The sequence below is a fragment of the Uranotaenia lowii genome, chromosome 3 (genome assembly GCF_029784155.1).
Source record: "Uranotaenia lowii strain MFRU-FL chromosome 3, ASM2978415v1, whole genome shotgun sequence".
Taxonomy (NCBI): domain Eukaryota; kingdom Metazoa; phylum Arthropoda; class Insecta; order Diptera; family Culicidae; genus Uranotaenia; species Uranotaenia lowii.
Window position 1 is genome coordinate 122603037 of NC_073693.1, and position 288358 is coordinate 122891394.

A 288358-nucleotide genomic window follows, 5' to 3' on the forward strand; every position below is an offset into this window, starting at 1 on the left:
GTTTTTATAAAAAAAAATAGATCAAAATAAAGGTTACCAAAATCGGCGGTAAGCGAATGGAATCTAGACGCGTTTAGTGTTTTTATTCTCTTGAGCCTGATCTGCATTTCCCGTGGAAATGAACGTGAAACAATCTTATTTAGTCAATAACTCAAAAACGCGTCACAACTATTGTTTGTAACATGGTGGAATCGATGGGAATGGTTGAAAGATGAAAATCCAACTGTTCTTGTTGTTCAAAACCTTCTATAGAACTGTTTTTAATCCGATTCCCCTGGTTTTCATCGCGGAACTTTCGTCATGGCGGGAGAATCGGAATAAACACAGTTCTATATAGGAGGGTTTAAACGACAAGAACAGTGGATTTTCATCTTTCAACCATTCTTCATAGATTCCACCGTGTTACAGAATATATTTTAGTCAAGTCGCGTTGTTTTGAGCTATTGACGAAATAAGATTTTTCACGAGAAGCGTAAATGGGCCCTCACTTTTTTCATCGCTTAAACTTTCAGCGCTACCAATTTGTAAATACTATTTCGCATAAAAACAGAAATTTAGTTTTCCATAAGCGTAAAGGTTGTTGGAATTTGATTTCGGTGCAACTGTGTAATAGTAATATTGTGGAAATGGGAAAATTAAAAATGATCGTTTGTTTGAATAATAATAATAAGTTTGTTGAAATTGTAATTGTGGTAAGTTTCTATAACATTCTTTTATGACTAGATTGAAGCAAGCAAAAATGTGCCAAATAGAACAAAACAACAATGCTTTTATGTGCTGTTATCTTAATAAATTTTAAGAATTTAATTTTCGAGTTATTGAACCTTGATTGAAAAATTTAACAAAATGTGATTTGAAGATCTTTTTTTATCACTTTAATATGTTTCCCACATGAAAAAATTATAATTAAAATATAATTTATTCCACTATGTCAATCGTTGAAGTATATTATGAACTTCATAATGCCATATTCTCAAAGAAATATTAAAATCTCAATTTTTTTTAAAGAAAAAGTTCTTCAAAATGTATAGTATGGGTTTAATTGATCCCTAGAGCCCAAAAAGATAGATTTTTTCCTGTATGGATCGTGATCATTAGTTATCATGAAATTACTAATAGTTTTCCAATAACTAATGTTTATCCAGTAATAAATGTGTTAAAAAGGACTTAAAACACTGTATTTATTTAAAAACTTGAAAATTGCGCCTTGAAGTATGCCATAACTCTAGGTTAGTAGACAAACTTCAAGAATTCTCTTTGTCTGATACTTACAAACTGTAAAATGAGAACTAATATGGCAAAAAATAGTTAACGGATCTTTATCTTTGGATTCTGCAAGATTTTTGCCTAGGGTCCTGAATTAAGGGTCAAGTCTCCTTTAGTAAAGATCATCCTTAAACCTAAAAAAATCATTTTGTTTTGTCTCGCGAAAATGCTTCTACTTCATTTACGGGTTCATATATCGTTCTAACTTTTGGAGCATATAAACTTGAAGTTATACGCTGTCAGAAAATGCAAAAGACGGCGAGTTGCTAAATTTTCCCAAAATTGATGAAAATAAGAAAAGGGGATCAAGTATCCCCAATCTCCCCTACTGTTTTTTTTTTCAAAGCGTGTCATAACGACGGAACTTTGCGTAGGTGCATCTCATAAAAGGCTGAACCGATTTTCAAAAACTTCCTTATACTTTTTGTTCGGACGAGGAAATAAAAAACCGCTTTTGAAGCAACTTTGATTGTAGCAGTAGTAGCAGAGCATAGAAGTAGCTCAAACTAAAACGGGTTAATTTATTAGTTAGAGGAAAGTTTTTAGAGATTGTACAACTTACAACAAATGGTTTTCTTCCTCGGATTTTTTCCGAACAATTTGGCTCGATTGGCCTTCTACTAGGCTCGCCTAAAGATATAAAATTCCTTATAAAGAAAGGGTGATTTAACAAAGGTTATATTAACTTACGGTTTAGATCGACTTCCGGATCTATAAAACCGGGTTTTATAAGGTTTCTTCCTTAGCTTTCTGCCAAACAATGTGGCACAGTTTGCCTTCTGCTAGGCTCGCCTAAATGCAATGTCGATTATTAAAAAATGGTACAGATAACAACAAGTCGTTTTACTTACGATGCAGTAGTGAAATAAATACTGATTCTAACACGAAAACCTAACTTATTCGCGACAAATTAATGCTAATTTTAGATTAGCGCTTCGGGATAACAATTTACTGTTGGATTACTTCGACTAGTGAAAAAACGTTGTCCTATCTCAACCGTCGATTCTGTCACTTTGACAAATGCGGCAAAACTTCGCCGCGCTCACTGGTTCGGCGGCGTCGCTGCTCGGTCCAAGGGTGCCAGCGGTGCCAACATCGCCCCCGCCCGTAACTCTAGTGCAGGGTCCTTCACCTGACTGGATTTACGACCAATCTCCAACACCGCAAGCTTGTTCACAGGACGACGCAGCTCCTTCCCATTCGCCAAACGCACCACAGCTCTGCGAATCACTCCGTCTCGTCCAGGGATGATCTGCTGGACCACGCCTCGCACCCAGGTCTTCCGGCTGTTACCATCGGCTATGTACACCAGGTCTCCTTCGGCTACCGGTTGGCTGTCGGCGTGCCACTTCGTTGGTTGATCGATACAGGGCACGTATTCTTTGACCCAACGTTGCCACAGGATGTCCGCTAGCTGAACTGCTCGTTTATACTGGTCCCGCAAAGCTTCAGAAGGATTGGCCGTTTCCTCCACCTGATGATGTTCCCCGGATGGAAAACCTCGGAGGAAGTGATTTGGCGTTAAAGCTTCCACCTCCGATGACTCTTGGGGAATGTACGTTAGTGGTCTACAGTTGATCATTTCCGCAGCTTTGGCCAACACGGTCAGCAGCACTTCGTCGGTTAGTCGTCGGCCGTCGTCCAGAGCCTTCATCGCCTCCTTGGTTGATCTCACGAGCCTCTCCCAGATCCCTCCCATATGAGGGGCTGAGGGAGGATTGAAGTTCCAGCGTGTGCGAGCTCGAGTAAACCTATAAGCACAAGCGGTACCGATTTGCAGTCCCAGTTGTCGCTTGGTAGTACGATGACTGCCGTTTATGTACGACTCCGGATCAGTGCGGAGTTTTATCGAAAACCAGAAGACATCTTCGACTGGATCCCAAAACACACCATGAATGCGCTCCATGTTCGTTGTCTTGTTGGCGCTGAAATGGACTACTTGGCGCTCCGTCGGCTCCTCCAGGACTTCGGTACTATTTGAGATCCAGCTTCGAATTCGGAACCCTCCTGCCGAGTGGATCTTCTTCACTTGCTGTGCTCGCGTGACCGCCTCTTCCACTGAATCTGCGCTATCGAGGTGATCGTCAACGTAAGTATTGTCGACAATCGCCGCTGCTGTATCCGGATATTCGTCTGCAAAGTCCTTTGCGTTCCGGTTCTTTATATACTGGGCGGAACGCGGTGAGCATGTAGAGCCAAAGGTCGCCACGTCCATGACGAAGATCTCCGGCGGATCAGTCGGCTCATCCCGGTACAGAAAACGTTGGGCCTGCTTGTCGCTCCGTCGTATACCAATTTGGTGGTACATTTCCATTATGTCACCCCCAAAGGCGATGGGTCGCTCTCGGAAGTGAAACAAAACGCCAGGCAGATCTGTCAGCATATCGGGCCCCTTCAAAAGAGCCGAGTTGAGCGAAATTCCGTTGACTGCGGCCGCCGCGTCCCAAACAAGGCGGACCTTGCTTGGCTTTCTTGGATTGAGGACCACGTTTAAGGGGAGGTACCAGACCTTGGCACCAGCAGCAGCGTCAGCGTAATCCTGAGAGGTCGCCTTATGGGCGTATCCCTTTTCTTGGTACTCGGCGATTTGTTTGGCTACCTTCTCCTTCAGCTCGGGATTTCTCGACAATTTTCGTTCTAAAGCTTTCAGCCGCTTCACGGCCATCGGGTAACTGTCGGGCAATTGCGGGTTGTCATCCTTCCACAGCAGCCCTGTCTCGAAGCGTTGGCCAATTCGCACGGTGGTTTTTTCCAACAGGTCACGAGCACGACGATCTTCCGACGATTCAGGCAAAATTGAAACTGCGATTCCGGCTTCTTCCAGCATGTATTGACTACGTAGCAGCTCATGCAGCTCGCGATCTGCCGGGCTCATGTCGTGGTGACCAGAAAACATTTCGGAGGTATCTGCTAAATTTTGTGGCCCGTACACTGTCCAACCAAGATGAGTTCGAACCGCAATCGGTTCACCAGGGGCCCCAATCCGTGATTCCAATGGGGCGTAGACGTGCAGATGCTTGAGTCCAATTAGAATTCGTGGAGTATCGCAGCGGTAGTCGCAGACTGGTAACCCTTTCAGATGCTGGTACTTCCTTGCGACATCTGCGAAGAGTAGTTTCTGCTCGGGTAGTTTCAATTTTTCAACAGTGTGCACATTCTTCAGCTCGAACTGCTTCGACGAATCTATAGCAGAAATCGATAGGTGCACCCGCTTAGAGTCGCGCTCCATGCGCGTCATACCCGCCGTCCACTTGACGATAAGTGGTTGTGGTTCTCCTCCCAGCTGAATCTGATCTGCAACGTCACGTTCCACCAAAGAGCAGGATGCGCCTTCATCCAGAAATGCGATTACGTTCACCGAGTGGTTGCCGTTACTAAGTCGGACAGGTACCATTCGATAAATCACTGGTTGTTGAGAGTCGACACTGTGAGCGTTGCAATCAGTTGTGGCCACAGGATTGTTGTTGTTCGTTGGGTGAAGTAGTGGGTGGTGCATTTCATGACAGTTTCCGATGTTGCACTTGCGCTTGAAACGACAGTTTGAATCGCCATGTTCGTTGAGGCAAAGTTTGCACAGCTTCCATTTGGCCACTTCCTTCACGCGACCTTCCCAGGACAGCTTAGCAAAGTCGTCACAAAACCTTGTGCGATGATCGGTGCGATTGCAAATGTGGCATGGCACCCGGGTCTGCTGCTGCTGTACGGACTTAGATGAGGAAGAGGAGGGGGCAGACTGCTCTCTTTTGGTGCTTGCCCGCTTGTCCTCGAACTCTCCGATGTGGGTATGCAGGTAACCCTCAGCACTTTTCTCCTTCACTTTCTTGTCGGCTCTCGGTTTCTCTGGCTTCGGCCTCTCCTTGCTGCAACCGTGCATCCGGTTGATGTGTTCCAGCTCTAGGGCATCGGCTCCGATGGCGGTGATGAAATCGGAAAAGGTTTTCAGAGTGGAAAAACCTTGTTGACGTCTGTAGCGGATCCATTCAATCTGCGTCTGACCAGGAAGCTTGGCCACAAGGATCTCGATTAGATGTGGATTCACCAAGTGATCCCGGAGTCCGGACGCAATTAGATGATCGGTGAGTTGCTGCACGATGATGCCGAAATCCGAAAAAGTTACCGGATTTTCCAGACATGGTGGCTTCGCATTCTGCGCCTTGCGCACAAGCGCAGAAATTATTTGTTCCGGGCGCCCATAAAGCCTCCGGAGTGTTTCGATGGCTTCGGGTACCGTTTCAGGCAGCATCAAATGGTGGCGCACTTTAGCGCGCGCTGGATTTTGAATCGCTTCCTGCAGCCTCCCAAGATTGTCCAAATTCGACCAGTTGCACGCCAAGTTTCCATTGATGTAGCTGCTGTAAAACAGCGGCCATTCCTCGGGATCTCCGCTGAAGGTCGGTAATTTGCAGAACGGTCCTTTTCGAGCAGCGATCTGTGCCCTGGTCAACTCCGCTACTGGTGGCAAAGCAATTTGCGGCCATTGTGCATCCGAATGGGGAGGCGGATTGGGCGGATCGCATGGACCCACTGGGCCCCCTAGATGTAGCCGATGCATGGCCGAATGCGGGAATTGGTTGGGAGAATTTTGATTCACTGGTTCCTCTGGTACTAACGGCAGACCGCGATTTGGCAGCGGATTGTGCCTCACCGGTGGATTCACTGGAGCGTTCGAAAGATTGCGCCCATCTATTTGGTTCGGAACTTGCGGAGGCGCCGACAGGTGAGAAGGCAAAGGATGATTAACGATCGGTGCATTCGAGTTGCTTGGAATAACTCTGGCTGGATACACCCCGGGATTGCGCAACGGTGTCGTCGGTACTTGAGCGGAATTGCTTCCAGATAGCGGAGTAGAATACACTGGATACACGTTCGGCTCAAACGTAACTTTTCTTGATTCCGCGCCGCCAACAAAATGCTGCGGAATGTCATTTGCATCGGGATAGTTGAGTGATTGTTGATTGAGCCCGTAGGTACTCCACAATTGGCTCCTCTTGATCTGATACTCCTTATCAGCTTTCCGCCTCATCTCCAGCATTTCACGTTCCAACTCGAGCTGTGCCAAGCGCTTTTGCTCCTCGCGCTGCAGCTGTCGCTGGAAATTCCGACGCTGCATCATTCTCATCAGCATCAAATTACGTTCGTGCTGCTCGTCGGCAGCTTTCTGCTGCTCTTCATTTTGCTTCCAGCGTGCATCCTTTCCGGCACCAAGATCCAGAAACTGCAGGGCGGAAATGTCCTCCTGAGAACCGCCACACGCATTTTCGACAACTGTTTCGGTTGAACAAGTGGGGCAGCTCCATGGTTCGTCGACAATTTCATCCGTAACACCGGCGCAGGAGTAATGAAACCAGCGCGGACAAGTGTCACATTGGACCATATGGTGGTCAGCATGATTCGGCTCCTCACACAGAGCACAATCATATGCGGTGTTCTCGGCGTTAGACTGCTGCTGGAGGTTTTGAACCATAACCTCAATCTGCTCCAGGCTTCTAGCCGAACTCATTTGTTTTTGAGTTTTGTTCGGACGAGGAAATAAAAAACCGCTTTTGAAGCAACTTTGATTGTAGCAGTAGTAGCAGAGCATAGAAGTAGCTCAAACTAAAACGGGTTAATTTATTAGTTAGAGGAAAGTTTTTAGAGATTGTACAACTTACAACAAATGGTTTTCTTCCTCGGATTTTTTCCGAACAATTTGGCTCGATTGGCCTTCTACTAGGCTCGCCTAAAGATATAAAATTCCTTATAAAGAAAGGGTGATTTAACAAAGGTTATATTAACTTACGGTTTAGATCGACTTCCGGATCTATAAAACCGGGTTTTATAAGGTTTCTTCCTTAGCTTTCTGCCAAACAATGTGGCACAGTTTGCCTTCTGCTAGGCTCGCCTAAATGCAATGTCGATTATTAAAAAATGGTACAGATAACAACAAGTCGTTTTACTTACGATGCAGTAGTGAAATAAATACTGATTCTAACACGAAAACCTAACTTATTCGCGACAAATTAATGCTAATTTTAGATTAGCGCTTCGGGATAACAATTTACTGTTGGATTACTTCGACTAGTGAAAAAACGTTGTCCTATCCAAGGTCATTCAATTACTAGGTTCTCTGACTTTTACAGTAAGTAGGCGTGGAGAGCGCGGTGAAGTGGGGTGATGCTCGTTATCTTTGTTTACAAATTAGCAGTGAGCTAAAAAGAGAAGGCAAGCTTAGGTCTCAACTGTTCTATGGATTAAATGTAAACAAACTCAACGAAGCAATCAACATGGCTGATTCTGAAAATTGAGAGATCGTATCACCTTCTATGTACCCCCCTTGGTCCTATCTCAACCGTCGATTCTGTCACTTTGACAAATGCGGCAAAACTTCGCCGCGCTCACTGGTTCGGCGGCGTCGCTGCTCGGTCCAAGGGTGCCAGCGGTGCCAACACTTTTTGAAAAGCTCTCGTCAAGATCTTGATAATCACGAAGTTTGGCAGTTTTTCAAAAAACATGTACCAGCACCCGTATGGCAACTCTCCCGGGTCAAACAAATTTGATGTACATAGGTACTTTATTCTGGCAACTTTTTTGTACATGCAATGAACTACAAAACTGCATTTCAAAAATTTGAATTTGATCAATTTTACGTCTTGGAGGTGAGTTTGAAGTTTATTTAATGAAAATGTGCAGTTTTTAAAGAAGCTTTATCATTTTTTCACACTTTATATTCAATGTTCAAAACGTGATAACTGGTTTTTTTAGTTGGTTTTCGGGAGGTTTTACAAAACATAAAAATGTGCTTCAGTGTTTGTCGATTTTTATTGGACCTACATTAGCTTTCATCTCAAAAGATGAACCAGAATTTAAATACGTTGGGTTTATTTTGTTTTATAGAGCCACTCAAATGATGATGCTATGCGGCTGTTCCAACTGCCTATTAAGCAGTTCCGTGAACTATTTCCGTATGTTTGTGAACTTGTACGGTTCCGGATCCGGACTTGTTGTTAAGAAACTGGTTGACGGCGCTCAGTGTCGCAATCGGAATCTGAAAGTAGGGAAAAATGAGCCTTTGGTTTTGAAAAATAATAAAAACTCCAAACTTACATTGAAAATGTCATTCCAGAAGTTTGTACCGTGAGAGGAGGAGCCTGTGATCGTCGTTGTCGTTTGAGATGAGCCCGACGATTGGCCGTTTGTGTCTTGGCGGTTATTCAGGTGAACCTGTGGGAAGTTATAAACGGTGAAACATCATGCTTTCCTTTATGATAAGACATACAACTTTTGTTAAGTATTACTATTTTCAAGTTAAATGGGATGTGATAAGTGCGAGTTCATATTATAAAATACCATGTACATGTGCTTTGATGTGGTGCAGATGTTAGATTAGGGTGTTAAAAAAAACGTGTAGAAAACCTTTCCCATATTTGGGTTCATATTATTAAGAAGTCAAGCAAAAAGAGCGATTATGCTATTATCAAAAACGATTTGACCATTTTTATCAACCCAGTCAGCACAAGCTATTCCACATTTTAAATTTAAATCAAATCAAACGAATCACTCTTTAGAAAAAACCATGCAAAAAAAAGGTTTATAAAATCAATTAAAGCTACATTAACGACATTTAATCTCTTATGAGATTTTTTGAAGATTGCAAACAAGAATTTTGCAATCTCAGAATGAAGATCCAAAATAAGGAAAATATAAGAAATCATAAACAGGGTCTATATGAATATGAACTAACTTCAACGAAATATTCACAGAATGTGATTGCCCTAAAATGCGATGAACTACGTCGATTGAAATAACTTATTGTTTTTTTTTTCATTTACGAAAGCGTATGGAGTTAACATTTTCTAATTTCATGACACATTTTTTATGATGCTGCTTGGTTGTAACACATTTGTTCCTGCTTATAAAATCCAAGGTACCTCTTTGTTCAGTTCAGTATTTTTAGATCGATCTTTATTGTCTCCCCTATGGCTGATCGTTGTTATGGATGTTATCGATGTTCCCGATGTCTTTATAGGCGGTTGAACCCCATGAGCGTAGATGGTTGTACCTGTCGCAACCTGTGTTGTAAGTGTTCGCTTTAGTTAGTATTTTTGCGTTGACAGCTTTTCGTAATATTTTGTGTAAACTTATTTGCTCTTCTCATAAGCTGAGGTATCTGATATAACTCTGGATTCCAATCGACTTTGTAGTAAAATTTAATTCTACAAAGGAAACATCAACCTGCAAGTGTTGAAGTTTAACAATTCCTAATACGTTGTTCCTATGAAGTTGTAAACTCCTGAATTTTGAAGTTTGTACTATACAATAACCGGAGATACCAGCAGTTACAAATTCTAAATATTAAATAATCTGATCCTAAGTGCCAATATGTTTTAAGTCTTATAACACTTGAAAGATGTTTTTTTTTAAACTAGTCGTCCATAAAGACATTGGATCATACATGTACAATTTAATGATAAATAATAACACTCCTCTTCTTGGAGTTGTCATACTTTGTAGCATTCAAAAAAAATGTACCTCTTTGTTAAGTTCGGTATTCGACGTTTGACTTTTGTCTGCCACATGGTTAGTCGTTGCTATGGATGTTACTGATGTCTTTACAGGTGGTTGAACCTCAATGGAGTTGAAAATTCTATCTATCGTTACCTGTGTGTGTAAGTGTTGAGTTTGGTTAGTATAAATCGATGATCAGTTTGTAAAAGCTTTGTTATTAATTTAGCTTTTGTTTGAGCTTAATGACAGAAATATTGGTTTCTGGTACGCTGAAATACGGAGCAGATTCCCTCTGAAGATCAACCTGTGTTGACATTGGAGCACTCGATGAGACTGTAGAAAGCGGCTCGAAGGACCGAATTTTGGCTCACGAACTAATTCATGTTGAACAAAATGACCACAACATTCCGTACAACTCTTCCGAATCACGAATAGCGATGGCCAACAGAACCCGGAGCTCGAAGCGCCAACAGTAAGTTGCATTAATGACGTCAACTCAGAAGTGCCCTCGCTGGCTGAAACAAAGTGCCTGGGATCGATTGAATCCATGCTGAAATGTTGGAATGCTGAAAACCGACCCTGCCTTGTCAGTACAAATGTTGCACAGTCTTTTCGCTGACATTTGGGATAATGCAACGTTCCCGGCCGACCTGAAAGTTCTCAAGAAAGGAGACTTTGGAGTGTGGTAACTAGCGTGGCATAACGTTGATTAGCACAACTCTCAAAGTACTATGCAAAGTGATCCTGAACAAGATCTAGGAGAAAACCGACGCTCAACTGCGACGTCAACAAGCTGGATTCCGATCCAGACGATCATGTGTGGACAACGCTACGAATAATACTGGAACAAATCAACGAATTCCAGGACTCTCTTTTGCTGCTGATCGTTGATTTCGAAGAAGCATTCGACCGACTTAACCATGAAAACATCTGAGCTGCACTTAGACGAAGCGGAGTTCCAGGGAAACTAGTCCATTTTATCGAAGCACAGTACGAGGCATTTTCGTGCAAGGTCCTGCACGACGGTGTCTTGTCCGATCCAATTCCGGTAGCTGCTGGGTGAGACAGGGATGTATTTTATCACAGCTACTTTTTCTCATCGTAATGGATGAGATCTTGACTGGATCAAGAGCAACGAACCGAGGATTGCCGTGGAATCCTTCAACTATGAAGCAATTAAACGACCTTGACCTGGCTGACGATATTGTTTTGCTCGCCCAAAGACAACGAGACATGCAGAGCAAAGTCGACGACCTCATCGAAAGCTCCAAGGAAGCAGGTAGTAAAGTCAATGTCGGAAAGACCAAGTCGATGGAAATCAACACAGAAAATCGCTTCAATTTCGTGGTAGCTGAACAACAGGTTGAGAAAGTGGTATCTTGGTATCTTGTATCTTGGTGGCCAGATTACGCCTGATGGTGGTACCAAGAAAGACATCGAAACCCGGATCAGAAAAGCCCGATTTCCGTTTGCGTGTCTTCAAAACATCTGGCGCTCACGCCAGATATATCTTCGAACGAAAATCCGACTCTTCAACTCAACCGTCAAATCCATTCGCTGTACGAGTGCGAGACTTGGTGCACATATTTTTTTTATCCCGATTCAGGAACGTAAGTGGAGATGGATTGGACATAAAGGGCGAACACGAATATGTTGCGACACCGAAAATGTCATGCCAATTTTCTTATAATGTTTAGAATCAAACCAAAATATTAGGGTAGTTTTATACATATTAACATTTACTTCAAAAATCAAAAGAAAAATTAGTCGATGGAGCCTTGAGTGCAAAATTGAACGCATTTTCGCTCGATGTCCTCCATCAAAGTCTTTACAGTGTCATCTGGTACCAGTTTTTCAGTTTTTTTTCCATTTTCTTAGCATATTCTTCTCGTCTTTGAATGTCTTCTTGCTTTTCAGAAGTTCCCGCTATATTATTGCCCAGTTCTGCTCCTTCGGGCACAGTTCCGGACGGTTTGACAGGTCCATGTCCTTTGGAACAAAATGGACAGAATTGGCCTCATACCACTCCAGGACAATTTTAGAATAGTGGCATGATGCCAAATCTGGCCAAAATAGCGGAGTTTCGTCGTGCTGCTGCAAGAACGGAAAAAGGCGCATCTCGAGGCACTCAAATTTGTAGATCTCGCCATTTACTGTGCCCTTTGTCACGAAAGGCTCACTCCTCAGTCCGCAAGAACAGATGGCCTGCCAAACGAGATTTTTGGAGATGAACTTCGACATTTTCTTCTTCTTAAATTTGTTGTCCACATCGAACTTGCTCTCGCCGGTGAAAAACTCCAACCCCAGAATTTGTTTAAAATCGGCCTTTATATACGTTTCGTCGTCCATCACACAGCAGCCATATTTTGTCGAGCCCGAGTTTTAGCCGTCAATTGTTGCCGCTCATCGCGATTTGGGAAGTTCTCTACCTTGTATGTATGTAGTCCAGCTCTCTTCTTTGCATTCTGGACGTAGCTCTGCGACATGCCGATCTTTTTAATCACGGCTTTTGAGACGTTGGTATTTGCTTTAATGATCCGCTTCACCTTTCCCTCCGTCTTTTTGTTCTCCGGTCCCGGTTTTCTTCCAACTCCTTTGCCGTGGTTCAACGTCAACTGCTCCTGGAACCGCTTCAACACTCTGGAGACGGTTAAATGGTGAATGTTCAATATTTTTTCCAACTGCCGGTGCGACAGGTCAGAAAATTCCAGGTGTTTGGAAAGAATTTGTTTTCTCGACTTGCGTTTGTTCACCTCCATTTTCGTTGAATCGACAAACACGACTTCGAGTTTGGCAGCATGTAAACAATACACATCAATGAGAAAGTGTGCAAAATTTGGTTGATTTTTACCCAATGGTAGAAAAGTTATGCCCTGTTGAATGTGTCGCAATAATTTCGTGTTAGCCCTTCACGCTGCGAAAAGATGTGAACGAGATCTGCAGAGAGGCGCTTGACTAGAATCCAGAAGTCCCGACGATAATCTTGAATGGAACCAGGTGAAGACGATGGCTCCGAATCGTCGACAGTGGATAACTTTTACCACGACTCTACGCACCGGAAGATTCTCGCGGAGACATTAAGTAAGTGAGTAGAATGACTAAATACTTAAGAAAATATCACGAAAAACCCGAGCATAACTAACGAAAGGGCTTTGTTACTTTACCAACACCCTTCTGCTACACAGGGCCGATTACTTTTTGTAAACTTTTTACCTTCCCAAGTTTTAAGTTTACAAAAATCAATAATGTGAGGGAAAGTGCAGCTCTATTTAGAAAACTCACGAAGGAAGCAGCATTCAGCGATCATCAAAAAGGGGTCCGTGGAAACCCCAAAATGGGCAAGCGAATTCGGTACTGAGTTTTCGATGGAGGGGTCCAGCAAAATTCGTTGCGCTAGCGATAGCTAGCATCATCGAGCTTATGGAGTTGGTATTGTGAATAGATCAGTTGCTTCTAGGAGAATACTGAGTATCTATAACGTGGTCCCATGCAAGTTTGTTAAGTCAAAAGTAAACTTGTATGTGAAGTTGAAGGGTTGGGTTACTGTCGAGTGAAATCATACGGCAAACGTAGACCACGAGTTTTACTTATAATCAGATTCAAGGAAACATAAGTTATTTTGTCGCTGACGAAGAATGCGAATCAAGAATGAGGGCTTAAATTATGACTTGAATGAAGAAGGTCTGATAAACTAGGAGAACCCACGTGTGTCACTTTGGAAAGGGAGAAGTTTGTCGATAGGGTGTTTCTGAAGTTGAAACATAAGTCATAACCATCAAGCTCCTTCGAAAACCGGAACGCAAGTGGTATTAATTCGGTTGAGCAGTTTAGCACTAGACCTACAAAAAAACTTGTGACGTGAGTCGAGTGACGAGTGTAGAAAACGTTCAGCATAAGAGGATTGCTCTGAAGCCCGAAAACGATGTCATACCCTATTTTTTGAACATCAGGATTGAAAAACAATGTGTTGGTACTGATCCTCGTGCAACTTAACCTAAATAAGAGGATTGTAAAATCCATGGTGCATAAACATTTAAATTTTACGTTTACATAAACATGCTATCAATTTTTCTAGAAGTTTTTATCACGACATTTTGATACCTCTTTGTTCAGTTCAGTATTGGGCTTTTGATCTTTATCTTTCCCACGGCTGGACGTTGCAATGGATGTTACAGAAGTTTTATTTGGTGGCTGAACCCCATTTCCGTTGTTCTGCTCGTCTTTCGAAACCTGTGTATTTCAACATGAAGTAAGTATTGTGTTATTTGTAGTGTGTTATTGTATTTATGTTAAATTTTGGGCTGAACATCAAGTTGATCAGTTGACCTGATTAGAGCGAACAAGGTCTCTTGCGAAGATTTGTGCATTCGTGGTGAATCAAAATTTCAATTTAAAATTAACATTCACGTGCTGTTAAGACGAATCAAGAACAAAATATTTGATGCTATCATTTAATTTTGAGTGCAACAAAATTTTAATTTCGGTACCTCTTTGTTTAACTCAGTATTGGGCTTTTGATCTTTGCCTTTGCCATGACTGGTGGTTGCTATCGATGTTACTGATGTTTTATTGGGCGGTTGAAACTCATTGTCGTTGTTTTTGTCGTCTTCCGAAACCTGTGTATTTTAGCGTTTAGTTAATCGAGTTTTGTTCAGTGTGTATTGATTTTTTGAAAAGAGCTAAAAGTTAACCAATTACCCAGATGAAGAAAGTGACTGGCGTGATAAGGAAAGTAAGCTTATTAAGTCTCAAGATTGCAATTACAAGCTTCAGAAGTCTTTGGAGCACAGGACAATATTGACAAAAATGACATTTGTTGAAAAAGAATTTTTTTTTTCTCAAGGGATTTTAAGCGGCAATGGCTTATTCATCCCGATTGACAAAGAAAATCGACAATCTATCGATTTTGTTTGAACTAAGGCTAAGGCCCCTTAAATAAAGGATAAAATCTGCTTTGGCTTTCAAAATCAACATTTTTTCGTTCCATGAAAATGCTACTTTTTTTAGCAGAGTATCTTAAAATTATATGCTGGCATACAGTTGAATCAGCGAGTTGCTAAATTTTCACAAAAAGATATGATGAAAGCCCCTACTTCCCCTAAAATTATAGTTATTCATATTTCGGTTATCCGTTAAAAGTTTCAAAAGAACAAAAAATCTCTCCAAATTGAGATGAAGTTGGATAAGTATAACTTTACTAGTTTCTTTCTCTATTCACACCAGTTTACGTTACGTGATCTCAAAACCTCAAATTTGCTCCAGAATATTTTCATAAAATAAACTAGCAAAAAAGAGAACTGAAACTTTGCTATGCACATCTCGAACAGGCTTTAAGGAAAAAAGAAAGCTTACTTATTCCATTACCAATTTCGAAATTATCCTTCTCTCTCGATTTAACCAGAAAATCCAAAATTATACCTCTTTTGTCAATTCAGTGTTTGCCGTGTGACCTTTGTGTTCTACATGGCTAGTCGTTGCTACTGATGATATGGATGTCTGAACTGGTGGATGGGCATAGGTAGCGGCCAGATTGGAGAATGTTTGAAAATCGAAAAACCGATTGAGATCGAACCCGTTGTTATAAACGTGCGTCTCACTTTGAATCCCGTGGTGGCCGTTGAAATTATCATCTGTTGCTACCTGTTTGTATGTATTTGCATTTATTTAGTTTTGTTAGTTTAAGTATTTGTGTGTTATTAGTGAAACTAATTTTTAAAATAATTTTTACACTAAACTGTTCGACTGACCTTGTGTGGCCGGCTGATGATTTTCTTCTTGTAGAAAGTTTTCGTGCGGGTATGGACCGGATGATGAGCTGAAATATCGGTATTTACTTCCTTCACGTAGGTTTTAGTTTTGGTCTTCGATTTACCATCGTTTTCCTGATTGAATCGCGTACTAACTGATGGGCTTTTGGCAGGAGCGGTCTCGCTCTCGAAAACGGCCTGAAACAATTCCGTTCAGTTGAAGTTAATTTACAACATACGTAACGACATAGTCTGAGACGATAATTGCATACCTCAGATGGTGCATCGGCTCCGTTAGTTTGTCCCAGTCGAACCACCTTCTTGCTGACTCCTGCTGCGTGTGCTTCTGCTCCAACTCCTCCAGCTCCACCTTCTCCAGCCAATCCTCCTCCGATGGCTGCACTTGCTCCCACTCCATGACCGGCAGTGGCACCAGCATAAGCTCCACCCGCAGTGCGTTCTAAATGATGATGAGTAAATCGTTATCACTACCCCAATTTGAAAATAATTCCAACAAACCATACTAGTAACTAGCAACATTTAAGCACTGTTACAGTTTCAATTTCATGATTAATACATGCGTCAGTTAGTCAAAGCAAACATACATAAACGATCACAATCGATGTAAAATTCAAGCAATTATTTTATTATTCATTGATCAATAACAAGTAGTGTCGGCTGTAATGGCGTAAATGCAAAAAAAAACATTCAGGTGTTAGAACATTCACTTGTTAGAAAAGTTACAAAAACATAAAACATTCAATAAATCATATCACGATTCCATTCCGCTTATTCATATTATCAATTGCATTCTGTACACGAGGTGATTAGTAGTAGTGACCGCCGCCGCTTCCGGTTCTGGCAAAAGCGCCCAAGAATCCCGACAAAAGTCCGTTACCGTTTCCGCTCGCGATGCCACCGATTCCGGCGCCTGCCTGCTGTCCGTAGGGTGTTCCGGCCGAAGCCGACAGTCCTCCGTGAGCCGCATTGCCTGTTAGAAGGCCTCCAAGGCCGGCCTCGGCGTGGTAACCGCCAAAGTTAACGCCAAATTTACCATCTTGGAAGGTCAGAAACTGCAAAGGAAAAGAAGAGAAAATTTTAAGTTGAATATCTCCGCCTGCACTGTTTGAATATCCATAAAAATATCGAACGCCATAAGTCTTTAAACTGACAACTCAATTTCATTTCCATTGCGCGGTTATATTTCATTGTAATCTACAGAAAATCTGTATATTGGAGTCAACAGTTTGATCCCCTCTCATGGAGATATTTTACAAATAAAATTTCCATTACGAGAAATGAATTAACCGGGAAATCACTTGATCCCAGATATGTTTAAAAATAAGTGATGTCTGAAAATCGGCTCGTCTCCGGTGGAATTTAGTCTTAAATCCTCTCTAGGTCTAGACATTTCATGACGTTCACAAATCTAATCAATTGTAGATTGCGATTTGCAATCCAGTTAACCTTCTGTATTGAGACTTAAATCTTGGCTTTTGTGTCAACTCGTGTATACAATGGGCTTTTACTAAGGAGTGTAACTTATCAAGTTAAAAATTTGAAACCAACCATATGAACTTAAAAAATCATTCATAGAATACTTATTCTAAGTATCATAAGTTGGTAGCCATGTGACAGGTGTTGAACACTTACGATAGTCAACAAATTTAGCAAAATAAAAATAAAAACCTAGTTTCGATGATTTTATAACTAATCACTTTGATTGTAAAAACAGTGTAAATGTTATTTCAAGTTTTATGCTGGTATGAAATATTCCTTAAGTAAGAAAAAAATTCAGCCTCAATTGTATTTCATGTTTCTCATTCTTCTGAATCCTAAACTCCATAAACATTGAAAATCATTTTGATAAATTACTCAAGGCCTCAAATTTCACATTTTTCCTAGGTGCACAGAATTTAAGAGCTTTGAGTGCACTGAATCCAAATATGCAATAAGGTTTTTGTCTAACCGCTTTTAGTTTTGAAATCACTTTTGAAAATAGGTAAAAATCATTTAAAAAATTTCTTTTTTGAATTTTTGGAGAAACTTCAAAACATTGAAAAAAGGCTTCAAATCAGTTATCCATCCCAGAAAAACAAAAAAACAAAAAAAAAAAAACTTTTCCCAAGATCGCAAGTAATTTTTGATTCGGCGAAAAAAGTTCTTCTTCTTCTTCTTCGTTCTTTTGCTGACACTACTGGTAGCTGTCAGCTTGTTGGTGGCACAGCTTTGTTTGCTATATTGCCGCGAAAAAAGTTATAGCAGTCTTTTGTTTGTTCACTTTACTCCATAAACAAACAATTATTAAATTAAATGAAGTACAATAAACAAATAAGGAATCAGTTTATTTTTTATTTCATGTACATTTGTTAGGGCATCAGTTATCAGTGATTGATTTAACTCAAAACTGATTCATTTTTTAAATTATAAAATCCATACCATCAAAACTAGGAACGTATCTTTTTGATCTTCTTATTTTGTTTCAATATTCGAATAAAATCACCAAATTTTACAATTTTTTAAAAGTTTTTACATAAATTAACCGAATTTTAAAGTCAAACTTTTTTAAATTCTTTAACAATAATTTCAGGGTAGACCCGATCAGAAGGGAAAAACAAAAATATATCAAGATGAGATATTTTCATAATAATTTTTTTTCTATCTAAATGAGTTATAATTTAGCACTCGTAGGATGTTAAAATATCTCAAATTATATCAAAAAACTATACGATTATAGGAAAATTATACCAGTTTTTGATATGCTCGTATCAAGATTATATCTCGTTCATGTTCCATGATCAAGATTTTTTTCGGATTGTGCTAAAATAAAATGATTATATCTTATTTTGATATACATACAACTTTTTCTGAAACACGGACATCGAAGTCAACGACTCAAACCTTACCCGATCAGGAAAGAAAAACAAAATTATATCAAAATGAGATATTTTGATATTTATTTTTCTGTATCTAAATGAGTTATAATTCAGTACTCGTAGGATGTTAAAATATCTCAAATCATATCAAAAAATCTTTACGAACATAGCTAAATTATATCAGTTTTTGATATGCTCCTATCAAGATTATATCTGGTTTAGAGAGCATAGTTTGATATTGGACAGAACAAATTATATCAAAATTATAACTTATCAAGATATGAGTGCTTCGAGAAAATTTTCTAGTGGAAGGTCAATAAACCACATTATTTGATAAAACCATGCCGCATTTTTGGTTTCCCAAAAATTTGATTCAATTTTATGAATCTGTTGAGCGAAACTCGTTAATGTAAGGTTTGAGCCGTTGACTTCGATGTCCGTGTTTCAGAAAAAGATGTACGTATATCAAAATAAGATATAATCATTTTATTTTAGGACAATCTGAAAAAAATCTTGATCATTGAATATGAGCTCAACCTCATTCAAGTTTGTCAATCAGAATAAGATATAATTCAGATTAGAGAAACTTAAAATCGAAAATTTGGAGTACTTTATTATAACTGAATCAGATGTAAATATCTTGGTGAGATATGTTTGAGTCATTATTTTGATATGCTCTCCTGATCGGGTACATTAACGAGTTTCGCTCAACAGATTCATAAAATTGAATCAAATTTTTGGGAAACCAAAAATGGGGTATGGTTTTATCAAATAATGTGGTTTATTGACCTTCCACTAGAAAATTTTCTCGAAGCACTCATATCTTGATAAGTTATAATTTTGATATAATTTGTTCTGTCCAATATCAAACTGTGCTATCTGAACGAGATATAATCTTGATATTAGCATATCAAAAACTGATATAATTTCGCTATGATCGTATAGATCTTTTGATATAATTTGAGATATTTTAACATCCTACGAGTACTGAATTATAACTCATTTAGATAGAAAAAAAATAATTATCAAAATATCTCATTTTGATATAATTTTGTTTTTCCCTCCTGATCGGGAATAACCCACATTATTTGCTCCATTTTTGGTTTCCCAAAATTTGGATTCAATTTTTCGAATCTGTTGAGCGAAACTAATTAAAGTACGGTTTAGTCCGTTGACTTTGATGTCCGTGTTTCATGGAAAATTACATGCATATCAAAATAAGATATTATTATAATCTATATATATAAAGCAATTTCTGTGGGTTTGTTTGTTTGTTTGTCCTCTGTAGGCTCAGCCATCTTAAGAGCTAGAGAGCTGAAATTTGTTATGGATACTCATTAAGACCAGGAATGATGAAAAATGTTTTCAGATTTTTGGATGATCCCTTCTAAAGGGGGTCGTCCATACAAGACAAATATTATTTTCGCGATATTGACGTTATTTTTCGTCGGATTGTGACGAAAATTTGCACATAGGGGTTTTGAGAGATGATGAATTGATTCCAGGTATTGAATTTTGTGACAGGGGTCGGCGAAAGGGGTCGTCCATATGAACTGTTCAGTGTTTTTACTATATTGACGTTATTATGCATTGGATTGATATGAAAATTTGCACATGAGTGTTTTGAGGGACGAGCAATCGACTCCAGGTATTAAATTCAGGGTCAGGGGTCGGCCAAAGGGGTCGTCCATATCAACTTTTGAATATTTTTACTATATTGGTGTTATTATGCATTGGATTGAGATGAAACTTTGCAGACGGGGATTCGAAGGAACGGACAATCGATTCCAGCTATCAAATTTTGTAGAAGTGGTCGACAAAAAGGGTCGTCCAAATCAACTGTTCAATGTTTTTGCGACATTGGCGTTATTATAGATTTGTTTTTGATGAAAATAAGCATAAGAGTAAGCAAATTCAGGGTCAAAGGTCGGCCAAAGGGGTCGTCTATTATTACACTGTTTTTGCGATATTAATGCTTAAATACATTTGATTAGGATGGAAACTTGGTACATGGGAGTTTCAAAGAACGAATAATTAGTTTCATGCGTAAAATTTTAATTGAGAGGTCTGCAAAAGGGGTCTCCATATAAACTGTTCAATGTTTTTGCGGTTTTGACGTTATTATGCATTGAATAGAGATGAAAATTTCCATATAGAAGTTTTGAGCGACGCTCAATTGTTTCAGATTTCAAATCTCGAGTCAAGGGTCGGCAAAAATGGTCGTCCATATTATCTGTTCACTGTTTTTGCTATATTGAGGGTTTTATGCGAGTCGAGTGACGTGACTCACAAAATTTCACTTCTTTATCCTGACTTCAGGAAATGTTTCAGAGAGTTAGTATGAATGAGCTCCAAAAATCGATCACAGGGCATTTGAGCAGAAATTTCTAGCCTAGAGTGGTTTCTGGAGTCTTTACAACGATATGAAATTTTGCACATCACGTCACGTGACTCTCAGAAGCCCCATTGTCTTGATTATACATCGGATTATAATGAGAATTTGCACATGTGAGTTTTACAGCACAAGTTATTGATTCCACGTGTCAAATTTTGACAAGGAATCAGTTTATCTCAGGGTCTATCTTTATCAGGGTTTATCTTAATATTTAAGATTTTTTTTGAAATTATTGCGTTTTTAGGCATCACATCGAGGCAAAAATTTAAACACGAGAGTTTTGCAGGACGACAGAAAAAGGAGTCGTTTAATGTTTTTGCAATTGATTTATGAATTAAAATTTTTAATCAGACGACAGAAAAGGGGTCGTTAATATTTTAGATATAATTTCGTTGTTATGCATCCGAAAAACACAAAAATTCGTACACGGGTGTACTTTTCGACGGTCAATCAATTTCTTCTTTTGAATTTCCGTTTGATAGACAAGCAAATAGGTCGCATGCATATTCTGTTTAGCATTTTAAGCAATTTTTTGGTGAAAATTCGTCCCAATTACCAACCAAATACAAAATCATCAGCTTTAAAGTTAAATACGGAACGAAGTTCGTACGGGATCAGCTAGTATATTATAAAAAATTGAAACAAATTCTTTATCGTTGAAGATGGGTTAATCCTATTCAAGAATGTCAATCAAAATAAGATATTATCCAGATTTAAGAAACTTATAGACGAAAACTTTGAGTTCAAAATTGTAACTGAAAAAGATATAAATATCTCGTTGAGATATGTTTGAATTATTGTTTTGATATGCTTTCCTGATCGGGGATACTCTAGATTTCGATTGGAGCTAGTTTTCGGTAAATTTTTAATGAAAGGCTTAGGGGAGAATGAGGATACTTGATCCCTGGGGATACTTGATTCCTTAGCTATATCTCGAAACTGGAATGTCTTACAAAGATCAAATGTTCTAGAAAAATGTGCCAAAATGAGCAAAATAACAATGCTTGTAGTTTAAAAAATTTAAAAAAAAATTGTTTGAGTAATTGAACTTTGTTTGAAAAATTTCACAAAATGGAACTTGAAGATCTTTTTTCATCACTTTAAAATGTTCCTTACATGGGAAAATTATGAAAAAAATATTTGTTCCAATGTATCAATCGTTCGAGCGTAAAATGAACTTCATAATGCCATATTTTCAAAGCAATGGAAAACTCTCAACTTTTTTCAGAAAAAGTTTTCTAAAATGTTGATTATGGGTATAATTGATCCCCTAGAGTTGGGTACAATTGATCCCCCTTCCAAACGGCATATTCTTCTTCTGAATTGTTCGTTATGATTGCTGATCACGAAATTACTAATATTTATCAAAATACTGATATTTATCAAACAATTGTCTGAAGAAAAGAGCAAAAATAATTAATTTTTTCCTAGTAATAAAAAATAGCGCCTTTAAGTATGCAATGTTATTAGCGTTGGGACAAAGTTATAGAATTTTCTTCTTATGTCTAATATAAATTGTGAAATGAGAACAAACATGACCAAAATAGTTAATTAACATTCTATCTTGGGGTTTTGTTTGATTTTTATACAAGGATTAGGGCTTCCTTAATAAAACATCAAGTCTCCTTCAATAGGGGATCAAGTCTCCCCTAACTTCAGAAAAACCGCAATTTTTATTACTAACACGAAAATGCTTCTAGTTCATCAACGGGTTCAAGTATCGTTCTAATTTTTGGAGCATAGAAACTAGAAGTTACAAGCTGTCAGAAAATATCAAAGACGTCGAGTTGCTAAATTGTTCCAAAAAGATATGGTGAAAATAAGAAAAGGGGATCAAGTATCCCCACTCTCCCCTATCGTTCTATTTGGTGGCTCAAGCTATCTAATGTTCATATTTTTTTCTATTTTTGCTCTCCCACTTTAGTATACGTTGAATATAAAAATTCTTCTAAATAAGTTATTGAATAGAAATAAATCAACGATTTAAAAGAAAAATTCTAAATCACCTGTGAAATTCAATGCCATCGATCAAATAAGAATGCTTTTGAATCACGAAAAAACTCCTCTTTTATTCGATTAATAAAAGCGACATAAAAAGAAATCAATGGATGGACAACTGTTTTTTGAGCTGTCGAAAACTAGTGCTGAAGATTCACCTAATAATCTATTTTTTGACACCCATCTTCTCCGGTATGTTTATACTGTTTCCATGGTGTAAAAAACGCCGTGAAGTAGACAAGCAATTCCAATACGCAAATATGTATTCATATTCCTGAGCTAACAAAGGAGGTGGAAATATGCTTGTCGAAAACTAAAATTTTTTGTGTCGAAAACTAAAATTGAATGTCGAAAACTAGATCATCGAGAGGTTTTAGTAAAAGGATGATACAAACGTTTTTTTGAAACTTTTGATCAATAAAAAAGGTAAAGAATGAAGAAAAAAGTTTGATTCAGATAACCAATCATATTTGAAATGAAAAACTTTAGTCAAATAATTTATTTACATGGATTTTCTGACAAAACATGCAAAAACTGTCGAAATCTAAGTGTTTTACATAAGTTGTTGATTGTTTTTCAATTCTGAATATTTGTGTTCTGAATACATAATAAGCCTATATTTAGACAAGTTCACTTTTCGGCTTTTTTCGCTGATCACAACGCCAATTACAGGGTTTGATCCTCATTCATTTTCAAGAACTCTGGCCGAATTTGAGCTCATTTGAGTAAGTTTCCAGCGTGCGCTAGAAGTTTTATCGAAAAAAGTCCATTTTTCTGGAAAATTTTCGTAGATGTGTTCTAGCAAGCTGTTGTTAATATAAAATGATAATTTTATAGTGCTCGGTGATTGGTATGACTAGCATTCGTATGGAACTGTTTTAGATAGTTGACTAAATCAAACCGAAAAAATTTAAAAATTCATAAACTACCAACTTTTACAGAAAATTTACTTACAAGTTAAGAGCTTAAAATCAGTAGTAAATAGAAAAAAAATATTTTCGATATAAACTTTTCATAAAAAGAAAGCCTTATTTATAACCTTTAATTTAATGTATAACACCTAATTATCGCAACAGTACAAGCAACAGTTTCCAGAAAAATGGAATTTTTTCAATAAAATTCCTAGCGCCGCTGGAAACTTACTCAAATGAGCTCAAATTTGGCCAGAGCACTTGAAAATGAATGAGGATCAAACCCTGTAAGTGGCGTTGTGATCAGCGAAAAAAGCCGAAAAGTGAACTGGTCTACTATAATATATTATATCATAGTTTCTACCTTTGCTCTTTCAAGGCCCCAGTATTTCAATTGACGTCTTCCAAATATTAGCGTTAAAAATTTTAAGCAATATAACTTGAGCTTGAAAATTTATTAACGTTTAGTTATTTTTATTTCTTTAAATAATTTTTTTCAATCGTTCATGATTTTTTAATCTATGAAAAGTGTGTAGCATGTAAAATGCACAGGAAACCACCCGGCGTAATTAAGCGACAGCTAACCATAACTGCGACTTTACGCTGCGCTGGCGCGTCCCGACTGGAGACGACCGTTGAACTGCTCGCTCGAATCGATTTTCGCGGGAATATGTGCCGTAGTGCCGTACGTCGCACTTACACATACATTTCGAACCACTCGAGTCAACTCTCGCGGAAATAGGCTGTTGTGCTCACTAACACATTTGTACTACACACAAAAAGTTCGAAATTATTCGAAGTAGCATTTCCCAACCTGTTTTTTGGCAGTAGAAGCCTTCAATGATGAATTGAACATGTTATATTATAAAAACATGAAGTATTTATACTTGAAATGAACTTTTTAGCCTTTTATGTTGATAACTGGAAGAATTTGAGTATAAAAAATCATTTTATCTTTGATTTTGATCACTGGAACTCCTAAAATGAATTAGAATTTCTTTTTTGTTTCAAGTTAAATAAAATCATCAAGTAGGTATGTGTTTTGAATAAATTCTCTAAAGTTAAAAATGATTTTTTTTCGTATTCAAGATTTCCCAATTCAAATCGTGATTAAATATTTCTTATAAGTTCTATATTAGAGGGGAATTTTTCAATCAAACTTTCAATTTAAATTGAAGAAATAGAATACTAATCAAGACGAATAATAAATCGTTTTGCTGAACAATTTTAAACCGTGATTAGTTTCTTACCTGGTCTGAAATTTATTTTTGAATTCAGATATAGTTTCTTTTCAAATCTGAGTTAAAATTTATGAATTGTATTTCTATGATTCTTATGCCCGAGAACCAAAATTTAAGGTTTTATTCCAAATTTTAAATTGCCTCCGATTTCTGTGCTTTCAGAAATATTCATGTTGAATTTGTAAACTTGACTGTTTAGTATTCAATTTTATGCAAATGTCTCGTTCATAATGAGAAACATCATTTTAAATAATTTATTGATGACTAGCCGGAAAGACCAATGTTTCAAAACCTTAAAAATCTTGATTTTTTAGTTTGAATTTTGAACCATCACAAAAACGACATCCCCTCCCCCCTTTAGCAGGCCCTTCGCAAGGGCCTGCCATCAACACATCATCTGATATTGCGAAGTGATGGAAAACATGGTCGATATGGTTGATTTCAAAACTGCAGAAATTTAAAGGAGGTATTCGAAAGTTTGAAAATTCAGCAAAAATTTTTTTTTTGTATTTTTCTCTAAAAGTTTAATTAAAACCTTACAAAAACAAAATTTTTGAGAAATTGTATGTGACCCGATTATAAGTGGCCCAAGCCTTAGTGTTAACTTGCAAATAGGTTGCAAACAAATTTATAAAAAAAATATTCAAAGAGTTTCCCATTGGCCAAATGTAGAAGTCTTCCTATTTTTTACGCTTTCGTTCTTTGAATTAATTTCGACTGTCAAGTTTAATTTCTGTCAAGTTTTTATAAATTTGATTTTTTTTTCTTAATGATGATGTGTAGTTTTTTTTTATTAACTTCGCTTTTTTGCAAGCAAAACAGAAGTCATCTGCGTTAAGCAGCTGCATTTGATCGACTTTTTTTCAAATGGCTTAAGAATTCCACGGTGGCTCACTCCAAATGGTCACGGAAATGGTCACTGGTAGGTACTTAGATGGAAGACCGAACACGCATTAGTGATCAGCAACAAGGCGACAGAAGGTACGTGGATATCCTATATACCTACAACAAGTGTCAGAAAACGGAATCAAAACCTAACACACGACGCGGATGCTTCATATTTGGATAATCAACTCACTAATCGCATCGTTTCCAGTGCTTCTGACATAAATGTCCGGTTTTAATTTGAGTCAGTCCACCCGCCTTTAATGTACCATGAACGACCGGCTTCTCCGAAATCGCTGTCTACGAGAGCCGGTCAGTGCAGTGCTGTTATTGGTAATAATATTACCCATAGCTATAGATAAAGAACATTCGATTAAACTTTATGTCCAGTGACCTTTTAAGGGTGACTTATCCACGCTTGTTTGGCTCAGCTGTACTATTGAGTGCTGGTGAGTGATAAAGGAATCTTTCAGAGTTCGTTTACCCAGATTATCTCCGTTGCGTAAGGAAGTTCAAAAATAAAAGTGATACCAACAGTTAAAACCACAAGTTTATTCAAAGCCTGATTTCATAATCAGATAGAAAAAAAACCAGAAAAGCTTTCCAGAATTTAATTTAAACATTACATTTCTCGACGTTGTAAATGAATAAATTTGCTGAAAGGAAAAGTTGCTGTAAGAGTATTCATAAACTGATTACTGGTCAAACGTAATCTTGCGGCTTTGTAATAAATCTGGTGCCACAAATCTTTCCACTACATTTATCTCCCTATAGTCGGCATCGACCCATATGGGGGTAGCATTTTTCTTTGTTAGCAATTAGCATTTTTATCTTCGACAATTTACCCTTCAATCGAATGCTGTTCAATGTCGACCAGGGCCTGGCTCACACTTCTAGCAGCTGAGTGGATCGAGCAACAACTTTTGCTTTTCCTTGCTAGAACGAAAAAAAACATTCAGAAGCTTCCAGCAACAGGTCCAGTGGATGTTGTTGAACTAGTTTTTTTTTTCATTGGATTGTCCCAACCTAAGCTAGAGCACGCATATGCAGTTCTTAAAGGCCAGAACTTTTACCAGCCATGGGTAAAGAACAGTTCCAAGCTTCGAAATTCAGACCACCCTGTTCAAGCTGTTCAAGAGCAAGCGGATGTCAGCTAACCTAGAAAGTGTCGTCTTCGCAATTCCGTCAGCTAGGAAAACGTGAATCATTATTTGAATATAATAAAACATAAATTCCATACGGCACGTTGCGAAAATCCCAATTCAGAGCTTCAGAACAATGGTGGCGATTTATTGTGCCGCACATTCGACCATGTTTCTCATTTGAAATTCAATCCATGTGAACTGAAGCAATAAGCGACATGTAGGGAATAAAATTATCACTAGGGTTAGTTTGTGTTTTTCTCTTCTCTGCTTTCAGTATTGTTTGTTGACGCATTTATGCTTTTTTGTAATATGTGTATATTTCTGTAATTCAACACATTTTAAATTACTATTGCAATCAGATACATTTGAATTTGACATTTTAAGCTAAACGTGTTCTCATCTCCTAAACTTAACAATCTGTGTTTGTTCACGATCTTCTAAATGAAATCAAATCCGAAAATATCCTCATTTATCAAAGGTTATTTATCTCGATTTTCTATAAAAGAAAACTTTATAACTTTCAACCTCCTCATCGACAATCTAGTAAATCTATCTTGAATGAACGATGGAATGTAGAAGCAAAAACTACCGGCAAATGAATAATTTATATAATGAAACATTCAACTGGGCGAAGAATGCACACTTCCTAGTGGCCTTTCTGCCGATTGATGAGGTTTTTTTTAACAAATCGAATTATTGGAAAACGTTCAACTGGGAATATATACCTTGCCTGTGTGTAGTTTTCATTTGATTTTCTAATATTTGATTGGATTTTTCATCTTTAAGGGGGGAGTAGGGTCTAACGGGTAAAAAAAAAACACCATTTTCACGAATTTTTTTTTGGGCTATCGTTCAAACATATGTATTCAAATTTTTTTGCATTATACAAAGCATTGTTAAAAGAACATTTAGTAATTTTTTCGTAGAAGAATATTGAAAAATGAGCCAGTGACGGAGCACTTTCGAGGATGCCTTTTAGAAAACAGGATTTGCGGTGGACACTGTATCTCAGCACAGAATCATCTGAAGTCAAAAAATCAGAGCAAAATATTTTTAATAGATGTTTTTCTGGACCCCAACGATTTTATTTCACTTACAGCAATTTTTATGAAATTTTTGTGGTTGTTTGAAGTAAAAACTACGATTTTTCACGAAAAAATCCGCCATTTTTTATCTGTAAAATCTCCCCAAAGTAAAAAAAAAGAAAATCGTTGGGGTTTGGTATTTTATATGTAGAAAATATGTTCCAAATTTGAAAAGAATCGGTGAAGTAGTTTTCAAATGACGATGTCAACGGACTTTAAAAATGTGCTTTCGAGAAAAACGCGTTTGAAGTTTATCAATAAGAAAATAAAAAAATAAAAAATCGATTTTTTGAAAGTGTTAGACCCTACTCCCCCCTTAATCGCTTGACGATGGACAATATTCATTAAAATATCTTTTGGTGGATACAGTTTCTTCATGAAGTTTAAATTACTTTTTGACATGGTACAAATCAACTCTAAATCAATCGGATTAGTTTCCTTTCAAGTATTTGTGCATCTTCTTTGTGATTTTTTTCATTCTCCGATCAAAACCGAAACAAATCACCAATGCCATGAAGAGTTCGTCGTTCAAAGTCGTTTGCTACCGTTGAAGTCTTTTGTATGATTCTCGTTAGCGTCATGTTTTTAATCAACATCAACGCCAATCAAGACTTTATTCTTAGATCCGAATGAAAAAAGAAAAACAATTTAACCAGAGGTAATTGACCCAATTAGCGTTATCTGTGGAAAATATAATCATCCAAAACACTCTTCATTAGAACAAATAAGCATCATAAACGAGTCGTTAGTCTTTGTTTGATTTAACAGCAGCTGGAATCAAAGCGTATAAAAAGTGTTAAAAACACAATAAAAGTTTTACGACTACTTTAGAGGCACCATTTATTGAACTTTTATTGCTACTAGATAACTCATCATTGATGGTTAGGGTTTGTGGTTTTGAAAGATAGAAAAAAAACAACACCCCAACAACCAGCTAAACAAAACCAGCAAAGGGCGAAAGGGGGCCTCCCAAGTAGCAGCTATAGGCATTTATGAAAATTTACAATGAACTTGAACTTCCAAACCAGAAGTGATACCTGCTATGGCTTCTGCTTTTGCCCAGCCGGGGTTTACCCAAGTGGATCAACTTTTCTAGCGCATTGGATCCATTTTTTTTCTTCTTCTTCTTCGGTGCGTTACCTACAAAATACGCGGTGGCATTGGCAATTTACAACCACCACCAGCCTGCATTGGGTGATCTAGACTGGTTAGCAAAAAAAAACTCCACCCAATGTCTTCATTAATGTGAATTTAACATATTTATATTTCAATGTGTAATCCGAGTATGGTCTTATTCGTAAAATACGCCATGTGAGCGAAAAAAAAATTAAAATTTGAAACCACCTTTTTTCAGTTGTCAGAATTGATCAAAAACGCGATAATCAGAAATTTCTTTACTGAATCATATGTGTAATGAATTGTTGTGCGAAAGGGTCATATCATGTTTTAAATGCATAGCAAGAGTCATCGCCGTAGGAATTCTTAATCAAATTTTGATGAAATACTAAAATGATTCAAGAGTAATAATCTCGACTTAGAACTAAAACCAAAACCTCTAAATTTTATTCCACGTCTACAATTCTACTACAATTTTTCAAAAAAAAGCTCACTTATTGATAGAAATTTACTCCCGATTATCTAATTTCAATAAGATGCCAGATTGCCCAGATGTCGCCCGATTTTGTTCACTTTATTTGCTAAATTAAACTAAAATTTTAATTGATTCATACGTCATTTGCGTACATAATTTTTTTAGCAAATTCCATCAAAATTAACATGAACGATTTTTTTTGGAAACTCAAAATAGGGTTAAAAATAAAGGTTTAAATAGGTTTAAAATAGGTTTAAACGTCGATTAGATGAATTTTCCATATTCGATACCCCTCATTTTGGAATATGAAAAAAGTATTGAAAATTACAACTATTACAAAATTTAACTCTTAATTCTTTTGCAGACTTGAACCTAAAGAAAGTATTATAACGGTGATCCAGAAATAAAAAAAAACTGAAACAACTTCGCAATATTCACTTAGATTGACAAATTAAATTTGATGAACTACTAAAATGTTTCGAGAGTAATAATCTCGACTTAGAACTACAGCCAAAATCACGAAAGTTTAGTGCAGGTCTACAATTCTACTACAATCTTTCAAAAAAAAATCTGACTTGTTGATAGAAATTTAGTCCCAAATATCGAAATCCAATAAGATGCCGAATTGCCCAGATGTTGCCCGATTTGGTTCACTTTATTTGCAAAATCAAACTAAAATTTGAATTGATTCATACGTAATTTGCGTCCATAATTTTTGAGCAAATTTCATCAAAATTAACATAAACGATCGTTTTGGAAACCTAAAATAGGGTTTTGCATTTTGAACCTCGACTAGATGCAATTCAGATTCGAAACCCCTCATTTCGGGATGTGAAAAAATTAAAATTACAACTATTAAAATATTTTTACTTTTAAACCTTTGGCAGAATTGGAACTATAGAATAAATTTCAAATAAATAATTGAAGAAAGAATTCACATTAGAAAACGAAAATTCAGAATCCTAATAAGAGAGAGATTTCTGGTTTAGGGTTTTGATACAAATTCCGTTTGTTGGGTCATAACTAAACGAAATTATTGTCTAGAACTTAGATTAAAAAACGGAATTTGAAATTGAGATTTTGAAATCAGGTTCGAACGGCAGGATTCAGATCCGGAATTCAAATAAAAAAATCCAAATTCAGTTTCATCTCGAAGTAGAGTTTTATAATCAAGATAAACATATCAAGGTGTGAATTTCATTAAACCACAAACCACAAATATAAAAAAAATCATTTGAATTCGTTTTGAAGATTCCGTTCTTTGAAAAATATAGTTTTTAATTTTAACCCATTCGAGACAGAGGCTTGTTTTTCGACATTCGAACTCATAGTACTTTACTCTTAGATAACATTTATGTTGTTTGATTTTCATCAAAATCCTTTCTCACACCATTTTGCCTAAACTTTGCAGAATCCGGCTTGCGGTTGGTTAGAGCAATAGTAAACTCACAGTGAATGATTGTTCCGATAAAGGCACAAAAATTCAATTGCACATACGGTGTGTTATCTAAGAGTAAAGTACTATGAGTTCGAATGTCGAAAAACAAGCCTCTGTCTCGAATGGGTTAAAATTAAAAACTATATTTTTCAAAGAACGGAATCTTCAAAACGAATTCAAATGATTTTTTTTATATTTGTGGTTTGTGGTTTAATGAAATTCACACCTTGATATGTTTATCTTGATTATAAAACTCTACTTCGAGATGAAACTGAATTTGGATTTTTTTATTTGAATTCCGGATCTGAATCCTGCCGTTCGAACCTGATTTCAAAATCTCAATTTCAAATTCCGTTTTTTAATCTAAGTTCTAGACAATAATTTCGTTTAGTTATGACCCAACAAACGGAATTTGTATCAAAACCCTAAACCAGAAATACGGTGTGCAATCGGTCACAGGATTTTTATTATAAAATTAATTATTTACGATGAATGTTTATTGGTCAAAGAGCTAGTACTATATCTTCAAGCAAAAATTAAGCTGTTAATATATTTTATTGATTTTCATATTGTAAATTGAAGACATACACCGTCTTAAACGATTAAGGCTTTACAGACTGAATAAATTGTTCAAAATTCAAACTGCTCAGATATTTATTCAAAAATAAAGTTTCTAAACTGAAGTAAACTAAAATCTTAAATTTTAATCCAGTTAATACGGGTAGAAAACGAATCTGATTTGAACCGGAAACATATTTACATACTTTTATTTCCGAACATTTTGTAGTTGAAAAGAATTAAGTTATTATTTGCAAATTTAAGTAAACACAAAAAGTTTATTTCATAAATGAAACCTTGCAATCCGTTATTTATTATATGAATATTAAAAAAACGCATTTCTGTGACTTCATTTCAAAAGATAGGTTTTGAAATCAATACTCAACTACAGGGAGCGAAATATGAATAGCACCACTATATGTTTTGCTTGTTAAAATATGAATGATTGTAAATCACCGAAATTTTCTTCTACAATTTATTTTAAAGTGTTTAACGGATAAATCAAGCATAAGTTTACTTTTTTTGGACGTAGCTTGGCTTTGAGGACCAAAAATTAAAAAAAAAATTGCGTAATAAGAATAGTACCCCTTGTGTTTTTCAACAAAAAACAAGATATCAAATTCCTTAGTTCTAGAAGAGCATCTCTTTAAACCCCCTCTTAATACCTTTGAAAACCTTTGAAATTCTGGAAACTTTTAGAAGTAACCTTGTTTATGATGAAAAACACGTGATTTTATTCTTATTTCGCATCTTTTTCATATTTTTGGTCCTCATCGTCAATTGCTACGTCCAAAAAAGTAAAACTTATGCTTGATTTATTCGTTAAACACTTCAAAACAAACTGTAGAAGAAGATGCTGGTGATTTTCAATCATTCTTATTTTAACAAGCAAAACACATAGTGATACTATTCTTATTTCGCTCACAGTATTATTGTAAGATAACTCAAAGCTGAATAATGAACCTGTACATTTGTTATACTCTTTATGTATGAATTGTTCAAGCAAAACTGTTATGAGAAAAAAAATGTCTCCAAAACTCCCCTTATGAACCGATTCTTTCTACGGCCCTGGGAAGAGTACTTACAGCAGGTTGGGGTGCTAATGTTTATCAGATCTTCACATTGACGAACAAGACAATCATTTTTTTTTAATTTACTGGAACGGTAATAGCTCAAAAATTTTCGGTAACAACCATAATTGTATTTAAACTAAATTAAATTACAAATGAGAAGTTCAATGACTCATTTTATGCAAATAAAAGTGCATGCTCATGCGAAAGAACTTTTATTGGGGGGAAATAATGGAAATTGTTGATTCCACGAGAAATATGTATATCACCATACAGCACAATGAAAGTGGGAAATATTAAAACCCCCTCCATCCACCGTTATTTTCATCATCGCCCAAATTTAGAGTAGGATTGTTGCAGGCCCGTGCGAAGGACTCGTCCATGGGGGGGATTCAAAAATCCAAATTTAGCCAAAAATTATTACAATAGCACAAATATCCAATAAATAAGGTATTTATTTCTGAGCAATTTTCTTACTGATGATTAACACACAAACTTAAAAAATACTACATTTTACTGATAAAATAAATCAAAAATTTTCAAAACAAATCAGAATGAATATTTCAAATCAATCCTATTTCCAGTAAGTCATTCATTGATCATAATGATGTTCCTTATTCTGAACTATTAATTTGCTGAAAACTGAATTCTAAGCAGTGTAGTTTACAAATTTAATCAATATTTCCGAAACACCAGAAAAAGAATGAAAATCCAAATTTCAAATAAAGCTTCAGGCACAAGAATTAATGTACAGAAACAGAATACCAAAAATTTAACACCAGATTTTAAAAAAATCTGCATTCTCAATTAAATGTAAGATCAGGTTAAAAATTAACTATGATAAAAATTGATAGAAAAATGATAATGATTGTTTTTTACTTTTCATTTTATTTTAAAATTCTTTTCTTCATTTCCAGTAGAAGGATCGATTAAAAAAATCCGCTATACTATTTGAATTTAAAAAGAAAATAAATCACGATTTGCAATGTGGATTCTCGATTAGGAAAAAAGCCGTTTTAAACTTAGGAGAATTTTTTCAATAGTTGATCATTGAATTCTATTTAGAAAAAGAAGAAAATATTTAACTTTATTTCATTTTTTATTTTTTATTGGGTCCTGGAAAGGACAGAAGGTGGAAACTTTATTTCCTTATTACAAATTTAGTTTCAAAGGCTTCCAAGAAAATTATGCTTTTAAAAAACAAAAATTTAGTAATAAAAATATAAAAACAGCTTATAAAAAATATTTCATAAAGTTTAAACAGTTTCACTTTAAAATTCAGTAAATGTATTTGAAGATTAAAATAAAATATGAAGAAGAGAATGATAAGTTCTTTGACATTTTAAAATTTTTTTTAATAAACTCGTCTAACCATTTTAAAAACTAATTAATAGAATTTAATTGATAACTCAAAGGAATTGCATTGAGGTACCTATGATTAAATAATCGATTTGGTAGATTTAAGCGCGCTGAACTCGTTTTGTTTGTCAAATTTTGCCTATCACCTTGCGTTTAGTGGAGTATGTTTAGTGGAGTTTATAAGCTTTAAAATGTATCAGTTTTAGATGAAATCAATCTTTGATAACTGATGAAATATCAAATCAACGGTAAAGAAATATCAGATTCTAAATTTGTTTATTATTCATTTAATTTAATTAAGAAATGGTATTTAAAAGATGATGATGCATATTAAAAAAAAAGTTTAATTTTACAGTTTTGAAAATTTTGAAAAGATTGCAATACAAGTATTTCTGACATTACTAAATTAAGTATAGCAAAAAATTGAATTCATTTAACATAATTTGTTTAAACCTGCAAACCGATTAGTTTTTCGCTTTAAAAATATCTTAAACTCAATTTGATTTAAAGCTTCATTCATCGCTTTCGAATGTGATGTTGAGCATTTAGAAGAACAAGAAACACAAAATAAAATTGTGATTAAAAATTCTTTCTTGAAGAATACATAATATTATCACGATGTTTTGTAAATCAAGATTATCAGTAATAAATTAGAGGATACAAGGTTTTAGATTTTATTTGGCTAATTCTGATGATCATAATGGCTTCCAACTAGTTAATGTATGAAATTAGTATCCGACAGTGTTCCGAAAATCACTCATTTTCAATGAATGTTCCTGATTGCACTTCGCAACTGAACGTACAGCGATCGGGTTTTGTTATTGATTGCTACTGGACTTATCCGATCATCGATCGTTCTATTCATCACTAAAATACAGATCACCTCGCACGATGTTTGCTGTCAAAACAGTGCAGCACTATCATCAAATTGGAATCTCACCATTGAGCGATGCATACGGTAAATCATGTTGGGCTAGGATCAGGAGTGAATGGTTCAGGCAGTGAGCGAGTGATACATGTAACCGATGATTAGCAAATGTTGTTTGATTTTAAACATAGCCAATTCATAAATTTATTTGATTTTACATCTTTTTTTACTACAGTAAGAATAAAATCAAACTGTAACTGTAGTTTGTGATGGAAAGATGGTCACTTCCACCGTCTTTTCAATTTCTAATCAGCCAGGCGGATACTGAGTGAGTGACATTCAGAATGGATCATTTGGTATCTCACTCATCTCCGAAATGCGATGTTTGCAAACCCGATGATTCTGAATGATGGGACTCGGTTGGCATTGCTGAGTAGAGTGCTGATCGAGATTGCATACCAGTCGGGCGAAGCAGTTGCGAGAGGCTATCCCATTATACAATCAGAATGTATCCAACAGGAAACGCATCCTGAGTGTTTATTTTGATTGATTTTCGGAACATTGGTATCCGATGAATCAATTTTGATGTTAAAATGGTTAATTTCAAACTCTGAATTTGTTTCGTTACACTTCTTAATAAAACCCATTCTAAGCACGAGGTAGTGTTTTTGAATGTCAAGTTAAGAGTTTCAATACAAAATGTTGATTGAATTGAAAATCGAAACTTTCAATTAAAAATTAGTTTAAATTCGTGAATAGCATATATGTCATTTCGAAAAATGAAATGTATCAAGTCCAGGATAAGTTAAGACTAATTTCCGCCGGAAGCGAGAAAAATTTAGTAATTTCCCTTTACTACGTTGAAACTTTTACTTGAAAAAAATCTCCATGGGGAGGGGGGTTAAACCCCTAAACCCCCTTCCCCCTTCCGTTCGCACGGCCTTGGATTGTAGACTGACTCTACTATAGTGCTCGGATTACTACAAACTCATTATAAATATACAAAAATTAAGATCAGAATCAAATCTTATGACAAGAATCTTAATGCAAAACCACAGAGTTTAGCAAATCTGCAAGACAGGTCCTCAAATATTTTTGGTATTTTTGATCAGCATTTATTTGATGACCCACAATTCCTCACAATAAAAAAAAACATTTTTTTTGTTCCCTTACGTTACTTTGAACCATAAGTTCTTCAGTTTTTAACCGATTCTGATAAATAACCTCTTGAATTCTTTTTTTCTTCCAATTGACATCCATAGACCATAGACAATCATATTTTAAAAATGTTACCAAAAAAATGAGTCTAAAACTGTCGATAAAAAAAACTACAAGAAAAATGCGTTTTTTTATCATTTATTCTATCATAAATTCACTAATATCAACAATACACATAGATCATACACAAAATTGATAAACTTGATAAAATTGATTGAATTGATAAACTAGTGTGATTAGCTCTGGTATGTTGCTTTAAAAGTCTTTTTCTTCTCTAAGATTATTGTTGAAATTTTTTGCGCCTTTAACACGTTCATCGCCATGGGACCCGGGTAATAATGTTATTCAGGTGACGGGTGTATTTCCTGGGAGGCCCGTCACATCAAAAACATGTGACGCTTTCTTACTCAAGTTAGTCGCTCTGTTTAGCCACACGTGGCAAATCTGAAGTTCTCCTTACTAACTTTTTTGCTCCGAGAACTTTTTTTGGGTCCGGCTAGTAAAACTACCAAATTGAGCATGGCGATGATGAACGTGTTAACATGTTTTGCTCCTATTCCAGGTGTTAAAATTGTTTCAAGCAGTGCTTGTTGGTTTAATTAACTTCGGTTTCATTGTAACTTCATTCTTATTTTAACACGTTCGTCGCCACGCTCTTTTTGGTTATTTTACTTGCCGGGCCCAAAGAAAATCTCGGAGCAAGAAACAACCAGGGAGAACTCCACTATTTGTAACGTGTGGCTAAACTGAGCGGCTAACTTGAGTGAGAGAGCGTCACACGCTTTTTGATGTGACGGCCCCCCCAGGAAATACACCCGTCACCCGAATATGGGTGACGTGGCGACGAACGTGTTAAAAAATATGCTTCGATTAGCTTTGACGTCAATTAAAAACGTGACGCCAACAAAAATCATTCAAAAGACTTCAACGGTAGCTAATTATTTTGAACGACGAACCTGTTACGATATTGAAGATTCGTTCCGGTTCGATTGGACATCGTAAAAAAAACAAGTACACAAGGTTAATACCACAAAATGGGGTTAATCTTGACAGCTTTTGATCACTTTTCGTAATATTCATGTCCAACTTAGCTTTGTAAACCCAAGATAAGGTTGGAATGATAAGTTACACCGGGGTAAGTGGGGACGGTTTTTCGTAGAGTTTAACTTAAATTTTTTTTTTAAAAATCAGCAGTGGATCAAAATTACGTTCTATGTGATGCTGAACATGTTTTTTTACAAATGCTGAAAAGATAAGCTTAGATAAATGCAAAGTGAAAAAAATTATCACGTCATTTGTTATAAACTGCTGGTGTCTTCACTTACCCTGCTTCATGGGGTAAGTGGGACAATATACCTTTTTTGATTTCTCAGGACATTTTAAACAAACTTGTGCTTTCTTGGTTGGATACGTTACTTTATTGCTCGACAGTTCTAAATTTTGAAAAAAGTATGTGTTACTACAGTAGTTTTTTGATTTTATTACGGCCAAACAAAATTCACCATGGCGAAACCGCGAATTTGGCGAAACTAAAAATTTAAGCGGAAAAAAAGTATTTTTATTGTCTTTAATCGATCATGTGAAGCCCTTGGAGCCAAAGGGGTATAAGTGCATAAAAGCTTATTTCGAGAAAACACGCTTTTAAATTGTTGTGTTTGGCCATTTTCCATATATTTTTCAAAAATTTATATTTTTCTATCAAATGTAAAAAACATTTTAAAAAATACGAAAAAATCACCGGATGTAGCTTGAAATATGAAGAATCGTTCGGCATTATTAACTTAAAATCGACCATTTTGTCACTTATATCTCTTTGGAAACTTTTTGTATCAATAAATGTTGATCATAAGACGTAATTATTAAAGTTCACTTAACACAAAGATAGATTTCAGTTCAAATTATTCTTCTCTATAACAATTTTGAGATTTTTTCTTGAAATAAAACCATGTAGAATAGCAAGGAATCTTTCAATGGTTTATCCGTGTAATTTATGTTGCAACACACTATAACCGATTTTATCGAAAATTTACACTTAATACAGAACACCAAATACTTTTACCAACTTTTCATCATCTGAATGCTAAATATAACTAAATTGTATTGGATGACGGAAAGAAAATTGAAAAAATGTGATAACTTCAAGTCTGTTTAAAGCCGTCCCCAGACATTGTTTAGATACAAAATTTAAGTATTTTGTAAATAATTTCTTTTTAAGTCATTTTTAACCGCCGTTATTCCGCCCAACTTGTTAATTCGAATGAAAGGATTTTTTCAATGTAGAGTTTGTCGTCGTGAGCCAGTTAGTTTACGAGAAATTTAAAATCTAAAAAATATGCACATCAACTCGACATCGTAGTTAAAAATAGAGAATTAACAAAAAAAGGCGCTGTAAACATCCGTTATTGTCGAAATCGTATCTCTTTTACAGTTATTGGATAGATTACGAGTAAATTTAACATTCTGCACGGTGACTCTGATGGAATCATTTTATTTATCGAAAATTGGCATCGCTAATTTTTGCATCATTCGGAAGCTGGGAGTTTCCCCTTTCATTTGAGCCCAAATTTTAAATAATCCATGGGGGGGGGGGGAACCTTTTTTTCTTGAAGATTTTCCAGAATTTATTTTTGGTTTAATGTATGATACTTTACCATCCTTGTGGTACTCCTGTCTAAGGTTTACAATCGAAAAAGGATAAAAGATTTTCAACAAAGATATTTCATTTTGATATCCTGGGCGATTATTTAAAATTTGGGCTTGAATGTAAGAAGAAAGTCCAATTTGTTTCCTAGCCTCAAATATCTGTTCATCAAGTTCTCACACTAATTTAGCTCGAAATATAAATAACTGATTTTCAAGAAAAGCGAGAGACATTTGTTTCATAATAAAACCTCCCAAATGCTCTTTGCTTCAGATTATCCTGAACAAATTAACCTATTTAAAACGATTGATTTTTTAATGTAAATAAACCATCCTGAATATTTATACATCCTACAATCAACAACTAATTTGGTAGAATACTATTTCTGGTCTTGGTACAATCAGCAATGAGAAGTTTTATTAGATTTTTCAAATGAAATAATAATCACTCTGTTTGTGATATTTCAACTTTTTTTTCTCAATTTGTATCACATTCATGTCTTCTACAAAGTTGTAGCCAGAGAAATTTCCTATAAAATCGTGTTATGGACATATGGATTTGGTTAAACGCTAAAGGTAAGAAAAGCGTTTTCACAGTGATTAGTATGAATTTGTCTTTGAAAATAACATTAATAGCTCAAATTTGAGCTCAAATGAACGGAGAGAGTCCCAGCTTCCGACTGGTACAAAAATTAACGATACTAATTTTCGAAAATAAAGTTTTCTCCCAGAGCACCATTTCTGCATTGAAAGTTTGAAAAAATAATGCACAGTAGGGGAGAGTGGGGATACTTGACCCCCTTTTCTTATTTTCACCATATCTTTTTAGAAAAATTTAACAACTCGCCGTCTTTGACATTTTCTGACAGCTTGTAACTTCAAGTTTCTATGCTCCAAAATTTAGAACGATACTTGAACCCGTTGATGAACTAGAAGCATTTTCGTGGGGAGACTTGATCCCCTATTGAAGGAGACTTGATCTTTTATTCAGGAAGCCCTAATCCTTGTATAAAAATCAAACAAAACCCCAAGAAAGAATGTTAATTGACTATTTTGGTTATGTTTGTTCTCATTTCACAATTTATAGCAGACATAAGAAGAAAATTCTAGAACTCAACGCTAATAACATTGCATACTTAAAGGCGCATTTTTTATAATTAAGAGAAATTAATTATTTTTGCTCTTTTCTTCAGACAATTATTCGATAAATATTAGTTTTTGGATAAATATTAGTAGTTTCGTAATCAGCAATCATAACGATCAATTCAGAAGAAGAATATGCCGTTTGGAAGGGGGATCAATTGTACCCATAATCAACATTTTAGAAAACTTTGTCTGAAAAAAGTTGAGAGTTTTCCATTGCTTCGAAAATATGGCATTATGAAGTTCATTTTACTCTTGAACGATTGATACATTGGAACAAACATTTTTTTCATAATTTTCCAATGTAAGGAACATTTTAAAGTGATGAAAAAAGATCTTCAAGTTACATTTTGTGAAATTTTTCAAACAAAATTCAATTACTCAAACAATTATTATGTTAAAAAATTTTAAACTACAAGCATTGTTATTTTGCTCATTTTGGCACATTTTTCTAGAACATTTGGTCTTTGTAAGACATTCCAGTTTCGAGATATAGCTAAGGAATCAAGTATCTCCAGGCATCAAGTATCCTAATTCTCCCCTATTGTTTTATTAGCTAGCCATCGTCGCCACTTAACCCGATGTTGCTTAGGTATTTCGTGGATTTGAAATAGCTTTTTTTGTAGTTGAATACTTCATTGAAATGCCACATAAAGGGAAGCCACTCATTTGGAAAAGTCGCGAAATATGGGAAAAAGTAGGAATTTAAAATTCATCGGGAAAATGTGGGAAAAATTGGGAACATAAAATTTCATAATCTTAAAATGTCCCTACTAAAAGGACATCACTTTTGACCGATAAGGCCGATAAATTTAGTAACTTATTATTACTGCACGATCGTTTGAGTGGATTGACAGAAATTGAAAAAAAAATCTCTATTTATCTCCGAATCTTGATAAAGGAAGTAAATTTCAGATCAAATTAAAATGTTTACAATTTCTAATGTTGAAATTCAGCAGCTATTCACAATGTTAAAACTTTTACAAAAAATTGAAAACTTACATCTAAACTTTGGTTATTTTATTCATAACATTATAAAAATAAACTTAATTATCGTCGGCCAAAATTTGTTCGATCTTTTAGCATTGTATGTACGTAATGATTTTTAACTTTCATATTCGATTCACTCTTAAAAATGTTCTGCCAACTTCACTGACGTCACTACAGAATGTGTGCTGGTGAAGTTTGTGTTGATGTTTCAATGAATTATTTCCTTAAACACTGACTGAAAATATTACGCTTGTTATTATTGAGTCTATTTACAAAAAAAAAATGAAAAATTACTGCAGTAGTGGATTGAGTTTTTGAAAAACCAAAAATAGTCCATGACAACAAGAAAAGATGACAATATGCATTCGTTCACGGTCGCCAAACAAAAACAAGCTTAAATAATTCTCTAAACAACAAATTGAAAAATTACTTTTAACTTGCTATTTTAATACTAACAACGTTATATTTTTATATTTCTGAAAATATTGTAGATTCTTCACAAACTTAAATGTATTTTTAACATATTTGGATTTTTTTTTCTCGAGGCTTATTCATTTCGATTTGGAAATTTTCCCACTTTATGATTTTTCTTATGTTTAAGGCTCTGTTATTTTCTATTGTTTTCACTACAATGTAGGTGAAACCAACGAATTCAAATTAGATGCTTATCAAATAATTGAACCGTTCAAGAATGTGTTATTCCTTCAACGAACCCGAAAATTAATTAATTCCCGGGAATAAAAACATAACCCACGCGCTCATTTAAATCCCTTTCCCAGAGCATGGATTTCACTGCATAAAAAAGAATCCCACACCCACCACCATCACTAATGATGCTCATTTGAATGCGAAATTTCTCCGGACAGCGCAAAACTACACCGGTTGCGTAAAAAACCAGAATTTTAAGCAAGTCACTAATAAGCGATGGAGAGCAACGGACACATTTCACCTAAATTTTGAGGTGATAACCACTGAATTAGGAGGCTGATGACGAAAATCGTCAATAAAAAGTTCGTCAGTGGCTTATTAAAACTATCCTATATGCTTCGTCTTAATCAAACTTTTCGTTCTAAACTCACCTGTGGTGCCGGTGCGGATAAAACAATTTGCGCGAACACTGTCACGACTAGAATTGTAATCAGATGGCTCGTCCAGCTCATTATCGCTGATCTTTCCCGACTTGTGCTGGTCTTCAAATGTAATGATGAATATAAAGATGATTTTTCCCTGTTTTTAAATTATTCTCCTTCTTTTTTTTTTCTAACGATAATCACGAATTCCTATTCACAGGTATTACAGTTTTTTTTCTCACAGGCAGCGTTCCCTCAAAATGCAACACTTATTCGCGCTTCACTGAACTGAAGAATCCGGAATAACGACAATTTTACGCGATCTTGCGCGCTCGAATCTTCGACTCGCACTGAACGGCTCCGCTGGTTGGACCTGCTACTTTTAATGCTTCGCGCAAAGCCTCTGATTCGCTCGGTATAACGATGATCGAGCCATTTATCCATGGAACCACAGGTCGATTCCGTTCTGCTGCCATGAAGGAAAGGATTCCTCAGAGAATCATGACAATTAGCTACATTTTCTGGAGTCAACTGATTTTGATATCTTGAATAATTGACTTTGATATCAATTTCAAATTAGTTTTGAAACATCGAATCAATGAAGCGTTTATCTTATTCAATTGATAATTCTGGAGATTCCTTCGTGTCAAGTCGATGAGGCGATTCTTGGATCTGGAAATTGAAATAAATCTGTTTTTTTTTGCGTTCTGATCAACTTCTATGGTTATCATTATGATAAAAACGATAACTTTTTTAATATGAGCAATTAATTGCATCTTTCTTGGATAGGTTTTCACTAAATTCAGTTTTTATACACTCAATTTCGAATCAAATTTCAAAGATATTGAAGCCAAGAAAAGTCATGTACATGATCTGTGCTTGTCTATTGCATAAGAACAGGCGTTAAAGTATTATGGAGAGTAGGGTGGCTCAAAATTGCATACATATTTCATCATATCTGGAATTACGGGGGCTCAACCTTCAAATGTAGCTTAGGGTGTAAGAAATAAACTTTCATATGGCCGCGACTCATAAAAAGTGCGATGTTCAATTTTTGGAAAAAGATAATTTTTTGTCACTTTCTCATTATAAAATTCGCAGATCTTGAAATATGTAGCTATAACTAGTTGATTAAAGGTTATTCAAGTTGTACTGTTTGAAAACGTTACAATTTTAAAATCTTTCCTTATGATTGCTTTGAATTGTCATGTGGATGGGTATTGAGCTGTTTAGGATAAAAATAAACTGATAAAATATTCACCTAACTAATATAATAAAGATATCATCTATCAAGATTTCTAAATCACTAGGAAGAACCTGAGTCGGCGCAATATATAAGTTTGTTACTTGCACCCTAAACTTTCTTTTGAAAGTTGATCCCTCATTGATATCTTATGGTGATGTTTATCAATAGACTGCATTCAGGCGCAATCTTGTAGTAGATACATATGGTCGGGGAAACAAAATCTTTGATGTTTATGAGCTAGAATCAATATTTTATAATTCAAGGAATTAATTTTAATCATTCGTATTCGGTTTTGCGATCTTGTATTGAATAACTCGAGAATTAGTTCCTGTTGTTTCTTAAATTTTCTAATGGCGCTCAGTTCGGTCTCGTCGAAGGCCGGCCATATGTGTTGTAAACATTGGAAAATTTACTGAGTTTTTTGGCAATACATCGCCAAAAAGAAAATAGATTTTAATAGTCTAATTACAATACATGAAAATTTGCAAAACTGAGACAATTTTTCAAAGATTGTGTTAAAACTTGAAGTGTTCAGTCAGCATAATTTGTTCACAATCTAAGAAGGTACAATCACACAACTTCACCAAACTTCGAGGAACCCACTGCTTGATGTTGACTCCGATTCTTCGGGAATCTGGTGGTCGGCTTCCAAAGTGTGCCGGTTTCAGGATGGTGACGTAGATCTACCGACCGGCTAGCTAGCTCAATATCTTTCCAGTGGATCGGAACAAATTTGGCCAGCTCCTACAATGATTAGGCACAGGCAGGAATATTACGGTTGCAGTTGAGCTGAGCGAGAATATGTACATACGCAAACAGGTTCGGAAGGGAGTTTCGATATTTTCCTTGTCATCCTTTGCCACTGACCCGATGCCTCGTCAGGCGTATGAGTCAATTATAATTTACCAATTAGCTGTGCGATTGTTTTGCGTAGAAGAATTTAAGAAAAAAAAGGAATGGAAAGATTTGATCGTTCAAATTCGGTCACAATTTGTCAAGTTTGTTATTCATGAGAGTTTAAACTGTAATAATAACGATGCGAGTTGAAATAGTAAACGATTGACGATGCATCTTGGAATATTTTATCCCAAAATCCATTAAATTAATTACTATCAAGAGATAGCTATTAGGTACTTATCTTATCTTGCAATAGGACCCTTCATAAAAAAAACTGTTGTCCAGAAAACGGCAAACTAAATGAATAAATATTCTAGTTATACGAAGTTTTAGATATAGTTACAGTTGAAGTTACAGTTTTTTTTAAAGAAAAGGATTCAGATTTAATTTAAAAAAATTATATTCTATCTTCTAGGTGTTACACTACTAGCACCTGTAGGGGAGAATGAGGATACTTCATCCCTGGGGATTCCTTGATTTCTCGGCTATATCTTGCCAAATAGAACAAAATAATAAATCTGTTATCTAACAAATTAAAAAAAAAACTCTTGAGCTATTGCACTTTTTTTTGAAAATCTAACAAAATGTGACTAAAAATTATCATAAAAATATTAATTCAAATATGTCATTCGTTAGAGTATAGGATGAACTTTTTAATGGCATATTTTTGAAGTACCTAATAGTAAACCCTCCATTTTTTAGAGAAAGTTTTCCAAAATGTATGTTATGGGTTCACTTGATCCCTCGAATCCAAAAAGATATATTTTTCTTCTGAATGGATGTTGTAGCTAAGCACGAAATTATTGATATTTATCCAATGACTAATATTTGTCCAATAATTTCCTGATAAAAAGGACTCAAAAAAGTGATTTTATCCAAAAAAAAATTGCGCCTTTAAGTATGCAATAAAAATGGTGTAGTAGACAAACTCTTAGAATTCTTCTTGTCTGACACTTATAAGCAGAAACGATTAATCTTTTTTTATTCAGATTTTGCATGAATTAACTATGCCAAATCCAAAGCAACCTGATTAGAGCCAAGTCTCTAATAAAGAATCAAGACCCCTCTTACTTCCAAAATGTCAAATTTTTTTAGTCCCACGAAAACGTTTCTAGTTCATCTTCTGGTTCATGTATCGATCCCACATTAGCAACATATAAACTTGAAATTACACGCTGTCAGAAAATGCAAAAGAAAGCTATCTACCATCAAGACGCCATTCACCGCCCAGACACCATTTACCGCCCAAAATCACTCTTTTGTGTGTATTTTGAAAAAACTGGGATGTTTTCTCCAAATATAAGACCTGTGTTCTATGTCGGCATCATTGTTCGACCATTTCACTGAAAAAACATCACTTAATTATGCTAACTATAGCCAGAAATAAAATATTTGGTTTTCCGTTTCCGGTCAAATTATTGAATTCGACGCCTGTTAGCGAACTAAGCATTACTGTACTCCTAGGGCAAAAAGGGTTTTGGTTTACTAGATAGTACCTATTGGACCTAAAATCGACTTGAAACGATAGTTTTATTTTCGTAGAATAGATTTGCATCAAAAAATTTTCGATTTTTTCAATAGTTGTTGTTTTTTGAAGCGTTTAGTGATGGGCGGTAATTGGTGTATAAAAAAAATGTGGGTTCCTAATGACCGGTTACGCACAATTTCTTTGTTTTTAACGCATGTATTGTGTCAAATGTGTAAATTGTAGGAAGCATTTAGTTTGATTATGTTAGAAAATGATGTTTTATCGCTGAAAGTAACCGGTTACTTGAGGTTGTTTGGCGGGAATCATCATTTTGTCAGTCAACGCACTTTGTTAAAATTTGTACTAAATTTGCGGAAAAGATTTCACAAAATGTATCAAAGAGTCAAAAATGGTTTTGACAGCTTGTTGTATGGAAAATACTAAAAAGAACAGTTTCCGTGTTGTTTAGATAGTTTTTCCTTAAGAAAACATTATTGATACCCGAAAAAGTCGAGTGGGCGGTAATAGGGCCAGTTGAACACCCCAAAGTTTAGTTAATTATTTTGAAAAGCGTACATTTTTCGCATTCCACTATTTTTTTATTTAAAGTAAAGCAGTTTTGGGATGTATTGGAAAAGGAAGCGAATAAAAATCTGCCGTCGTTTTTTTATTACACATGTTTGAAGTTGAAAAACCGCTTAACTGGGCGGTGAATGGCGTCTTGATGGTACTAACTAAAATATACAACATAAATCAGAGGCAATTTCTTTAAAATTAGGGAATGAGTTTAGAAATGCAAGTTATAGATTTTTAAATACTTTTCAAATTCTGAAAAATAAATTGATATTTTTTGTTTACGAATCCTGATTAGGAACTTGTCCTTCATTGTTTTAAATTGCAAATTTTTATTCTCGAGTGTGGATTCTTGAGCCACAGTACTGTAGTGAATAGAACGAAAAGGTTAGAAAATATTAATCATTGAAGATAAAAATGAATGAAGATTTTGAGAATACACAGAAAATATTATAAGTATGAAATCTGTGTTTTGATTTGACGAAAATAGCATTAAACCCAATTTAATGTGTAGGAACTTGACGAAGATTTTATTGAAATGAATGAGAGCGACAGTATCGCTCATGCATGAATGATGGAAAAGGATAGCATATGATTCGTCAGTCTGTTAACGAAACTTGTGATGAACGGTAGAACATTTAGGGAGTGAAAAAAACAGATATTTTAAGAAGTTTCCGAATTCCTTAATCAACAAGTACGACAAGTACCTACATAGTACAGTATCTTAAAATAAATAAAAAGTCATATAATTTTACAATAAATGTCCTGTAACAAAAAGAGGCATTATGACATTTGCTGCAATTTTAATGGTCGAAGACTTCTTATTTAGGTGAACATATCATTTACAGGCTGCTTTTGAATTACAGATGGTCCCACACTTTCAAAATATCTAGCAATTTTTCCACCAAATTGATAATGATCATTGAAAATATTTAAAAACAGTATTTTAGGCATTATTATCCTGCATCCATCATCCTGCTTTAAAAATTCGTTAACAAATATACATAAAACGTGACTTCGTAAAAAAAATAATGATCGACTATTAAAAAAAATGTATTTATTCCATCAACGAATCCAGGATACGTACCTGGCATTCCAGAACAGAGTTGGCAGGTGGTTTTATCAAAAACCAGGAGATCGCGATGGAAAAAATCTGGATTCTCCAGGACACTGAAATTTATGGAAATTATATGAAGCTCCCCTCAAATTGCATAAGTAAAGGCGAAATTCAGGTACTGAAATCGCCTTAATGTATGCCACTGCAGTGAGCAGAACCTTGCTGCCTTACAGCAGATCCTAACGGCTTCCCTGAAATTTTGGCGACATCACACTAGCGCCAACTAACGGTTAACGAGTTGGGGTTCAACCTACAGTTTATACACTTTTCATGCACACTCGTGCACCAGTGCAATTTACATTGCCGTAAACAATATAAACATAATCATGGTGGGAGTGTTTTAGCACTGACCACGTTTTAGTACATTCATGTGCTTTTACTCAAAGCTGCGATGTTTGAGAATGAAAGCTGCAAAGCTTTTATCCCCTCTCGCAGAGCGGCAGCACCATTAGCATTGTGTTGGCGTCGCCAACAATTTGCTCGAGAGAACAACACCCCGAAATTCTTCAAGATCTTTGCCTGCACCCAATATCAAATAACACCATTTGAATATTTATCATCCGTTTTATTACAGATTTGTTTGATGTTCTCATCATTTCACTATAAATTCAGTTATAATTTAGATACTTTTTGAAAATCAGGATAAGTTAGGACATTTTTCAAACCAATTTTCAAAAATCAGAACAATTCAAGCGTTTTTGAAAGATCAGGACGGTTACTCGAAAATCAGGACAAATCCTGAAAAATAAGGACACCTGGCACCTCTGTTCCAGAATCAAATATTTCTTCTATGTTGTTTGCGTGACCTCACTATGTGAAACAGTGCGCTATATATAAAAAAAAATTTCGTCCAGTTAGGGCGATACCCTTTTTCGTAGAGACTGCAGCGCTATCTTACAGCATGCGTTTGAAGCGCACTTCAAAAACATCACTCTTGAAATAGGGCGGTTTGGTGGATTTTTGTTGATTCTTCATTGTGCAAAATTTGTAGTTTTACAAGGAAATTTCTCCTCGATTACGGTCTAAAATGTCCCTCGTTGATGAGATTGCGCAGTTCAAACTATGGGCTACCGGTCTGGGTTGTCCGTTGGCGATTATTCCAACTGATGAAACGTTGAAAAAGTGAGTAATCGTATATTATTTATCATCAACGGTCACAGTTCATCGTTTATTCGTTTAATTGTTTTGGTAGTTTGAAATAATTTTCTTAGAAGGTTACAGTAACTACCTTTCTAAAGTTGCGTTAGCTAATGTTTTGTGATTTTCTGATAAAATTTTAGATGCATCCGGGGGAAGCAAAGCATTCTCTTCCAGCACATAATGAAACAAATAAAACCGCGCCAGGAAATCGCATCGATGAGGAACAATGTTCTGGTGGCCAAACTTCAACAGTATCGAGCACTGGGAAGCGTCGTTGCGGTAAGTTTTTCCAGTAATTTTCCCCTAAATCTCATGAAATTTTTGTTATAATTTATTTGGTTATGTTTTGTTTAGAAATCTAAACTCAACCAAATGCCCCCCGAAATTCAACGGTATGAAAAAGTTGAAAAACTTAAGGCAAAATGTGCGGAAACCAAAGCTCGTATCGCAAACTCCAAATCGATGCTGAAAAATCTGTCTGGGAAAATTAACGAAAAAAGTATTTCACTCGAAAGTTTATCTTAATAAGTTAAGAAATATAATCAAAAATATTTTGTAGATATTCAAAAGGTCAAGCTTGAGCAGAAGTTGGAGAGCTCCAGCGATAAATTTGCATACTATAAGGCACTTAACAATTCCCTCGCCAAACAATCGGAAAAGGAAGTCGAAATCAAGCAGAACATCGATCAACTCATGCCAGTTGTGATGACCGATTGTGGGAAAACTAAATCCGAAGCTGTAGTAGCAGTTCAAACTTGCCTGGACTTTTTAAATGAATTTTACTCCAAGTTCACAGAGCTCAAACAGGAAGGTAGTAAGCAAGCACAGCAAAAATTATGGTCCAACATTAGAAAAACTCTGGCTGGATTTCCGAACTATTTGCTGTGGTGCGTGCTGATGGAGATGAAAGAGAAACAGCTGCAGGAAATTTCCGAAGCCGATCGAAAACAGGATGAAATGGAGAGGAATGTTGCCCTTTCGGACCAAGATATGTTGCAGGTGAACATGGCCAAACTTTGTGGTTCACACATCAATTTGTTCGTGGATTTGATTGCAACAAAACACATGGTACAAAATATCAAAGATGATTATTTGGCCAAGTATACTCCCTTTTCTCAAATGTTAGAAACTAAGATGAATTTGTTAAACGTAATGGACGAGGAGGCAGAACAAATATTTGAAGATTATATGTTACAATCAACTTCAAAAGATTATAATCAAGGTCAGCTGGAGTTCATTAGCAAGGAAATAGAAAAGAAAAAACAAGAAATCAAAATTCAGAACCAGAAATTGGAAAATCACGAACAGCTTCTCGCTCAACTAAGAGATATCTATGGCGAGACCGATTCGTATTCATCACGCATGCAAGAGGAAATTATGCAACTGAAACAAATCAAGGAGAAGATATCCTATTTCAAAAGATTCAGTAGATACACCGTTCACAACATGCGTCAAAAAATGACTAATCAAACTCTCAACCTTAGCGAACAATCTATGAATCTCACGCGTATGGAAAATGTTCTCCTTACCAACGCTCCCGCATACAATCCCCCAACTCTTCCACCATACAAAAGTGAACTAAATCTTCTTTCGGAAGTACCGTTTTCAAAATTCGCCAAATCTTCAAAAATTGCCCTATTTTCTTTCCAAACTCACATATGCCTCTCGCAAGCTGCAGAAAGCAACTCGTTACTCATCCTGTTGCCCAACTGTTTTACATCGGCTGAGCTATCCCTGCAAGAACTCAGAAACCTGATCAAGTTCGATGAACATTTGAAAACATTCATGATCGATCAGAAACCGGAATTAGATGTCGTCAACCAAAACGAGCGCCACTATCAACAGCTGTGGCAGGTTAATCATCAAAAGATTTCCGAACTCCTCGACGAGATCGAAGCCATTTCCGGTAGCACCAAGCAGACCATTGCAAAAAGTCGCATCTACTACAACTTTGTGCTGGCTAATGCTCTGCGCAAGTACGTGCCGCCAAATAAACTTTTCAATGGGCGCAACTATCGGGAGTACGAAAATGAGTATCTGATGTATTATAGAATGATAAATGGGTCCTTGGGAGGGAATTAGGTAAGGTTCATAGTAATAGTCAAATTAATAAACTTTACTATATTTAATTCAATGTTTCTGTTTGCATTTTGAAGTTGAGATTAATACCGAATTCAAAGTTCAGTTTTTTTTTAAATTTGGGAATAGTCCAACGGTGTAGTGTAAGTAAAGCTGATGAACCGATAAAATTTGTATCATTTATGTTTTTATCTCAGATTCTGGTTCATAATAAGCGCAAAGGAATTTTTTTTAAATGAAATTTAGCTTATGTGTTGTTAATAAAAGATATAACATACCTCACGGTGTCTTTGATAGAACAATTAATGCATCGCTACTTTTTGCATCATTTGAAAGCAGGAACTTTTCCCTGCCATTTGAGCTTTAATTTAAAATAATCGATCGGAGAGTCTAGAACATATTTTTTGAATATTTAATTACTTTTATGACAAAATTATACAGTTATCCCATTCTTTGATTTAAAAGATGAATGCCAGCTGGTTTGGTTGGTTTCTTCACAAAACAAAAACAAAATTCGCTCAAAAATTGATATTTGTTTAAGATAAATAGGGATTTTTGTCTCATAATACCCCCGTACCCGTAGATGTTAGCTTCAATGGTGTCACTGCTTCCAATCAAGCTGAATCGGTAAATTTGTTCGCGGTCTTTTTTCAAAACGTGTATTGTTCTACTGGTATTGATACAGACTGACTATCTCGCATTGTTGTAATCTTGCAATGTAAGTTTGCCTTCACCGTGCTTCACCAAACAGGATACTTATGAAAAGTTGTCCACAGTTGATGCTTCCAAGGGTTCTGGTCCAGATAGAATACCTCCCGCTCAACTGAAACATTGCCCTGCATCTTTATCCGATCGGTAACTGAAAGATCGTTTCCAAATGCATGGAAAGTTGCTATTTCTCCGATACACAAGTCTGGAAATGCTCACAGCGTGGAAAACTACCGACCAATATCGATTTTAAATGCAATATCGAAGATCTTCGAAATCCTGATGCACGAGCGAGTGTATGCCGCTGTTAAACCTTTGGTCTCGGAATATCAACATGGATTCATGGAAGAAAAAGTCAACAGTTACTAATTTGATGTGCTACGTTAGTTCACTGAATAAAAGTATGGAGAAAGGTTGTCAGGTGGATTCAGTTTATATTGACTTTGCCAAAGCTTTCGACCGTGTGCCGCACAAAATATTGGTTGCAACGCTGAATCGACTGGGTTTCCCGGCTTGGGTACTCGAGTGGATTGCCTCATATCTAACTAACCGTCAGGCTTTAACCAGGATACGAAACACGCGCTCACGAATGTTTGCCACACCGTCTGGAGTTCCTCAAGGGAGCCATCTCGGACCCTTGCTGTTTATAATCTTCGTGAATGACCTGTGCTCAACACTTCAGTCCGATACACTCCTCTACGCCGATGATCTGAAGATTTTCCGAAAGATCCATAACACTGCTGACTGTTTGGCCCTGCAAGCTGACATCGCTAGACTAGATGAGTGGTGCCGCTTAAACGGAATGTTAGCAAACGTAAAAAAGTGTAAGATTACAAACTTTTCTCGCGCAAGAAGAACGATCCATTTTGACTATCAACTAACCGGAGTTAGGCTGGAGAATGTGCAGTCTATTCTCGACCTAGGAGTGAAGATCGATAACAGACTTACATTTGCAGAACTTGTCGCGCTTACTTCTGCAAAAGGATTTGCTGCTCTCGGATTCCTACGTCGGAACACCAAGGATTTTGATGACGTTTATGCATTGAAAGCCATATACTGTAGCATACTGGAGTACGCCGCCCAGGTGTGGGCTCCAGCTCAAACACACAATGCTACCGTCTTGAACGAGTTCAACGATGTTCCCTAAGATACGTTCTTCGGCAGGGGTGAGCAACCTTTTGAAGCAACGGGCCACTTTTAATTTGAAATTCTTTCGGCGGACCGCATCAAAATAAAATTTAATATTTATATTATAAGAGATGTTGAGAAAGGTTTCAAAATTATTGTAAAAAAAATTTAACCAGATTTGTCAATGTTACAGTTTACATTTTTGATTCTAGAAAATATTTACAGATTTCATAAATTTTAAATTTAATTTAGACGCCTCTGGGACAGGCTTTCTAAGGCTGAATCATAAAAATCTTATGACTTTGGTAATGTGGATGTCTAATTTTTAAGTTAAATGACTCCTTTTAATCAATGCTTGCATGATATGTCTATGAAATTTCTCAAAATAGCATCACGCATAACACAAGTTGACAAAATTCACATTTTTCTAGGTGCAAAGGATCTCAGAACTGATTTTGACTTATTCAGGGGCGCTGAATCCAAATATGTATTCAATTAGTTATTTTGTCAGCTCTAGTTTTCGAGATAATTTAAAAAAAATAGGTAAAAAATAAGTTGCAATTTATGTCCTTTTTTGACAAAACTGTTTAATACAAATACTTATTGATTCAGTGATCAACTTAAAAAAACACAAGTAATTTTGAATCCTGACAAAAAGATATGGAAGTTTTCTTTTTGTTATCCAAACCTGCAAAAACTGGGAATTTATACGAAATTTTAAAGAAAAATCAAACAAAATTGAACCTTTGATATTTTTAAAACCGTAAGTCAAATTATTCCGCAGTCTTCAACAAACTTGCTGAAAAAATTAAAATCTTCAATTCAAGAACATTCTTTAATGAGGTCAGAAGAAGTTGTAATCTTATTTTTTGAATTTCTATAAATTGCAGAATTCAATTTTTGAAAACGTTTTATCTGTGAAACAATAATATCTTGACAATATTTGAGTCCTTGATTGAAAAAAGGGTAGTAAATTGATTGAAAATCAATTGATTGTTATGCAGGATTTTTGGTTTATCAGTTATGAAAGATCCGACCTTTACCCAAAATTGATCAATTTAAAAACTTCCACACGCCATATTACCGAAACTAGAAGCGATAACCGAAATATGTGAAATGTATTGAATAAAGGACGCCAATCTCTTACAAAATCAGTTGAAACATAGGCACCAAAAATGCTATTTCACTGAGTAAGGGACCATTCAAATATTACGTAACGCTTTTAGGGGGTATAGCAGTTTGTTACGCTTTGTGGATTTTGTTTAGAAATTTTGAGACGAATGTGTTACGCAGGGGGGAGGGGGGGTTGAAAATGCTCGAAAATTGCGTTACGTAATATTTGAACGGCCCCTAATCGTTACAAACTATTTGGTTTGAATCACAGAATTACAGATATTGTTTTTGTCTAGGTATCAGGATATCGCTGAGTTCTATCGATATGAAATCTATAATCGTTAGCCCAGTTTTTATTATGAAATTTTCCTTATTTCTGTCATTAATCAAGAACAAAAATATTTCACTTCATCATACTATTTGAACTTTGTTTGAACCGAAAAATCAAGTCTTAACTACCTCCTATATAACGTATTTCCGATAAATAAAAAGAACTCAATAAAATGCTTAAATTCTAAAGTCAACAATCTGGATGATTATGGGAAAAATGCAACTGAAAACAAGCGACGTGCAAATCAAGTTATTGATATATCATGTATTTGGTTTACTAGGTGCTATTTTATGATAATTAACAATCTTTCGTAAAAAAAATTCGTGAAATAAATTTAATTTGAGATTAGCTCCGCGGGCCGCACAAACATGCCTCGAGAACCGCATGCGGCCCGCGGGCCGCATGTTGCTCGCCCCTGCTCTACGGCGTCTTCCCTGGAATGACCCGATCCAATTCACACCGTACGAGGAAAGGTGTGCTCTGATATGCCTAACCTCACTCGAAAAGCGGCGCGTCGAACTGCAGCAAGGTTTATATTCGACACATTGACCAACCGTGTTGACTGTGCTTACATTCTACAACGTGTTAACATTTATGTCCAACGAGAACACTTCGACAACGTCAGTTTCTTTCAATTCCTCACCACCGTACTGCCTATGGCCAAAACCACCCTATTGACAAGTGTTGTGAACTTTTTAATTTAGTGTATCATTTGTTAAATTTGAATATGTGCAAACGTCGTTTTAAAATAGGCTTAAGAAGAATTTCCTAGTTTTTAAGTCTTCAGTCTGTACGGTAATTAAACCAAAGACGCGTTCTTCTGAGAATTTGGGACTCACTTTTCATATTCGGATACCTCAAATACGCCAAGTGTAGGTATCACTGAAACCTTAATGATGCCTTGTTCAGCCAACATTTCATAACAAATTTGGAGTCATAATAAGGCATTATTTAAAGCCAAAGTTTGCCATCATTGTGATATCAGCAGATTTGTTATCACAATGATGCCAAGCGAGGCATCATTAAGCTTCCAACGAAACCAATGCGTTCAGTATTTGTTAGGACTTGTGATAAAGCTCAGATGGTAAGTCAGTTGCCTCCTGAGCTGATGTCCGCGAGTTCGAGCCCAAGATTAAACATCGAACACAGTTGTACCGCATAAGTTTTTCAATAACTAACCGCCAACTGCAACGTTGATATAAAGTCGCGAATGCCATAAGGATGGTAAAACGATTGTAATTGAAACATAAAAAAGTGCAGTATTTGCGTAAGCAAAATTATAGTATAGCACTACCTTAATTCAATGAACAAATTAAATTTAAACCTTAATTCAATAACAAAATTAAAAAAAAAAATGTAGTATTTGGTTTATGCCTGTTTTTCCCTAGAAGAGAAGTTCTCAAAATTAAGGAAAAATCAAACTTCAAATTGCGATAACTTCGGAAGGAAAGATCGTAAAGACTTGAAATCTAGTTGCACGAAATTGTAGTTTCTGAGTGAAGAAAGGACATCGGAACCCGGCGTGGTATTCAATTGAATATATTTTATTAGACAGTCTTGATTGGTAGATTCGCCTTTAAATCGGTACGGTATGGCTCGATTTGCATCAAGGGTCTCCGAAAAATTTGGACGTCACTTTTGATCTCTATAAATATTCCTTCAATTCACTCGGCCCATGGCACTTTCCAGCTGCTCGGGTATCCCATATACGCCAGATCACGCTCCACTCGGTCTAACCACCTCGCTCGTTGCACCCCTGCTAGTCTCGTTCCTAACGGATTGGTAGCGAACACCTGTACGCTGGGCAGTAATCTTCTGGATACTGGATTCCCCGAAGAGTTGGGCGATCTCGTGGTTCATCCTTCGCCTCTACACTCCGTTTTCCTGCACGCCGCCAAATATAGTGCTGATACACTCGTCGCTCATACTCCGAGTGTTCGCCGATTACACTTTGTGCGAGGGCTGTCTTTTCGACCGCAGTTGCTTGTGGAGTCCATAGTAAGCACGACTCCCACTGAGCATTCGCCGCTGGATCTCATGGCTGGTGTCATTGTCTGCGGTTACCAGTGAGCCGAGATAGACGAAGTCTTCGACTATCTCCAACTCGTCACCGTCGATCGTGACCTTGTTATTACTGGACAGGTGGGTTCGGTCGGCCTCGGATCCGCAGGCCAGCATATACTTCGTCTTGGACGCATTAATCATCAACCCAATCCTTCCTGCTTCGCGTGTTGTATGTCAATGTCGTCGGCAAAGCAGATAAGTTGACTGGATCTGTGTGTGAAATTGTGCCCCGAATTTCGCCCACCGCTCGTTGAATAACACCTTCTAGCGCCACGTTGAACATCATGCAGGCTTGACCATCACCTTGTCGAAGGCTCAAGCGCGATTCGAATGACCTCGACAATTCACCCGGAATTCGCACACAACACTGCGTTCCATCATCGTTGCCTGAATCTGGTCTGAAAAGTCTGGTCAGTTTCCCAGAAAGGCCGTTCTTGTCCATGATTTTCCATACCTCGTCACGGTCGATCGTGTCGTATGCGGCTTTGAAGTCGATGAATAGTGCGTAGGGAAATGGTGTTCAAGGCATTTTTGGATAATTTGCCGTAATGTAAAGATGCCGGCCTTATGACTTCCCACGAATCTGTTTGCTTCTGGCGTTAGGAGGCGGTGTAGGATTCGGGACACCACTTTGTAGGCGGTGTTTAGGACAGTGATCGCTCGGTAGTTTTCGCAGTCCAATTCATCGCCCTTCTTGTAGATGGGGCATATTACTCTTCCGGTAGCTGTTCTGTGTCCCAGATCCGGACCGTCAACCGGTGTCCAACTTGTACAACTTGTCGGGCCATTTACATGAGTTCAGCTGCGATGCGCTGTTCAGGTGCTCATCGAAGTGTTGCTTCCACCTTTTGATCACCTCACGATTGTCCGTCTGGATGCTTCCATCCTTATACCGGCTTATTTCGGCTTGCAGAACGAAGCCTTCGCGGGATGCGTTGAGCTTCTGATAGTACTTTTCTGTTTCCTGTGAACGATGCAGCTACTCCAGCTCTACGCGAGCTCCTCATCCGTCAGGCGGTTCTTTTTCTCCGGGAGAATTCGAACTCGCTGCCTCTTCGGCTTTTGGTGATTTTCGACGTTTCGACGAGTGCCTCTTTGCACTACTGCCGCCCGCACAGCATTCTCTTGGTCCATCCCCCTCCTGCATTTCTGGTCGAACCAGTTCTTCTTTCGTGTTCGTTCCACATTCCCGATGACGTTCTTCGCAACGCTGTTGATGGCTGTCTTGATGGTATCCCAACAGTCCTCGATAGAGGCTTCGTCAAGCTCGTCCTCTGTCGGCAGCGCTGCTTCAAGCGATAGCGTGTAGTCTGCTGCGACCTCAGGTTGCTTAAGTTGTGCGATATTTAACGGAGTCGAGTGTCAGTTTCGTATGTTGTTCACTACGGAGAGTTTTGTGCGCATCTTCACCATCACCAGATAGTGGTCTGACACGATGTTGGCGCCTCTGACGTCGATGACGTCGGAGAAGTTCCGGCTGTCTATCAAAACGGGGTCGATCTGTGCTTGCTTTTGATACGATGATTTCCAAGTGGACTTGTGTGTGAGGCGGTGCTACGTAAAAAGGTACTACGTACGGCCATTCGTTTGGAGGTGGCGAAATCTATAATTTTTAGGCCGTTTTCGATGGTCAGCTGTTGCGCGCTGAAACTTCCAATTGTCGGTTTGAATTCCTCCTCCTGGCCGACCTGAGCGTTCAAATCCCCGATGACAATCTTGATATTATATTTTGGGCAGCGGTCGCATTCACGCTCCAGCTGCGCGTTGTCACCGGCACTTCCGAGGTGAAGGCTGTGCAGGTTGATGATGCTGATGTTAAAGAAGCAGCTCTTGATTCTCAACCGGTACATTCGTGGGTCGATCGACCACCACCCAATCACGCGCTTTTGCATCCTTCCCATCACTATAAAAGCTGTTCCAAGTGTTGCCGCAGATCTGGTAGATGGTGTGACTATCTCGGAATGCACGTACCCTGGAGCTCTTCCAGCATACCACCTGCAGCGCTACGATGTCGAATTTGGGGATCTTCAATTCGTTGGAGAGCACGTGAGTACCTATTACTCATGGAATTTGAAGAACCGGCAGTTCCATGTTCCAATTGCTAGTCCCTTTTCGTCGCGTGGCTCTTTGCCGATTTCCATCCGAACTTCTGTGAGACTGATTATTCTTTTAATCATATTCGCTTCGACAAGATGTGAACGAGATCAGCAGTAAGGCACTTGACTAAAAACCAGATGCACATCGAAGAAAAGGTGAAAAAAGCAACAGAGTTATTCGAGGGAAAAATAATTAGTTTCTTTCGTTCGACAAAATATAACACATTCCCTTCTTTACAAACTCTTTTATTGACTAGTGAGATCTTACATCTAGAACACTATGTACATAATACAAAATCATCAACCAATTTTTTTTATTTCCGGAAGCATAACATAATACAGAGAACATCTGGATAATAATTGAGAGGAAAAAACCTTATAAAATACTACGGCGATGTTCTAAATAGCGACAAGTTACTTTTTTCACAATTGCTCAAAGATTTGCACATTAACCGAAATAAAAAGAGGGGTTTTGAACTATGAGAATTCTTATTATCGAGGCTAACATTTTTTCGCAAATGATTGTCTGCTTTGGAAGTTTAGCTAGGAGTGGTAACTACTTGCCCTTAAAGTACTTAATGAATTGTTATAAGTCTGCTATACTTTTTGTGTTTTAACATATGTAGGTATGTAACGAATTTATCCTAAATAGGGTATTATTTTCTGAATCTAACGGAGGGAGATTGTTTTCGGTCGTAATTTCACAGGCTCATGGCCCGAGCTAACCGCACCCGGAAGTCGCGGTACAGCATTTTGCCACCGATGGGCACCCGGGAGAGGTACATATCCAGGCTCATCAGGCAGAGGGCCTTTCCGTTCATGGGGAATTTCTGGGCCAGTTCCGGGCTGATGTCCAAACCCTCGGACTGGGCCAAATTGATCAACCAGGTCCACACGTTGGCTCGGGTCCAGTCACGTGGGTCGATCGGCAGACCATCGGCGCCGTGTTGGATTTTTTTGGGCGGAGGTGGTGGAGGAATGTGCAGACTATCGATCGGCCCGGAGCCATTGTTGTTGTTGTGGCTGCCGCTCAGATGATGATGACTGTGATGATGATGATGATGAAGATTGTGGGCGGACGAGTTGTTCCATCTTCGATCGTGTTCATTCGAGAGAACACTGACCGCCGAAAGATCTAACGGTGGTACGCGCCACTTGGATGCACTTTCGACCTGCATGGTGGAACTGTTGCTCGTTTTGGTTGGAATCTGAAATGGGAAACAGAATAATCGATTATTAGATTTTTTTTTCTCGGTAGAGTTTCAGGTGGGAAAAAGTAATTAGAATAAACCAATCAAACGGTATTTAAGTCCATTAGTGTGTGCTCAATGATTATCGACGGTATTTTTCCTGGAGAAACGGATGTTAATTTAAAAATGTGTAAAACGGAAAGCCACATCGCACACAGATAACCTCAAACGGTCGCGATGAGGCGCGAAGCAAGGCGAGAACAGTTGAATATCCGGCGTTTAGCTTCCGAATGGATCGAGATGATCCACTTTCGGTGCACTCATGCGAATGATCAGCCGGATGGAACATGGAAAATGCAGAACGTAACCAACAACTCAGGCAGTCAGTCAGTTAGCCGGTATAAAAAAAAACTAAATAAAAGAAACAATGTAAAGCAGCAGGCGGTTTTTCTGGTTTCGTAATTTGTTTATCGGCAATGATGGTTGACAATTTGGTTTTTTGAGTGAGTGTGTGTTATAAAACAATGTCAATTGTAGAATTTTGTTTGAGATATTTAATTTTTCACGAATCTTTTTCAGAGTAAGAATCTTAACTAAATCATTTCATACTAGCATCCAGAAAATCCTGAATCTAAGCTCCTGTACAGTTTTTTTTAAATAGGCTGCAGGCAATGGTTATCAATTTTTATTAAAAACCTTTATTCATCCAATATGGAACATTGAAAGCACGCATTTTAGTGTACGTTTACAAGTGTCCATTTGAAATCGGTATGCAAGTTCAGTACAAGCTAAACGACAAATTGAGATACAAACCGTAAATAAAATCGTACTCATGTTCTCAATTTATCCCACCGAAAGAAGCGACGAAAAAAAAAATGAACAAATGAGCTGTTACAAAGAAAAAAAAACCGGCAACAGTCTTCCGGCACCAGTATGTGAATGATCTCAGCAACTCGGAAGGAAATTAATGAGAGTCTAAGTAGGGAGAATTAAAAAAGAAAATCCGCTCCAGGACAATTGTTAGGCCGCCGGGAGACCGGTTGAGTAATTCAGTAGTTAATAAGGAAACCCTCCCGCGGTTTGCCCGTGAATTCCGGCTGACTGAAAATGTATTTATTTTCCAATTTATACGACCATTTTAATTCCTCTTCCTGGAAGCGCACGTCCCGCATCATGTTCGATTCGGGTAGCGCAGTAGGCTTCCTTTTGTAACTACACGAAGGGACAGCACAGGAACAGAAAAAAGCAACCGGAAAGCGCCGGTAAAGCGCATCGCATTCCTATGTCATCGTTCTAGCTAGAGCTAGCGTCGTCGTGGAGCGTCTTCGGGAAATATAGTTAGAACTTATAATGTAATTTCTTAATCACGGGAAGCCCATTCATGCCTTAGTTAGAAGGGCAATTCCGGTAGAACGAATTTCGAATGTTGTTTTTTCCGTCTTGTTCTTCCTCTATGGATGCCATTCATGTCCAACCCAACCTATGAATGTCGCCACACCGCGTTAAAGCAGACGGAAATCTATTAAAATACTCTTTGCTTCATAAATCAAAGGCACAGTGCACTACCGACGGCGGACAACCATTTAAGGTGATCATCCGTTTAAGAGTACACAGATAGAGTCTGCATCTCCAGACTACTGGCGGCAGGCGGAAGATAAAATCGGATGCAACTACTTACATATAGGTAGTCGTAAGCGTCCCTTGATTCGGTCCATTGCCCAGATCATTTAGTTATGATTCCGATTTGTGTTCTACATTCCGTCGCGCTTCCGAGCGTTTAATAAGACCAGAAAGGTCTGCCCGCGTCTTCTGTAACCGGAGAAGGAACGGAAAATCCCGATCCCGATCACCTCTTATTATGTGATCGTTCACTTCTACCAGATTTGTTTACACGGGAGTTCAATGCTCAACGCACTACGCAGCATTCAAATTAGATTTCCTGTTTCCCTAATTGCTTAATTTTATTAGCTTACACACTTGTTCGTGCGTGATGCTACCAGAGAGAATCATGAACCGAATCGAGACGAAAGAAAGATCCACCCGGGCCGGCGGCGAGGCGATCTTGTATCCATGAATCTTCTCTTAAATCCATTGACCAAACCAACTGACTGGTCTCGGCTGTGTATGATTTGATTCGGTTACACCAACAGCCGTCTCACAACAGCATCATCATAAACATTTGTGATCTTCCGTTTCCCCAACTAGTCTTGTGAGTCTCCGCAACGGCAACCGGAAAGGGGGTCGGTGGGAAAATGCTTCCGGTTCTGCCAGACTTTGCGGATATGATGATGGTACGGACGGGCAAATGGAAAATAGCTGGTTGCGTGGCCCATTTCCCAAAAGGCCTTAGTGAGTATGTTTCGCTGTTCTTCTTTTCTCCCGCCATGCAAATGAGAATCACAAAACGTTCACCGGAGTTGTGGTGTGGGCGGCAAAAATCTGGCCAGTCGAGATTATTGAATTAAGAGTCACGCTCGATTCTGCTTTGAACAATGTACTGTTGTGAGGGGATAACTGCATGGGCATACGTGTCACATCGCGGAAAGACATCAGATTGTTTTTTTTTGCGGGATTCAGTCAGAATCAAACCCCAGAATACACCAATCAGCTACATTAAGTATTCAGTAATGTAATGTGTACGTGTACAAATTTGGTTACTATCTGTAAGTGGTTTTTAAGAGAGCTTCCAATACAGAAACTAGTTGACAATTATTTTTTGGCAGGATCGAGAAAAATCCCAACTGGAGACCCAAACACAGCTGGAATTCAACTGTTCGACCAAAGTTCGTATGGTAAAGCGTCCAAGAGAATCTAACAGTGAGCTAAAATTTGAATTAAAGTGAAGATAATCGTTTCCATGAAGGTAAGAAATGTGATAGGTTTTATCAAGCGCAATCCGAAAATTTCAATAGAGAAAGTGATAAAAAAGATAAATTTTTCTGACTGCTTCTTCTAGCTGACTAATAAACAGGCCTGACTTCATTTTTACAAGGTAGAAATGGTGCCCTCCGGTAAAATAAACAAAATACGGTGGTCAAGTCATGCGCAAAATATTTGGACTGCTAGTGGGGGGAGTTCTTAAAACAATCTTAATGGACTGCAAAACGAACACTTTAGCGGGCACCTGACAGATTTCCAACCAGAAACTTTTCGTTGACAGGTCTCTCCTGTATTTTCCGGAGATAACCAAGGAGAAAAAATGACAATATTAATGTCTGATAATTGAGGTTGCTGACGATCTGTGGAAGCTTCAAATCGGTCAGTGTTTCATAGTCAAATATGAAGTTTTTTTTTGCCGAGGGAGGACAATCGCCCAGCAAACATTATATGCTCCATATACATTATATTATGATCGTATGAAAGTTGAAAAAACAGCATTTACGTACTAAAGTGGAGGCAATAAAGATAGATAAATTCTATTTCTTTCTAAAACGACCAAAACTACACCAATTGGCCTTATCCGACACCTTATTCGTATCTATCGGAAGAATGAAAGAGAGCGCAAGATTTTGCTCTCATAGCCTTCAAATCGTTGCCAGCGACAGTATTTTCCAGTACACTGATTGGTCAATATTATTTACTCAATTTTCATCTGATATTTACCATCTGGATGCACTGCTGGTTCCAGGGAGAACATGACGATGATTTTCTCACTTGAAGCCCGCGCGGGAGCATAATCATTTGAAAATTTATAGTCATGACGGACTTTCTATCATATCCGATTTAACTGACTTCAGACGACATTTTATACGATATTTTCACTATGCAGTTGGAATTGCGATTCACAACACCATTGTAAACGACTTAAGTTATCATTTCCGATACGATTTCATGTTTGCTATGCGGCAATGAGGATGAGGAATATTGAATAATTTTGCTTCAGGCTTCAGGAAATAGAAAAAGTAATCAAAAATAGCCTTGATTTGAAAAAAGGGTGATGTACATCATAGATGGCGCTATGGTGCTATTTAAAATCGACAAACATTTCCACATGTAAACATTACATTACTAGGCAGCTTAGCTTAAAATACCATCAATTTCCATCTCGTAAACAAAACAGAAGATGCTCTGTAATAAATTCTTCTAATAAATTCAGATCCAAAAGGTGTTGTGTTCGAAATCCGACAAGTCTCTCTGGCAAGGCCGGATTAAGGGGGAGTGGGGCAATTGCCCCGGGCCCACCGAGAAAAAAAATGAAAGTTTTGCTCTAAATAGCTCTCAAAACCAGCAAATTATATTTGCATTTCACACTTTATTAAATCTGAAACTTGGACGGGAATTTCTCAAAGGACTACATAACTTGCTTCAGAAGCATAAACAAATTTTCAAAAGTTTCAAAACTTAAAATGTTAAAATATACTTTGGAGATAACAATTTTATACACTTTAGATAAAAAGGTAAAGCAACGTTTCATACCTTAAAACTTTCGACAAAACAATAAATAGTTACAAATCATAATCGATTACTTCTTTTTCTTTTGATCTACATACATGTTAAGAAAAATTAACGAAAGGTTTTGAATTTGCAATGTATCAATGTCGTAACATAGTAATTTTATTTTAAATAGCATTTTAATAATTTCATCAATCATCTGAATTCTTTTTAAAAATCAAGAATGCGAAGTTTGATCTAGAGTAAAGTTGCCAGATTACCAGGTTTTATTCGGGTTTGCCAGGATATTTTATACAAAATTTGGGAACAGTCTGGTCCGGCCCGGTTGCCCGGATTTCATTGAAAAATGCCCGGTTTTTGCCCGGATTGATTCACCTTTTTTGGCAAATCTAACAGAAAAAAAAACAAATCGTATTGTAATTTTTTTTTATTTATGCCTCCAAAACGAAATTTTTTAAGCAAGTTTTATAAAAATAATCATAAAATATTTTTAGAAACCTTAAATACGATTTAAAATCAGTCAATAAATTTTGACGACTAAAAATTGTTTTCAATTTTTTTTCTTGATTTTTTGGTTTTGATCAAATTTACCCCGATTTTGCCCGGTTGTTGGTCATCAATTTTGCCCGGTTGTTGGTCATCAATTTTGAAATCAATTGTCTGGGTTTTGTCAGGTTTTTATATAAAATTGCTCGGATTTGGCCGGCCCGGATACGTGCTGAAAAAATTTTGGCAACCTTAATCTAGAGAGTTTTAAAATCTGATATTAAATAACAAATACATTTACGAGTTTTTAAGTATGGTTCTGCTAGTTTTCTTAGAGACACAATGAATTGTTCGTTTTGAATATTACAATACTCATTATTCTCCTAAACTTTAAGCCGATTTTTATAAACAATTTACAAAATAGCTCTTCCTTAACATTATCATTTCACTTTCAAATCTGAGTTTTAATTTATGTTATTTAAAGCATAGACTTATATTGAATTTTCATCTGGACTGGATGGCTGAACAGAATGCTGACCCTGGATTTTTATTTTAAACTCATAATTATTGAATCCAGGTTTACCTTCAGCTTGTTTTTGTCCAATTCTAATTTTGGAATTCTGTTGATTTAGAGGATAAAAAGCAAGTTTCGTCTCGGTGGTCGAGTGGTTAGCGTGGTGAGACGGTAATCGCTGGTCCAATGATGGCATGGGTTCGATTCCCATCTCGGTACTGGGTATTAAATGTTTATCTTAAGTTGTCCATGTCATTTATTCAGTCTGTAAGCCTAAATCGGCTAAGACGGTGTGTGTCTTTTTTTTTTAATTTCTCATTGTTCTATTAATTTTTTAAATTTTTAATTTTTTTTGTATAATTTGAAAATTTTAATAACACTTCCAAATTGTGATTCTGCTCTCCTATACGTTAAAATCCCAGACAAAACATAAAAAAAGCTCTCTTATAGTGGGTTTGGAATGAGAAATCTAATATCAATTTTCATGATTTCGAATTATAATCATAACAAAATTTAAACTAGTTTTGGGATTTTAACGGAGATTTTCTCATTCAAATTTTGATTTTAAAATGCTGAAGTCACTTGCCTTTTAAAATGTTTATTCTACAAAAAAATCGGGAATTAGAACTTGATTGTATTGGTGCGGGTCGCAAATATTTTGAAGAATTTTGATTTTCAGTTTTGACTTTGCCTTTTTAACTGATATTTACTTTATTGTGAGAGCGAATATTTAGTCAGGATTCATCTTTCGAGTTTGCATATGCGATCGCCAGTTTTATTTTTGCCATGAGATCTTTGAAGTTGCAATTGCATTCCTCATAAAATGCTAATTTATAATCTAGTTTAATTTATTTTTTAACTAATGCTACTGTTTTAATCTCTAGATGTAGTTGAAATGTTTAACTTCATTTAGGCTATTTCAATGTGTCCGTCCATGAATAATGAATAAATAATCAATTCTACTCATTCTCTTTATTTTCGACTTGATATATCTGTTATTAATGAAATTAAATTCTCTCTTTTAACATTCATCGGGAAAGAATGTTAAGCAGAAATAATAAATTAATTATAATTTCAAGTATACAAACAGTTACAGATTTTTCAATTATTCAAATAAAAAATCTAGGGACACCCCTAGAAAAATTGCCCCGGGCCCCCAGCCTTGATTCCTGACAGCGAATCTCACAAAGCGTTTCTGAACTTCTTCCAGTCGACTTACATGGACGTTGTACATTGGCCTCCAGACTTTGCCCGGGAAATCGAATCCACATCTTACTGACATACAGGCTATTGATGATGTAGGGATTCTTTCAATTCCCCAGCAAAGCGCCGCACTACACCGAAAACTGCAAGTCTATCCGATACCAAGTTATTGTTTTGGACTCTGAAACTTAATCCAAAATTCAAAGTGACACCAAAGTCCAATACGCTGCTAACTCTTTGAATGTTATCCCAGTCGAGCAGTACTGCTTCTGGAAAACGATATCGTTGAGAATTTGAAGATGTTTACTTTAAGCTTGCATCCGTTCACAAAAGCAGAAAACGCGTCCAAATAGTTTTGAAGTTTCTTACAATCTTCCAAATGTTTTAAGGGTAAAAATAACTTCTCGTCATCGGCGCAGATCAAAACGCATGAATCGTTTAGAAAGTCAGGTAAGTTGTTCATTAACATAGTAAAGAAAAGTGGATCCAAGTAGCTACCTTAAGGCACTCCAGAGGACGCTTTATAGGATGCAGACATAGCCGAATTTACGGAAGCATATTGAAGCCTACCCTCTAAACAGGATTTTAACCAATGAAGGATATTTCTTCCTATACCAACATTCGATAATGCCTGCAGAATTTCTTTAATTCATGCTAGATCTTTCGACATGTCCGTATAAACGCAGTCTACTTGAAATCCTTTTACCATCCAATCCAGTACACGGGTAGTGAACTCGAAAAGATTTGTTACCACCGATGTCCGCTTAAAAAATCCATTTTGACACGATGAAATTTTATTTTCCAAGACTGCATAAAACCGTTGATATGTCAACTTTTCAAAAAGTTTCGGCTAACAGTTTGAAGCCTTTCTAAAGAGGAGTGACTCGCTTTCCAAATCAATGGGAATGATCCAGTACTCAGCGACGCATTAAATAGCAAAAGGAGAGGACACTTAATCTCGTTGAAACAAACCATCAGCAACATGTTTGGTATTCCATCGGACCAGATGATTTTCCGAAATCTAACTCTTCCAATCCTGCTTCAATTTCATCAAGATTTGAGTACATGTCACTTATGTGGCTTTGTAAATGAACAAGATGCTTCCGTATTTTAATAGCTTGTTGAAAAATGGAAAAAGGATGAGAATCTGTTGAAATGCTACTTTTGTACTTTATATTCACCTATTTCTGCTTGTTTGCTTTGATTGATTTATTGCTGAAATGTTGAATTTCTAAGGGCAAATTCACTGGTGTTGGGAAAAAGTGGTAGAAATTTTGACACTTGCGGCACAAAGGTATTGAAAACTTTATCATGCAAAAACATTTTCAAGATCCTCAATTCAGTTCGGCCTTCATTTTTTTACAACACGTGTTCTATTTTCGCATGCTGTGATGCAAAAATAGCTCAATTTCTATCACATACGGTTAAAATAGAAACAGCGCTGCAAAAAAATACAACGCCCAAAGATCTTGGAAAGATTTTTTCATGGTAAAATTCTCAAAATGTGCTACAAGTGCCGAAATTTCTACCACTTTTTCCCAACACCAGTGAACTTGCTCTAATTTTTGTTCTTTTACTTCACGGCAATCGTAAGTTTGACCCAAGTATATTTCAAAAGTGCTATTCGAGAATGGTTATAAATTTTAACTAATGCTACGAAACCCCCAATTCGATCATTTTCGTTATATTTAACGAGAGCATTAAATGTCTAAGGAATCAACTAGTAATATTGTGTTTAAAAAAAAAAATAACTGAAAAATTTGTAGATGAAAACTACAATCTTTTCTAGGCAATATGCCCTAAAAACAATGAGTGAAATGGAAGGAGAAACGCTTAAAAATTTCATTAGTTTTTCAAAATCAATTTTAGAAACTCCAAACCAACATCAACAGCGTGGAAAAATTTCTCCAAGAAAACAATCGGTGCAGACCAAAAAATAAATAAAAAACTCTGAAGCAGAAACCCGATACCCACCCGCCATATCACGGGCAGAGGCAAAAAGCGATCGCCGGCACCGGTCGGCGGGGCGCAGCAAAGCGTTGTGAATTTTTAATAATTCCATCCGCCTCCACACCGGTACATTTCCCGGCAACCTATAATAACTAATCTGCACCTGATGATGGAAAAATAAACAACGGCTGGCCCCAAACCAAGGCAAAAAGAAAAGAAACTGAACGAACGAAACCAGGACAAGTACTGTTATTGGCGGAAGAAAAAAAAATACCGAGCGCCAGAACCGATCCGGAGGACCGAGATAATGAAGAAATAGATTATAGCGAACAATATGTAGGTACTATGGTAGAAGTAGAACCTCGATGCTCATGATGATGATGGTGAGAAAGTTTCCGCTGTGTTGGGCCACCCCCACACAGTGTCTGGATTCCGACCGAGGGTTCCGGTCCGTTTCGCGAGCGGGAGGAAGGAAGTCTCAATGGGTTATTGTTGTGAGGTTATTTGCCGAAGATCGAGGTACATGGTTATTTTACGTTGTAGCGAAAAGTAGGGGGTGTTGAACTCATTTTAGGAAGCATTTCAAAACCAAAATTGTTTTTACGGAATCTGTAGTTACCTACATGGTTAATAATAGACTTCTGGACAGTTAATTGGAATTACAAAAAATACTTTTTTTTTTTTCTTTTTGATAGGAGTTTAACCCGTTAAGGTCATTCTTCCTCGAACACAAAAAATACTTTCTTGGACTTCAAGCGATAAAATAGCTTGTAGGAAGTAGTAAATTTAAGTTATTCGAGACAAAAATCCAATATAAGTCGATACCAACTGTATAAAGTTTGAGTTTACAAATTACCACCGCCAGTAGCTTCATGTGTCAATTAAAATGCGATAAAATCATCCCGGCGTCCATCCGTCTGTCGGAAGTGGTTCCCGGATGCAATTCATGTGTGTATTTGTGTTTGTATCCGTCTGTCTGTTCTTATTGTAGTCAGTCATTGGTCGCGCGCGACTCTGGCTAAGATTACTTCAATTAGCACTTCCCGTGCGTCATTTTCAGAAACAGCAACAGCATCATCATCATCATCATCATCTTTGGGGCATGTTTTCCCATCATTATCCAGTGAGCAGCTCATCCGGTCGAATGTCCAATCAAACCAACTACTCGGCGCGGCTACCGGTCCAAGATAAATCTATTTATTCCGATTGGGGGAAAGCAACCAAAAGTTTTCCCAAGATCGGGAAGAAAAACACCACCCAGCTGCTTCCCCCCTTTTCTATCTCGTTTCTCAAATTTCGGGAGCTAATGTATCGCGCCGTCAGATGCGGTCAAAGAGCTAATAATGTGAGAAACAAATTTTCCCCACACGCCATCCACTGCCAAAGGAAAGAGCTGGGCCCCCATTGAAGATTGCTGGCGGTGGCGGCGGGCAAATGCTCCAAATTTGTACCGCGCCGCGCAACTGGGAAGTGGATGGCGGCGGCCGATTTTCTGTTAATAAGAAGAAACCGTAGGGAAAATTTCTGAGAGCGGAAAAGTAGCCGCCAAACTACATACTTCCAACCCAGCAGCTCCAAGATCAAGTGGCAGCAATCTTGTGGAGGAAAACGCTGCCGGCCATGTGTTGGATCGCACCCACGGATGTGCGGCTTCCTCACTAGATCGTTACGCGCGCGACCTTATACGTCTTAGAAGCCGCGCGCGGGCATGTAATTCATTCATCAATTTTTTCGGTACTTCTTTCCGCTCTTTTTTTTTTTGAGACTGTTCCTGCGAGGCGGATCCGTTCTCTTATGTTTTTGTTGTTGATGTGCCTACAGGAAACGTATAAGGTAATGGTAGATTTGACGACGAGAATTGCGTCTACTTGTTTGGTGTATTCCGGTCCCGTAGAGATGACACTTACTAACTATTAGGATTAATTGCATTCAATGACCTTAAATATTATGTTTGAATCAAAGGTAAAAATTGTTAAACTTAAATTAAAATCAACCAAAGAGAGTTTTTTTTTCTACATGTCACAACTTCGTTGAAGTGGTTTTGGATATGTCAAAATCGACCAACACTTACTGTTGGAACCATCTATTGACTTAGTTGTGCACCTGAATGGCGATTTGCAGCAAAACTTATTGATATGGAGCGCCAACTGATTTTCACTTATGGAACTAACAAAAGGGTGATGATAGCTGTTTTTTTAACACGGCACTGAATAGAAATGGTTTTCGAAATTGTGATTTCTGAAGAAACTATTTGCTTTCGTACGGACAAAACGGCCTCATTCGTTGAGAAAATCTTTAATTTACTAGTTTGAATGATTAAAAAAAAAAGAAGTATAATGTTAACGGTTTTTCTGATAAAATTCGATTTGTTATAAGGACTCGATTCAAGAAGAAAGTAGTCTGATGGAATGGATTCTTTGGATGTTCTTGCCCGAGTAGACTTTGATGTCTGAGTGGGGAATCATGGGCCACTTTTTTTCGTTGTTCCATAACTTCTTTATTATAAAAGATAAAATGAAAATAAAAAATGGTATGGTTTTCCACATTTTCAAGGTATCATAAGGTATTTAAAAAAAAAATTAATAAGTTATTTTCCCCAAATTTTGACTGTTTGAAAAAAAGCAATATTTTTTGGATTTTGAAAAATGGTGGGGAATCGTGGGCCACCAAATCCAAATTGACCAAATAACATGCAAAGTTTATGAGTTGACCCAAAATTGTGATTTCCTAATTCATTTCGTTATTTTGAAGGAATTTCAGATGATGAAATAAAAAAACGAGCTTTGTATGATCGAAAAGATTCCAAAACCTGGCTCGCGAACGTTTTGACAAAATTTCTTATATAGGATGAACAAAATATTTTTCATAACTCTTCATTTGGCATAAGAAAACTTTCAAGATAGGAAAAACGTATTTTAAGTTCTGGATGTGTATAAAAACATAAAAATATAGGTGGTTCAAGATGTGTGGACCACGATTCCCCACAAGCTATGATTTGCAAATTGGTTGCGTTTGTGTGACATATTGATGTTTCATCAAAAATTTCTTTTCCACGTGGAAGATCATGACAAAACTAAAATCATAAGCGTATGAGCATATTTTTGTTATGCACTTTAGGTTCCCCATCGATGAAATTAGGGGATGTTTTTCAATTATGTAAGTAATTTTTTCTAACTTTTTTTAGCTTGATAAATAAAAGAAGCATATGATGCGTATATCAGTCAACAATATATAGAAATATATGCTCACGCAAAGCGACGACGATGACAGTTGGTTTGAGATTTTTATCTCAACATACATCTGAGATATTAAAAGTGGCCCACGTTTCCCCATGGCCCACGATACCCCACTCTCCCCAACCGAAATGAGCAATCAATGCCAAAATGATAGCATAATCTAATACCGTATATTTCTGGATGGCAAATTAAGGTTTCATTGAAACATCAATATGTCGAAACAGGATGCCAAATCAATACCTCAATAAGGCATTAAGATCAAAATGAAAGCACTATTTGGTTTTGTTTTTCCAAGATAGCAAAACAAGGCATCATTAAAGTTTCTATCATTACAATAAAGCACAAAACTGGGATCAAAATGATAGCATGATTTAGTATTCAATTTCTGCTTTTAAAAAGTTTATGAGAGAATCCCAATTCTGATCGAACTGAAAACAAACATATAATTTAATCAATACCAGCATAGTGTGGGTAATGATTGACTTTACATTTAAGAGTAGAATCAAAACTAGGCCTCATTAAGGTATTATTTATTTTAATCATTACTTTTAGTTTGAATAACACTAGAATCCATTCAACTTAGGGTTACCATCCGTCCCGCAAAAGCGGGACATGCTCCGCATTTTTGTAAAATGTCCCGCCGTCCCGCTTTTCTCTGTCCCGCTTTTTCCTGAGAAAACTTTTGTGGTATACCTACTCAACCTTCTCCGATTCTTCCCTTCAAAATAGTTGATCCGTGCTTGATGAAAACGCTTCTTATAAAATCTCTCCTCGATCATTTTCTACTCCTGTCATTGTTTTCTAATCTTTTTTTTTATCAATTTAAGATTTTCAGAACTAGATACTTTCTTACTTAAAGAACATGACATTCACCGATAAGGCTATACAAATTAAATAGGTAACACTTTTATGAAGTTTCACTGTCTTACACTGGAAAAACCTAATTTAGCCTCATTTATATTCAATGGTTTAAAAAAGAAAATCATTCAAATATAATGTTTTTTTCTGTTACCTTTTCTAAAAATAAGCAGCATTTTTTAAAAATTAAATAACTTGTTTTGTTTAGCATTTAAGATTGCCAAATTATTTTCCAGACATATCCGGATCGGGTGAATCTGGGCAAAAAAAAAAATTAATTTAAAAAACCGTACATCTGATTTCAAAATTTTCAAAAAAAAAATCCAGGCAATATCAGAGCAAATTTGGTCAAAACCGCGGAATTATTCAATAAAATTCAAATGAATACAGATGAAAATATATTTTTACATCAAAACATAACAGCTCATTTTAAATCTTATTTTAGGCTTCCGAAACACTGTTCATGATTATTTAGAATAAATTTGCTCAAGAACCCGTTTCTGGACGCCCAATAAAAAAAATATAATAGCTGTCATTGTTTTCTAATCTTTTTTTTTATCAATTTAAGATTTTCAGAACTAATACTTTCTTACTTAAAGAACATGACATTCACCGATAAGGCTATACAAATTAAATAGGTAACACTTTTATGAAGTTTCACTGTCTTACACTGGAAAAACCTAATTTAGCCTCATGTATATTCAATGGTTTAAAAAAGAAAATCATTCAAATATAATGTTTTTTTCTGTTACCTTTTCTAAAAATAAGCAGCATTTTTTAAAAATTAAATAACTTGTTTTGTTTAGCATTTAAGATTGCCAAATTATTTTCCAGACATATCCGGATCGGGTGAATCTGGGCAAAAAAAAAAAAAAAAAATTAATTTAAAAAACCGTGCATCTGATTTCAAAATATATTTTATATTTTATTATTTTATATTTTTTTTGTTCAATTTAACCTTCAAGGTAACCTTCCGCAGTGAACTTTCGCTAAATTTTGTGTCAAAGTAAGTTCGAGTTTGGATAAGTTCGGGCAAGCTTATCTTTGCATCACCATAAAAATTGGGTTTAGTTAAGCGTTTTTTAAACACGCGATGTTATTTCCAAATGATGATGGCTCAATATTTTTTTCCGGAATCCTAGCAGAATCCCTTTAAAAAAAATATAACTTAAGGAAAAAGGAATTCCGGCTAAAATAAAACAGGACTATCGAGCGAAAAAATTGTTTTAGTTCAAACAATGAATGAATGGACGAGTTAAATTAAATAATCTTGGTAGATGATCAAAAACGGCTGTTGAAAAATATAAAAACTTTCTTCAAATTTGGGATTTAAATTGCTTAGAACTACAAAATTTTGGACTGAAGTGTTCGCAGTTTACAAAAATGTTAGTTTTCTTGAGAATGAAATTTTTAAAACAAATTATCCATATTTTATTACTTTCTATGCACTATTTTAGCTGAAGGAACATATGCATATGAATGGAAATGGTCATAAAAATTTGGTTTTTAAAATTTTCCAAAATGTCCCGCTTTTTTCAGCGATGTCCCGCTTTTTATACATGAAATGTCCCGATTTTTTCTAAAAGTATCTGGTAAGGATAATTTAACTAATATTTTTAACTTAAACAAAAATCCTTGGTTTTCAAAGAATAACAAAACTGGGACCAAAACGAGGTTTAAAGTTGACAAATTGAATTTGAAAAAATGAAGATAAACATACTTAAAATACACTTTCCATATGCGATTTTGGAAATTCTTTGAAATATCTCACGAGGCATTATACAATCCAGAACAAACCTTAATTATGCATTTGCAATCACGCTTTGTTAGCTAAACTTCTGTTCTGGCCAAATAGGCCAAAATTTTGCTCTCGTTTTTCATGCATGGAAGATTTATGCCAAAGTTGGATTCATAAAAGCTTTACTATATCTCGTCCTTTTGGAATGAGTTTTGAAGCACAACGATGCCAGATTTTTGTAGCAATTAGAAACAAAAGTGATAACAAGGTATCATTGAGATTTCAATGAAACCTAAAATTATGTAATTTATCAAGTTCTGCTGTCATGCTTTGTAGCTAAATTTGGTACCATTTTGCCCGAATAACGGTGATTGTGCCCAATATTGCTCTCACTACTCATGCATGGATTGCACATTTATGCCAAGTTTTGGTTGTATTAAAGCTCATTGACACCTCAATAAGAAAGCCTTTTCAAAGGAATTTTGAAAGCACACCGATGTCAAATTTTGGATATAAAATTTACGACTTTTCTAAACATACTGTATAACTCAGACATCACATCCGAACGGAATTTTCCATCTTATTAAGCTTGTATTTTAAATCATTTTAGTGTATTTTTTAAACTAACACAAACACATACGGAATCTCAATGAAACATGATGTTTCCTTGAAGAGATTCCTTGTTTCTTAACTCTAAGCGTACATCTTTCGAGGATATGATGGCTAGCATCTTCCAAATGCTAAAACCACCAACCCACCGAAAGTGTACTATGTATGCCGTGACCGGGATTCGATCTCATACCCCCTGGCTTAGAAGACTTGAAGGCTATCCTCTACGCCACGGGCGGCGGCCTATCAAATATTTCTGTAGGCTTCCGACATTTTAAGTTCAAGTTACTTAAAAAAAATTCATTTGAAAAAAGCTGTAGATAGTACAGAAAGAAATCTTGAGCTCATTTTACAGCACACAATGAAAAAAAAAACAATTTTTTTTTATTAAAATTTCTTATCGATATCAACTTTTCCAATTTTTCGGTAACCGTTTGCTTCAGGGAAGTCGAATTATTCCAAAATTTTCTCACGTTCAAAAATTTCTTCTTCAAAACATCTAAAAAAATCGTTTTGGAAACATGTTTATTTTTTAGAACAAATCGATGTTAAAGATGATTGGAAATCTTACGAAAAATTCTTTCTAGTTAATATTCGGCCTTGCTTAAAAAATGTGCAACTGGAAACTGACTTCTAGGCTGTTGCACAACACTTTTTTTTTTCGAAATACTAAAATTAACGAAGATTGAACAATGGAATGGATTCAACAAAAACAAACTTGAATGTAAGCAAAGATCCCCAACTATCAAGATAATCGGGCATATTATTTCACGAACGAATCTTCGGAGACAACAACACAATGCATATGGTGCTGCCATCCAACGAGATGGGATCCAAGCTTTGCACTAATACATTGAAAACAAACGTCACTTTACCCAAACAAGATTTTTGTTTACATTGTTCACGCCAATCAATTTGCACTATGGGTGAATTGTTATTCTTTCCCACTGTTGATGGAACATTTTATTGCAACTGGCCGTTTCCAGTCAACCCTGACCCCGATCGTTCGCCGGCGAAAGGATTCCCCTATCATTCATCACCAAAATTCAAGGAAATTCGCCACACCGGTAAGTTAACAAACTAAAAGTGAACAAAATTTGATTCTGAATCCAAATCAGGATGAAGAAGGAGATTCAGGAATGTGTTATCAACGAATTCAATTTCACCTTAGCATCCGATGGAACGGCTAATGAAAAATTCAAGAAGAACCAATTAGACAGATGGATCATTAATTTTGGCTTTGGAATTCGAGAAAAATTGAGTCTTCTATTCCTCCGGTAAGTTGATAAGTTTAAAGTGTATAAATTTATGTTTCAAATCTAAAACAAATCGAATTACAGCTGTACAGCAGACAGAATTTCCGAGCTTGCAAGCCAAACAACCTGATTGTCCTGCCCAGTTATGAAGCTACCACGCTATGCCTCGAGAAAACTTGACGACATCATTTTAAGATTATTCAGTCCCGATATGCAAGTGAGAAATATCGATTCGGATACTAGCTATGCGACAAAGGACTGGGAAAAAATACGCCAAGGAGCTGCATTATTCGGTTGTACAAACAATGGAGTTTTCAATGCCGGTCGCCTAGGTGATTTAAAAATAAGTGATTCGGTAGCCAGCTAGACGTAATAGATGATTTATTGTTTTGAATAAACCATGTCTCTTTGTAATACAGGGAAGCCAAGTTTTGATTGAACGAATTTTGAAACGAGGGTCTCGTACAGAATCAATGTTTTTTTATACTGGGAAAATAAATGTTTCAAATAAACATATCGAAAATTAAAACAACTGCTGGCATATATTTTGCAAGCTCATAATGTTCAATCCAGTTACATATATGTTCAACACATTTGAACAACTTTGTAAAAATTCACATTTTTTTGCAACTTTGACCACTGTGCTGTGGTGTAAACAAAGAGAACTGGGATGTAAACAAAAAAGTAAACGCCAGCTGCTTTGATTTTGATGCAGAAGTGTGTGTAAGAGATTACATAATTTGAGCTTGGATCTCAGTCCGTAAAATCTATTTTGGCGCTAGTGTTCTGTCGCCAAAATTTCTCGTAAGCCGATAGGACCTGATGTAAGTTAACCTTTCTTACCTTGCTTACCGATCGAATCCAAGAAAAAATCTCATTTAACACCGAGATTTTTAAATTTTCTTTAATATTTATTTTTTCAAACTACTACGCATTTTGACAGTTGAATCCATAACACCATCATTTTGATCGCAGTGCCCTCTGAGCATCGTATCGAGCTGCAAATCGCCAATAGAATGTAGAATTTTTTTCACGTATTGTCCAGATCAGTTAATTGTTGAAATATTATTGATGATTTAGGACCGCAGCAGGCCTTGCCGGACGTGTTTATTTACTTGTTTTCATTTTTTGCAATATAAGAGCAAGTTCACTCGTGTTGGGAAAAAGTGGTAGAAATTTTGACACTTCTAGCACATTGTGAAAATTTTACGATGCAAAAATGTTTTCAAGATCCTTGGGCGTTGTATTTTTTACAGCACTGTTTCTGTTTCAGTCGTTTGTGATAGAAATATTGCTATTTGTGCATCACATCATGCGAAAGAACAACACGTGTTGTAAAAAGGCTTGAAGACCACAGATCTTGAAAATGTTTTTGCATGGAAAAATTTTCAAAATGTGCTAAAAGTTTCAAAATTTCTGAAACTTCTTCCCAACACCAGTGAACTTTCTCTAACAACTATTAAAATCATGTTAAAAGCTATTAAAAGCCGGTTGAATAAATGATAATATGACTGACATTCGTAGGCTTTGTGTACAATGAGTGAAGAATATTTGAAGACAAATTCTGCCAAATCCTGTGTGAAATGGATTATCATACAGTTACCCAATGGGCATAAGCATGCAGTGATCGTAAAGTGAATTTCCGAATAGAGAAGAAAAAAAACCGACTTAGAAAGAGACACTTTATATGCCCTAACTAATGAATAATGATACACTCTAACTCAAAGCCTCGACCGCAATCGAAAGTGGCCGGCTGAGAGGGCTGAGAAATATCTTTTCGCGCTTCCTTAAGTGCATCACTTCCTCGATTCCATGTTTGCATCGACTTAGACGATGACGGCAATGACGACGACGACAGAAACCTCTCGTCAGCTGCCATTTCCACGCAATGCGCTTGGTGTGGGAAAAACAAGTTTCCACGCGTATTCTGGTGGGGATCAGGAAAAGGGCCCTACCGTTAAAGTCAGCAGCGTGCAACTAATCCAGAAGGGAGATCCACTACTCTCTTGACTGAACTGTGCTGCTGATGCGTCGAACAGAAGGAAACAAAACGAACGGCAAAAACAAAAACGGAAATCCTTTCGTAAACTTGCCTCCGTTTCTTGCCCCCCCCCACAGGAAAAAAAAAAACCGGGAGATCGTCTCGCTGCCAACCGTCAGCTGCGATCAGTTCCCATAAGGCACATCATTCTCGGTCGGTGGGAAACGATCGGGAAACCGGGGCGTGCGATCTTTACACAGCATTTTGTAAACACAACATGCTGAAATCCGGTGACGTTGCAAACCGAGACCGAGATGACTGAGTTGGGTTGTTGTGGATTTTGTTTGTGCTCTCATCATACTTTTCCATTCATGGTGGCGACGAAAGTTTGGGGGGTTCCTCATTTCCCCGCGCAAAACCTACTTGTCAACAATGCGATTTGTTGGATTTGTCCAAACCGGCAGCAGCAAAGCGGAGGCAGATGTAATCTAATTATTTTGAGCTCGGGCCTGCGGGTTTCGATTCATGCCAAACTCATGCCGGGGTCGGAATTGTACCGATATTATTGTTGAATCGAAGCCGGAGAGCGCACACACAATGGTCCAACAGGAAAAACAAATCTTTTTTTGTTCAAATCGGGAGTTCCGTTTGTTTTTATTCTAGCGCGCAGCTACGACAAACGTGAACCGGGAAGCCATTCGGCACAGTGAGAGCGGAAGTTCGCCATATGTAGAATAGATTCCGAACTATTCAATAGAAGAAGAAAAAAAACGCTGCTGCCGAATGAATGCGGTATAGGCTCGCAGCAGGTTGCTATTGAAGCTCTGACATTTGTTTGTCAACCTAGATGTTTGCTGTCAATCGAGTTCACGAGCTGTCAACTCGTTGGAAGTTTGCACTGATTCGTTGATTTGTAAATTGGATTTATTGGCTAGAAAAAAAGAGCATCAAATTTTAATTGGAGCTCTTATCCTACTAGTAATCTTCCAAAATGAGGCAAAAAAAACAAAAAGTGTGTCTTACTTTTCGTTAATTTACCCTTAAGAGCAAGTTCACTGGCGTTGGGAAAAAGTGGTAGAAATTTTGACATTTTGAAAATTTTACCATGCAAAAATGTTTTGAAGATCTTGGGGCGTTGTATTTTTTTACAACACTGTTTCTATTTCAGTCGTATGTGATAGAAATATTGCTATTTTTGCATCACAGAATGCGAAAATACAACACGTGTTGTAAAAAAAACTAGAAGGCCACAGATCTTGAAAATGTTTTTGCATGGCAAAATTTTCAAAATGTGCCGTAATTGTCGAAATTTCTACCACTTTTTCCCAACACCAGTGAACTTGCTCTAAGATGCCCACCTTTCAAGCTTGATAACTTGTTTTTTTTTCAATGTCAAAATGTAAGCTTTGAGAAAGATCATATTAGAAAGAAATCGGCAGATAAAAATCAAAGTTTTTTGAAAAACTGGTCTTCATGTTCTTCTCGAACAAACTGTCTTCATATTTCATATAAATTTAAGGCTCGATTCCTTTCTTCCCTTACTTCGATCTTGCGATTTCGCATGGGACCTTGTGTCTCGGATCTTGGATCGAAAGTCTTGGATCTCGGAAAGTCTTGGATCGATTTTCAAAAGTCTGCTGATTTAGGCTATTCTAATGAAAATATAATCCAAATGTAAAAGTACAGTTGCGTTAAAAAAAATGAAAACGCCAACTTTTACAACCAGCCGTTTCTCTCTCCGGTTGATTTTTTTTTCATAAAATTTCCCAAAATCTAGATGAACTAACACTTTACAAAATTTGGAGACTGAACAACGACAACGACAACGACAAAAAGATACACCTATTCCTGATAAAAAGGGAAATTTGATTGATTTGATTGATTCACAAAATTCGCTGTATATTTGACAATTTCTATTGAAAACAAAAACTTGAAATTCGGTTAAAAGATGTAAAAATGTTGATGATACGATATTTTCCATACAATAATTCGTCCGAAAAAAAAAAAATGAAATCGCCTGTTGGGCACCATTTTTAATCGCATTTTTAATCGATTTTGATGAAACTTGGCCAATCATTAGATTAAACATTTTTACATCTTTTGGGCGAAATTCAAGATTTTCTTAATAGTAGGGGAGATGGGGGCATAATGGCCACCTTAAGGAAAACGCTTTTTTAACCATAGAGAACAGCTGTAATATGTGAATTACATCATTGTTTCGTGTTCAGACACTCAAATAGTCTATTGCCTAATTGGATGAAACTTGAAAAAGGTGATAAAAACGTTAAAATTTAAAATTTTAAAATTTTTTGCCGAAAGCTGAAAACCAGTCACTGTAGAGGCATAATGAAAAACCCCCCGAGGCAGTATGAGCACCATTAATGAAGGCATAATGAGCGTTTTCTGCAGGGGATTCTAGCAGCAAATTTGACTCGATGAAGTCAACTGAGTAATAGAGCTACAGCTTGACTTGTACCGTCTGTCGATTTGTCCTATTGGTAAGATGTCGGAGAGGTAATCAGTAGGCTCGAGTTCGATTCCTGGTCGAAGTGATTTTTTTTTCATTTATCATTCATGAACATGATTGCACTAAACGGTGAGGCGTAGAATCATCAAACAAAGCAATAACAAAATAATCAAGGTCTGTTTGTAGAATTCAAAGAATTAACACATGCTCATACATTATGTTTCTGGTGTTTTGTTTGACGGATGATGCTTTGATGCTATTAGCCTTAAAATGTAACAATAAAAAAAAATCAATCTCGAATGGTATGTGCAAAAAAAAATCCCCTCGAACAGGAATCGAACTCGAGTCTACTGATTACCTCTCCGACACCTTACCAATAAGCCAAATCGACAGACGAAACAAGCCAACCTGTAGCTCTATTATTCAGTTGACTTCATCGAGTTGAATTCGCTGCTAAATTCCCCGGCAGAAAATGCTCATCATGCCTTCATTGATAGTGCTCTGTTCGCCTCTAGTGAACAAATTAAAGTAAAAAAGCGTTTTAAAATTGATTAAAGTGAAAAATCAAAAATTTCATGATGTTGAAAATTGAGAAACAATGTGTACATCATGTTGCAGAGCGTACATTTCAGATCAAGATGATTTAAAGGTCATAAAAGCTTATTTGGTGGTGCTCAAAAATTATAATATTTTCGTCATATGAGAACCTAGCTGGTTATTATTAAATATTTCTGTAAAGATGAAAAGGATATTTCTTTTTTGGTAAAAAATTAATACTATGGGTAGTACGAAACAAGTCCTTATGAAAATTTGTTTAAGAAAATACGTACTTATGTAGAAAAAAGGAGTGCTCATTATGCTCTGGGTGCTCGTTATGCCCTCATCTCCCCTAATTGTCAAAGATATAGCGTATTTTGTGAATAAATCTTTTATTTTCCTTTTCTACTATTCCCGTAGACTTGCGAGTGTACTTTTTTTGCAGTTATTTCAGTCTTTTAAATTCATTTGTTGGATAGTTGAACCAGATTGTGTGACAAAATCATTAAAAAATATCAACAGAGAGAGAAATGGAAGATTGTCAAAGTTGGAAGAGAGTGCGCTGCTACACGTGATTTCAATCTTTTTTGAACGCAACTGTATATTCAATATGGTGTATCGGATTGCAACCTTTTTCCGAATTTTAAAAACCTTCTCATCTATAAAAATGGTTTCTTTTTCGCTCAAAATTAACGACAGAATTTTTTGCATTTTCCGAACAAATTTTTGCGTTTTTATCCATAGAACATTTAAGCTTACAACTCGGGTACCTAAACCTCATTTCAAACATCTACAAAAATTCTGTCCTTCGTTTTGTTCGAAAAAGGGAACCTTATGGATTAAATGGTTTTTGAAAATCAAAAACAGCTGCATTTCGACACACCCTAACACGTTATTAGCATCGTTTTTTTCGTTTTTTTACAACTAGGATAAATGATCTTGAGTGGAACTATTTAATTTTCCTAAGAGACTGATTTCCATTTATGATCTTTTGCACAACCATGCACGAATAAAAAAAATAAAACCAATTTTTTAACTATATGGTTATTTATTTTTAAGTACTTGTGACAAGATAATAAATGGCTTTGTTGCCACAAATAATACAAACGCAAACATAATTATGATGGCAACATTAATGCGTTGCAAAACTCGGAAAAACCCATTATATTTCCCCCAAAAGATAATCAAAGGACGAGCGACTTACATTGTTTCCTTTCTGCATGCTGCTGACCCGACTTCCGGGAACCTTTTGTCGGAGCACCTCTCTGAGTGCCCTGCCATCCGTAACCGTGATGATGACCAACTCGTGGTTCGCTGACACGCGACCCTGCGCGTTCCGGCTTGGGCCGCTGAACCCGCAGATCCTCCTGCTGGATCCGGTTGTTCCGGTGATTCTCCGGAAGAAATGTGTTGTTGTCATCCGATGACCAATGATGCTTTCCCCCGGTTGCAACCGGGAACGCCTTCCGCTTCCCGCACGTGGTTTTTTGGTTCCGCCGATCCCTCCTGCGCCCTTTCCCTTGGGGAACCTCTGGCGCTTCTCGGCGCCTTGTGTGTCAGGAACACGGCGAGCGAAAACGGCCTGATGCAGCAAAAACTTGCTGAAGATTTTCGGCAAGGTGGCCTTCTGCCCCAAAAAAAACGCTCCCACGACTGGCGAGGAGAAGCGAGCAGCCAGCGTTGAATCCGGAACCGAGGTATCAGCAAAGGGTGCCAAAAGGTGTTGAAAAGGCGTCGAAACAGGTGACAAAAAGTGCCCAAAAAGGGTGTCGAGAAATGCCAAAAGGCGTCCAAAAAAGGTGTCCGAAAAAGTGCCAAATATCGTCCAAAAAAGGGTCTTCCGACCCCTTTTGGATGTTGATACGCCGAGTGCCTGGTATTCTTGCTGGCAGAATGCGCCTGAATATCGTCGCCAGAGCCTCCTAGCGCGTGGTGCTTTTTTCGGCACTTTTCCCTTCGGGAAATTTCCTTGAGCCCTGGGTAGCTAACGTCTGCTACCTTTTGTTGGATAGTGTTTTTTGGCACTTTTCCTTCCGGGAATTTTGCTCGTGCCCTGGGTAGCAAGCGTGGTAGCCTCGTCTTTCTCGGCAGCTGGTTAATGGCCCTTTTCCCCTCGGGGAATTTGCTCGAGCCCCGGGTGAGCAACGTGTTAGCCTGCCTTTTATCAGATGATTCGTATTGTTCCTTCTCCCGTCGGGGAACTTCTTTAGCCCCGGGTGGCTAGCTTGGTAGCCCTGCCTGTCTCCGAGAGGCTCCTTTTTGGCGCTTGTCCCGTCGGGGACTTTCTTGAGCTCTGGTTAGCTGGCTAGGTAGCCCTGTCGTATTGCTGTTGGCTGGCCTTTTCCCGATGCCAATACGGATGGCTTCTTTTTTCGCGGTTGCTTCAATCGCGGCACTTCTTCGACCGACGCTTCAGTTTTGCCAACTGAAAAAACAAAACTCCTCCGCAGGCGAAATTTTTCATCTCCTTCTTCTTATGGCCGACATTCGTTCTGTACAATCCAACAGTGTACCGATGTTTGGCTGACAAGCCTTCATCCCTCTGGATTTATTTCAGCTGTTTTGGTTCAGTGTCCAAATGTTTGTTTATTATCCCCTAGGGGTGATCATGTGCATTTCAGGTGTGCACGCTCGTGCGCTCTTGAAGGGAAATGGGTTAAAAGTAATAGTTTGCGTATTTGCTCCTAACATCGTATCAAAATTTCTATACATAGAATTAAATGTAACATACTTCAACAGTAATACTTTTCGTAGAAAATCGTAACTAAAGAAAATTGATTCTAAACCTAAAAGGTGAGCTAAATTATTATAATAAAACCTTTAGTAACAAAATATGGAACCCACTTTCATCAATTATTTAAATCTTTGAATTTGTTTATGAGTCTGGTAGATCAAACCTATTCGATTTGTGTACAAAATATCTTTTTTTAGGAGAGCCTTCAATTTCTTTAAAAAAAAAACATATTGCGTACTCAAATCAAACAAGCCCAGTCTTCTAAACTCTTTTGCAAATTCAAAGATGTAAGCCTTAGTTGAAGAATAATCAAATTTAAAAAAAAGTAAGGGATAAAAATTTAACGGATTAACTTTGCTTGATGAAAACTTGAACCAAATTTATGATTTCAGTTTGAAATTTGGCCTTAAAAAAACAGCAATATTAAAAATGTTAAATAATACACTGAGAAAATTAAAAAAAAATAGTGCAGATTGAAGTTCAGGTACATGTTTCTTCAATAGCACATATTTTCCATAAAGAATCAATTCCATAATGAAAAACCTGTGGATGATTTCTTTAAAAAAAATTGGATATTTTCCATAAAACAAAACTTAGAAAATTAACTCAAATTCTACTTCATATTTTTGATTTTTAGTTTAAATGTGTGTACAATTTAATTTTGATTAACAATTTGAAATCTGGAAATTGAATTGACAAGCAAATTTTGTATTTCATGATCTCTTGGATTCCTCAACAATTTTATGTTCATTGTTAAACTCATTTACAGGCTAAATTTTTTTCTGAATTTTGAATCTGCATTATGAATCTGAATTCTGAACCTGAATTGAAAAACTTGACTGTGAATCTGTTTCCGAATTTCCATACGATTTCTAAAATGTACAAAAAATCCCGATTTCCGAATCTTGTTTAAGATCTGATTTATATGAGCCAAGTTTTAGAGCCCTCATTCATGAATCTAATATCTACATGAATTCTGTAGTTTTGGTTTACTTTCAATTAACTATATAAAAACAATTTTTTAAATTCATTATTTAAATTATTGATAATATTTATTGCGAATCTGAATTTAAATATGAATTTCAAATGATGAATACATATTGAGTTTTTTTTTTTCAAATGTTTGAATTTTGTGTAAGAATTAAGTTACAGAACTCCGAATTCGAATATTTTTTTTAAACAAAATTTTTCTTTTTTTCATATTCGTAAAACTATTATCAAAATATTGAAAATGCATATGATTTTCGAAAAACGTGATGCCAATTGGTTATGAAATGCGCAACCAAATTTGAACAAGGATTTCAAAGCAGCTTTTCATTTATAATTTCTCGAACTGAAAATACAGAATTCGAAATACGAAAATAGAAATACAACTTTGATTATGGGAATATGGAACCCGAACCTCCGAAATGGGGTTCATTCAATTTAAAATTTATAATTCAGACCTGAATTTCTATGAACAAGTGAGAAAATTTTGAAAAACTGTTGTAGTGATAAGCAGAAATTAAATGATTTTACGAATCTCAATTCAGAGATTTACTTCTACACGTCTGTCGCTCACAAGAATAGATCAATGACTAACTTTGTTTTGTTTGTTTGCCTAGTGTTGCCAAAATAGCAAACGTTGCCATAGTTATTTATTTCATTTTATTTATCTTCAGTGTTGCCGAATACAACAATTATTTTATTTTATTTTTAATTAAATTTGATTTATTTTCTGCATATACTTCATCTCATCCCTACATTCTTTCTCACCTCTATTCTCATTCAAAACATTTTTAAGCGTCGACTTTTGTTTTTTTTCTCCTTTAGAACAATTTTTTGTTTTTAACAAATATCCTTAATTTTCATTCCATATTCGACATCTTTATTCTCCATCCTACAAATTTTATTTTATTTCTGCTTATCCATCATCTCATCACTTCATTCTTTATCAACTCTATTCTCAATAGAGTTAAGAAGGCTTTATCAAAACAAACAATCAACAGCAGTAGCCTTAAAAATCCAAATCAAAATAACAAATTAGAAGCAACAGCCTTAAAAATCTGTGCTTCTAAAGCTTAGTCTGTCTTTTTCCACTGGAAGGCCAAATCGAAACAAACAATCAGCAACAGAAGCCTTAAAACCTATACTTTCTTACCCACCTTCGGTTTTTTTTCCCGGAAGGCCAATTTGGAGCAGATAATCAACAACAGCAGCCTTAATAATCTGCGCCTCCAAAGCCAATTCCATCTTTTTCCATCGAAAGGTCAAATCAAAGCGAACAATCAGCAAAAGCTGCCTGAAAATCTGCACTTCAAAATCCATTCCGTCTTTTTCCACAAGGTAATCAAATCAAAACAAACAAGCAGTAGCCTTTAAAATCTGCACTTCCTAAGCCGATTCCGTCTTTTTTCACCGGATGGCCAAATCAAAACAAACAATGAGCCGCAACAGTCCTGAACATCTGTGCTTCCAAAGCCATTCCGTCTTTATCCATCGAAAGGCCAAATCAAATAAACAATCAGCAGAAGCTACCTGAAAATCTGCGCTTCCAAATCCATTCTGCCTTTTTCCACCGGAAAGCCAAATTATAACAAACATAACAGAACAATTCCGTCTTATTCCACCGGAAGGCCAAATTGAAACAATCAGCAGCAGTAACCATAAAAATCTGCGCTTCTAACGCCAATTCCGTCTTTTTCCACCGGAAGGCCGAATGAAAACAATCAGTAGCAGCAGCCTTAAATATCTGCGCTCCTAACGCCAATTCCGTCTGTATTCTGTATCAGAATTTTGAACCTGAGATGGGTTTTGAAGTTTTGGCATTAGTTTTAAGTCTAAATCGTTACTCTTGAATAACTTAACTCTATTATACACTGGCCCTTCCCCCCCTTGGACTGCGGCCCAAACAGCAGGCGGTCCAGCAGTAGAAAGAAGAAGAAGAAGAACTCTATTATAAACATTTGATTATGAATTTAAAATTTTAAGTGTAGGGTAGAATACCTTATTATTAACTATATTCTATGAATGAGTTATTTAGAGCAATCATTTTTTTTTGCAAAATCTGTTATTTAAAGTATACTTTTATATTATTGACTTTCCCGTTACCTTCAAAAGTTGTTCTGGCCAATCTGACCCTAAACGCGCACATTCAAATCATCATTCAAATATACTTAAGAACTGTATTTTGGAGAAGAAAAAAAAATATTTGAGTTTAGAGAATCTATTCTTTCAAAAAAAGATACAGAAAATCAAAGTCAAAATTGTATTTTTTAAGTAAGAATAAAATTTAACAAACAACTTTGAAAGGTTAAGTTTCTGTAAAATTATTTTTTGAAAATTAAAAATCTTCCAAGATGGAATTTAGTTGAAGTTTTCACAGTTAGAAGAAAAGAATTGCAAGCTATTAAGCATGTTGGCAGTACAAAATAGTTCCAAGCAAGATCATATTTCAGTTTCACTCAAGATCAGAGTTCTTTCTTAAGTAAAATAGCCCTAGACTTATGATAATTTACTCTAAAATATTCTACAAATCATCATTAGAAAGCAGAAACCAACCCGATCAGGAGAGCATATCAAAATAATAACTCAAACGTATCTCACTAAGATATTTACATCTGATTCAGTTATAATTAAGTACTCCAAATTTTCGATTTTAAGTTTCTCCAATCAGAATTATATCTTATTCTGATTTTCAGACTTGAATGGGGTTGAGCTCATTTTCAATGATAAAGATTTTTTTAGGATTGTCCTAAAATAAAATGATTATATCATATTTTGATATACGTGCAACTTTTTATGAAACACGGACATCGAAGTCAACGGCCCAAACCGTGCATTAATGAGTTTCGCTCAACAGATCCATAAAATTGAATCCAATTTTTGGGAAACCAAAAATGGAGCATGGTTTTAGCATAATGTGGTTTATTGACATTCCACTAGAAATTTTTCTCGAAGCACTCATATCTTGATAAGTTATAATTTTGATAGGTTTTGTTCTGTACAATATCAAACTATGCTATCTGAATGAAATATAATCTTGATAGGAGCATAGCTAAAATTGATATAATTTAGCTTTGGTCGCATAGATTTTTTGATATAATTTGAGATATTTTAACATCCTACGAGTACTGAATAATAACTCATTTAGATAGCAAAAAAAAAAATAGTATCAAAATATCTCATCTTGATATAATTTAGTTTTTCCCTCCTGATCGGGAAGATCTATCCACTGAACTTAAAATTTTTTTTTTTGGATATAACCCATATTCATACTACTTGATCAACTGTTCCGAGTTGCGTCGAATTGAGCCTTTTAATTCCGCTTCCGCTCATTTACCCTACCAGTGGTCTTTGAAAACATCGAAATAACTGCTTGGCTTTAAATAAATTTTACCCAAAACAGTAGATTGAATATCAATTTATCAATTTATTGTCATACAACCTATGTATGTTGATACACTGACTTGATAAACTACGTCCCGATCAGGAGAGCATATCAAAATAATAACTCAAACGTATCTCACCAAGATATTTGCATCTGATTCAGTTATAATTAAGTACTCCAATTTTTTTATTTTAAGTTTCTCCAATCTGGATTATATCTTATTCTGATTGAATGGGTTTGAACTCATATTCAATGATCAAGATTTTTTTCGGATTGTCCTAAAATAAAATGATCATATCTTATTTTGATATACGTACAACTTTTTCTGAAACACGGACATCAAAATCAACGGCTCAAACCTTACATTAACGAGTTTCGCTCAACAGATTCATAAAATTGAATCAAATTTTTGGGAAACCAAAAATGGGGCATGGTTTTATCAAATTATGTGGTTTATTGACCTTCCACTAGAAAATTTTCTCGAAGCACTCATATCTTGATGAGTTATAATTTTGATAGGTTTTGTTCTGTCCAATATCAAACTATGCTATCTGAACGAGATATAATCTTGATAGGAGCATATCAAAAACTGATATAATTTAGCTATGATCGTATAGATTTTTTGATATAATTTGAGATATTTTAACATCCTACGAGTACTGAATTATAACTCATTTAGATAGAAAAAAATAAGTATCAAAATATCTCATTTTGATATAATTTTGTTTTTTCCTCCTGATCGGGGTTGTAAAGTTGGTGTTCAACACTTCATACAACAATCCAGGTGCTAATATCATTTGGAAATCGCATTAATATTTGTTTTGCTTGTCTTGCATCGAACTCATAAATGTAGAGCATTTTAAAGTATTTTTCCATAAATTTTCTGGTTATCTTCTAATTTGGTTTAACTTTATGAAAGTTTTGCATCGAATATATATGTTTTTACTTCTGCAAGTGGTTAACGTCAATGCATGTTAAAATAATCTTGAATTTATCATAAATCTAATACAGTTGCATATACATGACGACAGTCCTTTCGCCTAATACTCAGATTGAAAAATAAAACAAGCACTATAAAATGAAAATGGTTGCCGATTAACTCAAAAGGCAGTTCTAAGTAATAGTTTCGTGTTAATCTTAGGAAATGAGATATGGAATTCGGAATCATAAATTTCTCGGAACTTTAATCGGTTCATTCGTACTTATGGGCAGTAAACAAAATCGACATGAATTTTAGGAGTCCATTAACAACCAGCGCTCTCTAATAAATTTTATTTCTATTTTTGGTCATTAAGAGCGTCGAGCAACTCTGAATGTTTGCATTTGTCATGCACATTGGAGGCAGGAAATTACATTTTTGGCCTCACGAATTTCCCGTGCGTTTTCGTCTCCACTCGACTCGCGCACCAACTAAGCTGGACATGCGTGCCGTGCCGTGGCTTATTTGTTTCAGCCATGGATTATGACGTGGAAATGATCTCAAATTTTCTTCTAACACATCCGCTGCTTAAGCTTAAGTCCCGTCGCGGTCGCCGCCAAATTGAATTCCTCATAGCGAGAGAGCGTTATAATGGCATCCGGCCTTCTCGAGCTGGCGCGTTCATTGAACGGGTTGTGGTGGATGGTGGATGTGTATTTTTCAAGCTTCCTTTCCTGCTGCTCCCAAATAGAATATAGCCCTATAAATTGAGGTGGTTTCCATCATCCATCCACAATGTATGAATAGGCTCTGCTGCGGATATGGTCTTGAAGTAACAAATTGAAAAAATAAGTGATGAAATTAACTTGATCCGCCTTTGCCGTCTCTCTCTCTCTCGGTAAGTATTCCTAAACCCGGCTTCAGCCACCTTAATCTCGCGGGTTCTTCGCGGGAGGCAACTTGAAAGGAAATGGAACAACAACAGAAAAAAAAAACAGAACAACAACAGAAACGTACAGCGAGTATTGTCTGGATCTGACGTATTAGAGTATCAATAGTAGAGTACGGGCGGATGAACGCCAGTTGTCGGTTTTCTGTGTATGGGAAAACAACAAGGCCAGAACTCGGACAAAAGATGTATACAACAACAACTTCAACCGGCGGGATCCCCGCGGCCGACGCAGGCCTGGCTGGAACGAATTAGAGAAATAAATAAAGCAACCCGCAACCACCTAGCCAGCCACAAACACAGGAAGCGACGGTTTGTAATAGGATAATTATATGTGTCTATCGACCTGTTTTGAGAAGAGCGCGATCAGGCGGCAGAAGGAAATCCTCGCCGCGATCTTCGTTCGTTTTGTCGTTCGGAAATGATCTGGAAACAATGACGGGGGTGACGTTGTTGCCATTGAAGACGGGAAAAACCACGTCGTGAATCCGCACAGCAGCTCTAAGTCGAGGAGGGAAAATTTGCGTTTAGTCATCTCCGTTTTTAGGATTTAAAAAAAAAGCATTTTTTTAAAATCAAGAGGCTTTAGAGGATTTTTTCATGGAATGCCTATTGACCGAAATTCCTTTTAGTCGGAAAAGTGAAAATATGTAGGATCAGAGCTATTTGAGCACACTGTTTCTTGAACAAATTGCCAATAATTATGGCTGAGTATAACTTGTCTTTTGCCCTTAAAAACTTCTTTTGCCTGTATGATCTTACGGTTTTGATTGTTTTAAATTACGTTTTGTTTTAAAAAAGCAAATTTGTAGATTTTTTTGACCATTTGTTGAAACAACAAATAGGGTCAACATCTCATGCAAATACGCTTAGTATTCCTATAGACTGAAATAAATGAGCTGAAATTTGACACGATGGCCTCCGTTAGACCATGGATGGCAAAACTCCTCAGATCGGCTTATCCAGTGAAAGAGAGTGCAATTTTTTCGTCTGCTCCCCCCAAACTGTTTGGGTGAGAGATAAATTGCACTACAATCAAGCAAGAGTGAGATTGTGAGCACATAAGAGTGAGCGAGAGCATTCACATCTGCTAATGAAGAGATTTGAGAGATTGAGAAGAAATTTGAAAGTGTTTTTTTTGGTACGTTCTCAAGAAAGGACGATGCTCTCCGAACCAGAGGTGCCAGAGCAGCCTGATTTTCAAGACGCCGTCCTGATTTTTAAAAACTCTCAAATTGTCCTGTTTTTTTTACCTAAATCATAATTGAATTTGTAGTTGAATGATGAGAACATCAGAAGAATCTGTAATAGAACAGTTTAACCTCTTAAACCGATGGTAATCTTCGGTTCCGATGATACCTAAACGGTGTTTTTCCAAATAAACCACAAGCCAGCTAACTTCTTAACTCTTCTATCTCTTCTGTTGCATAAATTAAGGCGTCTACAGCAATGTTATTTTACCTTCATTTATGCAATCTATACATTGATTTCCACCAATCTTTGAGCCAATTTTCATCACAGAATCTCTGTCACAGAACACAGAATTTTAGAAATATTCACAAATTCCAAAGAATTTTAAAATTTTTGGCGTTTTTCTCTAAATTCAATTTTTTATGCGAATATAAATTTTGGATAATTGTCTTTGAATTGGTAAAATATGATAAAATTGGTAATGTTTATCGATTTTTCCTAAGTAAAATGTAAAAAAGACGCAACTTGACATGTTTTTTGAATTATATTATGTAAAAAGCATCACAGAAACCGTCACAGAATTTTTGGGTAAAATTACAGAAAGTCAGAATTTTTCTTCGTCAGAAGAAAACACAGAATTTTTTTTTCGGCGACCTTGCTGGTGTCCCGAAAAATCCTGTTATTTTTGATCGCGGTGTCCTGATTTTTTGCGAAACCACCTGGCACCTCTGCTCCGAACGCTATCTTTGACAGTTATATTTGCAAGAAAAAAAATCAAAACGGCAGTGGGCATGGTCTCCAAAAGTATAGATTTATCTTAAAAAGTACAGATTTTTTTCATTATTTCGATACAGATTCTGTCCGCACAGAAGTCATTAAAGGAAAATTATGAATTACTCATAAGAATAAAATCCTAGAAAAAAAAGCACAGAAGACACATTTTAAGAGTTTGGTTAAGATGAGTACAGATTTCACCTTTCAAAATAATAAACCTTAAAAAGCGTTGTAAAATAAACAAACCAAATCTTATCGATTGAACGTTTCATTAAGAAAGACAGAATTCAGATTCAAGTGGAATTCGCCTATTATGAGAACTAATAACACAGTTGAAAGTAGTTTCCGGATTTTAACACACCTTTTAGGAAATTTATTAATTTTGATTATTGAAAAGTTGGGAGAACAGAGATGGTTTCAACAGTCAAACAAAATTTAAAAAAAACAACCACAGATTTTCCTAATATTTTCCACTGATGAACTTTTTTGTTGTTGGTTCGGTGTTGGTTTGTTGTTGGTCCAAAATATGTTTTTTTAATAAGAATAAAGTTTTGAATGTGGCAACGTTGACAGCGGCGGAAATTGTATTTATTTTTTGTACGTTGTGTGATGGGCAGGGTTGCCATAATTTTTCAAAAAATATGTATCGGCTTGATGAAAAAACCTGTATTCTTCGGTATTGAAACTAAAACTTCAGTTTTCTGTTCACTATTAATTTTTTTTGCTAAATAACCAGGTTTGAAATGTGTTTTCAGTGATTTCACTAAATTTTATCACAAAAATTAACAGTTTTAAGTGGATTTGCGTGTGTAGAAGTATTCAAAAAAAAAAAAAAGGAAAAAATAGAAGTATTCAATGACAATTCTTCTATTAATCAATTCTAGACCAGTTTGTTTTAAGTAAGTTAGATATGAAAAAGAACTAAATGCTGGAATCAACAGTCAAAAAAAATAAAAAAAAACTACAGATTTTTCTAATATTTTCCTCTGATGATCTTTTTTGTTGTTGGTTCGGTGCAGGTTTGTTATTTTGGTTTAAAATATTTTTTTTAATAAGAGTAAAGTTTTTAATGTGGCAACGCTGACAGCGGGGAAGAAATTGTGTTACTTTTTGTACGTTGTATAGTGGCAGGGCTGCCATATGATTTTTGAAAAAATCTTTATAAGGTTGATGAAAAAATCTGTATTTTTCGGTGTTGAATCCACAACTTTAGTTTTTTGTTCATTGGTAATTTTTAGCTAAATACGCAGTTTCAAAATGTGTTTACGGTGTTTTCACTAAATCATATCACAAACATTAACAGTTTTAAGTGGATTTGCTAGTGTAGAAGTATTTAGAACAAGGAAAAATATAAGTATTCAATGGTAATTTTTCTTTTAATTGAATCCATTCTAGATTTGTAAGTTTTTAGTAAGTTAGTATAAAAAAAACTAAAAGCTGGTATCAACAGTCAAACAAAATTAAAAAAAAAAACTACAGATTTTCGTAATATTTTCCTCTGATGATCTTTTTTGTTGTTGGTTCGTTGCATGTTTATTGTTGGTCCAAAATATGTTTTTTTTTAATAAGAGTAAAGTTTTGAATGTGGCACATTGACAGCAGGGAAGAAATTCTTGTTATTTTTCGTACGTTGTGTGGTGGGCAGGGCTGCCATAGGATTTTTGAAAAAATCTTTATCGGGTTGATGAAAAAATCTGTATTTTTCGGTTTTAAATGTGTTTTCACAGTCTTTTCACTAAATCATATCACAAAAATTAACAGTTATAAGTGGATTTAATAGTGTATTTTGTATAGTGTATTCAATGGTACTTTTTTTTAAACTGATTTCTTTCTAGACCAGTTAGTTTTAAGAAAGTTAGATATGAAAAAGAACTAAAGGCTGATCCGTACCAGACGATAAAATACATTTTTTTTCTCAACAAATCACGTATTCATTAAGCTCCCATATTACTTGGAAGTTTTTTTTTTTTCAATGTACATATTTTTGGAAATCTATAAAATTTACAAAAAAAGCTCATTGTTGGTGAATTTCCAAGGGAAATCATTGCAATCAGGTTCTGGAAATGCAGCTTGAAACTCAAGTTTGAAAAGTTAATGTTATTGATCAAAAACTGTGCGTTATGAAGGATGGAGGGTTGTAAAATTTAGATAAAAATCTTTAAGACAGAAAAAATCAAACCGACTGCTCTTTTTAAAGCCCTTTTAAGTTTTTTTTTATCTTTCAGAGAACTTTTTTAAAATCGTTTCAATTAAACCCCCATTGATTATTTATTGAAATCTATATAAGGCATTCTTACTTTATCTGTAATAAAAAGTTTAAAACTTATTTGACATTTAGATCTTGATTAAATTATAAATAAAATAAAAACGTTATCATCGGAAATCAATTAAAAGAGTTCAAAAACAGATTAGTTCTCTCAAATAAAATTCCAAATCTAAATATAATTGGTTAAACAAAACTGTACTTTAATTAAGAATTCAGATTCTTTGTATAAGTTTCCAATTTTCAGCTCATAGATGACCAAATTCTAAAATTCTTGTTAAAAATGTTACGCCTGATTGTAACACTTAGGAAAATAACTTGAAAACACATTACAGATGATAATTATCTAAACAAAATTCTGCAGACATGAAACTTTAAGTGGATAAAAAATACATAATGTAGAATTAGCTTCTGCCGATAAAATTTAGCTTATGTGTTAATCTTTAATCAGAACCTGAAGTTATCCAAATGAGGTATCGAAAATGATTCCAATTATTATACCTGCATTTATGAACAAAAATCTTTTACAATAAGAGCAAGTTGACTGGTGTTGAGAAAGACTGGTAGAAATTTTGACAGTTATGGCACATTTTGAAAATTTTCCCATGCAAAAACATTTTCAAGATCTATGGACTTCTAGTTTTTCACAACACGTGTTATATTTTGGCATGCTGTGATGCAAAAATAGCAATATTTCTATCACATACGGCTGAAATAGAAACAGTGTTGTAAAACAATACAACGCCCCAAGATCTTGAAAACATTTTTGCATAGTAAAATTTTCAAAATGTCAAAATTTCTACCACTTTTTCCCAACACCAGTGAACTTGCTCTAAGTAGGCTGCCTTTAAAAAAAATTGCACAGTAATTTTTTTTAAAGTGGAATGGAATGTTGACGTGATTTGACCCTTTCGTTGCACAGCTACATTTGAAAATTCGTCAAAAATTCTGTGTTTCCTATTTCGAGAAGCTAAAGATGACTAATTGTGTCAAATTACGTCATTTTTTTTAATCTACTTTACATTTTTTTCTACTGTGACTGAAAAAATTTTGATAGTCATTGATAAAAAGTATGGATTTTTCACCACATTTTTATAATTTTTGTGATCATAATCATGAAAAAAGTTATAAAATGTATTCTTGTGCGCAATATATAGCATCTAACTCTAGCTTTCTTTGGCACAAACCGAAAAAAAATCAAACCTTTGGCACCTGATATATAAATTTTTTTTCGAAGCATTTTTTTTCAATTTTTTTCTTCTTAGACTTTGAATAAAGTAAAAATCAGTTGTTGTAGCTGAATTTTATTTGAGACTCATACATATTTGATATACATAATGAGGTTACTAAAACCATACATTAGAGTGCCCCAAAGGACCTGACTTTTAAAGTCTCTATAATTTAAAGGAAAAAAAAAACCTGACTTTTGACAAAGTTATGCACTGCAGGCGAAAATTGATCCTAGGTCTAGTACAAGATCTCATGCCAAATTTGGGTCAGATCGGATCACGGGAAGAGATCGCTCAACGAACCTGGGGTTTGTGTGGGATTTTGAGACATTTTGTTTGAGATGAACATGCAAATCCTATTTTTCATCAATCCCCTTCGGCCGATTTCTTTTGAATACGGTTTTTTTAAAGCCGAAACTATGACAAATATTTCCTCCGAAGACTACATTTCGATTCGAGTTAAGGTGAAACAGTTATTAAGCTTTTAAAATGGGCTATCTTTTTTAAGGATGATATTCATTACTAATAATGAGACAATGCTTCGAACATTTTTACGCAGCATTTACAGTGATGAATATCACCCTGAAGAAAGTAATCCCACTTTTTTAAGCCTGATCACTTCTTTATCATGACTCAGATCGAAATGCAGTCTTCGGAGGAAATATTTGTCATAGTTTAGGCTTTAAGGAAAACCGTGTTCGAAAGAAATCGGCCGAAGGGGACCAAAGTTATTGATGAAAAATTTGGATTTTGTGTTCCTAACGAACAAAATGTCTCAAAACCCCATGTAAAGGTTCAGGTTCGTTGAGCGACCCCTTTCCGTGATCCGATCTGGTCCAAATTTGGCATGAGATCTTGCTCTAGGCCTAGGATCAATTTAAGCCAGCAGCGCATAACATTTCACAAGTTTGGAATTTCTATACAAATTTAGGCAGTCTTCTTTACATTTTAGAAATCGGTTGAAAAACAAAAGAGAAGAAGCGGTTTTTGTCAGAAATGTAAAATTGGCACTCCAAGAAATCTAACGCCTAAAATTTCTGGGACAAGTTAGGATTAAGGCTTATGTATTAAGGATTATGCTTACTAGCCTAGTATAAATGATAAGTTCATGGATCGACGCAAAGCTTGTAGGCCCGAAATTCGATTCCAACAAAAATCTTTCGGTGATTCATGTATAAAATTATCACCTGTAGCTGCTCGCAGCTTTCCCAAATCTAATAATAAACCGTGGCGGCAAACACTCGTCACCGCATTTCCGAAAGTGAGTTGAATCACACACTGGGCTCAGCGTTTTAATCGTCGCACCCGAACAAACCAACGAACCAGCAAACCGGTAGTCACACTTCCCGTAATATTATCAAAGCCCTGCAATCTACGTGTGTCGTCATTCATCGAAAAACGTTTAGCTGGCATGCATGATGGGGAGCTTCCCTCCGGGGGCGGCCGGTTGTCATTTTGTCGGTCGCCCTTCGATCGCTATCGCTGCCTGGCTGCAACCTTTGCTCGCATACCACACACAATCGGGGCGAGTGCGGTGTGTCATCCATCCCATGAGGTAGGCTCATTCTGCGTAACACCTCTAGCATTTCCCCTTGTTCAGGTGCCTTGAGAAGCGCAATGTCAGCCGCATGTAATCCAATCGATAACACACACGCCCATTGATTTGTGCCGAGATTGATTGCCAAGGCTTGGTAAACACATGTGCCATCCACCGACAAAAACAACAACGACACCGCTCGTAAAAACCCAACTCTCGAGTATTGAGGAAAAGCTTCCCCCGGTCTTAATAATGAACTTCCTCCGGCGCGGCAGTGCGCGCATCCGATTGGTTTGTTTTTCTACCTCCTCCTCCTCGAACAAGCGAACAAGCGAGCGGGTTGTGGTAGTTCGCCCCATTAACTAGACCCATAGCGGGCTTCCTGGCTCTAGGTCGCTTACAAATTTGGACTATCACCTCCCGGATTCGCGTTGGGACAACTTGGGAGTGTAATTAAAGAACTTTGCGCAAATTTATCCAAATACATACTTATGTATGTATAAATCCAACTTAAGGGTAGGTAGGTACTTTAACGGGAAGCTACCTAAATGCGAATTGTTTGTTCGTCGTCGAGGAGAATGTCGTGGTGTCGTTGTTGCTGACCTAGATCCACGTTGGAGACAAGCAGTTGCCAAAATCTGACATCGATCCGACACAAGTCGTGTTTACCTTTACCTTTCAACATAGCACCACGATTTGTGCATCGGTTTGGTGAAGGTAGGTAGGTAGGACGGTATACCAGATTAAGTTGCGCCAATGGACTTGGCGCTGGCGCAAGAACCAGTTGGCATAGTTCTCCCCATCTCTTTGCTGCTCGATTTAATTCGAGCAACACTAACGCTAGCAGCAACGAATGTTCGGCTTGAGAAGAGATGACCCAAGATTCGATCTCCTCGAACCTTCGCAAACCAGCCAGACGAATTGAGCAGGTGCAGTTCACACTTTTCGATCGCTGACGCGGACTGATGATCGTCATATCTTCTAATCGAATAAACGCGCTGCGGGAAGCCAACGAACAAGTGACGACACATTGTGTCGAAAGCAATTGGACTGCGACGAAACAGCTAATTGCAGGACGGCGACTAGCACCGCAAGATGTAGGAGCATGATCTTGGTATTTGGTGGTCGCCGTTTGCGTTTATGCTTCAAAGAAGGCCGCCCGGGCACGATTTAGATCAGAGCGCGTTTTGAAGCCACACAGAACAGACCTAGTTTTCACACGTTTTTTTCGTTGTTGTTCCTCACGGCGGCAGGCGGTTCTTTTGTTTTGAACTTGTGGAATCGTTCGTCATGGATTAAGATAGGAACAACTGACGGAAAGAAAAAGAAAAAAAACCGGTAGGAAATGCGCTAATTGAAGTTCAAGCTTCAAGACGACAACCGACACGATAGACGGTCAAGAAAATGTGTGATCGTTGCGCTTTGTTGTGTTTTTCTATGTATTTAGGACGTTGTAATCTTGAAGTTCCAATTTTATTGAGCTTACAACTTCCATACGAGTAAGTTCAGTAGTTAACTTAAGAAAACAGAACATAACTCAGATACTGAATCTCTAAGTCTTTTTTTTAATTTATTTTAAATTATCTTTCGTCAATCAATTGTAGACCGTTTCATTTTTAAATGCTCTTATAATTAGTTGTATCTTATATCCAATAAATCCGGAAGATTTTTTTTAAAGTATACTTTGCTCATTGTCACATCTAGAATTTCATAACACATATTAATGTATGTCATCATTCTGTTAATAGGTACATTTGTTGCATAATTTTTCTGTGGCTAATGATATAAAATAAATTTCTGTTTCTTGAAGATCTAGTTGGCATACATCGAGATTACTATGATGGAAGGGGTAAAGTCGTCCAGCCTAATTTATGTAAGGCAAACATTAAGAATTGCTTGTGTACTGACTCAATACGGTTTATATGAACTTCTTGGATGGGTTGGAGACCACACTATACTGCAGTGTTCAAGGAGGGCCCTAACATAAGCTACATACAAAGTTTTTATTGTTTAAGGATCATTAAATTGCAGACTTAACCTTTTGATAAACCCAAGCATATTATTATCCTTCTAGATAATATTATTAAAATGGACACAACGGTGTTAAGAAATCAAATTAACATACATTCATAAAACATTTAGATAAGTAAATCTCAGAAACAACTGAATTATTCAAACAAATATAACAGATGAAACTATCGGATAAAACTTTCCAATAAAGCATAAAGCTACATAAGTGGAGGCGATATAAAGTCTGTTTCACATAGAATCTGGTCGCATCTTTTCATTTACTGCAGCACCCCTAGTTGTCACATCGCGAATCTATTGACAGTGTTTTGATTCGGATGGTTTGTTTACTCAGTGGTGAAAATTCCATCAAGATTGAAGCAGCCAGTGAAAAGTTACCGACGATGGAACGCGAAAGGCGAGAGAAAATTCTGCACAGTCACGTAGAGAAACCGACGTGGTCAGGGGTAAAGATCGCGAAATTCCTGAAATATCCAAAATCGACAGTAAATTCGGTGCTGCAACGTTACCGGGAGACCCTTACGGTGGATCGAGCAAAACAAACCAGGCGTAAAAGGGGAACATATGACCGGAAGCTGCGAGCAAAGATAATTCGATCAGTTCACAATAATCCTGGAATCTCCATGCGTGATTTGGCGAAAAAGTTCAAGACGAACCACAGTACAGCTCAACGAATTTGTTTGCGAGAAGGCTTGCGGTCGTATCATGCAAGCAAACACCCCAACAGGACGCTGAAACAAAACCAGGGCAAGGAAGTTGTACGAGAAAGTGTTGGCCAAGTACAATGGATGCATTTTGATGGACGACGAAACTTGCGTCAAAATGGATTTTGGACAAACACCCGGTAACAAATTTTACCTTGCGAAGCGTAAAGGGAATGTTGCGGGTAGATTCAAGTTTGTTTTCGCAGATAAATTTGCTCGTAAGTTGATGATTTGGCAAGGGATCTGTAATTGTGGGAAGAAGACAAAGATTTTCATCACTGGGGACACAATGAATGGAAATGTTTACAAAGAAGAATGTCTCCAGAAGAGGGTTTTACCATTCTTTCGGTCCCACAAAGTATCAAAAAAAGTATCAATCCACCAAACTCTCCGGATTTTCGTCCCATCGAGAATTATTGGGCAATAGTTAAGGGCAAACTGAAGAAATGTGGCAGAACCATGAAAAAACCCGCTCAAATGGAAAAGTGGTGGAACAAGATGGCGAATGAAGTTACCAGCATTACTGTGCAGAAAATGATGGGTGGTATCACAAAAAAAGTTCGAAAATTCATCCGAAAGCTGACGAATGATTTTTATGTACTTTTTTCCTTAAAGTGCAATAAAAACCCTACAAAATGAAATTTTTACTTTCGTTGTACGTTATTTCTTTGCGGAGAAATGATCTATTTTATCCGACCAGATTCTATGTGAAACAGACTTTAGAGCGTCAAAGTTAAGATTTTCTAAAATTTCTCTTTGCGCCTGGGAAAAAAACTTGAATTTGTTTTTTTCATTAATTGTATTTTAGACTTTAAAAAAACCTCTCATGATTATTTTTATAAAACTTGCTCAAAAATTTCGTTTTGAACGCATGAATAAAAAAAAATTACAACACTATTTGTTTTTTTTTTTTGTTTTGGCAAATAAAGTGAATAAGTCCGGCAAAACCGGGCACAGTCCGGGCTTTTTTCAATGAAATCTGGGCAACCGGGCCGGGCCGGACTTTTGTCAAATTTTGAATTAAATATCCGGGTAAGCCGGGATAAAACCTGAGCCTAACATAAGCTACATACAAAGTTTTTATTGTGTAAGGATTATTACTTGCCTAAATGGACAAAACAGGGTTAAGAAATTAAATTAAGATACATCCATCAAACCTCTAGATAAGTACAGAAACAACTGAATTATTTAAACAAATATAACAGATAAAACTATCGGATAAAACTATTCAACAAAGCATAAAGCTACATGACTGGAGGCGATATACTTATAATGACTGGGTCCCAAACATATTGTATTGCGATTGCATTTACCGAGAGTGACCGAGATTCGAAATCACGACTTCCCAATTTAGCTCTCCATCATCTCGCCACGAGGCCAGCAGTTAAATTGAATTTAGCTCTATAGTTGAGAGAAAATCAAAATTCGGCAAATGTTATTTTTCAGAACCGGTTCAAGAAAGAGAGGAAGACGGGTGATTGAGTGTCAAATGAAAGCTAGCTCATTCATCGTAAAGTTGCTTTCAAAAAAGAATAATATTGCGCAGAGCAGCGCACAAACTTCTAACTTTGACAGACAACAATTTTCCTCACAGTTGATATTTTTCATAAAATTTTCATACAAGCTAGTTACACATACAAACTTCACATTGATTCAGTTTTAAACACTAGGAAGAGAGATACAGTGACAATTTAGTGAAAGTAGGCAAAATTGAGATTGCCTTACAAAATTAACAGTAACTTGTCCAAATTTCATAATTTCATCTCAAATTTTGGTGACATTATGTAAAGAAGTACATTGTTGCATGTAGCCAAGTTCAATCAAAATTGACCAAAGCGATCGAAAATCAAAGCGGTTTTTATGAGGATGGTTATGGAATCGATGTTTTTGTTCTCTTCTTCGCAGTTACAATCCTCAAAATGTTTTGAATTCATGAAAATTTTAATTTAACAGTGTTCTAAGATGATATTGATGGTTTGGCTTGAGAAGTTTTTCCTATAGACTACATATATAGATCCATTGAGTGAAACCACCTGTTACCCCAAAACCAACCTCATAAAAAATCGCTTTTATTTTTTATCGCATGGATCGATTTTGATGAAACTTGGCCATATGCAAGAATGTAATTTTTTTACATAATGTCACCAATTTTCTAGATGTAAACGTGAGATTTGCCAAAGTTAAAGCAAATTTGGTAAGGTTATCTCAAACTTTCTTACTGTTGTGTATACCAAATTACCTGTATCTATCTTCCTTGTGCATTTAAAATGTTCAAAACTCAACGAATGAAAAGTTTATAAATTTACTAGCTTGTGTGAAAATTTCATGAAAAAATATCAACTTTGAGAGAAATGGCAGTTTGTTAAAGTTGGAAGCTTGTGCGCTGCTCTGCACGATTTCCTTCTTTTTTGAACGTAACTGAGTACTTGAATGATATTTTGCCGACATACTTGCCGACAAATTTATCATCCTCCAATTAGTATGACAGATGTCGGAAAATGTAAAGAATAAAGAAAAATCATTCATTCAAATATTTATATTAAAGTGATCAGAAGTGTCCTTTTAAACGACTTTGAATATCATTTCTATTACGATTACATGTTGACTGGGCACTCCTTCAGCATAAACGATAGTCGTTAGGTTCAGCATTCTCTTGTGAGAACTTCTTTAATTTTAAATTTGTTTCAGTTTTTAAATAAGTCAGGCAGTCTGTCAAAGTTGGAAGCTTGTGCGCTGCTCTGCACGTTTTCATTCTTTTTTGAAAATAACTGAGTACTTGAATGATATTTTGCCGACAAATTTATCAACCTCCAATTAGTGTGACAGCTGTCGGAAAATGTAAAGAACCTATTATCTTCAATACGGCCAATTTCCCGGAGGAATCTTCATTGAAAATAGTGGATGCACGCAACTAAGTTTTCTATTATTTTAAATTTCTTCCTTATAGTTATGAATTTACAAAAGCTGCCAGAAATTCGACACAAACATTGGAAAAATAGAAAGGTTCAGCGAGCAACTTTTGAGTGATTTGCAATTTAATCAAGTGATTTTGACAATGCTTTTGATGGAATCTTTCTCCAAATATTTTCGAAATTGATAAAAAATAATTGTTTTGCTTAAATTTCAATCTTTTCAAGGTCATAAATCACAAAATCCTGCGGTATAAAAATGTGTAGAAATATAGGGACTCAACAATAGTTTATCAATCGCAATAAAAATAAAAAAAAAAAACAAAACGGTAAAATATGAAAAAGAATAATAAAGCTACCCAAAAACGATTTTTGATTAATTTCAATTTTGCATCCAACTTTTGAGTTTTGTAAGGAAAAACATGAGAGTGTAATAACAAATTTTGGTTTCCATTTTAACATCATTACACTACTCAAAAGTGTATCCTCATCGAATCTTTTTCTCCCATTCCACCAAGCAATTTATTTGCTGTTATGCAGTGGTAGCCTCGTTTCTAAAGCACAAAATTATTCTTTCATTCTCTTCTCTCTTTTCAAATCTATCATTTGACTACTAGGACGAGGCCGGCGCCGTTATTGATGTTCAAAGAAAAAGCATCAGTTTTGTGAATGTGCTGTCAACCCAGACACCATTCCATTTTCCAGTTTTGGTATTACAATATGGATTTGGTATAAGAATATAGGTTAGATACACCAACAATTGAAATCGACGAGTTACGTAAAACAAATCAGTTGAGAAAAAATAATAGTAGTTTTCCAAAATAACTGGTGTTTTGGTAAAAAATTTAAATGAAACCAACCGAACTCAAATACTAATTCTGTAAATTTTTCTGGCAAAAAAGGCTGATAATTAATTTTAACACGTTCGTCGCCATGGGATTATTCAAGTTAGCCGCTCAGTTCAGCTACACATTTCAAAAAGTGGAGTTCTTTGCTTTCTCGCTCCGAAAATTTCTTTGGGTCCGGCTTGTAAAACAACCAAAATGAGCGTAGCGACGAAAATGTTAATTTGTTGAGTTCTTCCATCGTTGATTTATTTTTCTTCTCGAATTTTATGTTTATTGTGAAGAACTCACATCAGCGCAATCATGAATAAGCAATAAACTCAGAACTGAACTATCAGAAAAAAGATGACTTAACCGACATTACGCACTTTTTCCTGTATGTTCTACCTAAATAAATTCAATGCATATTTACAAAGAAGATTATTTTTTAGAAATCAAATTTGGAGGTCGGTTCTCAAAATAACGTTTTAAAATTCAAACGAAAATTGTAATCTCACCAAACTAAATCAATGCCAGGAACCTTTGTAAAGCCTCAATGAAAAATTGCCAATTGACAAATTGTCCCCAAAACAAGCTTGATTAGAAATTTTGTACGCAATAATGTGCGCAATAAACAACGACGTCAGAATCTTGATATTGTTGTTCACCTCTTCTCAAGCTAGAGTTCAGCTGGTTTACTTTAGCAGCAGATCGCATAGCAGAACTACCTTAGTTAGAGTCACTTTATCGCTCCGAATGTCGTAAAATCTGAATACAATGACCTAGGCCCAGCAGAGTCCATAAGCTCTCTGATTCACTCGCCTATTTTTGTTTCGTTTGGTTTCAGTTTCAGGGTACCCTCAACCTTCCACCACGGCCAACGAGAAGAAGTACAGCAAATTTGTTAAGATAGACCCCATCTAGCACAATTTAGCTGGAGGTAAACCGAAAAACTTCGCGAAGCATATCATGAATGGGATCGATTTCTCCAAGAGAAGAACTTGTGGTGGTGATGGTAGTTCATACATATGGCTATGGATACCTACCTTCAGTAAGTAAAAGATGATGGGGCTTGTTGGGTTTCGTACGGATTTGATTGTGGCAAACTGGCGCTGTTGCAAATCGAAATCAGGGCACCGTTACTCATAGTACCCAGTCGCTAATTAGTGGTACAGTTTGTGGATTCATTCACATACCACACCTCGAGCCCATGATGTGTGGTGTGGGGCATCAGTTACAGCAGCAGGTTGGTTAGTTGGTTTCGGTTCATTCACAATGCCCAAGCTTGAAGAGGTTTGTTGAATCGTTTACCTATGGTTTGTATTCGTTAAGCGAATAAATTGAGTACATAAAAAAAACCCAACCTTTTTCACGCACCTGTTATCCATGATCAATCTTGAAGCTTGTAGATTTTTACAGAACGTTTTCATTCGAGCCTACAAAGCATGGCATTCCAAATTATTTCCGGTGAAACCTTATGTTTGGTTTGAATCAAAAAACAAACTTGCCTCACTATTACTTCTTCTAAAATGTATTAATATTCCTATATTTGGCGTAATGTGAAAGTCATTTCAAAACCATTTTTTTTTTAGATTTACTTAAATTTTGAATTTCAACCTATCCTCCGAAATCTTATGCACATTGCCAAAACCAAAACAAACTGAGTCGATTCGAAAATCAGAAACTCACAGCCTGCTCGTCTGCTGGTCCTAGAATAAACTGCCAAAAAAAACTCATTTGCGACAGGAAACATGTCAGCAGTTTGGCCGTCAATTTTGCTGCTTCGGCTGCTGCTGATGGCTGATGAGACCAAAGCGTGTCGTTGTATCAAAATGGTGATAGACATCAACAAAAAATAAACCATTCCTCGACATAACAATAATTTTTTCGGTGATCTTTGCCCGGAAGGAAATGACAAGTTAGAAAAGTGAGACAATTCCTCAATTTAAAATAAAATGTCAATCAGAAATCTATTTGAGAACGACTTTCAAAAGATTTGTAAGTACAAAAGTCAGACCCAATTACGCACCCGGAAGTAGGAACGTGAACGAAGTGGAATCCTCAAAAATTGTTTTTTTCAAAAAAAGAAAAAAACTACAGGAAATGAAAAGGAAAGGAAACCCTTCGTTGAAACCCCGCCTGACGGCGGTAGCAGTAGCAACAGCGATGCGCATTAAGAAAATAACCAGGAAGCACACGTAAAGGATATCCCGTCAAACGCCCTTCGTGTGATCCTCGCTGAATGTATCCTGAATGAAGAAAATTCAAGAAAAAGAGAGAAAAAACTGATCGGTACACCTTCCACCTAGTTCAAATGGGTTTGAATTTATGTGAGCAACTGTAAATGAGTTATGAGTATTTTTTTTTATTATCTGACAATTTGCGCCGGAGGTCTTCAGATTTTCCCCAAAATTTAAAATTTGGTTCAATTTTACGAATTAAAAACACATGTATTTTGTTTGATTTTTAACGTTTTTATTTTTCGAGTTAGATTCGGTTTTTTTGTAAATAAAATAAAACAATATTTTAAAGCTACATAAATCTGTTATTTCTCAACGGAAATCATAAAATTGCACTTCAAAAACATCGAAATTTTACCAGTTTTCCAAATAAAATATTTAAAAAAAAGTAATGACCTTTAACTTAAAAAATTGTAAATAAACTTTGAATTGTGTCTAAAAGTACCGTCTACATCATCGGGTAAAAAACATTATTTTTTCGTGCTTTGTAGAGTGTTTGCATCAAAACTGAGTTCAAGTTTCATCCAATAAACTATTAGCATATTCGTTTATGTCCCGTTTTGCACCAGATCACTATAAGGGGCCGTTCAGATACCACGTGGACAGAAAAATGAGATTTTTGACACCCCCCTCCCCCTCCGTGGACAAGCGTGGACATTTGGCAAAACCCTACCCCCCTCCCCGGATGTCCACGTGGACAGATTTGAAATTGTTTTTTCTTCAAAAATTCATTTGACTGTTAGAAAACACTACTTTTTGCCTATGTGTTATTGGAATGGATCGATATACAATAATTTTACAAAATTTAAATTTCTTAATTATCATATTTATTACTTGCTTTCAAGTGGTTTTTAATGGTTTAATCTTGTAATTTTAAAATTCAAACAGTAAGTTTGTCCACGTGGACATGACCCAAACCCCTACCCCCCTCTCCGTGGACAAGCGTGGACATTTCCATACAACCCCCCTCCCCCTAAGTTGTCCACGTGGTATGTGAACGGCCCCTAAGTTTTGCACATTTTGGTAATATTACATTAACAATATAGATTATTGGTTGAAACTTGAAGTCAGTTTTGCAAACACTCTTTAAATCACGAAAAAATAGTGTTTTACCTGCTTTGATGAGTACTTCTGTTCCAATTTTGTTAGAAGAGCGCACTAAAAATGAATAAAATTTTCAATTTCGGGAAAGATCTGAAGACCGCCGGCGCAAACCCGTCAGATAATAAAAAAAACTTTCTGAACACAGTACGGAGTACGTTTTTGACATTTGATGTTTTGGGAATGGCGAAGAACTTGAAGTGTATGGTGTAACAATTCTTCAAATGTTTACAAAAATATTCAGAGATCTTTAAATCAGGAGTTTTGGATGCCAGCCACCTAAATTTTATAAACTTATCGTGAAGAAGATAGACATGAATATTAGCAACGAAAAAAGCTAGAAAATAAATTTTGAAAAAAAATCTATATCATCGAATATCTTTTTTGGGTTACAGGTGGGTTACAGGTTCGGTTTGTGGTTTGTTCACACGAAATGTACTGCAAGAACCAAGAGCTATATAAAATCCAAAGTTTCTTTTTATCAAACTTTAGAACCAGAAATGTACTGGGCATTTTTAATGAAAATTCTTGTTCTCTCATGCAAATTTCCATACAAAATTAAAACTCGTTGCGCGAATTCAGAGCTGAACAAATCGCTTCCAAAATTATTGTCGACAGTAAAAAGTACCAGAAAAAAGGTATGAGAGGTGTAAAAAGTTATAAATTTGAAATGATCATACAAAGCTTGCAGTGGTCTAATGTTTATACTTGAACAAATTCGAAATAAATGCTTCTTCGTACTTTTCCTTATCTAACTAAACAAATGCTTTCAATTTTTTTAATTTTCATATTCGATCTCAATAAACGCTAATTTCTCATCTTTTCTAGAACAAATCCTTGAGCAGAAATATGCACTTAAATTCCAACTGTTTGCTGTCACAGTTCAAAGCTCTGAAGAGCAAGTTCACTGGGGGGAAAGTTGTAGAAATTTTGACACTTGTAGCACATTTTGAAAATTTTACCATGCAAAAATGTTTTCAAGATCTTTGGGTGTTTAATTTTTTTTACAGCACTGTTTTTATTCCAGCCGTATGTGATTGAAATATTGCTATTTTGCATCACAGCATGCGAGAATACAGCACGTGTTGTAAAAATTCTTGAAGGCCACAGTTCTGAAATGTTTTCGCATGGTAAAGTTTTCAAAATGCGCTAAAAGTGTCAAAATTTCTAACAATTTCTCCCAACATCAGTGACTTTGCTCTAAGCGGTACCATATTCGAAATTTTCCAGTACATAAAAAGTTGTATTAATACATTATAAATGTTGTAGGAGGATTTTTCTCTTGAGTCTATTGAGAAGGTTTTGTAAGCAGAATTATATCACAGAGAACAGACGTACAAGCTCGAACAAAATATCTATCAAAAAGTGTGTAAAATTTCAAATGCTGACATTAAAAAAATACGTTAGAAATTGACTTGAAATAGTGCCATCTATTGCGCCGTTCAAAAGTTACAAATCAAATTTACAAGTGGCCACCCAAGCAACCAGAATTCCCTTAAAAAGGTTCCATAGAAGCTTAATCAGCTCTCGTTTGTGTCTGAAGGGAATGCTAATCAGCCCGAAATTTAAGTTTTTAAAGTTACTTTCAAGTTCGTTTAGGTGGCTGTAGAAAACGCTATTCAGCTTCTAAGAGAATGTCAAGAAACTTCTACGCGCCGAAAAAAAAATCCGATTGACAGATTGCTCTGACAACCAGATGTCAGATTGCTAGGTTGCCGGTCTATCATGGTCTATCTCTTTGGTTTTAATTATATTGTTTTGATTACAAAAGCTGCTTACACGCCTAGGGAATTGAACCGCTGCTCTCTAGATTGAAATGAAACTCACCAGCCTCTCGACCAATCCAGCAATAGATCATTGCCATTGTAATAATAAGTATTTAAACTCAATATCATTTGAGATGATTGAATAGGTTGGTCAATAGTTTGTTCCTTATGTCGTTTGAAGGACTTTCAGTACACAATATGAATAATAACAATAATTCGCATCATCAAAAATTTATTCGAATATCTTAACATTTATAAGAAAAATTCGAAAAAATCTTGAATTCCATTTGTAAATATCAGTATAGATAGAAACAAAACAAATACCATGACAAGAAATTGACAGACATTTTTGACATGTCACTTAGAATTCCCATATAGGTTCTTTAAAACACCTTCAAGGATCTTAATGGTGCGTTTTAGGATGTTACGCGAACGTTATCGACCTTCTTGAAAGACATTTTTGACATGTCGCTTAGAATTCCCATATAGGTTCTTCAAAACACCTTAAAGTATCTTAATGGTACGTTTTAGAATGTTACGCGAACGTTATCGACCTTCTTGAAAGTAGTTCCATTAAATGCGCTTAGAAATTCCGTTATCGATAGTTTATCCTTTCAAAGGGCGATAGAAGTTCCTGAGTAACTTTTACGCGACAAGAGTCACCTGAAATTCCCGTAAAACATTTTTTCAGCCAAATGTGAACTTCGGAGTTCGGAGTTAAGTAAAAACGCGACTTTTGGTTGCTCGGGCAGTTTTCGAAAAGGCCCAGCCAAAAAACAAAATAAAATGTTCAAAACTATCGTTGGAAATTTTACACAAGTTTCGTGGGCTAGCTTGTAGTTCTGTTCTCTGTGATTATATCAAACTTTGTCTTATTAATTTTCGTTAATGTTATATTTGATGTCTTTCTTGAAAACTTCTTAAAAATAATGGTCAAATGTGCTGTCAAAATTTTATGTGGATTGGTATACTTTTTGTGTATGGCAGCTTTGCTCTTAATTCGAGCTTCAGGGCAGAAATTCGACTTTCCATCGGTATTACTTAACTTCACATATAAAAATAGCGCTAGACTTTAAAAGAAATCATAAAATGCATGCAACATTATGACAATAACAATAAACAATTTTAATTTGACATCAATTACGATGTAAATTTAAGCTATATCAAGAACAAAAATGGGTAAAAAGCAAATGCTGTTATTGAGAGAGTTCTACGAAATTATGGTATCTAAATATAAGTAGTATCGTCATCAGTGTACTGACATTTTCGATGCAGAATGTAAACACTAATGGTCCCACTTTACTTCCAAAGGGAGCTTAAAAAAATCAATCATTGATGTAGGCAATTTGAATTATTCATTCAAATATGAAGGTACTTGTCCTCAAATTTTGATTGTCACCTGCTATCAAAAAACTAAGGAAATGGGAGCGTTTTAAAAGTATTTTTTCTTAAATGAATTTTGGTAATCATTTGAAGCAAGTATTATTTATTGAGTGGGATATTCTTCTTTTTCTTCTTCTTTTACCAATATAGCCAAAACTTTTTTTCGGGGGTTTCTTTGTTGATTTTACCAAAACATGTAAGCATCCTGGAAAATGAAAGACTTGCGTCCTTCCTTTCTTTCAACATTAATAATCACTGTTACATATCAATATGCATAGCAGAGATTAATACGGCCAGGCCAACCATGTAGTAAATACCGCAAAAGATATTGGAACAAGGGAAGGAATAAAGTCTAAAATTTTATGATTAAGGTTAGATCTCTCCAAATAGGTTATCGTAGACAGAACACATCATTTACTGATTTGAAATCGTACATCTGAAGTTAGCAGGAGCCAGGTTGATGCTGTTTTGATATCGGAACCGAAGTTTTTGAAGCTGATTTGTTTCTTCCCACATCCTGTAGTTTTTTTTCTACAGCAAACTTTACAATTTTGTACACCTTTATAGTTATTCTCAACTGGATTCGGTACTGATTCTTCCTTATTTCAACTATTTTCTTCATCAGTTAGAACTTAGAACGACTTTTTCACGTAGCAAACAAATTTGACGTATGCGGTAGTCAACGCCTACTCGAAATCTCTTATTGATTGAGTGAGATATTCAACAATATTTCTAAAAATGTTATCGTGTCCACACTTATTTTTTTTATTATAATTTTTTGTGTAAAGATTTTAACCGTGAAAACTGTTTTGGCAGTTTTCTGGACTTTATATCAGCTACAAAAGAATGATGCTTTTGATGTTCTAGATTTCATCTCAGAAATCTAATCAATTCCAATAATGATAGAAAAAAAAAACAAATTGTACGAGCAAATGAGCAAAAAAAATGTTGTCAACAATTGAGAAATTTTCGTAGTATTTATAACTTTATTCATATTTTAAAAATTTAGTCCCTTCTGTTCTCGGTACAGAACCCAGAAAAGGAAGCGAACCACACACAAAAACGAAACAGCAACAACAAACTTAAACCAAAATATGTAAGCTGCAATTTGAATCCTACCTTGAGAGAAGAGATGAGCTGGAACAGACTGCACACGTGCCCTGTTTTCCCGTTTGCGATTGATCTTCTGCGTTTGGTGCGCTTTTTGCTGCTGCTGCTGTTTTTGTTGTTGTAGTTGGAGTAGGTCGTAAATTCTGGTGTATCTACACCGAGTTTTCAGGAGGCCCTCTCGTCGATGTTACCGCCCTTCTGCTCGATTTTGGTTATTTTTTTCCCTAGTGTTTGAGGTTCTTCGGTTTCTTCACGCCAATCCGGTTGCCGCAAGGTTTGCGTTCTGCTGCTGTTGTTGTCGGTTTTTCTGCTGGAGGTGCACTCCACCGGAGAAGGAGGAGAGCTTTTGTATATTTATGTTTCCCGACCGCCGACTTCCCTCGAGTTGTATCCCGGGAGCAGATGTTGTCTTCTTTCCCCTGGGCCAGAACGTCTCGCTGTGGGACTTGGTTTCACTTCCTTGGTTTAGCCTCTCGTTTGCGGGATGCGAATATTTCAAGAAAATGAACTGATTATTGTTTCCGGTGTATTTCGCTGACTGATTTCCACACAATCTTAGTTCGAGTGTTTCAAGAAGTTACGCGCGAGTGAGTAACTCTCTCGTTTTAGACACAATTTTTTTTCAAATCTTCACTGCACACAGCGTGTCTAGTTCAATAACCTTCCCTCTCGGATTATCTCTAATCACGCACTTGAATACCGAAAAAGCAAAATTTCTAATCCACTCTCAAGAGTTGCAACACTGTTTCCATTCACTTGGATTGCCGAAAAGCAAACCTTTTAAAAGCAGTGGTAGTCGTTCAGGGACAGCTGCATTCGAAACCACTTCACAATTCGTATCGATCGAACGTTGATAATCGCCCCAGAGAGTTTCGAGATCGAATCACAAGGAAACACCATATGCCACGAAACACACGTTCTCTTTGCCAGAAAAAAACCCCGAAAACTCAAACAAATGCAACACGAGACCCCAAGAAGCAGCAGCAGATTCACTTTACATTCACGATGCCACCGGCGTGCGGCAGTTGTTGGCTGGTAGGATTTCCTTTTCCTCAATCTTCCTAATCTGCTGACCTTGTTTTTTTTTTCTTCAAGCTCTCTCTCACTGGCTGGTTGCAACACACTTTGGTACGCTACGCTACGCGCGTCAGCTGCCCTTAACCTTAAGCGCAATACGCAAGAGGAGGAGATCACTCGCAACAAGAGAATGGACGTACCGAACCAAACCAAACCACAAGCTGGCTGTGCTCTTGCTCAATGCGTAAAAATGCGGGATTGAGTAAAGGGGGTGGATAAGTAAACTTGAAACAGAACAGAACCAACCTCAGCAACGGACACGACTCGACTGAAATCGGTTCTCCGCTGCCAGCTGGTTTTGTACCGGTGTGAGCACACAAGCGAAGTAACGATAATAGGTTGGTTCAGACGGAAAAGTTGGTTATTTTCTTTGCAATTTTCATGTTTCATTTTTTCCTTGGTAGTTAATATTTTGATAATAAATTGAAACTTTGTACACTAAATTATGTTTTTTTAGCAGCTGTTATTCTATTATTTAACATTTTTTTTTGGGTTTAATTGAGAAAAATTTAAAGGTTTGAAAACTTGGAGTGGAAAACATATACTTTTTTCAACCTTGCATTTGTTTTTAAATTGATTTCAGATAAATAAAAATGTCATAAATTAACAGCATTTTCCACGTAAGACACGAATGCCATGAAAATGGTAAAATGTCTTTAATAAAATAATAATAATAATTTTCCACGTTTTTCGCTGATTTAACAAAAAAAAATTGAAGCTTTATTTGTATGTTCTGTTTAACGGTCGCCATGTACTTTTTCAACTTAATATACTATCTTTGTATGCATGTTTGTGTTATGATCTTTACTGATTGATGTTTTTCAGCTAACAACAATGTATGTAAGTGAAAAATTATAAAAGTTTCTTAACCCTTAATTTCATGATTTTTAATTTTTTGTTAAACATCATTTCAAACGGTTGCAAATGATGAGTAACATCAAGAAGAAAAAAATAAAATAAAATACGATTTTCCACTTTTTTCATACATTAATTGTTGCAAATTTGTTATTTTATGAAACGAAGTGTTAAAGCATTCATAAAACGCTTATAAGAGTAGATAGCTTCTACCACAGACAAAAAGACAGGACACTTAAAAGAAAAATAGGATGATTTTTCGCAAAAACGATTGCATCCATCTAGCGGCGACATTGCCTACCAATCAATTGCAATTCTTGAATGGATCAGGCCACCTAAGGCAATATGGCGATTTATCATTTGTAAAGAATTTTTCTTCTTCTATAAACTATTCTGAATTTTGTATTTCAGAAGTGATAGGAACAAAAAAGTGAAACGGTCAAAATTTGGTCAAGGGAAAACGCGTGTAAATCGGTGAAATCGTTTATTTAAAAAATCAAATTAAATTTCTTTTTCATGTTTAATTAGTATAAAATTCAGGAAAAACATTCAGTTAGGCTTCCGCTTTTCCAAATCCGAATTGCCGGCCTTAGGCTTAACCCCTGCCATCAGATTTTGTACAGCCACCTTGTCCACCTTCTTCGCCGCAGAAAGCCTGTTTGCCTTGAACTACTGCTCGTCCTTAGCAGTTTTTTTTTGGCCTTCTTTAGGTTCCGTTTGACAATAGCCCAGTATTTCTCAATTGGGCGGAGCTCTGGCGTGTTGGGAGGGTTCTTGTCCTTGGGAACCACTTGCACGTTGTTGGCGGCGTACCACTCCATGACCTTTTTACCGTAATGGCAAGATGCCAATCCGGCCAAAACAGTACGGAAGAACCGTGTTTCTTCAGGAAAGGCAGCAGACGTTTATTCAAACACTCTTTCACGTAAATTTCTTGGTTGACAGTCCCGGAAGCTATGAAAATGCTGCTTTTCAAGCCACAGGTACAGATAGCTTGCCAAACCAGATATTTCTTCGCGAACTTTGACAGTTTCATGTGCTTGAAAATATCTGCTACCTTTCCCCTTCTTTTTGCCGTATAAAACTCCTGTCCCGGAAGCTGCTTGTAGTCGGCTTTGACGTTGGTTTCGTCGTCCATTACCACGCAGTCAAACTTCGCCAGCATCGCCGTGTACAGCCTCCGGGATCTCGCTTTGGCCGTCGTATTTTGTTTATCATCGCGATTTGGAGTCACTACCTTCTTGTAAGTCGATAGTCCGGCTCGTTTTTTTGGCTCGATGCACGGTTGTAGACGATACACCCAGCTTATTTGCGGCATCTCGGAGAGAGAGTTTAGGGTTTCGCTTGAAACTACCGGCAACTCTCTTTGTCGTCTTAGCGGCTTCCGGTTTTCGATTTCCCCCCGATCCAGACTTCCTGGCTGTCGACAAATGTTCCCCAAACACTTTAATTACATTTGTAACGGTTGATTTTGGCGATTTTGCGAGCTTTGCGTGCGAGTAGCTAGGATTTTCGCGATGCGCGAGCAAAATTTTGATACGCTGCACTTCTTCCTTGGACGGCATTTTGACAACTGAAGTGAATTCCAAAATCAAAATAGGAGCAACATTCTACACACACACACCTTCAAAATCAGGGGTGTTCAGGTTTTTTAAATGCAAAATTGAAAGAAATACGTCAAGTTGATGTTGGCCAAATTTTGACCGTATCACCCTTTACATCTCATGTCTCATTTTCTCAAGTTTCTCGTCTCACTTAAATGTTTGTTTCAAATAGGATGCCTGTTTCATTTCCGCAGTCAGTTTTACTACAATCGTTAAAATTATTGCCAGTAAAGTGTATTATTTCCAAAACTGACAACTATATGGGTGATAGACTCAAGTCTAAAATTTCACATCTTATGCTCACGTTTCACTTTTTAATTGTTATATTTTTCTTTTCATCTAGCGTATTACGACTCGCATATCGCTTTTAATATTTCACGTCTTCCGTTTCAAGCCTTACACCTCGCGTCTCACATCTCACGGTTCATGCCTGATATCTCATCTTCGAATTTGATATTCAATTTAAAATCTGTTTTCGTTTTCTTAAAGCTTTAACGCGAATTTCGGCATAAGCACAGTTTGTGCACTTTTTTTTTGCAATTTGCGCTGTTTTTATGAATATTAAATCAAACATTACGAGTACAGCACTTTGTCTGTTTCAAATATATTCATTTTATTAATTCTCGCATGAGCTTTTATTACGTTGTATGAAACATCTTAAGAATTCACAGAAAACAATCAAAACAATTTTAATATTTGTTTTCACATATAGAATATGTTGTTCAGGCTACAAATATTCTAAATGGACAGAAGTTGCGACTAGTTTATGTCAGTTTTTGTATTTTATCGTAAAGCACGGATCACCATGAATCTGGACGCACTGTTTATTATACTATTGCGCTCCTAGTTGTTGGATCAGGAATGTTTTGACAGTACTTTGTTCATACCCCTGTTAAACAGCTAATAACTTTTTTTACTAATAGAATACGAAGTTACGATCTTCGACAAAGTTGCTTAGCGGAAAATTTCCTTTAGGAATTTTATAAATTGGCACAAAAACCATCAGCTGGCTCGGCTCCACAGACGAAACAAAAATGATGTTGATTTTTCAGTACAAAATATTCAATTTTCCCATACAAACCTAAAAGTTCAAATTTACTCATGTAAACGTAACTTAAAAATTTTTGCAAAAAATCATGGATGAGTTTTGGACCAAGACGAAGCTTTTTAGACCCCAGGGTTTGCGAAATTCCAAAATGACCCCAAATCGACTCAGTCTACTACGACATCGCCAAGAAATTCAACGTCGACCGGTACACCGTCAGAAGGATTAGTCTCCACGAAGGAATACGATCCTATCGGGCCAGTAAGCAACCAACCCGAACATTGAAGCAGAATTTAGTAGCCAAAGGACGTACCCGGAAGTTATACAACAAGATTCCAACGAAGTACGACGGATGGATGACGAAACGTACGCGAAGATGGATTTTGGGCAGTTTCCTGGCAAAAGATTTTATAAAGCCACTGCAGTGGTGTACTGCACTGGTCGGGGCAATGTCCCCGCCAAATTCGAATTCGTTTTTGCCGAAAGTGTTTGAAAGTGTTTGATCTGGCAAGGTATTTGCAGCTGCGGACGAAAAACCCCGGTTTTTGTGAAAAACAAGATTATGGACTCCGAAATGTACAAGGAGGAGTACCTTAAAAGATGTTTTTTTTTTCGTACAATAGATCTCACAAAAGACCAGTAAAGTTTTCGCCGGATTTGGCATGCTGCCACTACAGCTAGGAGGTAGGTACTACAGTGGTATTGGGCCAAGGGGTGGATTTTGTTGAAAAGGACATCAACCCACTCAACTGCCCTCAATTCCGCCCTATCGAAAAATTTTGAGCAATTGTCAAGCAGAAGGTGAAGAAGAATGGTAGGACGACTCGGGAAACAACAGAGATGAAGAGATTGTGGAACAAAATGGCCGCTGACGTCAGTGAATAGGGTGTCCAAACTTTGATGAGTGGTTCTAGACGAAAAGTTCGAAATTTTATCAAAAAAAAAAAAACATCGAAATATTTTTTTTCTTATTTTTCCTTTGAAGTGCAATAAAAACCCTAAATTTTGATTATAAAACTTTTTTTTCGTTTACATAGCTCCGAGATAGACCCGTTTTAACGCGTCCAGATTTGTAGTGATCCATGCTTTAATAAAGCTGTTTGTTTACATTTGATTTCATACGACGTAATTGAAGCTCACACGAGAATTGTAGGTTTACCACGACTTTTTAAACCTGAACGATTCAGTTTTATAATTTTGCCATCGTATTTTAAGAAAAAAAAAATGTAGCACGCTGAACGCTACATCCCAATTTTGAAGTTTTATTTTCGAGTTCAAAATTTTGATATGTGAGTTCGAGTTTCTTTGAGTCAAATCCAGAACCAGAACTTAGAGTCCAAAAATCTAAGAATTTATAAAAAAAAATCTGGATTCAGTATTCAACACTGTAAATTTTTGCCTCGATTTCCAGCAAAAAAAATTGCTGGAAACGTTCAGCAATCCAAATTTTTGCTGGAAACCAGCAATCGGTTTTCAAATTGCTGGATTTTTCAGCATTCGGTTATGTGCTTGTCATTTTTGCTGAAAAATCAGCAATCGGTTTTCAAATTGCTGGACTTTCCAGCAATTGATCCAGTTTGCTGGAAAATCTGCAATCGAGTTGTCAATTTGGAGTTTGTTTTTTACGAATTAAGGTTAAATTAATATAATTATTTTATTTTCCTCTATATTCTAGCAACCAGGCATCACGTCAAGGGTAAGTTTTTATTGTACAGGTAGATATTCCATAGAAGATACTAATCAAAACTATTTTTACAGGTGGCGGATGATCAACATTTTGGCACAAAGCGGCCACGCCAGAGCTGGTGTTAAAAAGTTGTGAAAAAAAAATTTTTTTTTGGAAAATAAATTAATCCCTTATTGAAAATGGGAGAAAATAATTGTTTTTATTGCTTATTATATGCACAGCCAATATTAAACTTTAATTTTGAATTGAAATATAAATTTCATACTAAATACTGCCGGTTGTGTTGAAAGAAATAGCTGGTTTCCAGCAATCTGGATTGCTGATTTTCCAGCAATTTGAATTGCTGGAAACCAGCATTAAGGTTTGCTGTTTTTTCCAGCAAATGAAATTGCTGGAAATTTTGCTGGAAAGCCAGCGGGACAAAAACCAGCAAAATTTTGCTGGTTTCCAGCAAAAAAAAATTTGCTGTGAAGGGTCAGAATAAAATCCAAATTCAGAATTCAGAATTAATTCATAATTCAAATTACTGTATTCGATATCTTGAATTAAAAAATTCTTAATTACAAATACAGAATTCAGGAGTCACGATACCGAATCCAGAATACAAGATTTTAAATATTTTCTCGAATCGAATTCGAAATGGCATTTAACTATTATCATTCTGGAATTGCTATAAAGTGAGAATGTTTCTGTTTCATTATTTTTAAACTTCGTAGTTTAATCTCAATATGTTAAAACAAGCTTCATTCTTCACATACCCTGTCTTGCCTTCAATGCTTGTTATTGAGCTTGAACGGAAACCTCCTTAGGATTGAATAAACACAGCTCTAGAAAAGGCAACATCCTCCCAAAAGCCGAAGCCGGAAAACGGAGGGACAAAACATAAATGCAGAAAGTTTTCAATTATCCTCCAGGGTAGCTTTTTCCTGTTCGCTAGTAGTTAGGAACAATAAAGCGGAAAAGTCATGATGAGTTGCCAAAAAAGCGCTCTATCACCGATAATTTTAAGGAGACAGGAAGCTGTGCCACAGTACCTAAAATAGGTAGGCAAAGCAAACCAGACCCAAACCAACTTCACTTTGGTCGGAATAATACAATTTCCATCCGTTTCTCGTCTATCCACACCTAATCTTCAATTAACTGGCACATTAAGAGCTTCTTGCTGCCGCCGCGCCTCCTTCAATCCGAAGCTATGGTTGCGGCACGTCTCCAGCTAGATTAGTCGGAAATTAAAAATTTCCAATTCCTTGAATCGCTTTTTAGTAGCAGCCTAGCAGCTACAAAAAAGGATACAGCTGCAAGTGGATAAACTGCATCCATCAACAGCAAGAATTTTGGGCATGCAGAGAGCTGTGGAAGGCACTAAGCAGACAGCAGACAGTATTTACATAATCCCTTTCGATTGTCAACGGAAATCTCAACCGTGTTCCAAGGAAAAGGATGCAAAGCGGAAGGGCTCTGATGGTTGTTTGTGATGCATTTTTTCATATTCTAGAAATCGTCCATTGTTCGGGAGGGATGAGGAAGTATGCATACCATAAGAGAACGGAAAACACGCCGTTCGGCAGGATAAACATGTGCGAGAAATTTGTGTTGAAACTTCTGAATATATTTGTACACACTTTCGGTGCTAGATCAAATGTTAGCGCAGAGAAGATAGCAGATCTCTGTAGACCGAAGTTGTGTCGGAGACACACTTCACTCATTAATTGGTTTTCGTTATGTTTGTCGGGAGCCAACCACCCGGAAGCACGGGCCTTGTGATTTTTCGAGACCTAGCGGGGTGAATGCTAGGCTGGATCCTCCACCGACTTAGCTTAGCCGAGGGATGGAAAGTGTCACATTTCGTCATCCGAAACATGCTGCGTTTGTTTAAAATAACAAACAGAGAACTGCTTCACGTTCACGTTCTAAATATCGAAGTGGGATTAGTAGATATCGAAACACATTTTCAGATAGTTTTGCGAAGCGAATTGCCTTTTTAGTTTTACATACAGTTCTGAAGCACTTCGTATTGCTTTATTTACTTGTTGTCAGTAATAGAATTAAATTAACAAACAACATTTTTCACTTGTGCTGATTTGAATTAAAATTTTTATGAATGAAATTTAAAATTTGGAAAAGTAAGAAATTTTTTAAAATTTCCATTGCTGTTATTTTCAAAGTTTATTCTGCTGGGATTTCCAATTTCTGTTTTTCTTGGTTCTGTGGTTACCCTTATTATCTATTTGGCATATGCGTAGATAGGTATATACAAAAGAAATCAATATGGAATATTTTGTTGAAATTATAATGTTGCATTTTGTCGCTTCCAATCCAAATCGGTTGTAAGATCATGACCTATCGCAAATTGCTAATAACAGCTTTTGTGAACTCGTTGGTGGTCGATTGGCCTCCCAAATCCTTGGTGCGAACTTTGCCCGATTTCAGCACATTTTGAACGGCCTCGAAAATCATGTGGCTGTAATGTAACAGGTTGACGTGTCGCAACATCTTGGAAGAACACAGCAGCATGGCCGTCGGGTTGGCAATATTCTTACCGAAACCCTCAGCGAAAGAGTGGCGTGCACCAGGTTCAAAAACGGCATGCTGAGCCGAGTAGGAAGCACCGGCAACAACTCCCGCACCTCCAACTAGACCGGAAGCGATATTGTCTATGATATTCCCATACAAATTCGGGGCCACCATCACATCGAACTGGTTTGGGTTGCTCACTAGCTGCATCGTGGTGTTGTCCACAATCATCTTTTCGAACTTGATGCGAGGGTACAATTTACCAATTTCTTCGCATTTGTTTACGAACAGCCCATCGCACAGTTTCATAATGTTGGCCTTATGGACGCAAGTGATCTTCTTACGGTTGTGCTTGACTGCATAATCAAAAGCGAACTTGGCAATCCGCAAAGACTTCTTAGCCGTGATAACCTTTAAACATTCGATAACACCCGGAATGGTTTCATGCTCCAGAGCAGAGTATTCTCCCTCCGTTTGTTCGCGAATAATTACGGCGTCGATATTCTTATGGCGAGTGTTGACACCTTCCAAACTGACCACATGGACTACATTTGCGTATAGGTCCAGTTCGTTGCGTAGTTTCATGTTCAACGTTTCCAGCTCGCCGGTTCGACTGTAATCGGGTGTCGTCAAGATACCCTTCAGGCAGACCTTGTTTCTGTTGATCGAACGTACAACATCTTCCAGGGGTGAACTTAGCGTCGGGTTGACTTCCGAGAGAAACAGCGTCTCGAAGTCCACCGGAACATCGGCAGCTTTAAAAACTTCGGAGACCGAGTACATCAATTCCGGTCCTACGCCGTCACCAGGAATCATGGTACAAGTGACGCGCCCATCCTTGCTTAGTTCCTTCGTAGGTGTCCCAACAGCTTTCGTGTTGTATTCACGAAATGATGCCCGGAATAGGTTGCGGAAGATGAAGTTCCCCGCTATCGAAGACATTATTAAATCGGATGGTCACTTCTAAATCTTAGAAAGATTAACGATAGCTCACCAAAACACGCACACAAGACTCAATGTCAAAGTTACCCGAATAACATTGCAAGTATAAATCCTATTTGCACCGCTCACTGGGTTTTTATTTATTTAGGGCAACTGTATCCCTGCGAACCGGCGAATGCGATTCCTGAACCTGAAATACTCAACGCGGCGAAGCAGATGTCAATTTGTTCCACCGCTTTCACTATTTCATCGGCCTTACTTGGGTCAGAATTTGGGTCTAAACTCTAAACCGACTGTTTGGACCAGGGATACAGTTGGTCAAGCCTCGAGCCTCCAGGCGAAGAGGTCGGGTCTCGAATCGTAAGAGGAGAGATCAGGCCCTTAATCAACAAGAGGAGGGGACAAGTGGTCATCTGGAGTCATTACGAGGAGAGGTCAGATCTCAAGTCGTAAGAGGAGAGATCAGGTCTCAAGTCGCGAAGAGGAGAGGTTTGTGTGGGAATCTTGAGTCATTGCGAGGAGATGTCGGTTCTCAAGCCGTTAGAGGAGAGTTCAGGCGTCGAGTCGTAAGGATAAGAGGTTTTGCTGAAAGTGGTCTCGTTAATGAGTACTGCCTTAGAGCGCACTAGCGCGAATAAAACAATAAAAAAACTGTTTAGAACCGCGTGAAATTAGGTCCAAATTTCATAAGTTTTGGACACATTTTTACAACAGTACAAAAATGAGTTGAAGCTGGTAAAATGGACCATCACCGGTGCCATTACTTGGGTCGGAATTTGGGTCTAAACCGGCTGTTAGGACCAGAAGTACAGTTGCCCAAAGATATTGTTTTTAAATGATCCAGTTTTCAATTTATGAAAAATCAACAAATTATAAAATATTTAGAAAGATTTGAAAGTATTGATAGGTAGGAGCTAGAACGCTTCGGAAAGAAGAAGTCGACTTATGAATGCTGAATATAATTAGCAGCGCTTTCATGTTATGGATAGTTTTAACTTCCGGGTTCCGGGTCTATATGACCCGAACAGTACTTTATCAAAGCGATATCTCAGGAACGATTTAAACTGATTATTGTTTTGGTTATAAAATCAAAACTACATAGCCGTTTGATTTGATTTGATTTTTATGCTCTTCAGAAAACGACTTTAAACAAAAAAGTTCCTTAAAAAATTGGTGTTTTGCATAATAGATAACTCATTTTGAAGTAGTCGTATTGAAAAAGTTTTGATTGATATGAATTCATGTAGAATAAGATTTCATTTTGAAACAATAAAAACGCTTGGTTTTACAGACCACAGATGGTTATTTAAAAAATTATTAATACATTTTTTCAATGATTTTAAGACTATATTTTTTTATGAGGATCAAGGTATTTGGATGAAAAAAAAATTGCCTTTTTGTTCAATTACATTCAATTTCAACCGATAGTGATGAATTTACAATGAAGAGACTGATAGGGTGACCAACTCTAGTATCAAATCATAGAATTGAGGACCAAATCTGAGGTATTAGATTTTTACTTTACGCTTTTTGCTACCTTGAGCATATCTTCTTTGAATTGTGAAATTTATATTTAAATAATATTATAAGAAATCAAAAATGAAACTTAAATTAACTCAATAATTTGATATCTGCTCATTTAATAGGTTTTTTTTTTTGTTGAAATACGGCTCAGCGAATTTCTGGAATCTCTCGTTGTATGTTTTTCGCAGTATTTATTGTGCTGAAAATATCACGAAAAAATTAAATTTAGTCAGTTTCCATTGGTTTTCATGTTTCTATAGAGAAAGTCATTTATCTTCCCAGTTTTATAAATATAAGCTAAATATTCAGTAAAAAATTCAAAAGTTTTCAAGAAGAAAATCAATGATTTTTTATTTTTCCTTATATTTCCATTCATGATATATGGCTTGGGAAACCAAATACTTTTATTACTTTAATGAATCTTAAAATTACCCTGAATTTAGCTGACATAAAAAATTTCGTTGTGCAAACCGGGATGATCACGATAAAAAACGCCATCTTTTTTAGCCATTTTGTGTTTCGACTCAATTGTCAGAAAGAGAAAAGGAATCTAATATATAAAGATGAGTTGGACTATATATGATTGTTTGTTTGTTTGTTTGTTTGTTCGTATGCACCTTATACAAATCCACACCGCTTAACCGATCAGGCTGAAATTTGGTACAGAGATGTAATTGGACCAGGGTAATGTTTAAGTAATAGTTCTGAGCCCCTCCCACCTGAGAAAAGGAACCCCCCATACAACCTTCGTTTTTATTCACACGAACCAAAAGTCATGGCACCCATTTTGTCAGCCGATTTTCATTTCCTTTGGCGGGTTTTTTTCACCATTACCATGGGCCGGGTATTAGAAACGGCTAACCAGAGTTCACGTGTACTGGACAGCAAAACAAAGCCTGCTAATGAATAAAAATTTGATAGGGATATTTTTGGCGGGCTTTTTTCGTCTACTGTTCATAGCACAGGGCACAATTAGGGGCCGTTCAGATACCACGTGGACAGAAAAATGAGATTTTTGACCCCCTCCCCCCCTCCGTGGACAAGCGTGGACATTTGGCAAACCCCTACCCCCTTCCCCGGATGTCCACGTGGACATATTTGAAAATTTTTTTCTAAATATAATTTGTCAGTTAGAAAACAATATTTATTCACTTTTTGCCTTTTTGTTATTGAAATGGCGATTTTGAAAAAAAAAATATGCATTTTCTGATACCTACAATAATTTTAAAAAATTTGAATTTCTAAATAATCATAAAAACGAACGCATACAAAATCTCAATGAAACTTGAAGAGATTCCTTTTTCCAAACTTTAGTTAGGCTTTTTTCGAAGATATGATGGCTGGCATTTTACAAATGCTGAGACCACCAACCCACAGAAAGTGTACTATTGCCGTATTTGTTTATGCCGAGTGTAGCACTAGTGTTGCCCTAGTGCACCACTAGGTGCTGTCAAACTGTTTGTTTATTCGGACGGTGTTGCACTGGTTTTGACTTGGTGGAGTTCTGCTTACGGGCGGTGGCCCACCGATAATTTTGCCAGTGTTGCGAGAGAGCGTGTGAGTGAGTGAGGTAGCAATACACTGGCGACGATTTGTGTTTGTTTTTGTCGGGTACGGTGGAACACTGATCGAGGGGAGAAAACAAATACGGTATAAGTTCGTCTTTCAATATGGCGAAGTGCTGTTCAATTTAATTTCATCGGTCACTTCATAAATTTGAGTTATTGTTGTTAATCAATAGGTTCAATTCTACCATCCAGTTATGATTAAACTAGAGCCTTTAGTAGTGCAAATTCATACGAATGATTTCTGAGCATTTTTACATTGATCACTCTTCATGATAATTTATGCAATAGTTGTGTCAAAGAATAAAAAAAATGAAATGTAACTCAAATAAATTTTCTTAAAATAGGTTATTTCGTTTCCGACTTAAAAAAGTTAAAACCTAAACTTAAAAAACTATTAATGAAACTTTTAACATCTAAAACAACTAATGATACTTATCATAAGTACAAATTAAACTTGAATATACTCCTATACGTGAGATCATTCATCTTGAAAAGTGGGATAATTTTCAAAAGAGGTCGTGTACATATGTTTACATGCTTAAAATATAAGATTTTCATTAGATAACACATGGACAAGATAAAAAAACATTGTTATCATTTGAAGATTATATAAAAAGACAAAATCTATTCAAGGTTCCCAAAAAATTACGGCTTGCCAGAATTTTTCTGGACGTATCCGGACCGAAAAAATCTGAGCAATTTTGTGGCACAATGCGTGTAGTTGATTTCAAAATGTTCAACCCAAAATCCGGGCAATATCCGAGCAAATTTGGTCAAAACCACGGAATCATACAGTTAAAGTAAAGGAGAAAACCCTTTAAATTTTTTTTTGATCAAACCACATCAGTGGATATATTTAAGACTTTCAAAGAAAGTCAGGATAAAACTTGCCATGAAAAATATCCTTAATAAAAATAAATCCTAATAAAAATGGATACCAACGTAGATCCACTCAAGCCATCATCGGTATTTGTGGCTGTTTACTGGAATGGTTCCATAGCTACCTGGTAGGACGGAAACTTATTGTACGATCAGGTGAATCATTTTCCAATCAATTCCCTGCCTCTTCTGGAGTACCTCAAGGGAGCCACCTAGGACCCATCATATTCCTGATCTACTTCAACGACGTGCTGCTGCTTCTTGATGGACCAAAACTGGCGTATGCCGACGACTTGAAATTGTTTTAATCCATCAACAACCCCGAAGATGTCAACGTATTGCAGAGTCAGTTTAACATCTTCGCCGCCTGGTGTGATGTCAATTGCCTTCCCTTGAATCGCAACAAATGTACGGTAATTTCGTTTTCACGCAAGCGGCTACCGCTATCGGCTGATTATTTTCTTGGACATGAGGCAATTGCACGAGTTGAGCATGTGAAAGACCTTGGTGTGATCCTGGACGAACGGCTGGATTTCAAGATCCACACAAACCACATCGTCGATAAAGCTTCCAGATGCCTGGGCCTTTTATTCCGCATGACAAAAGACTTTAAGGATATTTATTGTGTCAAGAGTCTTTACTGCAGCTTGGTTCGATCGTCCCTCGAATATGCCTCGGCTGTATGGTGCCCCTACTACCAAAATGGCTCGGAGCGTATCGAGGCCATCCAGAGGCGTTTTTTGCGCTTCGCTCTCCGGAACCTGAACTGGCAAGACCCGTTCCGACTCCCCAGCTACGAAAGCCGCTGCCGCCTTATCGACATCGACACGCTGCAGGCTTGCCGGACCGCAACACGGGGCTCTATTGTTACCATTCTGCTTTCGTCTAGAACCGACTGCCCTGCACTGCTAGAAGCACTCCAACTCAGCGTGCGATCCCGAGGCTTGAGAAATCGTAATCTTCAGCTCTTTGCTCCTCGCCGACAGAATAACTACGGAGCTAATACAGCGCTTATTGGTGCAATAAGAACGTTTAACCGCTTCTCCGATCATTTTGATTTTGACGTTTCAAGGGAATCATTCCGAAGAAGAATCCTTAGTGCTTTAAGTATAGTATAGGGTAAATTCCGTGTAATTGTAGTTTGTCTTTAATATTTAACCTATCATTTGGATCAATATGTGATCTGTTGATGAAAATAAACAAATAACAAATAAGGAAAAAAAGGAAAATTGCTTCAACGGAAATCTTTTAGTACATCAACTACCATTAAAGAGGAGTTTCAACGAAGATCTACGCACTTGAATTGCGACAAAAGTTGACAAAGTTTGATATTGAGCTAGTGTTCACTAGCTCAAATAATCAACTGGAAACCATCTTAGCATCGCCTTCATAGATCTGGTTTGTACAAAATCAGTTGTTCCGATAGTGATAAGGTGTACATTTGACAGACTAAAAGGAAACTGATTGATACATTCGAGGAACGCATGGCTATAGCTAGATCTGACTCAAAGAAGAAAATCCTTCCTTCACAGAATCCTAGATCTGCAGTAGCATTACACATGGTGTGATTCTGGTCACTCTATTGATCGAGTAAATGTCTCGCTGATTCGGTCTTTAAATAGTAATTCGCTTGAATTGGATGTTGCTGAAAGCATTGAAATTTCGAACCGCGAAATTTGGTTCGTAGACAGATCCGGCGTGACCTTTTCGGTTCCACCATAATATGTCTAGCAAGTTACTGGAAGCACTCCACTTTCTCAACTTTTTGCTCAGCTACCACGAACTTGGGAGGATTTTCTGTATTTATTTCCATCCATTTGGTCTTTTCGAAATTGACTTTGATACCTGATACCTTGGAGCTTTCGGTTAGGTTATCGGGTTTGCTCTTTATATCCGGTTGTCTTTGGGCGAGCAAAACAATATATGTAGTTAGCCAGGGCAAGTTCGTATACCCAACAAACATTGTTATAGTTATATTCTTAATCTGTTTTGATATATGTCCCATATACATTATAGAAAGCTCTTATGAAAGGAGAAAAAACAGCATTTACCTACCAAAGTGGAGGCAATATACATACATAAATTTCATTTCTTTCTTAAGCGACGAAAACTACTCCACTAGGGCGTTATCCGACACCTCATTCGTTACTATCGGAAGAATGCAAGAGAGCGTTAGATTTTGCTCTCATAGCCTGGAAATCGTTGCCAGTGACAATATTTTCCAGTTCTTATTGGTCAATATTCCTAAATTCTCATAAAATTTTTAGCCACATCTATGGATGCACTGCTGGTTTGCAGAGAGATCATGACGATGATTTTCTCACTTGATGTCCGCGCGGGAGAAAAATCATTTCAAAATTTAAAAACATGGTGGATTTTCTATTATACCCGATTTGAACTGACTTCAGACGACATTTTATACGATCTTATTACTATACAGTTAGAATTGCGGTTCGTAACACCATTGTAAACGACTTAAGTTATCATTTCTGATTTCTGATACGATTTCATGCTGGGTAGCTGCTCCATTGTCGAAGGATTCCACGGAAATTATCGGTTTGTTCTAAGTCGATCGATTCAGCGGTCTCTCTTGATTCCAATCCCTTGGATGAGATGAACTAGTTTCTCAGAGACTGCTCTTTATGGTTCAGTCCAAGGGGTTGAAATCAAGAGAGATTTTTTTTGCATTTGGAGTGGTAATGATCAAAATTCCACTACTGCTTCACAAATTGCAACAATTTGCACATTTTCACTCTCTCTGAGCAATGTTCTTTCATTCGAACTCAAACCTTCCAATTCTCTCTAACAAATTGCCACAAATTACCAAAAATTCAATCATTGGCTGCACAATTTGTGTGATCATTGACAAATTTTCTCCCTTCATTTCAGTTCCCGGTTCAGTCGGTTGTATGCTTTTTCGTATTAAACGCCAGCATAAGAGAGTCTTGGAATGCGTTGATCTGTTCCAGTATGATTCGTATCGTTGTGATGTGGTCCACACATGATAGTCCGGATCGGAATCCAGCTTTTCGCCTTGTGAGTTTTAGCGTCTATCTTGCAAAGTACTTTGAGGGCTGTACAGATCAACGTTATGCCACGCCTGTTACCACAATCTGCCAGGTCTCCTTTCTCTAGGACCTTTACGAGGATACCCTGCATCCAGTAGGGCAGGAATGTTGCTGTATACCAGATTGCAGCAAAAAGTTAGTGAAACATTTGTGCTAAAAAGGCAGGGTCGGTTTTGAGGATTTCAGCAGCAATGCAATCTTTTATTGCCGCTTCTATTCTAGCCAGCTAGAGCGCTTCTGAGTTGACACCATTATTGCTACTTACCTACTGTTGGCACATCGAGCTGCGGATTTTGTTGATCGTCTTTATTCGTGACTCGGAAGAGTTGTTCGAAATGCTAAGTTTAACGTTTGTGCTGATCTGTTCGACCAACAGCTAAACTACCCGTCACTGCATTAGCCCTTGCACCACTAAAGTTGTGAGAAATGTCATAGGGGCCGTTCACATACCACGTGGACAGCTTAGGGGGGGGGGGGGGGTAGGTGGGTATGGAAATGACCTCGCTTGTCCACGGAGAGGGAGGTAGGGATTTGGATCATGTCCACGTAGACATACTTACTTTCAAAATATTTTATAAAGGTGAATAAATATTAATAAGTCCAAATCAAAATCTTTAAATGGCAAAGATTTCCAGTTTTAGTTTACACAAATAGTAGCTACTTGAAAGCAAGTGATAAATATGATAATTTAGAAAGATAATTTTTTTTTAAATTATTTTATATCAGGAAATTTTCATTCGGTTTTTTCAAAATCAGCCATTTCCATAACAAAAAGGTAAAAAGTGGTGTTTTCTTACTGTCAAATTATAGGTATTTAGAAAAAAAACAATTTCAAATCTGTCCACTTGGACATCCAGGGAGGGGGGTAGGGGATAGCCAAATGTCCACGCTTGTCCACGGAGGGGGAGGAGGGAGTCAAAAATCTCATTTTTCTGTCCACGTGGTATCTGAACGGCCCCATACAGTATTCAGATATCGCCATTGCAATGGCGGCGGCTTTGTGTCCCTCTCGGTAAGGAAGTTTTTCTCTTCTACTATTTAGCTCGTTTTACCACCTTTTCTAGTTCCGAATAAGCGGATGACTGCTTTGGCTGACCCGGTACATGCCTGCTCAATTCTGACTTTCGTCTTTCTCCGATCATCGGCCATTTTCCAAGTTTAATCCGACATTCATTTAATTCGTCTTCCACAAAAGCATTCTTGAATCCACACCACTGTCCTTCGACTGTTCCGTCTGTCAGCAGTTTCAAAGCTCTGGATTCAAGTTGTTTTACGTATGCCTTTTTCACCTCTGGGTTCTCCAATCGACGAACGTCGTACCGGTATACGACTTTCTTCTCGCGCCGAAGTTCATGCGCAATTTTCAGTCGTATCGCACCGAGGATGAGGTGATGGTCAAATGCAATGTAGGCACTTCGTTTGTTGCGGTCATCAAGGAAGTTCTTTCACCATTTCTGTCTGATGTAGATGTGGTCAATTTGATATTCTGTTCGCCCATGTGGAGATACGCAAGTAACCTTATATGCTGGTCGATGAGGGAAGAACGATCCACCGTTTACCATGTTGTTGTCTCCGTTTTCGCTCATCTGTTTTAGACAATGGCGCCCCATGATGCGCTCAAAGTCCTGACTATCGGAGCCAATCTTAGCGTTGAAGTCGCCTTATTGGATTTGAATGTCACCATTTGAAATTTCCTCAGTCACGCTGTTCGGTTGACTGTAGAACTGCTATTTCTCCTGCAAATCGGCAACGCGAGTTGGCGCATAACACTGATCCAGGTGGACCAAGTGGCAACCCAGGTTTCGTATCTAGCTGAATAAGCACTGGAATAGGAACAGAGATGTTTTAGAGAATACGGAGACTGAAACTGTACAATCAAGTAGACTCAGACGCCCGTCAAATAATATTTGTTCATTTATTATTGATAGAATGATGAATATGATAGAGTAAGCACAACGAGTAAGACGACGGGCATGAAGCTCGTAGACGCCTTAACTTAGATACGTGGATCCTCCAAATTTACAGATTATGGTACAAATGTACATGAAGTAAAAGCGATTTACGTGAACGATTTGATCTAAGAATGCGTCATATGTCTCTCAATGCTCAAGGTACAAAAAAAAAACTCCGAAAGGGTTATTCGTAAAGAGGTGCAAGTCAAGGGTAAGTAATTTCTCGATTGCAGATCGTCTCTTTGATGACCTTAAATTCAAATTATGAATTTGTTACAGTTAACAGATATTTCCACATTCTCTGAGTCAATCGATGTTTTATTCACAAGAGTATTTCCGTTCATAACAAGAATCTAATAATTGTATCATCACCAAATCACACCCCCCTGGGAGCGAGGTTAAGTAAGGACAATGAAAAGGGGGAAAAAACTTATTTAGTCACATCCGAAGCAAAATATTAAGAAGGTGTGACCTCCTACACGGTGCCGTCGTCGATCAGCTTAAGGGTATGATATATCCTGTTTAGTCACATCCTGTTGTCCGATAACTTCCTGAAATCGTACAACCCACACCCACCGAACGGCTTTGATGAACCGTATCATCAGCAGCGGGTGTTTTCCCACACTTGTCCCTTTTCATTCATCCTGCTTGATTCCATTTCTCGTTGAGGAAGCTCCAAGGTGCAATCAGATACATTGTATTTCACGCAGAACGACTCGTTTCCGGAATCGGTCCTGTCACTACGTTTTGCTGCCACCACAGGCAGGACAAATTGCCACAATAACAGGATCCCGAATAAATCAACCCAATATCAGCCGCGGTGTCGGCTGACCTCTAATACTGATTCCCGAAGGGCTTTGCATTCCCCGCTGCAATTAGTCGGCTTGAAAGATTTGCACACAGAAACAGGCTTTGTGAAAGGCGCACGGAAATGACCAGGTTCGTTGCTTCCTTCGGACGAAGTTGTTTGATTTCGGTTTTGTGTGTTTGATGGCACACCATTCATAGAAAGAAGCAAAAAAAAAAGGACGGCTACCTTTCTTGGGAACAAAAGGAGGAAACGAGGAGAAAGCACCTTACCCGGCAATCATTATTGTGCGATTATAATTACTGCTACACGCTGCTTTCTAACAATGGCTCGGAAAGGAAGGATCAAGCCCAAATGTTGAGAATAAAAAACTGTCTTCCTGTTATAATTTATTTTCGTTGGTTTACAGGCTAAACTCATCCCATTTCGGGTAAGCTGAGTTATTTTTGTTTTTTTTTTCCTCTTCCCAAAACAGAAATAATAAAAACAGGAACAGGACGAGGAAAAGATTAAAATTGAACGGGCGTTTGAAAACAACAAAACCAATTGCAAAGCGGAAAGGAGTAAAAAAGTGACGAGCGTTTTGGTTACATTCTTCCATTCGATAGTTAGAAAGAAGGATGTCTCCTTCTGCTGAGGACAGGCGAAGCATCCCGAAAGATGAGAGAGACGAAAAAAGGTCCTAAAATGACAACATGTGTGCGGTTCCAACGTCCGGACGCACTAAGCCGAAGAAGAGACAGAAATCGAAACCGAAACCGAAAAAACAGTAACAAAATGCATCCGGCACACGCTGAAAACACAGGCCATAAATAATTTCGATTCCGTCAAACCTTGTTTATTCCATCTCGAATGGATGCTGGAAAATAAAAACAAAGTAAATCAAACAACTGAAAATGCAATGCAAAAAAATACAAACCTCAACCTTTACAATAATAGAACATCGTTACACTTAAATTCAAATTAAAAATTATTAATTTGGGAAAAAAATATTACAAATAACGATGTCTGATACTAAAAAAGTTGCACAGCTAAGAAAAGTTAAAAAAAAATTAAAACTAAACTTTTTGATGTTAAGCCTAGAATGGATTCAATTTTCCAGAAAGGACCCATTTTCCAACTGATCAAAAGGCCTTTATGATGCTAATTTTTCCAATTTCCTAAACTGTGAACATTTCATGTTCTTTTCTTCAGATCACGTCCGGCACAAATTAACATCCTTTTCTCCTGTCCGGAACTAATCGGAAATATTTCGGAAGTGGCATTGTCAAACAGAACATTTCCATTACAATTCATTTTGTTCCTTCTTCCTCTGTAGACTGCGTAACACGATGACCTGCTGCTGGGAGCAGGAAAACCCAAAAAGGACAATTACTTTCGCACCTTTTTTCTCGAATGGGTCACAAAACGCATTTCGGAATTGCATTGAAAGTCTAACGTATTAGCATAACAATAAACTCCTGACGAGCAAATAGCACCGGAAGTTATTGGCCAGTTTAGGTTTCCGGTTTTGGAATTGAAAACGGGAAGCTAAAGTCAAGCTAATGAATAATGTCAAGAAGAATATTAAATCAAATTGCAGGGAATGAAAGTTTTTATATAAATCTTAAATAACAACTTTGAATCCCAAAGTCTGAGTGTTATTTAGCTCAATATTGGAACGAAATAAACATAATATGGATCCAAATTCTTAACTAAGAATCCGGATAGCTCAAAAACATTGACATTTAATTTTTGCACTACCGTCATATTAATTGTAGTTATAATAGTTTCAAATGTTTTCAATGGTCATCTCTCTGATCGATTTCCAGTTTGATAAGCTTCTCTGGTGCAATATGGTGGAAACTTCAAAATAATTTCCAGTAGGTATCTTATTCCGGATCATGTCGATAGATATCGTTCTATCGAAATGTGATATTGGAAATTTTTAGTTTTTTATTTTGCAATCATGTTTGTATTCATGAATTTAACAAAATAGCCTCAGATGAAAATAAAAGCCTTGACAAAATTTGCGTACGATTGTAGTTGTAAAGACAAGATTTGTAAACTTTCAATTCTAATAAACCAATTCAAACGAGTTGAAAAAAACATCAGCTCAACTGCAGGTTTTTGAAAAAAAAAAACTACGCAACAAAATGCAAAAAAGCAAATTTTTCAGAACGAATCGTAACTTATCGTAACCTGCACGAGGCTTACCAAGTTGGATGATTATGACGAGTGCTGAAAATATTAGTTTTACTACTGCAAAACTGAAAAATTCTCATAAAATATCACTAGCCCGTTACAGTCCCTGGAGTGTCAATTTGACACTCCTGACTAAAACCGATACATCTCTCTTGTTTCTCAACCGATTTGTATAAAATTTATAGTTTTAGAAACCTCGTAATGTAACTCAAATATATTTTGAGGACAATAATCAGTTACAGCAATTCAGTTTTCCGTTATTCAAAGTCGATTTTTTTTTTTTTATTATTCAATGTCTAAGAATAAAATCCGAAAAAACATGCTTCGGAAAAAAGACTGTAGATCAACGACGGCTCAAAAAAAATTTCACTTAGTGTCAAAGAAAGCTGAAGTTAGATAGAAGTGATGCGTTGCACATATGTATAATTATTATAATTATAATTATTTTTGAAATTTTTTAAGACCATGACCACAAAAATGTAAAACAGTGGTGTAAAAACCGTACTTTTCAATCAATGAACCGTCAAAATTGTTCAAATGACACCAGATAAATTTTGAAAAGAGGATTGAAAAGTTGACGTAATTTGGTACATTTTTGCATTTTTTGATTGTCAAAATACGAAACACGGAATTTTTAACGAATTTTCAAAGTTAGCTATTTTTTTAAACTCTTTGTCAATTTGCAATTTATAAACGCAAGCGCCCGCGTAAATTTTCTGTATTTACTTTTAGTTTTATATTTATCATATTTTTGTAAAGTATCGCAGCGTTTATGTAATTACACCACTAGAATCGGTATGAAAGTGACTTTATGATGAATATAAATTTATTGCGGAAATCTCACGTGAATATACTCAGAATCCAGTGCAAAGTTGATTTAAAATGCAAGAAAATCGCAAATGGCAAATTTACAACAGCTACTTTTAAAAATTCGTTAAAAATCCTGTGTTTTGTATTTTGACAATGATGCAAAAATGTGCCAAATTTATCCCGCTTTTTTGTTGTATGTCCCGCCGTTCTGCTTTTTCCTCAAAATGTCCCGCTTATTTCGTAGGAATTTTTTTCAAAATTCACTGACTTACGCTGAAAAAAATCAAACTTTTTCTTCAGTTTCAATCCATTCGTTCAACACAAAAAATCTTTCGAATACGTTTTTTTCTCAAAATAAGCATTAAATTTTCAAAGTTTACGTAAGACACAGTATTATGCTGAATAGCCCTAAAGAAAGATACATACAATAAAATACTGAAATAGCCCTGAAGATACAATGTAAATAACTTTGGTTTGAACAAAATATTGTTCAAGTTGTCAATTATTATACCCGAGCAGACTTTTATGGCAAAATTATAGCAAATTTAGCTATCACGCCCTGAGAGGAAAATCTGCTCTCATTTTGCTTGACATAAGGTGGTACACAGCAAAAATGAGAGCTCAAATTTTCATACTTGGTTAGCAAAGTGATATCAAATTTTGCTAAAACTGAGGCCCTAACTACACCTCGTTTTTTGAGAGCTTGGAGAGCAAAATGATGTCAATATAAGGCATAATATATTTTTCAATAAAAGCAAAATTTGACATAGTTTTGCTCTCAATTTTTTGAAAAAAGTAAGGTGTAGTTGAGGTCTAAGTTTAGCCAAATAAGACATTACGTTGCTTTATTAGTACGAAAATATTACTTTCATTTTTGCTATGTACAACTTTATGTCAAGCAAAATGAAAGCAAATTTCACTCTCAAGACGTGATAGCAAATTTCGTTATAATTATTGCTTGAGAGTTGTTAGACAGAGAAATTTATGTAGAATAAGTTTGCACAGATTTAACACGCCTTAATGTATGCATGGCAAAGATTTTCATTTGATGAGGGGACGCTCAAATATTACGTAACACAATTTTCGACCCAACCATTATCCCCCTACGTAACACATTATGTATTATCAGATTTCTTTAAATTCACAAACCGTAACAAACTGCTAAAACCACCTCCAACAACCAAGCCCCCCCCACCCCCAACCCCTTTACGCCTTACGTAATATTTAAATGGTACCTGAGCTGAATTAAAATCATATAAAAATTTCGCCTTTATATATGCAACAACAACTATAAGCATGCACCATGTATCAAAATATAAAATCACGAAATAAATCTTAATTTTACATACCATACGTTAGAAATATGCATTGTCTTTGTTTTTACGATTTTCAATTGATAGGGTTTGTTTTGCTGTACATAAGCTTATTAAAATTATAAATCAAGAAGTAAGTTAAAAGCGAAGGCGCTACTGAGAGCTTTTAAGAACAATTTAAGGACTAACACAGCTAAACGAAATAAAAAAGTTATTCCAGGTAAATTTTAGATTCAAAATCTTGCTTATGGTGATACTTTCTAAACGCAATAGTCTTATGAACGGGTGGGCAGATATTTTGGCTTCCATAAATCTCGACAAAATTGAACAGGGAACAAAAGGCTGTTGCTAAATTTAAGACATTTGTACTCACCTTCAAATTTCATTGGAATAGTCAAATATTGTAACGTCCCAACGTATGCAGTACACAACTTCATGCATGCTTGAAGGCCGCTTGGAAGTTTCGCCTACTTCTTAAAGTTCAATGTACATTTAACGCCAAACCTGAGATCCTCCGCCGGTTCCACATGCGTAAATTTCTCTCGGTGATATTTACTCTGCGAAATACATTGTGTAGGTAATGGTGTATATTTTCAAAAAATGTTTTTACCTTTTGGTTCGCAGACACCAATTGCCGTCGTCGGTTATGACGTTCCAGAGAAACCGGATTTTGTTGACCGGCTGTTACTTGGTTCTTTTATTCTCAGGGATTTTAAACCAAGTAGGTTTATTCATCCCGAACCGGCTGTTACTGCTTCTCCCAGACGCGAGTTTTGACTACGAAAAAAAAAACAAAACATCTCGACTGCAAAAACACATGATGACATTTCAAAACAACACGCACAGTTTTTTTCACTCGAAATTTGCATTTGCAGGATTGCACGGAACAAATTTCAACTCAAAAATAAGTTGACGATTATTCAAACATTTTATAAGTTTAAATCATTTCTTTTTTTTTACGGCAAAAAGTTAAGAAAAATTCGATAATGAATTTAGATTAGAGTGGGTACAACTAGATCACACACGACAACTTCATAAGCTTCCAGCCAAAATGTTTCTCTAATACTTAGGATGGCAAATATCTTTCTTATGACGAATGTATTAAGTATTTTACATAGCTGATAGCTCAATTTGTTTACATTTAGCATATTCGATCATTTCAAAACTAAATACATCAGTATTGAAAAATGAGAACCCAACAGGTTCTCGATATGAAACTTAAAATCAGGTTAGACGAGGGATCAAAAGAATTTATTATTTTGTGAACTTCTTTAAAATTTTCAGAATTAACCCGTTTTTTCTTTGACGAAGGAACATAACATAAAACACCAACACTATTGAATTTTTCGGAAGGTTCTGGAAGTATTTGACCGCCATTTAGTGATCCTAAATTGTAAAACACTTTCTTTCGACTAAAAATAAAATTAGCGTTCGACTGCCGAACTTAGTTTTGGATTGTATCAATTTCAGTTCAGCCGAACAAAATGTTGAATATGCCTTTAAAACTTAATTTTTAAAATGCACAATCAAACTCAAATTTAAGGGCCGCAACTGAACTTTTTTTTTCGATTTGAACCATTAGTACCTAGTTTTTGTTTTGCAATCGGGAGCGTGTAACATCCCTATAGAATCAATTCTAGTACCACTAAATTCAAATGCCATCGCAAGAAATCAAAAATATTGAAAACGATAGAATGATATTTTTTTACATTTAATTTAAGGTAAACCAAACTATAGAATATTATGTCCTTATTTTCATAAACATTTTTCTAGGTAGATACCGAGATTTCGAAAAACGGTTACTTGTAGAAAATGGAACCATCATGCGAATGAATCAAGGATTTTTATAAGAATTATTAGTTTGCTCAAAAACTGGATTTCTAACTACTAACAACATTCACTGAAATGTTGAAATCTTGGAAAAGGTAAGTTACTGTTTATTTATGTATATTTCAAAAGCGTTATTAATAATTATTAAAAAATTTTTAGTTTATGACCAGAAAGACAAAATTTGTACTACTTTGTAGGCAACGTGTGCATAGCGGACCCAAAATGCGCCTTTGCATATGCAACATAATGATATTGGTGTATGTACAACATAAATTTTCTTTTATCTTTTTGCTGTCTACACAAAGGCGTTTTTAAATTGACAAATCAAATCTATTCGTGGGATAACCTTATTAGTCTCAGCTAAGTATTAAAACCTAATTTATGACTAGTTTTACTATCGTTTTAAAAGTGTGCACCAGATGATGGTATCACTTTGCTCTCGATACATCATTGCTCTCAGTTTGTTTTCAAAATCTGTTTTATATGATACCTCTGTGATGCTTAGTTTTGCTCTCAACTAGAACTTTAAACCAAACGATGCTATCATTTTGCTTATATTACCTCATTTTGGTATAATTTTACTATCAAAATATAAATCCATGACACCTTATCAATGCCTTATTTTGCTTTCGTTGAAAGGCCAACACCAAAATTAGCTATCAACTTGCTGTATATAGCTTATTTTGATCTCACTTAGCTATCGTTTCGGGCATCAAAGTCTGCTCGGGTAGTCAATTATTATAGATCACAATTTTTTGACAGAATCTTGGTTAAATTGCCTTTTATACACCACTTTTTTCGACTTAGTTTTCCAAAGTATACAATGATGAAAGTTTTCATGAGTTTTCAAATTTTTAGAACAGATTTGAAATACATGTGCTATTGCACAAAAGTTTTTCATGTGATATAAAATCCGCCGCTGAAAATGAACGTGTTTATGGCAAAAAAAAGTGTAAATAGAAGAAGAGAAACTGAGCTAAATCAATCCGCGTTAAAAAAAACCTTAGCGTACTTTCTAATTCTGCACAAATGATATGTGGAAAAGTTGCTTTACCATCAATTTGTAAAATTTCGAAAGATTCCAAGTTTGCAGTGTTTAAAATAAGGAAGATGTTAGAAGAAATTTATGTGATTGAAGATCTTTCGAAAAGTGGATGGAAAAAAAAACGAAACCAGTCAGCCGCTCGCTTCTTAATTTACAAAAAACTTTGTTTCACAATGAAATGACCAAAAAAATGACACAATACAGCAAAAAAAATTTCAAATAAAGAAAAATTATGCTAGAATAAAAAATTGTTTATTTGCACTCTAAAGAAAAATTTAAAAAAAATCTTATTTATATAAAACTACCATGTTATAAAATCCCATGCCATGCCAAATATCTTTCTAAACATAAATTGAGTCCAAGGCTTCTGGAGGACAATGAAACTTATACAGTATATGACCTGAGTTGGCCTGGTCGTTTTCAGCTTTTCAACGTAGTTTTATTAAAGCAGGGTCTTTTACAACAACGGGCCAAATTGAATTTAAAATATTTTCGCGGGTCGCACTCAAAATAAAAAAAATCTTATTGTTAGAAAGGCACACTGTCATTATATAACGACAAATTTGTCACGATAAAAGGGAAAATAAAAACGAATTCGTTTTGAAAAAAAAAAACAGAAATTTAACACCGTTTTTTTTAATACAAGGTGAATAATATCAGCCAAAATTGAACGAGTATTTACTTGCATAACTGAATCTTGATCATTTTTAAATAATTTCAATTTTTTAATCGATTTTAACTTTTTCACCTATCTTCTTTCAAACAAAAACATCGTTTGTTTTCATTTTTTATTTGAAACGAAAATTCAAACTTTTTTATAACCACAGTAAGACCTTCAACTTTCTGTGGTTAGAAAAAGGTTTGAACCCTTTTCTAGGAATTTTTTTTGTTCGAACTGATGCTACTATTTGTCATCACTTTAGTTTGAACTGGCAATATGGAGCCAAATCACAGTGAAAATTTTAGCGAGAAAAATATATTATTAGTGAATCATTGCCTTCCCAGGGTTCGACTTTGAATCGTTATAAAATTTGAAGACTTAAAACATTTCTTCTGTACCAATTTTCGAGAAAAAAAGTCACAATTAAAATTTTGTCCTCGATGACCAGTTTTTTCCAAAAACGATGAACATCTATTTCGTATAAGATTATTACATTTTTTTTACAATTCGTAAAAAAAAGAAAAAAAAAAAAAAAATAAAAAAAATAAAAAATAAAAAATAATGTAATAATCTTATACGAAATAGATGTTCATCGTTTGTGGAAAATTATTATTAGATTATTAGATTATTAGATTATTACATTGTTTCATTTTGAGCAATGCTATTAAAATCACAGAAAAATTCATAACTTCACATATTTTTAAACAAACTTCGTCAAAGTTACAGTGTACATTAGACCGCTGCAAAAAATGACTTTTTGCTCCCATATGTTTTTTCGATGCCTTTTGGGTCACCAAGCATCAGTGTAAAATTTGAGATGATTTGGTTGATTCCTGAGTTAGCGCAACGCGTTTCAATTTTGTATGGAAATTTGTATGGAAGAAGAAATTTTTGCACATTAAATCATCCAGAAAATTCAAATAAGCTTGAAATGAAGTCGGTCTTTAATTTTTAGTTTTGACTATTCTTAAGCTTCATTTTTTGCTCACATGACAAGCAGCTAAGAATTTCATGAAAAAAGTTATAACCATTTCAAAATAAAAAATCTGAATCCATTGAAAAGTATTCAAAAATGGCAGACTTTGCTTGCTAGAGCTGTTAATAATTGCATTAAATGTTTTTGCAAAGGCTTTATATGTCAATAAATTCTCTGGCAATGCAAAGCAGTTTTTTGAGATTTTTTATTTCCATCCTACTGTTATACAGCTTTCAATCAAGCAGTCAAAAACGATAAAATTAAAAAATGAATTTTGAAAACAAAAATTTTATAAAACATTGAATATCTTTCCTGGGGTACAATTTAGGTTTGTGCTTTGTTCACATGAAATGTACTGCAAGAATCAAGGAACATTTTTCATCCAAAGTTGTATTTTTTGAAACTTTCAGAACATCTCTGGCGATTTTTGAATGGAAATTTTTTTTTCCATACAAATTCCCATACAAAATTAAAACTCGTTGCGCTAATTCAGGACTGGATGGATCGCTGCCAAAAAATTTATTGCTATTTCTGGCAGCAAAAACAACCAAAAAAAGTTATGCGAGGTGTAAAAAATTAAAAATTTGAAATTTCCATACAAAGCTTGCAGCGGTCTAGTGTACATTCTTGATTCTAGAATTTTGTTCTTAGAGCATCTGTATTCGTGGTCCAAACAGCCGGTTTAGACCCAAATTCCGAACCGAGCAACCGCACTGGTGATCCATTATACCAGTTTCAACTCAACTTTTTTTAGAGCTGGTATAAGGATTGATCGAAAACTGATGAGATTTGGATCCAATTTGACGCAGTTCTAAACCGTTTGACAGTTAATGGAACACGAGTGCAGTTGCCAGTTTTTTCATTGGATCGGATTTAATTTCTTTGGTTCAATTCTTGTATAAATTAGATCCAAGAATAGACCACGAATACAGATGCTCTTAGAATTTATGGATTTCCATGAATTTAGATGCCATTGGGTAAGGCTTTTTACAGCTGATTCATGAAAATTTTATGACTATGATAATGTCGATTACCTACCTTTAAGAAAAAAGACTCAATTTATCGATATTCGCCATGATTTTTCGAAAAATGTTTTTGAAAATAGCATCACAGATAACCATCACAAATTTTTTGGGTCGAATCACAGAATTACAAATATTGTTTTTGTCAAAAAATCAGAATTTTTGTCGGAGACTTTGATGATTAGTCATGTTGATAAGCTGAAATCACTCTTCAGTCTTTATTATCAAAAAATTCAAAAAAAAAACTGCTAACAGAACAAGCCATTTTTCCGAATTAAATGAAATAATTAAATTTTGAAAGAAATTCACTGCTGAGCATATTTTTCATAAAACTTTATCTTTGCTTGAAACGAAAAAAATATGATCTCACTATCGGACTTAGAAATGCCGGTGATCATCTGTAGCCCTGCAATTTTTTGATAACCCTCCCGATTCGCTTTCATGGATTTGAATTTGATACCTGGACAAAAAATACTCCAATATATATAACGTTTTGCCAATAAGTAGGGTTGCATTTATGCCTTCACTAGAACACAATAAATGATTAAAAATCTAGAAAAAGTGAACAATATAAATGGTGGCCAAACGCAACTGTAAACAAGTGAAGTGAATCTTTAATTAGGTATGTCTGAATTGAATGAATTTGTTAGCATATTTCTTAAAAAACACCTGTTTAGAAATGGAAGATTAGAGCTGAATTTGTCAACAGATTTTTTTGAAATTTTTCGTCAGATTTTTTTTATCATGATTTAAGTAATAAGTATGTTAGAACCATATTTTTTTTTTGTGTAAAAACTAAAAAAAAAAACATATGTCCACAATTAGGAACACTATTTTCAATGTGTTCCTAATAATGGACATAGTCAAAGTTTTCCAAACTGTATAAAAGTCATTGAATGTATTTGAAATAAATTTAATTGATTGAATTGTGTTTTAACTTAATTAAACGATCTGTTAAAATAAACTGTTTTGAGCTAATAAAACATTATTTTTTTTACAATACGTTGTATCTATAAAGTCATCTGGGGCATGACTTTTCAACCAGTGTTCCGAAAATCACTCGGAAGAAACGCTCATGATAGGTTTCTAGTTGGAAACATTCAAAGCCGATTGCTGCTGCCTGTTGTTCCCTAGAGAATCGGCAGAGCGACAATGCGAAGTCAATGTAAACAAGATTCAAAAGCGAGAGCGGATTCGCATCTAAGTCGATCTCTTAAGCTCACTACCTGGTCTATCAGAAATGATTGAGACACTTACTGATACAAGATCCAATTCGAAAATCCACTCACTCAAACTCAATCATTGCGGCCTTGAATCGGTTCATACTGCCTGCGTACTTTCTGACAAAGCGGCAGAAACATATGTTCATACGTACTGCCTGCGTGTTTGAACGGCTATTTTGGTCCTCCCCAACAACAGCAACAACAAAGCAAGATGTATCAGGCAGACAGCATTCGATCATCGAACAGTAAACGAGTGAGTGAGTGAGTGATTGAGCAAGAAAAGTTATTGACTGAAAGAAGAAACTGAAAATCAGGTAGCTCCTCACTCAGTTGAGAATTCCAACTGGAGAAGAAACGTCTCTCTTTCAAATTGTATTTCTTTAATTTTCGGAGCAGCGCTGTCGAACACAATCTTTGCTCCGCTGGGAGATAAACCAACCGACAATTTAGGTTTTGCTTTCGCTGTTGAAAATGTTTCAGTGTCTCTCATGAGAATTGAGTGATTTTCGGAACACTATTTTCAACTTCAATGGCTTCTAAAAACCCAATGTCCACAGATAATCCTACCGTTTGTACATCAAAAGTTTTAAGGTTAATGGGACATCAAATCAACGTAGTCAGAAAAATAATTGGTTCCACCAGTTATTTTTAAATTTACTAAACATGCGATATTCATCCTACTAAGAAAAAGGGATAAGTTGCAAAAACCTTTGTTTTTAATAAAAAATAAAAATAAAAGTTGGAATAGTTATAGTTTTTGACATATTTGTGATGTCGTTATCCATAAAGCACGATCTGCAGTTATTTTTGATTTTGTTAGAATTAAAGTTTATATTTTTACTGTCAAAGATTTTTTTTTAAAGAAAGCACAAGCGTGCTGTATATATTCAGGGATAAAATATACTAAACTCAAAACTGTGAATCATTGATTTGCATGTCGATGCATTTTAGCCCAGACTGGTAACGGAATTTAAAAAATATTTATTTTTAGAAATTAAATGATTGTCCGAAAAATATTCATACACCAACAGTGTTGATATAGGATAATAAAATCAATATAAAGTTTGTAGGTAATATCAATAAGCCAATCCGTCACATTGTGTAAAGTTTTTTACGGCATCAACAAATGTAAAAATTTCGATTTTTCAAGTTTTCTATGAGAATTAAAAACTTCAAGAAACTATCTCACGATGTGAAAAACTATGGCGTCATCGTTTTGTTATCATTAAATGATAATTTCATTACATTATATTAAAATAGAAGTTAAATAAGTGTTGTGGTGCACAAATGTTGCAGCGAACTGTTGCATGATGTTCTGTTTGACTGTACTTATTTGTATCCATTACAATGAATTTTCTACTTTTTGAAATATAATAAATGTATCCATTGGAAAAGTAAAAGTTTGAATTTTAATAAGCTCAACATCCACTACTTTCTTCAAAACTAGCGTAAGGAATATTGTGTAGGATTTAAATAGTCCTTATTTCTCTATTCATATTCCGAAAATGTTGTAAAATTTATAAAAAGGTGAGTTTTGAGATTTTTCTCATTAAAGTATTAAATAAACAGACCCATATGCAAAATCAGGAACAAATAGTGTAATATTGGGTACGCTGATACACTTTTCCTCATATATTAACATATGGAACACCCATATGTCAACATTAGGAACAGTTAGTGCCAAATAGAAACATCGACACACTTTATAAAACATGATATTTATCGTAAATTAAGGCTTGAAAAGATTATTTCAAACCAAAACAGAATTCAGAGAAAAATTTGGAACTTAGTTACCAAAAATTTGTATATCTAAGTATTAAATTTATTTATATTTATATTTACGACACTTTACCATCCTTGTGGCATTCGTGTCTGGTCTAAGTATTAAAGATTCGGCGTAATAATATCAAATCTAAAAACCTCAGACAAAATATAGCGAAATTAGGCTCACTTACCCTACTAAGTTTTTGATTTTTTTTTCAATAACATGTAGGGGAGATAAGGGCATAATGGCCACGCATAATGGGCAAGACGGCATAATGGGAAGACGCTTATTTAACCATAGAAATCAGCTATAATTTGTGACTTACATCATTGTTTCGTATTTAGAGACTAAAAAAGTCTATTTCCTAACTGGCTGATACTTGAAAAAGTAGATAAAAACGTTTAAAAATGCATTTTAAAATTTTTTTGCGGAAAGCAGAAAATCAGTGAGTACCCTTCCTGGAGCAGTATAAGCAACGTTAACCGGGGCACGATGAGCGTTTTCTGCCGTGGAATCTAGCAGCGAATTTCACTCGATGAAGTCAACTTAATAATAGAGCTACAGCTTGACTTGTTTTGTCTGACGATTTGGCCTATTGATTATATGTCGGAGGGGTAATCAGTGGCCTGAGTTCGATTCCTGTTCGAGGTGATTTTTTTTCATTTACTATTCATGATGGATGTATTTTACACTAAACGGTGAGGCGTAGATCCATCAAACAAAGCAATACTAAAATAATGTATTACTGTTTGTAGAATACAAATAATTCACACACACACTTATACATTATGTTTTTGGTGCTTTTCATCACGCGCCAAGATGCTGCCAGTCATATAATGCAACAATCAAAATAATCGACCATGAATGGTAAATGACAAAAAAAATCTCCTCGAACAGGAGTCGAACTGGAGTCTTCTGATTACCTCTCCGACATCTTACCAATAGGCCAAATCGTCATATAAAAACCGGTCAAGCTGTAGCTCTATCATTCAGTTGACTACATCGAGTTGAACTCGCTGCTAGATGCTACGGCAGAAAATGCTTATCGTGCCCTGATTTATTGTGCTCTGTTCACCCCGAATCAACAAATTAAAGTAAAAACGTGTTTTAAAATTGATTTTAGTGAAAAATTCGAAAATAAATGATGGTGAAAATTTAATAAATCGGTATAAATGTTTTACTTCTTCTACACTCCTTAACTTTTTCGTGCTCATGAACTAATTTTTATGAAAACTGATTTAAATGTGTCCCCTACAAAAAAGTGCGATTCTTGAAACTATTATACAAACCATCTCTGACCTGAAAACCCCAATACCAAATTTCTGTTATGCGTGATGGTGTTACAAAGAAAACGCCTCAATTTTAATATATAAGAAAACAGGTATCCAGTTTCTTTCGTGAACACTCCTTAGTATTCTATAAAACTCTTGTAAAGAACCTCAACAGAAATTTAATTGAGATCTAATGAATAATTTACCCAATAGTCGAGAATAAATTTCTTTTCGACAAGTCGGTCCATTTTTTCAGCTTTCTATAACGAATGCCAATCCTCTTAAATATGTTTCGAAATATTACAATATTCCTCAACAAAAAAAAAGGAGAATAAAAACAAAAAACCTGTTCAGCCCACAGTCCATTATCAATCGAGAGAGTCGTAAGAAGAGAACGAACTTCAAAGTTCCTCTCTCTTCGCATTTCGTCGATGGAGCATAATTGCACTTGTGTCCTAAACGCAATACGATAATACGATACGACGATACAATGCGACTCCCAGCCAGTAGTGGCTGCGGGTAGGCGCTTGAAAAACATCTTTCAAACAGCCAAACAGCGCATTGTAACAATTACCTTCGCGCGGCGACTTTTCGCATGGCAACATTCAGTCTGCTGCTATCCACACACCACACACGACACGAGTTCGATGTTGATTTTACGCCTCGCGGCGCGCCAACACTTATCGTCGCGCTTTTTCTCTATCCAGCCAGATCCAGAAGCAGAGGAGCATACCTTCAATAAAGTGTGTGCTCTGCTCTGCTCTGACTCTGGACGGTGTATTGTGTGGAGTGTTTGGTGAGCTTTGCGTGTTTCCGTTTTTTTTTGCGTATCGATAGCAGCCGCGGGATGATGTGAGATCGCGGCTGCCTTTTGTGTTTGGTTTTATTTTTCGCGATTCAACTACTCACCGTGTCGTGGCCAGTCAGAGTCAGAGTACAAGCGAACGAAGAATCGCGGCGGCCATACGACGGGCTCTGTATTGACGACGATCACGACAACAGGCGAAGGTGACGACGACGACGACGGCGGCGGGAGTCGTATCATTGCGATTCCACCAACCAAACCAAGAGTAAAACGACGAGTATGAACTTCCCACGACACGACGATGTTGGAGCAACAGTACGTTATCTAAGCTATCAGTCGGTCGGTCGGTCGTTCGGCAGCAGCGTTTTGTCCAGTCTTCATTCGGGTTTTAGGATCGTTGCCGTCGTTTTCGTGGTGCTCGCGAATAGTTGTTCCGACTCATCAAGGATACTTTGTGTGAGATTAAGAAAACAGTCACTTTAGAAAAACAATCGGCGACAAGTTATCGCCCCAAGGTACGGAAGTGCTAAAGAATTAAGAGGATTTGATTGAGGCGACACTCTAAATTGGTTGGTAACGACGATGTAGTGGAAGATTTCGGTTCTCATACTGATGATTGAATTAGGCAAAGTACGTAGGCAGGCAAGCAGCAAGGGGAAAGAAAATACTTAGACATGGTGATAGTGCGGAAATATGATTGGGGGACCTCGAATTCACAAGGACGTATGAATACTATCGCGGTCTCTATTTACGTTTGTCGAACGGTCTCAATCGTGGACCTCACAATGTCAGGTAAAAGGCCCAACAAAAGATAAGACCAAAGAAGCCAAAAGCGGGAGAATTGAGTTTTTCCCTTCCTTCTGTTTGGAAAAATTAAAGCACGTCCTTTTGTGAATTTGATTGGGAGGACTGGGCACTTTGGCGATAAAGGTCACAGACAAGAATGGGATGGTGTGGCGATACTACCGAAAGACATGATTTATTTTTCTTCTCGCATTTAACGCAATTGCAGTGTGAATGGCTGTATCGGTGTGCGTACGGCTCGAGTGTTTCCATTCAAGAGTATGCGTACTGCTGTGAAAAGGCGAAATATATGAATTAAAAATTCTTGAATCAATGACACTGTTATATCATGGTAGTGAAAAAGTGGAGAGGCGCAGAGCGGCCGATGCGTGGAAGTGATTAACATCAACATACATCTTGCAGCACGCTTAATTGCCCGAAATTATCTGCAATCATCCAAGGCAAGATGACGAGGAGAATATCAGAAAAGCAAAGGAAAAGCCCAAAGTGAAGCAAGAAACTGCTGCGAAAATTATCGGGGAGCAGCATAGAGTGATAAATGTCAATTGAACACACAGTGTTGTGGAAGAACACCCAAAAGAAGAGTACATAATACACCACACCAGAGGAACACATGATCTCTGGTTCTGAATGAGTCTACGACGACGATACACCAGTGTAAAGTGTCGCCATCTTGCATGTATTCGCGCAAATCTCATTCTCTTCCAATAGGAATATCTTCGCCAGTCAGCCGTCTCAGTCGCCGTCAGTGTGCTCTTTTCTGGCTGGCTGATGTCGTCACAAATTTATTTTTTCGAGTGTGATTTCTCCGTGGTACACAGAAGAAAACCCGAGCTGCTAATAAAAAGTCTTCTAGTTGGTCAATAATTGCAAATTAAGCTCTGAACCAGACCGTAATCGACGGCGCAATGGATGGCCCTGCCGATTTTCACTAGGCTGCGTGTTCCGGAATGTGCTAAACTGCTGAAAAATGAGTGAAAACTTCGCGGCTGCAGCGGCCGCAAAACAAATGCCTATCGAAAAGCTAGTGCGTGTGGGTTACTATGAACTGGACAAAACCATCGGAAAGGGAAATTTCGCCGTGGTGAAGCTGGCCTCTAATGTGATAACCAACTCCAAGGTAAATACCCTAGCCTTAGTCTTGCATACGCAATGGCAGAACAAGAAAAAACTTTCAAGGACCTCACCAAAGAGGGCCCCAGTAGCATAGCGAAAATTTTTATCATTGGCCCTCGTTCCCATGAACGGGACTTTGACAAGCAGCCATTATTGTGCGAAACATCGATTTCGAATCGGGCTGCAGGTAGAAGAGTGCTGCGATGTTGAATGTGAAGTGAATGAAGCAAAAAAAAATACGATTACACGCACACCACCCTAAGTCACGCACTCACACAGCCGCAAAAATGCTCGTTTCGAGGTTCATTCTTTTCGAACTCGAACGTCAAACGTCTGTTGTTTTGGATACAACCAAAACAAACCGATAACCGATACCTACGGGGATCGAATTCGCAACATTCTGATGCATTGGATACTGTTGATGGATCATCAAATATAATGAAGGAGTATACTACTTCAAGAACTACAATAAGCCTTTGATACATTGTCGTTCAATGGAAATGATCTTTCAAAAGGACAACAGTAATTTAACTTCCCAAAAACTTCCAAACTACTCTAATCTCTACTGTGGAGGACATGGTGTCGCTATATAAATGCCATATCAACCGGGGAATTGTGAACGATATTATTCGCAGTTTTCTGTCAGATAAAACAAAGTATGTAGGTATCAGTTGAAAATACTAATGGTTCTTTACAAAACATGGGCGCTGTAGTCCCCCAAGGGAGTAATTTTGGAGCGCTGCTATTTCTGTTTTATGTCAATGATATTCAAAAACTTCCCTTGCCTGGCGTTTCAAGACTGTTGGCGAGTGAAAAACAAATTGAGATGATCTCACCGTTCTTTTGAGATATTTCAGATTCTAGCTAGAAATTTTCCGAAACCTTTATAGAGGGCGTTTCGCTCAACAAGGAAACTTGTAAACAGTCATGAAAGTTCTGCAGTCTATACTATACTTATCGTGGAAATGTGATATAATTCAATTGGAAGGCAAGGTTTCGTCACTTTGTAAAGTTCTCTGGCGAATAAAGCAACTTGTACATCGTCATATTTTACTTAAATTTTTTATCGCATTTGTCCATTCTATTCTTTATTATTTGATTGTCCTTTGGGGAAGAGAGTTGATATCCCTCCTTACACGCCTTCAACATTGCTGAACCGTTGCCTGAAAACAATATTTTCAATCTTCCAAGTTCCATGACTATTTCCAACTTTCCAGCTTTATTCTGATAGGTTTCACAACATTTTGTCACTTACAGAAATGTGTGGCTTGCAAACCATGCTTGTATTTGTGTTTGATAAGCTGCATTCTTCAACGAGTAGAAATATGAACATTAGTGAACATTATCATGGAAGAACGATTTCGTAGGTAAATGCACGAATACCCTATAGAATAAAAAAACATTAACAGCCGATTCGCTTTTTAATCAAATTTGATACAATACCTCAAAGAAATTCATGTTCGTTACGTTTCCATACGAACTCCGATTTGCTTTCAACTTTTGATACCGTCAACTGGGGCAACATGCAACACTTTTCAACTTCAATGGCTTCTAAAATCTTAATGCCTACAGATAATCATTCCTTTTGTACATCAAAAGTTTTAAGGTTGATTGGACACCAAATTTACGTAGTCAGAAAAATTATTGGTTTCACCAGTTATTTTTAAATTTTCAAAAACATGCGATTTTCACCCTACTAAGAAAAAGGGGTAAGTTGCAACAAACTCTGTTATTAATGAAAAATCAAATGAAAACGTTTGAAAATTTATAGTTTTTTATACATTTGTGATGTCATAACGCATAAAGCACCAATTGCAGTAATTTTTTTTATGGTTCGAATTAAATTTTACATTTTGCTATAGAAAATTTTTTTGAGGAAAAAGCACTGACCACACTGACATGACACTTAGAACAAAACTTCAACCATTTTCTGTCTAATTTTTTGTTGTTAGATTTTGCAGGTTCGCAATACCGACGGCAGGTGGCGAACCTGACAAATTTGACAAAAAATGCCCTGTAGGAAAAATGGTCCTATTTAGCTCGATTTTATCGTAGAAATTGAGTGTTTTTGTTTTAAAGTTGGGTGGCATTTCCTAACTGGGATAGCATTTCTTCAAATCGATCGATGCGCACTCTAGAATCGACATTGCATACTGTTGGAAAAGTTATCCAGAAAACGAAATCGAGTGTCCAGTCAGTATGGTCAGTGGAAAAAGTGTAAATTAGCTGCATACATTTAGGGGTTAAAAAAATACTACAAATATTCTATTAGCTTGAATCATGAAAATCAATTTTAGGATGGATGAAATTTGAATGTTAACAAACGCATAATGCAAAACAATCATATCCCATCATATGGAAACAAGATTTATGAGGTTTAGTTCTGATTTTCATTTTGTTGCCTTTTGCCTCAGACTGGTTAGTGAATTACAAAAATATTTAATTAAGAAAAATTGGTGATTGTCCGGAAAATATTTTTACACCAATAGCGTTGGTATAGGATAATGAAAGCAATATAGAGTTTGTAGGTGATATCATTAAGCCAATCCGTAATACTGGGTAAAGTTTTTTACGGAATCGAAAAATGTAAAAAACTTTACATTTATTGCTCGATTTTTTAAATTTTTTATGAGAATCAGAAACTTTCAAAAACTCTTTCAGGATGTTCAAAACTATGTCATCAATAATTTGTTTTCATTTAATGAAAACTTTACTACAGTATATTGAAATAAAAATTGAATGAGTGTTGTGGTATACAAATGTTGCATCTAACCCTGCTTTTGCATGATGCCCCGTTTGACGGTATGTGATAAATTTTAGCTTTAGTTTGAACTTGATTGCGAAGCTTTTTCACGATGTTTTTTTCCGATGCATGATCAAGCAATTTTTGAATAAAGCCGAATATTCGGCTCACCGAATAGTTGAGGTTGAATAGACCGAATATTTATGTTTTTTTTAATTGCACAGTAACAAGCGTGTCAAATTTTTCAAAGAATATTGAATAACTTATAAATTATCTAAGAGTAATGTTAGAGAAGCTACGCAATCACAGAAAACTTAAGGTTTCAGTGAAACATCTTAGAGGTATCAGTGTCTCTTTCACTGTAGATTGTGATGAAGAGTGCTGGTAAGTTTCGAGAATTCCCGAATCCCGGGAAACGCTGAAAAATCTCTGGAATTCCCGAACCCAATAAATAGGGCTAAATTACTAAAAACTTACAAGGCCTAAACTGGAAAAATGAATCAGATTCAGCAAGGAAAATGTTGTTCTACCTTGATATAGGGCTTAGACTTTAATTTATTTTTCTAAAAGCTGGGTAATTAATTAATTGAATTTGATTAAAAATGTTTTATTTTTCGCAAAATTGGAAAACGACAAAGAATCTGTGAATCCAAACAATTCCAAAAAGAAACGCTACGAGAAAAATGTTGGAATGTTCTATTTTGCGACACTCATCATTTAAAACTTTCGCTTGGCTAACTGTTGACATTAGCAAAATAATCGGCAAAGAAATGACGCTTTATGGAACAAATGGTTAGATATATGAAAATTTACGAGGTTTGATGAGTAACCTGAGGTCTACTGAACCAACATCTATCAATAGTGATAAATCTTACTCAATTATTTCAAATTTTTGCAGTAAGAAGCAGTCTATATTGCCTGTTAAAGTACATATTGATATAATTTATTTTTTAAATGCAAATTCATTTCTATTTCTATGTAGCTACACTGAACAATTATTTTGTAGGTATTTGCATGGAATCAAATCATTTTTGCTTTATCTACTGAAAGAATTTTGATTGAAAAAAAAAATCGGTGGAAATTACCATGGTTACCGGTAACCGAGAAATTCATGTCAAAAAACGAATTTTTTTTTTCAATATTTTAAATTTTTCAATTTTAACATTTATTGAATTTTTTTTTGGGTTTTATAATTGCTAATTGAATGTTTGAGGCATCATAATAGTTTGAGATTTTTCACAATAAAGGGTGATACGGTCAAAATTTGGTCAAGGGAAAACGCGTGTAAATCGGTGAAATCGTTAATTTTAAAAATCAAATTAAATTTCTTTTTCAAGTTTAATTAGTATAAAATTCAGAAAAAATATTCAGTTAGGCTTCCGCTTTTCCAAATCCGAATTGCCGGGCCTTACGCTTAACCCCTGCCATCAGATTTTGTACAGCCACCTTGTCCACCTTCTTCGCCGCAGAAAGCCAGTTTGCCTTGAACTGCTGCTCGTCCTTAGCAGTTTTTTTATGGTCTTCTTTAGGTTCCGCTTGACAATAGCCCAGTATTTCTCAATTGGGCCTTGGGAACCACCTGCACGTTGTTGGCGGCGTACTACTCCATGGCCTTTTTACCGTAATGGCAAGATGCCAAATCCGGCCAAAAAAGTACGGAACAACCGTGTTTCTTCAGGAAAGGCAGCAGACGTTTATTCAAACACTTTTTCACGTAAATTTCTTGGTTGACAGCTATGAAAATGCTGCTTTTCAAGCCACAGGTACAGATGGCTTGCCAAACCAGATATTTCTTTGCGAACTTTGACAGTTTCATGTGCTTGAAAATATCTGCTACCTTTCCCCTTCCTTTTGCCGTACAAAACTCCTGTCCCGGAAGCTACTTGTAGTCGGCTTTGACGTAGGTTTCGTCGTAGTCAAACTTCGTCAGCATCGTCGTGTACTGCCTCCGGGATCGCGCTTTGGCCGACGTATTTTGCTTATCATCGCAATTTGGAGTCACTTCTTTCTTGTAAGTCGATAGTCCGGCTCGTTTTTTGGCTCGATGCACGATTGTAGGCGATACACCCAGTTTATTTGCGGCATCTCGGAGAGAGAGGTTAGGGTTTCGCTTGAAACTACCGGCAACTCTCTTTGTCGTCTCAGCGGCTCCCGGTTTTCGATTTCCCCCCGATCCAGACTTCCTGGCTGTCGATAAACGTTACCCAAACACTTTAATTACATTTGTAACGGTTGATTTGGCAACTTTCAGCGATTTTGCCAGCTTTGCGTGCGAGGAGCTCGGATTTTCGCGATGCGCGAGCAAAATTTTGCTACGCTGCTCTTCTTCCTTGGACGGCATTTTGACAAATGAAGGGTGAATTAGAAAATCAAAATAGGAGCAACATTCTACACACACACACCTTCAAATTGAGGGGTGTTCAGGTTTTTTAAATGCAAAATTGAAAGAAATACGTCAAGTTGATATTGACCAAATTTTGACCGTATCACCCTTTATCATATTTATAAATATTTTGTACGCAGTAGAGTGTTAAAATTTCCTTTATCAACTTTTCCCGGGAAAAGGATCGAGAAATCTGAACTCGATTCCCGCGAATGTTATAATGGTTGGAAAAAGGACACTCTATTTAGCTTGGAATAAAAAAATCGAAATAAGTTTAATTTAACCAGGATACCCAAATATTGTTAAAAAAAATTCTGAATCAAATAGAAATTTCAAAATCCTCCTTGAAAACTTTTAGTTTTTAAGTCCAGAAATGATTTTTTAGTTTTGATTTAGAAATGAACATCCTTTTTTTATCTTTAGATACAATTTGAACGCTGCTGCTGTGCTTCGATGAAAAATTTAAATTTCAAGTAATTTCTTTCACTTTCCTTTCGTATGTTTTGGAATAATGCTTGGATTTTACTCATTTTACTGGTTTTGTTCAGATTCGCCTTGTTTATTTTTTTTAAATCAAATAAGCAATTTCAAATTGCTTTGCACTTGTTTCGACATGTTTGTCCCGGATATCACTGCAATTAATTTTTTTTTTCGACAAAAGCTCTAGAAGCGACAAGTGATCTGATATCTTTTCAGTAATTGGTAACATTTTGAAACCATCCGATCTATGAATAGAGCGCGCTGAAATGAAATTCAACTAGAACTGGATAGACAAGAGACCCATACTTGAAGAAGCTTTGAAGTATTTTATCCTTTTTAATCTGCGGCCCACTAACACTCCCCTACACCGTAAACACTTTTTGAAATGTTACTTAATTTTTCGGATCAATGCATCACAGGTATCATTTATTACGTAAAGATTAAATTACATAATGCACGACACTAGTCCTTGGCGTGGAGCAGACGAGTAGATTCTTCAAATTAACTTGACAAATCCAATGCTGCATGTATGAAGTTCACTTAATTTCCAGGCAGAGTGTTTACAAATCTGGTTGAGAATAATCGACTCAAAAACACGAGGAACAATTAGACGAAAAAAAAAATAGAAAGAAACTTGAATAATCGCTTTTATTTTTTCTTAACAAATTGATACAATATAAGATCAAATAGTAGAAAAGGTCAATATTCGATGGACGACCCTTTTTGCCGATCTCTTACCTAAAATTCAATACCGAAAATCTGATTTGCAATGGCAAGTTTTCATCTAAATCCTATGTATGTACAGTAGGGTGGCCCAAAATTGTACTATGTCTGGGATTTTGAGGGCTCAAGCTTCAAATGAAAGCTTAGGGTTTAAGAAACAATATTTTATATGGCGGCGACTCAGAAAAATGATGTTTAGAGGTCACACTGGTTCCATTTTTTAGTCGCTTTGTCCTAATAACATTATCAGATCTTGAATAAGTATCAAACATGTGTCTCTGATATTTTTTTAAATTTTCTTTATAATGTAAGTTTTAAACTAAAAATTTATTGGGACTGTTTTGGACTCTTAATTTGTATGTATGATTTTTTAAAATACGCAATACTATGAATTTTTGTAAAAAATGTTATTAAAATTAACAAAAAAGTGTACTTTGGATTGAGATTTTTAATCAAAAGATGCGCGACGTTATGATGTGCAACGTTGCAAAAGAAAGTTTATAGCCAGTATAGCTATGACTTGTCGTTTCAAAGTAATTCAAGTTTTACTGTGGAAAAAAGTCACAATTTTCAAATTTTTGCTAAGAATTGCTCTATATTATGATGTGGATGAGTTTCGAGCAATCTAAGAACCAAATAAACTCCTGATATCAAATTTTTTTTATCTTTTTATCGATCCTTAAATCACCAGAAACAAACATTCCAAGTTTCTAGATTTTGCATTGATTGAAGGTCGTGTTACCCATACTTGGGTGACGGTTTGGTGAATGTGTTATGGCTACAATCACTAAATAAATTGAAAATAAAAATCTAGAAACTAGTCATGATTGTTTCTGCTGATTGAAGGATTGATAAAAGGATAAAAAAGTTTGATATCAGAAGCTTAGATTGCTCGAAATTCATCCACATCATAATACAGAGCAATTCTTAGCAAAATTTAAAAATTGTGACTTTTTTCCACAGTGAATTTTGAATTACTTTGAAACGACAAGTCATAGCTATACATTCTTTTGCTAAGTTGCACATCATAATGTTGCGCAACTTTTGAATTCAATGTTGATTGAAAATATTAATCCAAAGTACACTTTTTTGTGAATTGTAAATTTTTTTTCACAAAAATTCATAGTATTGCGTAACTTAAAAAATTATACATACAAATTGAGAGTCCAAAACAGATCTGAAAATGTGATTAGGACAAAATGACGAAAAAATGGCCTTTTTCCAAAAATCGAACCAGTGCGACCTCTAAACATCATTTTTCTGAGTCGCCGCCATATAAAATATTGTTTCTTACACCCTAAGCTATCATTTGGAGCTTGAGCCCCCAAAATTCCAGACGTAGTACAATTTTGGGCCACCCTAATGTACAGTAACGTCAATAACGCTAAAACTGTATTGGCTTCTTATGGACGACTTCCTTCAAAAGATGCAACAGAAAATCTACAAACATTTTAATAATTCCTGGTACTTATGAGCACTCATGCCAAATTTCAGCTCTGTAGGTCTTAAGACGACAGAATATATTGATTACAAACAAACAAACGGAAATTGCTATTTATACAGTGACAATAAAGTTCCCCTACTTTTGAAAAACTCACAACTTTCTTATATAGGATCGAATCGAATCAACCAAACAACTATTAATACCTTCCTTGGAATCTTGACACCTAGGTTAAACCGCAAAAATACAAGAGTAGTCCTTAGACCTAGAATGGCAGCCAAATAAGTCATGTGGAATTTAAAAAACGAACCATATACATTTTGTAGATTCGCCCAATAAACTGAACTGTGCAAAATTTCATCACAATCGGAATTGATTTAGGGGTGCCTCAAAGCGCTCTATGTTTCGTTATTTTACTCTAAAAAAATCTTCAAAGGGGGCCTGCTTTGATCAAAAAAATTGGGGGAATCGAAAAAAAAATGAAATTTTAATTTTAATGCCAAATGACTTGAAAATGCATAAAGCAATAAAAACTGATGTTATCTCGAAAAAAAATTGTTGTCAAATATCGACATTAAAATTTTAAAACCACCCAAGGGAGACCACCAAAGGAAATTCGGAAAACCGAATTTTTAATTTTGATGCTAAATGACTCAAAATTGCAAAAACCGTCGAGATCTGGTGTTACCTAGAAAAATAATGTTGATCTAAAATCAACTTTTTTTGGAACTTAGAAAGTTCCAAGATGACAAAAATTTGGCATTCATATTAAAATTTCGAATTTTTCCGATTTCCATTGGGTGATTTTTAAGGGTCGAAAAACTGAAACTCTGTGCGTTTGAGGCACCCCTAAATCAAGGCCGATTGAGCTAAAATTTGGCACAGGTCAGTTTTTTGGGCCAATTTACAAAATGGTTGGTTTTTTAAATTCGATTGTTAAATTTTTCCCATACATCCATCGCCACCCTAAGCTCCAAACATTTTTTTCAGTAAGTTTTTTCATTCATATTCGACGGTGCTCGCTACTAAAGCTCTTCACAGGGATGTACAAACCAGCTCCTTGGTTTTGACAACTAAGCCACTCACTATCGCCAATTGCTCAAGAGCAGACGGCAGAAAAATGCTACAGAAAAAAGGTTTCACAGAATGTCACAGGGTTACAATTTTGAAGCATTTTTAAAAAGTACGGGAACGTTACTGTCATTTATTTTTAATTTAGTTTTTAGACAGCTTTAGCCTTCTCATGTTCATTATTTTCTAACTTATTTAATATTCTTGGAACATTATGCGAACATCTTAAAAGGATTAATTTCCAGTGAAATTCACACATTGCATAGTTTTTATGCTCATTCATTTCTCCACATTTGAGTAGAGTTATACAGTGCGAAACAGGTTAAGTCGGCTATCGTCCAATTGTAGTTATTACAAGTTTCTGACACAATTGATCCATTTTCCAATTGGAATATTGATATATCGGCTAAACTCTTTATTCAAAGAAAAACAAGGAAATTAACAACGTTTTAAGCTGATTTTACATTAGTTCATCTTAAAATATTCATTACTTGTGGTAGTCACAAACCCCAAAAGTTATGCAATCCAGCGTTAATCTATAGATATTTCAATCGATGAAGAATTTTTCAGGGGACAAAAATATGTCCTCAACATACTTTGAGGCAAAGCTACCGATTCTCCTAACCCTCTATATGAAATGTACTTCTTCCTTGGCAAGTAGGTTAGTTTGTGTCAATTTTGCAGGACCTTCCCACACCACATGGTCACTCTCGTTGAATGTGACCAATATCAAAGGGGGTTTGTGGCGAATTTACTGGCGCAAAGATTATTTCTTTGCAACTGGCAAACATGTCCTACGATGTACAAGGATACCTGGCAAAGCATTGAAAAACGTTCACCGAAACCGCTAGGAATCAATAAATATAAAAAAGGGTCCCTTTTCCTGCAAGGACCACGCGCTCGCTGGCCAAGAGAGTGAAAAAAAACATATCCTTATAGGAAATGGCAAAACCTCCCAGTGTATGTCCTCCTTCACAAGTTGTGTGACTTGGAGCTGGTCCGTTCGGAACTATTTTCTGTCCTCGGTTATTTCTGGTTTGGCAATTGGGCACATATTTTTCGCTGCATTTCCTTGAAAGTGGAAACACTCTCTTTGTAGGTGTAGGTTTCAATCGAGGGATCATTTCTGAACGGACTTTTCGGTTGGGAACACTTTACGTTTCGATACCAGAATGGCGATGGTCAATTCTGTCCTACCTTTTTGAGATGGTTTTAGGCTACTGTTGAAAAAGTAAACATTCCTCGGCGAAATATAAAATTACCTTCAGAGTACCTGCCAACCTAATTTAAGAGCTGGATAATACGACTGAGACCATTTTTAAATAACTTAACAAGCCTTCCCTTGTCATAAAATTATTATTCGACGAAATCGTCGTTGGTTACGTAATGAACCAGAGTTTGTTTTTTTTTAATTATTTCGTATAAAAAAGAAGGAAAGAGAATTTTCATTGGAAGTTTTGTGTGTAAATTCTTGAATAAGTTCTTCGCACTAGATGGCCAAATTAGATATCAACCTATAAAGCTTATTGGAAATCTCTATGGCTATAACGTTGGCTGAACACTGCAATTCGAAAGGATAGATTTTGGAATTAGAAAAAAGTTCCAATTTATTTTTATTTTATATTATTTACAGGTATGCGCCGAGGGGTCTGAGATTTGGCCGAAAATTTAATCGAAGCTTTTTTGGCGTTTAATGGACGCAGTATTTCATCCGGATTTTTCAGAACTCGCGTTTTAGAGATAACAAAAATTAAAAATTGAAAATCAATTTTTTTATCTAGAGTAAAGGGTTTCTCAGTTTACATTAGTTTACAATTGTTTATCTCGAAATGATTATTGTTTTTATTTGGTCGACCATCAACACAACATGAGGCTATTTAGGCCGTTGAGCATATATGTAGTTTCTATTTTTGTGAAATTGGATCGAATTATCGAAATTTTCAAAGGTGCAAAATTTGATGTTTTGATAGTTTTAAAAAATTACACACCCGTATGATTCAACTAGAGATCTAACTACTTCAACTACATTTTGAAATATATTTGTAAATGTACTTAAACTAAAAAATCTGAATAAATCAGTTCCTTTTTTTTTAATTATTTATAATTAAATGAGTCTATCATGTAAGGTTTGATTGACAGAGAATTTAAAGAAAATGAAAAAAACTTTTTATTTGGACAATGTCGAAGCAATTTCTGACTGTATATGATTTGAACCCACAATATCCGGCTTTTAAGGCCAGCGCATTACAGACTCTGTACAGAAGTCTGTAGTACAGTGGAAGAAATTCCTATAAGCGCATACGCATTGTTGAGGTTTATTTTCATCTGGAATTGAATATCACCAAAAAATATTATATCATTCGATAGATCATTCAAAATTACAAAAAAAAACTGAAAAAAGAAAACTGCCACAGATAATGATGTGGAGATCGGTAATCGGTTTCCATAGTCGGGAAGAGACAACTGTCAAATATTACGGACTTTTTTCGGTAAAAATTTACCGAAACTCGGCTGATCGTATCTAACTAAGATCATCTGCCGAAAAATTGACAGCTGACAACGGGACAGCTCGTTATATTTCCGGACAACCGGTATTACTGAACCGAAATACTTGGAATTACTACCGAAAGGCCGATAATGTTTAAGCTTGATAATATATACAAAATACCTAAATACCTGTAATATTTACCGAAATACCTGAAATTATTATCGAAATAACTGCCGTTATTATCGAAATATCTGTATATATTATGCGGCATCCATAAATCATGTAACACAAAAATGCATTTCTTGACCTCCACGTAAATTACGTAACGCAGAAAAATATGACATAACGACATTTCCACCGAACAGTTGATTAATATCTGATTTATTAACATATATCTAGACAAACTCCGGTAAATCAAGAATCGATCAACGAAGATCGGTAGAAAATAGATATCAAAATCATAAATTACCGATTTTTTTCAAATTACATAACCGGTTCGGTAAAATGAATTACCGATCTCGGTAACCAGGTTCGTGCGAAGGACCCGTCCAAGGAAGGGACAGTTTCGAAATTTAAATTTAGCTAGAAAATAAAAACAATACCAAAAATACACAATAAAAACGGAAATTTGTTTTTCAAACCATTTTTTTACTCATGGCCATCACACCAACTTGCAAAAAAAAAAAATCTGATACAATTTAAAAATAAATCAGAATCAAAGTTTCTAACCAATAATGGCCATAGAACTTATTGCATAGAAAAGGAATACTTAAAATATTACTCCAGATTTTAAAAGAAATTTAAACCAAATACTAAAATAAATATCAGCTCAGATCAGGATTTAACCAAGTTTTTAAACATTTTAGAAGAACACGCCTTACCATTTTAAAATCAATTGATAACTCAAGAGAACAGAATTTTGGTGGTCATGTTTAAATGATTGATTTGGTAGATAAAAAATTAATCAGTTTTGAAAAAAAAAAATATTTATCATATATACTTCATTCAATTAAGGAATCACATTTTAGTGATAAGTTATCTAAAAAAATTACCTAATCTTATCTTTCTGAATTTTAAAAATCTGGAGAATCTTTTTCTGAAACGTTTGTTAACACTAGGGGGGGGGGGGGGGGGGGGGGGGGTGGTAGGGTCTAACGGGTAAAAAAAACACCATTTTCATGATTTTTATCTAGAGCTATCGTTCAAACAAATGTATTCAAATTTTTTGCATTATACACAGCATTATTAAAAGAACATTTAGTAATTTTTTCGTAGAAAAATATTGAAAAATGAGCCGGTGACGGAGCACTTTCGAGGATGCCTTTTAGAAAACAGGATAACGTTGGGGTCTGGTATTTTATATGTAGAAAATATGCTCCAAATTTGAAAAGAATCGGATAAGTAGTTTTCAAATGACGATGTCCACGGACTTTAAAAATGTGCTTTCGAGAAAAACGCGTTTGAAGTTTCTGCGCTTGCTTTCTTGCAGTATTAGATAGGAGGAGATAAAGGCCTATAATTTCTACAGTTTTGCTTCAATTGACTTGAAAATTTGACACAACATTCTTGATATGTTTTACAATAAGAAAATAAAAAAATAAAAACATCGATTTTTTGAAAGTGTTAGACCCTAACCCCCCCCCCCCCCCCCCCCTTAAACACCTTTTAAAATCAAGTAATCTTTGTTAACGGTAAAATCATTTGTTGAACTGAAAACTTGGAAAAAATCTTTAGGGGGTTATCTACTGTATATTTTACTGAACTCAAATTTCGTATAATAATACTAAATTTCAATTTGAAATCTTTAATATTTTTTTATATTCTGGTATAAAGTAATAATTTGTAGATTTTAAAGACGAATTTCTATTTAATTGGTTTCGAAATGCTGAATTCTTTTTTGCAATGTTTTTCTATTTTTTGTATTTTGCCTTTTTTTTATTCAGTACTAGCTGATCCCATACGAACTCCGTTTCGCTTTCAACTTGGAATATGTCATGAACAGTTTGTATGAAGTCAATTGCCAAGCATTTTCCAGATGCACTTCCGAATTCATTGTTAAGTAATAATTGCAAAAATATTGAACGATCACAATTTCTGTCGTCTGCTACTTAACATGAAATCTTAACGAGCTTTGATCACCGCTGATTCTTATTGGCATTTCTAGTTGATGCTTTTCGGTGAATTTGAAAACAAATTAAAACAATTCTTTTGACGTTTCGGCCTACTATCTTCAGCCATCCTCAGAAAACTATATTATAAACAAAAACTTAAATTAACACAAAAAATTCTTCACATGCGGGAAAGAATACTGTGGACAAACATCTCAAACTCTGGAAAAAAGGATTAAAAATCATAAAACGAGTCTCAAACAAAACACCAGAGCCACAGGATTGACACAACATGCCATAGAACAGAACCATAAGTTTAACTTCGACAAAGCATATATTTTAGAAAGAGTAAACCAAGGAGGAAAACGAAAAACAGCTGAAACACTACACATAAAACTCAAAAAAGGAAGAACAGTAAACATCAAGCAAGATTCGATTGAAGTTTCTAAAATATATAGCTCTTTTATTAAAAAACTAAGAGAGACGCCACAATTCGCAACTAGAACGACGGATTCAAAAACGACGTCACCGAACACGACGACAACAAACAACATCACGACGACACCGGGAATGATAGACGCCAGCTCCTAGAAGCGATTCAAAACCGGACTTAAATCAAGTAAGACAGCCGTTCAGGAAGCACGCGGCGATACAAATCGTAAGTGCAAAAGTGCAGTGAAATTGTGATGGAATATTGTGAAGATTTTTTTGTATTAATTTAAGTTTTTGTTTATAATATAGTTTTCTGAGGATGGCTCAAGGTAGTAGGCCGAGACGTCAAAAGAATTGTTTTAATTTGATTTCAAATTCACCGAAAAGCATCAACTAGAAAACCAAATTAACATGAAATCAGGAGTCAATTGACCGTGCTAAAATACCCCAGTGTATAAATTTCGACTCGACCGTTGCATAACAACGCAGTTATTGCCAAAAAGTTAAACCCCTTTCGGTGGCCTTTTATACAATCTTTGATATCTGAAGTCGATTGCCCTTCCCTCAAAACTCCCGTGTGCAAATTTTCAAAGCAATCCATTGCATAATAACGTCAATATTGCTAAAAAAAGTGAAAAAATTAATTAATATGGACGACCCCTTTCGTCGACCCCTGGCAAAACATTTGACATCTGAAATCGATTGCCCGTCCTTTAATACTACCATGTACAAATTTTCATCCCAATCCGATGGATAATAACGACGATATTGCAAAAATATTAAAAGGTTAATATGGACGTCCCCCTTTGCCGACCCCTTACACTAAATTTAATACCTGAAAACGATTGCTCGTCCCTCAAAACTCTCGTGTACCAATTTTCATCTGAATCCCATGTATAATAACGACAATATCGCATCAACAGTGAATAGTTGATATGGACGACCCCTTTTGCCGGTTTTTTACTCTTAATTTGATACCTTGAATCGATTGCACGTCACTCAAAACTGTTGTGTACCAATTTTCATTTAAATACGATGTATAATAACGTGATTTTTCTAAAATGCCTTGATAGCAAAATGTGGTATCATTTTGCCCGAATAATGCTGGTACAATGCCAAAATTTGGGTCTCACTTTTAATATATGGATACCTCGATTATACCAAGTGTTGGGGTGCGGTCCAAACCCTGCTTGGACCTCGCAGTGGACTGTATGGGGGGAATTTCCGTGGGGCAAACCTTGGGCTGCTGGTTGGGTTGAGTCTTCCGTGGGGGGTGTTGGGTTGTCCCTTGTGATGATAGCAATCTCTCCGGTGACGGTAAGTAAAAACTCCTCGTTGAAGTAAGGCACACAATTTATTTACAAAAACTACACATTTATTTTGGCTTAAAAAACACACTACTTTGAAACGAATTTATTAACTACGAAACTACATTAAACATATATTTAGGCAAATTATTCAAGTTTCAACGGGGTCTCATATGACCTGTGCCAAATCGCTCTTAAGACTGAATATAATACTAGTGAAAAATGGTGACCCTTTTAAGGGGTTTTTCTTCATATGTTTGTTATCTTCTCGAACTACGGTTCGAAAATCAGCTGTTTCGCTCGTCATTAACGCCTTTCCTTAAGACCTTCTGCTTCGTGGGTTTTCGATTATCGACCATCGCAGCATCGTGGTTAGGGTCCATAGATAGTCTACCAACATCCCGGCCCATCCTGAAATAGCTCGTATTTCTGAAAAGAAAGAAAAGAAAACCTCGCGAACACAACGGGTGGGTGCTACTGATCCTTCTCCGAGAAACTAGGCTGCTGGTAATCTGGTTGAGACGACGCTGGTAAAACACAAAGCTTTTCGACTGGGCGCGTAGAAGGTCCTGTTGCAGTCTTCAAAGTGACGACCCTTATGACTCCATCAGGTCCTGGAAAAACTCGATCTACTCGTCCCATCTTCCAACGGCTTGGTGGTAAGTTATCATCCTTGATGACAACTAGCTGCCCGATCTTTACTTCAATTGGTGTCTTCCATCTTTTGAACCGCCCTTGAAGTTGCGTCAGGTATTCAACTCTCCAACGATCCCAAAAGTGCTGGATTCTTTTCTGCAGCGTTTGATTGTTGTTCAACCTATTCAAGGGGACATCGCGAACATCTCTCTCCGGTATTTGTTGTAGAGGTTCCCCAATAAGAAAATGCCCCGGTGTTAGAGGCTCGAGATTATCAGGATCATCCGTTAACGCTGTTATTGGTCTGGAGTTGAGGCAGTTTTCTACTTGCACCAAAAGCGTAGTCATGTCCTCAAATGAAACCACGTTCTCTCCTAGAACCTTCAAAAGATGTTTTTTGGCTGATCTGACTGCTGCTTCCCAGAGTCCTCCGAAGTGAGGTGCTCCTGGGGGTATAAAGTGCCATTGGATATTGTTGTTCGCACACTCCTTCGAAACTGCTTCCTTGTGGTGATCGTTGCGCAGCAGTTTGAGGATCTCTCGCAGATAATTTCGGGCTCCGACAAAGTTTGTCCCATTGTCTGAATAGATGTCTGAACAGTATCCTCTTCTACCGGTGAATCGTCGTAAAGCTTGGAGAAAACGTTCTGTGGATAAATCGGACACGAGTTCTAGATGTACAGCCTTCGTACACAGGCAAATGAAGACTGACACGTATGCCTTAACCGCTGGTTTTCTTGGAGCTGGCCGAATGTATACTGGGCCAAAATAGTCGACGCCTGTCCTTAGAAATGCTCGAGCTACGGTGACACGTGCTTGAGGTAGTTCTCCCATAAACTGCTCAATAGGGCTGGGTTTCGCTCGAAAGCATTTCATGCAATTATGCACAACCTGTCGTGGAACATTTCTGCCACCAAGTGGCCAATACTTTAGTCTCACTGTGCTTAGCAGTAGTTGAGAACCAGCATGAAGTAGCTTGATGTGATAGTACTCGAATAACATCTTAGTAAACGGGTGTTTAGCTGGCAGCACAATGGGGTGCTTCGTATTTTCCGATTCCATGGATCTTCCTAATCTGCCTCCCACGCGAATTAGTCCTTCTGATGATATTCGTGGGGAAAACCATCTAAGTGGTGAACTTCGATGTAAGTTTTCGTTTTTCATCAACGCCTTCCACTCAGCAGGAAATGATTCTTGCTGGATGCAGCGGATGATAGAAAATTCTGCTTGTTCCAATTCTTCGACGGTTAGTATGTTTTTGCAGTTTTCTTCAGATTTCTTAAGAATACGCATGAGCCGCATCCAATAAGCGGTACTGCGTATTAGTTTGGTAAATGACGAAAACCTTCGAACATAGTCTTCACTGAAGTCTGATACTCGACTGGTGGTTGGATGTGCGGTACGACGAATTTCCTCTTCTGCTATTTGAGACTCCAAGGTGCCTGGCTGCTCCGGATAATGATTTTGCCCTAACCATTCAGGGCCCATCCACCAAAGACTGCAACCCTCTATCTGATTTGGGTCCATACCCCGTGAGATAAGGTCTGCTGGATTTTGCAAGCCGGGAACATGTCTCCAAGTACAGTTTTCCGTAATCGTTTGTATTTTCGCAACACGGTTAGCTACGAAAGTGGACCACGTCGCAGGAATTGCCTTCAACCATTGAAGAACACACGTAGAATCTGTCCAGAAATGCATGTCGATCTCCAATTTCAACGCTTCGCGTACCTTAACAGATAATTCCGCCGACAAAAGCGCTCCACACAGCTCTAGCCTCGGAATGGATTGGGATTTTAATGGTGCTACCTTCGATTTCGCTGCGAGCAAACATACGAGAGACCTTCCATGTTTGTCGATACTCTTGACGTAAGCGCACGCTCCATACGCACGCTCGGACGCATCCGAGAAGAAATGCAGCTCCATATTGACCGCCTCTGGTAAAACTGCACATCGCTGGATTTTCAGGTTATTCAGGATTGATAACTGTCCATGGAAACTTCGCCATTCTTCCTCTACTTCAATCGGAACTGGATGATCCCAACCGAGGGTTTTCCCGTCTTCCTGCAGCCGCCATAAACGCTGCATGAAGATTTTTGCACTCGTTGTAACTGCTCCTACGAGACCGAGGGGGACGAAAAGCATAGCGATAGCTGATAGGATTTTCCGTTTAGACAACCTTTCCTTTGCCGCAATTTGTTCAATGGTGAAGTTGAAGCGAAAATAGTCCTTATGTGGCAGCCAGACCAGTCCTAATGTTTTCACCGATGGATCAGGATCCAAATTGATCTCATTGGTTTGCGGGAGAGCAAGATCCTCGATTTTCACCTCTCTTAAAGCTGCTGCTGAGTTAGATGCGAACTTCCTAAGACGGAAACCACCACTGTCTGCCAATTTGATAAGTTCTGCGCACAACTTGATTGCATCACTTTCTGTATCGGTGCCTGTGATAACATCGTCCATGTAGACGTCATCTACCAACGCCTTAGATGCGCTTGGGAATCGATTGTACTCATCGCTCGCCAGCTGTTTCAACGTTCTGGTTGCTAGAAATGGCGCCGGTTTCGTGCCATACGTCACGGTTGCCAACTCGTAAGTTTCAACCTCCTTCTTCGTATCCGTTCTCCAAAGGATGCTTTGCAGGGGCATATCAGCTTCGCATATACCAATCTGTCGAAACATCTTCTCTATGTCCGCTATAATCATGACTCGTTTCATCCGACAACGCATGATGAGAGCTCGAAGCTCGTCCTGGATTACGGGTCCAACCAATAAGGCGTCGTTCAAGGATATACCGCTACTGCTTTTGGATGATGCATCAAACACAACGCGCACCTTGGTTGTTGTGCTTGCCTGCTTTATGACCGGGTGATGAGGAAGATAAACACGTTTCTCGGGACCCACATTCGCCCTGCGCATGTGCCCGAGCTCCAGGTATTCTACCATAAAACCGTGGTAGTGTTGACGTAGCTCTGGTTCCTTTTCCAGTCTACGTTCCAGGGACTGAAGTCGACGAAAAGCCATCTCCCGCGACTCGCCAATGGTTGCCAATATCTTTTCGTCCTTCGGTAGTGCAACGGTGTATCGCCCAGTAGAACTTCTGTACTTGGTTAGAGCAAACTGCGCCTCGCAGCGTTGCTCTTCCGGGGAATAATTGTTCGGAGACCCTATCTCCTCACAAGACCAAAAACGAGTAAGAAGTTCATCCAGATCCACCTTGGAGGCCGTATTACAGATGATGCGCGACGAAGAAGCTTGACCTTCTACCGAACCTGTCACCAACCAGCCAAACACTGACTCAATCAGCATGGGTAAACCTTCGCCCAACGGAATCTTGGTCTGACTCGGGAAAAATGAAAAGAAGTGCTGTATTCCTAGCACCATATCCAATGATGTTGATTTGAAAAACGCTGGATCTGCTAGTTCCACGCCCTGCGGGAATTTCCACGCAGAAACCGTCACGTTTGTTGTCGGTAAATCCGCGGTAACCTTGGGTAATAACAAGAAATCCATCGGCCGAGAAAAGTCCGATGTTCTTGACCGTACGACCGCTGACACCTGATGCTTGACCGTGGTATTTGATTGACCGATTCCAAGAATAGAAATGTTCGACCGTTTTCGAGACACCTTCATAAGTTGACAGAGCCCTTCTGTCATGAAGTTGCATTCGGAGCCTGAGTCCAATAAAGCCCTTGCCTGGAACACCTTGCCTGCATCGTCTTCCACTAAGACGACAGCTGTAGCTAACAGAACGGTTGAGGAATGATTCCTTGCCATGTTCGATGAAACGGATCCTAAGTTGACGGCTGAGGTGGTTGCTGAAGCGGATTGATTACTGTTGGCAGCAGATGCCAAAGGTTGCGATGGACGTGTATAGTTGTTTCCTGCACTGTCGACGCGAAAGCAGACTAGCGTATGGTGTTTTCCTTTGCATTTGCGACAAACCTGGTTCGATCTGCAGTCCGAAGCTTGATGACCACGCCGAAAACAGTTTCTGCAGAGAGAATTTTGTCGCAGCAGCTTGTCTCGAGCGGAAGCACTCAACTTCAGGAACGTAGGGCAGGTGTACAACAAATGGGATTCCGGACAAGCGATGCAACTTCCGGCCATCATCTGTGCTGCGCTGTGACTTGTTCTGGCGACGTTGGGTTTCTTCGGCCATTGAAAACCTTCCTGCTTGTTATCGTGAGCCTTAGGTGGAAGCGATGCCAAGATTTTCACGCGGGTTTGGAGAAATTGGGTTAAATCTACCACCTTGTCCTGGTCCTGATGAGCACTGTGCTCTTCCCATGCACGACGTGTAATTGGATCCAGTCTGGAGCACAACATTTCCAGCAACAACAGGTCCTTATATTCTTCCGGTTTTACCAATTGGTCCAGGGTTTGCACGACGCGTTCGAAACCTTCCAGTAGTGCCTGAATATCGACGGCCGACTCCTTAGCCACCTTGGGAAGTTTAAATAGGTTTCCAACCTGCCTGCGCTTCAACACCTTGCTGTCGTTGTACCTGGCCATTAGGATGTCCCAAGCTACTGAATAGTTCGCCCTCGTAAGCGCCAACGGATCGATGAGAGCCCGCGCCTCGCCGGTGAGACAGCCCTTCAGGTAGTGGAACTTCTCAACCTCCGGTAAGTCCGTCTTGGTATGGATCAGGGATAAGTACAGGTCCCGGAAGCTCAGCCACTGGTCGATGTCACCGTCGAAAGTTTGCAACTTAATTTGCGGTAGCCTGACATGCTCGATGGTTGGTTGAATTGACGAGTCCATCATACGGGTGGAATGTAGAACACTGGCACCTCCTTCCAGTTCCTTGATGCGTTCCAACATAGATGCCTTGGCGTTGTAGTACTTCGTGGTGAAATCCTGCCGTATATTGGAACATGTTGCTTCTTTCGACGAGTACTCTTCGTGCATCTCAACCTCGATCAGCGCGTCGTTGATCCGATCCCATAAATCGTCCAGTTTCTCCAGCCTAACCTGGATTTGTTGAGCTGAAGTAACTTCCCCCAGAGTGCTTGCAAAAATGGTTATTGATTTAAACATCTCCATCAACGCCTTCACCTTTGTTTGTAGATTGCGCAGCGGTGGATTTTTCAATGACAAACTAGAAGCGGATGTTGTAGCCATGGTTGTAGTTCACTCACACAAAATTCACAGGAGAAAATGCACGGTGTTAGGATTCAATTCTGACTCTAGCTTCGGCAAGGAACATACACTGTAGAGCTTAACTTACTTTAAAAAACTTAGTACTGCACTCCTCTACAGGTAGGCTCCTCCCAATCCAAAACTTGAATGGCAGTGCGCGATGTGAATTTAGCGCCTGGAGTAACGCTTCCAAAAAGCCCTCGTTTACGCGTGAAGATTGATGATTAACCTCGGTATCGATCAGACAAGTGGTGTTGTGGGCAAAATAATAATGTTGTAGTTTCCAAATTCTTAAAGCTTCGACTAGAACATATACTCTGTAGAGCTTAACTTACTTTCAAGAAAATTCAGTTGCGCCCCTCTACAGGTATAGGTATCCAAAATCCGGAAAATGATGCTCAAAATGCGTGGGAGTACAGCTGCTCCTCGAACAACGCAAATAAAATTGGTGCGCCTCGGTTTATTCCAAAATATTTCGGGTCGATCAGTTTAGCAGGGTGTTATGGCAAGGATAATGATTGGATGTAGTATTTGTATTTCAATATAGCTTCGGCAGGACGTATACTAACGGTTCTACTAACCTAACCGAAAAAACTATTGCGCAGCATAAAATCCAAATAGCAGAAAATCCAAAAATTCTGCTGAACGGTGTACTTGCGGATCCAATGCAGTACAAATAAATAGGCAAATGCACAATTATGTACATTCAAACATCCAACTCGTTCGAATAGGGATATGTTGCACCATACAGTTGTGTTTGTGAGGTAAGATTGGCAGGGATCAGTATTTGCTAAGTCCAGCAACGGCCGGTCATATACTAAAACGGTAGTCCGAAAAGTTTTACTAACCTGACCGAAAAAGGTGTGGTGCTCCGGGAAAACGTCTTGTCAGGTTAGTTGCGCGCGGTTCAATCGGTGGCAACCAGTCGTATGTTGCCAGGTGCTTCGGAGATGCCTCAAAAGCGGTGATAATCAGCTGATGACCATGGAAGCTGATGACCTTGGCCTTGGGTAAGTGTTGCAAATGGTTGCCGGCAGATTTACGATCGATGCAATTCAATCGTTCCAATAAGGCCACCGGGGGGAACTATTGATAACCAGTGAAGAAATCGGTGCAAAGGTGATGAACATCCAATAATCACCACTCTGGTTGATGGTAATTTATTGCCCAAAGTGATGTTTTTCGTGCTCTGGATTGATGACGTCACCAAAAAACGCCAGCTGAATGCCTTCCGAAAAGATCGATGACGTCACGGATGGCTTCGGTGGTTGTGATTTGTGACCAATTCCAATCAAAAGTAGTGGTGGTGATGACGGTGGAGATCTAGCCGATCTAGCGCGATCGTTTTGGTGTAGTTTCGTTGCTCGTAGTGTGCGTTCAGTTGGTTGGGGTTGGCGTAGCAATACAGCTCAGGATCGGGTTGTTTACGAATAGAAGATGGAAAGAAACGATGCAGTATTCATCGAGTGGTCCAAGCATCAACTGAACATAGACCTATTAGTGTATATTTACCTGGACAAACAGGATAATCCGCGAAGAAATAGCTCTATGTCTTCAGTTGCTGCTGTGATGACGATTCTTTTGAAGATCCGAAATGTATTCGACCATTAACGTCAACAGTTGATTGGAAGCGTTCTAGTGTTGATCCACATTCACTGAACGGGTTGTGTTTTGAGAAGTGCCTTGCTAAACGCTGCAATTAATCAGTAATTGGCGATAGCTTAGATGCTTCTGGAGTGGCTAATGGTGAGCGCGAAGAATTTCCAACTCAACTGTGAGCTGCGGGTAATGAGCGCAGTGATTTGGATGAGTTTTGGCGGTGCGATGAATTTTGATGTGTGCCTTTTTCCCAATGGCGGTGTGCTGCAGAGATTGCTTGAGCGATGCTGATGATCCGGTTCGATTGGACCAAAATGTTGGGGTGCGGTCCAAACCCTGCTTGGACCTCGCAGTGGACTGTATGGGGGGAATTTCCGTGGGGCAAACCTTGGGCTGCTGGTTGGGTTGAGTCTTCCGTGGGGGTGTTGGGTTGTCCCTTGTGATGATAGCAATCTCTCCGGTGACGGTAAGTAAAAACTCCTCGTTGAAGTAAGGCACACAATTTATTTACGCAAGAATTACACGTTTATTTTGGCTCAAAACACACTACTTTTAAACGCAATTTATTAACTACGAAACTACATTAAACATATATTTAGGCAAATTATTCAAGTTTCAACGGGGTCTCATATGACCTGTGCCAAATCGCTCTTAAGACTGAATATAATACTAGTGAAAAATGGTGACCCTTTTAAGGGGTTTTTCTTCATATGTTTGTTATCTTCTCGAACTACGGTTCGAAAATCAGCTGTTTCGCTCGTCATTAACGCCTTTCCTTAAGACCTTCTGCTTCGTGGGTTTTCGATTATCGACCATCGCAGCATCGTGGTTAGGGTCCATAGATAGTCTACCAACACCAAGTGTAGGTTTCACTGAAACTCTAATAATGCCTCGTTTAGCCAACGCTTCCAAACGAATTTTGAGGGCATAATGATGAAACTTTAAGGTAGAATTTACTGTCAAAATTTGGCATCCTTGTGTTTTAAAAAAAATATCAAAAGGATGCCTAAACGAGGTGTTAGCAAGATTTAATCTAAAAAAAACCATGATAAATACTTCGATCTCTTTTAACACAACACAAACGATTTCAACAATTTTTCAAAAACAAGTCTGATTAACTTAGGGTTGCCATCCGTCCCGCAAAAGCGGGACATGTCCCGCTTTTTTGTTGGATGCCCCGCTGTCCCGCTGTCCCGCTTTCTCCTCAAAATGTCCCTGTTTTTTTTTTGGAAAAACTTTTACAAAGTTCACTAACTTACTGTATAAACAATCAAATTTTAGCCCCAATTTGAATGCATTGGTTAAATACAGAAAAGTTTTCAATAACTTTTTTTTTCTAAAATAGGCATCATTTTGTATATTTCATATAAGACAATACTGAATAACTCTAATGTTCTGTTTCTGATACAGTTAACCGTTCTTGGAGCCACGTTCAACCAATGCAATGTAAATAACTTTTTTATGAAGAAAATATTGTTTAATTTGCTTCCAGATGATTAAAGATCTTAATTTTTCGCCATAATCTTAATTATACTGCTTTATATATATGCTTTCTAGACTCAGTTTTCCAATGATGGAAATTATCTAGAGTTTTCAAATTTTTCAAACAAATTTGAAATATATTTTTTATTACATAATGGTTGAATAAGTAATATCAAATCCGCCGTTTACATGTTTAACTTGAAATATTTTCTCTCAAATAACGTGTTAATTCGCGAGAAGCGTGGAAATTAAACGTGCTTATGACAAAAACCAGCGAAAATGGAAGTCGTGTAAGAAAAAGCTGAACATAATCAATCCGCTTGAAAAAAAACTTTAGATTACCTTCTATGAGCACCTTTGGATGATGTTTAGTTATACAATAAAGCTATTTCTATTTATTTTTAAGGAGTAAAAAGATTTTTTTAAAGTGTTTCTTATATGTCCCGCTGTTTTCGGCTGTGTCCCGCTTTTTTTCGTGAAATGTCCCACTTTTTTCTGAAAGTATCTGGTATACGTATACGAATTTTTGTCTTGTTCGGATGCATAAGAACGAAATAATTGCAAAAACAGCGAACTTTTATTATGGACGATCCCTTTTTATTTCGCTTGCTACAAAGTTTGAAATCAGAAATCGATTTCTCATCCCGCAAAACTCTCGTGTATGACTTTTCGTTTCAATCCGATTCATAATAACCTAAGAATTGCAATAACATTGAACAATTAATATGGCTTTATGTACTCTTTTCTCAAAATTTGACACCTGTAATGAATCGCTCATATGATCAAATTTTCATGAAAGTCCGATTCATAATCACGACAATATCTCAAATACAGTTAACAATAAATATGGGTGAATCCTTTTTCCGAACCCCCCCTTAGTAAACTGGACACCTAAAATCGCTTGCTCGTCCCTGAAAATTTCCGTGCGCCAATTTTGATCTCAATACGATGTTTAATACTGTCAATATCGTAAAAACAGTAAACAGTTAACATGGACGACCGAACCCTGACCCAAAACTTGACTTCTCGAATCCATTACTCGTCCCTTCAAACTCTCATGTGCAAATTTTCATCTCAATCCAATGTATTATAACGTAAATATTGCAAAAACAGTGTTTTGCCGGCCCCTGTACTAAATTTGATACTGGGAATCGATTTCCCGTCCCTGAAAAAGTTTTGGTCTAAATTTTTATTTCATTCCAATGTATAATAATGCCAATTTCACTTAAATAATATTTGTGTTGTATGGACGACCCCTTTTGTCGGCCTTGACCCCAAATTATCTGAAATCAATTGTCCATCCTTTAAAATGCCAATTTTCCCGGGTGCCAATTTTCATCTCAATCCAATGCATTATAAAGTCAATATACAGTGAGCGAAATAAGAATAGTACCACTTTGTTTTTTGCTTGTTAAAATATGAATGATTGAAAATCACCAAAATTTTCTTCTTCAATTTGTTTTGAATTGTTTAACGGATAAATCAAGCATAAGTTTACTTTTTTTGGACGTTGCAATTGGCGTTGAGGACCAAAAATATGAAAAAAAGGGTCCGAAATAAGAATAGTACCACTTGTGTTTCTCAATAAAACCATGATTATTTCTAGAAATGTACTGTGTAAAAGTGAATAATAATGCTTCTACGAGTGTTTTGAATACATAACTGCATTTTAAGGAGTTTTCTAGAATTTCAAAGGTTTGCTCTTCTAGAATTAAAGAATTTGATATTGGAGCTGTAATTCTTTACCAAACTACTTACTTTCATCATTAAAATGTCGTGAAATAATGAAACAAACATTCTGGGTTCATTTTGAATCAGAAAAAACAGATTGGAATTCAAAACTTAGATTTTTTTTAGTAAACATCACTTTTTCCAGTTTCAAGTCATAGATAGCAGCACTATCTTGCAGTTAAAACCAAATGAAGTCTCAATGTTGATTTTCCAGGTTTATTTAGGCCCATATTCATCATTTCGAGGTAGTTTTCCAACACAGTTTTGTTGGAGTTAACGCTGCAGAAAGCTTTTCCGAATTTGCAAAAAAAATCACCAGTACAAGAATATATCACCGCCAAAATTCCTGCTCATCTCAACTTCCGATTCAATTTCGGATCATACCTATGATACTGCCAGTCGCCTGGTCCATCAAGCTCCATCGGAAAGTACAAAATTATTCTGATTATCGGTTCAAGAAATTCACTTTTATCGGTCCTTGATGAAATTCTAATTTTTTTAATTTGTGATCTTAGAATTTTCAAGGCGGTCACACGGTACCAAGTACTTATTTCTTTACCAAAATCATCCAGCACACCTGAATTAATCGCAGATATTCGAAAATGGGCATCTATTTGGTTTAATTGCAAGATAGTGCTGCCATCTAAGACTTGAAACTAGAGAAATAGTGTTTGACTATTTAAAAACATAAGTATTTTTGAATTTGAAGCCTGTTTTTTTGATTCAAATTGAGCCTCAAATCTATGTTTCATCATTTTGTATCATACTAATGAATGTTAATGAAGAAATCAAGCAGTTTTATAAAGTATTATAGCTCAAATACCAAATTCTTTAACGCTAGAGGAGCATCCCTTGAAACCCACTTTTGAAGCCTTTGAAAACTTCTGGAATTCTAGAAAACTCGTTTAAATGCAGTCCTCTATTCAAATAACTCGTAGAAGCATTATTATTCACTTTTACACAGTAATTTTTTAGAAATAATCTTGTTTTTGTTGAAAAACACAAGTGGTACTATTTTTATTCCGCACCCTTTTTTCCATAGTTTTGATCCTCAAAGCCAATTGCAACATCCAAAAAAGTGAAATTATGCTTGATTTATTCGTTAAACAATTGAAAACAAAAAGTTTTTAGAAGAAAATTTTTGAGATTTTCAATTATTCATATTTTAACAAGCAAAACACATAGTGGTACTATTCTTATTCCGCTAACTGTATAGATGTTTAAAATAAATCGAAACATAATATCAAATCAGCTTGAATGGGGGTTTGTCTTAAAAAATTTAAAATCATCAGACTTAAAATCATCAGAAAAGCAGTTATATTTTTTTGTTAAAAACCAAAGATATGTTTTAGAAAAAAAAATGTACATAACAATGAATAACTTTAGTTTAAGGTTATTAGGTAACACATTAAGGGCCGCAAAGAAATCTACGCCGAGAAACTTCTAAATTCGACAATTTGGTATCGTTGAGTTGCGAAACGTTTTGTATTAAGTTTTGGCCATTAGAGTTTCCTATTAAAATTATAACATTAGAGTAATGCTTGCGGAGAGCGAAAAAAGGAGATAGATCATATTTACTCCGCAAGAGATTCCAACTTTGTTTGTTTACTAATAAACTAAAATAAGCGTTATGAGGTAAATCTACACCGAGACTGTCAAAACGTACTCTTACATTTGGAAGTTAATTCAAAAATATTTTTGAAATTCCGTGAAAAATTTTCACATATGACAAATTTCCCTATGAGGTGCCAAAATTCACGGGTTTTCCCGGTTTTTCGGTTTTTTTCTGTTGTTTTTTTGCTAACATAACATATAGTTTTCTTTGCTAGTAGCAAAAATATAGAATTATATGGTTATGGTTATGGGATTATTTCCGGAAAGTAGGTCACTATTATTACTCGTTTTGAGTTTGACGAAAACATATTAAGACCACGTGGATAGATAAACATCCTCTAATCACTACAGTCTAATGTTTTTAACCTCGCCGACATCCCTCCAACGGCTTCCTCGATAAAATTAACTCCAAAAATAACAATCGCGGTGACTGATCGGCCTTTCTGCAGGTGCAGCTTAATTTATGTGCGAAAACTTTACTAGGCTGCCCACCCAACCAATAACGCTTTACGACTGAAACCAAGTATGATTTCAGCAAACCTTCGAAATATGTATCGAAACATACACCACACCACACCACGAGTTTAAAAATAGTGTTATCTATTAACTGAATAGTATTAAGTATCCTCAGTTTGGTGGATTGTCAATCATTTTTAATTCTGAGAAGCTTGCAGAAAATATTTTGTCTTATTTGTATCCGATAGGAAGTTAAATTTTTTTGACCTATTAAAATGACCGTCACGTTACTTTTCAGAATCAAATCAAATGTTCCTAATCTGACGCATTTTTTTCCCGTTTTCTCCCTGCACTCGCACGGCCGCGATATATAGGTTGCAATTAAAATAATCGATAAAACATGTCTCGACGAGGAGAACCTGGCGAAAACGTTCCGCGAAATATCGATACTGAAGGTGTTGCATCACCCGCACATTACGCGCCTGTACGAGGTGATGGAGTCACGTAACAAAATCTACCTGGTGACGGAACATGCGGCGCGGGGCGAGATTTTTGACCATCTGGTGGCGAATGGGCGCATGAAGGAGGAAGAGGCGGCCCGGATATTCTCCCAGATTATTTCTGCGGTCGACTACTGTCACGGCAAAGGAATCGTGCATCGGGATTTGAAGGCGGAAAATGTCCTGTTGGATAACGAGATGAACGTCAAGCTGGCGGATTTCGGATTCAGCAATACATTTACCGATGGCATTCCGCTCAAGACTTGGTGCGGATCTCCACCGTATGCGGCACCGGAAGTTTTTCAAGGCGTGGAGTACGATGGACCGCGGTCGGACATTTGGAGCCTGGGGGTGGTGCTTTATGTACTAGTTTGCGGAGCCCTTCCGTTCGATGGTGCTACTTTACACGATTTGAGAAGCGTTGTTGTTGCGGGTAAATTTCGCATACCCTTCTTTATGTCGCAGGAATGCGAACACTTGATTCGGCACATGCTTGTCGTGGAGCCGGAAAAACGTTACACACTTAAACAAATAGCTAATCACAAGTGGTTGGAGATGTACAATTCCATACCGCTGCTCGAGACTGGAACTTTCCAGCAGCCAGAAAGCGCAAATCTAGATACAATTGTTATGACTCATATGTTACAACTTCCCGGCCTTACAGCCGATATGATCGCACAGTCTGTTCACGAGAATCGTTTCGACCATATTTACGCAATTTATTACCTGCTGGTGGACAAGTTAAAGCAAAAGCGGAAAGAAAAAAGTCGATTACAACATCACGCCAGCTTGGCATATTCGCGTTCGAGGAAAACTAGTATTACAACCGGTGTCGTAGACCGGACCGAGGTAATCAAAAATGATTCTCTGGAGAGGCTGAGCCCGCTCACCAGTACCGGATCACCGATCCTAAGCATGTCCGGTGGCTTCGGCACGACAGAGGATCTGGAAAAGTATGACAACGATTCCGCAAACATGGCCCGGACCCCAGAATCTACGGATCGTTTGTATCCATCGGTTTGCGCCAACACGGCGGCTAACACCAGGCGGCACACCGTCGGACCCGGCGATGTAGCACACGAACAGGCTCTCGCTAATCCAAACGCCCCGATCAACTTCAAGGTTGGGCCAGCCGATCAACAAACACAGAACGTTCCAATTAACATACCGATGCTCCAAAACCAACCAGTTCACAATCTCACCATCAAGGATCAACATCTGCTTAAGCCGCCTACCGTTATGGGTGCAAGTAAGATTCCTTCAATTATTTTCTCCGATTCCTCAAGCTAACCCCATGTTTTTCACCCACTCATTTACAGCAGGTGCCTTTGGAAGACGGGCATCGGATGGAGGAGCCAATTTGCACATATTCTACCCGACGACGACGTCCAACTTCAGCGAACAGCAGCAGCCACCGGGCGTCGGGGAGGTTGTTTACGGGGTTCAGCAACCGCATGTTATTGCGGCCGGTGGAGGTGTAACGGTCATTGGGGACCATCCGATGCCACCGGTCACCCCGGGAGTCGATGGACCGGATGATTCGAGCGATGAAATTAAAAGGTAGGTCGCAAATAATGGAGTTCTCATTTCAAGATTGTCTTTATCCCGAAAATTATACGTAGTAACTGAGGCGGCATCTATTAATGACGTAACGTAAAATACGTACATTTTTTTATGTCCACCCCCCCGTATGCCACAAACCGTAAGGCTGCGACGTACCCCCTATGTGAAGTACGTAACGCAGAAACATGTAAGAAAACATTACGTAACGTACCCCTAAGAGCGTTACGTAATCTATGGATGCCCCCTCAGAAGGTCCCTAAAAATTTTCAGCTCTTGTTTTGTTAATATAACTTTTGAAAAAAGGCCAAAACTCATTAAATGAATCTTCAAAAAAGTTGATAAATGAGTTGACGTTTCTGAAATATTTAGGACTTCTGAAAATTTTCATTTACACGTACACCACTTGACCGAAAATCAGAATGAAAGTGAAAATAAGTAGGAAATTCCGTGAAAGTATGGAATGTGAGAAGTTTAACCAAGCTCTATCTAAAAATATCGATTGGAGAAGTGGTTTTTCTGTTGAGTTTGTCTAGCTGGCGAAGAAACAGGCCACACTTCATATCTTCAAGGTAAAAAAGCTGTCCGCCGGTAAAATAAGCAAATAACGGTAGTCAAATCGTGCGCAAAATAGATGGACTGTTAGTTTGGCGAGCTTTTAAAAATTTTGCAATAGGCTGTACGACACAAACTTTATAGCGGTATCTGACAGATCTCCACCTTTGCCGCAGCCTAGAAATTTTTTTTATAAACAATCAGATCGAATCAATCAAATATTAGTAACATTCTTCGGAATCTATTGGTCTGGATTGTTCTCATAATCATCAAATGACTTTTGGTTTCAAGTATTACAAAAAATTACAGACATTATCATACCTACCTTTAAATAAGGTTATATTACATATTGAGATTGAAGATGAGTGATGATTTAGACAGGAGGAAAAAAATAATAATGTTGGTCGAGAGTAAGCCTCAGTCTAAATATTTAATAGATTTGTATGGAGTGATGCGGAGCAACGATTTCACATCTACTTACCGAACCATTCTTCAAGTTCAATAAACAACAGCTGTACCCTGCAATAGAAAGAAGGAAATCACAATGTAAATACGGTTGCTTACAAACCAAACATATTAAAAACATTAATTACATCACATGTTGAGTGATTTCTAACTATAGCCCGTCCAATTAGCTATGGGCATAATTTTTCCTGATGTTAGGATAAGTGTTAGGATAAGAGTGTGTCGAATTACAACTTTTTTCGAGCTTCAAAACGCCTATAGTCTGAAAAGTTTCCTTTTTGGTCAAAACGAACGACAGAATTAAATATTAAATAAATTGGGGATCAAATGTGTATCACAAAAAAAAGTTTATGTTGTTATGAAGGTTCACTTTACGAATTTCCGTTGGATCGGGAGGACCAACATGAAGAGTGTTCTGAAGGTTTACTTTCTGAATTTCCATTGGATCGGGAGGACCAACATGAAAAGTGTTTTGAAAGTTCATTACACGAAATTCCGTTGGATCGGGAGGACCAACAAGAAGAATGTTCTGAAGGTTCGCTTTATGAATTTCCATTGAATCGGAAGGACCAATATGAAGAGTGTTCTGAAAGTTCACTTCACAAATTTTCATCGAATCGAGAGGACCAACATTAGGAGTGTTCTAAAGGTTCACTTTATGAATTTCCATTGGATCGGAAGGCCAACATGGAGAGTGTTCTGAAAGTTCACTTTACAAATTTTCGTTGGAGCCGGAGGACCAACATGAAAAGTGTTCTGAAAGTTCACTTTACGAATTTTTAGTTGGATCAAGAGGACCAACATTAAGAATGTTCTGAAGGTTCACTTTATGAGTTTCCATTGGATCGGAAGGCCAACACCGAGAGTGTTCTGAAGGTTCACTTTATAAATTTCCATTGAATCGGGAGAACCAACATTAAGAAAGTTCTAAAGGTTCAGTTTATGAATTTCCATTGGATTGGGAGGACCAACATGAAGAGGGTTCTGAAAGTTCACTTTACGATTTTTTTTGCACCGGGATGAAGCAGTGTTCTGAAGTTTTACTTTATTAATTTCCATTGCAATGGAATGCATTGGATCGGAGGACCAACATGATAAGTGTTCTGAAAGTTCACTTTATGAATTTCCATTGGATCGGGGGGACCAACATGGAGAGTGTTCTGAAGGTTTATTCCTGGAATGGAATGACCAACATGAAGAGTGTTCTGAAGGTTCACTTTATGAATTTCCGTTGGATCGGGAGGTTCAACATGAAGAGTGATCTGAAGGTTCACTTCGTGAATTCCGATGGATCGGAAGGGCCAACATGAAGTGTTCTGAAGATTCACTTGATGAATTTCCGTTGGATCGAGAGGACCAATATGAAGAGTGTTCGTTCACGAAATTTCGTTTGATCGGGAGGACCAATATGAAGAATGTTCTGAAGGTTCACTTTATGAATTTTCATTGGATCGGAAGGTCAACATGGAGAGTGTTTTGAAAGCTCACTATACAAATTTTCGTTGGATCGAGAGGACGAACATGGAGAGTGTTTTGAAAGATCACTCTACAAATTTTTGTTGGATCGGGAGGACCAACATGAAGAGTGTTCTGGAGGTTCACTTTATGAATTTCCAATGGATCGAGAGGACCAACATGAAAAGGGTTCTGAAAGTTCACTTTACGAATTTTTAGTTGGATTGAGAGGACCAACATGAAGAGTGTTCTGAAGGTTCACTTCATGAATTTCCATTGGATAGAGAGTACCAACATTTAAGAATTTCCGTTGGATCGGGAGGACCAACATGAAGAGTGTTCCAAAGGTTCACTTTATGAATTTCTATTCAATCGAGAGGACCAATAAGAAGAGTGTTCTGAAGTTTTACTTTATGAATTTCCATTGGATCGGAACGACCAACATGAAGAGGATTCTGAAGGTTCACTTTAAGAATTTTCGTTGGATCGGGAGGACCAACATAAAAAGTTTTTTAAAGGTTTATTTTTAAATTTCTATTGGATCGGGAGGACCAACATGAAAAGTGTTCTGAAACTTTACGAATTGTCGTTGGATCGGGAAGGCCAACCTGAACAATGTTCTTAAGGCTCACTTTGTGAATTTCCATTGTATCGCAAGGACCAACATGAAGAGTGTTCTAAAGGTTCACTTTATTAATTTCCAATGGATCGGAAGGACCAACATGAAGTGTTCTTAAGGTACACTATATGAATTTCCATTGGATCGGGAGGACCAACATGAAGTGTTCCAAAGGTTTACTTAACGAATTTCTGTTGGATTGAGAGGACCAACATGAAGGGGGTTCTGAAGGTTCACTTTATGAATTTTTATAGGTTCGGGAGGACCGATATGAAGTGTTACGGAGGTTCACTTTACGAATGTCCGTTGGATCGGGAGGACCAACAAGCAGTGTTCTGAAGGTTTTCTTTATGAATTTTCGTTGGATCGGGAGGACTAACGTGAAGAGTGTTCTGAAAGTTCACTTCACAAATTTCCGTTGGATCGGGAGGACCAACATGAAAAGTGTTCTGAAGGTTCACTTTATGATGTTTGTTTTGGCGAAGAGGAATGTGAAGCTGAAGGTTCCGATTTCTTAGTCCTGGAGGTCGTACGCACAGGTTGATAGTTTCCAGCAGCATGGGGCAGGATATGAGGTAGCAATGATTCTCGTATCGTGGAAGGCGGAACGGATCTTGCCAATTCAAGTGTCTCAAAGCATAACGCATAAAGCGCCTTTGGAAGGCCTCGATTCGATCAGCACCATTCTGATAATAGGGACTCCATACAGCAGATGCATACTCCAAGGTTGAGCGGACAAGACTACAATAGACACTTTTCAGGCAGTAAATGTCTTTAAAGTCGTTAGTCACGCGAAAGATAAATCCCAAACATCTCGATGCTTATCGACTACATAGTTAGTGTGCGTCTTAAAGTCCAACTATTGGTCAAGAATCATTTAGGTCATCATTCATTCAGATCAGTTAGGTGCTTAGCTCGAGCAATAGTCTGGTTTCCAAGAAAATAATCAGCAGTTACCGGAAGCCGTTAACGGGAAAAGGTAATGACCGAGCATTTATTGCGGTTCAATGGCAGGCAGTTGTCGTCGCACCATTTGGCAAAATTGTCAAACTGTTGCTGTAAAAGTACAGTATTTCCAAAGCATTTTATAGTGTAGAAAAGCTTCAGATCATCCGCATAGGCGAGTTTTGAACCGTCAAGTAGTAAAGGAAAGCACGTCATGGAAGTAAATCAGGAACACTACTGGGCCTAGGTGGCTGCCTTGAGGCACGCCTGAAGTGGCAGAGAATTGTTTGGAACATGAGTTACCAGATCTTACAATGAATTTGCGTCCAATGAGGTAACTGCGAAACCAATCTAATAAGGACCCGCAAATTCCCAAACTCTCCAGCTTCGCTATTTCGTGGTTCACCTTGTCAAAAGCAGCTGACAAATCGGTGTAAGTTGCATCGTAAGATAACGAGTTCGAACAATTTAGCTACATATGCGCAACCAACAGAAAAAATTGGGTTAATTAACGTAAGTCAAACCTTAAGAAGGAATGTTTGCATGAATAAGGATAAAAGATAAATCAATTAATAAAAAAAAAACCAAAAATACGTGTATTGTTTCTGTTTTTATATTTTTGTGTAAGGGGGAGATGTGTAGCCAATGATCCACAGCTTCCTGAGCCAGACTCTACATTGATGTTACTGGATTCCGCTTCTTTTTCGTCTGGACCAATTTTACCACTTTTACAGTGCCTGCAGACCGTGGTCTTCCACTACCCACCCAGCTTCTGTAGACATGATCCATAAGGAGTGAAAATTTCATTTTCGTAGATGACGGAAAGAATTAAAGAAACATAAGCTATCAAAGAACGAAAGAACATAAGCCGTAAATATCATGAATTTTTCGAAAAAGATACAACGGCTCACCGGCAGGACTCGAACCTGCAATCTCCGTTTCAGTACAACGGCGCGTTAGCCAATTTCATCACGGTGAACGTGATGAAACCGGCGAACCCGAGCAATCGAGCTCTGCCGATCAACTGCTGGACCTTCTATCGAAAACACAATGTATATCCCGCATGTGATCTTTCCCGCTATTGATCTCTCTTGTTTCTCTAACCCCACCCATCGACTCGGCTTAAATCCCGAGTCGATGGGTGGGGTTAGAGCATGGTTGCCACATGTACAGATTTATCTAGACAGGTACAGATTTTTTAGCTCATTTTTGGTACAGAATCTGTACGTACAGATGACCGATTTTCAAAATTTGGTACAGATTTGTACAGATTTTTGAATTTTTTGACTTTCATCCAGTTTATTGAAAAATTTATAGAAAATAAGTCAGAAGTTAGCCATTATTATTCTGACGATAGAAGTTCCTTACTGGGAAGTACACGATGAAACAATAAGGTTTCTAAATTTGCTACAAATAATTAAATATCTGATTAAAATCCCCAACTCGTCAGCAGTGGTTGACCGCATTTTCTCGTAAGTAAATGCCAATAAAACCAAAGTTCGTAATCGTCTGAGTGTTGACACATTGGACGCTATCTTCAAAACGAGAAGTTATTTAAGATTAAACGTTTTAATAAAACTATGTATAAACATCATGAACATTAGAAAGTGTTTGTTATGAAAAATATTTTTTAATGTCAGTTTTTTCAAGAGAGAAAATAAAAATGATGAAATGAGTTTCACAAAAAGTGTTTAACTAAAAAACTGTACTTAGTGAAATAAAGTATTTATTTTTTTAAAGATTAAAAATAAGGAAACAAAATCTTCACATTTCAACATATTTAATGCAGAACTTTTTTTTCTTTGGTACAGATTTTGGTACAGATTTTTGAGTTTTCGGTACAGATGAAAAAGATTTTTTCGATGAGCGGTACAGATTTGGATGTGGTAACACTGGGTTAGAGAAACAAGAGAGATCAATAGCGGGAAAGATCACATGCGGGATATACATTGTGTTTTCGATAGAAGGTCCAGCAGTTGATCGGCAGAGCTCGATTGCTCGGGTTCGCGCCGTTGTACTGAAGCGGAGATTGCAGGTTCGAGTCCTGCCGGTGAGCCGTTGTATCTTTTTCGAAAAATTCATGATATTTACGGCTTATGTTCTTTCGTTCTTTGATAGCTTATGTTTCTTTAATTCTTTCCGTCATCTACGAAAATGTGATTATTTTCAGGTACAAAGATGTACCAAACGATTTCATAACATCAGTATTGAGTGAAAATTTCACGTGGTAAAAAGTCGTCAGATAGATGATATGCTACAGCGCCGCTATTTGCTTGGGAGATTTAAGGGGGAGAAGGGAACTGGACCCTATTTATCTCCTTTGTGTACATCTTGCCGTTATAGCGAATACTGTACTACTGCATTGTCGTCGGGGTTAGAGCTAATACACTCACTTTAAAAATCATCGAAAACAACTCTAAACAGACTCTCAAAAATTTTCTCAATTTTTTATGGTTATACTGTACATGGTTTATGTTTTTACGAACAAAATTCAACCGTGTAAAAAAATCAAATCTGATGTACTAGATCGTAGCTTATTGTACAAAATTGTTTGTCCAATTGAAAATTCATGAACTTTTTCCCGTCAGGTACATGGATGGTCGCGGCTGCGTAAAGCGACACACCGTCGGCTGTACCGATGATCTCTCTGTTGGGCCTTCAACGTCGATGGAACCTCCGCAGGCTCATTCGCCCGCTGCCAACACCGGTGGAGCTGGAGCCGGCGGAGGTGGAGGAGGCCGGACTCGTCGAACTGGATTGCTAACGGTCATGGAAAGACCGCCAGGTTTGTGAAAGATGAAAGCTTTTTATTCCTAACCACACTATTTTAATCATTGGCTGTTCAATGTAGTTATTTTAATGATTTATACTTTGATATACTGCATGATCCGTGAATGAGCGATATTTTGTTTTGATTTTGTATTTATTATTTATTTTCCTTCGTATTTTTTTGTTTCTTTTCCGTTCTTTTGGCATTGTTTTGATGTAATAACTTTGAACCTCAAAATTAAACTCGTGTAGTGATTAGTCCCGATTTGGTACGCGAAGTAGAGGCACGAATGAATCGAAACTATCTACCTCCATCGCTGCTGACGTCATCTCCGCCAGCGACGACACCGCAGCCTCCCCCAGCGCACATGGCCGCTCCTTCGCTAGCGCTCCCGGGAGGTTTCGGGTCAGGATTCCAAACTAACAGAACTGCCCCGACGGTCCCGCCCACTTTGGGAGGTGGATACAACACCCATCCGATGCAGCAGCTCATTGAATCGATTCCACCAACGACTGGAGTTCTGCTGCCGTCTAATCCCTTCATACCAACTACCTCGACACAGCAAACGCCCACTATCGTCCCTGCTTCCACTGCACTGCAGAATGTTTGTAGTAGACGCTTAGCTAGACATTGTAAACTACCTACCGTACAGGAGATCGGTAAGTTTATCGTCCTCGATCGACCGAATGTTGTCGAGATCTGCTCCTCAAACGCCATCGCTCGCCGATTAACCCAACCATCACCATCAGCAGCGCGGCAGCTCCTGCGTAGAATATCATCATACTACTACCTACTAATCACTATACGCGCTCGTGTTTTTCTCGCTTCCGATGATTGTAATTTAATTCAATGTTTTCATGTATCATTTAGTTATAGTTGATTTAATTTCATTAAGTTGCATTAATATCATTTATTCATAACTTACTAACCAAACCTCAATTATCTGCTACACAAGAGAACAATTTGAAATTGAAAGTCTATTTTTATATTGGCAAATTATTATTCTATGTAGAGCTTTTCAAGATAGAAATTCATAGGTTTAAATATTGAGAACTCATGATAGGAGTAAAGGCTTAACTTTATGGTGTAAATTTATTCAGCTGATTTGAAAGGAAGTCGCTCGATTCCTTTGAATTCTGCGACAGGCCTATGGCTAACGGAAATACGATGAAATACCAATATTTTACAGATTTACAAATTAATGATATTATTGAGGTTCCTTTTTTACTTTAAAAAAAGTTTTAAGTTATGGCGAAAACATCACAAACAAAAGAAATACTTCATATTAAAATATAATTTTTTTTTCTAATTCTGAAAAAAATGTGGCAATTGTGGTTTGGTTGAACAAAACAAATAAAAGAACACCTAAACTTTGAAAGTTTCTAATCGCTCTTCTTAACCATTCCCAGGTCGATACAGCCCGGTGAGGCGCGCATCGGAAGGCTCCAAGATTAACACACAATTCCAGGGACCATTCCATGAGTGTCAGCAGCTGCAGAAGGGACTCAACGCTGGCACTCAGCAACGAAACCTACTCATAACGCCCAGCCCGCCCCTAGCGGACAATTCGGTCAGCCTGCCCGGCTCGCCGATGCACTGTAAACCATTCGCCGAAGACAGATCTCAGCAGGACATTACACTGCCCCAGGATTTGATATTATCGCTGATGCCGGGGCTGGAGAAGTTGGTGCTCGAAAAGCGCCTCCAGATCGAGACCGCTAAACACATCATCAATACGCGAACTGTGCCATATGAAGTACGCCAGCAGTTGGGTTTGTTTGCGCAATCCATCAATCCAGACCTGGGCTATGCCCTGCAGCAGCAACAGCTGCAGCACAGCCAGAGCGTATCGCCTCTCACGGCACGGCCTGCGACACTTCAGCCCGGCAGTATCATGGGTAGCAGTATAGGTTCTCCTAATTATGGCTATTACGGAGGACTGCCTTACTCTCCACTTGCGGCGCCAGGAATCTTTCCGGGACTCAACTTTCCTGGCAGCAACGGCAACAGTGGATGTCCCTCTCCAGTATACTACAGCGAGTGCCCTTCACCGGTGATTGCTGGACCATCCGGAACGTCCGGAGGTGGAGCTTCGCCACTACACCAAATCACTCGAGGTATTAGTAGTATGAACACTGGAGGTAGCACGACTTCAGCTGCAGGTGGGTCGATTACCCGAGGAACTTCTGCAGCGTTCCCGGTATCTTGCAATGAACCGTTAGATTTAAGTATGGACGTCGTTAATAGCGTAGAGTTAGATTTCTCTAGAAGCAACTATGCAATGAATCCGAGCAGTACTATAGCACACAACTATTTCGATATGAAAAACTTTAGCCTTGTGCCACCACAACAAATGCAAATGCGATTAGTTGCGACGCCTCCGACATCGCCGAATCTTTGTATTATACAAGAAGAAAATCCTAATGCTGCCCCTTTTCAGGGTGGTGTACCTTATAAGAGTCAATCGGCCGGTGGATCGCCGGAAGATTTAAGTTTTCAGCATACTCATCCGCAGATTTGCCTGACGGATGTTCAGGGAAGTGAGATTACCTTGGTGGCCCTGTCGGATTCTAGTCACGACAGTGACGATTCGCTGAACTGTCAAAATTCGGGGTTGGGATTTCAGGGCCTCCTGATTTCGGAACCCTCCAGCGACATGCCATCGATCACCCGTGGCGTCGGTAGAAAAGCTAGTCTCGATACGGAGAACAACTCGACTTCAACGTCGACAAAGCTTGACACCGACACCAGTGATTCGTACGCTCGTCGCGGCAGTGACAAGTCGCTAGGGTTTAGCGATGATAGTCTCAGTAACGATTCGAACCACTCAAATTTGTCCCCTAGTCAGGAACCGTCCGCGAGTTCCGGATTCAAGAGTTGCGATTCCCACTCGGAGCAGGATGCTCGGCTTAGCCCTGATTCGTTGTGCGATACGAAAACGCTAACGGATGAGTGCTACGAGCTGCCTTTGCCGCAGGAATGCTCCACTCTTGATTCATCTCGAATACTGGAAATGGTGAAGCGGCGCATCGACTCCAAGATGCCTCCGATGGGTTGCGTCTTTAACGCATCGAAGGTGGGCGAATTCGATGGCAGCCAGCACAGTGGTCGGACGGAGATGGACAGTTCTGCCATGCTGACGGATAACAGCTCCAATCTAAGCCTGGAGTATTCGGGTGGGCTGCAGATCGAGCTGCAGGTCGTCGAAGGTCGCATGAAAGACAGTCCACAGGGTGGCAAGGGTATCAAGCTGCGCCGGATTTCTGGGGATCAGAATGAGTATGGCAAACTGTGCCAGCAGTTGATAACTTCGCTTACCGTTTGAAGGTTACAAGCACGTGGTAAAACGTATTGAAGTTAACTTTACTAGATGTAAGCAATATTGAAATTACTGAGCGAGCACCCTCTTTGTGCGGATTATTATCTGTTTTTATGGGTCACATCTGGTGAGCCGTTCCAGTTTATTCGGTAGGCTGCTGTTTACTCCAGTAAAAATTTCGATTCTACCTTGCTTTTCTAACACTCTGAGATAACATTCGGAACTACACAAAAACATTGTATTTTACAGTTAACACTGCTTGGGTCCCAAGGCAGGACTAAACTAACCTTTGAAATGAGTATTGAAACCAGTATTCAAGATATATTTTTGAAAACGGAAATCGTTATTGAACTCAAATTTCGAATTCTAAGGTATTATTATGATGACTTCTTTTTAAAAGAAAGTACTCGAAGTCTGCTTATATCATTATGAACAGTTTGTTAAAGCAACCTATTGAATAAACTGAAATCGCTCATGGTGAAGAAGTAAATAAAAAATCTGTTAACCTTGAGAGCCTGTTAAAGTGAAAAAATGAATTCAAAATTCGTTGATTTTTCCCCTGTTTGCAAATGTAGGATGGAACAACAAGTATTGGTCTATTTTGTTCGATAAACTTAATGAAACATCAAATTACTTTTTCTCAAATACTAACTCATTTCCTTTTTGAAACTTTTGATTTGGTTTGAAACAGAATTTGGATTAAGTTTAAACGTTTCAACAAACATTTTGAGGAGACTTGACACTACCCAAGGTAGAATCATCATACGCAGGAAACCATCGAACTTACGTTTAGACCAAATGGTATGCGATAGAAATTGTAGTTTTATTTGCTGTCATATTTTCAAACAGGGTTATCGGAAGCTGAGGGCATCAAACGAGTTTTGTTGAAAAATTAGGACGAGCAAATAACCGTAATGTTGAGATATCAACATAGGCTCACTGTTAAGCCCTTTGTGGAAAAAATGACGTGTGCCCTTGTCCGACACCTTAAAAAATCAGAACACCTCTCCCCTTTCGAAAGAATGATCTAAAGATTCGCCCGGTAATAGTCATAATACGCTGAAAATCGTTTGGGTCTACGTTCAAACCAAAAGTTATGCGCTTGAAGTCTAAATGCCCGGGAAACGTCGAAAACAACAGTTTTTTCTTAAAAGTATGTCTATTCTGAGTTTGATGGAAACCCATACACTTTTTAAGACATGGTTTTCAATTTTGTTTATAATAAGTGCAGTGTTGTCAAATTGTTCAGTTAAAATATTAATGCCTTGTTTAAACTGTAAAACCCACAAGTCAGAAGTCAGAATGCGTACCCCTAACAAAGAAAACGGCGTTCGTTCACGTTGAACAAAATCAAAAATCTCAGACACAACATTTAATATTCTTAAGAAGAATTTGAATTCATTATTTTACTAACCACAGGCTTTCTTCGGTCAGCTTAAAATCACTCCAACTTTAAAAAAAATCGCAAAACCCCGATGATTTCTTGAGTGTGGTGTGTTGTCTTTCGGAGCTCTAGGGAAACTACTTAGGCAAAACTATATAGATTTCAATGTGTTCAATAGTAACGCGCACGTATTTTCAGTACACATCTTCAAGTTCTTTATTCAGCAAGTCGAGCGGGTTTGGGGAAACCCTAGGGGAAGAAAAACAAAACAAAACGTCGGTCGTCGAAAATAACCGTAGATGTGTCTAACTAGTTAGAAAACGAATCCAAGGGAGCGAAATCGTTAATTGAGTAACAGTAGCGCTCTTCTAAATAGATAAAAATATATACTGAAGTAATGAGTTTGCCATGTTGATACTTTGAGTTGAGTAAATGTTTTTGGTTTATCGAGAACATTGTGTGATCTTGAGATGTAATCTCAATTACAGAAAGCTTACGTTGGAGGAAGGGAGCGATTGTTTTTTTTTACTCCTTTTCGTTATTCAAAACGATATAATATATCAGTTTATATTTTATTTTTAAAATTCAATCGCAATAAGAAGCTCAAAAGCGGTTATTGTTTAGAATACATTATGAGAAACCGGAGGAGTCCACCAGGGAACATCGTTATTTCAACCAAACGCGTGAATCAAAAGGATAAAAAAAAACCTTTCTCTAGTGCAATTAATTCGATCAAACAAAAATTAACATTCCAAATGTGTCATTGTGAAGAAGTGTAAGAACAAACGAAATTCTCGAAATTTGATTTCGGTTGTGTAAAATATAAACACTCGTCAAATCCTTCCTGTTGTAAATGATTCCATTAATGTCTTTTTGTACGTTATTGAATTCCATGTTCGTTCTCTCGTTTATTGCAAAAAAAAACACAAACACATTCCTAACAACGTGAATTTTGCCTATCCATTCGAAATGAAAACATTAAACCGTTTGGGTTCGTTACGAAGATTGAATCGGAAGTATTGTAACGTCTTGTGTTTGAGGTAGCATTGAAATATCGTTTTATATAAGACAGATAAATTTAAAAAAAGCACAAATTTTGTATAGCTAGTAAGCCAAATGAAGAAAGAAAAAAAAACAAAACCAAGAAAAGCTAGACGCTGAACTGATTAAGTAAATCGAAAGCCATACATGTCAATGCAAATACCTCCCCCGCACATTAGTCCAAACAGACCGGGTTCTCTGCAATTGTAAGAAATTAAAGAATACGCCAAAAACAAACCGTGCTCTTTTCGTGCTCCACACGCTTTGTACTCACATTTGGTTGGTATTCTAACTTCTTCGTTCATAGTTAAAGTGCAAATACCTTTCCGAGTTTTCGTTTGAAGAAAACCTTCAAACTCCATAGGGCTGGAAGTTTAATTGGACTATTTACGCAGACAGTACACGAACGGATTAGTTAAAGTAGTGAATGGCGACCGGAAACTACGATAAGAAAACAAGAAACAGCAAAACAAAACAAACAATGTTACTAACTTTACTATTTCTTACTAGCGTAATTAAATCACTATCAACTTATTGAGCAAAAACAACCCCCAGAACCAATGTTAGATTTGGTAAAAGTGGATGCAGAAGAAAAAATAGAAGAAAAAAAATAGTTGAATACCGATGGTGGACTGGTAGGATGGGTAAGGATGAGAAAAAATCAAACTTCATTGGAGATAAGGGAAGAGAAGAAAAAAAAAAACAAAATAAGTACATTGAAATAATATTTATCTATATCGTTGAATACAAGACAAAACAAAAGCAAAACTAAGCTATTTCGAAATCTTCAAGGCATGTAAATATTCTAGTGAGAAAAAAAATTATCATTAAAAAAGACTGCTGTGATTTTAACATAAATAAATTACTAAATGAATAATAAAGAAAATCGAGATTTTTGTTAACGGAACAATATCACACCTCTTCAATGCTCTTTCAACGGTAAACCTAATGTGGTTGCCACATGTACAGATTTATATAGAAAAGTACAGATTTTTGGACTCATTTTTGGTACAGATTCTGTACGTGCAGATGTTAGATTTTAAAACTTTGGTACGTGCGGCTTTAAATAAATCATGTAAGTGATACTGACTTAATGAAATATTTATAGTTTATTAGAACGATTGGTTTCAGAGACTATAAATGGTAAAAATATTCGAAATTGTATCTATTACAAACAATGGAGTTGTAAAACTGAAATAAAATTGTGTTAATTGCACTGAGTTTTCATATATCGTTGGTACAGATTTTTGTCAAAAAAGTACAGATGAAAAAGATTTTTTGCTCGAAAGTACAGATTTGGACGTGGTAACACTGTTAATGATCTGCGAGCCACATTTTTGCGGTTATGGCTTGTTTCGATTATAAAAAATACACCCACAGTGAAAAATTTTCAGCCAAAAAAGGTGCCCGATTCAAGCAAGGTAGTCACACTAGAAAAAAAATTGTCCACAACGGCTTTTTGATAAAATGACTAAGTGTGTTCTATTTCTTTAAGTGTAATGTTATACACTAAAAAAAATATTCACATGAACGCTACGTGAAAATGTACATAGATTTTTGACACCTTGAAGATCAGGTGAAATCTACGTTAATTTCTGGTAGCAAATGGAGCTTTCGTAGCAAACAGAATTCACGTAATTTCCATATGAGTTGTAGATAAATTCCACTTGAAGGGTAACGTAGATCGAATGTGAACAGAATTCGTTCTGCTACATGCATTTTTTTTTGTTTATTTCTGAAGTCTTTGACTATTGTCATACAGACTAATTGATTAAGATTAGCTTATAATTAAATTACATAGAAATTTTGTTAGGTGACGTCACAGCTTGCACATTTAAACTTAAATTTAGTAACATGATAGTCAAACAAGTGCGAAACATCATTGAAAACAAACACGGGTTGAAGTTCGAAACAAATAGAATTAAGCCTTTAAATCTACTTCAAAGTGCCTATAATGCGAAGCTGCTTTTGAATGCCCGTTGGAACTATTTAAAAGCATTCAAATTTACTAAAAGAAGTATAACAGAGATTTTGTACGAACTATTGAGCTGTGCAATAACACTTGCAACCTTTTGATACACGCAAAAAAAAATATAAATTATTTCTACGGGATTTTTCACGTAAATTAACATTTTGTTGCATCCTATCGATTCGACGAGAGTCTTTTAGTATCCACAGTGTAACAAGGACGCCCCTGGTAGTTCCTACTTTACTTCCACATATCTGACAAATGAATTTCACGTAAAGTCTAAGTGAATAATTAAAATCCGTTTAATGCATTTGTGTCAAGCGTGTGCATGGTTGTATCACGCAAAATAATTTGAAAATTAATTCTACGGTACTATTCACGTAGACTGAGCTTTTGATGCATCCCATCGATTCCAAGTGAATCCGGAGTAACTAATTTTTTTCCTCATGAATTTCACGTAAAGTCTAAGGGAATGGCTTCTGAAAACAATTGATTTACGATGTTTTTAACGACTGTTACTTGAATTTAAGGTTTACGATGTTTTTAACGACTGTTACTTGAATTTAAGGTGATTTTTCGGCTTTCAGTCTCTTCAAATAGCCAACACGACTATTTATTTAACGTTCCAACGTTTCAATCCATATAGGATTGTCATCAGGGACTGTAAAGTTTATTGTGTCTTAACAAAATTTCAAAAAATCTTCACAACATTAACTGATTCTTACCTAAAATGTGTCGTACACGCAGCGAAAAGATTTTTTATTTCAAAGGAAAGTGCCGCAAAAACAAAGGATTTTTTCCTTTGATTTTGGGATAAATAAAAATTCCTTTGATTCAAAGGCATTTTGCTTTGTTTCAAAGAATTTTTCTTTTGAAAAATCTTTGAATCAAAAAATTAATGCTTTGAAACAAAAAACAGTTCCATTTGATGCAAAGTTGTTCTCGTTTGCTACAATGTAATTTAGATTTAGATTTAAAAGGATTGGTTCATTGAACAATTTTCCTTTTATTCCAATTGGAAGAAATATTTTCTGTTGTCCCGAAGTTCCTATTAGGAATTTTGAATAATAAAAAGAAAGAATTTACATTTTAAATTCATTTTTATTCACAAAATTAACACTAACACTGGTTCACTATAATTTTGGTCCAAATTTTGGCCTGAAGGCATTCTTGTTGGGCCGCTCAATAGACTTCCGGAAGCAGCTCCGGTTGCTAGCTTTAGTGGTCATCCAACTGGTCATTACCGCTGAAGATCGGGCCGAAGATAATCAGACCGCTGGATTTGGGGCGGAATCTGCCGTGGTCCTGTAATGCAAGAGTTTTTATAAAATCTTAAACATTCACTTTTTGATAAATGGATTAACACACACTTACCATTCTTCATCCTGAATCCTCCTAAAGCTATCTCTGATTCACTAGTTTTGATTTTCAACACAACCGGACAAACTTCATTCGAAATTCGGTTCTTGCTCAATCCAAAATATCTTCTAAGTTTAAAATTTTAATTTAAAGAAATTATTCCTTTCTGTTGAAAACAATTTTCTTTGGTTGAAAGAAAATTTACTTTGTTTTTAACGAAATGTGCAATTGAACAAATTTCTTTTGAATCAAAGAATTTGTTTAAAATCAAAGTCCAAAATTATTCAGTTCAAAAAATTAATTCTTTCTTTCAAAAATTATTCATTTGAATCAGAACGATAATTCATTGATTCAAAGAAAACAGGAGTTTGATTCAAAAAACTGAATGTTTTGAATCAAAGTCAGTTTTGTTTTGTATCAAAATCCAAGTTTTCTCTGCGTGTATTTCTTGTCAAGTTTGATTCGGCTGATCGGGTAAAGCTGTCATTTGTGTCTGTTACAATATTTTGGGATCAATTTGTGATTCTAGTGTTTTGTAGTGCTCTTTGACTCACTGTGTAAAAATCCTTACTTCCTCCGATTTTCTGGATTAAATTTCCGCAGCAATTGAGGAATTTTCTCAAACGTTTGATTGTAAATTCTTATAAGAAAAGAACTGGCAACAATCAGCTTGTTGAGCTTTGTTTGAGTTGTAAACATCGGGTTGGACGTTTTTTTCGTAATTCTGTTTTTTTTTTTTTGGAATCTTATCAATGAACTGATGCTGAAATTTTCACGCCCGTGTAGATCGAAAGAAAAGGGTAAGCCAAATGGTAAATGGTGGTTATTTATCATTTCTAAATTCTTAAAGTAATTGTGATGCTCGTATATTCCATGTTGTTGTAACGTTCATAGGATTGATCAACTGGCAACACCTCTCACCAGAATACCCCCGCCAGGAGCACACGTAGGAGATAAGCATCCCAGAACCTAAGCTTAGCGCTGGTAATCAGGCGATTCCTCCGGACCAGGCCAGAACCGCATGTTGGCGATCCTGCCAGGAGGGCTGGCCGATAATTATGATTATATATCAAGAAATATTTCCGTGAGAATCGCCTGACCGTCAACTGGCGAAAAACAATGAATCAGTGAAATTTGAAGAACATGGCGGCTGTCGGAAGCCGGTTTGAGATTAGCGAGCGGGCAAAAGCTACCTCTATGTAAGTATCAAAAAACCTCTCCCTGGAAAAGAGTTCAGAGAATTAGTCCGGAAATATAATAGCGTGTCTCGAAGTCTACTGATTACCTCTCCGACACCTTACCAATAGGCCAAATCGACAGACGAAACAAGTCAAGCTTTAGCTCTATTATTCAGTTGAGTTCATCGAGTTGAATTCGCTGCTAGATTCCCCGGCAGAAAATGCTCATTATGCCTTCATTGAAAGTGCTCTGTTCGCCTTTAGTGAACAAATTAAAGTAAAAACGTGTTTTAAAATTGATTAAAGTGAAAAATCAAAAATTTTATGATGTTGAAAATTGAGAAACAATGTGTAAATCATGTTGCAGTGCGTTCATTTCAGATCAAGATGATTTAAAGGTCATAAAAGCTTATTTGGTGGTGCTCAAAAATTATAATATTTTCGTCATTTGAGAACCTAGCTGGTTATTATTTAATATTTCTGTAAAGATGAGAAGGATATTTCTTTTTTGGTGAAAAATTAATACTATGGATAGTACGCAACAAATCCTTATGAAAATTTGTTTAAGAAAATACGTACTTAAAAAAGGAGTGCTCATTATGCCCTCATCTCCCCTATTCTGTATTTATTATCAGAGATTGGTTGATTTGGCTCAATTACCTTCGCTCAGCATCGTTTTGATAGTTGACTCACTCAGCAGCCCTTTCGGACACCTTTCAAAGCACACGTTTATTTGCGAGAAAAATCACTCGCGTATGACCAAAAAGCCCAAACTACCCCGCACAAGCAACAAAACATCACAGAAAACAAAGCAGACCTAATAACACCGTCTTTCCGTATTCTCTGCACTCCATTTATTTTGATTTCTTCACATCCGGGTGAACTTTTTCCGACCATAACACCCGTCTCGGTCACTTCCAATCCGTAACACAGCACTACAAAACACGACCTTTCCGTTAAATGAAAAACAAAACACCAACAGGAACCGAAAGAAGGGGTGCCATTTTTAATTGAAATCTTTTCAAAACTAAACTTTTTCACTTTGGAATTCTTAGTTTGCAAATATGTTTAATTATACCACCAAGCACTGGATCTGCAACGCGCCTATATACTTTGGTGAGCTTAGTGATCTCATTTTGGAAATAAAAAAAAGAGTAGATCCTTATCTCAAGGATTGAAATGCGCATTTATTTTCAAAACACACTGCCGGATGTGTTGAAATTTGAACTCTCTTGTACAGCGCTAGCGCTATCTCTCAGAAATATTTGGAAGCTAACATCTGAAACCCCCACGCGCCAGGCGCCAATGTTTAAAAATGTAAACAGAAAGTGGCGAGTGCACGGTGCTGTAAAAGTATTGGTGTGCTATTAAAGATCCATAGATGACGTACTTTTTGGTGAGATGTTTTTTCCTGTGAATGATTCTTGCCGTTTGAACGAATGACCCAAATGGAACAGCGTAATCTACGACAACACCCTTTTCGATTTGTGTCTGTTTTCTCATTTATCTTTACACACGGCTAAATACGGGTTAGTTGTTTGGTGCACGGAATAATTTCTGCGACAAGTAATCGACAGCAAAGCAGAGATATGGTTCTGCAGCTAAACATCAAACTGCAACAGAAATCATGTGAATGTGTGGATTGATAAAATTACATGGATGGTGGCACCATAAAATGTATTGAATTACCCGCAGAAAACAGTGTACAAAAGAATAATATCAAGTGTGACGTTTCATCATAATCATTCCGTGTAAAGAAGTTCGAAACTCGAATCAGGCAAAATGCTGACACCAGCAGCATAAACCTCCAGCCAGTGCTCCGAAGTGAGTCATGTTTGTTTGCAGCTCAAATCCAGGCCACGATTTGCAATATTCTTCCTAGCTAGTTGCATATTCTTTGTCCTTTACACACCTTTCTCCGTTCGAAGGGTTTTTTTTACTGCCAGCAGCCCATTCACTGGAATCGATCGCAGGAACTATCAGCTGGAGCAGGTAGCAAGAAGAAAACGGAACAGAAAGTAGGTTGGCATCGGTTTTGATGCGACCATTCCGCAGTGGTAGGAGAATCATGAGCACTTCCAATTATCCGAACGCTCCGCTCGGAATCCGGCTGGCAGCCGCCCTAGGGAGTAAACTCTTCCCGAGATGGCAGATCAATCGGTTGCTCTGGTAAGTTGAATCAAAGTTTTGAGATTTTTTTCTTAATAACTAAAACCAGGAAATCAATACATAAACAGCTAGAAAAGGTCATTAAATTCTGATTTTGTTATTTTTATGGTATCAAACCCAAACCGGAGAAAGAGTCAATAAACTTGTGATGTTTTTTTTTATATCGTGGATATTGGTGTGGTTGTCAGCATTAGCCGCATAAGCATCACCAACTCTTTCCTCGGTTGCTGATAACACGTCGTCTATTTTGTGGAACGTGATGGCACAAACCAGATGAGCTGATGGTGCTGCCTTGACATTGAGATTACTTATGATGCATTGTATTTGGAAGTAAACTGCTTGCTAGACAGACCTTGAAGGGCATAGAACGTTTGTGGAGAAAATTGATGATATCATTTCAAAAAGCTTTAGGCTGCTGAGGTCGATTCGTCGTAAGTTGAACTAATGACGCTTCAAACGTGTCAGTTTTCGCTTTTGATGTAGCGTACAAAATTTCGTACGAAAATTCCCTTATCGATTAAATTTTGCTTACTGTTGACGGAGTGCAATTTTTAATTCATTTTTTTTTTAATTTATAATAAACCATGGCTTCTGAACAAAAAAGTTAACTGTAACATGTCACTACAATCTGTATCTTATAGATGAGATTTAGTACAAGTTGAGCATTACCGTTGCATAAACGTAGGCGTAAAAAGAAGCCATGAAATTATGTTTATATAGCTTATAGTTTATCAAGCGCCTTTGTTTATGCAGTGATTATATGTTTGAACCGTTTAAGATTTATTTAATTTATTAACAAATACAATATATAAACTAGAGTGTCTCAAATGATCCGACTTTTAAAAAGTGTATGCGCTGCAGGCTGAAATTAATCCTATACCTAGTGCAGCCGACAATTGAGTAAAATCATCATTCTAGAGAGCCATTGTGTGTTTTTGATTGTTTGAAAACTTCAACAAGATGCTTCAAATTTTCAAAAAATTTTATCGAACATCGCATTCTTTGAAATTTGAAAGCATAACTTCGAAACTTTCATCCATCTAACATCCATGAACATCCAACAACATCCATCTAATCATATTTTTTAATGATTTTAGCTAGTAGTATTTGTTGCAGTATTTTTCACCCATAAATGTTTGCAGCACCCTCATGCTTTTTCTTTAAAAACATTTTTGATTTAAAAAATATAAAATTTAATTCGAACAAAGCCAAAATTACTGCAATTTTTGTTTCATGCGTTACGACATCACAAATACATAAAAAACTATATACTTTCAAAGATTTTTCATTAAAAATAAGTTTGTAGCAACTTAGCCCTTTTTCTTAGTTGGGTGAGAATCGCATGTTTATGTAAAAATTCGAAATAACTGGTGGAACCTATATTTTTTCTAACGACGTCAATTTCATGTGCAATCAACTTTAAAACTTTTTATGTACGAACGGGTTTATCTGGATTATCTGTGGAAATTAAGTTTTTAAAGGCCATTGAAGTTGAAAAGTGTTGCATGATGCACCAGATGCACCAGACGGTATATCTGTTTTAAAGACATACATCGTCTAAGCCGATTTAGGCAGACAGAATTAATTACGTGGAAAACTTAAGATTAACATTTAACACCCAGTACCGAGATGGGAATCGAACTCATGCCATCAGCCACCAGCGATTACCGTCTTATCACGCTTACCACTCGACCACCGAGACGTATCTCACAACGTACCTTGAGTTCTGTTTGCTTCAAACACTTTAACTTGATTGGTCGCAAGTTGAAATCGGAAGTAAAACTTCTTTCTATCGGTAATAGCACTAGTAGCTTGTACTAGCGAACTCGCAACACTATTTTTTGTCACCTAGAAGTGAAACTCTTTCAATTGAACGGTCGAAAGTTGAAATCGGAGCTAATCTGATTTCTCGCAGCTTGTACTAGCGAACTCGTTGAAATGTCCACTAAACACATGTTTTTAATACTTTAAGCTTTGACTATTATATTAAAGTGGGATTTTCTAAATATTTCAAGGAAGACACAAAACACGTCTAGTATCGGTGATAGCCAGAATCAAAAGAGACTGGTTCGTTTATTATGAGCATTTTACAAGATTCGCCAGCGAAGTTGAATTTCACTCTTACGACTAAGTTCCCAGATTGGGATTTGATCTACTGATCGAAAGTTGCAACTAACCGAACACTACAACTCCTCCATCCTTTAGTAATGACAATCTATCGTAGCAAAAATAGGTTAATATGATCTCAAAGAGAAAACGAAAACCCGTGCTTCACAATTTTTCGAACGTATTTTTTTAATACATAAATATGAATTGATTCTCGATACCTTTATACATTTACAAAACAAAAATTAATATGACACCTCAGCTTTGTTTTTTTTATAATACTGATTTCACATTTACAAAGATCATTATCCTTCCCTGAAAGAAGAATGGATCGGCTTCCTAGTCGTAAAATCCTGCATGGGGTTAGGTTTCCTTTCCTTCATCTTCAGTACTCCGCTTCGACGATACGATGGGCAAAAAAAACTCATCATGAAAAATTTGGAAAATCCCAATTTTCAGAGAGAACCATCCAAAACTCCAAACGACGTCCCAAAACGAACGTCAAAATCATCCGGTGCTCATGCCTTGCTTGTATTTTATTTTACGTTCAAGCCAAAAACATGTCAGGTTAGAAGAATATCCTCATCCCTATTTTCTTTTTAAAAATTCGGATGAATGACTTCTCACTCAAGTATCTTGTCTTTCTGTTTTGGCAAACACTCTTATAGAAATACATTTTTCAAATTTCAGCTTTTTTTCAAAAGAAGATGTTCAAAGATTTTTCCTTCAACTCATATAAAATCGTTAATTCAATTATAACAAACTGAACTAATATTGTATAAGTTATGGAAGGAAAAGCATCAGTCAACTTTTAAACGCAGTCAGTTCTAAACCAATGATTGAATATTTTATTATTCAATAAAAAAAAGGCAAAGTGTAAAGGTGTTTCTGCCATTCTCATTCAAACAATCAAAAATGAGTTTTAACTGTTTTTTGGCAATTGTTTTGCAATCAAAGAAGAAAGTAGAAATATTTTATTTCAGGTTTAAACGGTATTCGTTAAAAAAGGCACGGATAAATAAACACAACTACAAAAGCAAACTTGATAAAAAATATACAAATGTAAAATACAATAAAAAAAAAACTTTCAAAAATTATCACATTGTTCAATAAAATAAGTTTTTTTTTTAAATTTGCTTAATTTCACAAAATACAACAAAAACATACCCTAAAAAACATCAAGGCCAGGGTCCAGAAAAAAATACGAAATATCCTGTTGGTTGAGCAAAGCATCATCTTCTGCTGCACCAAATGTCGTAACCGTGATCTTCCTCAGCAAAACAACATCATCTCCGGATACAATCTTCGGCTCCACACTGACCAGCGCAACAAGTTATACCCAGTAGAATCCAATGGCAAGATGTAAACTTTTTCACATAGCGTCGAAAAAACAACCAATATCTATTCTTTTTAATGTCTACTTTAGCGGGCACATTGAAAACAAGAAAACCGATCGGTGCTGATTTATCTTTCCACACAGAATCTCAACAAACTCACCACTGCACGAAGACGACGGCGTCTTCCAAAACGGACGCTCACTCTCACAAGTATCGCTCAACGACAGTGCACCCAGGAGATGTAGTCGAGTCGAAGCTAAATGGAGGGAGAATTCACCACTCGAGTAGAAGAGAAATAAAAATTAAAATAAAACGCTGAGAATATATACAAAATGGCCATAAACCAACCAACCAAACAAAAAAAATTAAACATGATTTCAACCACCAAAAAAATTTCCAAAAATAAAGGAAATTCATCTGGTGTCATGGCCAAACGATGCAAGTTCACTTAAAATGGTACTGTAAAAAGTAGTATGAAAAAAAACTTCTAATAAAAAGGCTTCAGCCACTATTAGCAGTTCAACTTCCAATACCAAAACCAACAGCACCAAAAATACTTACAATGCGGCGTTCAACAAAAATATTAAAAATATCTGAACTGCCGCTCCGGCTCCAACCAAAAAGATCCACTCCTCGTCGCCATTTGAAATGTCCACTAAACACATGTTTTTAATACTTTAAGCTTTGACTATTATATTAAAGTGGGATTTTCTAAATATTTCAAGGAAGACACAAAACACGTCTAGTATCGGTGATAGCCAGAATCAAAAGAGACTGGTTCGTTTATTATGAGCATTTTACAAGATTCGCCAGCGAAGTTGAATTTCACTCTTACGACTAAGTTCCCAGATTGGGATTTGATCTACTGATCGAAAGTTGCAACTAACCGAACACTACACTCGTGACACTATTTTTCGTCACCTACAAGTCAAACCCTTTCATTATAGGGGTCGCAAGTTGAAATCGGAGGTAAATTTATTTCTCGCGGTACTAACACTAGTAGCTTGTCTCAGGTCTAAAGTCTCATGTCTCAGGTCTAATGTTTCATGGCTCTTGTCTAATGCCTCAGGTCTCATGTCTTATGTCCCAGGTCTCAGGTCTTAGGTCTCAGGTCTCATGTCTCGTGTCTCAGATCTAAGGTCTTATATCTCAGGTCTCAAGTCTCAGGTCTTAGGTCTCAGATCTCAGGTCTCAGGTCTCATGTATCATGTTTTTAGCCTCAAAGCTAAGGTTTTCCCAACTTCAAAAAGATTCTAAGTGTTTTCCTTTGAAAAGGACTATTTTCTCTTTAAAACCGTGTTAATTTGCGAAAACCGTGTAAAAAAAATCGAGTTAATTCATGAAAACCGTGTAAAAAAACGTGTTAAAAAAACCTTGGTGGATTATTTAACCCCTAAATGTATGCAGCATCCTTATTTTAAGAAAAAATGTGAAAATTATTTTTACAGACCAAAAACTTACTGCAATTGGAGTTTTTATGCGTAGTGGTCTTTAAGGCATCGCAAATATATTAAAAACTATAAATTTTCATACGTGTTCATTCGATTTTTCATTAAAAAAAGAAGTTTTCTCAAGTTACCCCATTTCCCAATAAGGGCGCATGTTTTTAGAAAACTAAAAATAACTAAAGATACCAATAATTTTTCTAACTACGCCAATTTGATATCCCATCATCCTTAAAACTTTTGATGCATAAGGGGTAGGATCAACTGTGAACATAAGTTTTTAGAAGCCATTGAAGTTGAAAATTGTTGCATGTTGCCCCAGTTGATTATAGGTTACTGATAAAATTCGTCTCATCGAAGCAATCGATGAGATGAATAGCAACTCACGTATGATGTTTGTTTATAATGTTTAAACAATTAGTCATCGTAACCTTGGAAATGGTTTAGTATTTAAGTAGCGAAATATTAGAAATAAAGTATTCCAAGTTCTACCACCAGCTGGACAAGTCTCTCCTTTCCACTTCCCAAGTGCTGACAACACTTAATTTATCGCATTTGGAAGGGTTTTCCATTGTACCGATTGAAATGCATAGCCATCATTTGATTCCCTTTTGATTTGATCAAAAACGAAAAATTTTCAAGGCTTTTTGTGGTTCATATAAAAGTTTGAACTGTTTTTAGGGATATAAACTTTATTGTTCGAACAGATGGTTCATTTCATCATCATTTCCATTGAAAGGAAAAAAAAAGTTAATAAAAATGAGGAGGTTTTATGCCTTCAGGAGAATGGTCTTAAAAGGTGACCAACTCCCGGGGGCTTCTCCCTACTCAATCAAAAAAAAAAGGTCTGAAGCCATACCACAGCAATAACTTATATCGTGACAAATATACAGCTTGTGAAATGGCTTAGTTGGCAAGTCAGTTGCCTCCTGAGTCGGTTTCCGTGAGTTCGATTCCAAGAGTAAACATCGAACAGTGGAACCGGATAAGTTTTTCAATAACTAACCGCCAGCTGCAACGTTGATATAAAGTCGCAAATGACATAAAATGATATTCAAACGACTATAACCGACATTTTCTTAGGTGATGGAAAGAATTAGAGAAACATGAGCAGCTCATGTCAACGGCTCACCGGCAGGACTTGAACCTGCAATCTCCGCTTCAGTACAACGGCCGTTGTATCTTTTTCGAAAAATTCATGATATTTACGGCTTATGTTCTTTCGTTCTTTGATAGCTTATGTTTCTCTAATTCTTTCCATCACCTACGAAAATGTGATTATTTTCAGGTACAAAGATGTACCAGTACCATTTCATAACATCAGTATTGACTATAATCGAAACGAAAAAAATGTTGGAGATAACGGTGGAAAACTTAGCAATCTGGAAAATAGTAAACAACTGAAGTTATCATAGTAATTTATAAATTTATGAATGAAACTATGAAAGCTGCAGTTTCAACGTGGAGAGTCTCCTTGTGCGAGAAGACCTGTGGAATTTTGTTAAGAGTCCGGTTACCGAAGCGTGGAATCAAGGCGACCAAAAGACACGTGCTACAATTGCTTTTTTGGTCGGGCCGAGCCAGCGGAGGATTATCCAGAGGCAACAGAGCAACACATCGAGCGAAACTTGGGACGCCCTGGAGAGACAGTTCCGAACCTCGAGTGTTACGTCGGTTCTGACTATGTTGCGGAAGGTTATCAACATGCAGTACCATGAAGGTGAAGATTTGGGAGCCCATCTGAACCAAATGGAAGATTTGATCGAAAGAATCGCCAAGGCTGGGTATGAAATCCCTGCCAAAATATCGATGCTGATGGTCCTGCGGGGGTGCCGGAATCGTACGACAATCTGGGTCTGGCTTTGAGAAACAAGCCGGAAAACGAGTTGACAATCGAAATGGTCAAAATTCGATTACCGTTAGTATGCTACCAGGACATAGGAGGTGTGATTGTCCAGCAGTGAAAAAGGAATAGGAAGCGAAAAAGTTGCTAAGCAAACCGTTCAAAAGTGAATTCAAACCACGTGCACGTGGAAGTGCACGTACTGAAGAAAATTCGCGCATGAGAAATAGTTTGCGCTTGTGACTTATTCAACGAAATGAGCTGCGAAATCCTGGATCGTTGGTTCGGGTGCAACAAGTCACATGTGCGGCAATTTGGATTTTTTCGATGGCATTGGTGTTAGAGTGATGAAAACATGTCCGAAGTGAAGGCCAAGGGAATCGGTAAGTTGGTGCTGTGAGATGCTGAGGGAGGCAAGAACATTTTTACCCTATCCGGTTACCTGTACGTACCGGGCCTAGAATCGAATCTGGTTTCCGTAAGCAAGCTGACTGAAAAAGGTGCCGAAGTGGAGTTTTCCGGAAGTGAGTGTTTGATTTGGTGTAACAATGAATTGGTGGCAACTGGGTTCAAGTCTAAAGGGTTATATTACTTTGAAGAAATCCGAGTAGAAGTAGCAGCCAATGTACATACTGAAGGGTGCATGTTCGAGTGGCATATAAAACTTGGCCATCGTGATCCGGAAGCAATTCGACGATTGGTCAGGGAAAGTCTGGCGGATGGTATCGAAATTACTGACTGTCCCTGTGCAACCAATCAACCCTATGAATGCTGTTGGGAAGGCAAAATGGCACGGCTCCCTTTCCCCAGGGAATCTGGAAATTCATCGAATCGTGTGCTGGATCTGGTCCATTCCGGCCTCTGTGGTTACTTCATGACCATGATTGACGACTTCTCAAATATAGTGCAGTGTGTTTCCTACAAAGAAAATTTGAAGCAATAAATGTTATTAAGCACTACGTTAGTTCTGTTGAAATTCGTTTTGGGAGAAAACCGGTGGTGATCCGATCTGACCAGGGAGGTGAATACAAGTCATCAGAACTTTAACAATTCTTCTAAGAAGAAGGTATTACCCCGCAGTACACCACATCTTACACGCCGCAACAGAATGGGACAGCCGAGAAAAAAAATCGGAGCCTAGTGGAAATGACTCGTTGTTTGATGCTGAATCCGAAGCTGGGATATCTACTACTACTGGGTGGAGGTTGTAAATACAGCGAATTATTTACAAAACCTCTGACAACAAGGTCCATTTCGAAAACGCCGTACAATGTCTGGTTTGGGAAGGTTCCCAGGCTGGAGCACTTGCAGTTGTTTGGATGGAAGTCCTGCGTTTGTCCATGTTCCAGATCAAACCCGAAGCTAACTGGAACAAAAAGAAACGAAAATAATATTTGTAGGCTACTCCGATCAACACAAAGCCCATCGGTTCATCGATCCTGTGACTGATAAAATCGTTGTCAGTTGTGATGCTCGTTTCCTGAACAGTGGTTCCGGAATTGAGTTGGCTCAACCGTCGCAGATAGTGGAATTTTTCTCCCTAATTTCACTCAATCAAGAAAAAGAAACCGGAAATCCAGAATCTTTGCAGACCGTTTTTAGAGACTTTTGGCTGTTGTTTCTGAAAATTGTTATCATATGCTGCATTGAGTAAATTGAGTTTATGGAAGACTTATTTCCATAAACAAAATTTTGACATAAAAATAAAATCGAACAAAAATCGATTTATTTAATACTTATTGTTAAGGTGAAACAACTTTTATCGCCAGTTCAAAGTTCCCTCGCCTATATTTTCCCAAAAAAAATTCCATATCTCACCGTTAATTAGAAAACAGATTGAACTAGTGTCGCTATGCGACAACTGTTATCTACACGTGCGTTTAAAGTCATAAATTTAAAGCGTGATCATTACAAATCTTTGCTACTAAGAGCACCTGCAACGGTTCAGGCGTAAATATTGGTTTTAAGTATACCAGTTTTAGCAAAATTTGAAATTTCAGAATCGGCTAAAACACCCACTCCCCACCGGTGTAGGAGCAAATTTAAAACGGAAACACTTTCATTGCAGACACTCAATAATTGAGAAGGAAAAACCCATTTTATTAGAAAAATTGCATAAGTTTTGAGTTTCACGGTTAATTGTCTTAAAATGAATTCTACGAATATTCTTTTTGACAGAACAATGATTTAAACTATTCTACCAGGATTTCATTAATTTAAAAGCAAAAATGACTACACAACGAGGAAAAAAGTTCAATTGAAAAAATTCTTCAATTTATTCAATCAAATTTCTTTGAATCAATGGAATAAAATTTTGTTAAAATGAAATGAAAAAGCAATTTTTTTTTTCAAGTTATTGCTGGCATTGATAAGGAAACGAGAAATGTTTATCCTAAAGTCAAAGGAAATTTTCCTTTGATTTGTCGACATTTTTGTTTGACAAAAACTTGTTTCACTATTTGCAAATTTATGTATGGATACAGAAAAATATGCTGATATTGACGAAAACTCCGAGCAATCCATACGAAACTAAACTGCCCCTACTTTCGTAATAGTCCCATATGCAATAACAAGCAAGCGAGAAAATTAGCTTTTTCTGTTTTGGAATATATTTTGAAATTGTGACCACAACTTTCAGCATAAACGAAAAACATTAGATGGAATGTGTTCTAGGTTGTCATAATAAATCGTAACACCTGAAATTTTCAAAATTGGGTCATTGGTAAGGTCGGGAGCACCATTTTTTTCGTTATGGGACTGTGTTATGCGAGCATATTTCAAACCTTTTTTAAATCTACTCGCATAACAGTCCCATACAGAATATGTTTTTTTCACCAAGCTTCTTCCTAAGACTTAAATTTAATCATTTTTGAACCTTTCAATACAATTTTCATTAAAAGAAACATACTTTTGGAAAAAATATCGTGAATTCCGCATTTTGTAAGTTGAATCTTTTTACGATTTTTGATTACATCTGATAGTTTTTCGCTTAGGAAGACATTCCTTCCTTCTAACTGACCTGGCTTCGAAAACTAGGGTGTATAACTCGACATCGAGTGAGTGAAATCTTTTTTAAATGATTAAAAGCAATAAATCAAAGACTATTTCGCCGAAAGAAGCATTGAAAAGTAACCAAATTCGTGGTATTTCACACTACTATTATGCGGGACTATTATGCGGGTATTTTCCGTATGGGACAGTCACAAGTTGATATTTTTTTCGAAATTTCTAGAACAAAATCTCTTTTTTATTGTTTTATATTGAAGCCCTATGTTCAAAATGACGAACTGTCAGGTTAGATGAAAATTGACGAAAATTCATATGGGACTGTTATGCGAGTAGGGGCAGTAAAAATCTCTCAATATCTCAAATAATACAAAAATTATTGAACAAACAATAAACATTTATTTTACCTCATCGAAAAAGTATTAAAATTTTCTTTTCGTTTATTTTTTTCTAATTTTAGAACGCTGGCTGGATTAACTAATTCGTCGAGCCCTAATGAAAAGCTTCTTATTTATTTATAAAATCGAGAATAATGTGACATCTATTATTTATACTTGATATGGTTTTTATTAACATCTTTTCTCAATGTATCTTACGCATAGGGTGGTTGAAGCTAAAAAAAACATTCAAATAATATCTCAAAAAGAAATTATTATCACACCCAATGTTACCCAAACATGTGTGAAAGAAATCATTGTTGGCTAAAATTTTCTCACCGTGAACTAAATCGGTCTGTCGTATAATTTGAAATCCTGTTCCAAATTTGCATGAATTTGGAACAAAGGCGTATAACTGTTGGGAATTTTGAAATCGATAACTGTGCTAAAACAGCAATTTACGCCACCGGTGCCAGCCGGATTGTTTTAGCGTGGTCGAAAACCGTGTTTTGCATCTACCGTTGGGACAGCCCTAAGTAGTAGCAACTGCTGCAGCAATTCCACGAGGGCACGTTTCTATTGCTGACTAAGCGATTGAGCAGATGAAGCCTGAAAAGGAACTGAACTTTACACAGAGCTTAGTACTACTTATATTTGTTATCTATGTCTCTTTAGTTTGTCTTGTTTTTAGCAGTAAAAAACATAGAAGTTCTCTAAATTATAATTTGGTTTTATTAACCATTTTGAATTGATTTTTCCCCAGGTTCAAATGTTCGGTACTTACCTTCACCTACTTAGCGTACATGTGCTATCACATGACCCGGAAGCCGATCTCGGTCGTTAAATCGGTGCTGCATCGGAACTGCAGCGAGGTTCAGATTCCGCCGGAATTTATCCACAACGGCGGTGAACCACCGAACGATAGTACCTGGTGCGATTATCCGCCCTTCGATGGACCAGATTCGGCCGCCCTGCTGGGCAGTTTGGATTCGGCATTCCTGTTCAGCTATGCCATCGCTATGTTCTTCTCCGGTTTCATCGCCGAACGTGTATCGCTGAGGTACTTCCTGGCCCTGGGGATGTTGTTCTCCGGCATCTTCTGCTACCTGTTTGGGGTGGCCAAGGTGTACGATATCCATTCGATGTGGTATTTTGTGTTTGTGCAGGCCATGGCCGGCATGTTCCAAACGACTGGCTGGCCGGGAGTTGTGACCATTGTCGGTCGTTGGTTTGGCAAAGCCAAGCGGGGCTTAATCTTCGGTATCTGGAACAGTCACACATCGATTGGAAACATTTTGGGCTCCCTGATAGCGGCCCATTATGTCGAGAAGGACTGGTCGATGTCTTTCATAGTGCCCGGTTTCCTGATGGGGGTATTTGGGTTTGTGATGTTTCTATTTTTGGTGGACCGGCCGGAGATTGTCGATTGTCAGGAGAAGGTCGGCGATGTACGATCGGGCTATAGGCGTATCGACGATGAGCGGATTGCTGAAGCTGGCGGAAGCTCGGATAATGATGATCTCAACGGAACGAGCAGCGAACAGGTTTGTTTTAGTTTGTTACCTTTGTGCTCCTCACGTAATTCGAATTTCCTGCATGATTTAAAAAATTTACTAGTAGTTTCCATAGTTTTAGTTAAATTTTAGAACCAAAGATTTTGTGTACGTCAGGAGCACAAATGTTAAGTTAGCTTCGCTTTAGAATTGTTTGTTAATTTGCATGTTTTACGGAATTATTACTCATCACATCTAGGATAATCCCTCGCTAAGAAGTTTGCGTGGCAGCTATTCTAACGTTGTAAGTGCATGTTTGTTATTTTTAGACTTTGTTACCCGTAAATTACCCCTTCACTTCTGAATCTTCCCAATTTAAAAATATCGTTCTTCCTCATTCAGGAAATCAACGAACGGACTCCCATTTATGGCAGTATTAATCGTGCTCCGGCACCGGATGACGCCATCGGATTCGTGGGGGCGCTCAAGATTCCTGGTGTAGCCGAATTTTCTCTCTGCTTGTTTTTCTCCAAACTAGTGAGCTATACCTTTCTGTTCTGGCTGCCGCTCTACATTCAATCGTCAAGTAAGTTTATTGTTGTTAAAATCCTTATAGAAATTTGTGTTAAATTGTGTACTTTCTACTTGTAGCAACACTGGGAGCGGAACTTAGTGCCGATTTATCGATTCTGTTCGATATAGGGGGCATCGTTGGGGCGATTGCGGCCGGTCTAATCTCCGATTACACCGGAATGTCCGCTACGACCTGTACCGGAATGTTGGCGTTGGCGGCACCAGCGGTGAGTACCGGATGTGTTGATCTTTTCTCATCCCATTTTTTTCATAATTCATTTTATTATGTTGGCTTTTCATATTCTTTAGAAAATCATATCGGTCCTTTGCTCAAAACACTTAAACATAAGATCTTGGATTGCCATTTCTAATTCTTTACCTGATCATGAGGCTACTCTTGTTCTTGCGTCAACACTTTGGAGTATCAAATAGTCATTCGCAAACGAATCTCGCGCAAAAAATCGACTCTTTAAAAGACATAACGTTATCGATGATAGCCTAAATTAACTAAAAAGACTTAAAAGACTTCAAAGATTTAGAAGGCTAAAAAGAACTAGAAGACTGAAAAAAACTAGAAGACTAAAAAAACTAAAAATACTAAAAAGACTAAAAAAAAGACTAAAAAGACTTAAAATACTTAAAAAAAACTAGAACAACTAAAAAGACTAAAACGCCTAAAAATACTAAAATGACTAAAAATTAAAAGACTAGAATGCCAAAAAAAAAAGGACTGAAAAGACTAAAACGGCTAAAAAGACTAAAAAGACTAAACAGACTAAATAGACTCAAAGACTTAAAAGACAACAAAGACTAAAAAGACAAGAACGACTAAAAATACTCAAAAGACTAGATAGACTTGAAAGACTAAAAATACTAAAAAGGCTAAAAAAACTAAAATACTAAAAAACTTAAGACTAATTAGACTAAAAACTGAAAAGACTAAAAAGACTAAAAATACTAAAAATACTAAAAAGACTTAAAAGACTAAAAAGACTACAAAGATTAAAAACAAAAACGACTAAAAAGACTTGAATACTGAAAAGACTAAAAAGACTAGAAAGACTGAAAAGACTAAAAAGACTAAAAAGGCTAAAAAGACAAAAGACTAAAAGACAAAAAAGACTAAAAAAGACTAAAAAGACTAAAAAGACTAAAAAATACTAAAAAGACTTAAAAGACTAAAATGACTAAAAAGACTAAAACGACAAAAAAGACAAAAAAGACTTAAAAGACTACAACTACTAAAAAGACAAAAACGACTAAAATACTTAAAAGACTAAAAAGACTGAAAAGACTAAAAATACTAAAAAAATAAAACGACTATAAAGTCTAAAAAGACTAAAATACTTAAAAGACTTGAAAAACTTGAAAGACTAAAACGACTAAAAATACTCAAAAGACTAAAAAGACAAAAAAAAAAGACTAAAAAGGCTAAAAAGACTAAAAAGACTAAAAAGACTAAAAAAGACTAAAAAGACTAGAAAGACTGAAAAAATTATAAAGGCTAATACGACTAAAAAAAACTAAAAAGACTAAAAAAACTATAAAGACTAGAAAGACTAAAAAACTGGAAAGAATAAAAGACTAAAAAGCCTAAAATAACTAAAAATACTAAAATAACTAAAAAGACTTAAAAGAAAAGAAAAAAAATAGAAATAGAAATAGAATAAAAATATAGAAAAAAATAGAAAAACTCAAAAGCCTAAAAATACTAAAAAGACTAAAAAGATCAAATAGACTTAATAAACTAAAAAGAATTAAAAGACTTAAATGACTAAAATGACAAGAGAGACAAAAAAAAAAATAAAAAAATCTAAAAATATTAAATCTTTAATTTTAAGTCTCTCTAGTCTTTCTTGACTAAATGGACTCAGAAGACTATAAAGACTAAAAAGACTTAAAAACAGAAATCCAAAAAACGAAATATACAAAAATAATACAAAAAATGTCTTAGGTTATACAAAAAATACAATACAAAAAAGTATCAAAAACAAAATTTAAAAGATGGAAAGCAAAAATTCAAAAAGACATAAAGCAAACGGATTCGTAAATTACACGCAATCGCCTACATCATTTCTCACTAATCTACAGTGAGCGAAATAAGAATAGTACCACTATGTGTTTTGCTTGTTAAAATATAAATGATTGTAAATCACCAAAAAAATTTTCTACTATTTATTTTGAATTGTTTAACGGATAAATCAAGCATAAGTTTACTTTCTTTGGACGTAGCAATTGGCGTTGAGGACCAAAAATATAAAAAAGGGTGCGAAATAAGAATAGTACCACTTGTGTTTTTCAACAAAAACAAGTTTATTTCTAAACATTAACTGTGCAAAAGTTAATGATAATGCTTCTACGAATTATTTGAATAAATTATTGCATTTCGAGGAGTTTTCTAGAATTCCAAAGGTTTTCAAAGGTATTAAAGGGGGTTTAAAGAGATGCTCTTCTAGAACTAAGGAATTCGATATTTTAGCTGAACTTCTCTACCGGACAACGAGCTAAATTCTAAAATAAAAATCAATATTTTCGTTTTCTTTCAGCTTCTCGTATACCAACAATGGGGAGCCGTATCTCTGTCGTTCAACATATGTTTATTGTTTGTGGCTGGAGTCCTGGTGAATGGACCCTATGCTTTGATCACTACTTCCGTGAGTGCTGAATTAGGTAATTTTTAGAATAATCTCAGACGATTTCATAAATTTCCTCGTCCATTTCCAAAGCCCACTCTGGACTGCTTATTGATAAAGTCTTTAAGATAGTGAAACTAATTCTACCCTTTCCTAACTTACAGGACAGCACAGATCTTTGAACGGAAACTCGAAAGCCTTGGCTACTGTCACGGCTATAATCGATGGTACCGGTTCTATTGGTAAGTTGCATCAAGCTATTTTTTTTACCTTAAAAAGTCTCTAGACTTAAAAAATACTACCTTCCATCTAAGGTGCTGCCATTGGTCCGCTGCTTGCCGGCCTGGTGTCCTCGTCCGGCTGGGGACGAGTGTTCTATATGCTAATCGTGTCAGATATTCTCGCCTTGCTACTTTTGCTCCGGCTGGTGTCCAAGGAGCTGAAACGGCGCCGATCACGAACCCGAAACGTTCGAATAGAGTAAAAGTATCCCTCCTTCCTGCGCACGAGAGACCACGTTTTTGCCTCCCCAATAGCGTAGCTAGCTTGTAAGATAAAGTGAAAAATTATGTGATCACCCCGGACCTGGCGCGCGCGATAGACTTCTTTTTTTTTCTTTTCTCGTAACGGTTTTTAATTCTTGTTGACATTTTGCAGGATTATGTCGGTGGTGCACGTAAATTTGCGTATTCAATAAATTGATTTTTCTTTTATGCAGAAAATTTTTGATTTGTTGTGTTTATTTAAGTAGGACTAAAAGAAAATTGAAATGTACCTTTGGGTTAAGATGAATGGAGTTGGTGTTTTTTGTTCCTGTAGTGGAGAGCCCACTGCGACCTGCGAACTTTTCAACACTTCCCGGCAATGTTATTCAAACCGTGTGGAGCACATCTCTCAGATTTCCCCTTTTTTTCCCCTCGTTTTGACAGATTTAAGCTTTCGTCTCCTATGCTCTCAAGGCAAAAAAAGCTTAAATCTGAGGGAAAAAAGCTTAAAAACGAGATTCACGACCACTTACTTAAAAGATGTTGGTCACACGATACATAGACAAATCGTGTAACGTTGCAGGGATCTGCTTTTCAACAAGCAAAAAATGGGTGAATTTTCTTCTGTGTGCATGCAAGCTAAAGTTTGTTTACATGCTTAAAATGTGTTGTGTCTTTCATGTTTTCGGATTTGTTTTTTCATCTTCGCTATGGTTCGTATTGATCTCGAAACTAGAAAGAAAATTCTGCACACTTGGTGCACTGAAAAGATATTTACTTACAATTAAATCGCAAAACGGTTTAAGTACACCACACACGCGTGAAAAATATTATCGACAAATATGGCAACGAGTCGTCCTTGAAGGATCTGCCTAGATTCGTAAAAAATCTGGTTCCAGTCAGCCCCAATTGAATGCTAAAGTAAATAGTCACTCATATCAAACCTAATCGATCGATATCAACGCGTGATCTGACTAAAAGGTTTAAAACCAGCATTAATATGATTAAGAGAATCAAGGCCAGGAACTCCTTGAAGACTTACAAGAAGGGGAAGGTACCTTAGAAATCAGTAGAAACAAAGGCACGGTAACTTTACGAACGGATTCTGTACAACAGCAACAGGTGCATCTTAATGGACGACAAAACCTACGCTAAACAGGATTCAGGAACGCTTCCAGGGCCACAATTCTACACGAAATCGATGGACGAGAGGAAGATGATGCCGACTGCACGATTGCGATGGACAAACTTGGGCAGAAGTTTCTAGTATGACAAGCTATTTGTACTTGTGGTCTGCGGTCAAGTATTTTCTTCACAAAAGGTACAATACATGCTAAAGTTTGCAAAGATTGATGCTTGGAAAAAAGATTACTGCCCCTCGATAAAAAGCCTCAGTCTATCCCTCTCTTCTGGTCGGATTTGGCACACGCTCTTTTTTTTAAACTCAAAATTAAGTAGTTTTGGCTCAAAACAGCACTTCGGTGGCTTCCCTCAACTTTGAGTTTGACTGGGCAATAGCAAAACTAAGTTCTGATAGGCATACTCAATACTAAGTACGACAGCCGAACTCGGATTTATCCTTTTTTTCGAGGGTAGCTGATTTTCAGGGAATTAAAGGATGATTAAAATTTGTTGTACCCGGATGTTGCTGTTCCGGTACATTGCATTGCAATAACAGAGCGGTGGAAAGTTTTGACATTCCCGGTCAAAGAAAACTTCCGGATGTTACTTCCCACGGGAAGTAAACAACATCCGGAAGTTTCCGGACATTCCAAGCCGCTCACCATATGATGACAATTTTACGCTGACACGGTGAACATGCATTTCATTATGAAGTTTCTTCATAGTCTTCCGGTAATTGTTCCGGAACGACCAAATTTTGCGACGTGTTCGTTGGTTGCTGTTCCGGTTCGAACTGAACTCGCTTAGTGTTTTCAGTCCAACAAAGAGAGTTCAATTTTTAGTTCATAAGGTCGAACTCAGCTTTGATCCCTTGCCGAAGGAAAAAAAGGGATCAATTTTGAGTTCGCAGTTCGAACTCCGTTTTGATCCATCGCAAGGAGGAAAAAAGGGTACTTAACTTTAAGTTCATAGAATCGAACTATGTTTTTTGAACCACGGTCATACTTAATTCTGAGTTAAAAAAAAGAGCGTGCATCTGCACATCTCGCCAAGACTGTACTGCAGTTGCTTTCAGACAGTAACATCTAATTCGTCCAGAACAACATCAATCCACCAAATTGTCTCGATCTCCGACCGATTAAACGATACTGGGCGATTGTGAAAATGATCTTTAGGAAAAAGTGGACAGTTTATCAAAGCATGGAAGAATTCTAGAAAAATTGAAAGGCAGCATCGTTCTTTAGAGCATAATTTTTTGCCTTATGTTAAACATGATACTGTTTCTAATCATACTGATCTTCAGCAATAATCATTTAAACAGATGTAAAACCAATACGTAAACTATCAGGTCATTTAAGTAGGCTTTAACGAAATTCAGCACATGCAATCAGATACCTGTAAATATATTTAGTTAATTAACATAAGTTATCCTAAATCACCTTCATATTAAAATATAATAAACCATACGAACATAAAATCTTGAGCTTCAGTTGACGCTCCACCACAATTGATCAATCATTGAAATTTAGATAGACACGTTTCTGGTTCAAAATAAGTGGTTTAAGATGCTGTCCTCCTTTAGATTACCAACCACATTTCTTTTTGCGCCAGGTGAATGACCTCTTTCGGGAAGCTTTGTGCACCTATTTTGGAAAGGAAAAAGACTTCGGTTTCAGAAGGGGAAGATGAAACTTGCTCGAGAATTCGCGAATAGGGATTTATTTGTTTGACTTCGCGATTAGACTTGGTCGTATCGGATAGTTCCGGTTACGAAGTCAAGCTAGGTCAGCTCCGTCAGAGGACATTTGAAGCTCCCAATTCACTTACGTCCAGTGATCGGAAGAGACAGGACTAATTTAATAAACTAGTTTGTCGATAGGTAAATTTGAAGTTCGAAGTGTGATTCTTAGACTAGATATTAGAGTGTCTGTCCCGGGATTTCCCGGTCGGGAATTCCCGGGAATTTGAAAAATTCGGGAATTCCTGATTCCCGGGAATCATAGTTTTATTCCCGGGAATTCCCGACGTGTATGAAATTATTTCTCTGGAAATGCCTGATAGCCTGCGGAACCATTCTTATTGTTCTTTTTGTAAATATAGTCGTTCAAAACCCATTAAGAATATGCCGATTCATTTTCTTTAATCATTTTGTAGACATTTGGTGCAATTTATTTTTATTAAAATAGATAAGTTTAAAAAGATTATATGTATTTCCACACCGTATTCATTGAACGAAAACTCACAACACTTCGAAAAATATAGGAAAATCGCGTATCAGGTAGGGAGATTGTGTTTTCTCAAAAGTAATATTTATGCAATTGTTTCCCTCTGGCTTTGAAAGCCAGATGAATTTCAAAACTTAAAAATTAAGAAGCATTTAAAGCGCATATGAAGAGCAAATATGTATGTAGAGTGTTCAGAAAAACGCAAAAAGGTTGGAATAATCAAACAAATAAAAAGGTTTTTTCAACACCTATATGCATGAATGAATTATTCATTTGACTTATTCAGGTTATTTTATAGTTCGTTTGACTGTTTTTAATGCATCATTGTTGTGAACAATTTGATTTATTTGATTAAAAATAAGTTAAAAACATTATGAAGAGCACATTTTGATCAAATTATGGGCTTGTATGCAGGAAAGGTTCGAGAAGCTATATTTAAATCGAAGTGCATATATCTTACATGTTTTTGAATATTTCCCGGGATCCCAGGAAATCCCGGGAAACAGGCCAGTAGATTTCCCGATTCCCGGGAACGAGAAAATGGCCGGGAAATGGACACTCTACTAGATATCTCAATCTAAACAGACCTCTTTTTATCTAGTTGCAAGTGTAGGGATTGGGTTGGGTTCAAGTCGTCAACGAATAAAGATGTACCTTGCAAGCTCCGAGTCTTTCATTAACCCCGGCATAATTCACAAGGTAGAGGCAAAAGGGCAAGACAGAGTAGTGCAGTGCAGTTCTGAAAAGTGCATTTGAGCTACAGGTTCGATGCACATTCACACTACATCCACCAAGAGGACGGACGCCGAGTCGGTTGCAGGCCACAAGCGATTCCTACATCTCCACGGGAATCACCAACAAAACCGCTAGCCAGATTTGGAACGGTTTTCCCGATTCGCATGCGCCGTTAGTGGTCGACATCAAGCCCGTCGGTTACTTCAGCCACGCTGTTTCATCGGTGTTTGTCTAACACCTCCACCAGAGCAACGATACTTACGACGGTATCTCCAGCGGGCACCCCACGTATCTGCCCAATTGCTAAGTGGTTACCGACCAAGCAAAAATTGGTCAAGCTACCTGCATAACCTGCATTCGAAGCAGGTAGCTATGAAGAAGCAGCCGAACTGGCGAGATAAAAATTTTCACCAAAACTCCGTCATTTTTTTTTGGGAATTTAACAACACGGTCATTCTTCCCAACTGAACCCCGTCAACGGACTGAGTGAGTACTCATAATAAGCCCTACTTACTATATTAGTGATTGCCGTACAGTGCATCACTTTCTCTAGTATAGGCAACTCTAGCCGTTTTCGTTGTGCTAGTGGAAAGTTAGTCAAACGCGTTATTTTAACAGACTACCGTCATTTATCGGATGGGCCAGACAAATGTACACCCACGCGATGAGAAAATTCTAATTGAGATGGGAAAATAAATATCGAATCGGACCTGATCAGTCCAGCAGAAACCAAGCGTCTCCACCAATCGCACTGCCATAAAGAATTTGAAGAGGGAAAAAAGTAGTCAAGCCAAACAGTAAAATGTAAAATTCACACAAAACACAGAACAAAATACAATAAAAACATGATTGTAATAAGTTAATTACTACGTTTGTGATGATGAGAAGATAGGGTAACACTTTGTTCGTTGTTCGCGATTGATTTATTTGTTGCTTCCATTACTGCGGAGATTGGCCGCTAATCCAATCAGATTAATCCAATCCCTAGTTTGCTTTATACCGAACAATTAACTCCCTCTTCCCCGAATTTTCTCTGGGTACTTTTCGACTTCGGGCGGCCCTTAGAGGTACGAATTCCTTTTTAGAATCCCTTCCGCTTCTTTCCCAAAATAGGGAATCAAAAGCTGGCACTTCTCGGACACCATCGACGTCAGATTGTGTCCAGGCGCCAACATCGAGTCAGACCACTATCTGGTGATGGTGAAGATGCGCCGTAGTGAATAGCATACGAAACCGACATCCGCCTCGGTTAAATATCGCATGGAAGCAACCTAAGGTCGCGGCAGACTACGCGCAATCGCTGGAAGTAGCGCTGCCGGCAGAGGAAAAGCTTGACGAATTCCTTCTCGAGGACTGTTGGGATATCATCAATACAGCCATCAACAGCGTTGCGGAGAACGTCATCGGGCTTGACGGAACGACTAGTTCGATAAGGAGTGTAGAAGGGTGATGGACGAAAAAAACGCCGCGCTGATGGCAGTAGTGCAAAGAAGCACCCGTCGAAACGCGGAAAATCACCGACAAAGGAAGAGGCAACAAGTCCGAATTTTCCAAGAGTAAAAGCTCCGCCTGGAGGAGGAGGAGCTGGAGTAATCGTGAGGTGATCAAAGGGTAGAAGCAGCACTTCGATGAACACCTGAATGGCGCACATGCAGGAGATCAAGATGTTGAAGAAAGATGCGTCGCCGGCGTAGCCAAGGACGGGGTTTAGTCACTCCGAAGGATGGGTGAAGTTATGAAAGCCTTTCACAAACTGAATAGCAACAAGTTGGCTGGGAAGGACCGATTGCCTTCACCGGTTGATGGTACAGATCTGGGACACAGAACAGCTACCGAAGTGGAAGGAGGGGGTTATTTGCTCCATCTACAAGAAGGGCGACAAATTGGACTGTGAAAACTACCGAGCGATCACTGTCCTAAGAGCCGCCCACAAAGTACTGTCCCGAATCCTACTCCGCCGCCTAACTCCACAAGCAAACAGATTCGTGGGAAGTCATCAGGCCAGCTTCATGGAGGGACGGTCTACGACGGACCAGATATTCACATTACGGCAAATCCTCACAAAGTGCCGTGAACACCAAGTCCCTACGCACCATCTATTCATCGACATCAAAGCCACATGTGATATGATCGACCGGATAATCACATACGAGAACTTCTTTCCAGGAAGCTGACCAGACTGATCAAGCAAAACTACAAGACGATAGTCTATCCTGCAAGATGTTCAACATGGCGCTAGAAGGTGTTATTCGAAGAGCAGTGGGCGAAATGCAGGGCACGATTTTCAACAGATCCAGTCAAATTATCTGCTTTGCCAATGACATTGATATAGTCGGCAGATCATTGCGGCGGTGGAGGCGATCTACCGGAAACTGAAACGTGAAGCAGGAAGGATTGGGTTAATGATTAATATGTCCAAGATGAAGTATATGCTGGCCTACGGATCTGAGACCGACCAAACCCGCCTGTCCAGTAACAACAAGGTCACGATCGACGTCGACGAGTTGGAGATAGTCGAAGACTTTGCCTATCTCGGCTCACTGGTGTAGAACTTTTCTGATTGAATGAAGAGGCCTCTTTTACGTCTAAACTAATAATAATCTCTTGGAACCCTCTTTCCACTTTATTTATACCTCAACTCCCTCATGTTTATTCTTACTGCGTACCCGACGCTATGGAAATTTCCATCGTTGTTGTTGTGATGGTAATTTCCAACGCTTGGGTTAAGAATTCGATGAGGATTCTAACCCAAGCGTAGGAGACAGACAGAGGGAAATAATTCTAGCCAGGTGGCTGAAGCATTAATTATGCTGAGCCACACTGGTGACCGCAGACAACTAGGTATGAAAAAAACCTAGTAATTGCTTTTGCTAAACTAAATCGAGCAGTCGAGCAGTCGCTTAAAGCAATTGCTTCGGTTGTTATGAATAAAGCTTTTTTGACAGCTGTTTTCTCAGTCAGGAGCTTTTACTTTTAGAACAAGCTAGTTTGGTATGAATAAAGCTCAAATCTGAAGCAATTGCTCGACAAATCTCCTAGCAATTGCTTTATTTTCTAATCATGCTCGGTAGCAGACTTTTCCAATAAAAAATTCTTTAATAACGTCATGAATTTATCAAGTTAGCAATATTTCACCTCAAAACAATTCAAAAAGGCATTTTCAACATGGATAAAGAAAATTCGAAGTGATAACCCAACTTTTTTCATATTCCTGTCGTTGTATAAAATCATTCGTCTAAGATAAAATTAAACAAATCAATTAGTAAATATTTCAAATTAAAAAAAATCTGGCTATAGTGGAAGAAGTCCCAATTGGCTCAAAGTAAGAAATAAATTGTAATAATTTAAAATATTATACAGATCTATCATTTTTATATAATTTTGTTATAATCCAAAGATTTAAAAAAAAATCTAAATTAAAATGCGCGCCTATTGCTATTTTTTTATACATCGGATTATCCCGATCCGAATACATGTGGAAGAGCTTATGATAAATATTAAAGTTAGGCAAGTTTTTGTTTGACAATATTCGAATATGTTTTCATTTTTCTTTAAACATCAACATACGAGCACGCATTTATCAAAAAAAAAATCCGGTCGTTCTTACACCCACCAACCGCTTCGTCGAGTTCAAGGCTACTTTAGCTGTACTTTTCAATTTTCTGATCGTCTTCTTTCATTTTACTTTAGAAAACTTCAGATTCTGCTGGTTGGATAGCTCTATTTTTCGTAGCAAAAGCTATGTTCTAAGACTTTAGTACACATCCGCTAAGAAAATGTTTATTCATACCAAACTAAGCAAATGCTTTGGACTTTTGCTTTGATTGATTTCGAGCTAAGTAAAAGCTATCGAAGCAATTGCTAAACCTTATTCATACCACTAAATGACACCAGCCGTGAGATCCGGCGGCGAATGATCAGTGGAAGTCGTGCCTACTATGGACTTCTCAAGCAACTGCGGTCGAGAAGACTTAGCGCTCGCACGAAGTGTAACCTGTATATGACGCTCATTTGACCAGTTGTCCCCTATGAACACGAGACATAGATATTGTTCGAGGAGGACCTGCGTACACTCGGAGTATTTGAGCGACGAGTGTTAAGAACCATCTTTGGCGGCGTGCAGGAGAACGGAGTGTGGAGGCGAAGGATGAACCAAGAGCTCGCGTGATTCTACGGCTAACCCAGTATCCAGAAGGTGATGAAGACTGGCCGAGTACGCTGGGCAGGACATGTTTCGAGATTGCAACGTCGCTTTTCTTCAGTTCATGATCATTGATATACACGAAACATAACAAAACATGTTTGAAACAAAAACTCAGAATAGAATAAAGAATTTTTTTTCCAGAAACCGTGAAAAATTTTCATATTAAATTTGGCAGTTTATTAGTGTATTCCTCAAAGTAAATCATGCAAATTTATTTTATTCGCTTCACAACAATTCACAATGGACGGCATCCTTCCAGTTGCAGTACAGGTTAACGGGATCAAACAGCAGACCATCGGGACACTCGAAATCGAACCGCCGTCCATCTTCGGTACAGACGAAGAACTTTTGACAGGAATCGGGATTCGGAAAAATCCCTGCCGGATCGCATTCTCCCACATTTGGTCCGGTTGGTCCAGTCGGCGGTACCGGGGTAGTGACAGCGGGAGGTGGCGCAGGCGGTTCAGCTCCATGATTGACCAGTCTGTAGACGGTGTTCATCAACGCATATCTGGGACCACAGAGTCCGTGATAATCATCGGTTTCCAGGGACCACACCATTATCCCACCGAGATCGTTATCGTGCATGTATTGTACCTTTTTAAAAACGAAAAAAAAAAATACTAGAATTATAACATCCATACTAAACTCCGTTAAAAAGTTTTACCTTAGCTTCGATAGTTTCAACATTATCGAATCCGATCCATTGATTTCCCTTGACAGCGTAGAATCCGACCTGTTCCTGGCTGTAATGAATGTCCCAGTTTTCTTTCGCAAACATATCGCAGAACTCATTGTAGCCAATAAATCCGGGTTCTCGAGTGAATGGTCCAGCCATTCCAGGCCCATTAATGGGAGCCCCAATATGGTTTTCCTGCTCTCTGGCCAAGGTGAAAGTTCTTCCGTACAACGGAATGCCGAGAATAATTTTCTTCGGATCTGCACCTTGCGACAGCCAGTACTGGATGCTGGCGTTGGTGTTCATCTGCTTCTGGCGTTCCGTAACGTCAGCCGGTCCTTCGTAGAGCGGCGAGTTTAGTCCGGTTTGGAAGTCCCAGGGACCGTGCAGATCGTACGTCATCACGTTGATGAAATCGAGAGCAGCCGACACTCGTGCTATGTGGTAGGACAACCCGGATGAGAATTCGGCCGATGCCACCGCAGCACTCAACAGCAGTCCATGGCGATCGAATCTATAAATTGAAATAACCGTTAAATTACACAATAGAAAAATTCAAAACCTGGACCTAAACTCTGAAAGTCTGAAATCTCAATCGGAATCCATAAATTCAAATTTTAGATTCGTAACCAAAATCTGAATCTGAAAACTAAATCCAAAACTTATGTCTGAAACCTCAATCTTAAATTTGAATCTTGAGTCTGAACCTGGAATCTGATTTTAAAAACTGAATCTTAATCTGAAATCTTAATCCTAAATTTGAAACTGAAGTCTTCTGAAATATGAATCGGAATACCTAAAATATTAATCTTGAATCTGAAATCTGAATGTTAAATCTAAACTCTGAATCTAAAATCTGAATTTGAAGGTGAAATCTGTATCTAAAATCTGAATTCTGAATCTGAAATCTGAATTCTGAATCTGAATCCTGAATCTGAAATCTGAACCTGAATCCCGAATCTGAAATCTGAATCTTAAATCTATACCTGAATCTGTAATATAAAATCTGAATCTGAAATCTGTAATCTGATTCTGAAATCTGAATCTGAAATCTTAATCTGAAATCTAAATTTGAAAACTGAATCTGAATTTGAAATTTGAAATCTGAATCTGAAATCCGAAATCTGAATCTGAAATTTGAGTATGAAATCTGAATTTTAAATCTAAATCGTGTGAAATGTGAAATGTGAATCGCAAATCTGAATCGGAAATCTGAATCTGAAACCTAAATCTGAAATCTGAATCTGAAATCTGAATCTGAAATCTGAAATCTGAACTCTGAAATCTGAATCAGGAATCTGAAATCTTAATCTAATATCTGAATCTGAATTTGAAATCGAAATCTGAACTCTGAAGTCTGAATCTGAATTCTAAATCTGAAATCTGAAATCTGAATCTGATATCTGAATCTGAAATCTGAATCTGAAATCTGAAATCTGAATCTGAATCTGAAATCTGAATCTGAAATCTGAATCTGAAATCTGAATCTGAAATCTGAATCTGAATCTGAAATCTGAATCTGAAATCTGAATCTGAAATCTGAATCTGAAATCTGAAATCTGAATCTTAAATCGGAATCAGAAATCGGAATCGGAAATCTGAATCTGAAATCTGAATCTGAAATCTGAATCTGAAATCTGAATCTGAAATCTGAAATCTGAATCTGAAATCTGAACTCTGAAATCTGAATCAGGAATCTGAAATCTTAATCTAATATCTGAATCTGAATCTGAAATCGGAATCTGAACTCTGAAGTCTGAATCTGAATTCTAAATCTGAAATCTGAAATCTGCATCCTATATCTGAATCTGAAATCTGAATCTGAAATCTGAAATCTGAATCTGAATCTGAAATCTGAATCTGAAATCTGAATCTGAAATCTGAATCTGAAATCTGAATCTGAATCTGAAATCTGAATCTGAAATCTGAATCTGAAATCTGAATCTGAAATCTGAATCTGAAATCTGAATCTGAAATCGGAATCAGAAATTGGAATCAGAAATCTGAATCTGAAATCTGAATCTGAAATCTGAATCTGAAATCTGAATCTGAAATCTGAATCTGAAATCTGAATCTGAAATCTGAATCTGAAATCTGAATCTGAAATCTGAATCTGAAACCTGAATCTGAAATCTGAATCTGAAATCTGAATCTGAAATCTGAATCTGAAAACTGAATCTGAAATCTGAATCTGAAATCTGAATCTGAAATCTGAATCTGAAATCTGAATCTGAAATCTGAATCTGAAATCTGAATCTGAAATCTGAATCTGAAATCTGAATCTGAAATCTGAATCTGAAATCTGAATCTGAAATCTGAATCTGAAATTTGAATCTGAAATCTGAATCTGAAATCTGAATCTGAAATCTGAATCTGAAATCTGAAATCTGAATCTGCAATCTGAAATCTGAATCTGAAATCTGAATCTGAAATCTGAATCTGAAATCTGAACCTGAAATCTGAATCTGAAATCTGAATCTGAAATCTGAATCTGAAATCTGAATCTGAAATCTGAATCTGAAATCTGAATCTGAAATCTGAATCTGAAATCTGAATCTGAAATCTGAATCTGAAATCTGAATCTGAAATCTGAATCTGAAATCTGAATCTGAAATCTGAATCTGAAATCTGAATCTGAAATCTGAATCTGAAATCTGAATCTGAAATCTGAATCTGAAATCTGAATCTGAAATCTGAATCTGAAATCTGAATCTGAAATCTGAATCTGAAATCTGAATCTGAAATCTGAATCTGAAATCTGAATCTGATATCTGAATCTGATATCTGATTCTGAAATCTGAATCTGAAATCTGAATCTGAAATCTGAATCTAAAATCTGAATCTGAAATCTGAGTCTGAAATCGGAATCTGAGATCTGAATCTGAAACCTGAATCTGAAATCTGAATCTTAAATCTGAATCTGAAATCTGAATCTGAAATCGGAATCTGAGATCTGAATCTGAAATCTGAATCTGAAATCTGAGTCTGAAATCGGAATCTGAGATCTGAATTTGAAATCTGAATCTTAAATCTGAATCTGAAATCTGAATCTGAAATCTGAATCTGAAATCTGAATCTGAAATCTGAATCTGAAATCTGAATCTGAAATCTGAATCTGAAATCTGAATCTGAAATCTGAATCTGAAATCTGAATCTGAAATCTGAATCTGAAATCTGAATCTGAAATCTGAATCTGAAATCTGAATCTGAAATATGAATCTGAAATCTGAAATTTGAAATCTGAATCTGAAATCAGAAATTACTTTATTTTTCGATGCGTGCGATAGCCTTCATTCGATTCCTTGGAAAAAATCATACAAGAAAGGTCTCATTTGGTTGAAAAATTTCCAGTTTGTACCAGCTTTTTTAAATTTAATTTTGAATTTCAAAGATTTGATTCATGTAGGAGGGAAGATATTAAATTTCTTCGCGGTTTATACACTTTTTCCTCATTTTACGCTGGATTTTCGATATTGTTGAAGACTCTAACAAAGTTTCTAGTTATAATCAATCAGAAACATCTCATTGCACTTCATCATCAACGTTTTCATACATTTTTCAAAATCATATTAAAAAAGGTGAACATTTCAAAAGTGATTTTAAAACTTTAATGAGTGATAATTGCAAAATACTGCAAATGACGTTACTTTAAAATAATTAAGTTACATTATTGGAATAATATAAATTTACTCCTTTGACATAATCCATTCAAAAACAATCACTTAGCAAAGAGTTGAATCTGAATCTGAAATATAAATGTGACATCAGAAACTGAGTCAAAACTAGAGTTTGAATCTGAAGTTGGAATTGCAAAAAAACCTGTATCTCTAATGGATGGTGGCTCCAGAGAGTAAAATAACGCCATTAAAAAATAAATTTGCTACTCACTCCACTCGGAATTCCTCGAGCCAGATGGCGTGATTATCCTTATCGTCCAACGAAGGGCTGTCCTGCTGCGATGGATATTCCCAATCCAAATCGATCCCATCGAAGCCGAACGTCTGGCACAGCTTAACGCAATCGTCGATGAACTTTTTTCGCAGCACCGGATCAGCCGATACTTTGGAAAATTTGAGCGACTTTTCGTTCCATCCACCAATCGCTGCCATCGTTTTCAGTTCACTATTAAGCTTTTTCAGATCGTTGAATCTTTTGACGTATCCCAGGCCCCAGTTTTCCTCCAGATCCAGATAGGGGTCAATGATCCGTACGGTTCCATCCTCATTGATACCGAAAAAGGCATACATCAAGTGGGTACACAGTCCGGTATGGATATTATCTACGGTGAACTTTCCCACTCCCCATCTGTAGTAAGCCCAGGTGCCCAAGTAACAAACAATTTTTTCTGCGATAATAATTTTAAAAAAATCGAAGTAATTCACTATTAGATATTTGATAACAAGATTCTAAATCAAAGCTCCCTACTTTCTGCAACGGCCTGGGACACAGCAAAACAGAACACCACACACAAAAACGTTAATCCTAGGTGTTTCATTTCCGCTTCGAGAAGTACCTAATAAAAACTTATTTGCACCGACAGCTCAGTAATACTGATTTCGAACTTGCAAGAAAGTATTGTTTTTATAGGTGTTTTAAAATTTCAAGTGATGGAGCAAGAAAAAAAAACTTTACATAAAGTACCGACAGCCCCTTACGTTTTGGTCAACTCGACAGGGCGGGAATCGATAAGGGAAGCAAGGTACTTCAAGTTGGGTGATCTACTATTGCCATTTACAATATATGAGCAATCAAACCAAAGCGATATTCAAGTCTTTTATCATGTTTTTGAGCCAAAGGGCAATGGTTTTGTTTGTTTGTCTGAATCACTTTCTTCTCAGCCGTCTTAGACAAATTGCTCAAGTACCTTCCTGTGGTGATGTCAAAACTTACCTGAAGTTCATCCAACCTGTTGCAATAAAATAGAAAGAACTAGTTTCAGACAATAATTTCGATTGTTATCGGTATTAAAATTCAATGAAATCGAATGTGTAGGGTGGCTGAATATTTCGTTCAACCAAATGTTCTTAAATCGTTTCGCAAAAGTTAGACTCGGGAAAACCAAAGAATTGCTCCACTTGGGGGGAGCTGCAGATTTGCAAATTAAGTTTTCAAAAAATTAGATAGAATCGAAAGTAGAAGTGGTATTAACAAAATTTAAAAAGCAATGTGTTGTATACAGAGTAGCAACAATTTTCACGCTTATTTGATTCTTTATTTTTGAAACATACGAGTCACGACTCAACGTGCCAAATAGTACATAAAAAAGCAACGTTGATAAAGGGCGAACACGAAATTATTGCGACACCGCAATTTTGGTTTGTTTAGAATGAACCCAAAATTTTAGGCTAGTTTTATACATATATTACTTAAAAAATCTAAAGAAAAGTTAATCGATTGAGCCTTGAGTGGAAAATTGAAAGCATTTTCGCTTGATGCCCTCCATCAAAGTCTTTACAGTGTCATCCGGTACCGGTTTCTCAGTTTTTTTTTCCATTTTCTTAACAGGTCCTTCTCGTCTTTGACTGTCTTCTTGCTCTTCCGAAGTTCCCGCTTCATCATTGCCCAGTACTGCTCCTCGGGGCGCAGCTCCGGACAGTTTGGCGGGTTCATGTCCTTTGGAACAAAATGGACAGAATTGGCCTCATACCACTCAAGGACACTTTAAGAATAGTGGTATGATATACCAAATCTGGCCAAAATAGTGGAGCTTCGTCGTGCTGCTGAAAGAACGGTAAAAGGCACTCAGATTTGTAGATCTCGCTATTTACTGTGCCCTTTGTCACGAAAGGCTCAGTCCGCAAGAGCAGATGGTCTGCCAAACGAGATATTTGGAGGCGAACTTCGACATTTTCTTCTTCTTAAATTTGTCGTCCACATCGAACTTGCTCTTGTCGGTGAAAAATTTCAACCCCGGAATTTCCTTAAAATATGCTTTTATATACGTTTCGTCGTCCAGCCATATTTTGTCAGTATCTTCTCGTAGAGCTTCCGTGTCCGAGCATTAGTCATCGATTGTTGCCGCTTAACGCGGTTTGGGAAGTTCTGTACCTTGTATGTATGTAGTCCAGCTCTGTTCTTTGCATTCTGGACGAAGCTCTGTGACATGCCGGTCTTTTTAGCCAAATCACGGCTTGACACGTTGGGATTTTATTTAATCATCCGCTTCACCTTTCCCACCGTCTTTTTGTTCTTCGGTTCCGGTTTTCTCCCAGCTCCATCGCCTGTGGTCCAACGTCAACCGCTCCTGGAACCTTTTCATCACTCTGGAGACGGTTGAATGGTGAATGTTCAACATTTTCCCAAAGTGTCGGTGCGTCAGGTCAGGAAATTCCAGGTGTTTGGAAAGAATTTGTTCTCGCGGCTTCGAGTTTGACAGTATGTAAACAATACACATCAATTAGAAAGTGTGCTAGGGCTTGTGATATAGCTCAGTTGGCAAGTCTACACCCATAGAAGAGGTTGCAAAAATCCAATGCCTATTTAGCAAATCTTTGTGCCGATAATGCCCTGAAATGTGCACTGTGCCGAAGACGGTATGTTTGAAAAACCGTAACTGGCATAAGGACTCGGCTCCCAACTACATTCAAGCGAAACAAGAAACACGTTTTATGGGATTTCGTTCCTATTGGATAATTCATCACAGAAACAAGAAAATAAAAATATAAACCACAGCGCCCGTAGGGAAAATCGAACTCATATCACCAACCATACGGTCTTGCCAGACCGACACCTTTACCAGTGTACTAATTGGGCTTCATGTAGGAAGAGGGATATTTGTCATAGGCATTCTGCCACCGATCAATCACAAAAGAAACGCACGACGGTGGCTTCCCGGCGTTTGGCCTCCTTTCAAGGTATTCATTTGTCTTGCGATGGAAACGGGAAAGGGAACGGGAGTGAAGGAAACGGGTAACCCATTGAATGAGAACTGTGCTTTGCTTACTGCCTGCTATTACATACACACGCTACATATACACAGCTGCTAAAGCCGGGCAGCTTGGCCGGTGTTGTTTACCAGTGAATCGAAGGAATGTTTTTGTTGTTGCTTTTGCTACATTCACACGCACAGTGCTCGGTTCGCTGGCTGCCTGGTGTTGGCCGGTATTTATTTCCATCCTTCTTCGTCTTGTGATGCGATAGGGAGGGACGTGAAAGCGTTTTTATTTTGTTTCTTTCAGACATACGCAATTCGGTTAACTTGGGAAATTAATGCCGGTGGGAGCAAATCGAATCAGCACCGATCGCATTATCTTCTTGTACCAATGATGCTATGTAATTGACTACACGCCATTGGCACAGAGGCTGAATTTTGGGTGTATTGTCTCCTGAGCCGATGTCCGCGAGTTCGAGCCCAAGAGTAAACATCGAACACAGTTGTACCGGATAAGTTTTTCAATAACGATCCGCTAACTGCAACGTTGATAAAGTCGCGAATGCCATAAAGATGGTAAAACGACTATAATCGAAACAAAAAAAAAAAGAAAGTGTGCAAAATTTGGTTGATTTTTACCCAATGCACACAGGAGAAAACGATGTAAAAAGGTGAGCAAAATGGTTTACGCCAAAACGGAGCGTTTTAGACCCATAGTGTCTTCGGGACATTTTACCTATATTCAAAGCACTTTAAAATGAGCTTTTGATAAAAAATGATTCAATCACCTAGCAGTGGGATAGAAAAATTATTTTTTGTAATTTTCATTTTAGAGCAATTTTGCCTTTGGTCAGTTTTGTGGAACACACAATAATAAAAATATTCAGACTGAAACGAGTTGGATTGGGAAAACTAAGAAAAAATTGCTGTTTTCGAACACCTGTATCTTTCTAGTTCGGATGAGTTCGGTTCACTTTTTGGTTGCATTAGAATCAGGCAGATTCCATCGTTTTAAAAATATGGAGTTTACAACGTTAAGTTGTTTATTTTGTGCTTTATGAATGATTTAAGTTAGCTTTTTTCAAGGAATCTAGAGGACATTTTTTAGTATCTAACAGGAAAATCAAAGTTGATCAAATACAAAAAGTAGTTCTTAAGCCTAGTCCACACTAGGAGACGGTTCGTCTCGAGACGGTCTCAGCGTCTCCCATTTTCTTCGGGAGACACTGAGACCGTCTCAGGTTTCCAATAACAACAACAGACAACAAAGTTCGTCTCATAACAAAAATCGCAGTTCGTGTTGCCTAGTGTGGACTAGGCTTTAGATAGCCTCTGTTTTGATATCAAACAACGTAATCCTCATCAAATGTTGTTGTTTAAGCACTCACAATCACTTTTTTGCCCAATATGAAAATTGATCAGTGCAATTTCAAAAATCGTATTAGAATTTATCAACCATTTCGAAAAATATTTTCAACTATGACGCGTAATAACATAACAATATTGGAAACTCCACCTCAGACCTATCCCAATTATTTGAATTTAAAACGATTATTTTAATGTACATATCTGATTATAGATACCGTATTAGCATTCCAGATTGTCTGGTTTTAACCGGGCTTGCCCAGATTTCTAAAGAAAAAATTAAGAAATGTCCGGTCCGGTCCGGTTGCCCAGATGTCGAGGGACACACGACATTTTAAAAACTTAAGCTAGCTTACATAATAACTACTCACGGGCCCGTTTCCTTCTTTAATTTACAAAGACAACATCCAAAAAGCACAAACATTCGTATCACCGCTCGGTTTCCTTAGATATCGCAGAATCTGGCAGCCCTTCCTGATTGCACTGCTCCACGGGTGCATGACAATGACCCTTATTCTGCGCCGCGCGTGACGTGATAATATTCGAGTCACCCAAGTCACTCTATTCCAGTAGTCCGTTTAGTAGGTGAGGATCGTCACTTCGGATGAACTTTTTGAGTTCTTACCCTATTCTCGTAGTCACCGTGAGTGGGAATCGTCGCATTCGGGTGACAATTTTAGGTGACAATTGTCGGTACCTTTTCAGGTGACGACGACATAGAAATATAATGAAAAATTACAAAAATCACTGTAAAGCGGAGTTGTTAGTTGTTGAAATTCAATCAAAAAAATTTACCTAGAATGTTTTAATGCTTAAAATTATCAATAAATTTGTAAAATACGACGAGAATTTCTTTGGAGTTGAAGGGGGCTGGTATTATTTAAGGGATTTCTGCTCTAAATCTGGCTGAATGAAAATTCAAACTTTTACAGATAAGTTGTTTAAGGTTCTATTCATATGATACTTATAAAAAAATAAATCATGCAATCTAACTTTTGCCTTTGAGGCCATCCGAACGTCCGATGCATGGTGCTGTAGATGTGCACGGTGCGAGTTTTCTGGTCCATCCGGGCCCGTATCAGCTTAATCTTCAGCACCTCAACAATTAACGGCATCCTACCGGGCGTAGCTGGCATTTTCGGCCGTGTACGTTCCGAGCAGCTCGATCATGACCTTCGAGGCCAGCTCACTGTTTGTATCCTTGAGGACATCGTGCAATAGTCGGGGTACAGCTTTTGCATTTTCTCTTTCGATGGCGGAGACTGAGTGAAATGAGCCTTAGCTGATCGACTCCGGAGAAGACTTGCTTTGCCTCATTGCACTGCTTGGCTACCTGAATGAGCGGGGAAGTCGGTTCCAAATTGCTGAATAGACGCCACAAAGATTGCAAAAGAACTGGCATTGGTTTCTTTCCTCCGGCTCTCGTTCTGGGCTCAGCCGGGATTGTAGAAATTTTCCCCTGAGGCACATAAATTGGACACTTTTTCACATCCACTAGTTTGCTAGCACCATGCGAGTCGATTTATTCATTCCACTAGCCGGAATTCGTTCTTATCATCCAAAAAATGATATCTAAAATTCCGAAGTGCAACCAAAACCAAAACAACACGGAACAAATTTGCTAAAATTGACAGATGTGTTCATTCGGTCACTCACCAAGAATGAACCTCTGTCACCCCAACCTGTATACACATCTCAGGTGGCGATGGAAATCCAGTGCTAAGTGTTAGTAAAAGTTTTTTTTTGTAAACATTGTAACCATGCCAATTCGTGACGTCAGTTGCATTTTCGAACAAACAAACATCACCGCTGTACCACAAAAACTAGAGAGAAAAAACCATTGCCAACTGCTGTTTACGATTCTCGCCTAGGATACATAAACATCCTGGCAAGTGACGTAGGCTTTGTTTACCTTTTTACTTTTTGAATAACGAGTTCTGTATTAGTGTGCGTGTTTCTTCATCACCTTCTTTGTACCACATTGCTGTCACCCCACTTGCATCGACTACCAGAATAAGGTGACGAGAACTCCGTGACGGTGAAGTGACTCGACTATCATCACGTCACGCGCGGCGCAGAATAAGGCCGAATGACCCGGAGCACCTCGGACGTCTGCTTCCGGCTTGGCCATGCGACTCACAAAAAAAAGATTCCAGATCTGAAACAACGACACTCGGCTATCCAACAACGACCTATCAACAAACGACTATGTCTAAGCACTTTTATCTCTTCCGTACTACAATTTTTTTACTCACCCACTAGGGGTCGTTGTTTGTCCGGATTGCTGGCTTCCACAGTCGGTCTAATGAATGCTCAGGTGAGGATTTTGCTTGTGTCCTATAAAATCGACGTTATAAAGACACAATTTTGCGATGACATTAAAATTTAATTCACTCACCCTACTGAACGGTTAGTTTCTTTCGTCTTCTTTTTCCTATTATTTCCTTCGAACTCGGCACTGTCCTCCGTCTGCATTTACGCTGGGCTCGCCTCCAGATGCCTGAGAGTTGATATAGAGATGTCTGATTGTTTCCGTGTCAGCGAGGTTTTCCAAATGTTCTCACCTTAAAGCATCCAAGAAACCTGCCTCCTTTGTTAACAGCGGCTCTGGGACGCGATCGAATGGCAAGTTTCTATCCGAAAGAATTTCAGCAGCAAAGGCGAGTCAAACTTGAAAAATTGTTTCTTCTGCTGATGTCGTTTCGATTCGCTGATTGTTGTTTACTTTTCCCATGTGATTTTCGTTTGACAGCTTACACTCTTAAAATTAAACACGCATCTCTGGCTTCTTTGACACTCTATCGGTAGGATTGACTACACACTCAAGACAAAATAACTAAAAGTACTAAATTATAATGCTACAAAACATAACGCTGACATTGCATCTTACCATTACCTCGTCCTTGGTGAAATACTACTAAGAGTTGGTCGTGTTCAAAGGCACGAAGAGATAGTCGGATAGCGATATGACGCCCGCCGCGCCGGTTGAAGAATCCAGCGTTTGTTGAACAGCTTGAATCCCGTGCCTTGGATCTGAAGATCTGGATCTGAAGACAGAGGGAACAGTCGAAGAAGAGGATGTTTTTAAACTAGCTTGAAGACGAGACAAAAGGGCCTGGACAAACTCGCTAGCCGAAGAGGGGAAAGAGCCGCCGCCATTGGAGATGACATCTCTCGCTGCCTTAGTGGAGTAAGGACTTATGCTAGAATGCCATTGAAAGACCGAGCATGTTAGCTATTGACAGATCAAACAGATGTTGGACTGAGCACTTCGAACAACTCAGCCGAATTACGAATAGCGATGGTCAACAGAACCTGCAGCTCGAAGCCTCAACAGTAAGTCGCATGAATGGCGTCAACTTAGAAGCGCCCTCGCTGGCTGAAATAGAGGCCCCAATCAAATTCAACAAACCGATTGTGCTGAAAGCCGACCCTGCCTTGTTAGCACTGTTTTTTGCTGACATCTGGGATACTGCAACATTTTTGGCTGACTGGATGCGAAAGCCGACCCTGCCTTGTTAGCACTGTTTTTCGCTGACATCTCGGATACTGCAACATTTTTGGCTGATTGGATGCGGAGTATCCTCGTAAAGGTCGCGAAGAAAGGAGAGCTGACAGACCTGACGTTGATTTCGAAAAGGCATTCGACCGACCGAACCATGAAAACATCTGGGCGGCTCAAAGGCGACGAGGAGTCCATCTCATCGAAGCACAGTACGAGGCATTTTTGTGCAAGGTCCTGCACGACGGTGTCTTGTCTGATCCAATATCTGTAACTGCTGGAGTGAGACAAGGATGTTTCTACTCTTTCTCATCGTCATGGATGTGATCTTGACTGGATCGATTGACTATAGATCAAACCGAAGATTGCCGTGGAATCCTTCAACAATGGAGCGACTGAACGACCTTGACCTGGCAGACGATATTGTTTTGCTCGCCCGAAGACAACAAGACATGCAGAGCGAACTCGACGGAAACTCCAAGGCAACAGGTCTGAAAGTCAATGTCGGAAAGATCAAGTCGATGGAAATCAACACAGTAATCCTTCCAAATACGTGGTAGCTGGACAACAGGTCGAGAAAGTGGACTGCTTCCAGTATCTCGGTAGCCAGATAACGCCTGATGGTGGTACCAAGATAGACATCGAAGCCCGGATCAGAAAGGCCCGATTTGCGTTTGCGGGTCTCCGAAACATCTGCGCTTGGTGGCCTGGCAATTGGCTCTCAAACATAGAATTTCATCGCCCGATGTCATCAAAAGGCATTAGAAATCGAGACTCGGGAACTTAAGTGGAGATGGATTGGGTACACGCTCCAAAGAGATGAGAACGAGATTTTTAGAGAGGCGCTTGACTGGAATCCAGATGGGCATCGAAGAAGAGGCAGGTCCAGAAACTCGTGGCGTAAGTCCGTATTCAGTAAGTAAGTATTCCCAGACTCAGGTTTGCAAATTTTCAAAAGATAATAGAGCTTTACTGGAGGGATACGAGAAAGTCAATTTCTACCATCGACACTCTTTCTTGTATGTAGTGATGAACGAAATCTGAACAGGAGTATTACTTTGTGGATTACGTTGAAGAGGGACTTTTGAGACCTTTTTTAGGCGTAATTTAGGTCAATCGTCAACGCGCCTTGAGATAAGAAGTGGATGTTTTCAGCTGTGTGATTTTTGTTCGTGTAATCATCGTGCAGGAAATGGGGACACCGTCTAACGAAGTAACACTTGAAATGTGGAAAAACCACGTCAAAGACCCTTGAACTTGTTAAGCGGGTTTATGGGAATGAGTCTTTCAACCGTCCAAGAGTTTGTGTGTGGTACAAAATATCAAGTAGCAACCACTCGAAAGGACGCACAAGTCTGTGTAACCTTTGAACTTTGACAGTCGTTTACCTATCGTTTTAAATTCGAGAGAAGACCGGTTTGGACGGTTTCCTCGATCGAACCTAGTGGATTTGGCGAGTATAAAGGTCTTCAACGAGTATTAATAGCTACGGTGGAAGATACATATTTCCGCAAGAATTCTTGGACTGCGTTCAGCAAATTTCCTTTGTAGGTTTCACGTAACCCTTAAAAAAAAGTTGGCTCAAAGTTGTCGGCACTACACCGAGTAAGTCGTAACCTACTTCTTGAGAGGCTTGATAAGTGTACGTACACTACACACGTGCATTACTCATTTCAATAATATGGCAAGTGCATGTTTGATACTTGGACCATGACATGACCAAATCTTGGCAGTATTAGTCAGTATTTGTAACCTTAAACTTGAGTCAATATTTTTTTTCTATGAATAGTTAGGACATATAATTCAAAATGAGTTTATTTTTCAAAATTTGTTACTGTTATTTATTACATCAGATTGTTGAAATGTGTTTCAATCATCGTTTGAAAATAAAAAAGTAAAACACCATCCGGATTATCTTTAATCCTGTTATCGCTTTGAACAGGAAAATAATAAAAAAATGACAATCGTAGCAAAAAAACTAGCTGTTGATAAAACTATTATACCTCGTCATGGTCGGTCTATCAGTCCTGCTGGTAACTCGTATATGAAAATTATCTTTTAAGTCTTGAGCCTAAGTGTCGTTTCTAAAAACCACAAAAATCAGCTGACTTCTGAGGGTTGATCATAAAACTCTTCTCTATTGTGTAACGTACTCTATCTAAATAGGTCTTCTTTAATTTAGAGTTAAGCGTTATTTGTTCAGAACCGGAAAGTATCAAACTTCGAAATTATTATGATTTTGTTTTAGAGGATGGAAACATATATTAACAGCATCTTTAGATTAGGATTTTCGACCTACAATCTGTCCAAGAGCCATTTACTCAAATGTTTCGTCAAAGATCGGGGAAGCTATTCACGATTCTTTTGTCTTCAAACCTCTTTGACTTTTTCTGTCATATTGCTGTTCTTGTGATATTTTTAATTAAGAAGACTTAGCCACACCCACGTGTTCTCAAACTTATCCTTTTTATCGATAGGATAGCGAACAGAAGCAGGCTTTTGATGAGCCTCCCCTCTTAACAGTATCTATACGATAAACAAAACGTCATTTTTGAAAACCTCTCCAAACTTTAATTCTATTGTCTTAGAAAGTATCAATAAAACACTCAAATCCAACATCCCTGTATTGTCAATTAGTTTTTGAAAATGATCATAAATACGTTCTATAGCTCAAGTTGTTATAAATGGGACAGGGCTACGGTTGATATCATTTAGTTTCGCCCGGGTTCTAAACGGAAGAGGAACTTTCCTGGAAAGTCTTTAGTTTTTGTTAAGTTTTCTCGAGGAAGACATCGCTACTTGAACGATGAGAGCAGCTGTTTTAATTGGATTTGTGTTATCAACACTTATGGTTATTGGTGTACTCTCGAATGATAGTAAGTTCTCGTTAGAGAGGGTTTCCTGTTGAGGGACCTTCGACAATGGAACACCACTTGAGAATTGATTGATTATCATTTGTTTTAGAGAAATTTGTTTGCTACTACGGCTCGTGGGCAGTTTACAGAAATGGAAAGGGAGCATTTTCGGTGGACAATATCGATCCATTCCTGTGTACTCACCTGATTTACTCATTTGTCGGACTCAATGTCAATGGAACGATACGCGTTCTAGATCCCTGGAATGATCTGGAGGAGAACTGGGGACGAGGAGCTATGAAACAATTCAATAATTTGAAAAGATACAACCCGAAGCTGAGGACATTGGTTGCCATTGGAGGTTGGAATGAAGGTTCGATGGTGTATTCAGGGGTCGCCAAAAATTCGGCTCTGCGTTCAAGACTAGCTAGGGACGCTGCCGATTTCTGCCTGACACATGGTTTCGATGGTTTTGATTTGGATTGGGAATATCCGGGACAACGAGATGGTGACCCTTCAGTTGATCGGGAGAATTTCAGTCTACTTTTGGCCGAAATGAGGGAAGAGTTCGATAAAAAAGGGCTGCTCCTAACTGCGGCCGTTGCTTCGACACAAACGTCCGCATCCATATCGTACAACATCCCGGAGGTTGCGAAGTTTGTGGACTTTATCAATGTGATGGCATACGATCTGCATGGTCCCTGGGAGCCATTAACCGGTCATAATGCCCCTCTGCTACCGGGACCACACGATATATCACCGCTACAGTACGAGCTTAACGTTGAAGCAGTTGTCCGCTTTTGGCTACAAAGTGGAGCTCCTGCGGAGAAGCTGGTTTTAGGACTGCCACTTTATGGTAGATCGTTTACACTGCGATTTGACAACAACCACACCATAGGTGCAGCCACCAGCGGCCCTGGGCAGGGTGGACAGTATTCTTACGAGGCCGGATTTTTGGGATACAATGAGGTATGCTAGAGAAATTTCCAAAATTCTAAAGACAAAATATTCAAAAACTAACATGCTTAATACTATTACAGGTTTGCGAGAAGCTTATGTTTTCTAAATGGAATCGCTGTTGGGATGACGATCAGAAAGTTCCGTACGCGTACAGTGGTAATCAGTGGGTTGGGTACGATGATGAGGAAAGTTTAACTTTGAAGGTCGACCTCATCAAACAGTACGGACTAGCAGGAGCTATGGTATGGTCCATCGAAACTGACGATTTTCATGGTTCATGTGGTGAGAAAAATGTTCTATTGAATACTATTGCAAGAGAGTTGGAGTTAGTGCCGCCGCCTCCAACTCCGAGTACGACAACTGAAGGCTCAACACAAACGACCACAACTACTCCCGATTCAACGACGACAACATCATCTACCGCAACGCCAACAACTACGGTGGAGTCTACTCAAACTGCTACTACCACCACTCCTGGGAGCACCTCTTCGACGACAATTGATCCGCAGCAATGCCCCGGAATCGGTTACTTCCGGGATGCGCACGATTGTTCCAAATTCTACTACTGCGACGGAACGACGCGGTTCGAGTTCCGGTGTGCCATCGGTTTGTACTTCGATGAAACTATCTTGGCGTGCAATTGGGCGCACCTTGTGGACTGTAAGCCGTTGACTGATTGAATGAATACATAATTTAGGTCTTAATGAAGTGAAGCTCCAGTTCTCCTTTATGTAAGCGTAAATTTTAATCAACGGACCTGGTTTTGTTGATCAGCCATATTGTCTAGGTTTATTCTTTTTGTTTCCCTAGTGAGTTTCTCAACTGATGGACTCACCTCCATGAAGTACGGGGTTCCTTTTAAAGATTTTTGGTATATATTCAAATCCCAATTCTACCCTTGAAGAAGGTTAGAAGCTCAAGAAAGAAACACAATAGTGTCTATGCCTAAAATTGAAAAATAATATCGACTAAGCACCTTGATAAAAATATTTGAACTCCTTGTATGTCTCACAAAGTTGAAGCAATATACCAACTCTAAAACATTCGATACTCCTAATTCATTGATGTTATGATATGTCCGGTTGAGGAATAGGTGCTTTTACTGAAGAAAGCAGACAAACAGACAGATGCATCTGTACTTGGAGGCCTTCGGACCGAAATGGACCATCTCCATCGACAGGAGCTTCCGAGTAGAGTGCATCTGACCGTTCCAAGCTACAAAGTTTATACAAGACGTACACACTACCAAAAAAAACTGGAAAATTACATCACATATGATGTAAATAAAAAGAAGCATCATATATGACGTAATTTTCCGTGCGAGTTGAATATCACAAAGCTAAAAAGCAATGAAATTGAGTGCATGTAATATTGAAGTGCAATGTAATAATCAAGGGCATGTAAAATTTAAAACACTGGATATTCAGAATGGTTGGGATTTTGTTTCTTTGTTTGAAACTATGTGATTATCTTTTAACAATTAAAACAAAAAGTAGTAAGATGTTATTTCCACTTTATTTCTCAATTGATTCTTATAATTTCTCAACACCAATCGGCACTTTTATAATAGTATTGGCCGTTTCAAATAACGAATTATAAAAAACTATTCGCACTTGATTATTACCATGCTGATCTAATTCGGCACCAAACGAATGCTTACCCATGACTTCTTAAAAATATATTTTCCGACCACATCGTTGGGCTATTCCGGAACATCCTTTGACGTGTCTTGCACGACATTCGAAATCGCCCCCATTGTAACCTTCTCCACCATCGACATCACGATTGTGATCGCCATCACTGGCGAGGCTTTTCTCGGGACATTATTGGCTAGACACTTTGGAAACCTGAAACAAAAAATTTGTTTAGCAGGTTTTGCTTTGTTTTACAATTCTAAATAAGTACTTACCATTCTGCAACGAATGAACAAACAAATAACACAGCAACGGTAACTTCCAAGAGGTAACGCTCGATCTTCCGGCGAAGTGATACCATCGATACGACCACAAAGTTCAGCAGCGTTCCTGAGCAGGCAAATTCGGTCGAGTTTCTGGTCCGAATTTTTGTAGTTTGTAGCCATAGCAATCATCCGGCAGAATTGATTCCCTCCTAAGTTCTCCGTAAATTAATTGCAAGTACTTTTATTTCTGCTGCTGCTTCAGATCAGGTGCTCCTCCGAGTCCTAAATGTAATCGTTAAGAGCTCGCGTTTGCCTGAAAATGAACAATATTAAAATAACAATAACACGGAATGGAATTGAATTGTTTTACCTCACGGAGTTCTGCTGAAGCAAAAATTGCACATTAAATTTGTTTGTTTCTGTTTGTTTTGTTTGTCCGCAAGACGGCTAAGACCAAGAAAATCTATAGTTGCACTTATGTATATATTTTTTCATCTACTAAGAGCAAACGCACCAATAAGTGAGTATACGCGGCCCGGTTTTGCTCATTTCAGCGGACCGGTTTTGGGATACTCACTCTTTTGCGCACCGGGCGGTAGCATAATTATTTTTAAATTTGACATTGCACTGAGAAAACTTTTGAAGAAAATCTTAATCTTAAATTAATACGTACCGAGTAAATTTTCGGAGTCGTCAGTTTTTTGCTGAAATTTTAATGAATGTTGGTCTTAAAAGGGCCTGGGGGTGTTGGCAGTTATTTGACGGGATAGCTGCTATCCGTATCGTGACGTCAAAGTCTATACATCCTGGTTGAACATGCCGTACAGCAGCAGCAAGGCCAAGCAACTTTGAACACCAGTAATCGGGTCCGATGACGGATGCAGCAAGAACTTCCGAGCAGGATGTTTGCTTCGCTTGGCCTCGTCATCATATCTATAGGACACCGCTTTCAACCGGTGGTGGTTGTTTTCGGCGACCGATTCAACATTGATCCTTTCGGTAAAGCGTTGAGTTTCCCTTACGGTGTTTCCAATTCCGTGTCACCCGTTTGCTGGATTGTGATTAAAAACTTATTGCATTGTAGGACGACTTGATTGAATAAAATAAATTCAGATAAGAATAAGTTCAGATAAGAATATATTTTCGAATTAAGCTCGATTTTGTTTTCAAAACGCCGGGCACTTTTATTTCTTAACACCCCCGAAACACCCCCGAAACACACCCTAACACACCCGAAAAACAAAATTCAACAAACTAAACAATTCAACTAAAATTCAACTTTATTTGTTTATTATATTTATATTAAAATCATACTTCTCTAAAAAATCTTCAACTTCTTTTTCTATCCAACGTGCTGATTGAAATAGTTGCTGCTCCGAAAAACTGGGTCCCATTAGTTGCAAACTTATTGAGAGACCTCGTTTCGAAAGCCGAATCGGTAGGGACAGTACTGGAATGCCACCCATATTGGCCGGTTGGATACAAAAATCCTGCACAGCGCACTGGTCTCGATTATTATTACTCCGAGAAACTCCGAGTGACCATTTTTGGTCACAAATTACGATGCTTCAAGTTTGTTTATCTGAAATTGAGTGAGAAAGGAAAAAATGTTATCAAAATTCATAGATAGAAAAAATTCCAAAACAGTATAAAATACAAAATAAATAACTCACCATCAGAACCAGCATGTACACTTTCTCGTTCAATTCTTGGAAAAACCCGAAAAAATGTAACGAAATTGCAAATTTAACTGGTAATTCCAAAAAAACCATCCACAATTTTAATCTGATACAGTTTTTTCTTAAAATAAATATCAACAAACATCTACACGCTGTGACATCGTTTGTTTAATTCTGCTCAAAACGGTAGAATTTTTTTCAGTGCATGTTTGCTCTCGCCCCTTTCTAGTGAGCAAATTTGGTGATTTCGTCGGTCCCGACGGCATCGGCCCTATTTTGCTCACCTTCATACTAACCCCCGGTGCGGTATGGAAGTGATTAAACTCGTGAGCATTTTCACTTTGCTCGCGATTGCTGCGGATGCCCTAAGAACAATAAACCGCCAAAATGTCTCGGAGCTCTGATGAACTTGAAAATAAATTCGTTATTTTCAGTCGTTTTCCGGTTACTGTTATTTTACGTGTTATTATAAAATTCAGTCCCATTTAATTTCAATGCAAATAAGGATTCAACACGTTTTTTTTTCAAGTTCACTTACAATTGCAGCGATGTTATGAATTCATCGTTTTAAAAATTACAATACATTGGAATTTCTTGTCATGTGATATTAAAACATTCCGATTTCAGTGCTCACACTACGCAAAAAATCTGTAAAATTACATCACATTTGATGTAAATAAAAGAAGCATCATATATGACGGAATTTTACATTAGAAAATCGTGTTCTGTGTCATGTAATATTAGTGTAATTTAAATTCAGTGCTGCTAAAGATTACATTTTTCACTTTAATGAAAATTTACTATAAAAAATCGCATTCCATGACATGTAATATTAGTGGATTTCAATTTCAGTGCTGTTAAGGATTCAGATTTTTTTTCTGTGTAGAAGATGACGTGGGAACGCTGCGTGACCAAGTATGAAATATCTGACTTCGGGAAGTATCCGAATGAAACTGTTGCCTAAATTGAAGCTATGGAATAAATCATTTCCACTGTAAATATGTTAAAGAAGGAGAAGGTTGATGCGAGAATAAAAAAACGAGTAGGCATTGACTAGCGGACTTCAAAAATTTTTGCTCCGGGACAAAGTCATTCTAAGAGCAAGTTCACTCGTGTTGGGAAAAAGTGGTAGTAATTTTGACACTTGTAGCACATTTTGAAAAATTTACCATGCAAAAATGTTTTCAAGGTCTTTGGGTATTGTATTTTTTACAGCACTTTTTTTATTTCAGCCGTATGTGATGGAAATATTGCTATTTTTGCATCACAGCATGCAAAAATACAACACGTGTTGTACAAAACTTGAAGGCCACAGATCTTGAAAATGTATGGCGAAATTTTCAAAATGTACTAAATATGTCAAAGTTTCTACAACTTTTCCCCAACACCAGTGAACTTGCTCTAACTGAGGAAGAAAAAAGTGTTATTAAGAGCACCTGTTTCCGTGGACCAAACAGCCAGTTTAGACTCAAATTCCGACGAACGTTTCAACTCAACTTTTTTCAGAACTAGTATAAGGATTGATCCAAAACTGATGAGATTTGGATCCAATTTGACGGAGTTCTAAACCGTTTGTCAGTTTATGGAACACGAGTGAGGTTGCCAGTTTTTTCACTGGATTTGATCTAATTTCGTTTGTCCAATTCTTGCTTTAATTAGATCCGAGAATGGACCACGAATACAGGTGCTCTTAAAGGAGATGTCTGGCCATGATTCTATAAAAGGGAAGGTCATCAATGAGCATACGCTGGAGGTGGTTCTGTTTATAAGAAGTGCGGCGAAACGGTCTAGAGCAAATAGGGTGAACTGGAGTTCTCATAAAAACCCGCAGGCTCCACGATGGCCTTGGTAAAAAGTGTGCACGAAAGTAAGTGGACAAGGATTTTTCAACTGTACTATGTAATGAATCTCATCACTATTATTTACTGATCGTTTATACTTTTCTTTAATTTGTTTATTATTTTGATATCATCTGACAAAGGTGGGTATCTGAATGAATAAAACTTAAATCTAGGTTTACAAAAATCGTTTGCTAGTTCCTTAATCGTTCACTCATGCTATGCTCAATCCTTTGTTTGAAAGTTGCAATGGACACATTAAAATCGAATAGGGTATAATAACGGAGGAAGCATATTTTTGCGGAACGAAGGGGGTCGTTACTGCCATAGCGCGTACCTCTTGGTTCCAATGAGAGCCAGTCTCGATTACGAAGGGTTCTTTCTGGAGCATAAATGTTACAACGGGAAAGCAGCCAACAGCAGTCAATTTCATTTCTCAAGATCTTTGCCACGAACAGTGATCGACCAATGGAATGACGATCCGCCAGCATATGGAGTCCAAGCAGAGCACATCGTTGTGGATAAGGCGGTAGATTTAACGGGTTTTCCCAAGGTAGTTCTCGGAGAGCATACCGCACAAATCGCCGTTGAATTGCTTCGAAACGCGCAACCCACAAAGCCTCAAACGGCCACCATACTAGATTCGCAGATTAAAATATTGATCTAACCAGGCAGCAATATAAAGCTCACCCTTGGTCACCCTGAGATGATGATAATGCCGTAAAATAAACTAGCAGGCTAGCTATTTATCCACGCTATAATGATGCCAGTTGTTCATTCTTTTGTAAGTTGGTTCATCATTAAGCGGGAAAAGTTGTAATTAAGGCAAAAGACAAAATAAAAATCCTATTTGGTTTTTACTGTTCCCGGAACCACAACTGTTCTTTTTCCCTATACGAAATGGTCTGACGCAATATTTGGTGCTGTAACCAGGATGGGAAAGTTTTCGCCAGGAGTTCAATCTCATTGAACCAAGATCCAGAATGCGATGATCCAAGCCACCCTGTTATCTAGTTGTTTTTGTCCTGTTTCCGATCAGCAACTCGACCCGGAGATACCGTCGAGATTGGTTGCGCCGATCTCTATCCCTGTGGCTTTTGGATCCAGGATCAACGTGTCGTAAGCTACTTGTAATCGAAAAGGCCCTCGTGCCGGTCGAACACCAGCCATCTAGGTCCCTGCGTGCTGGATGTCCGACCAGTACTCGCTGCATAGCGGATAGTCCAAACTATCTCGCACAACAATGTTTTTCTTAAGGCAAGCTGTTGAACACCCGATGAAGGTACCTACCAGTTTCGACGAATCCAAAGTTTTATGTCCAGCATTTTGACCTGCCTGCGAGCTCCGATTTAAAGACCTAACATCCATGTATCGACTTACCTCGCAGAGAATTATGACCCTCCGACGATGATCACAACGTTTGTCCAAAGTGTTCAAAAGTGAAACCTAAACAAAGCTAGGGTTGCCAATTGTAAAACAGTCGTTTTAGGTGGCCAGTATGATGAATCTCATCACTATTAGTCACCCTGAGATGATGATAACGCCGTAAAGTAGACTAGCAGGCTAGCAATTTATCCACGCTATTATGATGCCAGCTGTTCATTCTTTCGTAATTTGGTTCATCACTAAGCGGGAAAAGTTGTAATGAATATGGGTCTGTGGCGGCTGTGTGGCAGCGGTCTAAAGAATACTGCCACTGGGATACTGGTCCATGTCGTACGAGACGACTTATCCAGTACTTCCCAGATACGTTTATCTCATATTTCTGTCTATTGGAAATCAATGAGACTGTATCTGGGAGGGGGAGAAAATAGGTTAAGGTCAATTATTGCATGCAGAGTTAAGAAGTTTTTCAAGTTTAAAACATTTGAAGAAAATGTTTTGAATCTGAATCAGTTTTAAATTCTTGCTAGTATTTTTGAACTTTTGTACGTATTTTCTCTCGAGAAGGGTATGTCAATAGTCCATATGTAGTACATGCATTTGAACAAGCTGAATTCTTCCATATTTTCTTGTTTTGCCAATTTGGAATATGATTTTTCATTTAACTAATCTCTTTGCTCGCCTAGTAACTCGGTTTAATAAAATCTCTTCACAAGTGTTCAAATGTGAATCGCAAACGCATCGCTTACGGTCCCATTGCTTTTGGCTATCTTTTAATATTAACCGATTTGAAATCATAGAAGAATATAATCTAAATTAGAACAGTTATATCTGTTACATCAAGCGCAAAATTAGAGTATTTTCCTTACAATGGACAAGTGTTAAGTCCCTTCTGTCTTTGGATTGGTAAATAACAGAATTTTGGGAAGGTAAATGTCGTTTCATATAAAGATATTTAATTTTTAAAATTGCGTCATGGTTATTCAATCATTCAAGCCGTACAAATATAGTTTCCATGGAAAAAAATGTTCAAAAAAAAATATTTTGTTTTAGGTTGCCAAAAGGCTTCAAAATTCCCTATTAAATTAAGCTTTCGATTGAAACTTGTATCGCATGTCGACAGTCATATATGTTTCATCTAATATATGTCACTTCTCTTGTATTGACACATGTTCCCTTAGCTTTAGAATGGCTATAGTGTTAAGAAGAGTCAAAGCTCCTCTAGTACCGTACTCTGATATTTCGTTATCATACGTCAATTCTGGTTCATGAATCCACTGCTACAGCTTCGTGCTACAGCTATCGCTTGTTTCAAATTTGGCGTCACAGAAACTCTTTGTAGTCTTCTAACCAGAGCGCTTACTGGTCAGTTAAATAAAAATATATAAAAACAAAACTTTGTTTTCTGAATCTCCTGTATGGTTAAGCTATGATTCAGAGATACTATTGTACCTATATTTACCTTCCACTTAGTGTGGACATGTCCCTCTTTTGCCTATCTACATTTCTTTAATGTATGTCAGAATTTAACAAAGTAAGTTTAAAAAAAAGTCCTTATTTCCAATGTTATGATTAAAAAAAGCTTTTTTGCTTAAAAATCCCTATGTAGATAGGCTAAATGTCAACTTTGCCATTATAAAGTCATTTATTTGCCCTCATTGTAGCATCCTGGTTAGAACATTTTCTGATCATTGTAAACTCAAATCTTCTAAATTTTGTGGTAATGAATCAATAATTTATGATTCATTTCAGCTTATATATGCCTGTTTTTCGTTAGCTAGGAAGCTTTTAGGCACTCTCGCCTATCCTATTATAAGTGTATCTAATTCTAAGAATTTCAACTAAAGTAACAATCTGTCATTTTTCACCCAATGTGGTTATAAGCTTCAATGCTTCAAAATCCCGCCGTAGGAAGAACCGACTCATGCGAGGGGGGGGGGGGAGGGGGGTTCTTCCTACGGGGGGTCCATTTTTCCCTATGATTTTTTGTCTAACAACACACGAATAAAAAAAATTATAACAAATTATGTTTGTAATTATATGATTATTAATTTTTAAGTACTTATTAATAGTTTTTGTAAGAAATTTTCTAAAAAAAACAGTAAGAGATAAAAAAATTTCGAATCAAATTTGCATCATGCAAGTAAGTATTGAAGTAAGAGATAAAAAAAATTCGAATCAAATATGTATGATGCAAACTTGAACTATATTGAAAAAACTTTAAAAAAAGCTGCAATATTAATAATGTCAAAAATACAACGACAAAATAAAAAAAAAAATGTGCAGATTTTGTAGGTGAGGATTAGGTACATGTTTCTTAAATAGGAAAAAAATTTCATAAAGAATGAATTCCATACTAAAAATCCTGTGGATGATTTTTTGAATTATAATTTGGAATATTTTGCATGAATCAAAACTTAGAAAATTAACTCAATTTCTACTTTACATTTGTGATTTTCAGCAGAATTGAGTGTACAAACTTATTCTGATTAAAAACTTTGAAATCTAGAAATTGAATTGACAAGCAAATTTTTAAGTTTATGTTCTCTTGAATTTCTCAACAATTTTATGTTGATTGAAAAACTCATTCACAAACTAAATCTTTTTCTGAATTTTAAATCTGAATTCTAAACCTGAATTCAAAAATTGAACTTTGAATCTGTTTCCGAATTTCTATTCGATTTCCGAAATGTACAAAAAATACAATTTCTGAATCTAAATTCCAGATCAGAATTTCGTGAGCCAAATCTTAGAGCGCTCATTCATGAATCTATTATTTAAATTCTGCAGTGCTGGTTTTATCTTAATTCATTATTTATTTTTAATTTGTTTTGTGAACCTGATTTAAAATGTGAATTTCGAATGATGAATCAGAATCTGATTTTCATTGTTTGGATCGCCACTTAGAAGCTTTCTAAGTTTAAATTTTGTGTTAGAATGGAGTTTAAGAACTTCTAATTTGAATATAAAACAAATTTCTTCTTTTTCCATGTTCAAAAAACTTTCAAAATATTGAAAATGCATTTGATTTTCGAAAAACATGATTCAAATTTTATATGACATGAAAAACCGAATTCGAACAACAATTTCAAAGCAGCTTTTTATTCCAAATTTCTTATGATTATTCGAACTCAAAATCAAGAATCCTAAACTTGATACAAAATCAGAAATACGAAAATATGAAAAAGTACAATTTTGGTTATAGGAATATGGGACCAGAACTTCCAAAATGGGTTTAATTTAAAATTTAATATTCAGACCTGAATTTCTATGATAAGTTAGCCAAATTGCCCGGTTTTAAACGGATTGGCCCGAATATTTAATATAAAATTTGGGAAAAGTCCGATTCGACCCGGTAGATCCAAATTTCATTAGAAAAGCCCGGGTTTGTTCTCATTCTTAAATCAAACTTTAAAAAAAAAAATAAACCACTTTTTGATCCGAACATCCTTTAATATTGAAGAAAACATGAGAAGCTCTCTTGAACGTCGAACGAGAGAAGATAACTCCGGATCAGAGATGCCAATGTACCTGATTTTTCAGTATTGGCTATGATCTTTCTTTTCATACTTCGACTGAGAAAAAGGAGACTGACTTTTCGTGTATTATGCGATAATGCGGTGTGTGTAGTTAAAAAGTGTCTTGTTGTCTTCTAATATTCACAATCTCTAAGAGCACCTGTATCCGTGGTCCAAACAGCCGGTTTAGACCCAAATTCGGACCAAAGCAACGGCATTCGTAGTCCATTATACCAGTTTCAATCCATTTTCGTTAAACTGGTAAAAGGATTGCTCCAAAACTGATGAAATCTGGATCAAATTAGACGGAGTTCTAAATCGTTTGACAGTTATTGGAACACGAGTGCGATTGTCAGTTTTTTCACTGGATTGGATCTGATTTTGTTGGTCTAATTATTGCATTTATTAGACCCAAGAATGGATCAGGGATACAGGTGCTCTTAGCTCTTAGCTTCTCGATATTGTATCGGGAAGAACTCAGTTTGTGTCCTCCAAACTAAATTTGGAAAATTTACGTCCAAAAAAGGGGTGGTAGGTTTACTAGCGGCTCGTTATCCAAACAAACGGGAAAAGTTGTGGCATTTTATTCACCATTCATTTTTGACTATGTCATCAATTGAAACACTTGAGAACATGTGATCACTTTCAATGAGTTTATTACAAAAATAAATTACGATGTAAATGAATTTTTTACAAATGAATTCCACGAATGATCTTTTTGGCGTTTTTTTCTTCAAAGTGATTCAATCTCAACTACGAATTTTGGCTCACAAACTGAATCGGAAGCTGCCGAATTCGCCGTCTCTCGGTGTACTGTGACTTGTATCGGAAAACTGGTCTAAAGAGATGCGATTCCGCGACCTCCATATCTTCACCGTTATTATTTACTGGAAGCTCCAAAACGAGAGGTTCTTTGTTCACTTCTTCTACCACGGGATCAATACTTCGTTTCACAAGTGCTCTGATCAGTGGGTGTAATTCCACGGAAGAGGGATGATCAGTCGTTGGGAACGCCAATTGCTCCTTGCTGAACGAAAGGTCATCGTAATTCACGTAGTGAGAAACCAAATCGTCCCAATCCCTATCGTCGGTAATGAACATGGTCGTTGGTTTGGCCGAACTCCTTGCAAGGAATTGCAACAGGATGGTCTAGAATTGGAAGACAAAATAGGCTCAGAACCAGAACTTTGTATCACTTTTCATCAACTACTCACCACAAAAATTAGGACTTTAGAAATCATTTTGATTTTCTTCTGTAGGACTTTGCTCGATAACACTTGAAACTTGCTTCTACACCGTAGCTTGTTTTGCGGAAACTGTAGTGCCAGATCGTTTTGGAATAATCATTTATACGAGATCGCCACCGCGATAATTGTGACCGCGAAAAGTCACATCCCATTATGTGGTGGAGGTGTGAAAATCACGGAACCGTTGAATTCTGAACCGGCCTACACGTTCTACGGTTTAATTCTAGATGCAAATGTCCTCCCTTGTTTGCTGACATTATTGTCGATTTGTAGTTCTGGGTTGATGACGGAGATAGTACGTAACGCAGAATGCAGTATCGGTTGTAAATACGGCTATAATTTTTTAGGCAAATATTCGTCAACTGATCTTAGATCGTCAGCAGTTTGTAAACTTAAACTATTTTGTTGTTATGGATTGTATTTATGGAAAGTGGGCGTTTTTCTGCTTTTGATGGATTTTCCTCTCGGACTTGTGCATTAGTCACGTTTCAGGAACTTAGTCACAGTTTAAATATACAAAATGCTCATTCCAGTCCACGTAAATCAACCAAATCGTTGTTGATACTATTTATTGTTGGTCTGAAGTCAGCATAAGTTCACATAGAGTTTGGAACATACAACAACTTCGGCAAACCATTATTATTGCAAATGAAATCGACAAAGATCTGTCTTTTCTAACTCTCTGGAGCCACTCTCAACTTTCTACAAGTCTAGCTTAGCTTAACTTAGTTAAATACTCATTACTCATATCTAACTTATAACATATCTCAGCATCAAAATTGAAATGGTTACTCAAAATCTAACGACATAGATATGATATCATTCATGTTTACTAGAAGACTTGAAGGATTCATTTCACTGTAGCTTATATAAGTTTAGTTTTGAAAAATCACTTAATGCAACACCACCCCTTCAAAAAAAAATCAGTCGATTTAAGATATATACAAAATATTTATTTACAAAAATATTCATACAACTAATGCTATCACTAATTTCTGCCCGGTTTGGGGCTGGTTGAGGTCACCGTATTGCGGATATGTCTCCGTTCCTCTTTGACGACTTTGTACTTGAAAAGGGGCCGGAAGAGATGAGTTTCGGCCACTTCCATGTCGTCATCGGCATTTTCTCGGTGGGATTCGTTGTCTAGCAGCCTAGTTCGCCCCAGTGTATCGGAGATATCGGCTTCAACGATGTTCCGTTTGACGATTTTATCCATTTTGGTAGGTTCCGGTTGGTTGAAGATATCAGCTAACTTCACAACATCGTTCGCGGTGCTCGAAACAATCGGAAGTGCTGTGGTGCTGAAAGCTGCATACTGAGGGCTAGAGGATTCTGAACTTGCTGAATTTGATCGGGACGACGGAGTTGTTTTGCTCTGCACGGAAGAATCACTCGATGTTGTTGAAGAGGATGCATCGTCCCCTTGATCTACGGAATTTCTTCGCATGTCATGACGTATTTTGCGGTTTGTTGGCACTGGAGAGCAGTTTTGTTGTTGTATAAATACCGTGGAACACAGGAAAAACTGTAGGAATCGAAAAAGTAATATAAATAAAACATTCAATGATTGCACTTTGAATGTTTGTAACTTACACAAAATGTTTTCTTCGATATCATCTTGTTTCCAATAACTGTACAATTACAAAAAAAAACGATTATCACTTTATAATGTCTTTAAAACGAATATCTTGTTACAATCTCTTCGACGGCACTTATTATCGACATCTGTTGTTACACATAAGAGTGCGTTTCCTTTTTATACCAGGACCGGCCTCCAAAAAATGTTATTTTTGCGAATTCGAAAACGCACGCGGGTAGTATTGCAATCGAATCTTGTGTATTGGATTTCGAAAATTAAAAAAAAAGGAAGATGGCAACACAGTCAAAGTGTCTCCTAATTATATTCTTTTCACTCATACCTCCAACCAACATTGTTTTATGCTGGTATGCAGAGGAAACCTTGATGTCGAGCAAAAATGACCTCAATTGGTTAAATTCCTATAAAAAAGAGGAAAAAAGGATCTAACCTTTCATAAAGCGCTGAAGTGGTCTAGCGGATAGGCTGACGCAAGTCTCGTTTTGGGTTGCCAGGTGTACTGGGTTCGATTCCCGGTAACGGCGAGAAAACTTTTCTGTTCGAATCCCATAAGTTGCCGACAGGTAAAAAGTGTTTTCCCCTATAACTGACTTTATAATAGGAATGTTCAATCAGTTGCCAGCTGGCCAGGTCAGGTATATACACGGCTGTCTGAAAATATGTTCTAAACCAGCCCACATGTTTGACTCGTTCTTCCAAAATGTGCTTACATCGTAATAAATTTACTCCATAACAGTTCATACGAAGTCACGGGGTCCGGGAATGGTGTGGTGTACATCAGAGTGCCCCAAATGACCTGACTTTTAAAAAAGTTCTGCGCTGAAGGCTAAAATTGATCCTAGACCTAGTACAAGATCTCATGCCTACAAGAACTCAAATAAGGGCCAGATCGGATCACTGGAAGGGATCGCTCAACGAGTTTGAAGTTTGTATGGTATTTTGAGGCATTTTGGACGGGAGGAACAGGAAAAACCAGTTTTACATCCATAACTTTGGTCCCCTTCAGGCGATTTTTATTTGAATACAAATTTTTAAGGCCTAAATTATGACAAATTTTTCATTTGAAGACTGCATTTTGATTCGAGTTGAAATAAAAAAGTTATAAGGCTTCAAAAATGGGCTAACTGCGTAAAAATATTCGACGCAGTGCCTGCCTCATCAAAAGTAATGAATATCACCCTTAAAAAAGTTAGCCCATTTTTTGAAGCTTAAAAACTTTTTTATCTAATCTCTGGTTATGTGGTCTTCTAATGTGTGTCATAATTTAAACCGTATTCTTCCTGGTTTTCCATGTTTCTCCCGAACCAAATATCTCAAAATCCCATACAAACTTCAGGATCGTTGAGCGACCGCTTCCCGTGGTCCGATCTGGCCTAAATTTGGCATGAGATCTAGTACTAGGCCTAGGATCAATTTTAGCCTGCAGCGCATAAAATTTCACAAGTTTGAAATTTTTCATACAAATTTGTGGCATTCGATATTTGACGATCAAATCAATGCAAAGAATAAATTTAACACCACATACCCAGGCAGGAACTGCGATGAACCCGTGCACCCATGGTGGATGGTTTTAGAAAAAAGAGATCAACATTGTCAAACCTGATGGTTTATGTCCCCTTCGTTAGCAGTTCTTTGGCAAATAAGACGCAAGTGGATGCAATCTACGTGGACTTCTCAAAGGCTTTCGATCGACTACCCCACAAGCACCTGATTGATAAACTGGATAAAATGGGATTCCCTACTTGGCTGGTGAAATGGCTTGAATCATATCTTCAAGGCAGAGCTGCTTTCGTCAGACAAGGTCACATCAAATCCCGAAACATTATGGTTCCATCCGGTGTTCCTCAAGGCAGCCATCTGGGTCCACTTTTGTTCAACCTCTTCAACAACCTTTGTGAACTTATCGATTCCGAATTAGTTTTCTATGCAGACGATCTCAAAATGTACCGTTCAATAGCTCACTACACAGACTGCCTGTCACTACAGCAGGACCTCGATAAGCTTATGCTTTGGTGCAAAGTGAATACGATGGAAGTGAATCTCAAAAAATGTAAGATTATTACGTTCACCAGAAGTAGGGTTGTAATTTCGCATCAATACACAGCTGATAACGTGGCTATTGAAAAAGTTGAGTCTATTTGAGATCTCGGTGTTATTGTGGATAAGTCCCTATCATTCAAGGAACATTTAGCTGTAACGGTAGCAAAAGCAAAAACAGTCCTAGGATTTTTGGTCAGGAATACCAAAGGATTCAATGACACTACAACTCTCAAAGCTTTATATTGCTCGCTTGTTCGCTGTGGATTGGAGTACAATATTCAAGTCTGGGCACCAAACACGATCGGAGGATTGAAGCTACTCGAGTCAGTTCAAAAGCGATTCCTGAGATACGCACTGCCTAACCTACCATGGAACGAACCTCAACGCCTTCCACATTACCATGCTCGATGTGGAATCTTAAACATCGAACCGATTGGTTCACGTATTATACTACTTCGTCGTCTGTTTATATTCGACGTCATATCCGGTAATATTGATAGTGCTAGCCTTGTGGAAATGATACCGTTTCATGTCCCCTCTCGTTCCTTACGGGGTTTTGAGCCTCTGAGACTGAACAACTATGGTAGGAACGAATTTTATAACCCGTTTGACATATCTTGTAAATTGTTCAACCAAGTGTATGTATATTTTGATTTCAATGTAAGTAAGGATAGTTTTAAGATAAGATTAAGTAATCAGTCTGTATGACATTAAATTGCCGTAGACAGTGACCAATAAATAAATAAATAAATAATCAACTAACATACAAATGAAAAAAAAACCTCGGTCATAAAGCACAAAATTAAACTTTCATCCCCTTCTCTCCTTTGCGAATATTTCTATTGACTACTAGAGCGTGGCCGGCGCCTTTATTTACGGTAAAAAAGAGAGAATCAGTTTTGGGCATCATGTAACCTTTCTGTACAAAGTTGATAGCCTTGGCTAATCACGAAGAACAAACCATTAGCGATGTGGAACTTTATCTACTGAACCAGACCAGCCGTCAAGCAATTTGAAATGTTCTGAATTTGAGTTGAGTTGAGTTGAGTTTTAAATTTAAACATTGGAATCTATTATGGAGCAATTCAAGATCAAAAACTCAAGGTAAATGTTTGTTGTCAACTAAACTAAGGTATGCTAAGCTAGGAGGAGTAAGCCATGATTTTTGGACGATGGACGCGTTTTTATTTCTCTCTGCCAAAAATTTAATTTAATTATCGATTAATTTAGAAATTTAAAGTTAAAAAGTGAAATATTTCGACAGAAGTTTCCTATGCGTTTTTGATACTGTTTGTTTTATTGAAACCTTGTTGGGGAGCGTGGAGTTGGGTTTCGATCATTACACTGGGTGACAGCCAAAAAATAGTCTGGGGTTTCTCAGCTGATTTAGACTATTTTTTGTGTACTGAGTTAGAATATCACATTGATTTTGCTGTATCAGGTCAACTTTTTGAGATATACCCATATGACTATATACGCTTCAATACGCTAGTAATAGGGGTTTTGACCTGATTGAACAAAATCATGGTCATTTTCGAACTCAGGGCGTCAATATTAGTCTAATTCAGTTGGAAAACCCTGGACTATTTTCAAAAAATCTTTTTTTGTTACTCAGTGTTATAAGTAACCTTTCGTTTCAAGTTTGCGCCCCGAAAAGAAGAGAATCATGGAAAGCTCATCCGAAAAGTTGGTTAACGGAGTGAAAATTGAAAAATTAACCTGAAACTATTATTTTGATAAAGTGATTTGGAATTTTTGTGATGAACAATAAAGCACGGCGGCCGTATCATTGGTGGAAGATACGATTGTTCTTAGGGCGAGGATCGACAGTTTTGGGAGGAAGAGTTTTTGTATTTGATGAATTGATTGGAGGAAAAATATTATACCGCGAGTCTTGGTCAAATTCTTTTGAAAAAGACTCAAGCACGAGTGTCAGAATCATTGTTCCCCTGGATTGAAAATATGTTTTTCGGAGAGTGAATCCTATCAATCCAGTGGCATTGATTGCGTTGAGTGTTGCCTCCTGGAAAAGTGAAGTGGTCTACACACGTGCAAAATGTGACATACATAGTTTTTTTAATTTAATTTCTGACTGAACAGTATTGGTGCTTTTTGTTTTTTCATGAAACTATGGCACTGGCCTGCAGGTTGCAGCACCGAAATAAAACATGTTCGCGGAGCATGAGGCGCCGTCATTCGCAAAAGCCGTTAGCCAATACTGGGCTACTAGAAGAAGGCAATCATTATCATAGCAAAGGTTGCTTTGCTTTGCATCATTTGGTGAGGAATTTCCAATTTACTTTTTCCATATTCGCTCTTCACTTGTTTTCTCTCAATGTCAGCAAGATTTTATGATTTCTTGACACAAAACCATTTTACAGAAAAAAATTGAATGAAAATATCAGAATGAAACGAACTCAAAATACAAAAGTAATAATTCCTCGTTTTTTTAAAACATCAGCTTTGGCTGCAATAATTATTTACAAATTTAACAATATGCCTTCTTGTTCAGACCCCATTACTATAGGTTAGCATATAAACAGTTTTATAAAAGCCCATTATTGTTTAAATCTACTTTGGCTCACTTATATATATTTTATTTATAATATTTATCCTCATTGAAAGTTTTCAACAATTTGAACCTTGATGGACCTAATCAAATATGAAAATTCAAAAGATTAACTACAGAGAAATAACAAGTTAAGAAAAAATATTTTGATTTTTTTTAAGAGCAATGAATAAATGTAATCAGGTAAGAATTTTAATATTCATCCACATTATTTTTTAGCATTGAAATCTTTAAACAAGGAAAATAGTTTAAAGTTTTCAGTGCTCTTTTAATCATATTTTTTTCTCTTTCAACTCTTTTCAAGAGCGAGTATTGGCTCTATAACCATGGTCGATGACCAGAGATGATGGTACAAAGGATTCAAAGTTATTATTGTAAAATTATTGGGAAAATTTTCCTGAATAATTGTACTGATAACTTTAGGATTTTTATGTATAAAAACCTCATTTCCAACCGTTGAAGGAAGAATGGCAAGATCCAACATCAAGGAGCATAGAAATTTCATAGCGCCTATGCTTCCAACGAATAAATATTAAATATTCACGGGAACGTATGGTACTTGTTGTCCACGTTTCTTCCTCCCTTGTGTTCCAGTTGTCTTTGCGCCCAATACTGCACAGTGGGCCCGGCCATGTCATAATGAGTAGTAAATGTTTACTACTCACCGAGATGCTGACAAGGTCTGGCTGTGTATGTATCATAAGCATAAGCATCAGCATAAGCAACTAAACTAAGGTATGCTAAGCTAAGAATCACGGAGGTCGAGAATTTAAAGTTTATGTAGAGTTTATGTCAAATGTCATTATTGATCAATCTTTGCTTAAGCAGCTTCTGTGTTTTTAACAGACGTGGAAAGGGTCTGGTAGCACTGGTTTTGGATGAACGCAAGCCGTTCTGAGTAAAAATAAAAATTGAAATTGTGCGTGTCCTGTTAACGTAAAATTTGCAAATTTCTAGGAATCATTAGATTTAGTGTCCGGGATTACATTTAGTGCAAAGTTCATCAAAATAGTTTCATACATTATGAAAAATTTGTGATTTGTGTTTTCGTTTTTTTGGTTTACGGATGACGCAGTGGAGATATTTTGTAAAAGCTTTTGGAAAATCAGACAAAAAACGAATAGAGATGGCGCAGAATTCGTTAAATAGGAGGTTCTTGTCATTGCTAGCGTTAGCATTGCGTTTCGAAGTTCAAACGGTGAAGGTCTTCATGAGCGACAACTACAAGCTAAGTACATTTTCATTATGTTTTATCACTAATTCTGCATAGCTTTTTTCTGTCCAAGAGAATAAATTTTCAAAGCTAGTTCATCTTTCAATAAAAGCAATTAATTTTCTAGATTGTTTTTTATTTTACCAAACAATCTTTTAAAACAACTTAACATGCTATCATTGTTTAACCTTTTATAAATAACTACTATCGTATTTATGTACACTGTTATTTCAGTATTTTTTTCGAAATGAAAAACAAACAGGTATTAAAAACGGCAAATTTCGAAATTTATTACAGCAGAATTAAACACTATCAAATTGCTTTCTGTATCGTAGTCGAATGATTAGGTGAATGCGATCGTGTTTATGAAGACGTTAAAAATTTATTTACATGTTTTTGGAGTAGCTTATTGTTCTAGTAATTAAAAATCGCAATATTTATGGTTTCTAGTATCTGATGACATTTTTTTTAAAGATTTGTTACAAAAATTGAAATGCAGATGGCGCTAAAGAACTAAGACATGCGAGTTTGAAATAAGCGTTACATGAGCTACGTTTCCGATACGAAGTATAAATTTAGGCGTTTTTAAATGTAGATTTTTTTTTTTTTGGGATTTTAAACCAGTTGGTTTATTCATCCCCACGTGTCAGTAGAATTTTGGAACTCATTGAAGATAAAAAAAAACGTTTAATTCTCTCCTTTATAAAGTACATGTTCTATTTTATTAACTTAAATAACTAAAAGCTAAAATTGCAAAACAGCTATAGTTTACAGCCGGCACTGTTTACCAAAATTGCTTGGCAAATATTTTTTCAAAGTCTAGGAGTTGAAACCCAAATCTACAAACTTGTACAACTAAAAAAAAAATTGTAGTTTTGTAAGCATGCTTGACTATAAAATCTAATATTTCAACCACACAAATAACAATTAAAATAATTATATTCCTTTGAAGTCTTAACAAGAAGAAGAACAGCCAAGCTCTCTTGGTAAATAAAAAAAGTAATAGAAATAGTTATTTTTAATGCTTCCTGTTTTTCTGTTCTTGTTTTTCAAGAGCGAGGTAATTTTCGCAAAAAAAATGGATTAAACAAATTGTATTAAGACTTATTCACATCATTTTTGTTGTTTTAAACAAACCTGGAGATTTATTTGGAGATGAAGAATACAATAAGTTTCGGTTGATTATAAACGATATATTAAAAATCGTATAAATGAGGAATAGGATAGTGCCACATCAACGAACTTCAAAGTGGACTTTGGGAAGTTTAGAACCAATTTTGAATCAAATAATGTATCGCGTGAACGTTCAAATCAATATCAAGACTTTGTCTTTAAATTCTATCAGGCCTCGATTAAAGTAACACGTACTTCTAAGGTGAACGATTTTTTTTATTCGTATTGCAATTAAACTAGTAGGAGAATTTATTACTCTTGTATAACACGTGGAGGGGGTATTTTGGAGCTTATGGTATTCAAAAAGCGTAGAAAGAAGTTGCAAATTAAAACAGATTTCAAAAACAAATTAGTTGATTCACAGATAATCAAGAGACAAATTATTTTTTACAATCGAAATTAACACTCAAATCCAAAAAGAATATTTAAAAGTTTTACTGGAATCTTTTTATTCAAATAAGATGATTTTCAAAGATGCAAGACGAGCATCGATGGTTAGCTAGATTTCGAGAACTTTTTTTTTTTAACCTTTGCAGCTGTAGTAAACTTTTGTATTTCATCAGCGAATAGTAAAGCATAGCCTAATGTACAGTTGAGTACTTAATGAGATTGTTACACTACACAGAAAGAAAAATGTAATCTTACATTGCACATTTTCACATCATCGCCACGAAAAATATGAAAAAGAGTATAACATTTAAAGGCTAAGATGAACTTTACATGTCACCGCATGCGAAATCCAGCGTCAACGTCAGTTTGCCAATTCTGTTTTGTTTTCATTCCTATTGGATTCCCAACGAAGGCGAACTTCATCAATTAGCTTGCAATTTCATGTAAATCTTAGCCTTCGCAACGTTCGACCGTATTTTGTTGTACCTGCTCGTGTGCTGTTCGCTTCTGTTCGAATCGAGGTAGTGCATGCTGAGTTTTAAAGAAAGTTAGTGAGAAATAAAACTTAATACCCTTCTAATTATTGTAATTATTATATCAAATGGTCAATTTTATTTGTTCCAGAAGAAATGCCACTTGAATTCAACAAAAGCTTGGGCTACCCCAAGTGCATGACAACTTATTTTCCAACCAGCATGTCAATCGCCGTTGCCGTCGTCGGGGGAATAGCACCAAAAAAACCGGTAACCTAGAAAATTTATTGAATACCAATTTTTCTTGTGTGGATCAAATAAAATGTATGTGTAAGATATTAAAATCTCTTATCGACAAATATCGATGTTTTTCTTATAGGATAAACAACCATACCAAAAAGAATGATTGGAAATGTAGGTTTACAGTAAACAAATCAGTTGAAGGCGATGGGAAATTTACATGAATTAAGCCGTATTGATACATGTAAATACCCGATTCCCTTCTACCCATGCAGTTGCATGTAATGTTACAAGGATTTTTCTAACTGTGTAGTCAAAAGTGTCTCCTAGTCATATCCTTTCTCCCAATCCGCCAACCTATAACTTTTTTGCTAGGATGCAGAGGTAACCTCGGTCCTAATGCGCAATATTGTTCTTTTATCCCTTTCTCTTTTTTCCAAATCTATCTATTGACTACTAGGACGTGGCCGGCGCCGTTATTGATGTCAAAAGAGAGAGCATCAGTTTTGAGCATTGTGAATGTGCAGCCAATCCCAGGTTCCATTCTTTTGACCTCTGAACAAAATTGATGGCCTCGGTCAATCACGGAGTAGCAACCATTGGTGATGTGGAACTTGTTCTACTGAACCACGCCTGCGGTCGTGGAATTTGAAATGCAAACACTTAAAATTATTTAAAAAATTAAGAAGCTTTAAAATTGGCATTTTAGGTTAAACGATTAATGGTGGATGTGAGTAGTCAATCAAGCTAAGCTAAGCTAAGTTTATGTCAAATGTCATTATTGGTCTTACCGAGTATCACCTTAAGAAGGACGCTTATTTAACTACAGAAAATATCTTTAATATGTGAGTGACATCATTTTTTCGTGTTCAGATATTAAAAAAAATTATTTCCTAACTGGCTGAAACTTGAAAAAGTAGATAAAATGCATTTTAATTTTTTTTTGCCGAAAACTTACGGGTATAATGAGAACCCCCCTAGGTCAGTATAACATCATTAATTGGGGCATGATGGGCATTTGCTGCCTTAGAATCTAGCAGCGAATCGACCGATAAAGTCAACTAAATTATAGAGCTACAGCTTAACTTGTTTCATCGGACGATTTGGCCTATAGTTAAGTTGTCGTAGAGATAATCAGAGGACTCGAATTCGATTCCTGGTCGAGGCGATTTTTTACTGTTCATAATCGATGCATTTTGCACTAAACGGTGAGTCGTAGACAAACAAAGCAATAACAAAATAATGAATTTTTGTGTGTAGAATACAAACAATTCACACACACACTAATACATTATATTTCTTTTGCCGAGTCAACAAGTTATAACGCGTTTTAAAATTCATTATAAAAAGAATAGTGAAAAATTGAAAATGATGAGAAAATTTAGGAACACGGTGTACATCATGTTGTAGTACGTGCATTATAAATCACGATGATTTAACGATCATATGCTCTTATTTTCTGGTGCTCAAAAATTATAATATTTTCGTCACTTGGTAACCTAGATGTTTTTTTTTTATATTCTATAAAAATTATAGGGATATTTCTTTCTTTTCTGAAAAATTGATACTATAGGAACTACAAAACTGTTCTTCATGAATTTTTTTTCGAGAAAATACTTACTTTCTTAGAAAAGAGGGGTGCTCAGTTCAATCTGACTCAGCAAATATTGTTGTAGCTATATTCTTATACTGTTTTTATATGAGTTACAAATACATTATAGAATGATGGTATGAAAGTTTAAAAAACAGCATTTGCCTACCAAAGTGGAGGCATACATAACATAAATTTCATTCCTTTGTAAAGCGACGAAAACTACATCAATTGGGCGTTATCCAATACCTTAGTCGTACCTATCGAAAGAAGGCTAGAGAGCACCAAATTTTGCTAAATATCATAGCCTTCAAATCGTTGCCAGCGACAGTATTTTCCAGCTCTCTCATTGGTCAATATTAGGGGAGAGTGGGGTATCGTGGGCCATGGGGAAACGTGGGCCACTTTTAATATCTCAGATGTGTGTTGAGATAAAAATCTCAAACCAACTGTCATCGTCGTCGCTTTGCGTGAGCATATATTCAAATATATTAAGAAATCAATATACCTCACTCTTCAAAAAGCAAGGCGACATATCAAGCACGCCGTCATGTGGAGAAAGTCCTAACTACCATGTATAAGCATCGACGATCTGAACTACTTCTGGCGGATTTCTGACTTATAGGTGGCGCTGTTGTCACTTGGTGGTGGTGATTATGGTACTATCAGTGACTTTAGTAGGAACTTTCGCCAGTAGGTGGTGCTGAAATGCGTGTCCTTGATGAGATGTATGGAGAAGGCTGACAGTGAGGTATATTTGTTTTAATATATTTGATATATTCCTATATGTTGTTGACTGAAAAACGCATCATATGCTTCTTTTATTTATCAAGCTAAAAATAGTTAGAAAAATTTACTTACATAATTAAAAAAACACCCGCTTATTTCATCGATGGGGAACCTAAAGTGCATAACAAAAATATGCTCATACGCTTAGGATCTTAGTTTTGTCATGATCTTTCACATGGAAAAGGAATTTTTGATGAAACATCAATAAGTCACACAAACGCAATCAATTTGCAAATCATAGCTTGTGGGGAATCGTGGGCCACACATCTTGAATCACCTATATTTTTATGTTTTTATACACATTCAGAACTTAAAATACGTTTAACCTATCTGTAAAGTTTTCTTATGCCAAATGAAGAGTTATGAAAAATATTTTGTCCATCCTATATAAGAAATTATGCAAAACGTTCGCGAGCCAGGTTTTGGAATCTATGCGATCATACACAGCTCTCTTTTTTATTTCATCATCTGAAATTGCTATGAAATAACGAAATGAATTAGGAAATCACAGTTTTGGGTCAACTCTTAAACTTTGCATGTTATTTGGTCAATTTGGAATTGGTGGCCCACGATTCCCCACCATTTTTCAAACTCCAAAAAATATTGCTTTTTTTCAAACAGTCAGAATTTGCGAAAAATAACTTATTAATGTTTTTTAAAAAAATACCTTATGATACCTTGAAAATGTAGAAAACCATACTATTTTTTATTTTCATTTTATCTTTTATAATAAAGAAGTTATGGAACAACGAAAAAAAGTGGCCCATGATTCCCCACTCTCCCATACTCAATTCCCATCTGATTTTTAGTCATCTGGGTGCCATGCTGGTTGCAGAGAGAACATGACGATGATTTTCTCACTTGAAGCCCGCGTGGAAGCAAAACCATTTCAAAATTTACAAACATGGTGGAGTTTCTATCATATCCGATTTAAGCTGACTTCAATGACAATTTTATACGATCATTTCACAATGCATTTGGAATCGCAAGTTATCATTTCTGATACAATTTCATGTTTGCTGAAGGAGTATGTGTTGCAACCTATATGCCAGGGTCCTTAAATTATTTGAGCGTTTGACTTTATACCCTACAAAAACCGTTATAAAACAATGCCAATGGATGCAATTTCTGGAGATAAGGTAGTATTTGGGATTTCTGTTGTTATAAACCGGTCATTTTCAGTCAATTTCAGTCGATCCTAACCAGCGATTGATAGCCAATGTCAACAAAGCTGTCTACGAATTGAATGACCATGCAAAAAAGTCAGCCAGGCAGCAATGTCATTGTACGCATTCCACTCGAATCACACACTTAGGTTTTTAAATTAATTTTGTTGTTGTGTTGGTGAGAATTTTATGTTATTTGTTGCGCAACAATTTAAAAAATGCAATCTTTTACTGTGAGAAAAAAAAAAAATGGAGCAGCGATCAAGATGTTGACCTTTCAACTTGTTCATGACTAAAGAGACTACATACAAAGAGGCGCCGCCTGATTCCCTTTCAAAATAATAAGCTTGTAACCCTTCTGTGCCAGCAGATCGTGGCCTAGAGGATAGCATACTTGTCTTCAAAGCCAACGTTCATGAGATCGAAACTCGGACGTGACATAACCTGGCACACATAGTATGATGAAGGTTGGCGGTTTTAGCATTAGTAAATGCTAGCCGGGTATACCTTGGAATTGTACGCCTCAATGATGCAGCACATGCATGTGGATTGTGGATGGATCTTTTCAAGGGAACTTAGATTGCACTTGGAGATCCTACCTAGTTATGTGTGTGCTCGTAGTGCTACCGGTAAACAACTGCAACTTGAACCAATAATGCAGTGTGTCAAGTAGCATAGCAAAGTAAAACTAATAACGCGGGGAAATACCACAATAGATCAACTTAATGGTCGCAGTGGACTCTCTCCCCAACAGGAAAAAAAAACCCTGCTGTAGGGTTGCCTTTGAGACTACTTGGTTTTGCTCGATTGGAATGACACTGACAGTGAATCCAAAATTCTAATCGAAAAATGGCGCCTCTTTGTTTATGTAGTCTTTTTAGTCATAAAAAACATTGTAAGCTTATGTCGCTGACCAAAACGTATTTATGTACAAACAAGTGCATTTAGGTATAACGTACGACTGTAGTATGCACATTCAAAAACAAGATGTTGGAAGAAGGAAAGCTAAGTCAATTCTCGTATTTAGGAAGACAATAATAATATTTTCAATCCTAGGATGGTGAAACTGTGCAATGAATTGCTTCAGGAAGCTTCAGGAAATCTAAAATATTAATTATTATTATTCAAAAAAAATTACATAAATGCATTAAACTATCAGTTTTGAATTAAAATTATACAACTTAAAAAAAAATCAGTATGGACTTGCAAAAGATTTTATTAGTAAAACTTTTTTAACCTTAAATATGCACAAGTTGCAATGTATGGACGATTTGTAGGTCCATGTTTTATGAAAGCTTCAAAGAAGCTTTGGTGACCAAAATTTTAAAGCATAATGATTTTATCGAAGCATAAAAGATTGGTCATGATGACGTTTTGGTTTTAGCCATGATAACCATATAAAAAAGCCTAAAATGGTTACTTGCGCGGTAATGGCGCGCATAAACTTTAAACCGACTTCAGGGCAACCTTTTTATGGAAAAGCAGCGATCAAGGTAGAAAACATCCCTCGTGTAGGGAAATGCACTGAAATTCTTCAAGTGTCGGGACGATAAATCTAAGCCTTCTGGACGACGAGTATTTTTCTATACGTACACGTACAAAAGTTTTCAAGAGTGACGCTTTAAAAGTAACCCTTAACCCATCCTCGATAGGTTGTGTAGGAAAAGAACATTTAACTACTTATTTGGGAATATTTTGGAGCAAGGCTACCCACTTAAGATTGGGTTTGGAGAATTTAAGGGGAATTTGCTCCCAAACCTATAATTCACAAAATTTTTTTTTGAAAAATACACATTCCCTCCACCTTTATCGACTCTTTGAAAGCGTCATATCGTATCTTGAACAGTTTCGAGATTTTTCGGTCGCATTATTAGCATGCGATTGGCCCAGTTAGCACGTTTTATTTTTTGACACCCACTCAATACAGTCGGGCGTGATGGCTCGAATTTCCTAGTAAGACGAAAAACACACTTTTGGTTCCGATTTTCAAACCCTCAGAAGATCGTCCCGGGCCGACAGACGAATGGTGCGATAATTGACCGCTCGTATGTGCAGTTCTAATTTTCTTTGTAGGATCCGTAGCCACATTTTGAAACTTGTTTTTGTCGCTCGATATTGCGTGTTAGCTATTGGCCGGAAAACATTTACCTTTCCGTTCGTCAGCGGAAAAAATCGGTTGGTCAAGACTTGAAAACAGAGAAAAAATTAACTAGCAAAAATGTGGGCTCGTGCATCTGATAATTAAATTAGCTATCTTAATTGATAAGCAGATTATAATCTGATTCATCGTTCGAGAAATTTCCTGATAATTGATACTAATTTTTGGCATCAAACTTTATGTTAAACTTGTTTAAATAGCTGTTTAGTTGGAACAAATGTGCTATCTAGAATTAGGAGAAAGGTTGCATCTTCCAAAAATGAGCAGCAAAAAATCTCATCAGAAAATTAAATGTACGATCCTTTTTTACCCCAAGCAATACTATGTCATTATGGAAAGTGATAAGGGCATTGAAAAAATGTTTGTAGAAGAATTACTTAAAATTTCATGGGTATTGTCAAAGGATATTTCAAGGTTCTCGGTAACCGCATGATTGGAGAATTTCATTTTTTATATGTTTTACTATTAGGTATTTGTCCGATTTTTCTTTGTCTATTCATTTTTTCGTTTTTATTGAAACTTAATAAATACCTTATCAATTGACCTTTTTTCCATAAAACGTAATTTTCAGTTTTTATTTATCTATATTTCAATAAATTGAACGATGGATTCTCTCCGTGCTATGATTCACACTAGGTCAACAGGTTCTATCACTCTTGGTTAGCAACTTTAATTGAGATTGACGATTTAGGAATGTCGAATCCAGAAAGAAAAGGTAAAACAAATCAACTCATCACGAGGCAGCACTTTTTTGAAGAACTTCCCGGGGGATGCGTTTTCACACCTGCTGTCAAATTGGATCCGGTTTAGGTGAGCTAGGTCCGATTATGTTAATCCAGTTGCAACTGGTTGGACGAGAGGGTTCATTCGGGCACATGCGGAACCACATGTGACTTGTGTGCAATTGCAATTGCTTTTCAGCGCCCGTTGAATGACGCGAGTTCCAGACTACAATAACCACAATAACCCCTCACTATTAGAGTGTTTACCTCGGAAAAGATCATTGACGTACCTACGTGAGGGTGGAAGCTCACACAGCTAAATGGCGCTTGTTTGGAAATCAAATTCGAAGTTTGGTGTGAGTTTTTTTTTAATTCGGACCTACATGTGCTTCTTGTACAGTTGGGAAGAAAATAACTGACATAACAACTGTTATTAATAAAAAATTTGCAAAAAGTCTGCATCATTACATGTGCCAAACCAGTTTGATACAATACCTCAAATTTTATATCAGGTGGGCCTTCTTTAAAAATTTCGTGATGGTGCAATACCCAAAAAAAAAACCCAAAAGTGAAATTTAAAAAAAATCTTAGAGGAACAGGGTTGGAGTTATGCTCAAAATATGATGTTTTGATAAACGAAAAAAGTACTTGTTCTACATCACGGTGTCTTTTACTAGAAAAAAAAATCGGCGTCTCTGAAAATTGCCATGTAACAGAGGAGACCATCGCACTATTCAGGAAATTAAAATCGATCGAGGGGTCTAGAACAAGTTTTTTTTTTCAAGATTTGCGAACAAAATACACGAGCTTGTTTTTCAAGTTTTTGCCAATAACTTTTTTTTAATCTTATTTAGAAACGCTACTAACAACAAAAAAAAAGTTATAAATGTAAGTCGTTGTAAACCTTATGAATCAAGCTTTCCAAAACATATAGTTTTGTGTAACTTTGGATTTCAAAAAAAGAAAATATCGCATGAAACAAAAAGGAAAAAAAAAGAAATTTCAAAGTTTTCGGACGTGTTAATTTTTGTTTAAGAGCAGAAACCTTAATTTTGTCCAAGTTTTAAGTCTGTTCGAAGCAAGTTCTTAAAAGTTTAGTTTCGATCACTTGTGACGAAGATATTTAGAGCGCTTTGAAAGTAGTGCAGTATTTAGATTTTAGTCCCTTTTACTATGGGAGATTGTCATGCAAGCAAGACCCGCAAGCTAAATTTACAACTATCGAAATTTGATCGTAATACACGAAAAATAATAAAATGGTAAAATTTACCGAAATAGCAACGTAACCACACCCACAATTCAGCCTCTGTGCCAATGGCGGCATCATTGGTACAAGGCATCATTGGTACAAGAAGATAACGCGGTCGGTGCTGATTCGATTTGCTCCCACCGGCATTAACCTCCCAAGTTAACCGAATTGCGTATGTCTGAAAGAAACAAAATAAAAACGAATTCACGTCCCTCTATATCGCATCACAAGACGAAGAAGGATAGATATAAATACCGGCCAACACCAGGCAGCCAGCGAACCGAGCACTGTGCGTGTGTAGCAAAAGCAACAACAAAAATAATCCTTCAATTCAATCCGCCGGCAAACAACCACGGCAGAGCTGTGCGTGTGTATGTAGTAAAAGCAACAACAAAAACATTGCTTCAATTCAATCCATCGGCAAACTACCACTGCACATGTGTAGCAAAAGCAACAACAGAAATATTTCTTCCACTGGCCAAGCTGCCCGGCTTTGGCAGCTGTGTATATGTAGCGTGTGTATGTAATAGCAGGCAGTAAGCAAAGCACAGTTCTCATTCAATGGGTTTTCCGTTCCTTCACTCCCGTTCCCTTTCCCGTTTCCTTAACGAGACAAAGGAATGCATTGAAAGGAGGCCAAACGCCGGGAAGCCGCCGTTGTGCGTTTTTTTTTTGTGATTGATCAGTGACAGAAAGCCTATGACAAAAATCCCTCGTCCTGCATGAAGTTCGAATAGTACACTGGATAAGGTGTCGGACTGGCAAGACGATATAACTGGTAATTTGAGTTCGATTCTCACTACGGCGCTGTGGTTTTAATTTTTATTTTCTTGTTTCTGGGATGAATTATCCAATAGGAAAGAAATCCCATAAAATGTTTTTCTTGTTTCGCTTGAATGTAGTGGTCATTATTTTGGTTGGGAGCCGAGTCCTTATGCCAGTTACGGTTTTTCAAACATACCGTTCTCGGCACAGTGCACATTTCAGCGCATTTTCGGCACAGAGATATGCTAAATAGGCATTGGATTTTTGCAACCTCTTCTATGGGTGCACTCGTGAAAGCCACTTTTCGAGGTGAAACGCCCCTCTCAGCGAGGTGAAATTTACCTGATCGAGGCAGTAAAAAAGGTACAATTTACTAAGAAAAAAGGTGAATCCAAAAAAGGTAAATCTTACCTTGTAGCGAGGTGAAGTTCACCTTAATTGTTTGTTTGTTTGTTTGTTTGTTTGTTGTTTTTATTTATCATTGCAATTTAAGATCTTATAAAACACTGCAATTGGTTATAACTGGGATTTTTGATTCACAAACTCTCGAACTAAACTAGGTACCTACTTTCATCTTTTCCTAATCTAACCTGGCTAAACACTCTCTCTTAAACATACCAATGTTGATAACCATTTTGATTTCATCAGATAACTGGTTCCAGTAGACAATGCCTCGTAGAAACAGTGTGCCATTGTAGTGGGAAGTAAAGTTTCTTGGAATTACCAACTATTTACACGATTACTTCGGAAGGGAATAAGTTTCTGGTAGAGATAATTTTCCTGTTTTTAAAATCCTATGCATTATCACACATGATCGATATTTCTGGAAGTTATCGAAAGAACAACCGATGAGTAATTTTTGCAAGTGTGACACTCGAGAGAAACGCGACATATTAAAAACGTATCTTACGCAGGAATTAAGAGCAATCCGTATTCTGTTTACGGATCTTTCTAAAGCATTAGAATAAAGAAAATCTTCATAAATAAACAAGGGGAAAACATAAGTCTTGAAAAGTTTAGTTGCAACGTCCAGATGATTTGTCGTTAGGTTGAATCTTTTGAGTGCACCATAGATTTTACCGCATTGAGCATTGATCTGACGGTTCCAAGAAAGATCCCGATCGAAAATGACTCCGAGGTTTTCGGCGTGGTCAACAAATTGAATAATAGTGTCGTTGAGAACTAATGGAGGAAAAACTGGCGAGGATATGTACCTACTACCGAAACAAAGAGCTTTGGTTTTGGAGGGGTTTATAGGTAAAAGATTAACATCGGACCATGCTTTTATTTTATCAAGATCTTGATTTATTTTGGAACAACACTCGTTCAAATTTGGAACATTTTTCTCACAGCGGTAGATCTGCACATCATCTGCGAATAGATGAATTGAGCAGTGCTCTAGAACAGATGGAAGATCGTTTATAAAAAGCGAGAAAAACAGTGGTCCTAAAATCGATCCTTGAGGTACACCTGATTCAATGGAAGTAAACTCAGAAAAAAACCATTGAAAAATACGGCCTGTGAACGATTTTCAAGATACGACTGGACGAGTTCAACCGCTGGTCTTGAAAAATTGTATTTAGTTTTCAGCTTAAGGATGAAGCTTTTGCAAAATCAATCAAAGCAAAGCTGCAATACCTTTTTTATCCAAAGTGAGCGCTATATCGTTATGCACTTTTATAAGAGCAGTTTCAGTACTGTGGGAAGAACGAAAACCAGACTGAAATTGGAAAAGTATGTTATTTTGATTTAGATAATCTGTTATCTGATTTATCAATTTTTCGAAATTTTTAGAAGTAGCGCTTAATATGATCGGCCACAGAGCTTCGAAGTGTATTCCACGTCATCCTCCGGAAATCATTCCGGAAAAGCCGAACCTGACCAGATTAGTCGAACGGAAAAGGGCAAGAATATGGTAACGCAATGCAGGAGGATTCAGCTGCCCTGATGGCTCGGAAGAACGCGAAAGCCGAATTGCCATGAGCCTGGCGAAGAAAAGACTCGCCGATTTTTTTAAAACACGGTGATAAGTTTCAAAAATAAATATAAGGTTTTTTTTTTTAATAAATATCGATATTTGAATGAATTTCGTTTTGATTTTTATTGAAGAAACCAATCAAACCAACTAGTTTTTACCTTCTAAATCAGTGAATGCGAAAACGGTATTTTGCAAGGTGAATGCGAAAAAGATTAAATTTATCTTGTTGCTAGTTGAATTGAAAAAAAGGTTAAATTTAACTCGAAAGAATGGTGAAAAAAATCACCTCGCTTTTCGGTATATTTTTAGACAGGGCCGTAAGAAGAAACGTCTTATTGGGGGGTTTTGGTAACTATATTTTGCATAAACAAAGCTTGAATGAAGTAAACATAATCAATGCTCAATTCAAATAAGCTTAATCTGCCAAATTCTTGAGCAAATTGAAAGATATCATCCATGCAAATAAATCAAATTTAAAAAAATAAAAGTGAGGTATAAAAATTTAGGATTCCAATCAATGGTCCGAAGATCAATCAAAATAAACACTCAGGATACGTTTCTTATTTGAAACATTCTGACTGTATAATAGGAAAGCGCCTCTCGCAACTGCTTCGCCCGACTGGTATGCAATCTCGATCAGCGCTCCACTCAGCTTTGCAAACCGAGTCGCATCATTCAGAATCATCGATTTTGCAAACATCGCATATCAGAGATGAGGGAGATACAAACTGATCCATTCTGAATGTCACTCACTCAGGATCCGCCTGGTTTATTTGAAATCGAAAACACGGCGGAAGTGAACATCTTTCCCTCACAAAGACAACTACAATTTGATTTTATTCTTACTGGTGTAAAAAAACGCTGTAAATTCAAATAAATTTATTAATTGGCTATGTTTAAAAACAAACAACATTTGCTAATGATCGGTTGAATGTATCACTCACTCACTTCCTGAACCATTCACTCCTGATCCTAGACGAACATGATTCGCCGTATGCATCGCTCTTTGGTGAGATTCCAATTGGATGATAGTGCTGCACTGTTTTGACAGCAAGCATCGTGCGAGGTGATCTATATGTTAGCGATGAATAGAACGAACGATGATCGGATAGGTCCAGTAGCAATCAATAACAAAACCCGATCGCTATTCGTTCAGTTGCGAAGTGCAATCAGGGACATTCATTGAAAATGAGTGATATTCGGAACCCTGATTCCAATCTGATTCTTCCAAACTCGATCCAAATTTAGGATTTAAGTTTGAAATTTGACTTTTGAGAAAAATTAAAATATTAATGATGTTGAAAAATGCATTAAGAAAATAAAGAATTCCTTGTAGATGATTTTTTCAAATGAATAATGTTTTTTTTTAAACAAAAATACAAAATAAACTTAAATTCTTTTTCATATGCGTGATTTTTATCAGAAATGTTCAAGTCGAAATAAAAGTCTGCGACCTCTTGCGCTTTGAGTTCCTCAACAAAACAGTGTTCTTAATATATTCACTTTAACTGTAAAATTCATTTAGAGCTAAGTCTCAATTTGAGTTTTGAATAAAATTACTGCGTTCAAATATTGATTCTGGCTTAAAGATTTGATTTTTGAATCTGTTTCAGAATTTTATTTCGATTCGAAAACTTGCTTCATTTAGAATAGGAACAAAAACAATTGCCTGTATTTCAGTTATTTATGATTGGATTCCAGATCTTTTTTCATACAATTGTAGCATTTTCTTCATATTTTAAAGAAAAATATGGACAACATTATTTTTCACGCTTTTGGAGGAATTTTCGAACTTTTCCTGAAACACGGCTCATTAGGCAGAGCACACCTTCTTCGTCCATCGTTTTAGCTTTTTTATTCCACCAGGTCTTCATCGGATTGATGTCTTTGACAACCTTTCCCTTTGCCTTGAGTCTCATCTTCATGATAGCCCAATATTTCTCAATAAGGCAGAATTGGGGGCAGTTGGGTGGGTTAAGGTTTTTCGAAACAAACTTGACCCTTTTCTCTGCATACCATTTTTGGACGTTTTTGCTGTAATGACAGCTTGCCAAATCTAGCCAAAACATCATGGGATGGTCGTGGGATCGAACTAACGGTGAAAATCATTTTTGAAATCACTGTTTTTGGTATAGTTTCGACGCCATTGTCTTATTTGTAACGAAAACTTTGGTTTTTTTTAGCCACAGCTGCAAATGCCCTGCCAAATCATAAATTTTCGTGCAAATTTGTCGGCAAAAACAAATTCAAATTTGGCTGGAACATCCTCCCGAGCCGTTACCAAGTAAAATTTTTGACCTGGGACTTACCCGAAGTCAGCCTTGACACAGGTTTCATCGTCCATCAGAAGACACCCGTCGAACTTGGTCAGCACCTGGTCGTGTAGCTTCCAATCACGGATTTTGGCCACACTATTCTGCTTTATGGTCCGATTTGGCTGTTTGCTAACTGGATACGACTTGATTCAATTCAATCCCGGAGTCGAATTTTCCTCACGGTACTATGACAGATTGAAATTCCTCTTAATCAAAAAAAATCTTCAAAATCATACCACGCAGTTTCCGGTCGACAGTTCCACTCCCACGATTGGCTTGAGGCTTCCGAATCGTTTGTTTATTACGAAGGCATGATTAACAAATGTTTCAAATGTGGATCAACAGAGCATTTGAAAGTCAACTGCCCGACTCGGAACACGGTAAACAGCAGATTGAGATCATACGCTCATACTTTGACAGGAAACAATAATGAAACAATACAGGGACAAACATCTGAACCGTTAATCGACGTCTTATCATTTCCATCATTGACACAAGAAAAAGATATAAAAGAAGATTGTGAACCTAGTGGAGTTAAGCAGCTGTTTGTACGTGCTGAACCAGCTAAATCAACAGCTAAAACTAAAAGAATTCGAGTGGTCAAGCCCGGATCAGGAAGCTCGGAAGAAGGTACAGCAAAAAAAGTGATGGTCGTTCCTGATGCTAAAAGTTTGGTGAGGTTGCAAGCAAGAAGGTCCCGTTCACTGACGACAAGGAAGGCATCGGGTTTCCAAGCATAGAATCACAAGTTAAAATTTGAAGTTAGGAAAAATTTGAAATGTATTCGTAGAACAAATAGAAATTATGATGCCCCTGGAATTAATCATGAAAATAATATTGATGAGCTTGATTTGTTCCGCAAATCAATATTTCTATCAAACTGTGTGATTTGAAAGGTCAATATCTATAAAATGTATCGAAATTGTTATAATAGAACTGTTAATAAAGTTATTTTAGATATATTAAAAAAAAAAATCTGAATTAAAATACGAAATTTTGAATGATAAAAAAAAAAATAAAATAAAAAAAAAAATCGTCGTCAATGTTTCCTTATACCGTTTGATAACGCGTCATACGGAATTTCTGATTAATTTCAGCAGTTTAGCGAGTCTATATGCTGAGCACAATGGATTTTCAGAAAAGAATGTGCAAAAATTTTTCCCTTCCTCCGGCTTCCATGTTGATTGTTTGCAAAGTACAGTCGGTCCGCGGAACGTCAAAAATAAATACGTGAAGCTGACCAAATTTCTGACACCTGGGTGCCCAGAACTTCCAAATCCGTCCACTAGGTGCGCCACAATATGAGGAAAAGTTTGTTCCAATTCGTTATGATGCAAGCTTTAATTACAGATCAGAGTTTTAAACATTAGCTAAGATATGAAATTTATTTCAGAGCCCTCAATCAAGATTTTGTAATTTCAATGTTAAAGTTTAGGCGTTCAATCAGGATTCATTATTTCAATTATTTATTTTAAATGCGATCCGTCAATCTGAATTCAAATATAAATTTTGAATGATGAATCTTGGTTCTGAGTTTTCAAATTAAGATCGCCATTTTGAATTTTTTTTGGGGACGTGGTCCTAGAGCATGACATTGCTCGCGTTTAGCTTTCAGTTAACGATAAATAGAAAATGATTTTAAATCCATGAAGTTGGGAACAACTGTTGCAACGCACAAAATGTCAGCTAGTTTTTCTTAAACAACTAAATATAAGAATTGAGCCTTCGGATACTTCTTTTAGAATTTTACAAAACTACAGCAGGCCAGCAATTTTTTTATACATTGTAATACTTTTTATTCATATTAAATACATAGATACAACAGTTTTGTATTGTGACAATTTTAAATAATTTTCTTTAGCGGCAACAATGTTTTTACATGTTCAGTATATGTATTTAAGGGTATATTTATACTACAAAGTTGAGATTTGATTGCTCAAAAGCGTCAACGCCACAAAAGCCGATTGTGCACATATTTAGGTAGTAGTTAGGTAGTTCGGAAATCAAAAACCCATTTTTTTTTTCAAGCTTCTGTCGATTGATCACCGGATTATTTGCTTCCATATTTGGCAAATTTTTTTAATGTAACATTTTGTATACCTACTAATTGTTTTGGAAAATATATAAATCTGTGCTCTGGAGACTTAAGTAGGTAGGTGCTCTCATCCTGCGGCTACAGTTTTTTTTTCATTCCAGCAGAATTGAGATAATTTACAAAGATGTAAATCTTCTTTACCTGCAAAGAATTAAACCGTGGAAAAGCTGGGTCCAATATTGAGCAAACAATATGCTTCATCATTTATACGTACCAACTGTCGTGGATTTTTTTTTTAATTTTCTTTAAATTTACAATCAATTTGTCTAAAGATTCATCAACTTATCTCGCTCTCTCTCAAGCATTTTACTATGCTCATGTGAAATCAGTCAACTTGAAAAAAGCTCTTAACTTTAAACCCGATGAAAAATTTATTTTAACAACTGAATAAACTAAAAGGTATCACAATCACTCTGAGAGGTCTTCCGACAAATTTGTCGCTACCAACAGCCCTTTGTTTGTCTTTCAACTTGCATTTTGGCTTTCTTAATTTGTAACTTAAGATAACTTTTTTCTAAAATTACAGTCACAGACAAACAGATATCATTCACTGTACAGATTCTCGATTTCCAAGAAATTTCTTGTCCACAAAATATTTCTGCAAATAGTGTGAAGACCACTACAATAAGAGATGACTATTTTACAATTTAGCGATGGGTCGAGAAAAAAATTTAAGAAAAACTCATGTCAATTGCACACCTTAACAACACTCCAGTTTGCCTAACCAAAAGTTGTGATTTTAAAGGATTTTTTCAATTCCCTTAATCTATTCGCATGAAACTGCAAAAGACGTAAATTCCGTAAAAAAATAGTTTATAACGATTTGCCTGTGACTTGATAATCGAATATCTGAACTTTAACTTACACCTATACCTAATGTGATGTTGATTTTAATCAAATACTTAGATAACTAATTTTCTTTCAAACAGAAGATGGGTCAGAATAATTCAAGATAAGTGAAATGCTGTACAAATGAATATAAAATTTGAGGTATGATCTCTGTTACAGTACCATTGCTGTCTATGCTACACTTTGAAATTTCCATCAGGGTGAAATTTGAGATCAAATTCATTATGCAGATGTCAAACTTTAACATTGAAAAGCTGCGCAATAGATCCAATTTATAATTTCAGGAAAATGGCAACACAGAATATTGAAAGATAAAAAAAAATTAACAGCCAAATAACAATATAAGTCTGAGGGTCGAATTTATACTTCTTAAATTGACAAGAATGACGAAATTTGGTCCGGATTTGGGTTAAAACCAGAATATGTTGAAGTGAATATCTCTAAATACGATTTCCACGCCAGATCCCGCCCCAAATTGAGGAATAGCAGAAATTTTAACGAAAATAATTAGCCAAATTTTGTTCCAGATAAGATCTTGTGAATTATTTTCATATGAATTTGATTCTATGATGTTAGGTAAAAAATTTGATTCTTCCATGTTTTTTATTTTCAAATCTGAAATATTTTCCCATAAAAGAAAACTCTAGCAATAGAAATATTTTCAAATGCATGCATCAAATAACTCTACAATTACGCGAAAAATTTAACTGATTGTATTAATTTGCAAATACAGTTGAAAATTGAATAGAAAATTGACTTTTAAGATTAATCTGTTTTTAGATGGATTTTCCTAATACTTTCTGAACGAAATGTTTTTAGTGATTGAAAATTTTAAACTTGACACAACAGGTACGATTCCTAAAAAAATGGAAACATAATACTAAATTATGAACATTTACAAACACATTTCTCACATGCATGCAGAAACCGCGACCAATCCTGTGTTGTGTGTTTAGATAGCTAAACTACCTAAGGGCTAACTTGTTGCATTTCGCGGTAGCAGTTTTTACAAACGGGTACCAAATTGCCGCTGGCATGCCCAGCCAGGGATGCCGTCTTGTCGATGCACCGGGCGCAGAACACATCCCCACACTTCCAGCAGTGGTTCTGCTGTTGAGATGTTTAGAATGCGTGTACGGCAGCGGAAGAAATACAAGCAAAAAGTTAGGTTCGATTATTTTTGGGCGGCAGCACGGCTTCCGTTGGAATTTGTCGTTGATGCCGAGGGCTTTTGGGACTGTTTTAGGCTACAGCAGCGAGGACAGTAACTAGGAACATCACCTACCTTCTTGGTAAGCTGATCGAAGGACACCGAACATCCGGGACAGTTGACGGCATTCCGGAGCGGTCTCCAATCGATGGCCACCGAGTTCATTTCGTCCTGCACCTGGTTGATACCGACGATGTTTTCATTGCATTCTGTCGCCTGCAGGACAAATTATGTTAAATTAAAAATTGAACAAAAAATAAATTTGAAAAACCCACAGTCAAATTCGAAAAGGAAAAGTTGGAAGTTTTCAGCGGATGATCATCGTCGGCACAGGAAAGCTCGCTCAGTTTCTTGTCATAATTGTATCGGTTGTCATTCACCTCAATGTTCTGGTTGTCAACGTACTTATTACCCTGCAGCCTCTTTGCCGATTTTGATATCATATTCTTAAAACTGTTGATACGCTACAAAAAAAAAAAACAAAACGTTAAAATTGTCTTGAAAAATGAAATCCCAAAACCTACCTTAGTCAATAATTGCACGTGATCGTCTAAAGAAGTCGAGTGATCTTTGCTGGCGATCAACAGCTCGTCCACCGGTTCCCTCGGGTGGATTCCGCTCTCGAATCGTCCGTACATGCCACGCCAAAATTTGATACACTGCGGAGCCAAATTCGGCCGAATAGTCTCATCCATCTCGGGTCGGTACAGCGGATTGATGTATTCGTTCAAATGATTGGACATGAAGCCCCACAGTGAGTAAGTTTTCTCGTTCAAACGCAAATCCAGCCGATCCTTTTCACAGTTTCCGACAAACGTGCCAAATTGACATGATGTAACGTGGTCATGCAGCACCAGCAAAAACCGCTCGTTGAACTCGAACGCTTCACTGCGTTGCTGCATTAGCTGCCAGGTGCAATCTAGCAGCTGAGTGAAAACCGGTGACACTTCCTTCGGATCATTCTGGATGTGACCGCAGCGATCGCTGAATTTGTGTCCAAACGCAAGCCAGTCTTTTTCTACCAATGCCTAAAAACCAAAAGTTTCAGTAATTTAATGAATCGATTGAATCAAATTAACCTAAATTTACCTGAAAACCTTTGATCGTTCGATAGTAGGGATCCAACATCAGGGCCGAAAGAGAGCATACTTGGGCAGTTCTATCCCAACCGTCCGAACAATGTACGACAACTGATATACCCTTATCCACTGCATTGGCGATAAAGCTAGAAAGAATTTTTGGGTTTTATTTCACGGATTTTCGTTTAGCCGCAGTAGGTTGGTTTTATCAGTAAAATCAGTAACATTTTGCACCGAAGATGTTACCTACTATATTACAGCAAATTATTACTACGATCATGTTTTATTGACACTAGAAGGACCGGCAAATTGAATATACTTATTCGGACAGTGACCAGTCAAAATGACTGGTAAAGGGGAAATTTTTTATTACATATTATTTTGAACTTTTATCTTTTGAAATTATTTTGTTACTTCTTCTATAATATTTTTGTCATAAAATGAAAACATTTTTTCACCATGGGTGCACGGAATCACCTCATTTTGGTATAGGTGACGAATGCGTGTATGTCATAAAATGACTATTTCAAATAATTTTCCAAAAAATTAAAACACATTATCAATCTAATTAAAAAACCATGTTGAATGGTAATGAGTTTGGAATATGGGTGCACGGTTTCACCTCAATTTTGTCATTGTAGTTATTTTCTAGCACCCATTCCTCTGAACTTTTTCAACATGTTGCTTATAAATTTTACCTGATATTGTAGGTTTTAAAGCATAGTTTGTTTTATAACTATAGTAATTTACCATAAGTGCACGGATTCACCGCCAATAATATAAAATCAACTTTTTTGCGTGTTAAAAGTAAAGAATAAAGGCTTTTATAGATTCAAAAGACAAATTAATATTATATACATAGTTTTTCACTATGGGTGCACGGATTCACCACATTTTCATCAAACATTGGACTTTTTCCAAATTTTTAAACATCATTTTGGCAAATCTTAACTTAACCAAAGTCGAAACCATGTCTTTCATGTTGAGACACAACGATTTAAAAAACGATTTTTATTTTTAGTTCCGTGTTTTCATTCCTGGAAAAGAAATATTTCAATTATATCTTGAAATATTAAATTTATTTATTTAATATTTGAAAACAGGTATTTGCAATCGTATATTTATCTGATAAGATGGTATTTTTTTTTATTTAGGACCTTTTTTAACATTCGGTCCAAACTATGTATCAATAATACAATAAAGCTTAAATTCTATCATACAACTGAATAAATTTTAGATATTCCAATACTTTTTTCGCGATGCTGCTGTCGTCCGCCAAAGCTTCTCTCAGATTTCCTGGTACTCCATGGTTTCTCCGTTCGTCTTCCAGTTGTGGACACATTGCCATAAAACGCTTCACTGTTAATGCTTCATTACACCTGGGGCACAGTGGGCGATCAACTCTGTCCAGAAGAAATGCATGTGTGAGCTGAGTGTGCCCGATGCGCAGTCGTGCTAAGATGACATCTTCTCGCCTATTACTTTGGAACACAGCTTTGAAGGGTAATACGGTGTTTTTGACCTCACGCAGTTTGTTATTAGGACTAGAGCCAGTCAGCCTGCCATCTATTTATTATTTGATTTTTGACGATTTTCCGAACTTCTTTTAAGTCGACGAGAAGTTGTTTGTCTTCTGTTAGTTCTAACGCCTTTTTTGCCTCCTGGTCAGCTTTCTCATTTCCGGGAATGCCAATATGACTCGGAACCCAACAAAATACTACCTCTGCGCCTATTTCTGTTATCTTATGAAGGGGGATTTGTATTTGATCTTTCCACCTGGAATTTACCTTGTGCTTTTCCAGACTCGTTATCACACTCATGGAGTCCGTACAAAGGAGATAGGCCCGGGCAACTCGTTGACCGACAATCCATGAAAGTGCATGCTTGACGGCCTCGCTCTCCGCTGCGAAAATGCTGCATATGTCATTCAGTCGTTTTTGAAGCACGAATTCCTCGCTTACTACGCCATATCCACACTTAGAATTCTGCTTGGATCCGTCGGTATAAATTGTCCTATGGATGCGATATTTTGTACGCCCGTAGCACACAAAAAGTGTTTCTTAGATCATTTGGAGGGGCTCCTTGAGCAAGTTTTATGTGCAGACTTTTATCTACTCGAGGCTTCGTTCTGTGCCATGGTGGGCATTCTGGGATACCAAAACTAGCTATTCTTGGAAGGTGAACACCTAGTTCGATCATTCCATTTTGTCCTCTATTTTGGAAGGTGTTTGCTTGAATTCTCGGTCTTTCTCCCCACCGTTCATCAGAACTAGAACCCTCGTCACTAGAGCTGCTGCTACTGCTGACATTATTTTCGACCACTGCGGTGACTTCAGTTCTAAAATTTTGCTCTGCATGGCCAACGGCTGAGCGACGAACCGTATAAAGCATAGTTCGCTGATCGATTAATGTTTTCAAACTGGGGATTCCAGTTTCGACCTGGAGACTCACAATCGGGCTCGTGATGAATGCACCTACTATCGCCCGGAGACCTGCGTTATGTACTTTTTCCAGGGATTGAAGAGCTTTTCCGTCCATTGCGGACAAGATAGGAGCTGCGTTAAGAAGTTTTTCCAATATTGTTTAACGGTACAACTTTTGTTGGCATGCTGCTTTCACCTCTTCGGCGTGAGCTCGGAACTTCAGGTGTTGGTCGAGTATTACTCCAAGGCATTTATGGCTGGTCTTACGAGGCACTATGGCTCCATTCAGCTTTAAGTTGCTTCGGCTCGGTGGTTTCTTCTTTCGAGGTGTACGATATACGACAGTGACGCTCTTTTCTGCTGATATTTTGAATCCTGATTTCGATTCACATGATTCAAGCTGGTTAAGGGCAATTTGCAGCTTATTTTCTGCGCTCTCGGCGTCAGGACCGGTTGCGATTAAGATGACATCATCAGCGTATATCAAGCATTGTATATTTGCTGGCAGGTAGTTGTTGAGGGTATTTATTGCCAGTAAAAACTTGGTCACACTAAGAACCGAACCTTGGCACAGACCGGTCTCAATCGTCTTGCTGCTTGACATTGTTCCGTTCGTTGTTACTTGGAAAACTCTTTTGCGTAGTGTTTCTTGTAGAAAACTTAGGATTTTTCCACCGATGTTGTTGTTCGCCAACTGTTCCAAACAAAGCCGGCGCCACGTTGTGTCGTACGCCTTGCTTATGTCCAGGAAGGCTACCTGTGCTACTAGGTTTTTGCTAAACACTTCACGGATTATCTCTTCCAACGTGCAGAGGTGATCTGTGGTGCTTCTTCCTTTTCGAAACGCATATTGATGTTTATAGAGCAATCCTCTGGTTTCCAGCAGGTGCATCAGTCGATTGTTGATCATGCGTTCAAAGACCTTTCCCAAACAGCTGTTGAGATAAATTGGGCGATAGTTCAGAGGGTCTGAGCGCTGCCCTTTGCCTTTAAATATTGGCACGACAAGGGATTTGGTCCATTCCGTCGGGTACACAGATTCTTCCCACAGCCGATTGTATGTATCCAGAAGCAATTGTTTACCATCTAAGGGGAGATGGGTTATCATCCCGTAATGGATTTTGTCCAGTCCAGGTGAGGAGCCTTTAAGTCCTTCCAACGCTTCTTCGAGTTCGTACATGCTGAAGCTCCGGTTGTGATGGCCTGTATCAGCAGGTATGAACAACGGATTTGATTCAACCCACCGTTTGTGCGTAACAAAATTTTGGACTGTATGCACTCTCGCTGGTCACATTTTGAAAAGCGATTCCGAGGAGCTCACAAATTGCATCAGAGTCTGTCGCTGTTTTGCCATCGTAGCATATCGAACTTATTTGGCCGTTCTGATTCTTGCCTTGAATTTTCCGGTAATTACTCCACATTTCCTTCAGCGGGGTCTGTGAGGAGAAATTTTCCGCAAGTTCTTGCCAGCTTTTTCTCTTTGCTTCGATGATAGCTTCTTTTGCAGAAACGTTTGCGCTCCGAAAGTTTTCTTCTTGTTGTTCTTGGTGTACTCTGTTGGCTTTAAGCCGTCTCAGTGCACTCCTCCTTTTTTCACGAGTTCTGCAATTGTTGGATTTCACCATGGGACGCACTTTTTTCCTGAGAAGCCTTTAGATTGAGGGATGGACAATTCGGCTGCATTGAGTATAATTTGTGTAATTTTTTCGACTTGTACTTCTACGTTGACATCTCGAGTGAAACTAAGAGCACCTTGGTACTGTTCCCAGTTGGCTTCCTCAATTTTTCAGCTCTTTCGGCGAGTTTGAGGAGTAATATTCCCAGGAAAAATAACTCTTATCGGTAGATGGTCGCTACTGAAGGCATCAGGTACCACGTCCCACTCAAGTAATCCTGCTAGCTTGTTTGAACAGACGGCTACATCTAGGCAGGAGAAGGTTCCGTGTCGTTGGTCGACATATGTCGACTCTCCGTTATTAAGCATGATCAAGTTGTTTTCCTCTATTAGTTCGGCTATGGTGCTTCCACGTACACTAACATGGTCCGAACCCCACAACGGGTGGTGGGCATTCAAATCTCCGATTAATAGAGTCGGCTTTGGGATTTGATTAATGAGGGCTGTTAATTGCGACTTTTCAATATGCTCTCGTGGTGGTAAATAAATGTTTAAAACGTTCACGTTGAATGGAACTCCAATTTGGATGGCTACCGCTTCGAAAGTAGTTTCGAGCTCTATTTCTGTGCTGTCGATATTCTCCTTTACTGCAATTGCAACTTCGCCTGATGCTCGGCTTCCTTTCGAGCGGGGGCGGTGATATACATTGTACCTCGAAATCCGTGGGCGATGTTGGGGTTGGCACATTGTTTACTGCAGGCATAATACTCGTGGCTGAAATTCTTGGATGAGAATATCCAGTTCAGCCTTCTTGGGCCTTAGTCCTTGAATGTTCCAGGAAATTACAGTTGGTGGTATGTTTAGTCTCGTGGGTATTCCTGAGTTGGTGAGCGATGAGTAGGCTGACAAAACACAGGTTGAGGGATAGCTTCCCCGCTTCCGCTCCCGCTTCCTCGATCGTCTTCTCCTATATTCAGAAGAGGGGGGGCTACTTCTTCTTCACCGGTCCCCAACGAGTGGTGGATGTTTTGCCGTTGTCAGGTGTTCCCAGTCGTTCCGTTAGAGTTTCCTGTTGAGTTGCGTGGTTCAATGCCGTCCGTTTCAGTTTCGATAATCTGTAGTCCGTAGTCGTGGCCATGTTCGAGTGCAGTGTCATTCATAATGCAGTTACTGTTTGTTTTGCTGGCCATTTTAATTCTTCGGGGGGGGCGACCTCTTCTCTTGACTACGGGCTGGTATTGACTCTCAGCGATTTCTTCTGATTTCGTGGGTGAACTTAGTGGTAGTGAGTTTTTAGAGCTCAGCTTCTGTTTTTTGAACTTTGGCGTTTCTTCAAAAGTTGTCGATTTTGCGGAAGAAAGGGATAATTGTTCATCATCCAATTTCATTTCATGTTCAGATTTGCTCTCGGAAATTTCCAACTGCTCCTCTGCAGATTTCAATTTCGCTTTTAGTAAGTAAAATTCCTTTGCGACTTTTCTGAGGTTTTCGATTTCCCTTCGAAGTTTTCCAATTTCTTCCGAATCGTTTATTTGTGGCACTTTTTGTTTGAGCTCTGCGTTCTCTTGGGTCAATTTGGCTATTTGCAGGTCTTTTGCTTGATCTCTGCGGGTTTGATCGAGACGCTGTTGTGCTCCACAGACGTTGGCGTGAGAGTTTTCAGCGTGTTTCTGAGCGTAGACTTTTCTAGCTTCTCCAAGTGTTATTCCGCTGTCGATTTTGATTTTTGCAATCTCTTCTTCTTTCCGATACAATGGACAATTTCTGGAGATCGGGGAGTGACTCCCTCTGCAGTTTTTGCAGAAGGCGTTTTCTTGGCATTGATTGTCTTCAGCAGTTTCGTGGATATTCGAACAGTGTTTACATACTTCATCGTTGTTACATTTTTCTTTTGTATGTCCATAAGTACAACATTTGTAACAGACTAATGGAGATGGGTAGAACAGGCGAGTTCTGCAATTTATAATTCCCACTCTGATTTCCTTGGGAATAACTGTTCCAGAAATTGTCAGGACAACTGTCGGTGTATTGATTTTATTTTTGTTTTCCGTACGAGTTATTCTGCGGACTTTAATCACTCCTTGAGAAGAGAGTTCTGTTTGTAATTCATCCTCCGTAAGTTCGCTGGCTTCACACAACGACTTACATTTAGGACGGGGTGGGGAATTATTTGAATTTTCGTGCCATCAATCAGTTCTGTCATTTGCGTGAGCTTTGCAGCTAGCTTTGAGCTACGAGTCTTAATAACGTACTTCGTTCCTCAAATTGCTTCGGTTCACCCAAGGGTTAAATGTACAAGTGACCGGTAATGCGTTTCCGACGAAGCGGGTAACGTCTACGCTTTTCCCTTTGATACTACTTTGGCCAAGCATTAAAGGTACACTCTAAAGTAGGGACGTTTTACCCTTTTTTTCTCGAGACTTTTCCAAGACGTCCAAAAGGTACAAACAAGCTCGGTGCTGGAACGACCAGCTCGCGCGCACTGCGATCGATGCGTTTAACCACGTTTCCTCAACAGGTTTTTCGATGGAGGCGTATGGTTTCTTACATGTGCGGTGTGTAGTTAGAGCTTCAGACGTTTTACAGCAGATGTCTCACAGGTGACAAGGAGATGCTGCTGCTGGTGAAGCTTTTCGATGGCTAGATGGCTAGCGCTTTAGCTGTGCAAGCTCTACTTGCAAGCAATATTGCATGAAGCTGCTTTCTAGTTGGCTTGGTTCTGTCGCTATGTCAAAACAATGGACAAATGATGCCACTAGCCGAGACCAACTAAATTGTTTATATATCGTCTTTATCAAGCACTTTGAGGAATTTCTCCACTTCTTCACAAAACTCTTTGCTCCGCCGATTGAGCTCGCAACCAAACCACTATTCGCGGAAGTGAACTTCGCCCGAAATAAAAGATTTGAAAGTAGACCGTTAGAACGTACTTGTTTCCACTACCAAAGGTGCAAAAACTGTTGAAGATGGTATTTGAATCATCAACCAAGAAATTGGAGAACGGTTACCATGGACCGAGTGATTTTTAGGAGTTATGTGCATCAAGTTATGTCGTGCGACGGAAAACAGTGAAAATGAAATTGATTTGTTTTTCCTAAATAGTTTTTCAATTGGCCAATATTGCATTTCAAATACCTATCATATCTGACTCAAAAATATTTTGTGTTCTGAAGTAAGACGAAAAGACGAGGGTGCCACCCGGCAATCGTTAACTGGACCAGTGCCATGCTAATAAACAGAACCATTTATGCAAGCTTGGGAGGGCTTACAATCAAAGCCACACCAACGAAGGGATGTCCCCAAGGCGGGGTTCTATCACCGTTGTTGTGGTCCTTGATAGTGGACGACCTCCTAAACAAACTTGTATCCATGGGATTCGAAGTTATTGGCTTTGCAGACGACGTAGTTATTATAGTTCGGGGAAAACATGAGAATGTGTTGTCTAATAGAATGCAATCTGCACTTAATTACGCACTATTCTGGTGCAGGGAAGAGGGACTGAACATAAACCCTTCCAAAACTACCGTGATAGCCTCCACTAGGAGACGAAAAATTACACTAAAACCTCTAACATTAGATGGGGAAGTGTTAAACCTCGAATCACAAGTGAAATATTTAGGCATAGTACTAGACTCAAAGCTATCATGGAACCCACAGATAGAGCATATAATCGCTAAGGCTACAACAGCTCTATGGGTCTGCCTGAAAGGAGTAGGGAAAAAATGGGGACTAAGGCCGAAAATCATCCATTGGATATTTACAGCTATAATAAGACCCAAAATCTCTTATGCCTCCTTAGTATGGTGGACCAAAACTATGCAAATTACAGCCCAGAAAAAACTAGCGAAGCTTCAAAGACTAGCAACGCTAGCTATAACTGGCGCTAAGCGAAGCACACCGAATGAGGCTCTAAATGCACTACTTAATATTCTGCCTCTACATCAATTCATTGAGTTAGAGGCGGAACGTAGTGCCTTGAGACTCTCCAAACACAAAACGCTCTATGAAGGAGATCTTACAGGACATCTCAAAATCCTAAAGAAATTTAAATTAGACTCACTTATTGTGAAAAATGATGACTAGATGGAGCCCATTTTTAACCTAGACATACCATACAATGTAACTATCAATGATAGGGACGTGTGGGAGTCAGGTGGACCTGAGGTTCCTCCCAGATCTATCCTATTCTTCACTGATGGGTCAAAAATGGATAATAGAACTGGGGCAGGGGTTTTCGGACCTAGACTCAGGATCTCAATTCCTATGGGAAACTGGCCAACAGTATTCCAAGCTGAAATTCAAGCAATTCTAGAATGCACTTTAGCCTGTTTGAAAAGGGGATACAGGTACACAAGTATCTGCATATTCTCTGACAGCCAGGCTGCTCTTCGAGCACTAAATACGTTCACATGTTACTCCAAACTAGTTTGGGAGTGTATAGTTGCACTAAGAAACCTGGCCATAAGGAACAGAGTATCTTTATTCTGGGTACCAGGCCACTGCGGTATCCTAGGGAACGAAGAAGCAGACCAACTAGCTAGGGAAGGATCTCAGGGACTGTTGATTGGACCTGAACCTTTCTGCGGAGTATCGAGAAGTGCCTTGACTATGGAGCTCAAGAACTGGGAAAGCACCACTATTGTTTCCAACTGGAAAACAGCGGAGGGAGCAACTCAGGCAAAAAGATTCATTGATCCAAGCGCACGACTCTCCAAAAACATGTTGAATTTGAGTAAGCACGAGTTAAGTACTTACACAGGTCTCTTGACCGGACATTGTCCAACAAAACAGCATCTCAAAAGGATAAACATAATTCAAAACGATGACTGTCGGTTCTGCGGGTTCGAAAAAGAAACTGCAGAGCATCTTCTATGCAACTGCTGCGCCCTCCTAAATAGGAGAGACCGAGTACTTGGGGCAAAGTTAATAAGGGCACAAGACATATGGTTGCATATCAGCCCTAAGAAGGTTATATCATACATCTTTGATATTATACCCGATTGGGATAAAATGCTTAGTCAGCAATCAACTGTCACTCCAATCAATAGTGCAGGTGAACCTGAAAGCATATAGTAACGCGGGGTAAATACCACAATAGATCAGCTACTGGTCGCAGTGGGCTCTCCCCTACAAGGAAAAAAAAAAAAGTAAGACGAAAACTTTTTCACTCTATATAACACAACAACACACAACACAACATCGAATTTGCAGTCATTCCGTGCACCCACGTTGAAATATCTTAGCGTCAATGTGGCTGGCGCGAGTCTGGTCTTGGTATGCCAGGCGAACTGGGTTCGATTCCCAGTATCGGCAAGAAAACTGTTGGGTTCGAATCCCATGAGTAGCCGACAGGTAAGATGTGTTTCCTCTTATAACTGACTGTATAATAAGAATATTCTATCAGTTGCTAGCTGGCCAGGTATATACAAGGGTGCCGGAGTACTTGTAAGTAAACTTGCATTGGAGATTTGTCGAACCTAATAATCTAAGAATGCATGTGAATACATACTTAGGAAGAGATTGTGGTGAATCCGTGCACCCATGGTGAATAACCAACAAATAGAAAATATTCTGTAGACCCATGTTGAAATATCATTTTAGTTATTCAGTTTCATAGCTTATGTCCTCAAATTTGAATAAATAAGTACACAATTCATAATTATTTTACTCATACCAAAGGGTGATACGGTCAAAATTTGGTCAAGGGAATGGCGTGTGAATCGGTGAAATCGTTCTTTAAAAAATCAAATTAAATTTCTTTTTCAAGTTTAATTAGTATAAAATTCAGGAAAAATATTCAGTTAGGTTTCCGCTTTTCCAAATCCAAATTGCCGGGCCTTACGCTTAACCCCTGCCATCAGATTTTGTACAGACACCTTGTACATCTTTTTCGCCGCAGAAAGCCAGTTTGCCTTGAACTGCTGCTCGTCCTTAGCTGTTTTTTTGGTCTTCTTTACTTGGGCTTGACAATAGCCCAATATTTCTCAATTGGGCGGCGCTCTGGCGTGTTGGGAGGGTTCTTGTCCTTGGGAACCACCTGCTCGTTGTTGGCGGCGTACCACTCCATGGCCTTTTAACCGTAATGGCAAGATGTCAAATCCGGCCAAAACAGTACGGAACAACCGTTTTTCTTCACTCTTTCACGTAAATTTTTTTGGATGACAGTCCCGGAAGCTATGAAAATGCTGCTTTTCAAGCCACAGGTACAGATGGCTTGCCAAACCAGATATTTCTTCGCGAACTTTGACAGTTTCATGTGCTTGAAAATATCTGCTACCTTTCCCCTTCTTTTGCCGTATAAAACTCCTGTCCCGGAAGCTGCTTGTAGTCGGCTTTGACGTAGGTTTCGTCGTCCATTACCACGCAGTCAAACTTCGTCAGCATCGTCGTGTACAGCCTCCGGGATCGCGCTTCGGCCGTCGTATTTTGTTTATCATCGCGATTTGGAGTCACTACCTTCTTGTAAGTTGATAGTCAGGCTCGTTTTTAGGCTCGATGCACGGTTGTAGTCATCTACACCCAGCTTATTTGCGTTATCTCGGAGAGATAGGTTACGATTTCGCTTGAAACTACCGGCAACTCTCTTTGTCGTTTCAGCGGCTTCCGGTTTTCGATTTCCCCCCGATCCAGACTTCCTGGCTGTCGACAAACGTTCTCCAAACACTTTAATTACATTTGTAACGGTTGATTTGGCAACTTTTAGCGATTTTGCCAGCTTTGCGTGCGAGTAGCTCGGATTTTCGCGATGCGCGAGCAAAATTTTGATACGCTGCTCTTCTTCCTTGGGCGGCATTTTGACAACTGAAGAGTGAATTCCAAAATCAAAATAGGAGCAACATTCTACACATACACACACACCTTCAAAATGAGGGGTGTTCAGGTTTTTAAAATGCTAAATTGAAAGAAATACGTCAAGTTGATATTGACCAAATTTTGACCATATCACCCTTTATAACCCTTTGGCTCTAAGGGCCTCATACAGTGAGCGAAATAAAAATAGTACCACCACGTGTTTTGCCTGTTTAAATATGAATGATTAAAACTCACCAAAATTTTCTTCTACAATTTGTCTTGATAAATCAAGCAAAGATTTACTTTTTTTGGACGTTGCAATTGGCGTTGACCAAAAATATGGAAAAAAAATGAAATTGCGAAATAAGAATAGTGCTTATGCTTGATTTATCCGTTAAACAATTCAAAACAAATTGTAGAAGAAAATTTTGGTGATTTTCAGTCTCTTATTTCGTTCACTGTATATTTAGGCTTAATTTAAGTAATCTTGAATGAAGCTTTAAAAAAAAAACAAAGTTCAAATTTCGGATCTTGAAAAACAAATTTGAAAGTCAAGTTTCAGTAAATAATATGAAATCATCTTTGTATTCCAATTAAGAATTTCAGCTGCAGCTCTCATTTTAAAGTTGTTGTTTCTGAATTATGTTGATGTTTGATTTAAAATAATGCCTACAAAATTCAAAATTTAAATAAATTTTCACAAATGAGATTTTTTAGGACACCGAGTCAGCTAGTTTTTTTTTATAAATCTACTTATAAGCCAAAGACTGCACCTAAAGAAAATCTCTAGATGTTGAGTTTAACTTGAAATTAATATGTTTATTGGAAATATTTAAGAGCACAATTGATTAAAAATTTTTTATCCCTTTTGTAGCTTGCTTGTTGGTATAAATTATAAGCCCAAATGTCCGGATTCCAGATGCGGCAACGAAATAATTCCGGAAACTTCAAGGCGAGAGTCATTCCGCCAGCAGTGATATAAAAAACACAATTGTTAACTGAAAGAAACTTAATTCGTTGAATTTGGTCCAGTGGTTTCGAAGATACAGATTGTCAAGTTTTGGTGTTTCTTATGACAGCATAAGAGTACTATTCTGAGTGCAGGGAAAAAGCTGAAAAAAATCTAAATTCGAAAGGATATCCACTCGAATGTCGTGAAGCTCCATACCATGGCTTTGAAAATCTAGTTTGAAATTCGAGCGAGTGCACTGGAATTCTGACAAACGTTCTGAATACAGGACTTAGGTTACCTCGGAGTTTGGAAAAAGCTTGTGCTTTATAAAACGAACCTGCAAACGGCGTTTGTAGACAACTGAGAAAAATAAAATTGTTTGCCAATCAATGTCTGTCGATGAAAGCGTCGTCAAAGTTCAATTAATGATTCCTGAAAACAAAATCTAAGGCAAGTTAGGGTCTAGAGACAAAAAATAATGTTTGTGTTTGTTGTTTAAAAAACGTGACTATATTCTATACTATCTTGCGCATGATCTGTCCATCCAACTTTTTTTCCTTGACTCGATTTTATATTCTAATTGTTTGTGAAAACTTTCTACTTATATCAATGTAAATTTTTTGAAATTTTCTACATTCGATGTTTTCATCTAAATTTAATATTCGGTTTGAAAATAATTTTATTTTTAATCGAAAAAAAAGTGTGGCTAAACTTACCTCGATGGACCCATGATGGAACGAATGTGCTTAAGCCACCCGGAAGACTCCAACGCGTTCAGGAAGCTACTCATGGTGGGCGATTTCTGTTCACAGCCTGCCAAAAAAAGGGAAATAAAAGTACCAATTGAAATGTAGAGAACAAAAAATGTTGGCTGACGTCGTGCCAAGGACACTTTAAGTATAAAATTCTACCCTGAACTATTGCTGCAGGCGGGTCAGCCTAATGCCATTACGTAGGTGGTCCCGAAGGGGGTTGAAAATCAAAAGTTCATAATCAACCACACAACTCACAAAACATCGAAAGGAAAGGATCGGAGTAAAACGTCGCCTGTCGTGTGGGCGCCTATCCTTAGCTATTTTATCCTACCCAATGATATCCTACATACAGCGTACTAGGTTGGTACTTACATTCAATCACCTTCTGCAGGCTGGTCCGCATCTGGTGGATGTTTTCGATTCCGAGAAACTGGAACTTGATGTTCTCGTAGTTGGCCTCATTCTCGTAGCCCTTTCCGGCGGCCCGGTTGGCCATTGCATTAATCTGTGAATGCGGCGGCGGGTACAACAGCAAATGGAATTGGAAGAAAAAAAAACGAACATCCGTAAGAAACATTCAAAGAATGTTAGCTAAAGTACATAACTGTGTTTGAGTGATAGTTGTGAGGGTGATTTGCCCATGGCTCAGTAAGGATTCTTCGAATTTAGAGCGATCCTTTGGAAGCAGAAAGTTTAAAAGGAAGAAAACTCTATGGAGCCACTCGTTATCAACCAAGAACATCAATTAGCTAGAATTTATATTTAAAAAACTGGTAAAGTTTCTGACAATAACTTTTTTTTATTTTAAATAAAAATAACTTGTGGTTTTTCATTAGTCTGAGAAATTCATACTGTAAAGATTAGCTCTACACTAGTGAGTTATTCACAGATCCACATTCCTCAACTGGCTCATACATTTTGC

General features: G+C 37.2%; 11 protein-coding genes and 1 long non-coding RNA gene across 30 annotated transcripts in view; 4 read left to right on the forward strand and 8 right to left on the reverse strand.

Annotated features, from left to right (window-relative positions):
• Positions 1–8045: 8045 nt before the first annotated feature.
• On the reverse strand, positions 8046–42348 carry LOC129756333 (merozoite surface protein 2). Of its 10 annotated transcripts, XM_055753184.1 has the most exons (12): positions 41988–42348; positions 16396–16570; positions 15770–15957; positions 15623–15695; positions 15498–15565; positions 15169–15390; positions 14238–14366; positions 13852–13980; positions 9775–9903; positions 9174–9314; positions 8350–8466; positions 8046–8290 (listed from the first exon to the last, which is right to left on the reverse strand). In XM_055753184.1, the coding sequence occupies exons 1-12, from the start codon at positions 42066–42068 to the stop codon at positions 8183–8185; spliced, it is 1560 nt and encodes a 519-aa protein (XP_055609159.1). In that variant the 5' UTR covers positions 42069–42348; the 3' UTR covers positions 8046–8182. The 10 variants fall into 10 exon arrangements, with proteins under 10 accessions (XP_055609159.1, XP_055609165.1, XP_055609158.1 ...); XM_055753190.1 differs by lacking the exon at positions 15169–15390; XM_055753183.1 differs by having other exon boundaries at positions 15498–15695.
• A 5866-nt stretch (positions 42349–48214) lies between these two features.
• On the forward strand, positions 48215–50536 carry LOC129756291 (augmin complex subunit dgt5). The gene is made up of 4 exons (XM_055753114.1): positions 48215–48401; positions 48560–48698; positions 48774–48918; positions 48979–50536. Exons 1-4 carry the CDS (start codon positions 48307–48309, stop codon positions 50499–50501), a joined length of 1902 nt encoding a protein of 633 aa, XP_055609089.1. The 5' UTR covers positions 48215–48306; the 3' UTR covers positions 50502–50536.
• A 7635-nt stretch (positions 50537–58171) lies between these two features.
• Positions 58172–194607, reverse strand: LOC129750689 (uncharacterized). Of its 2 annotated transcripts, XM_055745694.1 has the most exons (3): positions 194349–194607; positions 177666–177703; positions 58172–59146 (listed from the first exon to the last, which is right to left on the reverse strand). In XM_055745694.1, the coding sequence occupies exons 1-3, from the start codon at positions 194359–194361 to the stop codon at positions 58640–58642; spliced, it is 558 nt and encodes a 185-aa protein (XP_055601669.1). In that variant the 5' UTR covers positions 194362–194607; the 3' UTR covers positions 58172–58639. The 2 variants fall into 2 exon arrangements, with proteins under 2 accessions (XP_055601669.1, XP_055601670.1); XM_055745695.1 differs by lacking the exons at positions 177666–177703; positions 194349–194607 and adding an exon at positions 110395–111720.
• Positions 118810–120184, reverse strand: LOC129750688 (isocitrate dehydrogenase [NAD] subunit beta, mitochondrial-like). The gene has a single exon (XM_055745693.1). It carries the CDS (start codon positions 120107–120109, stop codon positions 118994–118996), a length of 1116 nt encoding a protein of 371 aa, XP_055601668.1. The 5' UTR covers positions 120110–120184; the 3' UTR covers positions 118810–118993.
• Positions 144660–190044, forward strand: LOC129750686 (uncharacterized). Of its 5 annotated transcripts, none has more exons than XM_055745689.1 (7): positions 144660–144804; positions 145826–146737; positions 174944–176318; positions 176389–176629; positions 183257–183453; positions 183690–184097; positions 184848–190044. In XM_055745689.1, the coding sequence occupies exons 2-7, from the start codon at positions 146588–146590 to the stop codon at positions 186761–186763; spliced, it is 4287 nt and encodes a 1428-aa protein (XP_055601664.1). In that variant the 5' UTR covers positions 144660–144804; positions 145826–146587; the 3' UTR covers positions 186764–190044. The 5 variants fall into 5 exon arrangements, with proteins under 5 accessions (XP_055601664.1, XP_055601666.1, XP_055601663.1 ...); XM_055745688.1 differs by lacking the exon at positions 144660–144804 and adding an exon at positions 144833–145443; XM_055745690.1 differs by lacking the exon at positions 144660–144804 and adding an exon at positions 144833–145328.
• Positions 194608–195210: 603 nt separating the features above from the next.
• On the forward strand, positions 195211–211392 carry LOC129757168 (glucose-6-phosphate exchanger SLC37A2). Of its 3 annotated transcripts, XM_055754298.1 has the most exons (9): positions 195211–195512; positions 195617–195857; positions 206735–207515; positions 207724–207768; positions 207867–208050; positions 208116–208264; positions 210584–210707; positions 210835–210912; positions 210985–211392. In XM_055754298.1, exons 2-9 carry the CDS (start codon positions 195727–195729, stop codon positions 211152–211154), a joined length of 1662 nt encoding a protein of 553 aa, XP_055610273.1. In that variant the 5' UTR covers positions 195211–195512; positions 195617–195726; the 3' UTR covers positions 211155–211392. The 3 variants fall into 3 exon arrangements, with proteins under 3 accessions (XP_055610273.1, XP_055610272.1, XP_055610274.1); XM_055754297.1 differs by having other exon boundaries at positions 195211–195857; XM_055754299.1 differs by lacking the exon at positions 207724–207768 and having other exon boundaries at positions 195211–195857.
• An 8225-nt stretch (positions 211393–219617) lies between these two features.
• Positions 219618–224666, reverse strand: LOC129756070 (chitinase-3-like protein 1). Its single transcript, XM_055752822.1, has 4 exons — positions 224546–224666; positions 224009–224465; positions 220109–220634; positions 219618–220038 (listed from the first exon to the last, which is right to left on the reverse strand). Exons 1-4 carry the CDS (start codon positions 224613–224615, stop codon positions 219667–219669), a joined length of 1425 nt encoding a protein of 474 aa, XP_055608797.1. The 5' UTR covers positions 224616–224666; the 3' UTR covers positions 219618–219666.
• Positions 224667–234560: 9894 nt separating this feature from the next.
• On the forward strand, positions 234561–236381 carry LOC129756432 (chitinase-3-like protein 1). The gene is made up of 3 exons (XM_055753308.1): positions 234561–234734; positions 234823–235682; positions 235754–236381. The coding sequence occupies exons 1-3, from the start codon at positions 234665–234667 to the stop codon at positions 236351–236353; spliced, it is 1530 nt and encodes a 509-aa protein (XP_055609283.1). The 5' UTR covers positions 234561–234664; the 3' UTR covers positions 236354–236381.
• Positions 236382–238835: 2454 nt separating this feature from the next.
• LOC129756259 (uncharacterized) lies at positions 238836–239385 on the reverse strand. The gene is made up of 2 exons (XR_008739428.1): positions 239247–239385; positions 238836–239155 (listed from the first exon to the last, which is right to left on the reverse strand). It is a non-coding gene; the product is annotated as an uncharacterized LOC129756259 (long non-coding RNA).
• Positions 239386–246635: 7250 nt separating this feature from the next.
• LOC129758779 (uncharacterized) lies at positions 246636–247297 on the reverse strand. The gene is made up of 2 exons (XM_055756398.1): positions 247206–247297; positions 246636–247140 (listed from the first exon to the last, which is right to left on the reverse strand). The coding sequence occupies exons 1-2, from the start codon at positions 247230–247232 to the stop codon at positions 246745–246747; spliced, it is 423 nt and encodes a 140-aa protein (XP_055612373.1). The 5' UTR covers positions 247233–247297; the 3' UTR covers positions 246636–246744.
• Positions 247298–248186: 889 nt separating this feature from the next.
• On the reverse strand, positions 248187–248961 carry LOC129750950 (uncharacterized). The gene is made up of 2 exons (XM_055746168.1): positions 248832–248961; positions 248187–248763 (listed from the first exon to the last, which is right to left on the reverse strand). Exons 1-2 carry the CDS (start codon positions 248853–248855, stop codon positions 248227–248229), a joined length of 561 nt encoding a protein of 186 aa, XP_055602143.1. The 5' UTR covers positions 248856–248961; the 3' UTR covers positions 248187–248226.
• A 22514-nt stretch (positions 248962–271475) lies between these two features.
• The window catches only part of LOC129751364 (myotubularin-related protein 8), a 125890-nt gene continuing 109007 nt past the window's right edge, over positions 271476–288358 (reverse strand). For 2 of the 3 annotated variants that reach the window (XM_055746822.1, XM_055746820.1), the window contains exons 4-10: positions 287809–287941; positions 287398–287494; positions 274910–275045; positions 274345–274848; positions 274096–274284; positions 273896–274036; positions 271476–273720 (exon numbers count right to left, since the gene is read on the reverse strand). In XM_055746822.1, the coding sequence (XP_055602797.1) occupies positions 273580–273720; positions 273896–274036; positions 274096–274284; positions 274345–274848; positions 274910–275045; positions 287398–287494; positions 287809–287941 (1341 nt within the window). In that variant the 3' untranslated portion in view covers positions 271476–273579. The remainder of the gene's footprint in view (positions 273721–273895; positions 274037–274095; positions 274285–274344; positions 274849–274909; positions 275046–287397; positions 287495–287808; positions 287942–288358) is intronic. The other variant, XM_055746821.1, reaches the window with a different exon arrangement.

What these genes read in the sequence shown, in the direction of transcription:
- LOC129750688 (XM_055745693.1), bottom strand. Translation starts at nt 120,109, where the DNA reads ATGTCTTCGATAGCGGGGAACTTCATCTTCCGCAACCTATTCCGGGCA.
- LOC129750686 (XM_055745689.1), top strand. Translation starts at nt 146,588, where the DNA reads ATGAGTGAAAACTTCGCGGCTGCAGCGGCCGCAAAACAAATGCCTATC. An exon ending in ATGTGATAACCAACTCCAAG is followed by an intron (nt 146,738 to 174,943) that starts GTAAATACCCTA and finishes CGCGATATATAG; the next exon opens with GTTGCAATTAAAATAATCGA. An exon ending in GGTCATGGAAAGACCGCCAG is followed by an intron (nt 183,454 to 183,689) that starts GTTTGTGAAAGA and finishes AAACTCGTGTAG; the next exon opens with TGATTAGTCCCGATTTGGTA.
- LOC129750950 (XM_055746168.1), bottom strand. Translation starts at nt 248,855, where the DNA reads ATGATATCGAAGAAAACATTTTGT. An exon ending in TATCGAAGAAAACATTTTGT is followed by an intron (nt 248,764 to 248,831) that starts GTAAGTTACAAA and finishes CGATTCCTACAG; the next exon opens with TTTTTCCTGTGTTCCACGGT.
- LOC129756291 (XM_055753114.1), top strand. Translation starts at nt 48,307, where the DNA reads ATGTCCCTCGTTGATGAGATTGCGCAGTTCAAACTATGGGCTACCGGT. An exon ending in ACTGATGAAACGTTGAAAAA is followed by an intron (nt 48,402 to 48,559) that starts GTGAGTAATCGT and finishes ATAAAATTTTAG; the next exon opens with ATGCATCCGGGGGAAGCAAA. An exon ending in CACTGGGAAGCGTCGTTGCG is followed by an intron (nt 48,699 to 48,773) that starts GTAAGTTTTTCC and finishes TGTTTTGTTTAG; the next exon opens with AAATCTAAACTCAACCAAAT.
- LOC129756333 (XM_055753183.1), bottom strand. Translation starts at nt 42,068, where the DNA reads ATGAGCTGGACGAGCCATCTGATTACAATTCTAGTCGTGACAGTGTTC. An exon ending in TGGCATCGCGAGCGGAAACG is followed by an intron (nt 15,958 to 16,395) that starts GTAACGGACTTT and finishes ATCATCATTTAG; the next exon opens with AACGCACTGCGGGTGGAGCT. An exon ending in ATACCGAACTTAACAAAGAG is followed by an intron (nt 9,315 to 9,774) that starts GTACATTTTTTT and finishes CTTACAACACAG; the next exon opens with GTTGCGACAGGTACAACCAT.
- LOC129758779 (XM_055756398.1), bottom strand. Translation starts at nt 247,232, where the DNA reads ATGATTTCTAAAGTCCTAATTTTTGTG. An exon ending in CTAAAGTCCTAATTTTTGTG is followed by an intron (nt 247,141 to 247,205) that starts GTGAGTAGTTGA and finishes TTCCAATTCTAG; the next exon opens with ACCATCCTGTTGCAATTCCT.
- LOC129757168 (XM_055754297.1), top strand. Translation starts at nt 195,727, where the DNA reads ATGCGACCATTCCGCAGTGGTAGGAGAATCATGAGCACTTCCAATTAT. An exon ending in CAGATCAATCGGTTGCTCTG is followed by an intron (nt 195,858 to 206,734) that starts GTAAGTTGAATC and finishes ATTTTTCCCCAG; the next exon opens with GTTCAAATGTTCGGTACTTA. An exon ending in TGGCGTTGGCGGCACCAGCG is followed by an intron (nt 208,265 to 210,583) that starts GTGAGTACCGGA and finishes GTTTTCTTTCAG; the next exon opens with CTTCTCGTATACCAACAATG.
- LOC129756432 (XM_055753308.1), top strand. Translation starts at nt 234,665, where the DNA reads ATGAGAGCAGCTGTTTTAATTGGATTTGTGTTATCAACACTTATGGTT. An exon ending in TGGTGTACTCTCGAATGATA is followed by an intron (nt 234,735 to 234,822) that starts GTAAGTTCTCGT and finishes CATTTGTTTTAG; the next exon opens with AGAAATTTGTTTGCTACTAC. An exon ending in GATTTTTGGGATACAATGAG is followed by an intron (nt 235,683 to 235,753) that starts GTATGCTAGAGA and finishes ATACTATTACAG; the next exon opens with GTTTGCGAGAAGCTTATGTT.
- LOC129756070 (XM_055752822.1), bottom strand. Translation starts at nt 224,615, where the DNA reads ATGAAACACCTAGGATTAACGTTTTTGTGTGTGGTGTTCTGTTTTGCT. An exon ending in GTCCCAGGCCGTTGCAGAAA is followed by an intron (nt 224,466 to 224,545) that starts GTAGGGAGCTTT and finishes TTATTATCGCAG; the next exon opens with AAAAAATTGTTTGTTACTTG. An exon ending in TTGAAACTATCGAAGCTAAG is followed by an intron (nt 220,039 to 220,108) that starts GTAAAACTTTTT and finishes GTTTTTAAAAAG; the next exon opens with GTACAATACATGCACGATAA.
- LOC129750689 (XM_055745694.1), bottom strand. An exon ending in TGAACTTGAAGAATGGTTCG is followed by an intron (nt 59,147 to 177,665) that starts GTAAGTAGATGT and finishes TTCCCATTTCAG; the next exon opens with ATTCCAACCAAAACGAGCAA.